This window comes from Acanthochromis polyacanthus, chromosome 7 (assembly GCF_021347895.1).
Source record: "Acanthochromis polyacanthus isolate Apoly-LR-REF ecotype Palm Island chromosome 7, KAUST_Apoly_ChrSc, whole genome shotgun sequence".
Lineage (NCBI taxonomy): Eukaryota > Metazoa > Chordata > Actinopteri > Pomacentridae > Acanthochromis > Acanthochromis polyacanthus.
In genome coordinates, this window is record NC_067119.1 from 37,673,096 (window position 1) to 37,916,888 (window position 243,793).

Consider the following 243,793-nt stretch of genomic DNA (forward strand, 5'->3'; position numbering starts at 1 on the left):
AAATTTTGTAGCTGTAGATGAAACCTCTTGTGAGCTGGGTTAGTGGACACATTTTGTAACTTTGTAAGAGGCGCTATGGAGCCATTTTGGCACACATATGTACACTTCCCATAAAATATAAAGTTTTTCACCAGTCCTGATGTGTATGAAAAGTTTCACGCATTGGGGTATGCTTAGACCGGCAAAAGTGCAATTTGAAAGTCCGCCAAAGACTACATCCTGATAAGGCCAGTGTGGTGAGGGGTTTAGCACAGAGACCAAGGCCGAGCAGGAGAGAGGCAGGTAGAAGTGAGGGAGAGGAGGAGAAGAGAGGAAAAGAGAAAGAGAGGCAAGGAGGAGAAAAGAAGGGAGGGAGAGGAAGGGAGGCCAGGCAGGAACCATGACACCATCATTTTGCAGTTTGCTATCAAATGCTAACAAGACCATGTAGTAGTTGCAGATCATGTTTGATTGCCATGTCTTTCACCAGGAATAAATGTTTGCAACATCCAAAGGTTAGACAACTACAAAAACAGTCTACTAACATGCTAATAAATTAGTTACATATAATTTGGAGCATAACTTTAACTATGGTGACCAGCTTACTGGTTTCCATGCTTGGGACATTACTGACATGTCATGTCTGGAGGGGTGGAAGTAGAGGCAAACACAACACAACTCTACCTGCAGGATGCTGCTGCTATTGCTCTTAGCACAATTACTGAAGCAGTTTTTTTTTTTTTTTTTTTTGCTCTGGCCAGTTTTTGTCAACAACCCTACAATGGTTCACCACAAACTATTTACCCACTGCAGTGTGAAAATTAAAGAAAGAGACATTGTCATGTTTACCCATGGACATGAGAGATACCAAAGAGCTTTTGTTACACCTTTTTGGGAGGGAGGACAGCTTGCTTTATTGAATTAGTTGTCAAATTTTCATAAAAAGAAATGTCGAGCATAACCACAGCTTTTACAAACCTAATACTAGAAAGTTTGCAAAAATTGGAATTTTGTTTTAAACTAATTTTTAGACTTTGAAGTCAAACAGACATTATACAGTATGTAGTTGGAGTAATCAAATTAGTCTGATATCTGCGACTGATCTAAAACTCCTCGTTGTTAGTTCAGCTTTACAGATGGCACAGAAAAAAGCTGCTGGCACCTCAAATGGTGCCACACGAAGACGCTGGTGGAATCTGAGACAGCAATGGAGGATGCTGGGTGTGTTTGAAATCAACCCAGAGCATGAATTCTACCAACTGACATCCATGATAAAAGAAGGCATGCATGCTTCCATTCAGATCACAACTGAAATACCAAGCCAGGTGAAGAATCTTCTAATTTAAAGATAGTAGTTGACTTCTAAACTTATAACACTGTATTAATAAATGTATTCATAAACTCTTGATGATTTTTTGCAGAATACACTCACAACGGAACATTTCAAGGCAGAAGAAACTCGAACACATGAGGCGAGTTGTATTTCTACCCCCAAATTTTTTTCGTGATTTTACTTGTTTTTAGACAAGAACTAGAAGCCACTGAAGCAACTGCTCTGTCTTTTCCACCTAGAAGAAATTAATACAGGTTTGCACCAAAATATAATGGGTTTTTCATGTGCCAATGATCCCCTTTACCAAGTTTCATGAAATTCAGGCTGATAGTTGACAGAAAAAACAAATGACACTGAAAACATAAGTCAACCTCACCTTCCACTTGATGGTCGAATAATGTTGTCATTAATCAAGTTGTTGCCCATTCATACTTTCTGTTATTTTGTCAGGTAAATTAAAGCACAAAGAAATAGATTATCATCGCTTAACCCTTGCCTTCCAGGGGTTTGTGATGCAAACATTTGCAGCACCAGTGTTTGCCAAACTGAGGGCTTCACTGAACATCACAGAGGAAGAATACATGAATTCCCTCTGCTCAGATGGCTACTATCTCCAGTTTGTCAGCAACTCCAAGAGCAAGGCAGATTTCTTTGTCACGTGAGTATAATCTTCTATAACACACAGAGGAACATTTTTCTATCATCTACTGTGAAATGCTGCTACACACATGGACAAAATTGTTGGTACCCCTTGGTTAATGAAAGAAAAACCCACAATGATCAGAAATTTTTTCAATCTGGCAAAAGCAATAATAAATAAAAATTCTATGAAAATTAACTAATGAAAATCAAACATTTCCATGGTTTAACAGAATTATTTAAAAAAATAAACTCTTGAAACAGGCCTGGATAAAAATGATGGTATCCTTAACCTAATGCAGTGATCATCAACTGGCGGCCCGCGGGCCGAATCCGGCCAATCCGTACCTTGACCTTGGAGTTCACCTTTAATGTCTTTAGAGGTTGTTCTGGGCTCTTTTTTTTACCATTCGTATTATCCGTCTCTTCGATTTGTCATCGATTTTCCTCCTGCGGCCATGTCCAGGGAGATTGCCTACGTCCCATGGATCTTAAATTTCTGAATAATAAGTGCAGCTGTAGTCACAGGAACATCAAGCTGCTTGGAGATGGTCTTATACCCCTTACCTTTAACATGCTTGTCTATAATTTTCTTTCTAATCTCCTGAGACAGCTCTCTCCTTCACTTCCTCTGGTCCATGTCACCAAACAGCACAGTGACTACTTGTAACCCTATAAATAGGCCAACTGACTGACTAAAAGTTTGTAGATATCTGTGATGCTAATTAGAGGACACACCTTGATTGAACATGTCCCTATGGTCCCATTATTTTCAGTCTTTTCTAGGAGTACCATCATTTTTGTCCAGGCCTGTTGTTCAGAAGCAATGTCTGATTTTCAATGGTTAATTTTCATAGAATTTTATTTATTATTACTTTTGTCAGATTCAAATTAATTCTGTGACCATTGTGGATTTTTCTTTCATTAACCGAGGGGTACCAACAAGTTTGTCCACGTGTGCCTTCTCAAAGCTTTTGGCCTTTTTTTTTTAACCTTCTGAGGAGTGGTGTGGTCATCCTCTGAGACCACTTCCACTTCTTCAAATAGGTCTTTTGTTGATTGCAGTCTGCCATTCTTTATTTAGTAAATTCTGTATCTGATAAGTAGTTACTTTTCTATCTCTCAGTGAACACACTATGTGGTACTGTGACTATCTGATGGTGTTCTATTCGTCTGCCTGATCCTTCTTTGGATACAACTGATCCAGTTTCCTCTTAGTGTTTTAGAGTGGAATGCACTACCCCTGTCGAAACTTTCTGCCTGGCAGTGATTTGACACAGAGAAATCCTAGCTTCACTAAGAATAATGATTGGATTTTTGCTTCTTTTATTTAGTGCTATTGCCACTGTTTCACACTATCACAGTGGTATTTAGTAATAAATGTTTTGCACAGTCATATTTACATCAGGTGAACAATGCAGGTAATACTAGACTCTCTCTGGGCTAATGTGAACCATATGGGATGAAGTTAAATACCAAAAAGACAAAGTCCATGTGTTTCAGCAAGACAACACCAGAGAACTTTGTAATCGGTACAGAAGGAATCTTGAGCAAATCTACAAATACCAATACCTTGAACCATGAAGATGGAAAAGTGGATGAGGAGACATGACATGAGATGGGGACATCATATAAATATTTAGGTGTCCACCTTGATAATAAGTTGGACTGGTCTACAAATGTAGACTTCATCTACAAAAAGGGCCAGAGCCGACTTTATTGCCTCAGAAGACTTTGATCACTGGACATCTGCAGTAAGATGTTGCAGATGTTTTATCAGTCTGTGTTAGCAAGTGTGCTGCTTTATGCTTCAGTCTGCTGGGGAGGCAGCATAAAAGAGAAGGATGCAAGGCGTCTGAACAAACTGATTAAAAAAGCTGGCTCTGTGGTTGGAATCGGATTGAACACATTGAAGGATGAGGTGGAGAGACGGGCACTGAGCAAGATGGAGGCCATTCTGACCAACATGGATCATCCACTTCACATCTGCCTCAATGAACAACGAAACATCAGTGGACGGCTCCTATCCCTGCGCTGCAAGACCGAAAGATTTAGGAAATCTTTTTTGCCATCAGCAGTCAGGCTATTCAATTCAAAATTAAACAGATAAGAACCCTGACAACTGAATTTCCCTTCGGGGATGAATAAAGTGATTCTGATTCTGATTCTGAGAGAGAAGAGAAGAACCGGAAAGGCTAAGACCAAATTTTGGGAATGCAAAGAATTTCTTTGCAGAAACATCTGACTTCCCCAACAAAGATATGTAGTTATTCATGATTTTTATTACCAGCAACCATAATATAATTCTTTAGCCTTAACCATACCATAATGTTCATGCATATACAGGAAGCAAGAAGTCTTAAAAAAATGCTAGTATTGATGTGAAAAAAAGACTTCATTTAACATGTTCTGGAGTTTTATTGAGTCCATTGACTCAGCAGAATTAAAATATTTATCTGTGACAAGGTTGTTCTTGATTGCAGGAATGACAAGAGGTTCTTCCTAAAGACCCAGAGCAGGCGCGAGGTCCGGTTCCTGCTGTCCAATCTGCAGACGTACATGGATCACTTGGAGAAATACCCTCATTCATTGCTAGTGAGGTTTCTTGGTAAGAGTAGCTTCTGTTAATACTGCAGAGATCTCTAACCTCAATGGGACTTCCTGGTTAAATAAAGGTAAATAATAATAAACATTAAAGCTGCAAGCAGCGATGAACAGGTCCTTGCATCCTTGCTGGTCAGCGAACCCAAGCACGTCCATCAGGTGATGCTGCAACTGAGAGTATATTTAGGCCTATGAATGTGACAAGGGCTGGATTCTTAGCACACATGTTAAGTTTCAGGTCAATTGGAACATGTACAGGTTCATTATGAAGCACTTCCTGTCCATCCATCAGGTGACGCTATCACTGTGACCACATATTGATGTATGGAACTTATCAGGGCCAGAGTCTGATCACACATGTAAAGTTTGAGGCAAATTGCAGCATGTACTGGGGATTTACACAACATATCCTGCTTCATGTCGAAGCATAATAGTTCAGTCAGTTGCCATGGATACGCCCTTTGACTTTTATGTATGATTTTCATAAATGTTTGACCTGAAGGCATGTTGTATATATTGTCCAAATGTCAGGTGTTTTGGAGTTAACGTCTGTGAGTAATTCATTGCTGAAAATGACCAAAAACACCAAAAATATGACATTTAATTCAAAATGGCAAACTTCCTGTTGGGTTTAGAGTATGGGTCCAAGAGACTTTTTTGTTCACACTAATGTGGTAAAAATTCATGCTGAATTTTGTGGACGTAGGTCAAATTTGGTGAGCGGGCTATTTATTAAAATGCTGCAGGGGATGCTATGGCACATGCTGTGAATGTATTTTGGTATCTGATGTAATCAGGGCAGGACTCTGATCAGACATGTTAAGTCTGAGGCAGACTGGAGCATGTAGACGGTAATTAGACAGTAGTTGATGTTTCATGGCTAAGCATAAAAATTCTGGAGGCTGCCATGGCCACACCCTCAGACTTATGTGGAAGATTTTGATAACTTGTGATCACAAATATCTGGTGTATTACCTGGACAAATTTGATGTCTTTTGGAATTACCCCCTAGGAAGAGTTTGCTATTGAAAATGACAAAAAATTACCCAAAATCCCACAATGAATTCAAAATGTCGGACTTCCTGTTGGGTTTAGGGTATGCTCCAAGAGTTTTTTTTTTTGTGTGTCCTGATGTGCTCTATATGCCGCCCAAATTTCGTAGATGTAGATTAAACACACTTTGGGGGCTATTTGTTAAAACTGCTGTAGGGGGCGCTATAGCACATGCTGCATGGATACAGTGTCCTTCCATTCAATGATGATAATGTGTGTGATTTGAGTGAGCTTTGGAGTATTCCTAACCTGTCAAAAAGTATTTTGTTTGTCAGGATAAAATTTTTGTGCCATGACAACAGCATTCCATGAAATGTCAAAACCTTCACACTGTGGGATTGCCAAGAGGTGATTACTCAGCTTACCAATTTCAGGCATTATATCACAAAGTTTAGGGCCATAGTACCTAAAAATATAATGCCTTAAACTTAATGTTACCAACAGGTGGCGCTATTACTTTTCCGAATTTATCACTATAGATGTCTTCAGACCTGCTGTTCAGTATGTGAAGTTTGGTCCAGATTGGATTATGTGCAGCTGAGATATAAATAATTCAATTTTAATGGCGAAACATCAAAATTCGTTGTGCCGCCACAGACACAACTTTTGATGACAAGTCACCATTTTCTCTGTGATTTATCATCAACATGTTCAGGCTTTTGTCATCACATTTTGAGGTTAATGTGAACAATGGGCTAAGAACAGTACATCAAAGTGTAAATAATAGCCATTTCCTGTTACCAGAAGGTGGCACTATAACTGTGAGTGAATCTTAGCACATGGAAGTGATCAGAGCAGGTCTCTGATCAAACATGTAAAGTTTCAGGCTGATTGGAGCATGTACAGGAAAGTTAGACAGCACTTCCTGTTTCATAGCAAAGGATCAAAGTGTAGGGGGCCGCCATGGTCACACCTTTTAGCTTTTGAGGAACCTTTTGATAACTTTTCATCAGGAAGACCTGCTGTATGTACAGACCACATTTCAAGTCTCTTGGACTTACCCCCTAGGAGGAGCTCATCACCAAAATTTCAAAGTTAACGCAAAATGGCTGACTTCCTGTTGTGTTACTTCCTGGCTGTAACTGACTTTTTGTGCATCCTGATGTGTTGCATTTGCCTAGCAAATTTTTTTAGCTGTACATGAAATGTACTGCCTATTGGGATAATGACCACATTTTGCAATTTTGTAGGGAGCACTATGGAGGCATTTTGGTACACACATGCGCAAGTTCCATAAAATATCTAACTCCTGATGTGTGTGCAAATTTTCACGCATTTTAGGGTATGTTTAGGCTTCCAAAAGTGCGATTCAAAAGTCCAGAGAAAAATCTAAAAATTATAATAAACTCATGGGTCTTCAATAGGGTCTTCACAACATTCAGTGCTCGGACCATAATAAAATAAGATAATAAATGAATGGATGAGTCTGTAAACAAAAATAAAGGTAGACATAAATATTGATAAAACCAGACATAAATATTGGGGAAAAAAAGCAGCTTGTCAGGACACTTTCTGACAAGCACCTGATGAGTCTGTTGTACCGCAGCTTTTACTTCTTTAATGCATAAAATATAGATATTTACTGATTATGGCCTGATAAAAACCTAGCCAAAGTCAAAAATATCACATACAGGTGCTGGTCATATAATTAGAATATCATGAAAAAAAAATATTTATTTCAGTAATTCCATTCAAAAAGTGAAACTTTTATATTATGTTCATTCATTACATACAGACTGACGTATTTCAGATGTTGATTTCTCTTAATTTTGATGATTACACCTGAATACTAATTAAAATCCCACATTTGATATCTCAGAAAATTAGAATGTTGTGGAAAGGTTCAATATTGAAGACACCTGGTGCCACACTCTGATCAGCTAATTAACTCAAAACACCTGCAAAGGCCTTTAAATGCTCTCTCAGTCTAGTTCTGTAGGCTACACAATCATGGGGAAGACTGCTGACCTGACAGTTATGCAACAGATGACCACTGACACCCTGCACAAGGAGGGCAAAGATACCAAAGGCCATTGCTAAAGAGCTCTGTGTCCCAGCACATCAATAGAGAGGCGAAGGGAAGGAAAAGATGTGGTAGAAAAAAAAGTGTATAAGCAATAGGGATAACCGCACCCTGGAGAAGGATTGTGAAATGAAACTCATTTAAAAATATGGGGGAGATTCACAAAGAGTGGACTGTAGCTGGAGTCAGTGCTTCAAGAACCACCACGCACCGACATATGCAAGACATGGGTTTCAGCTGTTGCACTCCTTGTGTCAAGCCACTCTTGAACAAGAGACAGCGTCAGAAGCGTCTTGCTTCTGACAAATAGGACTGGATTGCTGCTTAGTGGTCCAAAGTCTGATGAAAGTAAATTTTGCATGTCCTTTGGAAATCAAGGTCCCAGAGTCTGGAGGAAGAGAGCAGAAGGCACAGAATCCACGTTGCTTGAGGTCGAGTTTGAAATTTCCACAGTCAATGATGGTTTGGGGTGCCATGTCATCTACTGGTGTTGGTCCATTGTGTTTTCTTAGGTTCAAGGTCAATGCAGCCATCTACCAGGAAGTTTTAGAGTACTTCGTGCTTACTGCTGCTGACGAACTTTATGGAGATGCAGATTTCATTTTTCAACAGGACTTGGCACCTGCACAATCTGTGTATGGTTCGCTCATTCGTTTTTCCGTTTCAAAATAAAATCTAAAAACCAATAAACTGCGTTGTTGTATAGTTTTAAAATCTAAATGTAAAAATGTATTATTTAACTAATGGAAAAAACACAGTTTTGGATTTTTGCTCTTGCTTTTTAACCTGAAATACAAAATAGGGCTGTTGTTTTAATTTGTTGCAACACCGAACGTCGCTGAGGAAGAGCAGTTTAGAGCTGGTCTGGATCGTGAACACATTTATAATGGCTGTACTCGAGTGCTTTTCCAATTTCATTCTCTTTGAGAATGACAAAACCCATGGAGCTCCACATTGCTCTATATTATAGAGATTATATGATATTATATTATATTATATTATAGTCTATAATGAGAGTCAGGAGGTTCAGCATGGAGAACAATTTAAGAAGACGCAATCATGTATCCGATGCTGATTTGGAGAGAGCTGTAATTTGTTCTATTAACCACATTTGTTATTTTCAGTGCCATACTTTATTAACTGTAGAATGTTATGTTTCACTTTTGTGTGTTTTACAGACAGGTCCGACATATGGATGAAAGTTTATGATGAGATATTTGCAGGGGTGAAAGTAAGCTGGAATGGTCTGGTACTAACCTGGCAATAGCCAGATTAATAATTGTGTAGTACTTGATAGTACTCCACAATATCAATCTGGGACCGCTCCATGTAAATCAGTTCGGAGGAAAGAGGCACGGATTGGACAACGCAACAGTATGTCCCGGCTCTGACAGGTTTGTTTTTAGCCAATCGCGGCAATGTTTGCCATGTTTGTTTTGATCTACTGGCGCTTGGTGTTGTCGTCACACCCGAATATCCCGCCCATTATCCTGCCCCACACATGAATACTGCTGCGTGATTGGCCGCGAACCAACTTGGTGCTGTATGAAAAGTGAAGGCGGGAGCAGAGCAAGATGGTTTCTTGAGAGATTTGTGAACTCAAAAATATCGCGAGAAATCAACTTGCTGGCAAGGTTAGTCCGGTACTGCGTTCTGGCAAAAGATCTGGTGGCGGAACGCAGTACCGGGAAACGATCCGGTGGTGGTACGCAGTACCGGGAAAAGATCTGGTGGTGGTACGCAGTACTGGGAAAAGATCCGGTGGTGGTACGCCGCTCTTCCACCGGTATCTATGGGTACGCCGCCCGACTGCCTACTATCGACCGGGGTTCACTCAGCAGTACGTGAGTGCGCATGCGTGTCTACTTCCATAACACAGCGATTGTTATGGCCAGTAGCAGCCAATAGCAAATAGGTGCGCTTGATTTATTGCACTGGGACATTTTCCACAACTAGTCAATAGACGTCAACAAGCGCCGCTTGCGCCAGAACGAGCAATAAATTACACCTGAAATTTCACACGTTCTTGTGATTGGCTGAAAAACTTTAAACTGGATTTACAGCGGTTATCATCGACAGATACATATTTTAAATAAAAGCAGAGAGAAGCACGACAAAACAGTCAAGATTTTTTTTGTCAAAGTAATAATGCAGAGGAAAATACCCTCTTTGATAAAAAGAAAAGACAGGGACACTGAAGAAGGGTTACCACAGAAAATCAGAAACTAACTGCTACTACTACTATAACTATTTTAGGCCTCTGTGGAAAATCTTTTAGGTGATGTGTTTTGATGTTTAGTTCCATTCTGAGTGTTTGCTCGTGACCTCATGTCTCTTCTTAGAGCCTTGTATTCTGGATGTTTATCAGTGTTTCAATTAAAGCAAAAAGCTTACAGTATTTTCTAGTGTTATAAATTCCTACCTATTTCATTGGCCTACAGTAAAAGGTTTATGCATTTTTTTTTGTTTGCGTTTTAACTTTGCTATTCTAATATGCATGAAGTTAGGGCGAGATGAGGGTTTTGGTAATAGTACCGGCAAGAATTTAAAATTACTTTCACCCCTGGATATTTGTCATCTATCGGTGCCGCTGTTCAAGTTGAACTGGTGATTAGGTTAACTGGTGATAGTTTCCGTCTCCAGATGTTTCATAGCAGATTCATCCAGACCAGACTTGGCTGTGTTTGCCATAAAGACACTAGATAGAGAAGCCCTCATGGAAAAACATCGGCATCACTGCTGGATAAAGTCAATATCCATGTAAATATCACCTACAGACAGTAAAAGGAAATGTGCTGGCAAAATGAAGAACATGTACTTTTATGAACGGTGAGAGGAAACGATGGAATCCAGAGATAAAATTAGAGACCACAGTCTGACTCATCATGCCACCGATCAATCCGAAAAACATCTTCACAAGGATGTAAAAAGGATTACAAACATAGCCTATAACACAAACTACCAGCGTAGTATTATCACTCAGACTGTACAGTACTGGAAGTATTCCAGTCTTCCTCTGTGACGTCTTTAAAAGTGTCTTTTTGCCATTTCTAAACCAGACAGGACTTTTGGGAAGACACAGCTCACACAAATATATTGTTTGTTTTGACCAGATCGGATCGTTTACTTCCATTTTTATTTAATATTGTGGCGTGCTGCGCAGAAGAACAACACTGGAGAAAGGACATTTGTCTTTTATGCAATCTGCAGCTGGCAGATGCTTTTATTTTGACACAGAAGTGAACACACAATACAGCAGACAAAGCTTAGTCAGGTTATGGAGGTTTCGCTGTTCTGCTAGGGCGAGATCAAGGAGCACTTGCACTGCCTTCCCTTCCAACGCTAAGGCTAGGTGATTGGCTGCTTCCTGATCGCTCCATCCACTGTGCAGTGCTGCTATCTGGACTTGAGAAAGGTATGGTGCCAGCGGCATTGTCCCGTTGTATTTGTCAACTTGACTGATGACTTGGGCACAGTCGTAGGGCTAAGGGACCTCTGCAGTGGCAGCAGCAGCATTGATCTCCGCTGCACTGTGATCAGCAGTCCTCATGACCCCAGCTGCAGTTATCCAAATGATGTGTCAGACAGTGGTCTCTAATTATTTTTCTCTGGATTCCATCGCTTCCTCTAACCGTTCATTAAAATACGTGTTTTTTATTTCGGCCAGCACATTTCTTTTTACCGTCTGTAGGTGATATTTACATGGATATAGACTTTGTTAAGTAATGATGCCGACATTTTTCGGGGAAATTTTCTTTATCTAATTGACCAACAACCAGGTCTGGTTGGGACAAATCTGCGATGAAACATCTGGAGACGGAAACTATCACCAGTTAACCTGATCGTCAGTTAAACTAGAATACTGGTCAGAATCACCAGAGTTCTTTACACTTTAATGCATAAATATACTTACTTGGACCATTAAAGCAATTTTGTTCACACTGAGATCATGAGTTCTCAGAGTGATGTGTCTACTCCCTCTAAATAAGACGTGTTTTGTTTTCACAGTACGTGGTGCGGAGTTTAAGACAGTGAAGTGAAGTGAAGTCAAGTTCTCATTTTGACTTCCGGATCTGCCGGTAGCTTCCAAATGAGAAAAGGCCTTTTTTTTGTTTAAACCTTAAAATCAGTTTTAAAAAATGCAGCGTTTTTTCCTTTCTCTACTTTTCGTTTTTTGAATTTCATTTTTAAACGAAAAAACCCCCCAAAAAGAACCAAACCAATTATTTGTTTTTTTCTCGTTTTATTTTGAAACGGAAAATGAATGAGTGAACCATACACAAATTCTGCATGCAGTGCCAAAGCTACCAGTACCGGGTTTAAGGACCATGGTATCCCTGTTCTTAATTGGCTAGCAAACTCACCTGACCTTAACCCCATAGAAAATCTATGGGGTATTGTGAAGAGGAAGATGTAATATGCCAGACCTAACAACTAAGTACTGAGTGCTGTACATGCTCATACTTTTCATGTTCATACTTTTCAGTTGGCCAACATTTCTAGAAATCCTTTCTTGTTCATATGTATATATATATATATATATATATATATATATATATATATATATATATATATATATATATATATGAAATAAATAAACTTTTTCATGATATTCTAATTTTATGACCAGCACCTGTTTGCACCTGAGCATAAGTAATAATAATATTCTTCTCACTTTACAGGTATCCACAGGATCGTTATTCCAACTCATATGAAGGTATTTTATCAACAGAATATCTAGGAGGACATTTCAATTTTCTGTTCAATTAAATTTTATTTATATATGGACAATTTACAATACATGTTATTTCATACTACTTTTCATAATAAGGTGAAGTACAAATTTCAAGAGAGAACCCAACAATCCAAAGTTCCTTTTTGATTCCCTTTGAGCAAACACTTTCTGCAAGCACATTCTGTCCACAGCACCCTTAAAGTGCTCACAGCAGTGTTATCTGTCTGTTTTCTAGAAATATTTCATTGTGATGCAGAGTGTGTTTTACCCTGATGAAAGGATCAATATTAGGTAAGGTATATACAGTATGGTAACCCCGTGTCTTGTTGAAGGGATTTCTGATACATCTTATGACATTTTTCTTGCATAGATATGACATCAAAGGCTGTGAAGTGGGCAGATGGACTAACCCTGACAAAGAAGGGAAACAAATAATAAAAGTGCTGAAGGATAATAACTTTGAAGGGCAGTACATTGAGTTAGGTAAGTGTTCTCTCCCCTCCACCAAGTCACCATACTTATATGAATGACACTATTAAGCAGGGAAAGTTTAATGCTTCAGATGAAGAATAAAATGCGACTGGATAGTGGTAAAGGCACACTAAAAGGAAATATATATTTTTTTGCTATAGGTCAAGAGAAATCCTGGTTTGCTAATCAAGTGAAAGCAGACGCTGCCTTTCTTCGTGAGCTTAATGTGCTGGACTACAGTCTCCTTCTGGCCCATCAACCTCTGCATCGGGATGAGCTTGAAGGGAAACACTCATTAGCTAACCTTGTTATTCGCACCACAAAGTAGGTTTTTGATTTTGTATCCTCAGAACAAGATCACAACAATTGCTCTGCAGTACAGTATTTTCCATCTGAAATCTTTCAAGATTCAAGAACTGTATTGTCATACACACAGCAGAAACACAATGGTTACCCTGAGTGACAAAATTGTTACTTTTCGAGTTCCCTTCACACAACTGAAATAACAAATAAAATGAGATTAGATAAAAATGAAATAATAATAATAATAAAAAATTATAAAATAAAATAAAATAGAATGTATAAGATAGTTACAAATAAATTCTATGTGCAGATGTTGACAATATTGCAATACTGTCATATGTAAACAGGCAAGGGATATGTGCAAAATATTGCTATTTATAAGATATATTTTGCACATGTCCCTATTTGCACAAAATATGTGGATATAAGGATCTATATCCACATATTTTACTGGTACAGTGAAGTTTGTAACAATCTTACAGAACCAGATGAAACTAATTCAGTGTGGTCAGCTTCATCAGACTCATTCAAGACAAGCTTTTCACAATAAGGCCTGCTTTACTAAGAAACCTTTATGAAACACCCCCTAACTGTGTTCTGTGGTCCCTTTTGAACTTTCACATAGGTCTGTGGACTTGGATGAACACCCTGCAGCGTCAGACCCCTCCAAAATTCCATTATTGAAAGAGACCTCGGGTGAGGTGACATTAGATTCTACAGACTGTGGGTCAGGGCAACTGGAGGCAGCAGCTGAAAGCACTGGTGAAGGGATCAACCAGCAGTACAGAAGTTGCCCTGTCTCGGACGCCAGGACTGACATAGAACTGCAAGAATTCCACGAACATCATCGCAGGTTACTGCCCAATTTCCAAAATGCAATTCATGTGATAGATGGGTCACATTGCCGCTACTTCGTGGGCATTATAGACATTTTTACTGTCTACGGAATAAAAAAAAGACTAGAGAACCTGTGGAAAAGCCTACGCTACCCAGGTAGGGCTTTTTCCACAGTCAGTCCCACCAAGTACTCACACAGGTTCTGTCAGTGGATACAGGACCACACTCGGTGACAAAATGCAGAAAAGCATTCTTGACTGTAAAGACTTATGCCTCTTTGTCTCTGTGCCAGCTGCCAGAGACAGTCTGCTGTTTCTGTGGACTCTTTTTCTCTGCAGCAGACAGTTTATTTTCAATGTATACCGTAGTATCTGACACATGTATTACTTAATAAGTTAGTAGAATGGAATCTGTTTTGTTTGTTCTAGTATCTGATATGAATTGCTTGTTATATGTAGTGTCTGTTCTGATATGATTCCTTGTGGGTGTCTTCTGACCACAGATGGAACCTGAATTACATGCGTGACTAATTTACCCATATCATTGGAATGTGTGAACTGTTGTTTTTGGGGCACCTATCTCTAGCTAGAAGATGGATGTGTCCTTTGGGATTTCAGAGCCAAGGGGTTCTGTTCAAGGGTGGTTTTGTTTTTGAGTAAGGGGTCTTCAGACATGAACCAGATGTTGTACTTCTATCCTTTACCAGAAGGTATAAAAACGACCTGACTTCTTTGTTCGAGGAGGAATCAATTGCCGGGCTCCTTCCAGGCAACTTCTGTCTGTACTGATGCTGTTCTTTCTTTTAATAAAAAACTTATAAAGAAAGTCAGTGTCACGGACGTTTCTCCTTCACCTGCACATCACTACGACAATTTGTGGCGTCACGAACAGGATCAGAGGCGGCATTCTTCGGCAGCTGGCAGCCCCCTTGGTCGCTTTTCTCCGTCCTGATAAGACGTCAGGTGAGCTGGTTTCTCACTTTATTGGGATGCTGATTTGCTCATGGGTGCTGTGGGGTTGCTGTTGATGCGCTGCACTGTTGCAACTTTGTGCGCTGATGTCCTGTGGTGGGTGTTTGGAGCGATGTTCCGTCTAAATTGGGATTTATTGCGCATTAAAAAAAGTGTGGGAAATAGAATAGAGTAGATAGACAAAAGCTGGGATAAGAGAATAAAAGTTGAAGAAAGAGAAATAAATGTTAAAGTGAAATTGTTAAATGTAGAATAGCAGAACTAGTAATGATGGAGCAAGCTAAAAGGCCATGCAAGCTTAACAAGACAGGCCTGAATCTTAACGGTAAGACGTGCGAATTAGACGCTTTATGTGAAAGTTGGCTGAGTAGTCAGATTGGTGTTTAAAAACAAAAGAGGATAGAGTAGATTTTACCTTTGGGCCCAAAGGTCAATTGGCAAACTAAAATATGGAGAAGAAGGGATGAAATGAAAAGAGGATAAGTGAAAAAGAGGAATGAAAAGCCGCAAATTTGGATTAAAGCCCTCTGAGAGGCAGTTAGTACTGGCCTTAAACCTGTTACATGTGAGCACATGTAGTGGGTCAGTTCAAAAAGAACTGGGGGTGTAAATTTAATTCAGTCATAGATAAAGCACTTTAAAGTTCCAGCCATAGACTTATGGTTTCCTAAGGTAGGTTTTGGACTGAGTTACATATGCCCCATTGTAGCACAAATTTAGGTGATAAGAGAAAAAGAGAAATGGAGCGGCTGAAAGCATGCTTTTTAGGATATGTGTGAATGAATTGATTCTGGGATCGAATGCTGATTGTGTGTTTTGGGTGATGTTGAATAGGCCTATGTGTTTTATTTTGTGGAATTGATTTGTTTGACTTTGGGTTGAATGGTCACATTTAATTTGAATGACTTGTTGTGCCGGTGGTTGTGTCTGTTTCTTGGCAGCTCTGTCTCAACTGCCTCCGCCCCTATGTGTGTGTGTGTGTGTGTGTGTGTGTGCGTGTGTTGGTGTGTGTGAGACGCTGATGAGCGCTGTAATGTTTGCATGAAATATGTAATAGTTTTTTGTTGGAAAACATATACATATAGGTTGAGATTTCATAATTCAAAAGGAGAGACATTTTTGTTTCTTTGATATCGCTAAAATTCATGAGCCCCATTGAGGACTTTTTGTAAATTTGATAATATAGTGAAATAAATGAGCCTTATAAAGGACCTTTGTAAATTAATAATGTATATGAGCCTCATGGTGAATGTTTATGTACTTGGTATAAGCATATGTGCCTTTGCTGAGTCCGAGAGATCAGCGAGGACATTCTGTTTGCATAAGTATAAAAAGACATCTTAGTTGGAAACACACACAGGGAAAGAAAACCCTAATAAAGTTTTCAGGGCTAGATGTTATGCGTTGATAATGCGGATGGCAGTGGTGGATGGATTGGTTGATTAAGTGGTGTAAAATCTTTCATTCTCTCTTTTTTCCTGTCTCTTTTTCTTTATTTGTGTGCGTGTGTGAATATTTTAATGTAAACTCGTCTTTAGTGGATCCTTTACTCATGAGTCTTTTTGCTTCTTTGGGGTTCTCTTTCATGTATATCTGCCATAAATTACTTTGGTAGAATATATTTGTTTTTCTCTGCATGAATAATAGTAAATCTGAATTTGAATCCGAGTTTATAATTTTTAAATAAGGGGGAAGTGAGGCTTAGCCTATCTTTTAAAAAGGACAGATTCTGTATTTTGGCTGTTGCTTTGGCTTTAGTGTGCTCTTTTTTTTGGCTCTGTGCTTGCGATACTGGGCTGAAGTGATTTAATGAGGAGTTGGAGCTGGGCGTTCACTCTGGTGATCAGGATAGACTGGAAGTGTTTGTTGACTTTGAGAGGTGGAGCTAGGAGTGCTGTTCTATTTTAAGCTCACTCATTCTGAGGAGAAGGGTGTTCCCCCCTCTCTTGTCTCCTTCTGGATGAGAGACATAGATATCTGTGTTTGAAAACCTATGGTGTGATTAGAACACATTTTTTGCTAGTGGTTTCTGTGTGTTAAATGTTCTGTGTGTCTGTGTGTGTGTGTGTGGTGCTGCAGCTGAGTCCAGAAGGCTGTAGTATGCAACTGATATATATATAGAATAGAATTCTTTTTAAATAAATATAGAGAGGCTGTGATTGGTTATAGAAGAGTTGTTGACATGTGAGGAGAGTTTGCCACCTCAGTGTTGATACCTAGGATCCCTTCTGCAGGGGGACGTTTAGGAATTTGCTGGAGCTTCATGAGCCTTTTAGGAGGACTATTTAGTTGATGATATACGAGCCTTATAGAGGATGTATATACATCTGAGAACTATATCTGAGTCTTTACTGAGTCTGAGGATGTGGAGAAACCAGTGAGGATATTCTGTGTGCACAAGCATGAATAAATACTTCAGATAGTAAACAGTAACAGAGGAAGAAATTTTCTGATGGAGTTTGTTAGAATTGGGGAAAATAGAGTCTGATTTTATATAAGGGTTAGTAGATTGGCTGATTGATTGGTGTGCAGTTTCTCTCTGTCTGTTGTTTATTTCTGCATATGTGTGTGTGACTGCATTGGAGGAGACTTTGAATAACCAACGTGGAGTCTTATTGAGAATGATGATGCAGAAGAGGGGTTTAAGAATTATTACTCTGGTAACTAGGTGCTTTTTTCATGGGGTTAATTTGATTTTTAGAGGTAGTTGAGGTTAGATGTTCTCACTCTGAAGTTCAGTACAGACTGGAAGTGGTGGCTAAACTTAAGAGGAGGAGCCATGTTGATAAATTTCTCTGAGTGTGTGTGAGGAGCATTGAGGGAACTCCCTCCCTTTTCTCCTTGAGAGGAAACAGTAGGATGTTATTTGACTAACAATAGATTAACATACTTACTCCTTTCATTTCTGAAATTAATAATGCATTTTGTGTGAATATGAGTATGGTTCATTTAGAATCCATGAGATATGTCATTTGTTGGGGAAAATTAAACCGACTTGAATGTTGACAGATATGTGCAAACATTAAACTTTGGTTGGTTTCTGTTTTTCTTCTGTGCGACGATGACGTGTGACAATTGAGGAGGACACTGAGACGATGAAATGCTTCTGAATTTCGATCCTCCAAAGGAGAGATGAGAGGACAGCTGACTGTGCTCTACAGCCTGAGGTTGTGGATGACAACAAGTGTGGCTCCGGTGTCCAACGTCATCAAGGCTAGTGTGCTTTTATCCACAAATTTCGGTGCAGGATGTATGCATTTGTGGCTGCAATGTCAAGGAAGTGCAGCAACACAGTCTTGTACCACCGAGCACTTCTTCTGTGGGTGGAGTAGTACTGGATCAGCTGATCCGACAGGTCTACTCCGCCCATGTACTTATTGTATGCAATGATCGATGTGGGACAGGAAATGTCGGTCACAGCCCAGCATCTATCTCCATGTCCTTTTATTTTTCTCTGCAAAGTCTCACCTGAATGTGCGGGGTGGATGGTGGAGCACACAGATACCTCACGCGTGTCCATCCACTTTACAAACACCAGCTGGCCCTCTCTGAGCCACCTCAGAGAACCTCGTGCTGACTTTTTAGTCAGAGCATTTTCCCTCCTTCAGGGCCATCCTTTTCTGTTGTCTCTGCATGTGCCGCATGCTCCGAATTTCTTGCTGGCCAGGTTGGTGAACAGTTTTGGACTGGTGTAAAAATTGTCCATATAAATGTGGTAACCAGTGTCAAGATAAGATGACTGAACCAGGCTCATCACCACGTCGTAAGACAGCCCATGCTCATTTACGGTTGAAGTCTTACCGGTGTAAATCATGAAATTGAGGGTGTAGCCACTGCATGACTCTGCCAAAACAAAAAGTTTTACCCTCCATTTTGTGGGTTTATCCTTCATGTACTGAGTCATTCCTGTTTTAGCCTTGGTGGCCGCCATTCTTTCATCCACTGTCAGCTCTCTCCGCGGGTGGAAATATGACTGGCAGGCACAGAGGATTTCGTCATACAGAGGCCTGACTTTGAATAATTTATCATGGCCTGGAGTTCCTTTCATCCTATCATTTTGTACATCCTCCTCAGGATCGCTGAGGTGGATGTTCCAAAAGATAGATTGTAACCTGTCTCTAGACATGACTTCGGGAGGAATAGAAACCGACAAAATATGACTATGCCTACAGTAATCCTGGAGAATTGGAAGTGACACAAGAGATGTGTAATAAAGTAAGCCAAAAAACTTGTCTAGGTCTTCCACGTTTATGTCCGTCCATTTGTATTTCTTTCCTATTTCTTTATTTTTTGCTGCGTTTTTGTTAGTGTTTTTACAGATGGTCTTTACTGTATCAGCGGCAAAAAAACAACAGAAATAGGTCTTTTTGTGTATGGGGAGAATTTGTGTCTATTTGGACACCTGGTGTTCGTCGCGGCTGGAACCGACTTACATTTGGAGCAGAGTCGGCCTCCTCCTCCCTCTTCCACGGCTCCGAGTTGAGACGGGGTTCTGCTGCCCGAGTCAGACGAGATCTGGAACGGGTGGGTGCGCCACACTGTCCTGTCCTTCACGCAGGCCTCCGACGAGCACTCTGTGTTTCTCTAGGACGCTCATCTTCTTCTACTGTCTCTTTCAAAATGAAAGATGGGTCCTCTACTTGATCATCAGAGCTGTCACTCTCACTCTCACTCTCACTCCTCCTCAGACGCTGACTGTGCGTCTTGCTCACCCTCTTCAAGCTCAAAGGAGAGCTGCAGCAAACGCTCCACATTCATGTGTCGATTCATTTCTGGGACATAAAAAAACAACAAAAATGAGTTCGGAATTTCACACAAAACCCATTGTATTGCACACACAAAAAGTAATCCAACACAAAAAGTCTCAAATCGATCAAAACTCACCAAAGCTGTCTATTGCCAAAGCGTTCCAGTGGCTTTCTCACGATCCAAATACAGGTGTCTCTTCTGCTGCGTACTTTCCAAAACTGAACACAGAACACACCGAATTACACACAAAACCCATTGTATTGCACACACAAAAAAGTAATCCAACGCAAAATGTCTCAAATTGATCAAAACTCACCGTAATTTCCAAAGCGTTCCACTCTCTCTCGTTCACGATCCAAACTGTCCGTCTCTCCTGTGCTGCGTAAATCCCAAAACTGCCCTAGCAACATGACGGACGCTACTTTTCGCCAATAGAAGAGCATTGTCATGTTGCTATGTCTGCAGCTTGTGACGAGTGACATTTGGTCACAAGCTGCAGACCAAGCAACGTGACGGACGCTACTTTTTGCCAATAGAAAAGCATTGTCATGTTGCTAGGTCTGCAGCTTCTGACCACCTTTGGGAGAATCCAGTTCGTTTTTTAGTCTAGAGAACGCCAGGTTTGTGAAAATCTGGTCCACATTTTCCGTCCTTCACCAAGTATCACTCCAAGGGCCTGTGTTTCGAGCCAGGCTTTCAGCAGAGAGAACTCTCCACAGAGTCCAAAGTTCAAAGTTTCGCCGTGCATAAAAGACGCTGGAAAGACGCTCCGGTGAAGTTCAGTAAAAAATGTGGCGTTAATTATTGATCATGTCTCTTTTTTTTACTTGGCCGATCAAAATGATTTAAAAACTGGTAGAAAGTTCAAAATCTGCACTTTCAGCACAAGTTTAAAGGGAGACTCATCGACCCTTCACTTTCCTGCTTTGTTTTGATTACAGCGGCGCAACAAGATTTCCGCGCCGGCGCTTTTTTCGGGTAGTGAGGGTTAACAAGAGCTTCACAGGTTGTCACTGGAATACTCTACCACTCGTCCATGATGGCATCACAGAGCTGGTGGATGTCAGAGACCTGATGCACCTCCACCTTCCATTTGAGGATGCCCCACACATGCTCAATAGGGTTTAGGTCTAGAGACATGCTTGGCCACCCATCACCTTTATTCTCAGCTTCTTTAGCAAGCTTGTCGTCATCTTGGAGGTGTGTTTGGGGTCGTCATGTTAGAATACATGACGGCCAAGTTCCGAAGGGAGGGGATCGTGCTCTGCTTCAGTATGTCACAGTACATGTTGGCATTCATGGTTCCCTCAATGAACTGTAGCACCCCAGTGTCAGAAGCACTCATACAGCCCCAGACCATGATACTCCCACCACCATGCTTGACTGTAGGCAAGCCACACTTGACTTTGTATTCCTCACCTGGTTGCCGCCACACACGCTTGACACCATCAGAACCAAATAAGTTTATCTTGGTCTCATCAGACCACAGGACATGGTTCCAGTAATCCATGCCTTTCATCTACTTGTCTTTAGCAAACTGTTTGCGGGCTTTCTTGTGCATCATCTTTAGAAGAGGCTTCCTTCTGGGACGACAGCCATACAGACCAATTTGATGCAGTGTGTGGGATATGGTCTGAGTACTGACAGGCTGACTCCCCACCCCTTCTCTCTCGCGCTCTCTTCTCTCTCTCTCCTGTATGTGTCTCTCTCTCTACCTGTCCCTCTGGCTCTCTCTGTCTGCATCTGTCTCTGCATCTGTCTGCCTGTCTCTCTCTCTCACCCTCTTGCTCTCCCTGCTTCACCTTCCTGCACTCAATTGATTACTGCAGGTGACTCTCATTGCAGTAATCAGCTCACCTGAACATAAGCCTGATTCTTTCAGTCTCTCTCTGCCCAACCATAGACTCAGAGCCTCCACTCTTGGGCTCAGTTTTTCCCCCCTTGGATTTCCCACATGGTAGTGATGGTGAGATGAAGCCTCATGAGGCATCAAACCACTTGAGCCATTTGTTTCGATAAATGGTTCATTTCTTGAAGCTTCTTGAGCACATGAAACCACCCACTGGCCAAGTGTATAATCACAGGCAGCTGTATCTGAACCACATGCCTGATGCAATGAATTTTTGTCTGTTATGGCTGCTGGGAATGACTATGAAATACAAGAAAATGTATGACCAAAATTCTGTATATATGTATCATTAATATATATTAATATATATTTTCATGTATTCTGTGTGTAAATTTTCCCCAAAATGGTAATATCATATAATGTGGCAGGTTGTGTAATAATGTCTTTTTGTCACTCTCGGAAAATGGCATGGATTTAAGCAAACAGAGGACAATGAAAGTGCTTGTGGAGCTGGGAAGATCGTACTGAATATGTTTGTGTAACTTGGACAACAATGCAAAGGAAAGGGGAGATTTTATTTCTTTTACTCAGAAATAACAGTTTCTTAACAGTTTTTGGTTTTAAATGAGTCCCTTTTTGACACACACACACTGTCACAAAATGATGAGGGCGGACTCGAGCAGAGAGCAAACTACCAAGGCAGGATGAATTTAAGGTGTTTTTATTGCCAGGAGGTGAATAATGGAGGTGGATGAAGGGAGCCGGGATGCGTGGAGAGGGGTGGAGACGGAGTGGAGTCGGGTCGGGGTTTCCGGAGCCGGGGATCAGCGGTTGCCGTGAGTTCTGGGGGACCAGAGTGCGGCGGGTGGTGGTGGATGGATCCATGGCAGCCGGAGACAGATGAGGGCGGAGAGCCGATGAGAAGGCAGATGCAGGATGAGTGGGAGATGACGGATGCAGACAATCCGGAGAACCGTGTTGGTGGGTGGCCAGTCGATGATTGTTGTCTCACGGCTCCATGGAGCTACTGGGAGGGAACGCCGGAGGAGGAGACGAGCCGGTAGGGAACCGGAGGTGGGTCAGAGCCGGCATGGCTTGGACAATCCGGGGAAGGAGCTGAGTTGGGAATCCGAGGGGAAATCCGAACCAGGCAGGGGGTTCCGGAGGGCAGGCTGGGTGCCGAATTGTTCCTGACGAGGGTCCAGGGAGGCAGAGCAGAGGAGAACCCGGACGGCTCTATTCTAGGCAAGGTAGAGGAAAACAATCGTGAGAAACATCAAAAACACTAGGAATCTCTGAATGGCTAGACGTGACTGACTGTGGTGGTCAAGTACAACAATCTGGCAGGGTATGGAAGGTTCAGCCGGTCTATGCCTCTATCACCTCCTGGATTTCCCAAGTCTGCCCTTTGTTTCAGTTCCCGATTCTCGTGAGTACCCCATCTAGTAGTTTAGTCAATTCTGGGTTAGTTTGTAGGTTTCCCCCCTTTTGTTATCCATCCATCCATTTACTACTGCTTATCCGGGGCCGTGTTGCGGAGGCAGCAGGCAAAGCAGGTCGTTCCAGACATCCCTTCCCCCAGCGACGCTTCCCAGCTCTTCCTGGGGGATGCCGAGGCGTTCCCAGGCCAGATGAGATATATAATCCCTCCAGCATGTTCTGGGTCTGCCCCGGGGTCTCCTCCCAGGCGGATATGTTTGGAAAGCCTCCAGAGGAAGTTTCCCCAGAGGCATCCGAATTAGATGGCCAAGCTGCCTCAACTGGCTCCTTTCGACGCGAAGGAGCAGCGGCTCTACTCCGAGCTCCCTCCGGATGTCTGAGCTCCTCACCCTATTTCTAAGGCTAAACCCAGCCACCCTACGGAGAAAGCTCATTTCAGCCGCTTGTATCTGCGATCTCGTTCTTTCGGTCACTACCCAGAGCTCATGACCATAGGTGAGGGTTGGAGCATAGATGGACTGATAAATTGAGAACTCAGCTCCCTCTTCACCACAACAGTCCAATACAACACTCTTATTACTGCTGACACTGCACCGATCCGCCTGTCCTCACGCTCCATTTTCCCATCACTCGTGATCAAGATCCGAGATACTTGAACTCCTTCGCTTGTGGAAGCAACTCCCCCCCAACCCAGAGGGAGTAATCCACCAGTTTCAGGCAGAGAACCATGGCCTCGGACTTGGAGGTGCTGATCTGCATCCCTGTTGCTTCCCACTCGACTGCAAACCGCTCCAGTGTGTGCTGAAGGTCATGATGTGAGGAAGCCATCAGAACCACATCGTCTGCAAAAAGCAGAGATGTTATCCTGAGGTCCCCAAACTAGACACCCTCCTCACCCCAGCTGCGCCTTGAGATCCTATCCATGAAAACCACAAACAGGATCGGAGACAAGGGACAGCCCTGGTGGAGTCCAACACCCACTGGAAACAAGTTTGACTTTGTGCCCAGTATGCAGACACAGATCTCACTTTGGTTGTATCGGGACCGAATGGCTCGTATCATTGAGCCCGGTGTCCCATACTCCTGCAGTGCCTCCCACAAAGCCCCTCGGGGGACATGGTCATAGGCCTTCTCCAGATCTACAAAACACATGTAGACTGGCAGGTCAAACTCCCATGACCCCCTTAGCAGCTCCGCAAGAGTAAAGAGCTGGTCCACTGTTCCACGACCGGGACGGAATCCGTTTGACAATCGGTCGGCGCCTCCCTTCCAGCAGCCTGGAGTAGACTTTCCCAGGGAGGCTGAGAAGTGTGATACCCCTGTAGTTGAAGCACACTCTCTGGTCCCCCAAATTTGAAAATGGGGACCACCACCCTGGTCTGCCACCCGCAGGTACCTTATCCGATGCCCATGCAACACTGCATAGACATGTCAACCAAGACAGTCCAAAAATGTCCAGAGCCTTCAGCATCTCAGGGCGGATCTCGTCCACACCTGGTGCCTTGCCACCAATGAGCTTCTTAACTACCTCAGTGACCTCTGCCACAGATATGGAGGAAGATTCCCCCAAGTCTTCAGGCTCTGCCTCCCCCACAGAGGATGTGTTTACCAGGTTCAGGAGTTCCTCAAAGTGCTCTTTCCACCGCCCAACAATGTCCTCAGTACGGGTCAACAATTCTCCGCCCCAACTGTATACAGCCTGCCTACTAATCCCTGCCTCTCCTTCCTGAGGCACTGGATGGTTTGCCAGAACGTCCTTGAGGCCAGCCGAAAGTCCTTCTCCATAGCTTCCCTGAACTCGTCCCACACCGAGTTTTTTCTTCCGCGACTGCCGCAGTCGCCGCCCTTTTGGCCAGCCAGTACCCGTCAGCTGCTTCAGGAGACCCCTGAGCAAGCCAAGCCCGAAGGGCCTCCTTCTTCAGCCTGACAGCTTCCCTCACCACCGGTGTCCACCAGCGGGTTCATGGGTTGCCGCCACGACAGGCACCAGTGACCTTCAGGCTCCTAACAGCCACTTCTGCAATGGAGGCTTTGAACATGGACCACTCAGACTCTATGTCCCCAACCTCCCCCGGGATGCAGGAGAAGCTCTTCCGGAGGTGGGAGTTGAAACCCCACAGACATGGTCCTCCGCCAGATGTTCCCAGTTTACCCGCACTACATGTTTGGGTTTACCAGGTCTGTCCGGCAGCCTTCCCCGCCATCGGATCCAACTCATCACCAGGTGGTGATCAGTTGACAGCTCTGCTCCTCTCTTCACCCGAGTGTCCAAAACATACGGCCGCAGGTCTGATGATACGACTATGAAGTCGATCATCGACCTGTGACCTAAGGTGCTCTGGTACCAGGTACACTTATGAGCAACCTTATGCTCAAACATGGTGTTTGCTATGGCCAGTCCAATAACAAGACACCAATCGGGCAGGCTGTTCCTCCCAATCCCCCCCCCCCCCCCCCCCCCCCCGGTTTCTCCATCGTTGTCCACATAAGCGCTGAAGTCCCCCAGGAGAACTATGGAGTCCCCAGGTGGTATCACTTCCATGACACCACCCAGAGACTCCAAGAAGGCCGAATACTCTGAACTGCTGTTTGGTGCATAAGCACAAACAAGAGTCAGAGTTGGTGACCCTCTTGTTCTCCGGGGAGAATTCCAACAAAGCGGCACTCAGCCGGGGGCTCGTGAGTATCCCCACACCTGCCCGGCGCCTCTCACCCTCAGCAACTCCAGAAAAGGACAGAGTCCAGCCCCTTTCCAAGATTCTGGTTCCAGAACTCTTGCTGTGCGTGGAGGTGAGCCCAACTATATCTAGCCAGTATCGCTCCACTGTGGGAAATGGTGTGTTTTATAATTTGCTAAGAGTGCATATTAAAGAGTTGTATTGGGTCTGAGGAATAGGAAGGTCAAGAGCATCATTACCACGGTGTGACTGTAATGAAACAAAGAGAAGAAAAGTCCAGAATCAATGAGAAGGAGCTTATGCTTTATTTTAGTTATTACTCATGTGTTTGAATGCAAGGATGATCAAGACATAAGGTGATTGACACTAAAAGTACAGACAGTTTTTGACGTAAGCCGTAATCAGTAAAGAACATGAGCTTGTTGTGTGTGCAGTTTCTTATCTTTGCAGCGGTGAAGTCACTCCTACGTGAGCGATAATGACAAAACATCAGCTGTGACAGAGGAGAGCGGACCAACACAGCACTGGAGGGGGCGGCCAGCAATGTGACCTAGATAGCTACACATGCTGTTAGATTATAAGAAGACTGGGCCAGGTACAGTTAGCGGTCTGATTCCATCCAAACTGACCGAACACTTGTTGTTGGTTAGGGACAGAGGATTCAGGCCCAGAGCTCTGTATCGCACATTCAATTTTGCTGTAATAAATACTTTCAATTTTAAGAAGTCTCCTGACTACGCCATCAAAAGAACTGGGTGGAAATAGCCTTACACATATTCTGTTGGCTTGGTTAATTGTAGAATAGGCTGATTTCCAACACCACCCCCCGCACCAGCTCGGGTTCCTTCCCCGCCAGTAAGGTGACATTCTACATGCCCAAAGCTAGTCTACGCCCGACCGAGCCCCTTGGGGCCCCAAGACTCGCCCACCAGGTGTCTCTTACGAGCTCCCCCCCAGACCTGGCTCCAGGGAGAGGTCTTGGTTTCTCTAGTCCAGACGAGGTAGCGTTTTTCGTCTTGGTCGTTGTCATCAGGGTTTTCTGAATCGCTCTTTGTCTGGTCCCTCCCCCAGGACCAATTTGCCTTGGGAGACCCTACCGGGGGCTATTGCCCCAGACAACATAGCTCCCAGGATCACAGGGACACTCAAATCCCTCCACCGCGATAAGGTGGCGATTCATTGGGCGGCCCCTTTTGTTAGTTGTGACTTTTTGTATTGAGTTTGGTTTTGGTTTCCCACTCATCCAGTTTCCCCTTTTTGTGTTGCAACTCGTTTTGTTTAATAAAGCCCTTCCCTCTTTTCCTGTCTCCCTGTTTCTGTGTCTGCGCTTGGGTTCTCTGACCACCCCCCCGTAACAGTTGTTTGTGGATCAAGAAATGAAGCACTGCCATGTTTGTACTTCAGCAAATCCTCAACTACACAACAGATTAAAAGAAAACATTTGAATGATTTGAGATTGGCTCTTGGGTGCAGATAGTTGTTCTCATTCTTTTGCACATGACTGTCGGTAGACTGATTTGCACTTCTGTTAATGTCAGTCAACACACTCTTTTAAAGTCCTACTGCACGTCTTAGTGTTTGACTGATTGTAATATAAAACAAGACATTGTGTAATTCCTCCTTTGAGTAGATCAAAGAATTGTTTGTCATTTTCCCCAGCCTTCATCAAACGCACTGACTCAAATTCTTGTGTTTTTTCTGGACTTTTCCCCTATGTCTGTCTGTTTAGCTTTACCCATGACACACTGTGAAATTAACAGCCAGAAACAATGACCACTGGAACTGAAACAAAGCACAATGTAAAGAATCAGCATACCAAACGGAGAGACAGTAGCTCTGGCTGCTGGATGTGCTATTCTTCAGCTGCCTGGAACTCTTATTTATTGTTCCACCCAGAAGGCAAAGCCTACTTGTATCACACCACTGTTTGGATAGCACTGTTTTGCAGTATGACAAGAAACCACTCTTTCGGCAATATAAAAGTCATTCCAACCAGGAATTCAATATATTTGTGCATAGACTGCTGCCCCCGCGACCCTAGTGAGGATAAAGCGGTATATAGAGGATGGATGGATGGATAGACTGCTGCGTTGGCAAGCAGTAAAGTTGAAATATACACTTTGACCACTAGATGGGGTGATTATACAGCGAACCATATGATAATTGACATCAATATGTATTTTGCAGCAACAATAAAGTTACTTCAGGTAAAGTTTCTTGTCTTGTTATCTGGTACATCTACCATGTGCATACTTATGTGTGTGTGATCTGATTACAGCAGGGTCTGACTGTCCACCAAAACAAAAAGTTTTACTTAAGTCAGCTATGTTCAAAAGCAGCAAGATGACTCAATAGAAGACTTGAATGCAGGTCAAAGAAGAGGAACCAAGAATAATCCATCCATCCATTCTCTATACACCGCTTTATCCTCACTAGGGTTGCGGAGGGTGCTGGAGTCTATCCCAGCTGACTCGGGCAAAGGCAGGGGACACCCTGGACAGGTCGCCAGTCTGTCACAGGGCTACATATACAGACAAACATTCCCACTAACCATGAATCAATTACAAAAATTAATTTTATATTCTCCTCATGGAAGGTAGTATAGAGCCAAAATAATACATAAGAAAATTAATGACCACACCATCACTACATGACGTCCAATATAAAAAAAATGCTTCTACACCAATGCAAATTCAAATGAAACAATCATTCAGAGCTACTCCACCAGTCAGTCCTTTAATAGCAGATTTGCAAACATCACATAAGAAAGGAGAGATAAAATATTGAAAATATACACTACTGTTCAAATGTTTGGGGTCACCCAGACAATTTCCTGTTTTCCATGAAAACTCTCACTTTTATTCATGTGCTAACATAACTGCACAAGGATTTTCTAATCAATTAGCTTACACAATGCAGCATTAGCACACAGGAGTGATGGTAGTTGGAAATGTTCCTCTATACCCTTATGTAGATTTTCTATTAAAAAGCAGCTGTTTCCAGCTATAATAGTCATTTACCACATTAACAATGTCTACACTGGATTTATCATTCATTTAATGTTATCTTCATTGAAGAAAAAATCCTTTTCTTCATAGAGTGATTTTACTGGCCTGATTTATTATTCGGGAGAGTTTTGTTTTGTGTTTCATGGTGAGGAAGTTCAACCATGCCACGCTGGTTCAAGAAGTTAAAAAAAACCCCTGACCTCCCAGTTGAAGAAGGGGAGGATGAATTTGATAAGTGATTTATAAACGAGGCTTAAAATGTCTTTGCTGATATTAAAAGAATGGAGGTTTCTGAGCAGGTGGAGATGCTGCTGCGCCTTTTTGTGAACTGAGTTCATGTGTTGGCCAAAGGACAGGCAGGTGTCAATCTCCTTCCCAAGATATTTAAAAGTTTCCATCTGCTCCACTGACAGACCCTGGATCTCCAGGGGTTGGAACAGGTCTGGGCTCTTCCCTGAAGACCCACAGCATAGTTCCATCTTCTAAATTGTCATATCACATAGTAACACCAGATGGCGATCTCCACTTTCCATCCACACCGGAACCTCGCCAGACTTTCCTTGTCCCTGAATCCATCATCATCATCGTCACCAGTCTTGGCCAATTAATTCACTTCAAGCACCTTAATGATGTCACTTAAGATGTCACAGTAAAAAAGAGGCGGGACTCTTTGTAAATCTGATGAGAGGCAGGTCAGGTTTCTGTCACTCGCCATCTGTACACAGATCACTTACGCTGACAGCAAACATTAGCAGATGAGCTAATGCAAGTGCAGAACAAAAGAAGCAGCAAAGTCAAGTGAGCTGGTTAGAACCAGTTTTCATGGCTCCCTGTGGATGCCACCAGTAATATCATCCATCTCATCTCAGTGCTGGCCTGTTCCAGGTAGTAAACAGGCCCCAGTCACTCACAGAACACTGCATACTGATCTCTCTCTTGTCCTTCACTGGTAAACAGTCTCCTGTTCTTCCAGTGCTCTGGATAATTTACAGAAAACACATTCAGATATAAAACTGCACCTGTGAGATCTGCTGATGGTGTGGAACAGAGGGAGGAAAGGTTACACACCAAGCTGGTTAAAAAAAAACAAAAAACAAAAACTGACCTCCCAGTTGTGACATAACTCCAGTTGGGTAAATGTATCATTCATAATTGTCAACAATAATAAGCTTAGTGCTTTTAACTTCTTGCAGGACCTGTGTGTGCTTGGTGCTCATGATTAAAAGTGCGTAACTCCTTCATCTGCTGGTATAAATCATAGATTTAGCTTTTCTACCTGACTGTCAAAGCAAAAAAAAAAAAAGTACATTACCCCCTCATCATCTGCAAGTATAATTCATAGCTTTGGTCTGCCTGACAACTAAAGAAAAAAAGCGTCTGTCTATGCTAGTGCTCCTGTCTGGATTTGCCACTGAGCAAAGGGAAAATGCTTTAAAAATTAGAGCAGAACAGGATCACATCACAACACCAGAATTCAGCTTGCTCAGTGCAAGTTACTGTTTTGTGTACAGTGTGGTACGTTTGTTCTGGCCAGCTGACAGCTGATCTGCTTAGAGGCTTTACTGTAGGTGCCAGGCTGGCTGGATAAAGCAGTGATGTGGTGTGCTCTGCTATGCTCTCTCCAGCCCCCTCTGACTTGATCCACAGGCTTAATCTGTACAGGTTTGAAACCGGTTTTGAGGCAGCCGGCCTGGTCCAAGCACATGCAGACACTGTAGATTTTACTCTCTGTTTTTGAGCATGCTGATCAAGCATTAAAGCTCTCTGTGCAGTCTGAAAGCATAATGTGTCCTCAGTTCACTTTTTGGTTGGCTGGGTCACACTATAGAAGCTTAATTATGAGCTGTGATAGTGAAGCTGGTATTGTTTTCACCTTGCGAGTCATCTGTGTGTGCGTGCGTGCGTGCGTGCATGCGTGCGTGCGTGCGTGCGTTAGAGTCAGTGATGATGGGCCCGTCTGTCTTTGTATGTTTATCTCTGTAGTTAGTTGTTTTTTGTTTTTTCTTGTATTGTTGTACTGTAATGTTTCTGTGAGGGTGAGTGGGGGGTTGGAAATTTAAAAGCTTTGGCTTCATCCATCCCCTTTTCAAACCAAGATATAATTTTATGTCTGTTGTCAAAAGAGCTGTGTGCAGGTTGAAATAAATTTACTGAACTGAACTGAACTGAACTGCGTGCGTGCGTGCGTGCGTGCGTGCGTGCGTGCGTGCGTGCGTGTGTATGTGTGTATAGCATGAACTTACACAAAGGCGGTTTCAAGAACTTAACCCGGCACAAACTTTACAGGTGAGCAGCTGAGATCATAATTGCAGCTGAGGTAGACAATGGGTGTGGTCTGATCCATGAGTGCATTGTGTTCATGTAATTATCTAGTGATCACTATTTGCTAATAATAACTACATTATTAAATCCGGACATATTCACTGGCATTGCAGCTGCTGTGATCCTGTTTCACGATGGTTTGCAGCAGGGGTGTCAAACATAAGGCCCGCGGGCCAAAAAAGGCCCGCCAAGTGGTCTAATCCGGCCTGGAAGACTTTGCAAAGTGTAAAAATTACAGAGGCGAAAATGAATACTTCCTGTGAAAAGACATTGAACATTGTGCAATATGTCAGTCAGCAGTTTCAGTAGGACTGAGTGTGGTTTGATTGAACCCTATTATTGATGCACTGTCACAATCTTTATGCATTTTTCCATGTATAAATTTTCTACATTTACAAGGCAGGGGGACAACTGAACCTTCTTGCATAATACAATGATCCGTCATATTGCAGTCTCATCATATTGCGGATTTATATATTGCTTTAAGTATCGATTTTATGCAACTTTGTGGGACTTTATGAAATATACTTATTACTATACTTTTATCATTATGGCATGCCACATTGAAGCATAACACGGTATAAACAAAACATGTCTTTTATTCACTCAACGGTCAGCAGATGCTTTCATTTTGGCACACAGAGTTTAACTGACCTTTTAATGTGGCAGGAAGTCATCAAACACTCAAAGTCCTGACAACACTCAACCAAACTAACTAGGCTAACTAAACCACAATAAAACACAAACACTAATAACACTGTAACACTAACATAAACCACAATAATTACTTTTAAACCCCCAACACCCCAAATTCCCATAGTGCATTGCAGCGCAACAGTTCAGTCATAGCAACCGACTCTGCGATTGCTACAATATTTTAATTATTTTTGCGTTATTATAAGCATTTTCTAGACAAATTTTTTTTTTAAAAAACAATCTAAAAAACGTACAATACACAAGGGACCAGTGTAGTTCCCACTTCAGTTTGTGTGGTGCTACACAGACGTGTGAATGAATGAGAATTCAAAATAATTTCTACACCTGACAAGTTGTAAAATACTATGCCGATCAGTTCCTGATACCTGTGACTAAATGTTTGGTGCCTTTGTAGACAAACTGTGATCTGTAGAAAAAAGAAATTTCAGGTTGTTCATCATGGTCTTTAAAAAAAATAGTTCATTCAATGTGAACATTGTCAGAATGTACTTTTTTGCACAAAAGCAAAGGAAAAAATTTGAAGTTGTTGTTATTTATAGGCTATTTTGTGATGATTTTACTGGTCCAGCCTGCTTTAGATCAAATTGGGCCCCTCAGCTAATATGAGTTTGACACCCCAGGATTACAGCTTGATTGTGTTGTGATGGAAAATCAGCACCACTGTAAGTCAATATGAATATATTCAGCTTATATAAATGACGTGCAAAATGAAAAAACATCTATGTCATTGCATGAGCCATATTTCAGTGCCTTTTCTTCCCCAGATTGTTATTTATTAGAGCCTATGTGTTACATCGGTTTGGATTGTAGCAACCCACTGCAACACACTCAAGTGTATTTTTCCATTGTTTATATTTGACTCAGTCTCATTCAAACACTTTGAAATATTAAAAAAAAGACCCCATGTGCACAGCCACTATGTACATCACACTGTAGATAAAACATGTGACATGTAACACGTGAATGGGTCAATTATCTGGTAAATGAAAACGTCAACTAAAGGCATATGTAGGAAGCATGTATGAACACAAGTTTTTGGTCCATGGCATATTTTATGGACAAAACAACATAACAAAAATGCATTTGTTTTCTCTCAGTTTCTGTTTTCCTCTTTCAGCCAAAAGTTAAGTCAGTGAAATCATGACCATACCTGCTGATCAGGATCATTTAGGACCCTTTCACAACAGCCTCCTCTCTGTACCAGTCATACTCTCATCATGTGTCCCGCTGGTTTGCCAAAGCCTTCATCTTCAGTGCCACCTTGAGTTAACATGAGTGGCCAGATTAAGAGCCCTTATCATCATCCATCATCATAGTCTGACAGCTACCCACTGCCTCCCTCCCGCTCTCATTATAACAGTGATCCTGATTTCAGGGCAAGATAAATACAGCCTCTCACATCTTAGCAGGGGCTGAAGAACAGAAAAGAGGGAGGATAAAAAATATATATATATATTTGAGCATAGTTCTGAGGGCTTGAGTTTGGTTGAGCAATGTTGCACAGACTTATTTGTCAGAGCTGAGCTGCAGAAGACAAAAAGAATTTGTAATGTTTTAATTCTCGCTAATTCTAGCAGGACTATCATGTTGGTCCTGCACTTTTGTCCAAAGTGAAATATTTTGGCTCTCACTGGATATTTTTGGTGCAGACATTCATGGTCTATAGAGGGGTTCATTCAGGGCTGTCAAACATGTGGCCTGTGGGCCAATATCGGCTCGCCAGAGGGTCCAGTCCGGCCGGCAAGATGATTTTGTAAATTTGCATAACTCTAAATTTAATTTCTAGACCTTGACAAGTTGTTTTGATTATAGAGTAAAATATTGCATTGCTCATTGTTCTTTTGTCATTTTGTCTCATTTTTGTAAAGTTTGTTTTTGTTTTTTGCCTTTTTTCATCAGATTTTTGCCGTTTCTCTTATTTTTTGTTGTTTTGTTTCTTGTTTTTGTTGTTTTGTGTTTCCTTTTTGCCTTTCTTGTGTTTTTGCCCTTTTTTGTCATTTTGTGTTTTGCTTTATTCATTGTTTTGTGTATCGTTTTTGTCATGTTGTGTTTTGTTGTTGTCTCATTTGTGTTGTTTGTCTATTTTTTGTAGTTTTTTCTCGTTTTTATCTATTATGTCATTTTTGTTGTTTGTTACTTTGTAACTGTTGTGTCTAGTTTTTTTGTCTTGCTTTTATTTTGTTTCATGTTGTACCCTTTTTTGTCATTTTGTTTCTCGCTTATATATTTTTGTGTCATGTTTTTGTCGTTTTATTTTTCATTTTTGTTGTTTTGTGTTTCCTTTTTGTCTCGCTTGTGTTTTTTGTATATTTTTGTAATTTTGTGTTTTGCTTTATTCATTGTTTTGTGTATCTTTTTTATCGTCATTTTGTGGGGTTTTTTGTCTCACTTGTGTCTTTGTTTGTGTCTATTTTTTGTCATTTTGTTCCTCATTTGTGTCATTTTTGTCTCATTTGTGTAATTTATGTAACATTTGTCTTGTTTTTGTTGTTTGTCTATTTTTGTCACTTTGTAATTTTTTTGTCTATTTTTTTCTCTTTTTTGCTTTGTTTCATGTTATTTGTCTAGGTTTGTTTTGTCATTTTGTTTCTCGCTTTTGTCCTTTTATGTGTCATTTTTGTAATATTTTGTCTCGTTTTTGTTGTTTTTTGTCTTTTTTTGTCTGACTTTTGTCGTTTTGATCATTAAGAAAAAAACCATGGCATTCAGTTCCAGAGACCTGTGACTATGTATTTTGTTTCTTTGTAGACACTGTGATCTGTAAGGTGTAAAGCACAAATAATAACTGAGGCATAATGTTGAAATTGAATTTATTTTTCTTAAGAAATTTCAGGTTGTTCATAGTATTTTGTAAAAAGATAGTTCATTGAATGTGAACATTTTCAGAATGTACTTTTTTGCACTATGACACAGGAAAAATTTCTAGTTGTGGCTATTTATAGGTCAATATGCTGTGATTTTACTGGTCCGGCTCACTTGAAATCAAATTGGGCCCTGAACTAAAATGAGTTGGACACCCCTGGGTGAATTGGTACTGGCTTTAGAGATCTCCTGACCTTCCATTTAAGGTCCCAAAAGTGTATTATTTTATATTATTCAAAAGCTACTGTTAATGTAAGGTTAGTACTAAAAATACAGATGATAATGTGGTAACTTCAGCATATTAAAATGCTATAATTTGCATTAAAGTGATCTGTGAAAATACTCTAAAAATCCCACTGCACACTGCCTCCCCTGCACAAAACAAAAGAAAGGCACAGTTAAAGACGAGATAATAAAGTGAAGAATTTATCATCTAAAAAGCAAAATACATCCCTCTGGAGTTGGTGGAGACCAAAAGTAGAGCTAAAAGAGTGTTTCAAATGAACTGCTCTGTACCTCCCAGATGTATAAATAAGTAACTGATTGCTAAGATATCAACTTAAAGGTCCCAGATGGTGAAAATCTGCATTTAATGTTTTTTATTTGTTTGTTTTGTGGTTCTTTGAAACTTGGAGGTGTGAATTGAGAAGCTCCTCAAATACCAAGCTGTTTATTTCTGTCACAACTAGTCAGCCTCCCATCTTTACAACCAAGTAAGACTTTGGCAAATGCGCTTTTTAACACCATACTAGTCAATGGTTAACACCTCTGGCTGTCAATCACAGACACAGTCAGCATGTTCTTCCTGGAGGGGGCATGATAGGCAGCAGCTCATTGGTTGTTAAAGCAAAACAGCCCATTTAGACCAGCCCTTAAACCAGGGGTCATGGTGAAGGGCACACTGTGGGGGCATGTGAGACTTTGATTAATTTACTGAAAAGCAGCACAGTATGTAACTTTTGAAAGCTAGTTTCAGTGTTGTCATTTCTGTAAGTTTCTATTGATAAAATTGACTTGGATCATCCATCCATCCATTCTCTATACACCGCTTTATCTTCACTAGGGTCGCGGGCGGTGTTGGAGTCTATCCCAGCTGACTCAGGCGAAGGCAGGAGAAAACCTGGACAGGTCACCAGTCTGTCACAGGGCTACATATACAGACAAACAATCACACTCACATTCACACCTACGGACAATTTAGAGCAATCAGTTAACCTCAGCGTATTTTTGGACTGTGGGAGGAAGCCGGAGTGCCCGGAGAAACCCCACACATTGCACAGAGAGAACATGCAAACTCCATGCAGAAAGATCCCAGGCCCACCCCAGGATTTGAACCAGAGATCTTCTTGCTGCAAGGCAAAAGTGCTAACCACTACTCCACTGTGCAGCCTGACTTGGATCACATTTCCTCAATCATATTCATTGATGACCTACTTTTCCAAATGAAGGCCAGCCAAAAACATCTTTAAAAAAAAAAACTTCGACTAAATTTGAGAAAAAGCAATATTTATTTCCTAAAAATTAGATTATTACAACAAAATCTGGACGTAGAAATTTAACACAAGCACCAAGGAAGAGAGGATAAAATTAACTGGATTTATCCTAAACAGCTACAGAAGCTGTAGCTCCAGTCCATTTTTTCATCCACCCACCTACTTTGCTTTCCATTGGAGGATTAGTGTGGCATGACAACATGATCATGGAAGCAGTACCGGTTTTAAGCAGTCTTGCTGCATGGCCATGGGAAAAGCAATATTGGTCTGATTATCAGTCCACCATTGACCATTGCCATTAGTTCATCTGCTGATGAACTAACGGCATCCTATTTCAAACATTTAATGACATCTAACTTATAAATCCTACTAACTTTAGTGATCCTATAACCTTAGCACCTCTATGAACTAACATTTTTTGTCTTTTATTAAAAATATCCAAACAGCTATCACACGATTTCCTGTGAAATTTTACACTGCCATTCAAAGTCCAGAAAGAATACATGTAAGCACAGTATCTTAATATCAATATTTAGAGACAGAAAACACCATATGGACACATTAATCGGGTAAAAAAAAAAAAGGGTATTCTTGAAGAGTGAAGGGTTATTTTTCATCAACAGTAATACCTCCTGCAATCAAGCACAGTTTTATTGACCATAATAAGCTGGACAAAAGCCAAGATGAAACTAAAAGGGTTCAAGTTGAGGCCATTGTTTCTGTAAACATAACTGCTTAATGTGTGTTAATAAAGTATGACATAGCAGAGTAGATACTGACTGATTTTATTGCAACATTACTGGCAGAGGTAACTGATGCACAACATATTGCAAGTGACCAAAGTGCATTGTTCTGTTGAAAATCACTTGAATTAAGCAGGACGCCCTAATGATCTGACCACAGCAGCTGTTCAACACATGAGCTGCTAATGTAGACCATAGACGTAAACCCAGGCCAAAGCGTGACTGCAGCAGATGAAGTACAAGTGCGCTCTCCCAGTGGCGTAATGCCTGAAACGCCCGCTCAGATATGAATCAGCTACAGAGCAATTGGGCCTTATCAATTTCCCCTTTCTTTATCAAGTTCCTGCCTCAGCTGATAATTGCTGTGTGGTTGGAAGCAGCTATTGTTGTAAGCCTTTTACTCTGGAACTGTAAAAATTTGCAATTGTCTGTGAGCAATAGCCACTAAAGCCGAGGATGTAAAAAAAAAAACACAGGCTTTTTCAGTGACAGTTTCATTTTGAGTTGGCAAAATGTAAAAGTGTGCCAAAATGTACTGCAGCTTCTGTGACAACAGTTAGCTACATGTATTTTCTTTCATATTTTACAGTAAATATTGTATTTTTTCCTTTTTCAACTTTAATTTATCATGCTATTTCCTAAAACAGTCATACTGGATGCATTTGTGAGATGAGAACAAGTAGTTTAACAAGTGATACTGGCTAACACCCAGTGATGCTACCCAGTATCAGCAATGCCTAATGGAGATACGGGGGGGGGTCTCGATTTATGTCAAAATTCCATTCCTATGGTGCGACGTAATGCAATTTTCGCCACAAGTCAGATTTTTTGTTTGTTTGTTGGTGTTTTGCCCTTTTCCGAGTGTTTTATTCTAACTAATTTCACTTCCATGGAGATGGCTTTCCCTTTCTTTGAAGCACTTCTATCAGAAGAGTCTGACTTACACTTGGGACTCATAATGAAGGGCAAAAAGTTTCCCAAAAACACAACACAAACGAAAGAAAGCGAATGTAGCACCATCCAATGTGGCGCACAACCAGTGAATGTAAACAAACCGTCTTACTCATATAGCGCCGCATGATGACGTATTTGTCCGCTCCACTTGCCAACTAGTTCCTATGAAAATTAGTTTTAACGTTGCAAACGGTATACGTCAGAACGATGGAACAAGACTTTCTTAATAATTCATGGGTGATGGCGATGTAACCACGATGTAACCACGAAACGCCGTAAACCAAGGACCTACTGTACACTTCTGTTTGAGATTATACTGTTGCAAGTTTCCGCCACCAGTCTTCTTTTTCTTCTGTTTATACATCATAGTCAAGACATCAATATTCTTCTCAATAAAATCTTATGAGGTTTAATCCCTCTGGCCACACCTCTATTACATCTGACTGAGAGGGCTGCAATTTTTGTTGCTTCCTTAATTCTAAAATTCAACTAACGTGCTTAGTTTACACAATGACAGGCCTGTCCTGTGAGCCAGGAATTGAACCTCTCATTCTCTGCTTTTCTGGGGCTGCACAGTGAAGTAGTGGTTAGCACTTTTGCCTTGCAGCAAGAAGATCTCCGGTTCAAATCCCAGGGTGGGCCTGGGATCTTTCTGCATGGAGTTTGCATGTTCTCCCTGTGCATGTGTGGGTTTTCTTCGGGCACTCTGGCTTCCTCCCACAGTCCAAAACTATGCTGAGGTTAACTGGTTACTCTAAATTGCCCGTAGGTGTGAATGCGAGTGTGACTGTTTGTCTGTATATGTAGCCCTGTGACAGACTGGTGACCTGTCCAGGGTGTCCCCTGCCTTCACCCGAGTCAGCTGGGATAGACTCCAGCACCCCCCACGACCGTAGTGAGGATAAAGCGGTGTATAGAGAATGGATGGACTCTCAGCTTTTCTTCTAAATTTTTCTCACAGATCTTATTGTCAGTTTTTCTGGGTACATCTTGAATTTCTTCAAGGAGATATGATCCAGAAATGTTTGTAGTTATCCTTGTGTGCACGATTCACTGCATCTCTACCGTTTTACCTATTTACCTATTTTCATATAGATTTCTGAGTTGTGCACAAAAAGGGACTTCTAAACATGATGTAGCTACCATTCACTTCATTGTAGTTGAAGGTAAAGTTAAATGCCATTTTATTTTGAGTGTTTTTGACAATTTGTGCTAAATTTGGGTCAAAAGTTGTGTCAAAAAAAACACATTCGTGCACTACTATTCAAAAGTCTAGGGTCACTTAGTCCATATTGTTGAAAGAAAAACATTTTTTTTCCAATGAAGGTCACATTAAATGAATCACAAATACAATCTAGACATTACTGGAAACGGCTGATGTTTAATGGAATATCTACATAGGGGTACAGAGTAACATTTCCAGCAACCATCACTGTTCTAATGCTACACTGTGTTAGCTCATGATGTTGAAAGGCTACTTGATGATTCGAAAACCCTTGTGCAATTACAGTATCTCACAAAAATGAGTACACCCCTCACATTTTTGCAAATATATATTTCTATCTTTTCACCGGACAACAATGAAGAAATGACATTTTGATACAATGTCAAGTAGTTAGTGTACAGCTTGTATAACAGTGTAAATTTTTCTGTCCCCTCAAAAACAACTCCGCACACAGCCATTAATGTCTAAACCACTGGCAACAAAAGTGAGTACACCCCTAAGTGAAAATGTCCAAATTGAGCCCAATTAGCCATTTTCTCTCCCTGGTGTCATGCAACTCGTTAGTGTTATAAGGTCTCCAGTGTGAATGGGGAGCAAGTGAATTAAATTTGGTATTATCATGCTCACACTCTCATACTGGACACTGGAGGCTCAGCATGATACCTTATGGCAAAGAACTATCTGAGGATCTGAAAAAAGAGTTGTTGCTCTATATAAAGATGCCCTAGGCTACAAGAAGATTGCCAGCATTCTGAAAGTGAGCTTCAGCATGGTGGCCAAGACCATACAGCGGTTAAACAGGGCAGGTTTCACTCAGAACGGGCTTCACCATGGTTGACCAAAAAAGTTGAGTGCGCGTGCTCAGTGGAAAATAGATGTATGAGTGCTGCCAGCATTGCTGCAGAGGTTGAAGGGGTGGGGGGTCAGCCTGTCAGTACTCAGACCATATCCCACACACTGCATCAAATTGGTCTGCATGGCTGTCATCCCAGAAGGAAGCCTCTTCTAAAGATGATGCACAAGAAAGCCCGCAAACAGTTTGCTAAAGACAAGTAGATGAAAGGCATGGATTACTGGAACCATGTCCTGTGGTCTGATGAGACCAAGATAAACTTATTTGGTTCTGATGGTGTCAAGCGTGTGTGGCGGCAACCAGGTGAGGAATACAAAGTCAAGTGTGGCTTGCCTACAGTCAAGCATGGTGGTGGGAGTATCATGGTCTGGGTCTGTATGAGTGCTTCTGACACTGGGGTGCTACAGTTCATTGAGGGAACCATGAATGCCAACATGTACTGTGACATACTGAAGCAGAGCACGATCCCCTCCCTTTGGAAACTGGGCCGCAGGACCGTATTCTAACATGACGATCCCAAACACACCTCCAAGATGACCACTACCTTGCTAAAGAAGCTGAGGATAAAGGTGATGGGTGGTCAAGCATGTCTCTGGATGTAAACCCTATTGAGCATGTGTGGGGCATCCTCAAATGGAAGGTGGAGGTGCGTCAGGTCACATCCACCAGCTGTGTGATGCCATCATGGACGAGTGGTAGAGTATTCCAGTGGCAACCTGTGAAGCTCTTGTTAACTCCATGCCCAACAGGGTTAAGGCAGTGCTAGAAATAATGGTGGCCACACAAAATATTGACACTTTGGGCCCAATTTGGACATTTTCACTTAGGGGCGTACTCACTTTAGTTGCCAGCGGTTTAGACATTCATGGTTGTGTGATGAGTTATTTTGAGGGTACAGTGACTTTACACTGTTACACAAGCTGTGCATCGACTACTTGACATTGTGTCAAAGTGTCATTTCTTCATTGCAGTCCCATGGGACAACAATGAAGAAATGACACTTCAATTAGAATTAAATATTTGCAGAAATGTGAGGGGTGTACTCACTTTTGTGAGATACTGTATGTTAGCACATGAATAAAAGTGTAAGTTTTCATGGAAAACATGAAATTGCCTGGGTGACCCCAAACCTTTAAACAGTAGTGTTTGTTCTTAGATCTACAAACTAGTTAGGTTGTTACATGTTGTACCCTTAAGCCCCTTGACTAGTGTGTGTGCTTGATTCGATTGTGAACTTCAGTACATAAAATGTTGATGTGTCTGTCCAACTTGCACAAGAACACATTCGCACTTTGGCACATTTTGGAGTTCCTTCGGTGTCAGGGTTACATGTTCTAAGTTCTAAGTGACAGTGAACAAACAGCTCTCTGCATTTTATAGTAATATCTGAGGGGGGTCGCTGAGTGGCTGTTCTGTGCTGTTGTTTCGTGTGTGTGTATATGTATATATATATATATATATAGTGCCTTGTGAAAGTATTCGGCCCCCTTTTCAACCTTTCGCCACATTTCAGGCTTCAAACATAAAGATATAAAATTTTAATTTTTTGCCAAGAATCAACAACAAGTGGGACACAATCGTGAAGTGGAACGAAATTTATTGGATATTTTAAACTTTTTTAACAAATATAAACCTGAAAAGTGGGGCGTGCAATATTATTCGGCCCCCTTGCATTAATACTTTGTAGCGCCACCTTTTGCTGCAATTACAGCTGCAAGTCGTTTGGGGTATGTCTCTATCAGTTTTGCACATGGACAGACTGAAATTCTTGCCCATTCTTCCTTGCAAAACAGCTGGAGCTCAGTGAGGTTGGATGGAGAGCGTTTGTGAACAGCAGTCTTCAGCTCTGCCCACAGATTCTCGATTGGATTCAGGTCTGGACTTTGACTTGGCCATTCTAACACCTGGATACGTTTATTTGTGAACCATTCCATTGTAGATTTGGCTTTATGTTTTGGATCATTGTCCTGTTGGAAGATAAATCTCCATCCCAGTCTCAGGTCTTTTGCAGACTCCAACAGGTTTTCTTCCAGAATGGTCCTGTATTTGTCTCCATTCATCTTCCCATCAATTTTAACCATCTTCCCTGTCCCTGCTGAAGAAAAGCAGGCCCAAACCATGAGGCTGCCACCACCATGTTTGACAGTGGGGATGGTGTGTTCAGGGTGATGAGCTGTGTTGCTTTTACACCAAACATATCGTTTTGCATTGTGGCCAAAAAGTTCGATTTTGGTTTCATCTGACCAGAGCACCTTCTTCCACATGTTTGGTGTGTCTCCCAGGTGGCTTGTGGCAAACTTTAAATGAGACCTTTTATGGATATCTTTGAGAAATGGCTTTCTTCTTGCCACTCTTCCATAAAGGCCAGATTTGTGCAGTGTACGACTGATTGTTGTCCTATGGACAGACTCTCCCACCTCAGCTGTAGATCTCTGCAGTTCATCCAGAGTGATCATGGGCCTCTTGGCTGCATCTCTGATCAGTCTTCTCCTTGTTGGAGGTGAAAGTTTAGAGGGACGGCCGGGTCTTGGTAGATTTGTAGTGGTCTGATACTCCTTCCATTTCAATATGATTGCTTGCACCGTGCTCCTTGAGATGTTTAAAGCTTGGGAAATCTTTTTGTATCCAAATCCGGCTTTAAACTTCTCCACAACAGTATCTGGGACCTGCCTGGTGTGTTCCTTGGTCTTCATGATGCTCTCTGCACTTTAAACAGAACCCTGAGACTATCACAGAGCAGGTGCAGTTATACGGAGACTTGATTACACACAGGTGGATTCTATTTATCATCATCAGTCATTTAGGACAACATTGGATCATTCAGAGATCCTCACTGAACTTCTGGAGTGAGTTTGCTGCACTGAAAGTAAAGGGGCCGAATAATATTGCACACCCCACTTTTCAGGTTTTTATTTGTTAAAAAAGTTTCAAATATCCAATAAATTTCATTCCACTTCACGATTGTGTCCCAATTGTTGTTGATTCTTGACAAAAAATTACAATTTTATATCTTTATGTTTGAAGCCTGAAATGTGGCGAAAGTATATATATATATATATACATATATGTATATATATATATATATATAGTATAATATATATAATATATATATACAGTAGTAATCTCACCTTTCACTATCAGTGATTTACAGTACAGAGTCCTCTCAGTCTTGAAAAGCCTTGAAAATGCACTGCACACAACACATACACTCACTGCCCTGTTACATCTTATCTGTCTGCCACATTTTACCAGCCGAGCACTTTGATCTGTTACGTGTGTGTCTTGTCTGGACACATACAAGGCTGCTATCATTGGCATTTTGCACTTGACTGGCAAAGATAGCATTGGCCCTGCACTTCATCAACATCTACTATTATATTATGCAATACATTTAGGTACTTCCTGTGTTCAGCTCACAGCCTGGTGTTTCCCTGCCTTTCTCCCAGTATGAAACTGGTTGTTGACATTTTGCACATCAGTGACAAGACAAAGCTTCTGAAATAGAATCTGAGAGAGTGACTTCCAAAGCACGTCCTAATGCATTTTAAAATCAGTCAGTATAATGTATCTGCTGTTGATAAACATGAAGCACTGCTACAAGTACCATATAGTCTGGACTTTACTCCCAGGTCAAAGAGGGAATCCCATAATCCTGTTGTCCATCAACAACAATTATAAGCTGAACATGTGTGTCTGCTGACACAAGGGATTTTAACTTGCAGCATGGTAACAACATTGCGCAAACTGATGTCAAAGCCCCAAAATAAATGATGAAATACATATAGATAAAACAAAGAGTTTAAATATAAATAGTAGCTGAGCTCTGCTATTGTTTCTTGGCCTGCACTTCCTCCTTCTCTGGGCCACAGATCAGCTGCACCTGCAGGGCAAGAGACAGGAGGAGAGGGTGGAGGTGTTGGAGGGGGGGCGGGGGTTGGCAGACTGGACAGGACAAAGGGAGTGAGGCACAGAACAATGGTAAGGCCTTGTGGTGGAACTGAAGCGAGACAGCATGTCTGCAAGGCCGTCGGCCGCCCAGCCCCAGGAGGAACCTTCAGCGCCACACAGGAAAGGGCCTTCTCCAGGGCTGCCTGCAACACACACACGCAAACACTTCTACAATCTACAATCACACAGTGATACAGGCCAACAATAGAGGCCCCCATCCTGACCAAGCCCTGGACATGACTCTGCTGTAACTCCAGGGAGTCATCTCACACAAACTCAAAGAACAGATCATCCTGTCAGAGGGACAGTCCGGTAACTGTGGAGAGGTTACTGAAAGTCAAAACATTTCGTAGAAGATTCAGTCCTCAGTTACTAACTGCTTTTTCAGCACTAAATCTCTGAAGTGGACACATTAATACCAGATGTAGAGGCTAAGCCCATGCTTGAAGCCCCTGAGGTGTTTCACCAGGACTTAAACAGTCGATGCGCCAAATAAAGTTTACGGCATCTGATGATGAAGAGAGCCTGAGACAAAAGCTTGCGTTTCAACAATCTGTGCATTTATTGCTCCAAACAATTGCAGTCCAACATTCTTCATCTCAAACAAACAATTCATCATGACCGGCTTCTTCAGCATCTTCTTAAGTGGTCAAAACTGTTTTACCTTCCAGGTGGAACACCTGTCCGGACAAAGACTGGTTCCTACGTACTTATAATGCAGCATTCATTAGCTCCTACACCAGAGTAATCTGGTTTATGCCATGAATCTCATGTTGAAGTCAAACAACATTTGCAACAAATAGCTGTGCAGCCAGTCAGCAATCAGCATAAAGCAGCATTCTTAACATTTTTTTTTTTACACATTTGTGCCTCAATTGATGATTTGCATCATATTAAATGAATGAGTACATGTTTTCTGATGGATCAGAAATAGATTTGATACCAGTACTCAGTACAAAAATGAATTTAACATGTTCACATATGCAAAATGCAGGTAATTTGCTGCAGGGTGAGTTGGCTGGCTGAAGTTGATCTATAGAGTTGTACTGGTTTTGCATTTTCAGGAGTGTGGCCGTGCGGATGTCTGCAGATGGCTGTGTCGGTCAGTCCATCTCTTGTCCAGACTGAAACATCTCAGCAGTTACTGGTTTATTTGCAATTAGATTAGTTGTATGATTTTGTGTGCTCTGAGCTGTAATGTCAAGCAAATGTATCGCATATGCTCCATATGGTCACTATTTATGTAAGGCAAAAAAATATCCCATAATCAAAAAGTAATAATAGCATTAGCATTATGTGCTCCACACAGCTATATTTGTGAGTATATAGAACATTATACCTTCTAAACATTAAAATGCACTTGTCAGTGTTTGATAGCTTGCTGATATGAACATTTAGCTCAAATCACCAACATCTAGGATGGTTGTGAACTTTTAGTCTTTGTTTTATTTTGAACCCTTTATACTTTTGGCCTACTTCCATCTTGATGAAGTAATTTAAAGATGCTTCAAAAAACTTGCTTCCAACTTGACTGTGAAATTTTCATTGAGCAGTCTCAGGAAGGATTCATGACAGCACTTTGAGGAACATGCCAGATGCAGTCTGGTTATAGTGCTAGTATACTGTTAGACTTGACCTTTCATTTGTCACTACACCTCTTTCACTCCTCTCTCAAACCATCTGTCCTCTCTGTCTAGAATATGTACATTTGAGTCAGAGCCGGCCCACGGCATAGGCGGCCTAGACCGTTGCCTAGGGCGCCATCTGGTGAGGGGGCGCCAAATGGCAGTCTCCCTCTCAGTCTTTCTTTCCTTTTTTTTTAAATTTTTTTTTATTCACTTTCTTAATGCACCATTATGTTTACTCTCAGTCTCTCAACCTATAAATAACTACAAATTTTGTGAAACTTAAAATAAAACTCGTTTTCACTAATCATGACTCACAACTCTCGCGAGTTGTGAGTCACGCATGCATCCTTTTCCATCTGATCTGCGGCGCCGCCGCCGGGGCGGCGCCCCGCGCTACTACAGCATGCTGTTGAGTTTACAAGGTGAGTGAGTGGGGGATGGGCAGCGCATCCCATCAGTTTATTGATGAGATGGTCGTCGTCGTAGCGCTGTCATTTTTGTAAACATAAAACTTTTATCATGAAAAGGCTGTCCAAGCCTTCGGGTGCTGCTTTCAGAAAGCGAAGAAGAGAAGAGGAGGAGAAACGGGCTCAAAGTCGAGGTATATATTCTTTGGATAATGACATAATTCGACCTTTCATCTGGATGTCAATTTACGATTGTGCTAACGCTAGCTAAGTCAAATGCTACTTATTATGTGCTATAACCTACCTCTATTTGTTGAAACATCATACATTCTTGCCTGTGCCAGTTTATTTAATAGAGCAGACGTTTTACCTCGTTGGTTTAGTCACTTTTGTGCATAATCCACAAATTCATGTAATGTGCAAGCATGTTTCTTTTGATCAGATGCTCTGAGAAAATATCTACAGCCACGACAGGGGCCAACTGTAGAAGCTGCTGCAGAAGAGGCAGCAAGCTCGGTCTCACAGTTACCTTCTCCTGTGGCTGTTAGTGACAGTGACAGTGAACATTGTAAGTTGAAAGGATTACTAATGTTTATGTAATAGTTTTGTTGGAGTGGTATGAGATACTCCACTGTCTATGACTTATATATGTTATTATGTTGGCTCACCAAAAAGTCAATAATCTATTATTTGGTGTTTTACACAGCATCTCAAGCATTAAGCAGAAGCACAGCAGTGATTGAGACACAACTTCAAAATGTTGATGCTGGTGAGCATTACAATAGCAAAGTAGTAGCAATGTAATTATACGTCTTATATAAGATTTGAATCAAATCCATCCACTTTATGTTTTGTATTATATAATTTTCACACAAACAATTGAGGAAAAAAAGTAATTCTTAAAGATCTATATGTTTTTGCTTTGTACAGGAGCAGTCAGTGAAGCACCAAGCAGCAGCACTGTAATTCTTCAGACACCACCTCAAACGGTTGAACCAGGTGAGTATTATACATTTTGTATTATATATAGGAATATACATTCATTCTATTTTATATATATATATATATATATATATATATATATATATATATATATATATATATATATATAAACTCGTGAGAAAAGCATACACAATTACTTAAACAATCAATACATCATGTTATGGTCATTTGTTGGCAAATAAAAGAAAGAGTAAAAAAAAAAATCTTGGTGTTCTTCAAAAATATGGTACAATTTAGTGTTTTAGTTTGTTGCTCACTGTGTGCATTATCTTTATTTAATGCCAGAATGCAAATTATGCATACTTATCATACTTTGAAAAACAAATATATTTTCTGCATTTTATAGAAATATTTGAATCACAGTAAAAAAATAAATAAATAACAAATTAAAGCAGGTCTTTAGTGTAGACACCTCTGCTGAATCTCTGCGCAGAGATTTATGGGAAAGTGTATTGGATTCGAAGGGGGGGGGGGCGCCGTATTACTATTTTGCCTAGGGTGCCTGTGAACCTAGGGCCGGCCCTGATTTGAGTCCTGGAAGGAGTGGCCTTTCTCCTGAAAATGTAAACGGACAGCTGAATCTTGTCCTGAGGTGTTGGCTCTTCTGTGCTGGGCAATGCATCTGTGTAGAGGCTGCTTGGTCTCACCAATGTAAAGATCTGGGGCCTCATTAATAAAACATTGCACAGGATCCATACTAAAGTTTGCGTACGCCGAAAATACGAAAAGGGCGTATGCCCTTCGCCCCTGATTTATAAAACTGTGTGTAAGCACAGCTGCATGCAATTTCATGATAAATCACACACCAGCTGGAAGATTGCACAGGTGGATCCACCTCACATTCCGCCCACAACACACCCACATTTTACTATGAATGGCCAATGCAAAGTAACTCATGAATGTATCTGTATATAAATAAGCTGCGGGATCCACGGCATTTCACGCAGCGCCGGCCGGCAGTCTTTTCACTGCTGTGCGTCAGGATGAATGAATCATGTGTGACCCAGGCCACCCTGCCACTAAATTTGCTATGATCATGTCCGATGTACCAATAATTTGTACACTGATTGAATGTACATTTTTTCGGTTCACATAGACAAATTCATTTTCACACAGGGGTTGTGGTGTGAAGCATGTGTGCCTGCGTGCCTGTACAGGGCTGATTAATGGTTGGACGCTCATCCCATTCGGCCGCATGTGGATAAATAAACAAAATTCTTTCCTATTTTTTTTTTTTTTTGCCTTTTTACTGTGATAGTTGCAGTGAAGAGTGACAGGAAATGGGGAGAAGAGTAGGGGGAAGATATGCATGTCTTCATGTGCATGTCTACTTTTGTACCGCGGGCAGGAATCGAACCCGGGCCACTACGTTGGAGACCACCCCTGCAAATGGGTCTTCTGTTTTCCCCGATGAGCCATACGGGTGCCAGGTGATCAGTAAACAAAATTATTTAATAAAGATCACCGCACAGGCCCCAGGTACCGGCCCTTCGGTCAAACGACCGAATGAAATAACGTTCAATCCGCCCCTGTTGATATATGAACATAGTTCTGCAAATACAGTCGTCGGCCGAATGACGCACGATATGAACATCTACAACAATGAGGGTTTATGATTATCCAGCTCTACAAGTCTAATATGTGATAACAATAAAGGTTTGAGATCAATCTGGTTTCAATTCCCCACTTCACCCTCCGGCACTGCCGTTCCCTCTGTCTCCAAAATGTGCTTAAGCAAGCATCAAGTTGGCGCACCGGTGCGCACATTCTCACGCCAAGTTTGTTTTAGAAATCACAACATACACAGCGTACGCCACTTTCTACGCAAAGTTTGTGATTTACGCCCTGTTTTGTGCGTAAGGAAGCATCAAGAATCAAGGTTGGCGCACCGGTGCACACATTCTCATGCCAAGTTTGTTTTTATAAATCACAACTTTTGCGTAGAAAGTGGCATACGCCACTTTCTAGCCACTTTCTGTTTTGTGGGTATGCAAGCTTTATAAATGAGGCCCCTGGGCAGTCCTCACTGCATTGGACTGCGTAAACTACATTGTTGAGTCTGTATCTTGGTGTTCTGTCCTTTGGGTGAACCAGTCTTTGTCTGAATGTGTTTTCAGGTCTGAAATGAACCGGGATGTAATGTTTTTTTTTGTTTTTTTTCAATTATCTATTTATTTGTCTTTTTTAAAAAAAAATTTTTACAGAGACAAAAACATTAAAATAATAATGTAATAATGGTAAGAATATAACAAAACATAATACAACAATGATAATACAGCCCATACAACCAATGAAACAAATTAAACCAAGTCATAATATGGTCATAGAAACAGTTATGATTTTTGTTTTGTGGGATCATAGCCTATTCCAACATATTCCAGTAAAGTCAGAGGCCCAAAAAAGGCTCCCATATCTTCATGAAGATATTTCCTTTGTTTTTCAAAGTGTATGTCCGTTGTTCCAGTCTTAGAGTTTCGTTCAGGATTTGTTTAAACAGGTTAAACGTCGGGGATTTTTGGTGGTTCCAGTTGAGGAGGATACACTTCTTCGCTATGTAAGATATTATGGTAATCCTCTTCTTATGTATGAGATTGAGTGTCTTGTCCAGTTCCGTACCAAAGAGGTAAAGTATCGGTGTACATTCCAGTTGAGTTTTTACAGCATTAACAGTCAGATTGTGTACATCCCTCCAGAAGTGTTTTAGTTTTCTACATCCCCAAAAAATGTGCATTGTTGTCCCCACACAAATTTCACAACGATGACATCAGGGAGATAAGTTAGGAAACATCTTACTTAGTCGAGATGGAGTTAGGTACATCCTGTGCATAAACTTATAATTTTGTTCAATTATTTTGTTACAGGACAGTGTGGACATAACATTCTGACACATTGTATCCCATTGGTTCTCATTAAGATCCCTTGCCAAATCCCGTTGCCATATTGTCTTCAATGGGTTTAGGGAGCAACTGTGTTGTTCCAAAAGCACTCTATAAATTAAAGAAATTTTCCCTTTAAGTGATGTGGAACTAATCAAAACCTTCTCAAGACCTGTCAAACCCAAAGATAGTCGTCCCTTCCTTTTCAGAGTATTAATTAGATGGCGTATTTGCAAGTATTTGTAAAAGTCTTGTTTTGGGATATCAAATTCTGATCTTAACTCTGCGAAGGACTTGATAGTGTCTCCAGTGAACAAGTTTTGGAACTGAAGGATGCCGAACTCTTTCCACTTTGTAAGGAGAGATTTTCCAATTGATGGCGGCAGGTCTGGGTTGGAGGATAAAGGTGCAAGCCTCGAAATTCTATTGAAAGTACCACAAAATTTTTTTACATCTTGCCAAGCTTGAATGGTGTTGTAGGTTACATAGGTCTTTGCTACTACCACCTTTGTATTGTTAATAAAAGGTAATGTTGTTATAGAGGCAGGGAGACAGAGTTCTTCTTCTATGTCTATCCACTGAGCACTGCTACGTTTATGTATCCAGCTAATTAGAACTTTTGTTTGAGCGGCCCAATAATACATCTGTAAATCAGGTAATTCCAACCCCCCTTTTTCTCTCGATTTTGTCAAAGTTTTCAAAGCTATTCTCGGTGAGGAGTTTTTCCAGATAAAAGAAGTCAAGATTACGTTTATGGATTTAAAAAATGTTTTGTCTAGGTAGCAGGGTAAGGATTGGAACAAATAATTAAAGCGTGGCAAAACATTCATTTTGATTATGTTAATGCATCCTAGAAAAGAAATGGGGAGTGTTTTCCAATGTTCTAATTCTTCTTTAATTTTTTTGACTAACGGGACATAGTTCATGTCATATAGATCTTTGAGTTTTGGAGTCACGTGCACCCCTAGATATTTAAAACCATTTTGAGCCCAGGTAAAAGGTGAGATAGTTTTTAATTTATTTGAAATTGGTGAATTCAATAATAAGGCGTTAGACTTCGTTAGGTTAATTTTATATCCCGATATTAACCCAAATTTAATGCTAAGATCTAATAGCACCGGGATTGATCTCTCAGGGTTTGTCAAGTATAGAATTATATCGTCGGCATATAGCGAAATTTTATTTTTAATGTTCCCAATGTCAATACCAGTGATTTCATCATTGGCACGTATAGCTTCTGCAAATGGTTCGATTGCCAAATTAAATAAGAATGGGGACAGTGGACAGCCCTGCCGACAACCCCTGGACAGACTGAGTTTGTCAGTAAGCGCACCATTTATACATATTTGGGCACATGGATTGCTATACATTGCTTTGATCCAGCCAATGCTTTTTTCACCAAAATTGAACTTTTCCAAGACAGCTAACAGGTACGGCCATTCGACCCTGTCAAAAGCTTTTTCTGCGTCAAGCGATAGTAATAAGACTGTTCTATTGTGAAGCGTTGAGTAATCGGTTATATTAAGTAGCCGCCGGATATTGTCAGTCGCATAACGTGCCTTTACAAAGCCAGACTGATCAGGGTTTATAATCTGTGGCAAAAGGTTTTCTATTCTGCGTGCGATTAACTTTGATATTATTTTTAAGTCTACTGGCAGTAGTGAAATTGGGCGAAATGAGGAACACTCAGTCGCATCTTTATCCTTCTTTGGTAATAATGTTATTATTGCTGTTTTCATGGACTCAGGAAGAATTCCATTTTCAGAAAAATCTATAAGCATTGGCATAAAAAGGGGCTGGATTTGTGGCCAGAAGGTCTTATAGAATTCTATGGGGTAACCATCTAGGCCTGGAGTTTTCCCAGAGGGCATCGATTTAATTGCTTGCAATACCTCATCTGGGGTAAATGGAGCACTTCGTTGTTTTTTCTCATCTTCTGATAAAGAGGGAAGAGATACCCCTTCCAGGAACGTTTTGATATCTGCCTCTGATGGGTTTTCTGATGTGTAAAGTTGTGTGTAAAATTTGTGGAATGCGGATTTTATTGAGTGAATGTCATATTTCAGTTGGCCTGTCGTAGTTCGTATACTCTTAATCGTGTTGTCTGCATGTTGTTTTTTAAGCTGATAGGCTAGGAGCCTAGTGGGTTTATTGCCATATTCATAGTATTGTTGTCTTGTAAAGAACATGAGTTTTTTAATGTGTTCTGTTTGAGTAAGATTAAGTTTATTCCTAACTTCATTTAATTTCTTCAGATTTTCTTCCGTAGGGGATTGTTTATGAGATTGTTCTAAATTGATTAACTCTGTCTTGAGCTGCTCTGATTGTCTAAAAAAATTTTTTTTTTTTGCAGATGTATAGGCGATCAGCTGGCCCCTAATTACTGCCTTAGCAGCATCCCACATTATGGCTGGAGTTACATTGGAGGCTGCGTTATCTTGTTTATATTGTTCAAGCCATAAACGAATATTATTACAGGCCTCAGGCTCAGTAAGGATTGAGGAGTTAAATCTCCAGTATTTAGTTTGGTGAGTCTGTGGTGTGAGGGCAAGTTGAAGATGGACTGGTGAATGATCAGATAAAAGGATGGGCCCTATGTTACATGAAATTACATTAGAGATATGTTCCTGTGGTAAGAAAAATAAATCTATTCTGGAATATGACTTGTGTCTGGCTGAAAAGAAAGTGTAATCTCTCGATGTAGGGTTAAGTTCTCTCCAAACATCGACAAGGCCTATATCTCTAGTGGACAACTTCAGAATTTTCGCTGCATTTGAATTACAGAGTGTGAGTGAGGATTTATCCAAATTAGTATCCAGACAACAATTAAAATCACCAGCAACTATCCCTAAGTCTGTATAATGTTGACTAAATAAGGTAATTATATCTGTCATAAATTTGGGAGAATCTTCATTGGGTGCATAAATATTAAGCAGCGTTAGTTCTTGACCATACAACATTCCTCGAATAAGCACATGCCTACCCCCAGAGTCAGAGTGTTGTTCTTTCAATATGAATGGCAAGTTCTTATGTATAAGTATTGCTGTTCCTCTTTTGTTACTGGTAAAACTAGAAAAGTAGACCTGGCCGACCCAGTCCCTTTTAAGTTTTTTGTGCTCCTCATTAGACAGATGAGTTTCCTGTAAAAATACCAAGTCTGCTTTTTCGTTTTTTAGAAATGTAAGAACTCTTTTCCTTTTAATTGGGTGGCCGAGGCCTCTGACATTAAATGTTACTATGTTAAGTGTGTTAGGCATATTAAAGTTTTATATAATATTGATAATATTTGACCATACTGACATAAAAGTGGGCATAGAAAGAAAACATGTTGTATGAGCAAAACAATAAACAAACAATAGAAGCAAACCAACTAATAAAGAAAGAAGAACACATGGGTAGAGTGTAGGGGCCCCACTCTATCCCCCCCCTCCCACCTCCCCAGAACATTAGCCTAGTCCCCAAACGACCAGGCAAACCCACCAGAGCAGGCATCGCCCCGAACATATCTGGCAAACAGCATCAGTCCCTCAACAACATACAACTTGCTTGGAGATAACTGACTCTATGCAGAGTAGTGAGCAATATGAAAGTGCAAATGTTACTCAATATTTAAGTTGTATTAAACATAAAGGCTGATTCATGTAGAAAGTCCTAACACAAAATGTCTATCCATTCACACGATAGAGACATAACTTAAATATAGTGTCCTGTATCAGCATTGCACTCATGAAAAAGGAAAAAAAAAAAAAAAGTCTGCACAGAGATTAATATGCCTACCCTTCTGTATTATATAGACATAAATCAAACCTGACCATGTGTGGTTTGATTGGCGGTGATATTACGGTGGAATTTTTCTGCCTCCTGTGGGGAAGAAAACAGGTGAATCTTCCCGTTGTACAACACCCTGAGCTTGCATGGCTGGAGGTGGAATCCCCGGAAGGCTCCCATGTCGACGAACAGCTTTTTAACGGCGTTGAACTCTCGTCTTCGTCGGATGGTTTCCGTTGAAAAATCCTGGACGAAGACGAGTTTGGACCCATCGTGTGTGATGTTCCGCTGTCTGGTGGCACGTAGGACAAACTCTCTATCCTGGAATTTGTGGAAGCGGATGAGGACAGCTCTGCTATGACTCGGGTTAGCCGGGGCCAGCGTGCGATGAGCCCTCTCCAAGGTCATCAACCGATGGTCTCCAGTGCCCAGCCACTGGGGTAACATGTCATGTACAAAGTCCAAGAGATCACGGTTACCCTCGGCTCCTTCTTTAAGACCGAACAGCCGAATATTTTTCCTCCTGCCGCGGTTCTCCAGATCCTCTGCCTTTTCCTCCAGGAATGCAAGTCGTTTTGCCGCTGTAGCTAGCGCCGTCTCGGTTTTTTTCAACATATCTTCTGCGGCAGATATACGGACCTCCGTTTCGTCAATACGTTTTTCATTGGCTGTTACTTCTCGTTTGATTTCGCTCATACTGCTCTCTATCACAGAGATTGAATTCGTCAGCTCACCCAGCCTGTTGGTTATTCCGTCCAGCTTCACGCCAAAGTCGGAGCGGAGTGCTTTTAGCTCTGTTAGCACGTCGGTCATGTTAGCCATGCTACGCTCACTTGAGTCTTGCGGCAAAGATGATATATTAGAGCTTCGTAGGCCCGGCTTCCGTGCTTTAGAGAAAATGTCGCACTCCTTTGCTGCTGAGGGTTTTGACATAGTCCGTTCCCGTCGCCTGGTCAGGTTTAAAGAAAGTTGGGGTAGATTTATGTGCAAAGTCGTGAGGAGCCTTTACGCTAAGCTGCCATCTTGCTCGGGCTCCCTAGCGCCCCCCGGGGATGTAATGTTTTGAAAAAATCCACCTCAGTTTTTCGGAAAGGCCTCCAACATAAGGGACAACAATAAAAAAGCAAAAAGAAGAGAGGTCCAAGGCACTCCGAGTACCTAAAAGTCCTTTATTGACTCATGGACAACAGTTAACGCGTTTCAGCCACCTCAGGGCCTTCATCAGAACACAACACTAGGGCACAGGTGCCTGATAAGGGCTGAAACCAGGTCACATGACCACATCACGTGATAGAAGACATCACTATTTGGCGGTAGAATAGCAACATTTAAAGACAAACACTTCAAAAATAGGGAGACCAGAAGAATGAGGTAATAATAGACAGTACTCATGTCGCCACAACGCCCTATACATGGAACAGTTGTGTACAGCATAAGACAGATCTACAACACCCATCACAACTAAATGGTCGACCAAAAATAAAATAATCTCAAACATCAGGAAGCAATAGAGGGCAGTATTCACCCTCAGTATATCATTAGCAGGCAGTGTAATAACAAGAAAGTCAACAATTCATAAAAATACTGAAAAATCCGCCTCCTCATTAAGGCCCGGGAATATAGTGGCTTTTAGAGTCTCAATCCAAAAAGTTTCTCTTTGTGCCAGAGTTCTTAGTCTGTCTCCACCTGTGTTGGTTTTGGGGATTACTTCAATTGCCATCACAGTGAGTTGGTTGGGGTTACAACGAGTGGAATTTTTGAAATGTTTGGCAATCGGGTAATTAAGGTTTGCTGTCCTTATTGCATATTCGTGCTCTGAGAATCTGTCTCTCAATCTCCTTTTTGTAAGTCCTATATAGAAGCAGCCACATTTGCTGCCAATCCAAGCGGTATACGACATGTAGAATTATTTGCAAAATGTTTACAATGAAATGTTCAGTCAGAGTCCGGATGAGTCCTTGAAGGTGATGGATTTGTTGATGTGTGAACAATGGTTACAGGATCCACACTGGTAAGTACCCATGGGTTTTTGAAGAAATGTCTATGGTTTGGTAGCAGGAAGATAGTTTTTGACCAGTTTATCTTTGAGTGTGGGTGCCCTCCTGAATGCAAATTGTGGAAGTTTGGTGAAGACTGGAGAAATAGAGGAGTCGCTCCGAAGGATGTCCCAATTCTGCTGAATCATTTTTTAAAATTTTGTACGACTGATTGCTGTATTGAAGAGTGCAGAATATGCTATTATCACCCCTCTGTCTGGGCTTGGGCTGGAAGAGATGTGTTCTTTCAATAGATTTAATTTTCAGTAGTGCTTGATTTAATGTTTTGTTGCTGTAGCCCCTTTGTTTAAAGTACCTGTACAAGTTGTTTGAATGGTTTTGAAATTCAGAATCTGTATTGCATATGCTCTTGAGTCTCTGGAATTGTCCAAGGGGAATGTTGGAAATTTTTTCCACTAGATCCTGAAGAGCACCTGTAATACCGGTACTTCTTTTTACCCACTGGTGCACTCACCTTTTGCCTGTTTTTAATAAGGGACAACAATGTTCTTTCTTTTGCTGTCTGGGTCTTCCCTGGTGGTTGTTGGCTCCCTATCTTTTCTTCTCCTGGTGGACTTTAAGAAGGCCCAGTGAGGATAGCCACAGGTTTTTAGGGAGGTCCTTATATGTTGGTGTTCTTTCTCCTTTCCTTCTGTCCTTGAGGGGATGTTTCTCACTCTGTTTTGCTGAGTTCTGATGACTCCTAACTTGTGTTCAAGTGGGTGATGAGAGTCAAAAAGAAGATATTGATCTGTGTGGGTGGATTTCCGGTAGACTTCAACAGTGAGGCTTCTGTCTTCCTCACTGATGACGGCACAATCCAGGAACGGGAGCCCGTTGTTGCAGGTGAACTTGATGTGGTGGTCCACAGAGTTGATATGATCCGTGAAGGCTTCCACTCCAGAACCCATGAAGTTGTCCCTTATGTTGGACAGTTTTTCAAAAAACTGAGGAGAATTTTTTCCAAACATGACATCCCGGTTCATTTCAGACCTGAAAACACACTCAGACAAAGACTGGTTCACCCAAAGGACAAAACACCAAGACACAGACTCAGCAATGTAGTTTACGCAGTCCAATGCAGTGAGGACTGCCCAGATCTTTAAGGCCCGGTCACAGTGCCCGAACTTTGCTGGAGCGTTCCTGGAGCGGTGAAAAAAATTAATCACCGCTCGTAACCGTTCACCACCGTTCACCACCGTTTACCACCGTTTAACAGAAGTCGGCCCCCGTTAAAGCAACGCCGTATACGCTCGGGCACCGCTGATGTTTCTGGAGCGGCCCTCCTACCGCTCCGAAAGTTTTGAGCAGCACAAAATATTGCGAGCGGTGAGGAGGGGGCAATTTTCCGCCCCGGCAAAGTTCACCCCCGCTCCACCAACGCCCAGTCAAAGTTCGGCACCGCTAGACGCAAGTTCGTGGACGCTTGGGTCCGCTAGGCCAACGCAGAAATCTTGAACGCTGGACCACCGCTGCTTCGCCAGCGTTGCCCGGGCGGCGATTAAACGTTGCACAAACTTCGGTGGAGCGGTTGTAAGCGTTTTACGAGCGGACACGGGGTTGCTGGAACGGTGTCGGGCGTTGAAGCAGCTATCCATGGCGGCGATGAACTTTGGTTTGGCGTTGGTATAGAGGTGTCGGAGCAGGACCAGAATTTGGCTATAAATACGGGGAGAAATGGACCAGGAGCTCATTTGGAATCGAGCTGCCGTTGAGTTCAGACCTCATCTATATCGAATTTGCTCAAAGTTACAGTAAAACTGTATCACCATGGATGCTGAGAGACTTGCTATGATTGGTGCACTAGTCCAGCAGCAGAATCAGAACCTCCTCAGATTGCAACAAGCTGTTGACAGAAGGAGAAGAGAGAGAAGAAGGAGAGACAGAGTTGTGTGGGTCAGACAGTGGATACTGAGAAGGCCTGAACATGGACTGTATGACAAGCTGATGGTGGAGCTGAGGAATGAGGATCCACGAGCCTTCCAGCAGTAAAATACATAACAGTATTTTTTCACAGTTAAATATTTCTTGACACAACCAGTGGGCCACATCTATTTACCTGACTCCATTGCTTCAGCTGCCTGCTCAGTAATGATCTTCTTGGAGGCTGCTGCCTTTCCTTCTCCAGCCTTCCTCTTCTTTTGTCCACGTGGCATGATGAACTTCAACTATCGACTTCTATCAAAAATCTATCAGAACTTGTATCAAAACGATCCGTTCAGCTCCGTAGTCACAAGCGGTATGCCGCTAAACCAACTTTATACCCCCACCGAGCCAACGCCCGCATGCGCAGAACGCCGCTATACCAACGCTTGCGTCACCACTAAACCAACACTAAAGCAATGCCGGTTTCAGCTGTGCACCGCTAATCCAACGCCCATGTTTTCGATTTTTTTCCCATTTTGTGCGCAGTGACGAGCATTGTCGAAATTCGGCCCCTCCTCCCTACCGTTCAAGGAACGCTCCAGCAAAGTTCGGGCGGTGTGACCGGGCCTTTACATTGGTGAGACCAAGCAGCCTCTACACAGATGCATGGCAAAGCACAGAAGAGCCAGCACCTCAGGACAAGATTCAGCTGTCCATTTACATTTACAGGAGAAAGGCCACTCCTTCCAGGACTCAAATGTACATATTCTAGACAGAGAGGACAGATGGTTTGAGAGAGGAGTGAAAGAGGCCATTTATGTTCATCTAGAGCGACTCACTCTGAACAGAGGGGGAGGCCTCAGACATCATCTCTCAGCCGCATACAAGGCAGCCTTGAGAATTCTCCCCAGAAGATTTAACCACTACTTTACACCTTTCCTCATGTGAGTCTAACGACTCATATGATGATGAGTCATAGGTAGGAGGCTGCTCAGTGGGCCGTTAAATCAGCGACTCTCATGAGGCTCCCTTCTATTAGCATATTCATACCTCATTGAGATTCAACACCTATTGTTGAAAAAAATTTCTTTAGTCTCTTGCTGATAGTAGATACCATCAGCCTTAGCCCCACCTACACCTCTAGTGGTCAAATACCTGGGACTCTCCAAACTAGTTTTAGAACTGAAGAAGCCTCTCAGATGAGAAGCAAAATGTCTTCAAGCTCACAAGAATAAGTCCAGTTGCCTTTACTAAACCCTTCACCTACATGTGGGTGGATGCCAGAGTTTCAACAGGCCAAACTGAGGGATCGACACTGTTGAAATTCTGAAGACTGTGGTTTGGCACTGTCAACAACAATAAAGTTGGTTTAATGTCAACAACATCAAGTGCAATCAAAGAATAAGAGAACAAAATAACTTCCAGGGTAAAGAATTTAATCCATCAAACACCCCACATGGAAACTCTGTTTCCTTGGAACAGCATCACTGCTGCCGTATATAGTCATGTTTTCTGTTCGCTACACTGATCGGCATCCATCGCATGTTTGTTAATCAACAAGCAGTCTCAGCAACAAGACAGATTGCTGTCGCAAACCACAGTGATCCCGAGCCGCCATGATGCACCAACTGTTTAGTTACGGATGTGAATGATGCGTCATGGTGTCTGCGTGGTTCCTCTGTAGGGTCCATCCAGGTGACAGGGGTCACCTTCCACGCACACCACTGACGCAACATGTTAATGTGAAGCAACAGCAAAGCCTGCACAATGCAATTGCTCATCCAAAAACAACAAAGACATCCTCGGTGTGCGCAGTTCTGCTCCCGAATGAATGACATTTGCAAATGTGCCAAATTCCAGGCATCCTTCTTTGATGGGGAAGAATGTGTTTCATTTTCTGTCTGTCTGTTTTGTATTCCCATCATGAGCTAATCCGGATGATGCCACTACACACACATGGGGCCCCTGTGGGAAATGCTGTGAGTCAGACAGGCCGGCGCTTCAAGGAAAACTCTTGGACTGTCAGTGCCCATTCTTTTCCTGCATTCTTCTTCTTCTCACACATTTCAGCCTCTTCCTGGATGGATCTTACATCACCATAACCCTCTGACCTTTATTTCATCCTGACCAGACAGTCAGCCAGCTGCTTTTGACAAATGGAACAGAAAATAGGGCAGTGATTTGAACTGAACTATCAAAAACACTCTGTACTAGAAGAGGCAGCTTTGTCAGTCAGAGTTAAGGAGAAGGATCTGATTGTGACACACTGAACACTTGGCAGGCTCTGCTTTAATTCAACTGTAATGACTGAACCAAGCACTAGGAGCCTGGAACTGATGAATAAGCAGAATTATCTGAATGAGTGTTGCTCCACCAATGTAAAGTTCACTGGGCTCTAAGCAGAAAACTAAATGACAGCTGTGTTTTCCCTGTTGGTTTCTATCAGAGGAGCATTCATTAGGTCATCAGGGTATGCTCCTGTTCTCACTGTCTTATATCCTGGTGGAGGGTTAGAGGAAGACAGCAGCTCCAAAATGATAGTTTTCTGGCTATCAAACCAAAAAATATTTGAAATCAAGTAAATATATTTACTGCTGTAACAGCACAAATGTCATGATCACTCTCCAGCAGAAAAACATGTGCCTTTACTGCTTTAGAAGTGGCACCACCTTAGCTAAACTGTTAATGCTGTTAGCAGTAGCTCAAGGTGACCATCATAGTTAAATGGCTGCTGCATCGGCATGCAGGCATTTCACAGAAAGAATAGGTCATTTTTTGTTTGGCCTGGATATGAAATGAGGGAAATTTGTTTGTGTGTAGGTGTAAAAATTCGGACATACAAGTGGGCAAATTAGTTTTTCTTTTTCATTCAAGCAGTAGTTATCAGTTATCTGCTCAGGTCAATGTTAAAAAAATCTCAACATTTGCAAAAGCTGTTATTTTTTGCCAATTTTTGTTCCTTTATTGTCAGTCATTGTCAGCCGAACAGTCATAACTGGATTGTGCTCATCTCCCTGGTAACCCAGAAAATGAGGGAGAAGCTTCATACTTGTAATATATTTTAATCCAAATTTGTTTACCTTCTGTTTTCCTTAAATGAACCAGGCTTCTAACATGTGGTTATCACTGTGAAAGTGTCAAACAATGCACAATATTTTTCCAACCCTAATTATGTACTTTTGGTTTACACGCCTAAACAAGTGGTGAGTGAAAATCAAAAGTTACCAACGAGTGAAAATAAACCTTAAATAATAATGGTTCCATATGGGACATTGGCCAACATCTCTTAGGTGAAAGGTGCTGACTTTCCTCAACTATCCTCTCCTGCCTCAGTTGCAGTCTTACCGTTTGGCTACAATAATATGCTTATTTCAAAATCAAATCTTGAAATAAATATGAATTCAGTTTAGTTGTATAGGTATGTCATTTTGGGATACAGGATGGGTCAAACACTGACATTAAATGTTAACATACTAGTGCTTTGTCAGCACAATGAAATTTATGTACAGTGTGGATCGAAAGTTTGGGCACCACAGGTAAAAATTTGTGATAATGCGCATAAAGAAGCCAATGTAAGATGGAAAAATCTCCAAAAGGCACCAAATTACAGATAAGACATTCTTATAATATGTCAAAAAAAAGTTACATTTTATTTCCATCATTTACACTTTCAAAATAACAGAAAACACGATTAATGACGTCTGCAAAAGTTTGGGCACCCTGCAGGGGGCAGTACAAGGTGCCCCCTTGTACTGCCCCCCTTCGGAAAGTATCACAGCTTGTAAACGCTTTTTGTAGCCAGCTAAGAGTCTTTCAGTTCTTGTTTGAGGTACCTTCGCCCATTCTTCCAGTTCTTTGAGATTTCTGCGCTGTCTGTCACGCACTAGGGTTCGATCGAACCCAGGTTAAGAATCACTGGTCTAGAATATACTGTATTCTGTAGTGATAAATTAAAGTGAACATCTTGACTACCTTAATTAGAAGTTAGCATATCAACATGTCAATAGACATCATCCTGTGGTCACCATAGTTTTTGAAATACCAAAGACTTTTTGCTATGGAAATGCACAAATGTTAACCTCATGGTTGATTGTACCAAATTTCTTAGTGATCCATTAATAGATTCAGCCTGAAACAAAGTGGCAGACTGCTCAACCAACAAGCCAATGTTTTTAACTATAAAGTTGAACCAGTTTTAGCCTCCTACCTCTGTTATTCACTTCTAACCTCCTTCTGGTTTTACCATTTCCTTTAACTCACGTGGTATCTTTGGATGCAATTCTCTCCAACTCATTAAACAAGGTGGCAATAAAACATAGACATTTTGTTGCAAATTCTAGAAGCTAGTGGTGGGTGGCTGACAGTAACCTCCCACACATGTTTCTAAAAGCTTCATAAAATAAACAGTGTGTTTTATAAATGGAAATAAAAGTGTTTTTTGTCATTGACTGCCCAGTTCTGGATCAGTCTCTAATGCCTTTCTCGGGAAACATCCAGCTGCTTAGCTGAATTTATGATAAAAACAAGCTATATATAGAATCAGCAGAAGTCTTTTGTTAATATGAGTGTCACAGCCCACACCACTTCATCAAACAAGACGCCGACATGCTTGGGGCTGCTGATTTTATGGAGGGATCTTCCAGCCAAACGCTGACTAATCCTTAGTCTGTGTACAGCTCATGCCTAGTTCCTCATCACAGACCTTGGTTTGAACCGGTCTACACTGGAATCGGGCTGACTGCCACTCCCTGCGCTGTAATCACTTAAGGCAGTACCTCTCCTTCTCGCTTCCCTCTTTCTCTTTCTTTGTCTAACCTCCACTGGCTGTGTTTATTGCACAAAGGCAGCTATTCAACTTCAAGTAGCAGGACAGATCTTGTTTTGGCTGCCCAGACAAGGAGAAAATGTGCAGCAACAGTGTCTCTTTGATTAAATAGATCCTTTCCTGGCCACGTAGCCTTACATTCTATCAATATTGTATATGTTTCAGACAAAGACCATAACGACCAGAAGAATTGTGAATATTTGAGCCATAAGCACCCTTTGTTTAGGTTCTAATCCCACATTGTTCTGCATACAAAAATATCCGAATAGTCACAAACAAATACACATTTATTTTGTAAACATTATTTATGCAAGTATTTCTTAAATTGATTTGTTTCAGCTGATGTAAAGACAAAAAAATAAATATTTTGCTTTGTCTGTGTGTTTTTGTGAACTATTATGATTCAGTTTCACTCATATTCATCCAATCAGGCTGAAACGTTATAATTCTGCATTCCATTTGTTATATTCTCAGTTAAATAATATTATTGTGGCCCTGATCCACTCTCACCTCCACCCTGTGTCTTCCCCTTTCTCTCTCTGTGTGGTTACTGTCCTCCAGGCTCGAAGGCTGTCTGCCACAGCCTGTGTTCTCTTCAAAGCATTTGCTTTTCCTAAGACTGATGAAAGGCAGGAAGAGGGTGGGAGAGGACAGGCCTGGGTCCAATGCTCCACACCGCTTGCCAACACAGCAAAGACAGCCAAGACAACTGCCTTGAATATTTAGCTTTCTTCTCCTGAACAATTAGATAGCTCTAAAAGGGAAAAGGGGGCCAGAAAAGCTGCTTGGCGTTAGATACATGAGCCAAACAAAAGGGATAGCTGCAAGATAAAAGAGCAAAAACAGACAGCCTGCTTAACAAATTGTAATAAAGTGGTCAAGTAAGATGGGGGGGGGGAATCATTCTATACCTCGCAAAGAAATCCGTAATGTTATATTCCTATTTTTATTACTCTGAACAAATTGAGAAATGTCCTTTTAGGTTTTATTTCCCAAAGACAGGTGAGAAGACAAATATCATTCACATCTGTTAATCTGAAGCTAATGAAGCAGCCAGTTAGCTTAGCTTAGCATAAAAACCAGTAACAACAGAAAACGGTTAACATTGCTCTTTCCAAAAACATCAAAATGTACTGACCAGCGTCTTTTAAGATAAATAATTTATACTGTATTTCTCTTTTATTTAAGAAATAAGAAAGACAGAATAAGACAAAAGCAATTTTGAGGTGACAACAAGACTCCTAAGCTAAACTAATCTGCTGCTGGTTGTATCTTCATATGTAGCATACAGACGTGAGCTTAACATCAATCCTCTCAACTGACTCTCCACAAAATGAATGACAAACAAAAAAACAAAAAAATGTCTATAAAAGTTTTCAAAATAAGACAAACCTGTAATAAATAACTTTTTTCCATTTGAGTTAACACTGATATCACCTTTAACACATCAGTTTGTTAGGAAACAGTTACAATTACAAAACATCAAAGTCATTTGAGGTATTTGTGACCACTTTGCAAAGGTCCTTCCATCATTTACTCACTTTTAGCTCTGTTTTGGGTCCAGTTCCAGAGAGAAAAATCTTATTCTTAAGTTTGTAAATGCTCAAATATGTTCAACTGCTAACTGTAGATTCTAAACAATGACTTGAAATATGTTCAGAAGGTCTGTAAAGCTGAGGGAAGCTGCAGATTCAAGTGATAATTCTGTGCAGGTTCATCACCATCAATTTCTATTCTATGGTCAAATATATTTTAAGATGTCTTTTAAGACATTGTCATAATAAAAACATTGATGGTGATTGACTGCTTTAAAGTAACTTTCTTGCCATTTAAATCATTATCTATAAAACACTTTACAAGCTAATTATCACTCAGCATCCTTAAATGTAGCAATAGTTTCCAAATGTATTGATTAAAAAGGCCACAAGAAAAGCACTCCAAGAGAGCAGTACTCAACCAAGGCTGCTCAGTGGTTGTATGATTGCTGACGGATAAGTCCCGATAAGTCAGCAATGGTGGATTTTTAGCAGGATTACAATCATGTGATCATCAGCAGACCCCTGACGGAGTGTTCAGTTGACATAGTTACAGTGACTCTGCCGCTATCTCACAATGATACAGGAGTCTTTTACAATTCCATGGATGCAGACTATAAGCAGCATCACTGCCAAAATCTAATCACTTGGTCCTTGTGTTATTTCTGACCTTCCCTGAAAATTTCATCCAAGTCCCTCATTCCACTTTTGAGTAATGTTGCTAACAGACAGACAGACTAACAGACGGACAAGTGTATGCCGATTGTCACATAACTGCCACATTCCATGGAGTAATAAAAATAAAATATACACTTCTGGTTTTTAATTGATCCCAATCAGATTTATTTGATTATATAAGGTTTTGCTTATTGAAATAGCCTTTCGCTCTTTATTTAAAGTTGTACAGAAGTAGCAGTTTGATATAAGCGAGGGCATCTGGCTGTGTGAGCTGACTAATTTGTTTCTGGAGTCAGCACACGAGCACACCTCTCAATGGCGTCACAGGTTATTACTCACCTGAGAGCTCCACACCTTTGGGATGACTGATACTGAAGCTTCCTAGCTCACTGAGCACATGCGAGAGGCGCACAACAACCCAGGGAACCGGTTTGAACCGACAGAGAGACTATCAAAGCAAGCAGATTAGCAGACATCCACTGAAGTGATCTGTGTCTGCAGCTATAAAACCACATACACACCCTGCCACTGACAGACAATACACCAAAAGTTTTTATAAAAGAAGTGTAAATGTAGTAGGAGATTGCAGTAATGGAGGGATCATTTATGCTTTAATTGAAGGTAAAGAATCAAAGGGTGAGGAAGCAAATCCTCCACTCATCTAAACCCTGTAATGCTACTTAGACAGGCTCTTATCTACAGAGCAGGGGTGATTAAATAGACTCCCAGGCAGAGAAAGCCGTCCAACCCCCCACACCCTGCCAGCACAACCTGAGCCAAACTGGTTTACGCCGGTCTGCTGAGGCATACAGCGCTGTGAGGGAAACCCAGTGAAGGTTAACAACATCCTGTCATGAGTAACCCTACTCTCTTTGTCCTTTGCTGCGTCAGAGTGGAGAACACAGACAGAAATGCGCTTCTTCTTTGTGTTTCTACAAAGAAATATACCTATCCTAGATTACATGACTCAACATTACACACATTAGTTGCTGCATTGCTCTGTGATGTGTCCATCTACATCTAATTTCAGAAACATGAGGTCAAGACTGACACTATCAGCTTCCAGTTTCTATGGTGATGTCAACTGTTTAGTGTGAGGGGTTTCCTGGAGTGTGACCAACAAAGAGGCCATATTGTCTGACAGCAGATGGTTAAGATGTGTTTTGTGTAAATTAATCTAGACTCCAGACTTCTACAAACCAGTCATTTCTGGCTTCTTTTTTGCTCTTTTTTTTGCAGACCATCCTCATAGTTTGGCTGCTCACTAATCCCTCAGTGATCAAGGTCAGCACCACTGTAATGTCCTTTGTTCTTCACTACAACAGAACGAGAAGCCCCAGCTGCTAGTAAAAAAAATAGTAATCTGCCATAATTGAAAAGGATATTAAGCTCATGTGATCTGATGGTGGTGGGGAAACTAAAGCACCTCTAAAACACAAATTCAAACCATGCAAATGTATGTAATAAGGACAAACACGAGTTCAACTTCGATATACAATGAAATAATTTATTAAGAATGACAAACAAAGGAATCTTTCAGAAATGCACATTGTGCTATGACATTTTGATGACAATAATACATTAGTGGCCACTAATGAACAGTGTTCATTGTACAACAAAGAGAAGCTCAGTAACAAGGCATGTGTTCAGGACAGGCGTTCATGTAGGCAGGTTCTTCGGCACTAAAAAGTCTCACGTTGCAGCTGTGCACCAGCATCCACACAGTGATGCACCTGCACAAGGTGCTGCTTCACAGTCATGCATCCACAGGAATGCTTTCATTCAAGTCTGGAGAAAGACATTATTCCCTTCATGCTTGCAGTCAGCTCATCTTGCTCCACCCGCTCCAGGCAGGATTCTCCCCTGTCACCTCCGTCCACGAGGCGACAGCCGCCGCAGCTTGCCCTCCAGGCAGCCGGCTGCACCTTCTCCTCCACCTGACGCTTCAGGCGAGCCGCAGCAGGCGGTAACCCAGTCACTTTGGGAGTGTTTTACATTCGGCTCCCACAGGAGCCCACAGAGACACAGACGCTGAAGGTAAAACACAGTCAGCGCAGTTTGAGCAGCTGTCGGACCATGCCTGCGATCTGGAGGAACTTGTCCTTCTTTCGCTGCTTCAGAGCCATCAGGGCCCGGGCCGTCTCCTCCGGGTCCTGGGTGTAGGAGAAGATGCTCCTCACTCTCTCCTCCGCCTTCATGTCGCCCGTTTTCTGGAAGAGCCTCATCAGCGCGTCCTGGTTGACATTCTCGAAAATGTTGGCCACAGCCTTCTTGCGGTGCGCCGTGTCGAACTTGTTGCCGTGGGCAGAGGGGGTGACCCGGCGGCACTCCGAGGACACGTAGGCAGACATGGTGGCTCTTCTCCGGTGGCTGAGTGGCGGTTCTCGGCTCCGGCTGTGGCGCTCCAACTCGGTGAGGATGAGTTGCACGATACCCACTGCTGTCGGGAGCGCCTCTCGGAGTGCAGTGAGTGAGTGGAGACTAGAGCAGAGCTGCTATCAGTATTTATAGATCTGGACTCCAGCGTGACATCAGCAGTCGTGAAGCAGACAGAAACGCCTCCTCCTGGAGGGCAGCTCCTACCAGCGCTGCTCTGAATGATGAAACCAGCCTGCAAAATATCACTACATCGGTCTGATGGGAGGTTTGAAGTACACAAACTGCTTACTGAGACATATTATGGAGTGTTAGAATATAAATGAAGTGCATGCCTCAGTGCACCAAGTTGCCACGAGATAAATAATAGCTAATTTAGTAGATAGACTAAGTGCAAAGAGTTCAATCCTCAACTCTGAGTTAAAAGTGTCATCTAAATTGCGTAAAATGACCCTCAGTAGGCACGTAATACATAGTGAAGCATAGTGTAAAATGCAGTTAAAACTACAAAGCCAGCATTTCAAAATGCACGTAAGTACAATAAAATTACAGTAGTAGTGTCAGTAAGTTTCTGTCTCCTCTATTTCTAGATTATTAATTGTCCAGTCAGGTTTAAGCAGTTTTTCATTTTGCAGCAGCTGAGGAGGAGAGAAGTTTGAGTGGACTCATCTAGGCATTTTATACAGTAAATGAGCAAGTGTATTCAGTGTAACAGTATGATAAAAGATAAACATACACTACTGTTTAAACATCTGGGGTTACTTAGAAATGTCCTTCTTTTAAAGAAAAGCATTCTTTTTCAATGAAGATAACTTTAAATGAATCAGAAATACAATGTAGACATTGTTAATGTGATAAATGACTATTCTAGCTGTAAACAGCTGATTTTTAATGAATATCTATATAGGGGTGCAGAGGAACATTTCCAGCAACCATCAATCCTGTGTTCTAATGATGTGTTAACTAATGGTGTTGAAAGGCTCATTGATGATTAGAAAACCCTTGTGCAATTATGTTAGCACATGAACAAAACTTAAAAGTATGAAAGCGTGAAATTGCATGGGTGACCCCAAACTTTTGAAAAGCACTGTATGTCATATACAATGACAACGTTATGAAGAAAAACAGCACAGCACCATTCAGGAAAATCTTCATCAAAGTGATCTATCAAATTCAAATCTGTGACTAAAATCAAATGCAATATATATATATATATATATATATAATTTTGGTAGATATGTATGTGTATGCTTGTATGTTCCTAACTCAGATGTAAAAACGGAGACATGATGAAACTTGTACTTCCACGAAATGTATAAAGCAGGAATAAACCAACTGCAGCTGTTAGATGCGCTCAGTGCCAGGATCTTCACTTGCAGCATCTAGTGTTCTGAGTAAATATTGAAAAACTAGTGAAATCACATTTTTAAGTTAATAAAACTTTTTATAAGTTGTTTTTAAAAGCAGCATTTACTCTTTAATTAGCTGCAAGTCTGGGTTTTATTGTTCCCAAAATGTTCCCAAAATGGCTACAGAAGATTATATCTTCCCTTTCCAGTTAACAGTGTGCTAAAAATATTAAGCTTACATTTTGGACTTCAGACGGGAGGGTTACTGAGCTGTGTTTACAAGTTCAGGTGACCCGTGGCCAATGCAGCCGGGCTGAGCTGTGCTGATAAGGCTGCAAGGCGTTCCCCTACTTCAGATTCTCCTCATAAACAACAGCAAGTGTCAGTCTCATGCTGGTGCAACCCACAAGCTCTGCTGTATTTGCCCAAAATTGTCCCCTGTACTCTACACATGCTGGCGCCTTATATGGAAAAAGACACTCGGGAGCATTAGTGGCTGAGGAAGTGTGTTTCTTTCCTGCAGAAAGAAGCTCATGCACGGTATGCCCGGCATGTGGCACTGACTTTGTTTGCTGAGTTGAACAATAAACCAAAGATGCTTTGCTCCAGTCTGAAGTGAAACAATACCCAGATCCTCGCTGACAGCTTTGTTTTCCAGGTCTGTCAGAACAATGTGTCGCCACAGGATACCTGCCTTGTCTCGGGCTGGCATGACAGTTATGACTGGAGACAGAGAATGTCGCTGCACTTCTGGTCAAAAGTTTAAAAAAAAAAAAAGTGGAAACAGCATATTTATGACCCCAAAGTTGTCCCCAAGGCTAAAGAGACAAGCAACACACAATAAGGTTTCAGCACGGAGACGGAAACTGGAGCCTTGAGCTCCTGATTCTATTCTCCTGTCTACACAGTGCATATCATAACAATGGAGACACTAAATTTAACTGTCGTTCAAAGTTTCTGTCAGCTTTTTCCTATTGAGGGACATTCTCAGCAGACACTGGGTTTACTCCCTCATGTATCTCTTGTTTAACTTTTGGCTCAAATTGGATAATCAGTCTCCTAAATATTCCTAAAATAATGTCCAGGTCACAGATAAGACTCTTCACGATCTGTTGAGACTTGCAGAATGTCCGAAGTTTGACTTCTCTCGATTAGATAACAGGGTCGATGTTCAGCAGTATCTATGTGGAGCAAATTACTGTTTCCCTCCTTGTCATATTTGTTTATGGTTGTACTGTACCTTTGGTGATAAAATGTGATAGTACATGTATCTGGAACCACATTTACAGCTATTTATTAATGGTAACCCAGCATTAGATGTTTTGTGTTCCCAAAAGGTGTGGGATTTTGGGCACATTTGGAAATGCTCCAAAATGATTACATGTTTGGGATGCCAAAGGAAGGCTAATGCAGCAGGGAGACAGACCTTAATTGTTTTTACAGACTGTATCATTTGATGTGGAGCCAGACACTCTTTAACGAGCCAATAAAACTAAATCTAAGCTGGAGGGGCTGTGTTACACATTAATAACTACACAGTGAAGTTAACACACCACAGTTTGCTCAACGGTGTAAGACACAAGGCACCTTTGTTGTCATACAGCTGCAATAGTCAGCAAAAGATTTTACAGAAAATACAGCAGTTGACTCTCCGTCCCAATGTAGCCTAAGAGAATTTCATGAAAATGCAAATTATTACCTGCTTGCATCTTTCTACTACAATGTGAATATTAATAATTGGTTCAAAAGAGGTTCAAATGACAACAAGATGTTTGAACAGAAAGAGCTTCAGTCACACCTCAAAGCATGAAAAAAATAATGCAGACAGGATGATGGATGTGTGTGTGTTACTTTGTTATTCACATTTATGGTGATTATTCATCTCTCCTCAAGACGAGAAGTTTTACTGGATCTAAGGAAGTCCCACACTGTAATCATTTTTCACCAAGTCTGCTTTCAAATGTTGCTTTTATTCATACGACTTTTCCACCTTAGTCAAGTGTAAAAACTTCATTTGCAATGTATTTTTAGATTATATATATTTTGTACATTTTAAAATGTTCATTAACAATCTCATGGAAACACATCTGCAAGTTCTCAGTCTTAAAGAAAACAACAACAAAATACTGCTTTAACATTTAGTCTGCGACACTTCACAGTAACATAACTGACAACAGGGTGACCACAGTGATCAGAAACACAGTGTCTACCTTGAAAATCTCCCGTTCAAACCTGCTGGCAGTTTGTCCTGCACGTTTAATTTTTGGATTTAAAAGAGATTTGACCTCAAAACAAATTTATGCTACTTAGTCGCCAGTTCTTCTCTTCATCTACTGCAGAGAGACAGATGAGAGAAGGGATATCACTCTCATGGTAGTGCATTAAATAAAGAGGTGCAGCATCCTTTGTACTTCAAAGCAGGACATTCTCTACATTGTATATGGGTGTGTACATTAGCAAAGCAGTCTGGGTCAAAGTCCTGGGATGTTGTTTTCGCTCAGCAATCCATTCGACTCCTGTTTTATGTTTTAGAAACAGAACTAAAATTAAACTATTGGATTGAAGATTAGTTTTAAGGCCGTGAAAAAATAGCTAAAAAAAATCAGATCTGAAAGTTGATGAATAAGCAATGGTTGAGAGATTATAATAGTAAGTAATTTTTAAAAAACTGCATTTCAATCTGAACGCTTTGATGAACATAAAAACCAATGGAATACTTCATTAGATTCAGGCAAGCAACCAGAACTCTGGTATTTAACCTTTTTTGGACTGGCTGTTTCCCCTGTGGGCTGCACAGTGAAGTAGTGGTTAGCACCTTCGCCTTGCAGCAAGAAGGTCCCGGTTCGAATTCCGGGGTGGGCCTGGGATCTTTCTGCATGGAGTTTGCATGTTCTCCCTGTGCATGCGTGGGTTTTCTCCGGGTACTCCGGCTTCCTCCCACAGTCCAAAAATATGCTGAGGTTAATTGATCACTCTAAATTGCCTGTAGGTGTGAATGTGAGTGTGATTGTTTGTCGGTATATGTAGCCCTGAGACAGACTGGCGACCTGTCCAGGGTGTCCCTTGTCTTTGCCCGAGACAGCTGGGATAGACTCCAGCGACCCTAGTGAGGATAAAGCGGTGTATAGAGAATAGATGGATGTTTCCTCTGTTTACATTCTGTATGCTAAGCCTACCAGCTGCTGACTGTAGCTGCTTTTCAAAATCTGTCATTTCTTGTCAGTTTTTCTTAATCCTCTATGATTTTCCCTTGTTCTGTTACATAAAGTCATAGTGTGTACAGATTATATTGATATTAGCATTACAGCATGTGTTTAGTGCAATTACAATTTAATCCGCATCACGTGGGATTCTGGGAAAAATGTTGTGTTAGGGAAACTTTTGAACAGACAGTAATGCTTGTTGAAACAGTAAGCAACATAAGACAACAAAATGACAGCATTCGTACACATTAAAATTCCTGTCATTCAGAGATATGGAGTGATCTCGGGTTATAGGGTGTTTGCTTTCCTCTAATATGGGCATGGAATGTTTTGTAAAGGCCTCAGTTCCTGTTTGTTGTCCTTCATGTGTAACCTGCATGAAACATTCCCAATATCTTTGACGATTTCAGCCTTAGACACATGAAGTTCGCAGAGATAGCCTTATCAGAACATGGCACACAATGCTTGTAAAACTTTGACCATTGAGCTGAATGTTGATCAAAATGTTCTGTCTTTAGGAAAATTAAAAAAAAAAACACTGAAAAGGATAAAAAGACAAATTCAGTTTATGCTAAAGAATTCTTCTGGTCCACTCTAATGAAAACCACGGTTTCAGCATTCAGTGGCGGTAAACTGATTTAAGTGACTCATGGCATCTTTGTAAATATAGTACTGGTAATAATGATGAATAATGAATCCCCACAGGCTCTGTGGTTATAGTAGCAGAATCCATGACTTTATTCAGAGCTGTGTTTATATCTGACTGCAGGACCTTACTGGAATCTGTACAACAAACACCCTGTTTGGCAAATGACTGCTTATGTAACATTAACACACGAAGAGAAGGACATTTTGGATGCGTGGGAGTCTCCAGGAGACTAGTGTTTGTGTGTGCATTGCAGGGACAGTTGATACACACACCCTTCAAAAGAAAGGCAAGTTCCTGAAGATTTCTGGGTTGGTGGTACAGAGGGGTGATGCAGGTCACTCAGATCTTACTGGCACTGGGGGTGTCATGATGGTAACAGGTGAACTTTGACTCACTAAACAAAAAAACAATATTACTTGAGAACTGTTGCAGTTGCAAGCACATTGTGCAAGCAGGGGGTCCAGTATAGGCAATAAAAAAACAAGCCCATAAGGTAAATGAGCTGGAAATAATGATTGCAAAGTCCTAATTAGTGTTGGATTTCCCAGAAAAAGGCAGAATGATTAAACACATTTAATTTAACATAATGCATGAATGGAACAGCTGCCTCAAGTCTTTATGTCGTAATGTCTTCTTCGTTTCATACATAAAATGCACCTAAAATGAGTTGTTCTCAAACCTGCACAAAGGCTTTAGAGGAACTGTGAACTTTTTGTTTAATCATGAACTTTTGTTCCACAGCCCGCTGGGTTGAACAGCATCACAGTCACAATAGACCAAGCGGTAACACTTGCACGCAAAGTACAGTTCATGTTTCCTCCTTCCTCTGCTCCTCCTGCCCTCTACCCCCACCCTCGAGGGACTGGCCAGTGCATACAGATTAAATGCCTGCGCGCCGAGTCCTCATAGACACCCAGGCAATGTGAGGCGCTATTGCACTGAACCGGTTCAATCTGGCTGCTGCTTGATTCACGCCTGACTGCACCACAGGGGCCCAGCCTACTGTTCATCTGTCCACGCAATGCTCTCCAGTCAGGATCCTGAGCTGTGCCTTCATGTCCAGACCCCACTGGATCAGGTGGATCATATTAAGGTCACTGGTGTACAGAGTGTCTGCTGAAAGATGTTACACTGGTATGTCCTCCTTACACCTCCAAGGCTTATAGATGTTAAAACTTCTGTTACTCATAGCTGCCTTTGTTGTGTTGCACACACTGCCTTTGATTTTGCAGGCCCTGTTCTCAAATGCATAGATAATGTCCACAACACATCAGCATATTACTTGAAGACTGTCAGATCACAAGTTTTAGACATACAATTTGGAAGAAACAATCCTGTGCCCACAGAACAAATCCAACTGACTTGGATGATCCCATGATTTGTCATTTAGTGCCACTATGAGGATGATGTTTTTCTTTCGTAATTACCTTTAGATACCTGAATGCCCTGCAGATATACATAATCCCTAGAGGACACCTCCTAAAGTCTTTCATCATCCTTAAACTTTTCAGAATAATGATTAATCCATGTCCAAATTCTAATTCGCCCACTGTTTTGTACATTGTGTTTGGTAGTCCTTAAAGCTTCAGTAAAAATTAAACTGAACTTCTCTTTTTTGTTCTTGAAGACATTTCACCTCTCACCCAGACGTTTCTCATACAAGAGGCTTCAACAGTTCAGAGCTGAAGTAATGTTGGCATGCAAACAGCTCCATTCAAATGGTGATTGTAAAGACTTACTTGCTAAATCTCAGTGTAGTAACATTAGCTGCATTTCCATTACCCTTAGATATGCGCAAAATGTAAATAGTGCAATAAAAAACTGGTAATGGAAACACCTGAATTTCGAAAAAGGACTAAAATATCACTAAAAAGTTTTTACGCTCTCATGAGGTGGTTTTTCAGACGTTTCGATATTGAAAAATATCGCAAAAGCGCAATGGAAACACTTTTTCCGCAATTAGCAATTATGCGTCATCGGACGTGACGTACCTGGTCACATGACCAGTTCTTTCAGAGTAAACATGGCGTGTGGACAGAAGAGGAGACCAAGACTTTTCTTGCCATTATTCTTGAGAAAAACATCACTGCCATACTAGACAGCAAACAGCAGAGGAATGCAGAGTGTTATAAGGAGATAGAAGCGGAAATGAGGGAGAAAGGGCTCGACATCGAAATCTCGTGGGATGATATTTTATGAGAGTTACGATGCTTCCGCCCAGAACAACCTTCAATGGAAACACATTCAAAGCGCAAATATACTTAGTAGAAATTTTAGAAATATTGCCTTTATTTTGCGAAAAACTGTAATGGAAACCCATCTATTGTCATTTTTAGCATGTTAGCATGTTGACATTAGCCTTTAGCACCAACCGCTGCTGTGGCCATAAATCTGCTTCAGACTTTTCCACCTTGGAGGCCCCTGTACCAGGATGAAGCTCTACGTGTTAGCCCCTTGATGCCTGAATAAAATTTACAATTAAATTTTTTTAAAAAACTTGTGTGTTTTTGTTTTCCAGCTGATGCTAAAATAAGTGGAGAGTGTTAATTTATCTATTGCACATAGAACAGATATATAATAATTTGGTCCCACTCCTACTGGTCCTATGACAAACCAGTGCTTGCAAAAGAATCTGAGGTACGTATTGAATAAGGCACAAACCAGCACTGGGAGAATGGATACACTATCTCGGCCGCAGTCTGAATGAAAGTGGTATGTTGCGAATTTGCGACAATAGGCGTCAAGGGGTTAATGAAACACAATCCCTCCACCATTAGTCTCCCCCAGGTTGCAGAGCATAGCACATTCATGGAAAATGTCACTTGGTAATATTACCGCTAAAAGAGTGTGGTACAGTTTGTTTCGTTTCTATTACATCAAAGTCCTTTTTGACTGCAGCTGCACCAAATACAGTTGCAGTTGAGAATTTTAAAAATAGCAGGAGTGTTAAGTGACTCCTTGTAATAAGTCATTTAGTCTCTACAGTACCATTTTGAAAAGATGAAAGTAACAACGGTTAGTTTTAGCTGGCTCCCCCCCCGCCCCAAATGTCAGTCTGAACCAGTGATTAGGACAAGGAAACTTATTGTAGCCTACCTCCAAACTCTCTCAAGTGTCTCTTATTCACAGCGCCCAAAAAACAAAAAAATTGCGGGGTTAATGGGCAAGTCTCACTGTTGCAAATTTTTATAAGTGCAATACTAAACTAATCAGTGCTTTAAACTGATGACACAGATAGATTTAAAGCACACAACAATCTTGGTTGTGGATGATTGAAAGAATACCCACATGTGAGCGCAGTTTAAAACTCACAGCAGCAATGATGACAAAAACAGCGAAAAAAACATACAAGTTCATATATATATATACTGTTACAGCTTGTGTTTATCATAGCACAGCCTGCAGAGCAGGGTAACACAATACACCTCTCTTCTCCCCTGTGAAGTAACCCTGGATGCACTGCTGCTGACAGCTTAGCAGGAGCTCAGATGCCTTTTACTGTCTCCATGGTGATATAGGGGAAGACAACAAGAGAGTCAGCGGGCGGAGGTGGAAAGACAGGCTAGTGTTTGACTGGGTCACCATAACACTGCACCAGCAAACAAGCAGTGACTCAGTGCATTTGATGAATTGTAACATCCTGTTGTACTGGTGGAAGGAACAGTCTCCATAGAGCATGGTTGAGTCTCACACTATGCTGAGTAAACTGGAAAAGGTTACAATGTACGCTGGTTGCTTCTCTTCACTGGCTTCCTGTTAAATCCAGAATTGAATTTAAAATCCTTCTTCTGACATATAAAGCTCTTAATAACCAATCTCCATCATATCTTAAAGATCTGTTAGTACCATATTATCCTAGTAGAACTCTTCGCTCTCAAACTGCAGGCTTACTTGTTGTTCCTAGAATTTCTAAAAGTAGAATGGGAGGCAGAGCCTTCAGTTATCAGGCGCCTCTCTTGTGGAACCTGCTCCCAGTTTGGGTTCGGGAGGCAGACACCCTCTCTATTTTTAAGACCAGGCTTAAAACGTTCCTTTTTGACAAATCTTATAGTTGGGGCTGACTGGGTGACCCACAGGGGTTCGGCTTGTGTCTTCATTGCACAGCTGACTCCCTCTTGGACGTCCCTTCGTTCTTCCTCTAGTCATGCTGCTATAGGCCGAGGCTGCTGGGGGACTTCTCTTGACGCACTGAGCCCTTCTCTATCTACCTTTACATTTAATATGTATACCGTTATTGCATTACATTCACTCTGTTTCCCCCTGTGCTATTTCTCCGAGTGTCCCTGGTCCCAGAGCTGGATGCTTCAGATCTGCGGTCGATGTTCCACCAACTGGTCCAGTCTCCACCATGTCCACTGTGGGATGCTGCCGCTGACCTTCCTCCAGCCCTCCGCTTCCAGCTCTCCTTTTTCCACCAGTCAACTCTGCATTGCCTTCACTATACTTGTTATGCTAACTTACATACTGTTTGAATTTTACTGCTCGCTATATATGGAGTATGTTTAATATCAGAGCCGTACATCATAAGAGTAAACTATGAGTCAGTTTTCAATGTTAGCTTACACTTTGTTTGTGTCACATATCCTGTCATACATGTATCCAAATGTGTGTTGTACTTTCCTTGCTTTCCCACCCCTCCCTCTCCTCCCATCCCTCCCCCTTGCCCTCCTCTGTCCCTCTCAACCCGCCCAGCCAGCAAGCAGATGGGTCCCCCCTATATAGAGCCGGGTTCTGCTCGAGGTTTCTTCCCTGTTAAAAGGGTGTTTTCCTTGCCACTGTCGCCTTTGGGCTTGCTCTGGGGGTCAGGCATATGGGTTCTGTAAAGTGTCTTGAGACAATTTGACTGTAATTCATGCTATATAAATAAAATTGAATTGAATTGAATTGAATTGAATTGAATTGAATTGGTGGTCGTTTGTATGTTTTAGCTTGAATTTTGTTCTCACAGTTAAACATTATTTCTAAAAACATCAACATAAATCATGACTTCATATCACCCTCCTAAGGCCATTACACCCTACTTCTTCCTACTTTTATTATTCATTTACTCAGCCAAAGTGTGCTTCAGTTTGCTGACTCACACACTACTTGGAGCTTCCAATGCAACCAGAGTCTTGTCCTGCAGTCTTATACCTCTTCTTCACTGCAGTACATAAATGAACGGATGTGAGGTGGTCAAATATGCTGACCCTGTATTAAACACAGCACAGAACCAACATGAACTGATAGCAATTGGTCCAGCGCCAGGTAAAGGAAAGTGCTGGAGCCGGCCGACAGCAGGTCCATTGTTCTTTGCAGCAGGAGGGCAAGGTCAAAGTAGAAACACCAGAGGAAAGAACACGCAAGTCTGAAATGATGAAAAAGTTGGCGGCAGGATAAATTTGAGAGAATACGCCCTTTAATAGGAGGTGTCACAATAAGTGTGCTCATCTGTCTTGTCTGTGGTTTATATGACATTTTAGTAATTACTCTTTAATAACACTAACAGAAACTTAAGGTTTGCAAGCACATACAGAATCCAGTTCAACATTGGGTTTAGATCAAGTGACTGTAAAGGTCAGGTCTTCTGACACATGCACATACACGTGCGCATGTGTGTGCACATGCGTGTGTGTGTGATTTTTTAATATATTTAATTATTTCAACTCAGAAGTAAATTAACTATCTGTGATTTTTCAGATAGCAAGCTTTTCAGTTTGTCATTTGTATAATTTTAAAAAGTAGGGCAAAGGTTAAAGAATTCAAATAATTCTCCAATTTACACTAAAATGTTAGCACTTCTCGGCACTTGCTGGCACAGTTCTCATCCTGAAGAAGACATATGGGAACTATGAAAATGACTCATCCCTTTTTAAGAATGTTGGACAGACTGAGACCGCTTTCAGTTACACAATTAGACTGCAGCTGAGACAGAAGGGAAAACATCACCTATGCTCAGTAAAGCACCACTTATTTACCATCATTTATTAGACTGGAGTGATAGTAACTGAAAGCTGTAAGAGACTCTTCCTGCCAGTTTCTGGGTTGCAAAAAAACATCATCAGCTCAAAAGCAATAGTGATATAGTGTTGATCTTTTGAATAAGATATGTCTATGAAATAAATGAGAAACACAGTAAAGAAAGGACCCCATTTAATGAATTAGCACTGAAACTAGACAGATTAAGAGGAAGTCAATCAGCTGGGCTTAAGGGAAATTCTATGAGCTAGGGGAGGTGTAACAGTGCTTAGTGTGGTTGGTCGGATATGGAACTGAGAGTTACAGCTAGTTTCAGCTTCAGGCTGGTTTAAACCGGTCTGCTGGTAAGACAAATCAGCCCTGCAGATGACTTAGCTCACCACTGTGGGGTGTCCTGTATCCATATTGTAGTCAGACAAAAGAAAAAGCTGGTGAGAGAGAAAATATCCACAGAAAATAAAAATAAACAATAAAAATAATCTTTTCTTTGTATTTCAGTCAAGCCGATTGAAATGCACCATAAAATATGTGACAACAACAACAAGAAAAGGGGAGTGAGAGTGGGAAAACAGTAAAATAGGTCAACAGTCACTCCGTCTCTAGGAATCCACTCAGCATGCACACGGAAATACTGATGGAGTCATAAGGGTCAGAATTAAGCATTAAACTAAAGAACCGCTGAGTGTAAGTCCATGTTTTTGTAGCAGAAAGGACAGCAGGCGAGCATCATCCCCCGTGCTCCAGTTTGGACTTCAGCACGTGGCGTAAACAAATAACCAGCCATGTGTGTAGCTAATGCAGCCTCATCTTCAAGCTGTCAACAATCCCTCTGTAGCTAGGATCTGGCAGAAATACAGTGAAAGAATCACATGCACTCCACTCTTCCTCTGACAGATGTGTTGTCATACAGCCATTGAGGTATGACGCCGAATGGATTCAAAAGAAGCCATAGATGGCTCGAGGACATGCCATAAATATACAGCCATTCGGACATTTCAGAAGTTAATCTTTAGAGGAAGACTGGTTGCAGACTGAAAGGTTTGCACCAGAGCATGACAGAACAAAGAAAGACAGAAAATGTGCATCCATGCAGTGTGAGTGGTGTTAGATAAAAGGCGTTTTTTTGAAAATTCCTTTCTTTTATGCATCAGTAGATCATCATGAGAATGTTTTGACTTTAAAAGTAGCCTCTGTCTTTTCTTTTCTTTTTTGCAAATTCTGTGTTGATCTCAGTGGCTCTGTATTGTAACTGAATGTTGGATGACAAGTGCTTAAAGCATTATTTCTCTAAAGCCTAAGCTATAAGACAAAGTCTCTACTTTTCATGTTATTTGTTGCTTAACCACTGAGAGCAGTTTTGCAATGGCTGATGACAGGTTACATTTTATAGATAAGTGACTAGCAATTACCACAGTATATAATCAACTTCTTACTCCAGTTTTTTTTTGTAGTTTAAATCACATATAATTCCTATTGCAGGGGTTATTTTACTGTAGGTACACATTACTTAGCTGATTAAAACTTACCAACAGAACATACAGTATCATTTAAAAGTTTGGGGTCACTGAGAAGTGTCCTTATTTTTTGAAAGAAAAGCAGGGGTACAGAGGCCCATTTCCTGTAACCATCACTCCTAATGCTACATTGTGTTAGCTAATGGTGTTGAAAGGCTCATTGATGATTAGAAAACCTTTGTGCAGTTATGTTAGCACATGAATAAAAGTGTGAGTTTTCATGGAAAACATGAAATTGTCTGGGTGACCCCAAACTTTTGAATGGTAGTATAGATGTAGGCGTACAGACTATAATTAACTACTTACCAGCAACAGTGGAAATCAGTCACAATTTTTAAGTTTTTGCACCTGAGCACAATTTATGTTACCTTATACCTCTACTTTAATACATTTTAGAATAACATTGTACTCTTTACTCCTTCTCATTTATTTAAAGCTGTAGTGCTTGGATCATGTGATTTTACAAACAAAACTCCTATAAAACGCACCCCAATATAACATGATAAATGCTGTGCACACTCACACAAGTGTTTGTAGTTATTGTATATAGTTACACTGGCTCAGGTTGGAGTTGTGCAAAACTATCCTGGATATGTCTGAGGTCACCACACCCTATGGACCAATAAGAATAATGACGTTTAAGCTTATCCCATCACGTAGAAACATGAGTGACAGAGAGAAATCCAGTCCATGGAAGTCTGCACAGCCTTGACAAAAGGCTGCATCAAAATGATGGACCAGTAATTATATTGTGCTAATGTAGTTACACTGTAATACAGTTTTGAAAATCCTCCCAAAGTTCTAAACAGAAATGTTTTTGCCCTTGTTATAGAACACTGCAACTTTGGCTGCAAGATCAACATTTGTGCAAATGTTTTATATATATATATATATATATATATATATATATATATATATATATATATATATATATATATGTATGTATGTATGTATGTGTGTGTGTGTGTGTGTGTGTGTATATAAAACCCTTTCAGAACAATAATGACCACTGACACAATATACAACATATGACCATATGATCAGCTTCAGCAGTAAAGGGCTGCTCAGAAAATGTGCTAAACCATTAATTCCAATAATAATATGAAATATTTTGATGCTAATGTATTCTCGTGTATTCTTTACTTGTGCTAAACTAAAGCACTTGTCAGAAAATATATCTACATTGTAGTTTTGCTACTTTTAGGCATTTGAGAGACATAAAGATGCATTATTTTATTTTATGTCATGTAGGCCTACGTTGATCCAGAAAATATCCTCATATCCTGCAGACTTTTACTTGTCCACATGTCTATAACAAAGGTTTTGATGAATAATGCATCTACATTGTATGATATTCATGTATTAACTTAAACATTACAAGTAGGACAACACACTGCAGCTGGAAAATCTCATATTGAAGCATCTTCTGTAAGGTCCAAGGTTATTACATGGATTCAGTTACAGGAATATTGGTCACTTCTTCCCCAGTAGCTGGGATCTGGTCGCTAACTTATATGCACAACGTTGGTATCTATTCAGCCTTAAAGCGTTCGTAATGCAGATCAAATGCAGACCATCTCTGGAGATGTTTGCCCTTTAAAAGTAACAGCTAAAAGATTACATCTGGAATCTAGTAGAGTAACATCTATCACGTGTGAGAGCGGATTGGAACCTGTTCCACTCTTACTGATGTGATATGGATCGTAGCCTGCGGGGAAATTGGAAAAATCTGCAGCCTGGTTCATCTGTGATGATCAAGGTCAGATCAACAGTGTGGAAGAGACCACAGTGTCCTTGGCAGGACTCCATCAGCAACACAGTTGTCATACTTTTTTGTGTGTGCAATCGATAAAGTCCCATTTTTCCACAGAGGCCTGTTCATGCAAGGTCTTCTCATCTAGCATCAACACCCCAAACCCTGATAGCCGGCAGTTGGCAGCCAGACAGGCAAGGAAGGTACTGTACATAAAAACCAACCTCAGATATCATGTAGTCAAGCTAGAGGCTTTTAAAAGTGGGGTTGGAGTTCTGGTTGGAGTTGTACTTTAAAGTTCTGGTTGGAGTTCTGGTTTAGAGTTTCTTCCTGAGGTGAAACCAGAAGACCACATCTGGATCATGCTGCTTCCTCCCTCATGAATCTTCAGGTACTCTGGCTTCCTCCCACAGTCCAAAGACATGCTGAGGTTAATTGGTGATTCTAAAATGTCCCTAGGTGTGAATGTCAGTGTGCTTGTTTGTCTCTATGTGCCATGTCACAGATGACCAGGGCCAGGGTCTTGCCTGCCTTCACCCTAAGTCAGCTGAGATAGTTTCCAGCCCCACCATGACCCCAATGAGGATTAAGCTGTGTATAGATGATGGATGGAGTGAATCTATCAGGATGTTAGAGGCAATCTTGATTGGGGAGGGTCTTATTTTAAAGTTATGTTAAGTCATGTGGTGTATAGATGATGGAATTGTAATCTTTGATGCTGTGCTGGAGCCCACTGCAGGCAGTTCAGGTTCACTGCAGCTGTGTGGTATTGATAGTAGGAGGCTGCTCTCTGCTGGTAATGCTGTAAAGTCCAAACCAGAGATCACAGAAAGATTCAATGCTTGGAGGAAAGATGTTTCATATTTGGGCTCTGACTGAGACTTGTCAGCACTCTAAACTAAACGATAATGAAAGTGTTAGATGAATGAACCTTTTGATAATAGATGCTACTGAAATCAGTGACTGAAAAAATGTCACTGTCACTTCACTCAGTCTGGTGTAATCTTACAGTTGAACTTTACATTTCACACTTTTTGACAAACATGCAGTCATTTCTTTAATTTCATCCCAGTTACACCATATTTAGGCTGTACTGATATAAACTGGGGCTGCACAGTGCCGTAGTAGTTCGCACTTTTGCCTTGCAGCGAGAAGATCTCCGGTTCAAATCCCGGCCTGGGCCAGGGATCTTTCTGCATGGAGTTTGCATGTTCTCCCTGTGCATGCATGGGTTTTCTCCGGGCACTCCGGCTTCCTCCCACAGTCCAAAACTATGCTGAGGTTAATTGATTACTCTAAATTGCCTGTAGGTGTGAATGTGAGTGTGCTTGTTTGTCTGTATATGTAGCCCTGTAACAGACTGGTGACCTGTCCAGGGTGTCCCCTGCCTTCGCCCGAGTCAGCTGGGATAGGCTCCAGCACCCCCCATGACCCTAGTGAGGATAAAGCACTGTATAGAGAATGGATGGATGGATGGATTTTAGTGGTTGCTCCCTTGTTTTAACAATTTATTACCTTATCCTTGTTTTATTATTGCTGTAATGCACTTTGTGATTTTGTATCTGTCAAAAGGTGCTACATAAATAAATTTTACTTACTTACTTGTTGCTTGCACCAATGTACCAACACGGTCTCACGGGGATTCGTGAAACTGTCACGTCAGTTTTTGTTTCGGTTGTTTCAGTTGTTTCGGCTCACCACGAGCGAAACCCGCTGTGGTAATCACATCTGAAAGTGGTTTATACCGGCGGATTCATGATGATCTAAGCTGTCCATCGGCATTTGCGGCCGCCGCCGCGGCCGCTACTGCGGCCGGATGTCTGGCGGCTGCAATGGCGGCCGCAAACGCCGATGGACAGCTTAGATCGTCATGAATCCGCCGAATTTGCATAGGAATTTAAAGAATGTCCGGCGGCCGAAGCGGCGGCCGCAGTGGCGGCCGCGGCAGCGGCCGCAAACGCCAATGGACAGCTTAGATCGTCATGAATCCGCCGGTATAAACCACTTTCACATGTGATTACCACAGCGAGTTTCGCTCGTGGTGAGCGGCACGAAAAACATGACGACATCGTGTTGGTGCGCACGAAACCGAAACAAAAACTGACGTGACAGTTTCACGAATCCCCGTGAGACCGGGCTGAATGTACAGAGTGTGAGCACAAGCAACAGGAGGCTGACTGCAGTTCTCTTAATAGCCACCATGTCATAATTAACAAGGCTCTTTTAAATGTTACTCAGAGAACTTTTAAGTTGAGTCATCAGCAAATTGTCTTGTCTTCATTTCTGGTAATTATTAGCTGTTGTGTTTCGCTCATGCCTTGTATGTTATTTTTGCTGTTTTGAGTTCAGTTCTGTTTAGCTCAGCTTTGTTGCCACATTTCAGATAAATATTTTGTGTTTTTAAAACCCTAAAGAATGTTAAAGAATGACACAACATTACCCTAAAGAAGCTACTTCGAATAATATTACAGTGTCAGGGCATCCTCTGAAATATTAAAGTTCCACATTTCTCATTAAGAAGTAATTGGTTTCAGCAGCTGCCTCTAATTTTGTAGCTCCTTAAGAGTTCTAGATTATGCTTTAATGTGTCTCTTTTTTAAAAGTAGAGGATTCACATAAAGATATGGGGATCTTCAAATAGTGATGCAACAGTACGATTTTGTACCAAGTTTCACTGCTGGAGGTTAATATAGTTAACACATTTTCATCCCTATCTTAATCATAATAGTTCAGTCATACTAATAATTGTTTGAGTGAAGAAACTATGACAAACCTTGTTTGGTTTCAGTCTTGTATAGCACAGGGGAGCAGAAAGTACATACAGCTTTATCTAAGAAACTGGATGTTGGTGCAGTTCCCAGTCACTGGTTAATGACTTTAATCATTAATCGCAGGACAACCTGAAGAGAATATCTTGTCTGTGTCAATAGGGCTGGAGTGGGCTTGGTCCACTTTCATTCAAAATACTCCGAAACTGGAATTGAAATTGTACATGTAAATCGTAGAGAGGTCGATATAAACAATACAGGTACATAGTTAAATGCTGACAGCTTGGTGTGGTGTCAGAAGGCTGTTTTCATTGTACAATGGGTTCACTAAGAGAGGGTGATTTGTACTGGGGTGATTTAGCTTTGTAAAGTTTTACAATGTTTTTTCATTAAAAAGACCAAGAAAACAGTGTTAAAAGGATTTTAGCCAACTGAGTGCTTTGCAGCTTCTCTGTTAAAACACTGATGACGAGTTTTTCTGTGATGTTCATGTAATTCACTTCCTCATTCTCAGCCTATGCCATGCACTGAGTTTGAGAAGCTTCACAGTGAAAAAAAATGTCTGCAAAACAAAAGAAAAACATTTTGAAAAAACAGTCATTCAGAGGATGAAAATGAAGATGAAAATGATGATAATAATAATAATAATAAGAAGAAAAGCACTCAAAGACCACAGTACTCTGCCAAGGCTGTTCATTCCCCCATATGGCATTATCAGCAATGAAGTATTTTATTTTATTTTATTTCTTTTAGAAATGCTGCACTTGTTTATTAGATATTGATGATCAGAAATCACGGCAACATAGAATGTGGTCATTTAATATAGATGTACCCACAAACAAAATGACTTTACACTGAGCACAGACGTGTGTTATGCATGTGTACATTATGTACAGAGACCGAATCATGATCTGACAGTTCTCTTTATTTCGCAACAACCAGGTAAGAGACCATGCTAAGCATAAAGATTTGTAACAGTCAGTGATTTGCATTTTTGTGATGCCAAAGTAACACCACGGAGTTTCACAAAACCACAAAGGCAGTAATTACAACAAATTGCCACCAGTGATACTGTTCAGCAGAATATGCGCAAGTTTGCTTTGAAGTATAAGTCATAAGTGACATTTTTCTTTGTCTTTACAAATTCTGTGCAAAGACCAAAGCCAACAATAAACTGATCTTAGTAACAAGTACTGTGTGTATCAAAAGGCTGCTGTATCTCCTTCCTCTGTGCCGTAGACGTCCACATCAGTAAACCACAACTTGACATTACTATCAAGGTAGGTATAATAGAATACCAATCCAACACACACAAGCTTGCTGCTGTAAATGCTCATCATCACATCTTAATGAGTGATCATGACTGAAAATAGCTGAAAATAGTTACCAACAAAAGCACTCTGACTCATGTTTGAGTAATATCTGCTCAAATATTAGTAAAGCTCAGCAGTTTCTGGAATGACTGTAATGGAATTACACTAACCATATGCTGATTTCTACAGATAGTATACATACGATTTAAATTCTTTTCTGTGCAGATTAAATTCAGTATTTTCAGGCACCACCACACATTTCAATTGATTGTACATGAGAAATGTCCTCTAGTCCAGAGCTTCCAATAAGGATAAACTACATGAAAGTACACAAATCTTCATCTCCCTTTGGCCTCACCAACACCCCAGCTGTTTTCCAGGTCGTGGTTAACAATGTTTTAAATTTTTTTGTGTATCTGAATGACATTCTTGTCTTCTCGTTGGACATTGAGACACATATCCAGCATGTTCACCAGGTCTTCCAGCGCCTCCTACAACACCAGACAAGCAGACAAGTGCAAGTTCCACATCCCGTCAGCGATGTCTGAGAGGGATGTGAAAATGGACAATGAGATGCTGAGGTTTTTGGGCTTTGCCGATTTCTATTGCAAGTGTTAAAGATAGTTTTAGCTGCATCGCTGCCCCACTGCCTTCAAAAGGGACTGCAGAGATTATGCTTTCATATGTTCTCAGACTGTATGAATACCTAGAGACGTGCAAGATCAAGGTCCCCTGCACTGTTTGGTTCATCAGTGAGTCTCTCTAGATATCACCCCCGATCTAAGGGACAAGCCTCAATCAAGAGTTTCTGCTGTCTGGCCTTTCATGACACCTACTCCTGGAGCAAATAGCTCATCCAACACTCTGCCCTGCTCCTCAACCTGTCTCTCTACATTACCAACCACCTCTGTTCTCTGACCGGGATGAAGAGATGGAGGTTCCTTCTGCTGTAACTGTGCTTAGACATTGTAGGCACATCTGGACACATGCCTGACAGATCCTCAAGAATCTTGCATCTCTACACGTGCGCAGCAGACCACCAGTTGAGAAGTTGTTGACATGGTCTTAGCATTTAAATGCAGCATTAGTGACGGCCCCTTCTCGCCAGAAGAATATACCAAAGTCAAGACCTCACTAAAGCAGGGAAAGAGTTCTGGCCCTGACGAAATTCCCCCTGAGGTCCCTAAGAACTGTGACCTGGACAACATCTTATTGGACATATGCAACCAGGCTCTGATCATTGGTAGTAAACCAGACCTCTGGTCACTCTCCTGCATTGTTCCGGTCCCAAAGTCGGGTGATCTGTCCAAAACCGACAACTACAGAGGTATTAGTCTGACCTGCATAATAGCAAAGATGTACAACCGCAAGATATTGAACACAATCAGGCCTGCAATCAAGGGCATCAGTTTGTTTTTAAAAGTGGGGGGGATGATGTTAAAATATTGGCAAAAGTTTTAGCAGGGCGCCTGGAGGGGGTGATTCCCACTATTGTTTCACCCGATCAAACCGGGTTTGTAAAAAATCGACAATCCTTTTTTAATATCCGGCGATTATTTAATATTTTATACACTTCCACTCCACCCGGTCAACAAGATGAGGAAATTATAATATCTTTAGATGCTGAAAAAGCTTTTGACTGGGTGGAGTGGAAATTTCTTTTCAAAGTCTTAGAAACATTTCAATTTGGACCGAAGTTCCTATCATGGATAAAACTGCTTTATTCCTCCCCATTGGCAGCCATCCGTACCAACAATAGTATCTCATCTTTCTTTCAGCTACAACGAGGTACAAGGCAGGGATGCCCCCTCTCGCCGCTTTTGTTCGTGGTTGCAATCGAACCTTTGGCTATAGCCATACGGCAAAAACAGAATATACAGGGAATAAAACGTGCGGGCTCGGAGCATAAAATCTCTCTTTATGCTGATAATGCACTTTTGTTTCTTTTGAATCCTTCGGCTAGTATTCCTGCATTGTTGGAGTTGCTTGGCAAGTTTGGAAGGATATCTGGGTATAAAATCAACCTTCAGAAAAGTGAGATGATGCCATTGACATCTCTGGAATCAAATTCTTCTGTTTCAATTCCCTTTAAGCTCAATTCTAAAAAATTTGAATATCTAGGCATTTGGGTGACACGCAGCTATAAAGATCTATACCAAGCAAACTATTCACCCTTACTATCAAATCTTAGAAAGGATATAGCTCGTTGGGAATTACTGCCCCATTCCCTGGGAGGGAGAATTAATTCCATCAAAATGATAATTTTACCCAAATTTCTCTATCTGTTCCAAAGTTGACCTATTTTTCTCTCAAAATCCTTCTTTTCTAAACTAGGCAGCCAGATATCTTCTTTCATATGGAATAAAAAGCATCCAAGAATAGGCAAAAAGATATTGCAGTTGCCCCGTGGGTTGGGTGGTATGTCGCTTCCCAACTTCATGTATTACTATTGGGCGGTTAACAGCAGAGCAGCGCTGTATTGGTTAAGAAGAAATAATGCTGTACCAAGTTGGGTATCTTTGGAGAAAGCCTCAATAAACTCAAGCTCTCCTGCTGCGCTGCTCTGCTCCGAATTGCCTTTTAAACAGCCCATTTCTTCATATTCTTCTAACCCTGTTGTTATTCACACAGTTAAAATCTGGAATCAGTGTAGACGGTCTTTTAAACTTAACAAATTATCATTCATGGCACCTGTTTCCTACAATCATATGTTTATTCCCTCAATGATAGATGAGGTCTTTAACATCTGGGATCAGAATGGAATACATTCCTTATATGATCTTTATATAAATGATACTTTTGGTTCCTTTGAACAGCTAGTGGACAAATTCAAGATTCCCAAATCACATTTCTTCAGATTTTTGCAAGTGAGAAGTTTTGTTAGCTCAAACTCTGATTGTTTTCCTCTGCGTCCCCCCCGCTCATTGATGGATGATCTTCTGGACTATCGAAATGACATGAGGACGGTTTTAAGCAAGATCTATTCTCTGTTTGCTTCATATCATGAAACCAACCTAGATGAGCTTAAGGGGAAGTGGGAAACCGACCTGGAGGAACTGATATCAGATACAGACTGGCAAAAGATAATCAAGAATATTCACTCTTCTTCGATTTCAGTCAGACATACTGTGGTTCAGTTTAAAGTGGTCCATCGTTTGCACTGGTCTAAAGACAAGCTGTTCAGGATCAAGCCGGACCTGGATCCTTCATGTGACCGCTGTAAACAGACACCTACCACCCTTCTACATACATTCTGGACATGTCCAAAACTGTGTGAATACTGGCAAGCAATTTTTGACACCTTCTCTGACATTTGTGGAACGTTGGTGGACTCTTCCCCTCTGATTGCCTTGTTTGGGGTGGTTCCTGTAAATACCCCCTTAGACAGGCATCAAAGAGATATGATTGCTTTTTGCTCATTGTTAGCACGAAGACTCATTTTGTTTAAATGGAAAGATTCATGTCCACCAACTTATGGTCACTGGATGAAGGAGGTGATGAGCCATTTACATTTAGAAAAGATTAGATACACGACAAAGGGTTCAATTGGAAAATTTTATGATCAGTGGCTGCCATTTCTGTCCTACTTTGAAAATGTGTCTGCTGACAGGCTAACGTGATTTCATATGTGTAATATATATTGGGGCTGAAACAATTAATCAATCATTTGAGATTGATTGATTGTTGAAATGACCGTCAGCTAATTCGATGGTCGGTGATAAGTTGTTGGTGGAGGCACCCACTCTGGGGCAAGTTTGCAGTTCTAGGGGGGTTTTATATGAGTGGCGATCAGAAAAAAAAAAAAAAGCGGTTTGGGAGTCATGCACGAACTGAGTGTCCCAAGGAAGGGGTGTTTATTTGTAAATTTGCCCCATCCACGGGGTCTGTAATGGCATATTTGGGGCTTCGTACAGTTCAAATTTTGTCAGAGGTGTCATATTTACACACTTTATGTAATTGACCGATTACTCGATTGATAAACTAGTGTTCAATAGATTGATCAATTACCAACATGATCGTTAGCTGCAGCCCTAATGTATATTTTATTTTATTTATTTATTTTTTTAAAAAAATATATTTTCAATTGTGTAGTTTTTCTCTAGCTCCGGTATAGCGGGGTGGGGTTTTGTTTGTATGTTTGTTTATTTGTTCCTTTAATTGTTGAAAAAAAATAAAAAGACATTGATCAAAAAGTGTGTGTGTGTGTGTGGGGGGGGGTGGGGGGGGGGGGGTGGAGACCACAGCACTTTGAGAAAATGTCAAAGAACGGCGGCAAAATGCCACAAGCTGGGCTCAAACTCACAACCACTGCACCAAAGGTAGAGGCCCAACCTGTTGAGCTATCGGTACATGTGGGTAGAGGGGCCTGTGGGCCGCTATAGAACTAATTCTCCCGGGCCGAAATTTTGCCCCTGCACGCCTCTGGTCGGAGCTTCCACTTGGCACAGGCGCAAATTTAGCATCTGCACGTTTTTTTTTAACCTCACGAAGGTGTGCTGCATGTCTGTGCAACTCTCTGCCGAGCGCAGATGGTGCGTTCAGGAGTGTCGGAATTTTCTATACTACTGAAAATAACTGGGTTTACAACGGCTTACATGTGAAGAATTTGAATGTGTTGGAGACAAAATGACCCCTGACAAAAAGTGGGGGGGACACATCCCCACCGTCCCCCCCTAAACTGACGCCTATGCCTGCAATAGATCCCCAGCTTAGGACAAACCAAAATGGATTCAGGCCAAAGAGAACAACTACAACTGTCGCCCAAATCGTCGCCTTGAGAAGAATAATAGAAGGGGTGAAAGAGAAAAACCTACCGGCTGTTTTGACGCTCATCGACTTTAAGAAAGCTTTTGATTCGATCAACCGAAGCAAAATGTTTAAGATCCTGAAATCATATGGTATCCCACCAAACATGCTGAATGCAATCAAGAGCTAAAGTGAGAACACCAGATGGGGAGACAGAGGAATTTGAAATCAAGGCAGGTGTACTACAAGGGGATACTCTGGCACCATTCCTTTTTATCATTGTCTTGGATTATGCACTGCGGCGAGCTATAAGTGGTAAGGAGGACAAGCTGGGATTCACATTTACCCCAAGAAGGTCTGCCAGAGTCCATAAAAAAGTAATTACCGACCTTGACTTTGCGGATGATATCTGCCTCCTGAGTGATAATATCCAGCAGGCACAGCAGCTGCTTTGACTCGTCGAAACTAAGCGCAACAGGGTGGGACTGGCGCTTAATGCAAGAAAAACTGAGGTGATCATATACAACATCAAAGACCACCTTCATCTCAGAATGACCTCTGGAGCAGAACTTAGAAGTGTGGAGGACTTTAAGTACCTAGGAACATGGGTCCTAGACCTGAAAATCAGAAAGGCACTCGCTTGGCAGGCGCTCAACAAGATGAGAGCATCTGGAAGTCTAAGATGTCGCGGGATACCAAAGTTCGCCTCTTTCAGGTGACCGTGGAATCAGTTCTACTCTACGGATGCGAGGCTTGGACACTGACACCGACCTTAGAGAAATCCCTTAATGGTTGCTACACCCATATGTTGAGGGCAGTCCTCGATATAAAGTGGTTTCATCGCGTGCCAAACAGCGAGCTATATAAGGGAATGAACAAAGTTGGAGACACGGTGGCTGGTCGGAGAATGCAGCTAGCAGGGCATTGCTTTCATCACAAGGAATAACCTGCCAGTGACCTTATCCTCTGGGCACCAATGCATGGGAATAGGACAAGAGGGCGGAGAAGAATAAATTACATCGATATATTGAAGAGGGATACTGGAGTTGAGAGTGAGGGGGAGCTGGCCACGTGTATAATGGACAGCGATGTCTGGAGGATCCATGTTGGAGCCCGGCTGAGGCTGCCATAGTAGTAGTAGTAGTAGTAGACCACCATCGGACAGTTACCTCCCAGTACAAGGTGGGCAGCAAAGTGTGGTGAGCTACTCAGGGCCTTGCTCTGGGCACTCAGTCTCGTAAGTTGACTCCTTGTTTTGTTGGACCTCTTTCTCTGTCAAAGAGTATTAATCCCTCTGCTGTGAGGTCAAAACTCCCCAGATCAATGAGGATCAATCCCATGTCAAAAATATCAAGCTTGTCAAAGACAGTTGCAACACTTGGAGAGTTTCCAAGTGTTGCATGTGTTTTGTGTTCCAGCTTGTTTTGACCACTGAGCTTGAGCTTGTGATTGGCCTCTGCCTCTGAGCCTGTTTGGCTACTCGACCTGTTTTTTGTGATATGGATATCTCTGCCTGATTATTATGCTTTTGTACAATAAACTCTGACTTTTTGTGTATCTTTGGAGCCATGCATTTGAGTCCATACCCTAATTATACTGTGTCAATTTAAGGTCTTAACGAGGATGACGTATTTGCTTGTCCAAATATGTCAAAAAGCCATCGATTTCCATGGAATTTAGTTATTCTTACACATGACTGTACAACCACACATAGTGTTATAAGACATGATCCTATCGGGGAACTCATCAGTAAATGTTGGTCAGTAACAAAAGGAGGACATGTAGTTCTGATGTATATTTCTTGATGGTTTCACAATTTGCTTCCTCTGCTCAAAAGGTTGCATCACAGTACTCAAAGCTGCACTTCTTCCATTTCTCATTTAAACAGAAAGATGTTTGAGTTGGTGTTAGGAAATGTGTTCTCCAAAATTTCACTGGTCAGGCAAGTTCAGACTCAGATCTATGAGATACATTGGAGGGAAAAACACTGCCCCGATGATGAAGAAGACATACAAATACACTTTGATTCATAAAATAGATGCTGACTCTGGCAATGGTTAACAGGGTTGAATCATGACCAGTATATGTCACGTAATGTAAACCACAGGGTTACACAAGCAAACAATCACACTCACATTTCACATCTTCGGAAATTTTACAATCAGCAGTTAACCTCAGCATGTTTTTGGACTGTGGGAGGAAGCTGGAGAAAACCTGCGCATGCACAGGGAGAACATGCAAACTCCATGCAAAAAAATCCCAGGTCGGGACACAAACCACGGACCTTCTATAAATGCAGCATGTAATATTTTATTATTTTTTATCAGCTTTTGAACAGATGAAGATTGGAGTCATAAACTAGAAATCACAAATCATTCGTGAGTTAATGCACAGTGTTAAAGGTTGTTGATGCTGCTTGTGGTCATGCAGTCATACATCCAGAGCATCATGTGACAGGTCATCTGTCCTACGCTGCTGTCTGAAATGGTTTCTTAGATGACAGATGGTGGGGTTGTAGACATTCAAGTGCCTGGCTACAGTCCTAACAGACAAGTCTGCATCAAGCACACTAACAGCTTGTTCTCGTCCTTTTTTTTAATCATCTGTGTCATTGCATAATTTGAATAAAGCTGCATTTTAAGGTGACCTTTTTCTAGTCACTGGACAAAGGAGAGTCTGTGTGCTGGTCACGCAATCTGATCATTGTCCTGTAAAGCCACACCTGAGTAGAATGTAGTTAAATTCAGTGGTCGAGAATTTGTCACAGGTTGTGTGACTCGAAACATTTTGTGAACAACTGGCTGAACTGACTGACCTTTCCTCAGCGGAAGGAGACAATTTGCATGCCATTTTCAAATTTTTGTGCATATTTGGAAAAAAACTCAGAAATCCCTGCAAAAATCAGAGCTTCTCTTCCTGAACATACAACATATTGCAACACCATGTGATTATGCTTTAGCATTTGCATAAGATGGACTGACCCATGGCATTCCTGTCATGCAGCAGAGCTCATAATGTAGTCTGAGGGTGGAGTTAAACAACAGGTCAGGAAATAATCATCCTATGCATATCTGACTGTCACAAAGTTAGAGTTATTAGAGCTATTCTGTGCTGTGGTACAGAGTTTTGACCCTCCCTCAAAAATACAGTGGCCATGACATGGAGAACATGCAGGAGAAAAGGAAGTGAAACACAAGCAATATCATTACTAGACCCAGTGTTTAAAATTAGAAGATAAAACCATTGTGATGAAAGCCAACTAGAGTTGCATCATTCTACTCCAGCAACATTCTTCATGAAAACTGAGGACAGATTGGATTGTGCAAATTATATACTGCTATTTTCCAGAGTCTGGATGTACTTCACTTGTCAACAGTTCAAAAGGCAACTGCAGAATTCTGAAATTATTTGAACAGTCATACATTAATGGAGTTCAATATGTGTTCACTGATGACATATTTTTAGGAATTAGGATCTTTGGAAACAATGACAACAAACCTCTTGTTAAGAGTCTAAAAAAGAAACCAGTATTTATCAGTCAACCAATAAAAGCAGATGATATACTGATGTACTGGTATCAACACATTTGTTGTCCTCTACAAAACAACAACTTTGTATTCTACAGAATATAATGGAGAAATCTTTGGGTAATTGAGGTATGGTGTCAGCACAACATGTACAATGTTAACAAGTCTCCCAGCACTATCTGCACGTACGTGCGTGTTGCAAGAACTATGAGCATGAGTAACAACAAACGTGAGCTAAAATGAACCAGGACGAATACTGACTGGAATTGTTCACAATCTGGGGACAAGTAGTGGCAGCATCTGGCTTGTATGGAAGGAGGATGATGCGTGGAGGATGATTTGTGGTGATCATTCCCGCCACTTCTGCTGATTGTGATTGGCAACATCTGTCTGCATGCCACACACCACCTAGGAGAGGGAGAGATGGGGGAAGGGAAGGAGAATCTGCCACTATCCAGCAGCTGAGGTGGAGGGCGAGACAAAACAATTGATTGACAGATAGGCAGCACAGACATCATTGCTGCCTGATTTAGTCTGGGTCAATGTGGAAACACTGTCCAAGTCAGGATGTCTACTGAGATGTAGTAGTCTGGTTACCTGTGGGGTTGATCACATAGTCACTGACTGACCTGCAACGATAGTTGTGTGGTCAGTGGATGCCAATGGAGCATCAACCTCCACATAACTGTGCTGAAATTTGCAATTTTGTTGTGCTTGTTGCAATGACAAATAAAGTTCTATTCTAAAAGGAGGTCCAAAATAAGGCAACAGTTAAAATAAAACACACACCTATGAAAAACATGTGTGGGCTTGTCCCAGGACCAACCAAGAAAACTGTGTGTTCCAAATTAAATACCAAGTATTGCATGACATTATTTTTTTTTACATACTTACAGAAAATGGAAGAATACCTGATGACCTGTCTTTGATGTGAATACTTGTGAATCATAAAGTCATTCAGTTCCTGACCCTGACACAACTCTGGTGAAATCAGTTTGAAATCCTTGTCTTGCTACATCAGGCTTTTGAAAAAAGAAGAAAAAAATCGGTCATACATAAACATGTCTGCTCAACCAAGTTAGATAGATGAATGAATAATGAACGAAGTATGACACAGATTTTAACCTGTTACATTGTGTTGGGGTGAAATATTCTTTCACGCTGTTGCAGTTTATTCATAATCACACATTATGATTAGTGTTGTGCTGACGGACTTGCTGTGAGATCAAACAGTCATCGATGATAAGTTGCTCCTGCTTTAGTGGCACAGGTTGATTCCTACAGTGATGCGCGGTTTCTCTGTGGTAGCACCTGCCCCTTTGTACCTTGATGCCCAAAGCATGTGTGTAAAAGTATTTGAGGTCCAAAATAATAAATAAAACAAAAATGAAAATAATTCAGATCTACCCTCATCGTCACATGATCTACATTGACATCTCTCACTGCCCTGAGGTGCCCAGATGTGCCCTGTAGTTCAGGGCGAGCGCTGCTGGTCTAGAAACTGGAGAGCCGAGGGAGGACCTCAACAACGGATGGTCTGATGAGGAGGTTTTGCAGCAGTTGTATTCGTTTGTGCACGGTGTATCTTTGCAAGATGACTGATGCAGTGAAGTGAGCATCCTGTTTGTGTGTCTGACTCTACACACACCTCTTATCGGTTACAGCCACTAGTTAACCACACAGTGTGCTGAGAGGACAAAGTATGCCAGGCTTCTTTTTGTTTCTGTATTTTTCTGTTGCCATGGGCAAAGTGCATCAGAGAGATGTATTATTTTACTGACAGTGCGTGGCAATGTGTTTCCTGTTTCTAGAGGCAATGAGGCAAAGGTTATGTTATTTCACTAAAACTGTGTACATGCATAGCCCTGTGACAGACTGGTGACCTGTCCAGGGTGTCCCCTGCCTTCGCCCGAGTCGGCTGCGATATGCTCCAGCACCCCCCATGACCCTCGTGAGGATAAAGCGGTGTACAGAGAATGGATGGATAGATGTGTACATGCATTTCCACATAATTTTGGACTATTGCAGTATAAATACAATATCAGTTAGAAGAATGTGAATTGAGATTTTCTCAACCTCTCATTTAAAGATATCAGTACTTGATTATAACATTTGTATATATAGACACAAATTAAATATAATATGCACAAATATAAAATACATAACTTTTATAACTTTGCAAAGTGGATAGTCAAACCGAATAAAAGCACAAATACATTTATGTACATGATTTCTGTATCTTTTTTTTAAACTTTATTCTTAGCTCTACAAATAAAGGGCAGATTATGAATCAGCACCATGGAACAAATCTGTGGCTATACAGTATATGTCTGGAAAAGGCATGAAATTTAAAAGCAGGGACTCCAGGAAGAGTAGCCACAGTTAAACAGCCCAGTGTCGAATGGTGATCTAAATTCAACTTCAAAATAGTAACATTTTATCAGCATTGCTTAAGAGCCCAATGATGGCCACATCATGGTTTGAACCACTGACCTTCAGATCAGTAGCCCAGAAACTTAACCTTTACACCATTACTTATATGTTACATACTTCGTGAACGTGGGTTACTACAATTCAGCCAGTTGTATTGTAAGGTATGTTTCTGTATGGTGTTTCAAATTCGTGCTCCATGTGCCCCCTTTGAATTTGAGCACCTGTTCCTCCTATGGTCTCTGCACAGCCCTGATTTAGTCGCAGTCTGGAGCCCTGACCTGGGGTCTTTCTGCATGGAGTTTGCATGTGGTGACCTGTCCAGATGTATCCTGCCTTCACCCCAAGTCAGCTGGGATGGACTGCAGCCTCCCATGACCCTAATGAGGATTAAGCATTACATAGATAATGGATGGATGGATATTCAGATACTCCAAAAGCAGGTAACCCAACAACAGACAAGACATGAGTAACCTTGAGTGGTTTGGAATTCATTTGAAGCCACACTGGAGATAAATCCATTGTCCTCATTAAAACAGTTCAGTCAGTTTTCCATATTCTAAAGTAGATATGTGATTTTTAAAGTGTGTAGAGTCTTACTGTGAGTCCCATGTGCATGTGTACACCAACACCAAAAGGTCAGGATCATTGGAAGAGATGTTCTGAGTTCTGTTTCAGTCAAACTCTCTCACACTAACAGCTATTCTCATTCATTTGTCAGATAATCAGATCAACTAGGAAAAGTTTCATTTTTTATTGTCAGTGTGCCTGCATAGTTTGCTATCTGGGATAAAAATAATGAGAACACATCAGGAAGTTCGTGACATGAAACATTCAGAGTCAACGTCACCAGACAGAAACCATCCAAATAATATCATGTCTCTTTAAAGCACAGCAGACACTCGCTCTTGTAAATAATAAATGTCCAGTTCCTCTTATTTGTTCTGATAAATAATCTGAGCTTGACTGTGTCACAGGCAATGTTATATTTCTCTAAGCAACAGGTTTACCTAATTATTTAAGTGGGTTCTAGTTCTGTGGTTGTAATGGACATTTGAGTACTGTGGCACAAAATGCGTCACACAAGTATCCACATGACTGCTGGTAAAAAGTGTGGCTAAAGGGGCTGACCCGCTGACGGTATGTCACCATGCTAGCATTATTATAGCCTCTTTGGAATATGGATTTTGTCCTCCATTGCTGCACTGCAATTTCTTCAGAAAAAGGGTTCTGAGAAATTATTACAGAACCGAGTAGTTCCTCAAATGTACAAGGCTGTCCTCTTATAAAAAACATCTCACGGGTTATCTTAGCTACCAGCTTATCACGACCAATAGTGATAAGCTATTATCAATGCAAGGTCTGCACATGGATGAGGTTAGGGCAGTTGGACTGGTCCACAAAGCACTGGTCTTCAACATGGAAGACTGTTGTTCATTTTTCATTTCAAACAATTGTCAGCATTAAATTTAGTCATAATATTCCATAACTAACATGCTGATAATTATTAATGATGAAGGGCCTCTATTTTAATATTCCACAAAATTTCTTGAATCTGATGTTAGGGGTGAGTACAGAGTGGCCACGACAGTCACAGTCAACATAACAGCTTTTCAGTTAAGGTCCTTTATGAATGGAGCTTTGTGAAATGAATGAGCATCATGAATTTAAAATCAGGATTTACATGAACGAGGCAGGTTTCTTTATGCTTTATTCCATACTACAGACTCTCTGTGAGTGTTCAGTAATTAGGTCTTTTTCCTCAGAATTTCTGTTGAGATTCTGTGTGTGGAACTCCTTTCTTTGTCTATTGACCCACCCGTGTGGGAGACTACTGTTAACGGTGCAGTTCTTACTCTGATCATTCAGGGTGTAGCATTTAATTGTTGCGTGTCCTTATCTTTTACACAGAAAAACCTCTAGACACTTTGTGTTAAAAACAAGGAATCCTGCTTTGGCTTATAAGCTCAGTCGCTGTTGTGTTTTATGCAAGATTAGAAAGCAACATTGCCCCTTTATCTCTTTTACTGTATTGCTCAGTGTTGCTTTAACTCCACCATGCTCCACCTACTGAGAAACACAAACTAACCCCGTGTCCTGAATTGTCCCAGTCTGTTTGACCGGCGTGCACATTGGCCTTATTGTTTTCAGACTCTTTGTCCTTGCAGTGAATCCAAGCATGTGTCCAGTGGGTGAGTGTCAGAAAGGCAGAAGAAAAAAGCCAAGCCCAACTGCTGCGGATGGAGCTCACTTTTAGTGTCTATATTTGGCAAACATTCTGAAACTATGATATGGTGATGGCAGCCTGACAAGTGTGGAAATTACCGCATGGCTCAAGTACTATTAGTGAGTCAGTCACAACACTAAATGAGTCAAACTGCTGATTTATGGCTTTTAAAAAAGGCAAAGAAGAAGCAGCTAAAATTTCATCTGGCAGCAAAAGGTAGGAGGTTTTAAACTATTCTAAGAAACTTTCTTTGGTCTGTCTGTTTAAATTACCTCTGAAAAGACCAGAAAGTGTGTCATGAAACTTATTGTAGAAGAATGCAAGTTCAGTACTTCCTGCAATACTCGGTGGTGTTCTTCCTGCATTCCTTAAAAGAAGAAGGGGCGTGTTGTGGCTGGTTTGGAGCTGTTGTAAGTTTGTTGTCAATGAGGAAGTGCCTGTGACAGGTCCAGGAGGGCCGACGAAGGTGTGGCTTCACAAGAACAGCAGCACAGCATGCAGGTAGACAGCATAAAGACTGATAAGAGCACAGATCTGCTCTGTTACAGTGACTGTCTACGCTTGGACAATGACGCGAGCACTCCTATTGTGGGTCCTCATCCTAAATGCCTCACTCAAGCCCTCAGGTAAGTCACTGGATACCATTACCTTCACTCAGCACAGTAGCTAATTAATAACTAAAGCCTGGCTTTATCCTGTCCTATTTATTCAAAGCACTTTAAATTGCAGGCTGCTGTTCCTGAGCATCAAGTAGTGCTTTAAAGTACCAGACTGAACAGGTCATATTGTGTTTTATCATAAGTAAAATTAATGTAGATGTACTTACAATACTTGAATACTATAGACATGTAGCTGAAGTTTTCTGTTCATGAATGATATCTGCGTCCAGTTCGATGAGTTTACAACTGGGCCCAGTCCAATGGCTTGTACAACATATGATTAGAAAGGAAATTCTCCAGCGTCCTGTTATCCTGCCTGGTGTACCATCCTCAACTTGTTACTTTCCAACAATCCTTCATACCATAAACAAATAGAGGGAATTACTGTTGGTGCATTGTTGACACTGTGATACAGTGTCAGAGCTGAACTTTGGATCACAACAAAGTCCCCTCCCACTCTTCAGGTGCTACTGCTGCCAGGTAGCTCTGACTCAGGCAGTCTTACTCATTTCCTCTCAGTCAGTTTGTCTGGTGGGGTAGTACAGTCAAAAAGTGTTTATTACTTTGGTGGGACAATGTTCAGTGAAGATGATGCAGAGGATGTGTTTGAACAAATATGGAAAAAACGCAGGTTTATTAATGCTTCAGCAACTTGTGACATTGTTTGTGGTTTATCAGAGAAAAATTCTGTTGAAAAGATTGTCAAATCAGGAACTGATGAAATATACATAGAAGGCAGAAGATGAAGCAGGACTTCTGTTTTATTAATATGACAAGCAAGGGCCAGTTTGATTCCACTGCAGTTGTGAAACTGTGACGAATGAAAAGTTCTCATGTACAGGTTTCTTTTGACTCATGCTATGAAGTAACACTGTTAACCCTCTGAACTCCAAAAAGTTTCTTGGTGTTTTTTGCTCCCATTGCATTTTAACTCACTGTGGACTCAGTTAACTCTGTGATTTAAAGTCCTGCACCTCTATGGATAAACACAGCTCTGGCCAAATGGCAAAAAATGGAAAGCCCCCACAGTCATCAAAAAAGAAAAATAATGGCTCTATGGAGCATAGGTGTTTAATGTTCACAATTTTTACAACCTCTACAAACCCTGCGTTTTTACACTATTTTGTACATCCACTAGAAAGACATTTCATCATGCTGAATGCATCTTCCAACAATTTACTCACAGCTTGCTCCTCTGTATGCCATTTAAAAATCATACAATATATATTTTACTAATGACGTATGTTTAAACGTCTCTCTCTCGCTCTCTTTTGTTGTCTCCTCTTCTCCTCGCAGATATTTGAATAACAAATGTAGAGCAAAGTGATTTTAATAAAATATCACAATTTTAAGTTTAGTTTTGGTTATTTTTCCTGACAAATCCATACATCATACATTCATGGGCCTTTGAAAAAATTCAAATCCTTTTATCAGTTTTTAGTCTCCGGCTCTGATAACTGGTGTAATTTTGATAATTTAAAAAATAAAACAAAACATGTCTTTCAAACTCGGGATTCAAAGGTGATAACGTAGCAAACACATTTTAAACATACTATCAAGACAGTTCACTTTTCTATTATATTTTCCGTATTAATCGCAATGAAATTAAATTTTAAAATAAAATAAATGTCAACCTCTACTGTTGTATTGCTAATGCTCAACTCCCCCTCAAAACCATATAGTGTCACTGTTGTCGGGGATGTTACATTTGGATCATGATTATCTTTAAAAATGATTAAGTGAAAGTACAATTTGAGCTATGTATTCTTTTTATATGAAATATAAGCAGAGAGAGCAAAAGTACACTTCTGTTCAAAAGTTTGGGGTCACTTAGAAATGTCCTTATTTTTGAAAGAAAATCATTTTTTCAATGAAGATGGCATTAAATGAATGATAAATCCGATTGAGACATTGTTATTGTAGTACAGGACTATTCTAGCTGGAAACGACTGATTTTAATAGGGGTACAGAGGAACATTTCCAACAATCATCACTCCTGTGTTCTAATGTGTCTATGATTTGACCAGTCCTGCATGAAGATACATAACTTTACATCTGATAAGCGTATCAAAAGATCTCTTCACTGATACTGACGTTCAGGCATTGTGTTGATATTTTATACATTTCATAATAATGTGGCATGGGTTGCTACACACAGACAATAGAAAATCCCATAATTACACTGCAGGTTGGTTGCCCAAGTGTTGAAACCAAAGCCACAGATACCAGAGGGAATGCAAGTAGGGCAACAACAATTCTGCACTAATCTGCCCTCTGTAGCCTGCTGTGATGTAAGATATCAATAACTTTTTCTTCAGGGTCTTTTTATTTTCTTCCCTTTAAAGTATCTAATCTTTTATTTTGTAAAAACCACATTGAGTGGGGTTAATAATTGGGAATGTAACCATCCATTCTCTATACACCGCTTTATCCTCACTAGGGTCATGGAGTCTATCCCAGCTGACTCGGGTGAAGGCAGGGGATACCCTGGACAGGTCACCAGTCTGTCACAGGGCTACATATACAGACAAACAGTCACTCTCACATTCACACCTACAGGCAATTTAGAGTGATCAGTTAACCGCAGCATATTTTTGAACTGTGGGAGGAAGCCGGAGTGCTCAGAGAAAACCCACACATGCACAGGGAGAACATGCAAACTCCATGCAGAAAGATCCCTGGCCCAGGCCAGGATTTGAACCAGGGATCTTCTTGCTGTAAGGTGAAAGTGCTAACCACTATACCACTACAACTGACACGGTAAACCGAAAATAAGGACGTGTTAGTTGTTCACAGTACATTATTTAAACACAAGGGAAATGTACTTAGGAGCAAACAGAACTGAAATGAAGTGAAACTTTCTCAATGATTCATTTAGCATATAACTTTTTGCAACAGTTCTATGCTGAAGCTGGTTCTCTTTATCTACTTCTAACTCTAGCTGCATGCACCTGCTGCCTGTGTCTTTTATCAGGTTATGGTTTAGTGTGCTTGAACATGTGTGCTGGTTTGGCACATGTTTAGCCTCACACATGCACGACCACATCAGTGTCACATCCGTGTGAAAACAACATTTGAACTGTACCCATGATACTTACAGAAAACAAAGCAGAATCACTGCAGGCTAGTCATCGCAGAAGTAACACTGTTACTTTAACTTTTTTCTCGAATAGTTTGTCTATTTAAGTTACATTTTTATTTGTATTGAAGAAACACAAACAAATTAAAGCTGCAGGCAGCATTGGTCAGGTCCTCGCATCCTTGCAGCTCGGCTGTCCCACGCATGTCCACCTAAAAAAAGCTACGAACCTCCGACAGTCGAGAACAGCAACGAATAAAAACTCAAAACATCCTCAGAAGTTTAGCGTTCTGTTGTTTATATGTTGTCTGCTTTATTTGATTCACTATGAAATGGCACAAAGAAACAACGCAAGAGGCCATGGTGGGTTTGGCCCAGGCCGGGATTTGAACCGGGGAGCTTCTTGCTGCAAGGCAAAAGTGCTAACCACTACATACTGTGCAGCCCAGGAATGTAACCGATGTTACAAATATACCGTCTCTAGAATGAAATTCTGCATAAGCACCCAGAAAATGCTTGGAGTTCAAAGAGTTAATCGTGATTCCTCTGTTAACTATAGCTGGGCTGCAGCTTTCCAGTTTAAACCAAGACTGGAGGGTGATGCCAAACAATGTATTTAACTTTTTTGATCAATTTGGAAGCCTGAGAAGAGGCTGAATGTATTAAGCTTAGTTTAATTAACACAAAAACTGCAAAGGGTTTGAATGGGTTTAACTGAAAATATCTTTTTAAATAAATATGACCCTTAACTATTTGTTCTATACACTCGAAAGATTGCAGTCTTTCTTATCACACAACAATAACATGTGTTGTATCTCTACAGAGAGCCATGGTCCTGAGTTTGGAGACGGGAAAGACTATGAGGTGGTCCAACCTGTCAGACTTCACACAGTGCGAAAGAGACAAGCTGAGGTAGTTTGGTTTTGCTTGTTATGATGACTACAGGAAACACAGAAGGAGAATTATTTACTGATGGCACAACTTTGCTTTTTTTTCCCACAGCACCTCAGACCTCAGACTATTAATTATGCAATGACTGTGGGAGGAAAAGACATTGAAATGCAACTAGAAAAAAATAAGTAAGTTTTCACTTCCCTAAAAGCCTGCTTTTGTGGACAATGAAGGACAAAACGATATACATATACTAAAAGTTTGGGGTCACCCAGACAATTCCATGTTTTCCATGAAAACTCACACTTCTGTTCATGTGCTAACAAAACTGCACAAGGGTTTTCTAATCATCAATGAGCCTTTCAACACCATTAGCTAACACAATGTAGCATTAGAACACAGGAGTGATGGTTGCTGGAAATGTTCCTCTGTACTCCTATGGAGATATTCCATTAAAAATCAGCTGTTTCCAGCTAGAATAGTCATTTACCACATTAACAATGTCGAGACTGGATTATCATTCATTTTAATTTAATGTTATCTTCATTGAAAAAAATGCTTTTCTTTCAAAATAAGGACATTTTTAAGTGACCCCAAACTTTTAAATGGTCGTGTACTTGATGATGATACAACCATCTAATAAGGTACTGTAACCATGGCTTTCTAAAATACTGATTGCTTGACCATGAACAACTGATACTGTCATTCAGAAGAGACTCTGAGTAATGTGTTGCTGATTCTTGATGCCTGAAACAAAGCAAGTCGTAACATTAAGAAGTCTAGACAACAGTTGAAGCAGTCTTTCACTGCAACTTCCTGGTTTCACTTTGTTTTTCAACAAATTTGTGGTTAAGACATTTTTCCCACCTCAGAATCTGTCACACACGTGTGTGAAAATAAATGTTGAATTTTTGTTATCCCATGTTATCCCATGCAAGAGAGAAAAGCACATGGTATGTTAAGTTATTTTATGTTTTTCCATCGTCAGTGAATTACTCACCAAAGACTACACTGAGACGTACTACCAAGAAGATGGGACTCCAGTCACCACAACACCAACAGACATTGTGAGTTTGCATTTGTAAGCGAGTTTCAGTTCCACATGTACGTGATGTGATTCAACTCCAATTACATGCAGCCATGTTTTCTAAACCATATGGTTTTAACTTTGACTGTAAATCAGGAGTAAATATCGGAAAGATGAAGTAATTACAAAGACAGTTGAGGTTTTCATGTTTGATAATCCAGTCAGCAACTTCATGTCCTTACCAGGATCACTGCTACTATCATGGGAGGATTGTGAACGACAGTGAATCGTCTGTTAGCATCAGCACTTGTGATGGACTCAGGTGAGCAGTTAGGCCATCCTGTCTTTTACCTTACTTTCTTTAAACTGTCATTAAATTATCCAAACACATGATACTCCCATATTATCGCAAACATAACCTCATACTGATATCTCTGGCCACATTGAAGCACAAAGACTGAAGCCAGAGAATGTGTTTCTGTTTCTCTGTTTGTATTACAGACTAGGTTCGCAGTTCTTCATATGAACTTAAAACTGCATTAGCACTTGACTTTTATGACCACCTGGGAGCGTCACACAAAAAATAGTACCTAATACAATCATCACTTTTCAAGTTGATATAACCTCACTGCCAAACAATGGCCCATTTACACATCCACAGTATACACGAGGGCAATATCATATAAATGTCAAATGATTCAACTCAGTAATGAAAGGTGTGCTGTGTTTTGTGGCATTAAGTTTCTGCTGTGAGCCCTGTGTTTTATTGGGAACTTAAACTGTTAGCTTTTCAAATTTAAATATAGCAGACACTCTGCTGTTCAGATTGAGTAATGCAATTACAATAAGGCAAAAATAGTTTAGAATCACATTTAAATGACATTTCATACTTTATTCTGTTGAGTACTGAAGCCATGCAGTAAAAGGCAACAAAGGAGCCCACCTGACAAATCAAACTTTTCTTTTATCTCTGTTTGGCTTTCCATCACCTCGAGGGAAATATCTGTCTCTTTAGGCGCTAAATGCTCTCCTCTCATTGGATAATTGCAAATTTCTTGTGCCAGGCATGTAGCAGAATTAACTGTTTTGCTCAAAAAAGCTTCTTGCTGTGTGTGGAAATCATAATAATGACTTCAACAAGAACAAAATATTACAATCACACAAAATCCAGAACATACTTGCTATGCTAGCTTATTGCTACAAGAATAGCAATAGGCTGTTTCTGTACAAATCTAACATGCATGATGTTGGTTTAGGGGTTACTTTAGAACGTCTGCCCAGAGGTACCTGATAGAGCCTCTGTCTGGTGACGATGAAGGAGATCATGCAGTGACAACATTTAATGAGAAGAACTTCACACCTGCAGTGTGTGGTGTCACCAACACCACCTGGAGCGATGACTACGAACCTCCAACAGGCCGCAGTCGCTCCAGATCAGCGGTAACATTACTATCCCAATACTCTGCATCTTTTAGGTTATCAGGAGGTTAAGGTTGAAATCTAACAGAGAAACTAAAGTAATGCTATGCTCAATAAAGAAATCTGCATGAAAACATTAACGCCCCTTTTGCTCTATTCTTTTGTCCTTCAGGGTATTTCTATTGTCCAGCAACAGAAATACATCGAGCTCTTCCTTGTTGCTGACAACCGTGAGGTAAGATATAGATCATTTCAACGGGAACTTTTCTGCATATTTTTGCACACTTTTTTAGTAAATGACATGTCTAGGCTTGTCTTTTTAAAATTGCAAAATATCAGCTATGTCAGCTAACAGAAGTGGATTTTCTTGGTCAAAATCAATGTATTGTCATCAATCTTGTGGGTAATTTCTACTGAATCCATTACTCAGACACAGAATGTGACCTTACTCTAACATGATGGCATGGTGTTTCAGTATGTGAAGATGAAGAGAGATCAGACGGTGCTAAGAAAGAGGATATTTGAAGTTGTCAACTTTGTCAACATGGTGAGTCAGTGTTTTTAATATTTTTTTTCGGAAAATTTCACAACACAAACCATACAAAGCCACAGCTAGTAAGGAATTTAGCACAGATCAAGTCTATAGACTCTCTATATATTCATCCAGCCCAATGTCTTCCCATCCAAAAGTGTCTAGATTGCCTGATACTGATGTAGCTGTTACAATGGTGTTCTCATGGTTTGTTTTTCTTGATCATCTTCAGGCATACAAACCCCTGAGAACCTTCATTGCTCTGGTGGGATTGGAGGTCTGGTCCAATGGTGATTTGATAACGGTGACACCCCCTGCTGGGGCCAACCTGGATGCTTTCAGAACATGGAGGAACACTGAGCTTGTGAAGAGGAAAAAACATGACAACGCACATCTCATCAGGTCTGAATGAGCTCTATAAGAACCTAATCAGTCTCTAATTATATAATTCAATTTAAGATAAAGAATTCAGATATTCCTTATGTGTAGTGTGAAAATGGAGGATGCTGCATGGAGGAAGTTCATTGCTTGTACGCTGTTTCTCACTTCATGTTGGAGATTCTTGAGATAAATACCCAGCTTTTAACAGTGAGCTGTAAACAAAAACAATAAAGTCTAGCATTCTGTATCTTAAGCTGTTATGTTTTCACAAGTTCAACCACTTTGACACATCAGGTCTCAGTGTACTTGATGTTTTAGGTTTCAACATAATGCTTGTGTAACATATTGGACCAAGACTGGCTGAGATGTCACAAATTCTTCTTGTATGCTCATCTCTCAAAATTTGTGATAGCACAGGGAAACTTTAGTGGTGTCGTTCAAAAGACAGTTTCCAAGTGGCACTAACAGCCTTTATACAGAATCCTGTATCACTCTAAGCACGAGGAAGAGATGTGTGAACCAAGTTGAAAGTTACGTTCGGATTACCAGAGCTGACACAGTAAATTTTACGTTTTGTGTTCCTGATTATTTCCGTCAAGTGGTTCCATACCTCGCCCAGTGGGCCCACCACCTACAGGCAGGAAGTTGGGGTCGGGTGCTATGCCCACCGGGCGTAGACTAGCTCTGGGGACGTGGAACGTCACCTCACTGGCGGGGAAGGAACCTGAGCTGGTGCGGGAGGTGGAGCGATACCGGCTAGATATAGTTGGGCTCGCCTCCACGCACAGCAAGGGTTCTGGAACCAGAATCCTGGAGAGGGGTTGGACTCTCTCCTACTCCGGAGTTGCCCAGGGTGAGAGGCGCCGGACGGGTGTGGGGATACTCACAAGCCCCCGGCTGAGCGCCGCTTTGTTGGAGTTCTCCCCGGAGAACGAGAGGGTCGCCTCTCTGCGACTTCGTGTTGCAGGGGGGAAAACTCTGACTGTTGTCTGTGCTTATGCGCCGAACAGCAGTTCAGAGTATTCGGCCTTCTTGGAGTTTCTGGGTGGGGTCCTGGAAGGGGTACCGCCCGGGGATTCCATAGTTCTCCTGGGAGACTTCAACGCTCACGTGGGCAACGATGGAGAAACCTGGAGGGGGGTGATTGGGAGGAACGGCCTGCCCGATCTGAACCCGAGTGGTGTTTTGTTATTGGACTTCTGTGCTAGTCATGGTTTGGCCATAACAAACACCATGTTCGAGCATAAGGTTGCTCATAAGTGTACTTGGTACCAGAGCACCTTAGGCCAAAGGTCGATGATCAACTTTATAGTCGTATCGTCAGACCTGCGGCCGTATGTCTTGGACACTCGGGTGAAGAGAGGTGCAGAGCTGTCAACTGATCACCACCTGGTGGTGAGTTGGATCCGATGGCGGGGAAGACTGCCGGACAGACCTGGTAAACCCAAACGTGTAGTGCAGGTGAACTGAGAACGTCTGGCGGAGGACCCTGTCTGTAGAGTTTTCAACTCCCACCTCCGGAAGAGTTTCTCCTGCATCCTGGGGGAGGTTGGGGACATGGATTCTGAGTGGTCCATGTTCAAAGCCTCCATTGAAGAAGCAGCTGTTAGGAGCTGTGGTCTGAAGGTCACTGGTGCCTGTCGCGGCGGCAATCCAACGACCCGCTGGTGGACACCAGTGGTGAAGGAGGCCATCAGGCTGAAAAAGGAGACTTTTCGAGCCTGGTTGGCTCGGGGGTCTCCTGAAGCAGCTGACAGGTACCGGCTGGCCAAAAGGGCGGCAGCTGCGGCAGTTGTGGAAGCTAAAACTCGGGTGTGGGAGGAGTTCGGGGAGGCCATGGAGAAGGACTTTCGGTCGACCTCGGGGAAGTTCTGGCAAACCATTCGACGCCTCAGGAAGGGGAGGCAGGGCTTCGCTCAGGCTGTGTATGGTCGGGGTGGAGAACTGCTGACCCGTACTGGGGATATCGTCGAGCGGTGGAAAGAGCACTTCGAGGAACTCCTGAACCCGGTAAACACGTCCTCTATGGAGGAGGCAGAGCCTGAAGACTCGGGGGTATCTGCGTCCATATCCGTGGCAGAGGTCGCCGAGGTAGTTAAAAAGCTCCTCGGTGGCAAGGCGCCAGGTGTGGACGAGATTTGCCCTGAGATGCTGAAGGCTCTGGGCATTGTTGGATTGTCTTGGTTGACACGTCTATACAATGTCGCGTGGGCATCGGGTACAGTACCTGGGGAGTGGCAGACCGGGGTGGTGGTCCCTATTTTTAAGAAGGGGGATTGGAGAGTGTGTGCCAACTCCCGTGGTATCACACTTCTCAGCCTCCCCGGGAAAGTTTACTCTAGGGTGCTGGAAGGGAGGATTAGGCCGATAGTCGAACCTCGGATTCAGGAGGAGCAATGCGGATTCCGTCCCGGTCGTGGAACAGCGGACCAGCTCTTTACCCTTGCGGAGCTGCTGAGGGGGTCATGGGAGTATGACCTGTCAGTCTATATGTGTTTTGTAGATCTGGAGAAGGCGTACGACCGTGTCCCCCGAGGGGCTTTGTGGGGGGCACTGCGGAGTATGGGGTCCGAGGCTCGTTGTTACGGGCCGTTCGGTCCCTGTACAACCAAAGTGAGAGCTGTGTCCGCATACTCGGCATTAAGTCAGACACGTTTCCGGTGGGTGTTGGACTCCGCCAGGGCTGCCCCTTGTCTCCAATCCTGTTTGTGGTTTTCATGGACAGGATTTCAAGGCGCAGTCGTGGTGGGGAGGGTTTTCGGTTTGGGAGCCTCAGGATCGTTTCTCTGCTTTTTGCGGATGATGTGGTTTTGTTGGCATCCTCAGACCGTGACCTCCGGCACGCACTGGAGCGGTTTGCAGCCGAGTGTGAAGCGGCAGGGATGCGGATCAGCACCTCCAAGTCTGAGGCCATGGTTCTCTGCCGGAAACCGGTGGAGTGCTTCCTCCGGGTTGGGGGGGAGTTGCTTCCCCAAGCGAAGGAGTTTAAGCATCTCGGGATCTTGTTCACGAGTGATGGGAAAATGGAGCGAGAGATGGACAGGCGGATTGGTGCGGCATCAGCAGTAATGTGGGCGTTGTACCGAACTGTCGTGGTGAAGAGGGAGCTGAGCCGTAAGGCGAAGCTCTCGATTTACCAGTCCATCTACGTTCCAACCCTCACCTATGGTCATGAGCTTTGGGTAGTGACCGAAAGAACAAGATCGCGGATACAAGCGGCCGAAATGAGCTTCCTCCGTAGGGTGGCTGGACTCAGCCTTAGAGATAGGGTGAGGAGCTCAGACATCCGGAGGGAGCTCGGAGTAGAGCCGCTGCTCCTTCGCATCGAAAGGAGCCAGTTGAGGTGGTTTGGCCACCTGATTCGGATGCCTCCAGGGAGACTTCCTCTGGAGGTTTTCCGAGCACGTCCGTCTGGGAGGAGACCCCGGGGCAGACCCAGAACTCGCTGGAGAGATTATATATCTCGTCTGGCCTGGGAACGCCTCGGGATCCCCCAGGAAGAGCTGGAAAGCGTTGCCGGGGGGAGGGACGTCTGGAACGACCTGCTTTGCTTGCTGCCCCCGCGACCCGGCCCTGGATAAGCGGAGGGAAAAAAAATGGATGGATGGTTCCATACCTCTGTAGTGTTAGTTTATTTGATGTCAACCTGGTTGACTTTGTCATTTCAAATCATGCCTTTGTCCCACCCAGATGGCTCAGCCAGTTGAGTGGGTGACCCATTAACAGTTGCTATAGTCCCCGACGCAGTGGTCTGAATTCGATTTCAACTCACGGCCCTTTGCTGCAGGTCTTCTCCCCATTCTTCTCCCTACTTCCTGCCAGACTCTCAACTTAACCTGTCAAATATGGCAAAAACATAACTTAAAAAAGAGAAATCATGCCTTTGTGGAACTGACAAATTGCTTAAGTTCCAAGTAAGCAACTAAATGGAACCCACATAGCCGCAAATACCTCCCATCTGGTCTTGGGTCCTGTAAAGTTGTTAGTTTTGTTCAGCTCTAAGGATGAATGGATGAACATCATGAATAGTTTTGTGGTTTATATTTAAAGTGTTTCTCATCTTCTTTTGCAGTGCTATTGACTTTGAGGGAGCCACTGTGGGTCTAGCTTACATTGGGACTCTCTGTTCGGGTCACTCTGTCGGGGTCGTACAGGTGAGATGTTCCAGGACTGCCGTATATTGTTAATCATATTCTTGGCTGGGTGTAATGTTTTGTGAGTAGGTGTAAAGATTTGTGAGTTGAGGCTTTGGCCTTGTTGAAGTAACAGACTTTATCCAGGAAACTGTATCTACAACTCATCATTTGATCAGATGCGTTTAACTAAATATGAGAGGAACATTGTGATTCATATCTTGGACTATGATTCTACTCCAACACACTGATAAATGATCTTTTGGCCAAATCGCCCACTCTGGTTATGCACAGCCCCTAGAGTACAAATCAAAATGGTGTATGAATGGGTATGGTTACATGGAGTATTTTTATTTGGAATTAACTCATTCAGAATTAACTCATTCGGAATTAAAGTTTTGTGCCTCGAGCTTACATGGAAATATTAATTCCGAATTAAGATTTACATGGACTGCACATTTTTTCCCCTTCCTTAACCCTTTAAGCTTCAGTCAATTCCAGCCGTTTTCAGTACAAAAAATCGCTAATATTCTATTTTTAAATTAAAAAAATGACGAAAAATACAGGGAATATTGGACGCACATCGCGAGGTGCATTTCCTTCAAAACGACCGATTGGTGGATTTTATACCGACTTCAGGACATGTTTTGGACAAAATAGTTTACTGGCTTGTGTCGTCTGGATGTAAAAGGTTGGATTATGGCCGTTTTTTGTGGAATCTTTTTTTCTGTGTGTAATAATGAACCCGGAAATGTGAGTCGCGCTGTGCGCGTTGAAGCCGTGTATAGAGAACGGATGGATGAATATTTGTTTTTGTCGGACAAATGTGTTTTTCTCACCCGCTGTGGTAATCACATCTGAAAGTGGTTTATACCGGCGGATTCATGAAAATCTAAGCTTTCCATCGCCGTATAGTGTTTGTATAATCTGGTTTGCAGCCGTCGGACATTCTTGAAATTCCTATGCAAATTAGTAGGTGTACCGCCGGCGGTACACCTACGACGCACTGAAGCGTAAAGGGTTAATTCCGCTTTAACGCTTGGACGTTGGAAAGGATTCTGATTGGACAGGGAGTGGACGTGATGTATCCCTGTTTACCGGAAGAAAACAAGCTCCATTTGCCGCGACATTTCTTTTACCCAACAACACAGAAGAACAACTAATAAGCATGCTTTTCGCTTTGCTTTTTATTGTTGTTTTGAAACAGCAACTCGACAAAAGTCACAGAACGTGTACGTCGCTACATCAACGCTACGTGAGGAACCAAGCATGCGCAGAATGACTGGAATTAACTAAAGCAGAATTAACTGTATACATGAATCAAATGTACACAGGAATTAGTCTATTCTGAATTAACATCGGAATAAACCAGGTGGTTTATTCACAATTAATTTTATTCGGAATATTTTTTTAATTTGGAATTAAGTGTTTACAAGGACATTTTAAAGCGGAATTAACTTTTATTCCGAAGTAAAGAGGAATAAAAGGTCCCATGTAAACGTACTGCATGTGTCCTTATCTTGCTGTAGTCTTGCAATATTTTCAGATACCACTCACTGGACTGGAACAAAGTTTTGTGCAGCCATTCATCTCTCCCAGATGATGTACACACGTGGACAAAATTGTTGGTACCCCTCAGTTAAAGAAGGAAAAACCCACAATTCTCACTGAAATCACTTGAAACTCACAAAAGTAACAATAAATAAAAATTTATTGAAAATTAAATAATCAAAATCAGCCATCACTTTTGAATTGTTGATTAACATAATTATTTAAAAAAAAACAAACTAATGAAATAGGGCTGGACAAAAATGATGGTACCCATAACTTAATATTTTGTTGCACAACCTTTTGAGGCAATCACTGCAATTAAACGATTTCTGTATTTGTCAATGAGCGTTCTGCAGCTGTCAACAGGTATTTTGGCCCACTCCTCATGAGCAAACAGCTCCAGTTGTCTCAGGTTTGATGGGTGTCTTCTCCAAATGGCATGTTTCAGCTCCTTCCACATATGTTCAATGGGATTCAGATCTGGGCTCATAGAAGGCCACTTTAGAATAGTCCAACGCTTTTCTCTCAGCCATTCTTGGGTGTTTTTGGCTGTGTGTTTTGGATCGTTGTCCTGTTGGAAGACCCATGACCTGCGACTGAGACCAAGCTTTCTGACACTAGGCAGCACATTTCTCTCCAGAATGCCTTGATAGTCTTCAGATTTCATCGTACCTTGCACACTTTCAAGACACCCTGTGCCAGATGCAGCAAAGCAGCCCCAAAACATTACTGAGCCTCCTCCATGTTTCACCGTAGGGACAGTGTTCTTTTCTTCGTATGCTTGGTTTTTGAGTCTATGAACATAGAGTTGATGTGCCTTACCAAAAAGCTCCAGTTTGGTCTCATCTGTCCAAAGGACATTCTCCCAGAAGCTTTGTGGCTTGTCAACATGCATTCCAGTCTCTAATTTCTTTGGAGGTTGCTCTGGGCTCTTTGGATACAATTCGAACGATCCGTCTCTTCAATTTGTCATCAATTTTCCTCTTGCGGCCACGTCCAGGGAGGTTGGCTACTGTCCCGTGGGTCTTGAACTTCTGAATAATATGAGCCACTGTTGTCACAGGAACTTCAAGCTGTTTAGAGATGGTCTTATAGCCTTTACCTTTAAGATGTTTGTCTATAATTTTTTTTCGGATGTCCTGGGACAATTCTCTCCTTCGCTTTCTGTTATCCATGTTCAGTGTGGTACACACCTTTTCACCAAACAGCAGGGTGACTACTTGTCTCCCTTTAAATAGGCAGACTGACTGATTATGAGTTTGGAAACACCTGTGATGTCAATTAAATGACACACCTGAGTTAATCATGTCACTCTGGTCAAATAGTTTTCAATCTTTTATAGAGGTACCATCATTTTTGTCCAGGCCTGTTTCATTAGTTTTTTTTTTTAAATAATTATGTTAATCAACAATTCAAAAGTAATGGCTGTTTTTGATTATTTAATTTTCAATAAATTTTTATTTATTGTTACTTTTGTGAGTTTCAAGTGATTTCAGTGAGAATTGTGGGTTTTTCCTTCTTTAACTGAGGGGTACCAACAATTTTGTCCACGTGTGTATCCTGTTGGATGGAGCGACCTAATTTTTAGTGCAGGCCTTCACACGTCCTCAAGGTGTATTGAGGGCTTTGGAGTTCTCTAATAGCTTTGGCGATCCTCTATATTTTCTTCTAGCACCATCATAATAACAAAACTTGGATTTGCCTGATTCTTTGATTTTGACCAAGTGCCTGCAGAATTCCTTATATCAGCCGTAGCAATAAACGTCAAAAAATATATTCTCAACTTTGTCATTGTTAGTGTAGCCTCACCAAATTGCAGGCACACCAAGATCTGGAAAAGTGCCAGCACTAAAGCAGGACTGTATCTACAGTCACATATTGTCAATCCATTCTTCATTATTTGAAGTTCCTCACTATCTCCAACAAGTAGTCCTCTGATCCTTTGTTATCCTTTGAAACAGAGTGATTTCTCTTGTCTTGTAGTGCAGCACACATCCTTACTTTGCCATGAAAATAGAGGAATTCTGTCAACAAATTCCACATGAGGAAACATAATCTTATAACGATTCTAACATGATACCCTTGTGTGCGTTTGCTTTAAATAGCTGTGAAATACCAATAAGCATTTATAGATTTCCAGTAAAGTAACTGGTGCTATGTTTCCATTTAGGATCACAATGACCGTGCAATTGCAGTGGGAGCAACCCTGGCCCATGAGATGGGCCATAACTTGGGCATGGACCATGACGACTCCAGAACTTGTGCTTGTTCAGGGGATAGCTGCATCATGGCTGCAGCCCTCAGGTAAGAAAAATCATTACATAGCCTTAATAAAAAGGTGTGTCTATGGAAGTAGGTCAACAGATTCTGTCAGGAAATGATTACTTTGTTTAACAAATGCAGCATTTACAGTAAGAAACATGACTCCAATTTTTCCCCCAGAAAATCCCCTCCTTTGTTGCATTGGTAAAAATAAAAGACTGCTGAAAACAGTTTCATGGTGGTGCCCACTCACTTAAAGGAAAATTTTTCACCTGACATGTTCATCAAAACTTTTCTCAGTCTCAGTTTTGCCTCCACATTGTCTGACCCACTGTGGATTAGTACTTACCCTGCAATTCCCGCTTTTGGAATCATTCTCATTCCATAGACTTTGACTTTTATGATGGCATGCACTACCCATTGATGATTAATGGATCAGGGTCTACTCAATTTCTTCTAAAGTCAATGATAGATTCTTGTTTTTGTGGAGTTCAGGACCAGATTGATCTCTGAACACCACACCATCAGTCTTTAGACTTATCTCCTCCTGAGCTAAGTCAAACCACAGACATGTTGTGGGCAAACTTAATGATGGTGTTAGAGTTATGGATGGGGGTGCAGTCGCATAAATGAAGGATGGAGCTCCGCACACAGTCTTGTGGGAAGCCAGTGCTGAGTGTGATGGAGGAGTAGAGGTGGTTACCTATTCTGATTGTCTGGGGACAGTTGGTTAGAAAAACCTTGATCCAGTGACAGGTGGTCTGTGAAAGTTCTAGGTCACTGCTGGGGATGACGGTGTTAAAAGCATCCTCACATAGCTCCCTGGTGTTCAAAGTGGGTCAGTGCAGTGTGAGCAGAAGTGGCAATGGCATCCTCTGTAGACCTGTTGACCCTTTAGGCAAACAGTTGAGGGTGGCAGACTGGCTCTGATGTCCTGTAGGACTAGCCTCTCCAAAGTATTTCATAGAGATCAGTGTGAGGAATACTGTAGACTTCAGGCAGGGTGGGATGATGGATGCGGGCAGGGACGGGTTGAAGATTTTAGTCAAGACTGTAGAAAACTTATCTGCACATTCTTTTAGTGCCCTTCCAGTCACACCATCAGATGCTATTTCAGCAGAACAGAAAGCAGACCACCACCTTAAAGGGGAACTTTGTTTTTTTTCAACCTGGGGTCTGTTTTCATATGTCATTTCATACATGTGAGTGATGGAGAAATGAATTTTCGACATAGCTCCAGTATTTAGCCAGGCAGGCAGCTTAGCAGCTCAACTAGCAGCTCAGCTAGCGAAAAGTATGGGACAGCTTGCCCCCCCACGTCAAAGTCCACCCTAACGTGCTTTTTTTTCCCACACTGACCGGCTCGGATAGTCTCAATGAGTGTCCCACAACATACTAGAGATGAGAAGTGAAGAGAAGTGAACTGAGATTTGGATACAGACCACAACAAAGAGCGATCGCCAGTTAATGTGGAGGTTTTCGTTCAATTCTCATCTCTAGTATGTTGTGGGACACTCATTGAGACTATCCGAGCCGGTCAGTGTGGGGAAAAAAGCACGTTAGGGCGGACTTTGACGCGGGGGGGCCAGCTGCCCCATACTTTTCGCTAGCTGAGCTGCTAGCTGAGCTGCTAGTGGAGCTGCTAAGCTGCCTGCCTGGCTAAATACTGGAGCTATGTCGAAAATTCATTTCTCCATCACTCACATGTATGAAATGACATATGAAAACAGACCCCAGGTTGAAAAAAACTGAAGTTCCCCTTTAAGGTGGTGATCTGCTTTCTGTTCTGCTGAAATAGCATCTATAGCCTAGTAGTGTGCACAATAATTTTGCTGAATTTTTGTAGTTGGTATTTTACCTGACACTTTAATGTTGTTATCTAACACAGGTAGACTGTATAGTATAATAAAGTGGGTGGAATTGGCTGGCTGTAAGGGGTGGAGGAGGCCAGAAAGATTAGTTTGTATGAGAAAATTGTTTCAGAAATTCCGTTCAAAGTCCTGGAAATTGGATGATTTTTATCCTGGAATATCCTGGAAAAGTCCTGGAATTTAGTTTTCAATTTTCAGTGGGAACCCTGACTAAACCAACATCCATACTTCTGCTTTCCATGTCCCCTCCATCTTTGGTGCTTGCTGGGGTCAATAACAATCCATGTAGAGCCCAGTGACCTGGCTATGTCTTCTGGTATATTGTGCAAATGCAGAAGTTCATTTGTGTTGACCTGATTACACTGTAAGCCTTCAGTCAAAAGATCATGTTGACTGTAGGAGGGATTTGCATGTGAACAATTATCTTGATGGAACATGAAGAATGAATGAAGTGAAGGCAGATTAGGCATTATGGCATTGAAAGAAAGTCCAATTGTAGTTATAAAAGAATGTTATTTTGGAGTTAAATGTGTTGTTTCTCCTCAGCTGGAACGTTCCTCGGACTTTCAGTAGCTGCAGCAGCAACCAGTATGAAAAATACTTGACAAACCGCAGCCCCAGCTGCCTGCTGGACAAACCAGACTACAAGAGTGTAGTGGCTCCTGCAGTGTGTGGGAATGGTTTTATGGAAAATGGAGAGCAGTGTGACTGTGGCACTGTGGAGGTAAATACACCTTCAAGCACTCACTCAAGATGGATATGATCTAGAATTATTGCACTGATTCCTTTACAAAAAGAAAAAAAATGTTATTACAGATCATCGCTCACTCATTTTCATAAGGATAACTTATACTACTGTTCAAAAGTTTGGGGTCACCCAAACAATTTCACATTTTCCATTAAAACTCCCACTTTTATTCATGTGCTAACATAACTGCTCAAGGGTTTTCTAATCATCAGTTAGCCTTTCAACACCATTAGCTAACACAATGTAGCATTAGAACACAGGAGTGATGGTTGCTGGAAATGTTCCTCTGTACCCCTATGGAGATTTTCCATTAAAATCAGCCGTTTCCAGCTAGAATAATCATTTAACACATTAACAATGTCTAGACTGGATTTATCATTCATTTCATGTTATCTTCATTAAAAAGCTGCCTTTCTTTCAAAAATCAGGACATTTTTAAGTGAGCCCAAACTTTTAAACCGTAGTGTACATAACATGTAATCCAATCAAAGCATGAATCAGTGCATTAATACAGGAGAGTTTGCATGCATTTCTATTAATAGTGAAGAACAGGTCACAATCAGATTTTTTGCTGTATGTCTTGTGTTCATAGCTATAGTTCTTATTCACTGAGAACAACTAAATATTAAAGAAACTTGCAACACTCAGCAACTTACATGTCTAAACTGATTATTGATGAAGTTAATAACAGTGAAACTATTTTAATTTTCACTGAGAAGAAGATTCCAGTCAAAATCAGGTTCAGACCTGTTGTTGCTCCAGCTGGTATTCAGCATGTCTACAAACCACAAACTGAACCTTGGTTGAGACTTTATCTCCACCTATCTCCCTAAACAAGGTGGGCTTTGTGGTGGGTGGGGCAGCCCTGCATGCAATACACCAGATTTCCACAGTAGTTTCACCATGTTCCTGTGTTGACAATAATAATAAAATAATCTGAACAAATGAAGAAGAAAATAATACAAAAAGTAAACCCAAAAATACAGAAGTATACTGAGAACAGAACAAAAATGAAGCTTCACACAGCAAACATCTGCTAAAAACAGCCTGCTGTACTGTATACGGTCTTTGTAGGAGTGCACCAATCCATGCTGCAATGCCACCACCTGCATGTTGAAGGAGGGTTCGCAGTGCGGGGACGGCGAGTGTTGTGAAAACTGTCAGGTGAGTTGGTATGAAACAATGTACCTGCTGCTTCCTGCCCTAGATGCTGTGATGTGGTTGCTTGGTCAGCTGTGGCCCTCTAGTGGCTGTTTGAGATTGTGTGTGCCTTTTTTCCTCCAATGTTATCATCTACATTTGTGCTTTGTTTTACTTTGAATTCATTTTATTTTTGTTGCTGGATTTTTGTTTTTCCAGCCTTATTTTATTTGCCAGATTGTATTTGCCCCACTTTCATGTGAAACACTGTGTCAAGCAACTATAACTTTACAGCAACTTTTTAAAAAGTATTGATTAAGTTTAGTTTTTCTTTCATTATTATTATTATTATTCTTATGCACATATGAAAACGTGATGAGAGACATGGACACTGTTCTGTGTAAGTAAAGGGAACAACTGGTTTGATCTTAAAGTGTAAATTGTATTTTGTAAACTTAAATTGTTTAAAACTGTTAAAAAATTTCAGAATGATTTAACAAATATCCATTTGATACTGCATAATATGTTATATTACTAAAATGTGTGAAATTTGACTTTAAAACTGGGTTAAATAAGATAAGATAATCCTTTATTCTCCAATGCTGGAGAAATTTACATTGTTAGAGCATCATTAAACATTTATATAATAATAATAACAATGTTCTGCCCTTTAATCTTGCTGAACAGCACCTCCTACTGGCCCCTTTTTATATCGCTGTCCGCAGTAGTATTTTCTCTTCAGTGTAGCCATGTGCATCAGAGCCATGTGCAGTTCTCCTTTTCTATTTCAAGTCTGAGCGATTATACGTCTGTAAGTAGCGATTCATTGTTTTATTACTGTTTATTGATGATACCTGTTGCAAATATGCGTTACTTTCTGTGGTAGAAATGCCAAATTCATTGCTAATCAGCTCTAGCTATGAAGCTTATTCTGTTAGCCTTTAGCATGACGTGCAGTTTACTGATTGTGAAGCTTGCTTATAGGGTTGTGAGCTAATACTGATTTAGTTCTCCTGTTCACTTACATTGTAATTTTGTGAATGTTTAGTAGCTAAATTCATGTTTGTGTCAATTCATATGTTTAAAAAGCATTGTTAAAAGGTAAACTATTTACAGTGGAAAATGTTATTCAGTACACAGTGTAAATTTATTCTGTGTGTATTTCATGTCATTGCAGTTCTACAAAAAAGAAGGATATATTAAAAGAAGGAAAGGAAAAGAGAATCAAAAACACAAGACTTTGCCTTCAAACAAAACTCAGTCTCCTCCTGGTCCTTTTCCCACCTTCTGATGTTAACTGTCTACCTAGCTTCGCAAAAGTGGCTTACGCATAGTGAGGGCAGAACAAACAATATGTACAAGGATGGAAAAGAAAATGAAGAATACACTATTAATACACTGTAGACAATAATAAAACAATAACAATACAAAAATGAAATGGTAGCTGAAAGTCCACAACAGTAAAAACAACGCATACTGAGGCTGTTTGTTGTTTGCTTTGCATACCATTAAAGTTGTTGCACATGAAATACTTTCCATACAGGAGAAAAGTAATCTGTACCATTTTATGTAATCTTTGCTCCTCTCAGATTTCGCCTCGCTCCAGAGAGTGTCGCAAGAAGCAGGATGACTGTGATATTGCAGAGTTCTGTGATGGGAACAGCGCCACCTGTCCTGAGGACGTGTTTGCTGTGAACGGGCTCCCGTGTGATGGAGGTCTGGGTTACTGTTTCAACGGTCAGTGTCCACAGAGGCCAGGCCAGTGTGTCAAGATGTTTGGATCAGGTGAGGTTCCTTATCTTACATATACTTTGGACTAACTGACATCCTGCTGTCAAAAAACACATCTGAAGGCCTGTTTTCTCATGTCATCTCTTCTTGCCATCAGGTGCTGTCGAGGCCCGTGCGTCCTGCTATAACCAGAACAAGAGAGGAGTCTTCTACGGCTTCTGCAGACGTCCATCAAGGGACCAGTACATACCCTGTCAGCAAGAGTGAGTCTTAGCAGAACATACAATATGATAATTCTCTATCATCTCAAGATTATTTCTCCACCTGGGTACAAATTTCATATATTCGGTCTGCTTGTCAAGATATCCAGGTCAAGGTCAATTCAATTCAATTCAATATAAAATTTATTTCGTCAAGGATGTGTAGCACAGAAATACACATTTATGATCATCAGGTGACCAATCATACACACATGTTATGCCATACACACCCCTGCTCGAAAAGGAGCAGGCTGAAGAAAATCTTATTTTTCCTGCCCCTTATCAACTAAAGATAGCCTTGCTGGATGGCTCACACAACTAAGTAAACATATTCAAGCTATAAAATGCATTCAAAGATAATAAAAAAAGAAGAAAACACAAATAAACAAAATTACCCTTCCACATCCTTCCATGAAATACAAAACAAACACAACACATACAACTGTGCAGCTTACAAAACTGTACGGGACATCTTTTCTTTCCTAAATCATAGATACCTGCTCTGAATGAATAGCCCAAATTTAGGCACAAAATAAAACTCAAAACAAATCAAACATAACACCTATGCTCTTGCATATAATTTCATTTTAAAGACTTTCTTTCGATAAAATATATTTGTACAATCCTTGAATTCATCATAAAGAGAGTTCCAAAGTCTAACACCCACTACTGACACACACATCCGTTTTAATGTGGTTCGTGCATAGCAAACTGAACCAGAATGGCTGGTATGGCTCTGGATCTCCCAGGGAGAGAATAATATGCCGAAATCCCGTCACTCTGAATGACCATGTCCTTACTTTTAAAAACTTTGTCACTTGTTTATCGAGTGACTCCTGCTCCTCTGCCGGTGCATCCTCCTCACCCTTGTTGCTGCGGTCGGCCACGGTTCTGGCATATGTCCGATGTGTAGTTTTGAGTCCAGTTATAATCACCTTGTCCTTCCTCGTATGTTGTTCCAATTCCTCAATTCTTAGTTCTTTGATTTTCTTATCCTTCTCTTTGACAATGATCTTCAGGTCTGTTATTTCGTCCATCATTTTCATAAGCGTGTCCTGCTGTTTGGCCACTGCCCTCATGTCTTCAGCCAGTTGACTCAGTGTTTTTCTTATTTCCTCCACGTCCTCCTCCATTTTCTTTTGTTTTGCACTCATTTTTCTTTGTTGTGTTTCCCGTAATACAATATCATAATCCAGTTTACTTTCTTTAGTTTTGCTTTCTTCCTGACTTTCTTCCTTCCTGAGCTCATAGCTCATAATCGGTGTTGTCCGCCATCTCGCTTACGTGAACCTGTGGTCAAGGTCAAGGTTCACTTTATTGTCTCCCATTGGAGAAATTTGTCTCAGACAAAGGCAAAAGCAAGCTGCACTGCAACACATAAAACAGAACACCTGCTACTAAAACACTTAAAATACATGACATATAATAAATAAGTTATAATAATATAATAGAAAAAAAGCCCTAAAATACACACATACCCCCATACATACACTATCGTTCAAAAGTTTGGGGTCACTTAGAAATGTCCTTATTTTGAAAGAAAGGCATTATTTTTAACATGAAGATAACATTAAATGAATGACAAATCCAGTGTAGACATTGTTAATGTGGTAAATGATTATTCTAGCCAGAAACAGCTGATTTTTAATGGAATATCTCCATAGGGGTACAGAGGAACATTTCCAGCAACCATCACTCCTGTGTTCTAATGCTACATTGTGTTAGCTAATGCTGTTGAAAGGCTCATTGATGATTAGAAAACCCTTGTACAGTTATGTTAGCACATGGATAAAAATGGGAATTTTCATGGAAAGTGTGAAATTGTCTGGGTGACCCCAAACTTCTGAATGGCAGTGTATGTACATACATCCCTATGTACACAACATTTGGATACCTCCTTTTGGTAGCTGCACCTAACTGCTCACTAATGAGCATGACTGAGAGGTGGATAAAGGAGTTTTTAATACGGTTGAGCCTGCATAGCCGGACTCTGTACCTTCTGCTTGAATTCAAGAGAACATCTTGAAACATGGTAAGGGATGAGTCCGAAAGAATGCTATTCACCTGCCTGATGGTGGCTGACAAACAAGTCTTGTGGCATGAGTGGAGCAGGGGTAGCCATGAATTTTCTCGCCATCTTTACCAGATTATGAATCTGAGTTTTGATATGACTGTGAACCCCAAACCAGCAGGTGATCCCGTACCTCAGCATGAACTCAATGGCTGCACAGTAAAAAATCAACATATTTTCTCAACAAACACCAAAAAGCCTGAATCTTCTGATAAAACGGAGCCACTGATTTATTCTGGCACAAACACTTGCCAGGTGATGTGAGTGCCAGCTGAGGTTCTATGTGCACACCTCGGTATTTAAAAGAGGTCACCTGTTTAATGTAGTTACCATGTATGGTCACTGGACTATCGTCACCCACTGATTTGGGGTCTAACAGCATCTCAACTTTATTTCCTGTGTTAATGTGCAGTTTGTTGGTGTTATACCAGTCATCAAATTTATCCACAGCAGTTTTATGACAGTCTGGATAATGAGTGATCAAACTGAGAATAACAGTATCATCAGAAAACGAAATGAACATGTGGAGGAAGATGCACCAGAAGGGTCATTCCCCGTACACATGAAATATATAACTGGATGGAGAGATAGTCTCTTCACTCAGTGAACCAAAGTTACAATACTAATTGCATGTTAATTAAATTAAATATTGTATTATTACAATGTATATTGTATGTTACTCTGCAGTGGAGCCTTCTTAGTATTGTTAGTATAATACTCTCCTGCAGTTTTTTGTTTCAAGAACAAATTGAAGTGTTGGCTCAGAGGTGAAAGGAAACACAAACAAACCCTATGTATCCTTCACAGGGACGTGTTCTGTGGAAAGCTCTTCTGCTGGAACGGCAATGAAAATCCAAACTATGGCCGCATGGTCACGGTGTTAGAATGCAAGGCGGCTTTCTTTGAAGACTACACTAAAGACTACGGCCAGGTGGACACAGGGACGAGATGTGGAGATGGAAAGGTAGCAGTCTGTGCAAGTGCTTTTTTTGCTTTCTAATGTCTATTTTTGCACCTCAGTCAGCTGAAAAATCACTTGTTGCTGCACTAAATCTGCAGTGTCTGTCAAAGGAAGTCATGTCTGTGTCACCGATTTGCCTTTTTCAAGGTGTGCAGCCAGAATCAGTGTGTGACTCTTGAGACGGCCTACCGAAACATTAACTGCTCTGCTAAATGCCCAGGCCATGCTGTGAGTACATTTTAATTCTAAACTGTTTGGTTGAACTACAGCTCATGATTATTATTCTACCAAGGAACGTGGTGGAGTGACGATTAGCATTGGTCTGTCTGTTTGTCTGTCAGTCTGTCTGTTAGCAACATCACTAAAAAACGGATAAACAGATTTGGATGAATTTTTCAGGGAAGGTCAGAAGTGACACAAGGACCAAGTGATTAGATTTTGGCAGTGATACAGCTTATAGTCTGGATCCAGGGATTTGTTAAGGATTCCCCATTGGGAGATAGAGTGACCGGCACTGCGTCACCGTAACTATGACGACAAGTGAACGCAATTACCTGCTGATGATCACATGATTGCGATCCTACTACAAATTGACCATGCATTGGAAATCATACAAGGAACAACTGATTAAACTGTGGGGGTGTTTCAGAGTCCAATCAAGCTTCTGGTGTTTCATAAAGCCTTTGTTTACGTTCAGCGTCAGCCATATTTTGAACACAAATTCACCTTTCTGTCCTTCATTCCTTTCTTCAGGAAACACTATAAGAGTTTATCCTCATTCGAGCTAGGTGCTTATAAGTTTATACACATCCTTTGCTAGACAACAAAAGTGTGTAACCGTTTTCAAAATAAAAGCATGGAGGGAATGGTTATTTTAAGACTAGCAAAACAAAGCTTTGCAAAGAGTGATGAACTGATCAACAGACCTTTATAAGAGTAATTTACATGTGATTTGATATAAATCTATATATCTTGTGTCTGGTGGTTTTAGTGTACATGGCTCAGTAGTGCTCAAAGGGGAGGAGAAGGAGAACAGTTTATGTTCAGTTTGAGTGGGGTCTCTGATGATGTTCCCTGAATGAACTAAAACATGAGCAACAGGAAGCAAAATAAGAAATAATATCAAATAAAAAACCTGAATCATATTAAAGATAGAAATGAGTCCAGTTACACTTGGTTCTGCAGGTTATTCCAGGTTGCAGCTGCTCAAGGAGTAAAACTGGCTCATTTGAGAACATATGGTCACTTTAAAAGACAGAAGAGAAATAATTTAAGTCTTTATAAATAAATAAAGCCCAGTATGTCTTGCTTTCCAGAAAGGGAGGGCCACCCAAGCCCAGCATGCAGCTCACTGCGATGAGGATCGAAATTATCAGCAGCAACAAATACAGAGAGTTCAAAAGCTTGAGATTTTTTACATGTAAACCTCTGAAATCCAGCTACATAATAAACCAGTAACTATGTAATGAAAAAAGGTTGTGACCTATTAATTCAAATTTATAGTACAGTACTTGAGTGATGTGCTTTCTTATGCATCACCATAGCAGAAGAATGGGGCTCCACAATTTAAGTCTTTTTGTAAAGAAAGAGAAAAGTGCTATTAGTGTTATCTGGTAACTAAACTGTAATAATAATAATGATAAGATATCTCTTGCTATAAAGAACTGGTAGCATCTGACAATGTTTGATCTCCTTTGCGTTCTCCAGGTCTGTAATCACAGAAGTGAGTGTCAGTGTGAGCCTGGCTGGATGCCTCCTTACTGTGATTCAGAGGATGGAGCCTTCAGTTCTCTTTCTACAGGTATATACAGGTGTTCATTAACACAAACATTCAGTCTAAATTACAGTATCATGTGATGCAGCCTCATCCCAAACAAACTGACCTGTGTTCCCTTCCTGCAGGAGCAACTGTTGCCATCATAGTAACGGTTATATTAGTGCTTCTGGGTGCCATTGCTGCTGCAGTGGGGATAATCTGGAAGAAACGACAGAGTCCCCTCTTGCCAACGTAAGTAATCATCACCCTGCTATAGGTGACTTTTTGCAAGGGTTGGTATCTGCAGATTAAAGGTCTCTTTTCATGACAGAACACAGACACAGAGGAAGCCCGTCCTTAGCAGCTCTGCTGGCCACCTGAACAAAGTGCCAAGTCAGCCCAGGCCAGTCAAACAGGTAATGTGCTGGAATACACTGTCCTGACTTTGAATATGTTAAATATCTATTCAACACAATGTCTAACATTACCTGAAATTTTAGGCTGGAAGGCCAAAACCCAAAGGAGCTCCACCTCCACCACCCCCTGCAGGAAACAGACCCAAACCCCAGAGTCAGAACTACATTGCTGCACGTCAGGTAACAGAATCCCCTGAACCTTGTCCAGGGATCTAATGTGATGCTCACAAATCATAGGCCTCTGATCATCACAGCTGCAACGTGTTTCAGTTAACCCGTTGCGCTTCAGTGTTCCGCCCGCGGAACACTTTGAGATCTGCATAAGCAGTTCCTTAAATGTCTGAAGCTGCAAACGCGATGATACAAACACTATACACCCATGGAAAGCTTAGATTCTCATGAATCCGCCGGTATAAACCACTTTCAGATGTGATTACCACAGCGGGTAAAATAAACACATTTGTCCGACAAACAACGAATATCCATCCGTCCGTTCTCTATACACGGCTTCAACGTACACAGCGCGACTCACATTTCCGGGTTCATTATTACACACAGATGAAAATATTCCACAAACAACGACCATAATCCTACCTTGGACATCCAGACGAAACAAGCCAGTAAAATATTTTGTCCAAAACGTCTTGAAGTCGGTATATAATCCACAAATAGGTCATTTTCGAGGAAATGTACTTCGCGATGCGCGTCCAATATTCCCTGTATTTCTCGTCATATTTTTATTTACAAATGAAATATTAGCGATTTTTTTGTACTGAAAATGGCTGGAATTGACTGCAGCTTATAGGGCTGCAGTCTTATTTCTGTGATGAGTTTTATCTGGAAAGAACCATGTCATTCTAACTGGCACCAGTGGCTCCCACAAAATTCACGTCTCACTGTGCATCCACTAAAACTCCATTTCTGGAAGGTTAGGAGTGAAAACAGTGAAAATATTTTGTATTGGATGCAATGTGCAACATGCAGACCAAACTGATGCTTTCGAACAGATATGTACCGCTACACAGCATACGTGTATTTCTCTCTTTCTGGTGGGTTCTTTGATTTAACTGGATGATTAGAAGACCCCTGCAGTTAATCACATGAAACTGACCAGTTAGAATGTTTTTCATTGGTTTGCTCTAAAGAAGATCATTTACATTACTGCAAATCTGCCAAGATATCAAATATATGATTTTTTTTTCTTTTTTGGCCACTTGAAGGCAGCACAAGAAGCCATTAACAACACTGGTATCAACAAAGACTGCTGGTCAAAAGTTTTAGAACACCCCAATTTTCCATTTAAAAAAATAAAATTCAAGTAGTTCAAGTAAAATGGATAGCTTGAAATTTTACAAAGGTAAGTGGTGAACTGCCAGAGATTAAAAAAGGTAAGGTTATCCAAAATTGAAAAATATTGTGCATTTCAGAATTATACAAAAAGGTCTTTTTTAGATAACAAGAAATGGGTGAACAACTTAACGCTGTTCTGCAGCAATGGAGGTTGATCAAGCTTTGAAAGTTGGAGCTACCAAATCCTACAGGAGTCCCAACTTTTCTAGATTACTTCCTCTGTCTGCATAAAAGTAGTGTTTGCTGGAACAAACCCTGGCACCGTACCCTCCAGAGCATTATTAGAACAGTATTGTACTGCAGAAAGTAGTGTGTTGCTATAAAAATGGAGAGGAAAAGGCAATTAATAGAAAAGAAGACAGACCATCAGAACACTTGAAAATGTAGGTCTTTATACAGAGAAACTGTGAAGAAAGTCAAGGTGTCAGTGACAACAGTTTTACTTCACCATCAAAAGGCTCAGAAACTGGAGGAAACTCTGCCAGGAAGAGGTCTGGAAGACCCAAAGCCACAACGGAATCAGAAGACAAGTTTCTGAGAGTCAACAGCTTGGTGATAGGAGCTCACAGGACAACAGCTTCAAGCACAGCTTAATAGCGGTCATAGTAAAAAGTGTCAGCTTGAGAGAGAAGACTTGGAGTTGCAGCCGAAAGCCGTTGCTAAGACGTCAGAATAACAAAAAGAGGCTTGCCTGGGCCATGAAACACCACCAATGGATTACTGAAGACTGGAAGAAGGTTCTATGGACTGATGGATCAAAATTTGAACTCTTTGGTTCATCAGCAGGATTTTTTTTACGTCATCCAGTAGGAGAAAGGATCGTTCCTCAGTGTGTGACGTCAACTGTCAAACATGGGGGAGGAGGTGTGATGGTCTGGGGGTGTTGTACTGGATCCAGGGTTTTTGACTTGTACAGAGTGAGAGGAACCATTCATAACCTGGTGAAGATGGCAAGTAAAGTCATGGATACCCCTGTTCCACTAATGCCGCGAGAATTATACAGGCCACCATCAGGCAAGCAAACAATATTCTTGCTGATCCATCCCATGTCCTGTTGAAAGAATACGAGCTGTTGAATTCATGCAGGAGGTACAGAGTCCCGCTGTGAAGGCTCAACCGTTTAAAAACTCTTTTATCCCTGTTTCAGTCAGGCTCATTAATGAGTGGCTCGGTGCAGCTAGCAAAGGGAGGTAATTGGGATGTGCGATATGTATGTATGTATGTATGGAGGAATGTGTGTATTTTAGTTTGCTTATTTATTTATTTATCTTAACTTATTTGTTATGGCATGTATTTATTTATTATATGTCATGTATTTATCGTGCTTTTAATAGCATGTGTTGCAGTGCAGCTCGATGTCTTGCCTTGTCTAAGATAAATTTCTCCCATGGGAGACTAAAGTGAACTCGAACTTGAACTTGAACCCTGAACCCTGAACCTAAACGGCTACCACAGCAGTCTGCAGCACCATGCAGTACCCTCCGGTGTGTTCTTAGTTGGTCAGAAGTTCATCCTACAGCAAGATAATGACCCAAGCTATGCCAGAACTACTTTAGGAACAAAGAACAAGATGATGAGCTTGAAAACATGGAATGGAAGCACAGTCTCCAGACTTAAACCCCATGGAGCTGGTTTGGGATGAACTGGACAGAAGAGTGGAAGCAAAGCAACCTACATAAACCACACATTTATGGGAACTTCTGCGACAGAGATGGAAGAACTTTCTGAAGAATGCTTGATTTCCACTGTGGAAAGAATGAGTATGTTCAGCTGTTATATCTGCCAAAGGTTGTACTTTGATGAGTCTAAAGTTTTAAATACATTTTGGTTTCTAAATAGATTTTTTTTTCACTTTATTTGGTCTATGCTTTAATTTGAGAGTACAATGAGACATAACATGCATCATTTTCAAGAAAAAAACTGATAAAATTGGGGTGTTCTTAAACTTTTGACCAGTAGTCAAAAATCACCTTCGCAAAAATGTTAGCAAACAGTTATGTACTGAGCAACATTATTGTTCATGTAAAATCATGTTTTTGGCTAGATTTTGGATGGTCCATTTAAGTCTCCTCTCTCTTTAATAGTTATTTGTGGGTACTGAATCAAAACAGTAAAATGATTGAAAACAAAGACAATGAGTTCAAAGCTGCTACACTCCAAAGAGCTAATAATTCTCTGTATTCCAAGTGGACCACACAGTCATGTGACCCAGTGTTCACATTAATTTGTATGTATGCAGCTTTAAGATCTGTGAATTAATCCATGATTTTTATTCTCCAGGCTCTGAGGCCGGTACCTCCACCAAAGGTCTGATGTCTGACACAGGGGCAAATATGAGCGAATCACTGGATGCATACCTTTGTCTTCTGTCTTCTGCTGCTGGAAATCCAGAGAAGCAGACATTTAACAGTTTTTTTACTGCAATGCTGAAATATCAAGAGAGACATACATCTGACAGGATGGAGAGACTGGACTCTAGATGTTACTGGAATGACATGCTCTGAGGACTTCAATGCAGGGATTCGCTTTAAGTTATATGTCACTATTTTATACTGTAAAGTTAGAGTTGGTAGTGATATCTTTAATTTTCACAGTAATGGTCTGACTGTGTCGACATGACTGAATTTAGCTGTCAAATGATGTTCAGCATCTTCCTGATATTTTACGGTTGTTTTTTTTAGAATCCTGATAAATATCCCAAACTGCTCTGACTAATTGGAGTGATGGTCAAAAATTGCCTACACTGAAGGGCGTTGAAGTGCAACGGAATAGAAATACTAACTGCAATTATCCTGTCGCTCACAAGTTCTGTCATACGTTACTTGTCTGTCTCAAGGCAAACCTTCTTGAAAATACAACAAAATCACTGACTGATTTGAAGTCATATTTATGAAGATAGATGGATAGATACATGGGTTTTCTCCAGGTTCCTCCCACAGTCCAAAAACATGCTGAGGTTAATTGATAATTCTAATTTGCCCAAAGGAATGAATTTGAGTGTGATTGTTTGTCTCTATGTGTAGTCCTGTGATAGACTGCTACCTGTCCAGGTGTCCCCTGCCTTCACCCTCAGTCAGCTGGGATAGACTCCAGCCCCACTACAACCCTAATGAGGATTAAGTGGTGTATAGAGAATGGAAGCATGGGTTTGGACTAATATTGTTACAGACTTGGTTCATGTAAATATATATATTTTTCTGCGACTTCTCTCACACAAGTTCACTGTGTGAACGTGTATACAATGTAAAAAAAAAAAAAAAAAAGGACGACTTCTTGTAGAGGTTTCACACCAGCGCTGGGTATGATGATAACCAAAATCTACTAAATACCCCACAGTGATACTACAGGCAGCAAGAGTTTCACATTACTGTAATAATTTTATTGTTTTACTTGTGTTTCTGTGTTTTTCGTGTTGGGGGCAGCAGAACAGTCTGTAAACAGCTGGAAGTCAATGCCTGACCCATCAGAATCAGCCGATCTTTTATGTTCACTACCTTTAGTATATTTGATGAAGCAATGCAAAATATGACCTTCTGACTATGAATATTTTCTAAGCTGCAGACCTTAGAAGTACATAAGAGTGGGATAAAACGTCATGTTAATGTTTTCAGCATTTTTGAGCCCTCATGGCATCATAAGTACAGGAAATGCATACATGAAATTTCAGGTAGGAACTGCAGTCAAATTAATCTTAAGTGAACTTCAGGTGTCATGTTCCAAAGCGAGGAAGTTTGTTTGGCACTTTTTTTTTCTATAACCAACTCTGAGCATCAACATTTTGGGATATATTCTTGTTACAACCACAAAACTGTATAACATAAAGTCATAGAAACAAGCATCAGTACTCTGGATGTGCTGTCTGACAATTCACTGGCGAAAACATTAAAAAGTGAATTTTGGGTAAACTCTGAAGAGTCAAATCATCATGTGGGTAGGTGTTCAGTTAAAACAACTTATGCTGGTGTGCTAGTGCTTGTATCTAAGACTATGTCATGGACATTGAGCTAGTGCAGTTTTGCTATTGAAATAAAGGCACTAAGTTGGGTATATAAAAATTGTGCTTAAAAGACAGTACAAGGAGAGATTTTGGTTTTTGATTGTGGCTCCTGGAGTGGATGTAAAATTGATATGACTGCCAGTTTCTTAAAGAGCTCAAATGTGTTTTTTTGTCCATGAAAATTTCATACTTCTATCTCCTTTACATGTGAAGTGATGAAGGCCCAAAAATGATGAAATAATTAATTTAAAAGCACCAACTTTTGATCTATGTTTTTAAAGGCAAACTTGGAAAAATACTCATAGTATGAAGGTAATGTATTACATGGCTTCAGATGTTATTATACACAAAAAACTGCTGATTCTGAGGGGTCAGGTGGGAACATTTTCCGCTTTTGGTCAACTGTATCTTGAATTATCCAAATTTGTCCTACTGATATTTCAATATTAAAACGAGACCTTATTTAAAAAGTTGATCAGAATTAAGAGATCAATGTTTGGACTTTATGGAGACATTTTTAAATGAACTGTCATAATGAAGACAAGCCAAATAAAACACTGCATTTGAATTTTATTTTTTCCCCCCAAGTGATACATCTACGTAGAAGATTTCATGGCCTCGCATGACAAATACGGTACAGCTTTTTCACCCCTCTTTACAGCTATTATAAGATCTTTGATGAACAACAATTTTTACATTCTGCAAGATATGTATAGGACCTGACGGGTCAGTATGCTGAATGGCTGAACCAATAACGTTTTACCTTTCAAACAAATTTCAACATCACAGTAATTAATATGAACCAAAATACTTAATCTTTAGGAAGCTTTCCAAGAAGTCTACTGAACATAACAGTAAACAACAATATTTTGGAAATTTTAAGGATATTAAGACTGCTGCAATTCACTCTTTAAACATACGTGACTGAAAGTCTCCTGGTTTGACTCTGTTCACCATCCACACACACACACACATACGAATCTTGACATGTGTGGCCAAGGTGGCATGGCACATGAGCACAAATGTCTCAAAATTCTTTTTTTTAGTACAAAAAAGGAGTACATTTAACAAGAGAATAGCAAATCTTAAAGCTTATTTCCCTTTCTCTCTTGACTGACAACAAGACAACAGAATTACAGTCAGGTGTGTCGAAGCACCAGTAGAGTCAGTTTTTAGAGCATGTCCTACAAATAGCAGGTCTTAAAGGGTTGGGAGTGCCAGTGAAGAGGAGTGGAGGTCTTCAGTCCAGAAGACGGCTTGATCACTGAAGATTCATAGCAGAGACGGAACATCAGACACACACCAGCAATCTCAGCAGGTAGTAGTGGTCCTCCATTTTGGTGTGACCATGAATTGTAAAAAAAAAATGCACTGTATATGTGAATCAGCCATGCTTGAGATGATTACAGGAGTAATCCTGAAGGGCCAACAGACAGCTGATAGCAAGGTGGTGGTGGTACCACTTATAGTATCATCCATGCTGATCGGAATGACTCAGTCCATTGTGTCTGGGTACAGCATCATCAAAGTGCTGTCAGTAGTCAGAGATATGTGTGGTGAGAAGAATTCAACAAATCTGCATACTATATAATCAACAGTAGATGGAGACACGAATACAGCTTTAGAAACAAAGGAAAGCCCTGAAAGCACTTCACCTGTGTTTTTTTTAGTGTTTTACAATTGAACATCAAATCAAACTGCCAAAACTCTGTTAAATACACAGAAATATCCCACATAATAATGATCAGTCTGTTGTGAGGACAGTACGGCAGCAGGGCCACTGCTTCGTGGAACAAAAAAAAAAAGCAAATATTTCCTCTTTCGTCCGATAACTGAAGAGAATAGTTGAGTATTGAGAATAATTGAGAACAGTTTTTCTTCGCCTGCAGTGTTCAGCCCAAGAAAGGCTGCTTTAACCAGCGCTCAGAAGTCTTTTCAACTACGCTGAAGTGTTGATGGGCCTGATGATAGAATAAGACAAAGTGTGTGTGTGTGTGTGTGTGTGTATATATACATATATATATATATATATATATATATATATATATATATATATACTGACAGTCAATAGAAACTTTGAGGTAGAAATGTACGCAGAATTCTACTTGTAGGGGGGTTGCAATTATTCATTGTGGATTTACTGATGATCTAGTGCCCTGGTAGTTGAGATAATGATGAGTTGTCATTTTGTCATGATTCATTGCACATGGGTTGGTCACTTTGCAAAAGTGAACCAAATACACACCAAGCCATACTCAGTGAGTATCTGCACAATGTGAGAATGGGTTTTGAAGGCCTATATAAAGGCCCAAAAAAGGCCACCATTGTTAGTCCAGTGAACAGCATCATGCCGCGTCTATCACATGAACAACGTCTCCGGGCACTGGGGATGGTGGAGGCCGGTTTGAGCTACAGTGATGTAGCCAGGCGTATGGGCTGTTCCCAACCCACAATCAGAAGCCTGGTCCAAAGCATGCGCCGACGGATTGCTGCCTGCATCCAAGCAAATGGAGGCCATAGTCGGTATTGACAGTTGTGACTTTGTGTTTGGCAGGTGCCGTTTTCTTTTGTGAAATTCTTTATTTTGAAATCATTCTTGAAACTTTAGATTTTTGTTTCTGTATGCCAATATGCTAAACAAATGATTCATATGAAGAAAATCCAGTTTCGGGCTTCAAAATAAAAATTATGTTTAAAAATATGGTCTCAAAGTTTTTAATGACTGTCAGTGTGTATATATATATATATATATATATATATATATATATATATATCCCTTTTTCTTCTTTTTTGGTTTAGAGAGAGAACATCCTAGCTGCCTTCAAGTGAACACAAGTCGTAACCAGCAGAGAACAGTCAGCAACACCAACTATCCCTTCACACAAAGCATTAATCCTTCTCTTTCACCGTGTCATTCATAGTACACAAATACAGGACAGCTTTTCTGTCTATCTTTGGGGATTTATTTGAAACATATAAATAAGACTATACTCTGATCAAGTGCAACACTGAAACCACCTGCCTCATAATGTGTAGGCCCACCTCGTGCCACCAAAACAGCTCAGACATCACAGACTTCTGAAGGTGGCACCAAGACGTAGGCGCATAGGGCGATCCTCCAACACATCCAACAGATGCTCGATTGGATTGAGATTTGGGGAATTTGATGGCCAAGTCAACACATTGAACCCATTGCTATGCTCCTCAAACCATTCCTGAATAATGTTTGTGGAGTGGCAGGAGGCATTAACCTGTTTAAAGAAGCCACTGCCATCAGGGAATACTGATGTGTAGGGTATGTAATGAGCTTCGTCTGATCCAACACTGTTCAGATAGGTGTCAAATTAACATCAACATAAGTGCCAAGACCCACAGTGTGTGAGAACATTGTCCAAAACTTCACACGGCTTCCACTGGCTTGCCTTCTTCCAATAATCATGCCGTCATCTCTTGTACAGGTAACTGAGGCAGACACACACAGCCATCCATGTGAGTTCAAAGGAATTGTGATTTATCAGACCTTCCTTCCACTGCTCTTCCTGCTTCCAGAACATCAACTTCAATAAGTGACTGTCCACGTACTGCCTAATATATCTCACTCTCTGTCAGGTGCCATTATAACAAGACAAAGATATTCCCTTTACCTGTCAGTGGCTTTTATTGTTGCAGCCAACCAGTGTAAGTCTTTTTGAAATTTCTGCTTCAAGTATAAAATGATGATTTGTACATTTCATTCCCTCACTATTGTCTCAACCTCTCATATATATATATTTTTTTTCAACTGACATACGTTCAGGAATGCACTGCACTGTATGTGAACCTCAAGTGCCTAACATATCTTGAAAAGAACCTTGCAAGATCCGAATGAGGCTGTTGAGGCTATAGTATTTGTACTTTTCCCTTATCCAACACATGGAGAACAATAATTAAAAAACACACTTAAAGTGACTAAAACTCTTGGATAACAAGGGCTCCATCTATCTGTATCAACTCAAATTTATAAAATTCTCTTTTTAACTTTGACATGTATAGGTTCAGTGTGCAGTACACATTGTAACAACTGTAAAACGTCTTCAATCAATGATTGTTGCTATTAGACAATATAACTATTATCTTTCATCTTTAATGAATAAGATTACATTTTTACCCAGATAGTCAGAACTTATGTCTTTTTTTTGTTTTTCTTTTTTTAGCAGCTGGAACGAGTTTACCCAGCACGATGGCCTCCTTTTGTTTGCATACACTGATGTGTCTGCTTCTGTTCTCCGCCCAGCTGTAGGCGAGCAGAAGATAGACAGGCAGTTTCAACAGAGGAGGCAGGCAGAGAAAGAAAGACAGAAAGATATTGAGAGACAGAGAGAGAGGGAGAGAGAGAGCGCAGTTGGGGTTTGTGGGTTGTGTGAAGATGGGAGAGTGATGTTTCTGTGCCTATCCATCAGTGCCGTTCTTGTTGGGGGTGTTGATGGTGGTTCCGTCTGGCTGCTGGCCATCTTTGCGTGGTGGCATCCTCTCATTTATCCTGTCCAGGCCACGTGCTTCCTCAAAGTTGCGAATCTTCCTTGTAGGAGAGAAGCCTTGAATGGCTGAAGGGCAGAAGAGACACCAATAAAGAAAATGATCAGAAGCTGGAAACCCTTGAGTAAAATCCCTACTGTACAGCACATTGCTTAGCTTTTTATCAGCCTCAATCAAAATGGATTTCTTGTGGAATTTTATCTGATAAGCACAAAACACAGTATCTGCCTAATACAGTACACATGATCCGTAAATAAAAAGCATGCACAGGTAAACAATGAGTCCTAGTGTTCAAACACCAGTGGGACAAGCTACAACAATAAAACATCTCACACTTCATAGACTTACGTTGATGTCCCGAAACAGCCAAGGAAACCAGACAGAAAACGTGTGCAAATGAAAAGCAAACTTGTAAAGGCTGTTCAGACATACTTATCAGTCATTTCAGTTATCAAGGTAAACAGAGAATGAAAACTCAGAGGTGAATGTTTTATAGGTGGATTATTCTGGAACAAGGCCCTCAAGGACACTCTTGCACAACCAGATGTCTGTGATAATGAAGGATTAGCTCTATTGAACTGACCGTATTTAAAGTCAGTGATTACTAAGCAGAATTACTTGTACCATAGGGGGCATTGAAATATTGTTGAGGCATAGATTTGAAAAAAATTGTGATTAGGGTTTGGGGTCCATATTTGTGTTTTAAAAATTAGCTAATTTAACAGTTAAGTAGCTGATAATTACCAAAAAAATATCTAAAAATAGCTAAAGGCAATGCTTATTCACTACTGTTCAAAAGTTTGGGGTCATTTAGAAATGTCCTTATTTTTTTAAAGAATAGCTTTTTTTTTTTTTTTTTAAACGAGGATAACATTAAATGAATGATAAATCCAGTGTAGACATTGATAATGTGGTAAATGATTATTCTAGCTGTAAAAGGCTGATTTTTAATGGAATATCTCCATAGGGGTACAGAGGAACATTTCCAGCAACCATCACTCCTGTGTTCTAATGCTACATTGTGTTAGCTAATGGTGTTGAAAGGCTCATTGATGAGTAGAAAACCCTTGTACAGTTATGTTAGCACATGAATAAAAGTGAGTTTTCATGGAAAACATGAAATTGTCTGGATGACCCCAAATTTTTGAACGGTAGTGTATGTTAAAATAATCTGTTAAAAGTCACAATGAAGCAGTTCAAACTATTGGCTAACTAATTGGCTGAAAGCAATGTCTAAACACTTAAATAATAAGCTCAGAGTAATGGTTAAGTAATTAGCTAAAAGTTATAATGAAATAACTTGATAGTAGATATAATTAGCTACATATAATGATCAAGTAGTCGATATTAACAAAATAATGAGCAAAAAGTGAAAATTAAGCAGTTGAAAAAATAAAGAATAAAACAAAGAATAAAGAATAATGAGATGAAAAATGAGCTAAAACAGCTAAAGGGTACAAACTAACACTTAAATGTGAAATTAGTTAGCTGAAAGTACTGGCTAAATAGTGAAAATAACTCGCTAAAAAGTAACAGTTACTCAATATTCACTTTGAAGTAAGTTGAAATTAGCACATTTGAACATGACTGGTGGCTTCCATTGAGGGGTGTCGGAGTTTGTCTGTTCTGGATGTGGACTAAGCAGACAAAAAAGTTATGACCAACTACAGTACCATTCAGAAGTATGGGGTCACCAGGAAATGTCCTTATTTTTGAAAGAAAAGCATTTTTTTCAATAAAGATAATCAAAAAAAAAAAAAAACACTAAATGAATGATAAATCCAGTTAATGTGGTAAATGACTATTGTAGCTGGAAACGGCTGATTTTTAATGGAATATCTCCATAGGGGTACAGAGGAACATTTCCAGCAACCATCACTCCTGTGTTCTAATGCTACATTGTGTTAGCTAACGGTGTTGAAAGGCTCATTGATGATTAGAAAAACCCTTGTACAGTTATGTTATACTCTATCTGTTGACTTGTTCTGCACCTAATCCACCAGAACTAAATCTCTTTCATTTTGTGGATTTGATAAAATGAGTGTTTCTCATGTTTCAGGCCTACTGAAGCAGCTACCATTACTATCAACCAAACAGAGCAGACAGTGTAGCAACAGCCAACTGGTGTAACAGGATTAGCTTCTGTAAATATCCCAGGCAGGGATGTCCCTGGACTTATCTTAGCCAGGTCTTAGCAGGCTTTTCTCTGCATGGGGAGCCACACTTGGCAACTAAAGCCTATGTGGCAACACTCTTGTCCCTTGTTGACTTGTTGTCAGCAGGGAAAAGGGACAAGGTTTGAAACCCAGTCTATGCAAGTTATTACAAAACATTTTGTAACATACGCTTTCTTTTTCTAGATCAGTGGTAAGCCAGATTCAACGAACAAGGGTTAAAATAATTTAGTTAAAACAGCTTCTTTCAATGCATTTTAATGGACTATTTCATAATTTTTGCAACTAAATACAGTTCTAATGTCGTTTCTTTAATTGTTTTTCTACCCAGTAGAACGCAAACTCATTTTATAGTAACAGAACCAATGTGATCAGCAGACACTGATTATGCAAGAGGAACCAGTAATATATTATCAGTAACTGGTTAATCATTAATACAAAAAGAGTGGGGAAAGTAACAAACAAAAGTGAGAATAGGGCTGTGTTTAAAGGGTGAATAACACACACAAAACACAAACAAGAGGTTTGAGCCACACAGCCAATGCGTACCTTTTGCTTTAGCTGCCTCAATGGTAGCTATGTTAATGGGAGTTGAGGAAGAGAGGAGAGGGGTAAGGCAGTCATCAAAGGTAGCCAGAGACAGGAAATGCAACAGTAAAATAAAACTGTAAAATCCAGTGTAAGACACAGATAGCAGAATATAGGCTAACACCCATTTCATGGTCATGGACCAGTAAAATGTCATCAAAACACATTAGTGAGTGGGCGGTAAGGTTAGAGTGAAGAAGGCTGTTGGAGAATAAGATGGTGCTGGTGTTAAAGGGTCATGACGACTTAGGTGTGGAGAGCTGAGGGGGGATTTGGCTGAGAACTAAGAGTCTAAGGACTGGAGTGAGATGGGCAACAGTGACCAGGCAGGACGACGCATTTGCACAGTCCAAACCTACAGCACACATGCAGTCAGACGCTCAGAGACAAAGACAAGTAAACATTTTAATATGGGTGAATATATAATTGCGGGACATTTTGTAACATAGTTGACAAGTATCATAGTTGACATTTTTGCTGTTTTCAGGCCTAAAATCAACATTTCTTTTATTCTAACCAAACACCACATGGCATTTATAGACAAAGATTCTTCTAAACATCATATATGCAATTCAGTAAAATAGAAAGTCTTTTATAAAGATATTGTGATAAACCTGTTTACACTTGACTTACACACTACTTTATGTTAAATAACTCAGAAAGCCTTGGAGTCTTGCCAGTCTTTTCTTAAGGAGGAAATGACATCATGTGGAGCAGGTCATGTGATCTGGAATTAACACACTTCCTTGAGAGGTGTTTTTGTAATGGGGAACTTAGTTGAAAGTGATTTCTCGGACACAGATACAATTTATTTTCCAGAAAAAATTTGATATATTGCCAAAAAAAGAACTCTGTCATGATTATCTCAACTTAATAAAAAGAACACAATGAAAATATATTTTTTAAATAAGTTCATTTTATTATAGTTCAGCTCATTGGAAGGTGGTTGTTATTAAATTCGGAGGTTATTTAGTTGACAGTTTAGTGATATCCAGTCATTTTGTATTAATAAGTGATTGTTTCCTTAATATATAATTATTGTAAAGACATGATCATAATGAACATAAAAAAACATATATTTTTTTAATTTTAATTAAAAATGGATGAAAGATATAGTATCTCATGGACATCAAAAATCTCTCAATTATATACTGACCCACATAATTTTAGAAACATAACAAACATTATGAATATTTCTAGTTAAAAATGGGTGCTTGGCATTGTGGACCTCGACATGTTAAATTAGTTCATTTGCTTTTTATCGGATGTGTAGGTCTATTTAAAGCATCTAAGCCAATCACAAGAAATATTTTTCAGAGAAATGGTTATGAATTCTTAACGAAAGAGTTGCGTTAAAACAACAGTCTGCATGATGAATTTTCGCCATGACTACTTTTCCTCTGCAGGACAGCATAGCAGCAGGTGCTCTGTTGTTGGTGACACTTGGGAAAACAGTTTATCCTAATGTCCTCTGAAAGAGCTGTGTGCCTCAGTGCATTCTCCCAGAACATCAGAATATAATATCAGCAGTGGTACAGTGGATTACAAATAAAGAAAGAAAGAAAAACACAATCATATGCCCTCTTTTTGTTTGAACCAGCCTATCTGACCTGAAAACCGTGATTAGGGGAGCAGACATGGACAATGACATTTTCCGAAAGGTCACAACATGTGGTTTCTCCTTCTCCTTCAATTGCTCTGCAGCTTCTGTGAGCTTCCAGCGTGGCTCTCAGCATGTCCTCTGGCGGACGAGGCCAGGCGCTGACCTTTAGATCAGAGGGTCAGTAACCACGTCCAGGTGACAGGATGACCTCCCTGACTAGCCAGACCCTGACTCAACCCAAAAACTTTCTGTGGTGGGGGGGTGGGGCTTGAGTCAAAGTGTAGCCAGTGCTTCCTGTGGCTAGCATGCGTCATTGATCTAGAACCCTTCAAAGAGACTAACAGAACAGGAAAGCTAGTCTTCACAAACTGGAAGCAAGCACGGAAAGTCTTCAGCTCCAGATGTTTTTGCAATATGTATATTGCTACAATTACATTTACAACATTCGCAACTCTAACCAAGCTACCTCAGTACCCATCTTTTTGACTATCTATTGTGACTGAGCTGAAAAAAAGCCTTTTAGGTTCACTGCAGGAATAAGGAGCAAACAAAACTGTCAGCTTGGTTTCAACTGCATGAAAGTGTTCTAATAAGGACATTTTAGCGACAACAGTAATGTTGACCTCTATATGTTGCTCATGATCTTTCATTTGACATTATACATCTCCTTACTTTAACTTAAAGGAATGTGTCTACATTTTGAGATATTCATTTAGTTGTTTTATTTTTAAAAGTTAGATGAGACAATCTGTACTACTCCGGTTTTATTGAATTTCCCTTTGGAGATTAATAGTTATTGTATTGTTATTGTATTGTATTGTTTCAACACTTGCTTTTTGCGATCATCTTCATCACAAAGCCTCAAAACAGAGCTAAACATCTAATCTAACTGTCTAAAGACAAGAAAACCCAATTACAAACAAACAAAAGGCCATTTCCACTGCAAGAACTTACATGCAGTTTTAGGGCGGCCTGAACATTTGTGTGTTCTGCGGTGGGAACCTCGCCTGTAGAACCTCCTCCAGGGTGGTTTTCAGGCAATGAAGTACCTATTCCAGGGAAGGTACTTCTGAGCAGCCCTGAAAATTTGCTTTTCGAATGAGTCACACAAACGTGGTATAATTTGTTCATCGGTTAGCATTAGAAGTGCCTGGAGGTGGGTTTGTTACCTCTGGACAGAGCAAAGACAACCATTTCTCCCTGTTCCCAGTCCTTATGTGAAGATAGCCAGCCTGCCTAGGTGTTGGCTCCAGCTACAGATTTTCTATGTAAACCTTAGCACAGTGTCAATCTTCTTACCTAAATCTTAGCATGAATGTCAATCAGTATACTGTCAGGTTTGTACATTTGCCTTTCAAGCTGTAAATCTTCCTTTATTGGTGTAGCCTACAAACAGTATTATAGTGTGCTGTAGTTACCCAGCATCTTGAATAGTTTTCTCTACCGATGTGCTTGTGGATTACCAGATCATGTAACACCGCCTCTTAGCCATGAAGAAAGGAAAAAAAATAAAAAATCAGGTTTGCCCGTGAGATACAGCGTGTAGAACAACACAGGCCTGGTGACAAAGAGTGAGAAAATGTCCCTAAGGGTAGAGAGTTGGCCAAACAGCAGCCTGCAAGGAGGAATCAAAGAGTAGGATTACTGAGTGTAGAACACACTTACCGGTCTGTAAGGTCTGCTTTCCCCCTGACAACACTCCCAGCGGAAGAGTTCCAGTTGGGGTCAGGCCTTTGAGTGTTAACACACTCTCACTTTCCTCCCTAGTTCACAAACAAAACACAGGCACACAAGGTACATGCAAATTACATTTCAGTAAGCAGGGCAACAGACACCTGTTCTGTAGCTATGAGGTCATGAGTTCAACAATCACAGGATATTTAACCCGTGTCCATTCATTCAATCCTTGATAAGAGTGACAGACTGTGAGCTGTAAATGCCTCAAGCCAAACTGCTAGTATGTGTCCTGGATTTGTAAGTGGGTCAATGACAACTTGTGTCAATTTTAGCAGCTGAAGCAATATTTTTAAAGGATCAGTTATCAGAGTAAAGACTTGTGTCAACACACTCTTAAAGCTGCTGTCCGGAGTTTCCGTTTGTTTTCAATTTATGTATCATTTTTTAACAAAGCTTAAATGTGTTAGTCTAGTTCGATACTATAATATAAAGTTAGTATAATGCGATATGAAAATTTATTCCTGAGCTCCGCCTTCCTCTCATAGACCCCCATGTTATTCCAAAAAGCGCCGGTTGCTGCCGACCAATCAAGTTCGAGCTTCAGCTTTGTCATGCTGTCAATCAACGGTTACGCGCACAGCCAGTAAGACCATGCAGAGGTGGGCGAGCTACGCACTACGCAACCGCGCGCACATTTGTTTTGCTTGTGGAGGAGAGAGCATCAGGGCTCAGCAACTTCCAGAAAAGTTACCAATCCCACGGCTTGTCAGGCCAAGAGACTGCAGGACGTTTTTTGGCTCGGGGTGCTCGCGTCGCTCCCCGACCACGGCCTCCATAGCCCGCCTGACGGCTTCGTTTAGATGCCCGACCTCTGGAGGAAGATGTTGGGGCGTCTGGGACATACTCTTCGTCAGAGGAGTCATGCAATTCTGAACTCTAGATAGAAATAAATAAACAATCTAACACATATACACGCGTAAATGCACTAAGTTTGATAAACAACGTCATCGAGAGGGATACACGAGTGTAATCACATATTGAAACTTTACTCGTTATTCCTAGCAGATTCATGTTATTTTGGTATTAGGACAAGTTAGACTCAATACAGAATTCTAACGTAATTCCTTTATTATTTACTAAATGTACTAAATGTAGAAGAGGGGAAAACAGCAAAACAGGCGAGATGCTGCAGCACTCCGGGCACTCCTCTCAGGTACTGCGCGCGTGCACAAATAAAGGGGCGAAATCAGAGGGAGGGACCAACAGCGTTTCGGGAGACGCTGCGATTCAAACTCCGGACAGCAGCTTTAAGTGAACATATCTTTAGCACTACCGTTCAGTAGTTTGGGTTTACCCAGACAATTTCATGTTTTCCATGAAAACTGCCATTTTTATTTATGTGCTAACATAACTGCACAACAGTTTTCTAATCATCAATGAGCCTTTCAACACCATTAGCTAACACAATGTAGCATTAGAACACAGGAGTGATGGTTGCTGGAAATGTTCCTCTGTACCCCTATGGAGGTATTCCATCAAAAAATCAGCTGTTTCCAGCTACAATAGTCATTTACCACATTAACTATGTCTACACTCTATTTTTGATCAATTTCATGCTATCTTCATTGAAAGAAACATTTCTTTAAAAAAATAAGGACATTTCTAAGTGACCCCAAACTTTTGAACGGTAGTGTATACAGTCATGTCAAAACTTATTAGACCACCCTTGCTTTCTTCTATTTCTTGTTCATTTTAGGCACATTTGTTATAATAATATAAAATGATAACAAAAATAGCTCATAAGAGTTTAATTTAAGAGTTGATATCTAGACATTTTCTATGGTATTCTTGATAACCAAAATCCCTCAAGTTCTTCCATCAATAGCTATGGCATTGTTCTGCCAAAAACAGGTTTTAGGATTCCATGTTTTCTTTTCTGTCTGTTTTAGTCACATGATCCACACAGGAGTTAGGACTTGAGTCATAACCATTGTTTTTGATGATTTAGATGGCGGCAGCCATGCATCTCAGCATGCTCTCCACCAGCTTCTGACATTGTTCTGCTTTCACAGCAGCACATTCCTGTTGCAAAAATTCAAAATGATTTGTTTTTGGGCTGTGGTTGCGTTTGATGATTTTCCACAGGATTCCAATTTGATTTAGATCTGGTGATTGAGCAGGCCAAGGCATGGTTCCACTGTTCTGGTTCTCCATCCAGGCTTCAGCTAAGCTTACCATGTGGCAAGGGGCATTGTCTTGTTGGAAAATCCAGTAATTGGAGGCAGGAAAGAGTTTTCCAGCTGATGGAAGAAGACTGTTTTCAAGAGTAGCCCTGTATATGACCTGGTTCATTCGTCCTTTACAAGCTTGCATTTGCCCTGTTCCACTCATACTGAAACAATCCCAGATGGTCACTGATCCACCCCCATGTTTTACTGTAGGGGCGAGACAGTCTGGTTTTAAGACTTCTCCAGGCTTCCTCCTAGATAGGAAGTTGGCTGAAGTGGGAACTGAAAATTGGATTCATCACTGAAGAGAACCTTAACCCAATCATCAATGGTCCAATCCTTGTGATCCCCAGCAAAGAATAACCAGGCTTTCCTCTGCCTTTCCTTGATGAAGGGCTTCTTCCTGCCCTATGTGACTTCAAACCAGCTTCAAGAAGTGGCTTTCCTTATCCAACAAGTCCCATTTCTCCACAGTGCCCACTCATTTTTAAGGTCCCTGGAGGTCTGACAGCGATTCCTGAAACAGGGATAGAAAGATGTTTCCTGACCAGCTAGCAGTTTGGTAGAACCATGTTAGGCTTGTTTTTTCTTGGTGTAATGAACGGCTGTCTTGGAGATATCCAGTTTTGTCGCAACCTGTCTCTCACTCATGCCAATTTCCAGCCATGCCAAGATGGCTGTCTTTGTGGCTTCACACAATTCTTTAGTTTTTGGCATTATGTGAGAGCTGACGACTTCTGAGTTGTGCTGCTGCTTGAATGTAAGCAGGAAACCACTTTAGGCCTTTGCATGTGCAGCGCTGCTAATGACATGAAATGGCCACTTACAGTGTCTTGTGAAAGTATTCGGCCCCCTTGAACTTTTCAACCTTTCGCCACATTTCAGGCTTCAAACATAAAGATATAAAATTGTAATTTTTTGTCAAGAATCAACAACAATTGGGACACAATCGTGAAGTGGAATGAAATTTATTGGATATTTGAAACTTTTTTAACAAATAAAAACCTGAAAAGTGGGGTGTGCAATATTATTCGGCCCCTTTACTTTCAGTGCAGCAAACTCACTCCAGAAGTTCAGTGAGGATCTCTGAATGATCCAATGTTGTCCTAAATGACTGATGATGATAAATAGAATCCACCTGTGTGTAATCAAGTCTCCGTATAAATGCACCTGCTCTGTGATAGTCTCAGGGTTCTGTTTAAAGTGCAGAGAGTATCATGATGACCAAGGAACACACCAGGCAGGTCCGAGATACTGTTGTGGAGAAGTTTAAAGCCGAATTTGGATACAAAAAGATTTCCCAAGCTTTAAACATCTCAAGGAGCACTGTGCAAACAATCATATTGAAATGGAAGGAGTATCAGACCACTGAAAATCTACCAAGACCCGGCCGTCCCTCTAAACTTTCACCTCCAACAAGGAGAAGACTGATCAGAGATGCAGCCAAGAGGCCCATGATCACTCTGGATGAACTGCAGAGATCTACAGCTGAGGTGGGAGAGTCTGTCCATAGGACAACAATCAGTCGTACACTGCACAAATCTGGCCTTTATGGAAGAGTGGCAAGAAGAAAGCCATTTCTCAAAGATATCCATAAAAAGTCTGGTTTAAAGTTTGCCACAAGCCACCTGGGAGACACACCAAACATGTGGAAGAAGGTGCTCTGGTCACATGAAACCAAAATCCAACTTTTTGGCCACAATGCAAAACGATATGTTTGGCGTAAAAGCAACACAGCTCATCACCCTGAACACACCATCCCCACTGTCAAACATGGTGGTGGCAGCCTCATGGTTTGGGCCTGCTTTTCTTCAGCAGGGACAGGGAAGATGGTTAAAATTGATGGGAAGATGAATGGAGCCAAATACAGGAGCATTCTGGAAGAAAACCTGTTGGAGTCTGCAAAAGACCTGAGACTGGGACGGAGATTTATCTTCCAACAGGACAATGATCCAAAACATAAAGCCAAATCTACAATGGAATGGTTCACAAATAAACGTATCCAGGTGTTAGAATGGCCAAGTCAAAGTCCAGACCTGAATCCAATCGAGAATCTGTGGGCAGAGCTGAAGACTGCTGTTCACAAACGCTCTCCATCCAACCTCACTGAGCTCGAGCTGTTTTGCAAGGAAGAATGGGCAAGAATTTCAGTCTCTCGATGTGCAAAACTGATAGAGACATACCCCAAGCGACTTGCAGCTGTAATTGCAGCAAAAGGTGGCGCTACAAAGTATTAATGCAAGGGGGCCGAATAATTGCACTTCTCAGGTTTTTATTTGTTAAAAAAAGTATAAAATATCCTATAAATTTCGTTCCACTTCACGATTGTGTCCCACTTGTTGTTGATTCTTGACAAAAAATTAAAATTTTATATCTTTATGTTTGAAGCCTGAAATGTGGTGAAAGGTTGAAAAGTTCAAGGGGGCCGAATACTTTCACAAGGCACTGTATATACCCTGGTAATACAATTAAACTGATGCATGTCAAAAAAGACATAAAGCATTATGGAATCAGCTGCATTTTTGTCGTGTTCATTGTATTCTTCAAGTGATATACCTTTAGTGGTGCCAGGCATTGAAATGAACAAGAAACTGAAGAAAACAAGGGTGGTCTAATAATTTTTTTTTCTGTGACTGTATTTTCAAAAATTTTCTCTACTTCAGAAGAGACTACAGGTGACATCTGAAATCAGACGAAGCTTTGCAAAGTTGCAAATTGCACATTTTGAAAATTGAAAAAAAAAAAGAGAATGGAAAAAATAGATAACTAATATGTGTTTTCATATATTGAAATGTATCAGTATCTTTAATACCACTGACCCACATACACTGGTCTGAAAGACAGGGTGCTCTACATCTTACCCACTTACAGCAGTGTGACAAGCTAGCAGCAGCAGCATAATCTGGAATAATGTCTAATGCCATTATACTGTCTAGGTGCTTCGTGACTCATCTTGTGCCAGCTCATTAATCCTGGCAGACCAACATTGTGTTTTCGAACACAGCTTCATTGTGCACTCAGCTGACTCCCTTCCTTTCGCCAACACTTCCGCATCCTACTGACCCTGTGGTAAAATGCATTTTATGTTACTATCCTGACAGCTGACTGCACTGAGAGCCATATATATGAACATAGGGTGTTTTCGGATAAAGCATTATCATAAAAAAGGAACAGGAGCATCAAAGGGACAGTGTAAAAGACAAGGTCAGACCTGAGAACAGAGAAGACTCGGGCCATTTTCCCCACAGCGCGAATCTTGTTCCGGATCACCTCTTTGCGCATCGCTGAGGTGCCACCTGGGAACAAGTTCAAATTGGAAAGTTAAAACATAGCACACTGCTGTTTCCATCCTTTGCTAATAATTTCTTAGTACTTAACATTCAAATTAAAATACAAAATGCTAGATGAAAGACTAGAGAGAAGAGAACAAGGGATGAAGCTGTAATACATCCAAGAGATGAAATAAGTGCAGAGCGGCTGTACTTCAGGGAGCAGAAGTCTCTCATCAACACCAGACATGTGACAGAAGTTGAATTATGCTGAAGTGCTGCGGCTAAATCACCTTCCAGCATTTGATGTCAAGTAAGAGTGTGCCGGGATTAATTTTCAAATCATCTAATTTAAAAAGCAAATTACAAATGTGATTCCCAGAAGAACCAGAGATGGCTGTGGTGAAAGTCTACAATGTAAACACTGGAGATGTGCACAAATGAGCACACATATCATAGTTACATAATTTTAGATCAAAGCAAACATTAATGTTTCAACATCTCTGAATTGTTGAAGCGTTAGACAAAAATGTGAGTAATATTGACACTTGTTTCCTGACAGACAGTAATCTGTTAGGAACAATTTGTCTACCATCACAATAAATTTATAGTAGATTAGGTACTGGTCACACCAGCTAATGTTAACTTCTTTAAACTAACATACTGAATGCTCTTAACCTGAGCTTGGTGCTGCCCATAGTAGATTTATCAGGCTAATGTCTTACCATTCAGGCCTTGTTCACACATACATGGGTAATTTATAAAACAAGGGTTATTCTTCGTTCTCAAACAAAATCTCTGTCCACATCATGTAAAAACACAATTAAGGTTGTGTCAAGAGTTTGCCAAAACAACAGGCGGTGATATAATCCTAACCGTAACGCCAGGATGACCTATTAAAAGCTTAAAAAACACTATGAATGGTTTTCAAACCAACAATGGAAACAGGGAATCATATGCATGGACTGTTTCTGATGCCTCTATTTGTAAATCTAATAGAACAGTAATTGTATATTTGTGTGTAAACGTGTATAAAGTCCTTTTAGGAACATTATCACCAGCACTACTTCATCCACATCCGCCACTGCACAAAATCACGTCATGTAAACACAGGAGAAAATGGTGCTCATATTGACTCTCACAAGCCAAAACTCCATTTCTCCCTATCTATATATCAATACTGCCAACAGTTACAGTCTGAATATATTCAACCTAGGAGGAGATTTTCAAAAGCTCCATTTTCAAACTGTGTTTGTGTGTGTTTTAAGAAAAATCTAAAATTATCATGTGGCATGATCATATTAAACATAAGAGATGGTGAAGGTATCAGCTGGCCAATTTCTGTTTGTGACAAAAAGAACATAATCCTGTACAGTGTACCATCTACCATCAAAATCAAAAGAAGGCATCTACCAATATAGTTTATTAGGGTCAGTGATAATCAGTGATAACCAACATTTGGGGCCATGAAAATCAAAAGTAAAATGACAATCAGAACAACAATGCAAAAGTTAAATTTCCTACCTTTGTTACCTTATTATTATTGATACAAATGTTTAATTAAGAGAGAACATTTCAGCAAATATCTTTCAGTGTTGGTTTTAAAGTTGGCAGTTTTCCATGTTGTGTAACCAATCAGATAGCCAGACCACAGTGTAGAGACTACAGACGGAGACTCAGCTGTATGGGACTTATAAATTAATTTTTCATGGGAATAAGTTAAAAATAATAATAATAATAAGTGGACAAATACTACACATCCATTTCTATAATCACCTAGCCTGATAATCAAATCCCAAATTAAAAAGGTCTAAGTGTAAATTATCATTCTTTTAAATGTACCTTCATAAAGATCGTCTCCCTCCGACATGAGCTCGTCATCAGAGCAAATGTTCAGTACATTCACCAGCATCTCCGTCACTGTCAGGGAGGGAAGCCACAAAACAACTTAAGTTAAGACTGGTGCCAAATATATGTTTGAGGCAAGTTTGTGGCATTGCCTGTCCTCACTATGAAAGTTTGTTTTATCTGGAAAAGAACACTTTCGTAGTCAATTTAAATTTCATTTTAAAGTCTAAGGGTACACATTTATGCAAATTATGGTAGGTCTAAACATTCTCCTGATGTTCAGCAGGTTGCTATAGAACCAACACCTTTTACAATAATTAGCCTTTAGCAGGAAAGCAACAAAAAATGTCCCAATGTAAAACCATGCAGTAACAAAGGCGTTATGCACTTATCATTTTAATTTCCATCTTGTCAACTGTTGGTCTGCTGTTTTCCAGATGGCAATTTCAGATTAGATATGGAAGTTTCTCAGGAGCAAATGGCAGACAAATTGAGTAAATTGGCTAAAACATGCAAAGGATATATTTTTAAAAGAACTCCTGACTCTTCAGAGATTTACAAAGCAAGCAACATTTACTATTTCATTGTGAATTGTGTTCATCTCTCTTAAAATTCCACCGGCTGTGTTCTGAATGAACAATGAAAAAGTGTAATTGGCCATAAACTGGCCCATTTTAAAATTCACACCTATTCTATAATTTAACAGAAATAAAAAGACACTGGACACGTCTGGATATTCTAAAAAGCCACTGGATCATAGACAACTGTATACAGCATTTTTTTTGGCTTTCTAGCTCCATTTGTCTTTCAAACAACTAACATACCTTTCTCTCCAACAAAAGGCAAAGACCATGTAAAGACATCCATAAAGTTGGGCAACCAGTAAGGGTGGGGGGAGCAGTTGAACTGCCGAATGTTCATCACGTTGTTCTCATATTTTAACACAGCAGCTAGGATTGACAGAGGGAAAGAGATGGGAGGAGAGATTCAAGGACTGAAGCCTGGTAAAAACAGGAAGAACAACACTACTGAGAAAAAATGACAGAAACCTTTGTTGTTGTAGACGTCTAGGTAATTTGGAGCTGAAAAGATTGTGATTAATGAAGGGAAGCCTGTGGTCTGGCTTTTTCTGTACATCCGATACCTGTGCAGCCACAAATAGAAACCCTCATTACACATATTCTATAATAAAAAATTTGCAGAAAATTCATTTTCCAGAATATCACTTACCCTGCATCCTGTGCTTCATGGGCTCTTATTACTGACAGCAAGTTATTATTTACCAAAAAGTCACAGACTGCTGAGTAACTGCAAAGAGAAAGAGAACAAGAGAAAAAGAGGGTAAACCTGTTAAACCACTGTCAAAGCTTATTCCAAACTTAAACCATTACAGGAACAGCATGATGCCACTTAAGGCCAATTGACTGTTGTTGGCCTAAGGAAATACTTGGATATTTATTTTCAGCATGCTGTGCCGCCTGGTCCGTTGAGCTAGGGGTTTAAAGATGCTGGGTGTACAGAGGCAGAAATCTGAGTATTTATGGGCTCCAGAAAGTTGAGAACTAAAATACAGAGGAAAAGCAGGCAAGATCTGCTGGATGAGAATACTTTAGGGTACCACTAATCCAGTAGTGAAGCTCAAGATATATTAGTGTGGGTACACGTACAGCATCACACCAAAGTGAATGGTTTCTTACAGTTAACACCTCTCTGGAGTTAAGACCAGGCAGAATTCAGTTGAACCAAGTACTTGTGTCTTACTTTAGTTTAAACCACCAGCTGGTCTAAAACTGTGATTAACCCAGTGGTGCCACTGAATCTTGAGAAACTAAAACGTCACCAATATGCTTTTTTTTAGGGCAAACATCAACATCGATAATCAGCATCAACAAGATCAATGAGTCATATATAAAACTGATATACATTTGTAGCAAAAAAACAAAACAAAACTGTATCTTGGTGCCAGAATCACACAATCTCTAACAAAAAAACTGATTTATGTTTTAAAAAGAGAAAGTTCTAACACCTATCCTTAAGCTTCGATTGGCTATTACTGGAGGCATGTAACAAATCAGCTTAACACTTCTCCTGTGTTCTGGAGAAACTAAAGAGCATAGTGACTACAGAAAGAGGCAGGAGGCTGAAACATAGCCATATCAGCACATTTATAAATTCATGTATTTCATTGGAAATCCATTTAAAGAAACAACAATACCAATATTTGGAAGTAATTACACAATGAGGCATTTGCTGCAATTTTTGTGAAACATAAAGTAACTAATTCTCATTTTACGTTCCTACCAAACAGCATTTTAATGAAGCATCAGTAAGAACCAGTCACCTCTTTCATACTTTGGTGGCTAATATGTTAGGAAGCTAACACCGCTGTTGCTAATAAGCTCAGCCTGCAGTACTTGGGCACAGAGATGCTATAAGCTAAATGCTAACTGGTGCTAAAGAATTTGGAGAAATGTTTGAATGCTGTTTTTCTGACAGATGCTGGGATTGCGATTTGAACTGCAATATCATTTTGTAAGGTAAGGTTAACTGTCACATAAGTAGGTTGGCATGAATTTGTGAAACCACTTGACACAACAGTTTAGGTGTGACACATGCTGCATAATATCATATACCCTAACTTTGCCAGTTGCATTGTATCAAATATCAGTTTGAAATTTTATTAATCATTCAGCACCAATGCCAACTGACATCAGCAAGAACAGTGTTTAGCATTTTCTTCTAGCTTAGTTTAGAATATGCTAATATTTGCTAGTAAACACTAAACACAGCTAAGTACAGCTAAGGCTGATGTGAATTGCATTAGCTTTGCAGGTCATAAACTCACATATAAGACAAAAATAGATTTTGGCGTGACGATGAAAATGAGCAGGATCATCAACTATGTTACAATTTATCCTGAAGGAGACCTAACAGAGCAATTAAGCAAATATACCACACATAGAATAAGACCTAGTTTATCTAGCGCAACCTGTTTTAATGAAGAGATGCATTATTCTCTTCTTTGTACAGATATTTGTGGCTACATTTGAACTTACACATAGCTGATGTAACCAATGGGATATCAACAAAGGCAACAAACAGTTGAAGTTGCATTCAGAAAGAGAATTTAAAAAATGCCTCCTGAGATTAACAACTTAAAATGTTTGCTTGTGAAAGTGTTATTGTGTGTAATTAAAATAACTGCATGATTTTTCTTTTCTATTCTAAACAGCCCGTTATATCTTTTGACCGACAGAACTGCACACAAGCTTTTTTTTATTGTGCTATTAAGTTGTTTATTTGTCTGCTCTTGAGTATTTAGAACCCATTTTCACACTATATTCTGAGCAATCTCTTTGCCTCTGTTTACTTATTTTGTCATGTGTTAATCTATTTTGAACAAGCTGTTTTTATCTGTTAATCTGTTTTGAGAGGGACATTTTTGAAACTGCCTCAATAAGCTGTTTGACCTACAAAAAGTGAAGCACCATCCTCTGACCTGTGTGATGCAGTCTATTTTATATTTTCATTATCATAGGTCATTATCTTTGTGGGTTTTTTTTCAGACTGATCTACAAAAAGCACTGCACAACTGCAAGAAATCACTGTTAATATTTCAATAAAATCCTGTCTTTGTATCAGTCTGTCAGTAGTACTTCTGTGGAGTCAGACTAAAGCAGGAACGATGAAGGCAGTTCAATGTAATACCTGAAAAAGTAAGAGCAGCCTCTGACGGAGTTATGGTTGAAGTGTTCAGATGTCTTTTCACTGCCATAGTCCTCACCAGGGTCAGCCCAGATCAGGTCGCACATTGGCCCAAATGCTGGAGGCTCTTTAAACCTGTCTAACTGTTGATTACAAAACACAAATACACTTGCTTGAGATGATGTATGATTTAAGTCAAATTCTTATAAGCAGGAAACCACATTGCGAAAAGGAAATGTAATTTTGCAAATGTAATTTTAGAAAAGTAAAACCATACAAAAAAAAAAGCCATGGAGATTCATAGATCTTCTATGCTTTGCCACTACTTTGTATGTCAGTGGGGCTTACTTACTTTCCTTATGTCATCTAGGCAGTTGATTTCTGGTGAGAGTCCACCATGTACACACAGGAACTGTTGGTTGAGTAGGGCAGCAAGGGGCAGGCAGTCAAAGGCCTCCATACAGGCATCATACACCCGTTCAGAGTATTTAATTTTACCTGCAGCAAAAACACAGCAACAAACAAAATGCATTGCTGTTAGTTTCTGTATCTATACTTGCCTACTATAGTATCTACAGTCATATAAAAAATGATTAGACCATCCCTGTTTTCTTCTATTTCTTGTTCATTTTAATGCCTGGTACAACTAAAAGTACATCTGTTTGGACAAATATAATGATAACAACAAAATAGCTCATAAGAGTTTAACTTAAGAGTTGATATCTACACATTTTCCACGGTTTTCTTGATAATAACCAAAATCACTTAAGTTCTTCCATCAATAGCTATGGCATTGCAATTCCAAAAACTGTGCTTTTAGGATTCCACGTTTTCTTTTCTGTCTGTTTTAGTCACATGATACACACAGGAGTTAGTACTTGATAACATAACCATTGTTTCTGATGTATAGAGCCACGCGCCTTGGCATGCTCTCCACCAGCTTCTGGCATTGTTCTGCTTTCACAGCAGCCCATTCTTGTTGCAAAAATTCAAACTAATTTGCTTTGGTTTTGGGCTGTGGTTCTCCATTTTTCATTTGATGACTTTCCACAGGTTTCCAACTGGAGAGCAGGCCAAGACATTGTTCCACTGTTCTGGTTCTCCATCCAGGCTTCAACTAAGCTTACCATGTGGCAAGGGGCATTGTCTTGTTGGAAAACCCAGTAATTGGAGGCAGGGAAGAGTTTTCCAGCTGTTGGAAGAAGACTGTTTTCAAGAGTAGCCCTGTATATGACCTGGGTCATTTGCCCTGTTCCACTCATACTGAAACAATCCCAGATGGTCACTGATCCACCTCCATGTTTTACTGCAGAGGCAAGACAGTCCGGTTTTAAGGCTTTTCCAGGCTTCCTCCAAACCAGTAAGTTGGCTGGAGTGGGCATCAACTGAAAATTGGATTCATCCCTGAAGATAACCTTAACCCAATCATCAACAGTTCAATCCTTGTGATCCCCAGCAAAGAGTAACCAGGCTTTCCTCTGCCTTTCCTTGATGAAGGACTTCTTCCTGCCCTATGTGACTTCAAACCAGCTTCAAGTCGGCTTCCAACTGTCCTTGTCCAACAAGTCCCATTTCTCTACAGTGCCCACTCATTTTTAAGGTCCGTGGAGGTCTGACCACGATTCCTGACACAGAAACGAATAAGTGACGGTCATCTCGTGAGTTAGAAACACGTTTCTTGCCATGACCAGCTAGCAGTTTGGTAGAACCATGTTGGGCTTGTTTTTTTTTTCTTGGTGTAATGAACGGCTGTCTTGGAGATATCCAGTTTTGTCGCTACCTGTCTCTCACTCATGCCAATTTCCAGGAGTGTCAAGATGGCTGTCATTGAGGCTTCACATAACGCTTTTGCTTTCGGCATTATGTGAGAACTGACAACTTCTGAGTTGTGCTGCTGCTTGAATGTAAGCAGGAAACCACTCAAGGCCTTTGCATGTGCAGTGCTGCTTGTAACATGAAATGGCCTCTTATATACCCTGGCAATACAATTAAACTGATGCATGTAAAATAGGACATAAGGTATTGTGGAATCAGCTGCCCTATTTTGTTGTGTCCATTGTATTCTTCAGGTAATATACCTTTAATGGTACCAGGCATTGAAATGATCAAGAAATTGAAGAAAATAAGGGCGGTCTAATAATTTCTTGCATGACTGTATCTGCAAATGTTGGTCAGAGGTGTTGTAAACAAGTAGTACAGCTCCTCTGCCAACAACAGGACTGATGATTGTTTCCAGGCAGTTTCTGCAGTTGCCTGCAGAACACTGCAGGTCAAATGAGGTCAGGAGGAAGTCGAGTCCTTATAGGGCAAGAGCAGCTAGGACACAATGCCAGGGACAACTTAGTGCCGCAATCAAGTTGGAAAAGTGTGCAGAAATGAGCTTTGTACTTGAAATAAATGTGGATAATTAAGCTTGTCAAAATTTAAGTTTAGTTATTGACCTAAGTTTGACCTCTAAATTAAACTTTTTTTTAAATGAGGAGACAATTCATTATCTGACTATTTCTGCCAAATTCTTCTGAAACTACACCACAGATTTAATGTAGTTTTTACAGACAGCTGGAGTCACATTTCGAGGATCAACTGGTCGAAGGCTGCGCAGCCATACATAACCTATGTTGTGAGTTGCAAGCTGTAAAACACACTTTGCAACTAAAGTATTTACAACATATGTATTGAAGGCGGTCATTCATATTCAAGGTGTGATACATGCCCTAACACACCATCACAGATTTTTTTACTATTTTTTGATTTCTTTTTAAAATTAATTTATTTGATTATTTAAGTATTTTAGGACTACTACAATATTGCTTCAGTAAAAACCATGTGCTCGAGAAAATCTGGACTGCACGAGTTGATTGGTGGTGTTGATGTTGCGATTTTGTACACATTTCTTATTTCCCTTTTTAAAGTCAATGAGTGCTTATGCATTTATATTCCGTTTTCTCAATATGTCCCTTGTTGTATGCCACAAGATGTGAAGACATACCAGGCTTTTAAACTTTTAGTATCTTAGTGAAAATAAAACTGGCATAATACAACATTGCAATAAAACCTCTCTCTTGACTGCCTTAGCCAAGTATGAATGAAGACTTCTTGTTGCATAAGATTCAACTATCATAAATGAATACCTGTAATAATAAAAAAACCAATAATAACACAACAGAAATTACAAATTTTGAAAGAAGGAAACTGATGGGGAGGTAAAGAGATCAATAGCTTTTAAACACTGTTTACTACCACGTAAGCTATATTACAACAAGTCAAAGTCAGTGGGCAGTTATGTTCACAGCTGCAATAAGTTTGGGCCATAAAAAGCCAGCGATGTGTGCCACTGAGTCACACTTAAGTGGTTAAATCCAAATGAAACCATGTTTCTGACGGTCTTTTCTAAAAATAGGTCATTAAAAGTCATCAAAAATAACCAATATTGACTGAAATGCAACATTTATTGTGAATTTTTAGTTATATCACTAACCCTAAGTTGTTATCCTTTACAATTGCAACACCTAATCTCTAAAGGGAATCCATCATTTCAGGTAAAGACTAAACCAGAGCAACATTAATCAAATTCAATCAGAAAGCTTTAGACTCTTCATTCACTGAACGTGTTTTTGTTGATGCATAAAGAAATAAGTGCTAGACAAAGGTGAGCAATTTGCAATTTAGCCAGCAGCCTCTGAGGAAGCCTTATAACTCAGACTAAGAAATGTCGTTTTTTTTTCCAGCCTCTGAAACTTTATCTTCTGATTTAGTTTACACACATGCTTTATGAAATAATAGATATTCAAATCTCTAAGTCTACACTGCCTCCAACAGTCACCATCCAAACCACTAACAAGCGTGTGTGTGTGTGTGTGTGTGTGTGTGTGTGTGTGTGTGTGTGTGTGTGCGCGTGTGTGTGTGTGCGCGCGCTGATTAGATGGTGTGTGGGTGTGCGTGGGTGAAGATGTAGTAAGTGAAATTCATTTGCAGTTGGCAAGGCTCTGTCTTTGCTGTCTGCCAAAGCGTCTTTGTCTCCGAGTTTGAATACTAATACAACCCCACCTGCTTTGCACACACAGAGAGATGGATTCACGCACACAGCTGTCACAGATTGAAATCAGTGTGTGTGTAACTGTCTGAAACGCATCAACAGCATGCCTGGCTGCTCTCCATGCTCCAGCAGTTCATCGTCTACAACATGAAAAGGAAAATCTTTCTTCTCCTCTGTGCAGACTGTAATGCTAATGAACTGCCACATCTTGTGACAGGACTTCCACATTCTACACACACTTTGTAACAAACACGCCCTACTTGTGGGAAACTAGTCATGTTATTAAGAAGAATCTGTCAGAGCAACCACACTCCTTTTTCTCTGGAATGGAGGTCAACTTGAAATTCTTACATTTCTCAAAATTGTGTTTTTACATTTCTCATTTGTATGTGTGCTATGAGAAAGTTGAGAGAAATATCAAATTTTTATGACAGATATTGCAATTTGATTTCTCAATCCATTTTTTACAGTCAAGCTTTACTGTGCAACAGTTTTAATAACCCTGACACAACAATTTAAACCCTGAGTCTGAAGGTTCATAACGTTCATCCTGAATTTCAGCTTTTGCAATCTGCTAATTGCAACATTTCAACATGCAAATTCAGTTGATCAAGTGCCTAAGTGATCTGCACTCACATCACAGATGCCATACCATATGCCCTGACTTTGTTGGAATTCTGAGACCTGATTGATGCAGACCATTCTGAAGTGCTACAGAGAGCATAGGAGCACATCACACCGTTCTTCTTATGGCTGGAAGAGGCCCTACACTTACATTCCTGTTTGAAGGTGAAGTATTCTGTGAGGTGCCGGCACTCGTGGTTCCCACGCAGGAGGAAGAGTGTGGTGGGGTGGTTGATCTTGAGCGACCAGAGGTAGAGAACACACTGTTAGGACAGACAGAGCGAGGGAGAACACATAAAAAGTCAGAAGTGTGACAATTACAACATTTAGCGTTGATTGATAAATGACAGAGAAAAGCAGCCAATGGTCCCAACAGACATGCTGGAACCAGAGAATGATTGGAGCTTTAGCCTGAAAAATAACCCAATCAAATCAGTATAATTGCTCATAGGTTGTCTGCCAGTCAACTTATTGATTAATCACTTAATCATTTCAGTTTAATCACATAAATGGCCACCAGTAACAATCTGGCAAGCACAACACCATCTCCCAATAGGAAAAGCCAATTCAAGTAAAATCTGCAGGTGAAGAAAATTAATTCCGGACTTGTGGATAAGTGGTATGAACCTGCTACACGTATCAGACACTGACACATACATACTCCTGTAGGCCCAGCCATCCACAACAAATCTAACAAAGAGCATGAGACTTGAAGGTCTTGTTGGATTCAATGTTTGCTCTGCAGACAGCACAACTTGTTGTACAGCTGCACTCTGCACATAATAATAAAAGACCATCAAGTAGCAGTAGCCACATACTTTTCTCCTCTTTATCTTTTATGTTTTAGTCTCACCTTGATCAAGTGGCCTTGATCAGGACAAGTTAACTACTATTTATGCTTCATCTTGCAGCAGCAGTCTACAGATGATTTTATTCAAATGGAACCAGTAGAAATTCACGTCAATTGTGCCAGGCTGCAAACACACCTACAAGTAACTATGGCGTGCAAAAATGGGAAAACACACACACACACGCACACACACACACAATCCAAATCAACTTGCTTCTTCTTGAGTACTCAGAGAAGACACTGTTGAATAGCCACCATTTGTCATGCTGAGCCCCTTGTTTTAACATGCACCAGCCATGGAGGTAAGAATATGGTGCCAGGGCAACCACAGCCAGCAGGTGTGCATTCACAGTAAAGAAACAGGAGACAACTACCTTATCTTATTCCCTTCCATTGTTGAGAGGAATACTGAAGCGTGAAGTATAGGTAAATGTGTAGATGGGGCTGTGACTTGATCTCCTCTGCGCGGAGGTGGAGAGAGGGACATGGCTTGGAGAGGCTGGAAGCTGACATGGGTTTTAATGAGAGCCCTCTGCACTCTTTTAGCCAGCCACTCTGTATCAGAGCCTGGAGTGGGGGAGGAAGACAAAGGAAACGGCACAAAGCTTTGTGTGGCCGACATGAACACTGGCTACCTTCACCTCAAACCCAGATACACACACACTTCAGCCTGTGCCTGGTGTGTGCAGGGGCTGGGCTGCGAAGAGACAAGTCAGTGCACCGACACACTCTCTTGGATCAAAGAGAATTCACTAAGTAGATAAAGAAAAGCACACAGAATAAAACGGATTGTTCACATTCACTGAATTTAGACTCTGACAAATTGCTGGCCAGCAATGGCACAAGACAGTGAATCTTTTAGTTGCCTTGGTAACCACATCCTGATATCCATTTTGCTCTGTCTGTCTTATGTGCTCTTGAAGTGAGCTCTGTGGCCTTTGAAATGAACAGAACTTTCAGTGCTGCTAGTGAGAGAAAACAGCTATAAATGCGGAGCTGTAAGACTTTTGTATTGTTTTGTAGTTTATACATTTATCACTAGTTGTCTGGCTACAGTCGTGACTTTTGCCTGAGAGTGACATATATCTTAACCAAGTGACAGCTGTTCATTATTGATTATGTTTTGTCAGTTATTTTCTCCATTAATTCATTAATAGTTTTTAGGGTCCAACCGATTTATCAGCCAGCCGATAAAATTGGTCAACTATAGCCCTTTCCAAAATAATCATCTTCGGCTGGAGTTTTGACAATTAAAAGCCAATATATTTTTAATTTTTTCATTAAACAGTGAATGCTTTTGAATGGTGTTGCACTATTTGTCCAATACATGGAGCTCTGACTTCATTCAGTCCTCAGTAACATACAGGAGTAAGCTGCAGTCAGGCAACATTACAGGAGTGGGCTGAGCCGACAGGTGAGTTTATAACCACGTTGTGACAATGGGAACATGTCTCCTGTTTCAGTTTAACTCTCTTCATCATGACGAGTGATGCATGCTTTGTTGCGTGGGTCATGCTAAAGTTGTGCTAACCTAGCTTAAGTTACTCCCTGTTTGTTTATGTTAGCAATAACAGTTACGCAAACCTAGCCATAGGGTTAGTTAACAGCTTAAAAGCCAGTAAGTAACTGCAGAAATAAAGCAAATGTACAAAACATTGTGTATAGTGTTTCCTCTTTGGTTGCCAACATGAGACAAAGCCTGTCCTCCTCTGCTCATAATGTTAGCAACAGGAAAGCGGCAACTGGCGGGGACTAGCATCTTTGACATCAGCAGCAGAGCTTCTATCATCCTCAGCACTGTCATCAGATTGAGACTGGGTTGCATTTTTTTTAAAAAACCTAGACAGCTTAGCCTGATTTTAAGCTGTTTGGCATCAACATCTGACCATCTATGGTTTTAACACTTGCTGGGAATGTTGCAAGTAGTCGTCAGATCCAGCAATGGTATCTTCATTGTCTCACAGATCAACTCAGTGTGTATGGGAAGGTTGCTGAAACAGGCAGCTGAGAAGATATGAGAAACTAGTGTGACTGAAAATGACAGCAAGTCGGGGTACATTGACACTAATCTGAAGCTTAAATTAAACAACTGCACATATAAATTGGGTTAGTAAAATGAATAAAATATTTTGTCTTTGTTTTCCTTTGGTTTTTATTGGGAGGCGGATGGGTAAACACCACATGCCATTAAAGTTAATCCAATGTCAGGCACTCCTTAAAAAATTAACCAGACAGGATATTCACAGGCCAAACAACTGGTCCCTTTGGGCAGCATTCTTAGTTATATTAGGATAATTGCTTGACTACAAATTATGTAAGTGTACAATGAGTGTCCTATTTCTTCTAATTAGCTGATCCATGCTCGATCTGCCACAGTGCTGACAGCAGGATGAACACTCCTCTCTGATCACAACTGTGCTTCAGCTCCTCCTCCGGGGTGGACGAGCTCTACAGTGACACTGATAAGCGCTGTGGCTCAGACAAGTTAAACAGTTTTTCAAGTGGCATTGAGATCAACCACCTCCTTTGGGTTGGGAGTGCTTCAAGAGTCACTTTTCAGTGGAAATAAGTGGGAAAACAATCTCAGTGGCAATTTTTGCTGTCTTTGGTGGAGATAAAACTACCTACTTCACCATCAGTCTCATATTCCTTATTCTGTTTCAATCCCCGCTTTTCATCTTTGACATTTCACCCACATCAATGTACTATCGAGTGTCCATCAAAAAGCTCCACAGGGAGGTCAAAGTGTTAGTATACTGCTTTGTTAACTCTCACACAGAGACCACTAAACTCCATCTTTGTTGAAAAAATGTTAAAACACTTGAAGAGAAAAATCAGGACTGCGTAACCGCTCAAAGGAAAAAAAAATCGAAACTCTTATCTACCTTTCATACCAGCGACATCAAAAGAATACATTTCCCTTTATCAAATTTCTAAAAAGACTACTCTATCCATTGCTGGACTCAGTGTGGTCAGACGTTTCTTAGTCCTTAACCCAGAGATGTCAAACTCAGTTCCTGGAGGGCCACTATCCTGCATGTTTTAGATGTTTCCCTCTTCCAACACACCTGATTCAAATAATCATCAAGCTCAGCAGAAGCCTGATAACGAGCCTGATCATTTGAATCAGGTGTGTTGGAAGAGGGAAACATCTAAAACATGCAGGATAGTGGCCCTCCAGGAATGGAGTTTGACACCTCTGCCTTAACCCCCAACACAGCTGTCTCCTACAACTGTGAGATAACTTTTGGATTGTAAGCTCAATATTGATTTGTGGCAACTCTTTAGTGTACACTACAAGGCCTCCATGTTTCATAACAAGTGCTAGAAATATCAGACTAAGTTCTTTAAACTTGCAGGAACAAATTGAGAAAGATGAAGTATTCTCATGTTGAGTCATGTTCAATAAAGAAGACACTGTTATTACTGTTCTCACTGTGAGTCACAATAAATGACACTAAAGCTTGAGATTCACACTACTCCCACAAAGTACCCTCATTTTTTCTAGTTTAAGACTCTTTCATTGCCATCTGGTACAACTTCTGCTGACTTTTTTGTGAGCATCAGTCCGAACAGTTTTCAAAGAACATGTAAATGGCTGGCTAACTAATTTCAACAATTTGTCTACTCGAGAGCAGAAAGACTTTTTTTCATGTAACATATGCAAATCATGACTAAAGCACAATTATTGGGAATATACATTTTTTAAACAATGAAACTGGGTCACCATTGTAACTGCAAAGAATCCGAACCCTCAACAGTCTCAACCCTCCAATCAGGAACCTCAGTAAGAAAACTGTCATGTAGTTTGTGCAGTCAGACTGCTGCTCCATGTTCAAATCCTTCATCTTATTTTTAACTGGTGCAATAAGTATCCATGAACTGCCTTTTGAAGGTGCCACTGAAATAGAACTTCACACAGCAAAACCCATTTAGCCATCAAGCACTACAGTAAGATTTGAAACCAGCACTGCCGTAATATTCTCACTACAGGTAACTATCTTGACAAGTCAATATGGGACACACCATCACTATCCAGTTAGTTTTCATTACATCAAGTCCTTTCAGATTGGCATGCAGCCGGTGGTCCAACTTCACATGCGCTACACTACCAGGCAGCGTCAGAAGCCAACAACACACTGACGAGGAGCCAGTTTACAGTAAGAGCTGACATTATGACAGCTTAACCCGAAGATAGGTTAAATATATCCGATGTCACCCATCACATACCAATGCCAAAGAGCTGAATCATGAAGATAAACCATAAAACCAATTTCTGCTCTAATGGAAATGTAATCAATTAAGCAATGGAACAGTGAATACTCCAATTCCACTTTTTGGAAAAAAAACTGCCAATGGGTAAAATCATATTTTAATACTGACACACTCAGAGTCAACAAATGGATGGTGATCAGCACAGTGAAATCAGCATAAGTGAACAAAATTTAAACCTTTTTGTGACAACTGAGAGCAAAATATTAACTGCTTAGCTAATATTAATTGCTTAGTTCACAACAGAAATCAAATGGCTTTTATACAGTGTGACGGTAAATTCATCCATCCATTCTCTATACACCACTTTATCCTCACTAGGGTCGTGGGGGTGCTGGAGCCTATCCCAGCTGACTTAGGGTGAAGGCAGGGGACACCTGGACAGGTCACCAGTCTGTCACAGGGCTACATATACAGACAAACAATCACACTCACATTCACACCTACAGACAATATAGAATCACCAATTAACCTCAGCATATTTTTGGACTGTGGGAGGAAGCCGGAGTGCCCGGAGAAAACCCACACATGCACAGGGAGAACATGCAAACTCCATGCAGAAAGATCTCGGGAAAGCGAGGACGCGAACCAGGGATCTTTTAGCTGCCAGGTGACGGTGCTAACCACCACGTCACTGTGCAGCCCATGGTAAAAGCAGTCTTTAACAAATTAATAAAACATAATATCACAACTTACCTCAATACTGAAGTATCCTCGATCTACGTAGTCACCGAGGAAGAGATAGCGTGTGTTACTGGGTGATCCTCCCACTTCAAACAACTTCATAAGGTCAAAGAACTGTCCATGGACATCACCACATACTGCCAAAAGACAAACACAAATCACTTTCAGAAAAATCAAACATGGAAACATCCAAATAGCCAAACGGAAGCCTATGCATTTATTAAACTTGCAGATTACCAGGCAGATTGCACATTAACATTTCGTTCAATTCTTCAAATCAGTAATTGAATCCAAATTTAATCCGCATACAATCCATTATGTCAATTTTCTACAAGGTTAATCATGGAAAACACAAGAAATGCATATTAAATGCCTTCAATACTGACAGTTTTCCGTGTTTTAAAAGTGCTTCCTAACCCTGATGATGTGTGACATCTATAATAACAGCAAGGACATTAAAAATGCTGACCATGGCAGTGTGAGTCTAATTCAGATCGAATGATTCAACTGATGCGTTTTGCAGGAACCTCCAGAGCAATTTTATTTGGCTTTTTCAAATTAATTCTACGCATCAATTGAGTTAATTGATGTAACAAATGAATTTTATACCTGCCCCTCATATTCACTGGGAACACCACATCAGCATGGCAAATACTTTGTGTATTTGCATTATAACAGCTGACTTCAGAATATTTCTCAGTCCTATTAAAGCCCATTAAGCAGTTAGCGTTCTCATATTACCGCTTCTAACATGCAACTGTGAGCTTTACAGGCTGTACTGGCTGCTCTAATCAATCATATAACCAAGATATTTTATCACACGCTATTTTGGCTTGAATTAAAGCTTTATGTGAGAAAACCTGAGAAATAAAGGATCATATTTTTTAACAGCTGGTTGAAAGGTCAGCTAAGAAGGAGCAGATATTTTCATGGACAATTGAGTTGACTCTGAAAGCCTATAAGCCCCTTTGATCTGGCACAGGAGTCAGTGTACACCAGCTGCCAGTATGCAGAAACAGCACTGCAATGGAATAAGGTTGAAGTAGGTGCTGTGTTTACTCATTATTTCGACACTTTCTCTGATGTCTGTAAGTGACAAATACGGTGGTCCCTCGTCATATCGCAGTTCACTTGTAGCCTGCCTGCCTGCCAGCCAGCTGCCACCAGACACACACAAGGAAGAGCAGATACTGAGCAAGATAGTTATCTGTAGTTTACTTTAGCACTCGCGAGTACCCGACACAGTGCAAGATTGCTGTGAAGGTGGAGACATGCTGCGGTGGTGTATTTGTGACAATTTAAAAAAAAAAAGAAAGAAAGAAATTTAAAGAAGCAGCGGCTGGGATTTTAGCAGCTTCTGCAGAACGAATGTAGAGGAAACCTTGGTCTATTCATCGATTCCGTCATCTACCAACATTTATCTGAATTGAAAAACTTTGCTTATTGTGTCAAATATTGTCATTTGAAAAAAAATGGAATTAATCGTGACTAATTAATTACAACGCCACTACTTAATTAGATTAATTTTTTCATGACCTCCCACCACTAATTAAGATATGTGAAACAGAAACATACAGAGCAAATTCAAAAACGTTTTGTGATGGACTTTGTGTTATTCTACACTTTGACATCAAGATTTATATTCTTACCACAAATGTGTATCATGTCCAAATATCGGTTTTCGGACTCCTTGCTTGCTAATAATAAGTATTGACCTTGATAAAAAACACATGGTTGAACCTCGATAGTCTCTTTGGGCTCCTGGTGGGTATCTGCCAGCCTACCTGTTATAGGTGCCTCCACCTCCAACATGCACTTCTCTTGACGGAGAATGTTTGCCCCATCATTGATGATCCTGAGAGCCACGTCTTCTTCCACCCTTCCCTCCTTGACAAGATGGGTGCGGAGCAACTCAGCATTGGGCTTGCCATCTTCAAATAGCTCTTTTATAGTCAGTTTGTGTTGTGGAGGGTATGGGACAGCTATAGTGAAAAGAGCAACATGTTAAGATAAGATAAGACAAGATAATAGAAGAACTGAAGGAGAGAGATGTGAGGTGTGAGCCACAACTTGTGCAAAAATGTATGCTGCTCTCTAGAGTCATAATTCTGTCACATTTAACATAGACATGATGATACACATATTTTTTATTAGACGTTAGGTTCAGTGTGACTAACATATCCTGAGAATATCATTATCTCTCATGAATAAAGACAAATCCGTTTAGAAATCATACAATAATGACAATCTATTTGACCAGTGAACTTGCTGCAGAATCATTGTGTTTTTTATGTTTTCTTCTTCATCAATGTGATCCAGTCATAGATGTCTTACATCCATGGGCACATTACAGACAGGAAGTGCTAACAACTTCATACTTTTAATGGTGCTATCTTTCCAAACATAGACTTAAAAACAGGCCTCAAACTGAGCACACAACAAACTAAAGTAACTGATTACCCAGCAACATAATATGGCTGTTCTCATTTGCCAAAGCCTCAAAAATGTGGCAATTTTAAAAGTGATAAGGCTTGAAATTTGACCGCTTCTCTTGTCAATTTACTAGAGATTTGTGTTGGAAACCAGGGCTTTATTGTTACCACTCACAGATTCGACTGGCATGCCATTCAGCTAATTTTGATGGCTTGTTCAAGTTGAAAAACTCAACATATGGAAGAGACAACTGAAGTGCTGCTGTGAAAGAAAAGACGTCACTTTCCTAGTACCAGTAATATATATGGACATATAACCTCAGAGCAAACTGTCAAGGAGAAGAAATACATTGCATCTCAGGCTGCATTTACTTAAGCTGCAATCATGAGAGGTGATATCTGCATTGACTGAGCCAAGATGAAGCTGGTGGCACAGGAAGAGGGCCGCATACACCTACATGATAATGTAGACAGACAGACAGACAGACAGACAGACAGACAGACAGACAGACAGACAGACAGACAGACAGACAGACAGACAGACAGACAGACAGACAGACAGACAGACAGACAGACAGACAGACAGACAGACAGACAGACAGACAGACAGACGCCTTGTGCCTCACTTGACCCACCCTTTCTCAGTAAGCTGCTCCATACCACCTACACAATCTTTTTACCATCCTCATAAAAGGTCACTGCTTTTGAGGCGGAGACCTGAGAGCTTCATGATCAAAACACAGCTAAGAAATGTATCACAGTTGAGGCAGTTACAAACTGTGGACCCATGAACGACACACTAAATGAAGACAACTATTCCATACTTGAAAAGATAAACAGTGTCTTTTATGACATGTAATTAGGAAAGTAATGTTTAATCCAATTCTCTAGAATGGGATCTTAATGGAGGAAACTATATCAAGTATTAATTCATGAAAAGTTGTGCAACTCTGAGTTTTAAAAAGGTGTTCACTGAGGAGATTAGTACTCTAACATTGGCAGCAACTTCATTAGTTCAAAAAGCTCCAGGAGCAGATAGTTGCCGACTAATCTGCACTTATTCAAAACAATAGTAGAATGTGGTCCAAGCACTCTCACTCCCAGGGCCTGTGAGGTAAAAGGGATTACTGCAATATCCCTAATAACAGGCCAGGCACACACAAAATGCATGATGCCACCAATCAAGCATGGTGTAAAGCTAGTCTGTTACACCATGCTGTGGAACACCACGGTGCAAACACTGCATAAGAGTTAGAAAAATTTGTCTTTCAACAGCTAAAAATGTGAGCACAAAAAACAGGGGTAACCTTGCATATTGCACAGTTCTAGTGATGTGTTCATCCTGGACTTGTGAGAACATCCACATCCACCTGCAAGTCAGTCAACAGGACACACTGTGCCATAAAAATCAATATCAGCTTGTGCAGATCAGTACTACTTGTGCGATAAATCAGTGCCAGCGAAAGAGAGAGAGAGAGAGAAAGAGAGGCATTCTGAGAATGTTGTCACACCCACACAGAGCAAATCAAAGTGCAATATGAAAAGAGCATTAATGGGTTTTTACTGTGGGCGCATTTACCAATCAGTGATGCAGAGTCTGAGTGCAGAGGAAGCAAAATGTATTTGTCGCATAGGTTTATGTCGCAGTCTGTATTTTGAGAAACATACAAGCTGATCCAATTAGGGTTTTTAGAGCCAAAGCAACATATTGAAAATATGTGACATGCTGCTTTTTATTGCAGGTGCAACAGAGCAAAGGCTGTGAATATGGAATTGTAGGTGGTTTTCAATTCTGAGCAAGAGGAAGAAGTAACTGATTGTGGTTAGGCCACAGACCGACACAGTCTAGCCTACAGTGCAAAAGCTATAGCACAGCTCCAACTTGGCTCGCCTGTGCTGAGGACAAGCTGTCATGCGTTGACCAGTGTGGTATAAATAAACAGTAAGTGCTCCCAGGCCTACAAGGCATGGCCGCGAAGAGAGCTGTAAGCTGAGGTACGAGCCTTAAGAACAGATTAGGTAAAGCCTCTATTAGCAAGGGCTTCCAGATTCAGGGGCTGTATACTTAAAAGCTCTGCCACACTGAAGGTAGGTTCCTGCACAAACAAAACAGGCTCTGCAAAAAAGATGAAGACTCAGAATGGGGAACACCATGAGCACGAGGCAACTAGACCGTGAAACATTTCAGGCAATAGCCGTGTTGACCAAATTTGCAAGCATTTGCCTGGAGGGTGGCAGCAATTACCCACGTTGGACAATAATAACTGGTCTGAATGTCAACAAACTGAAAACTTCTTCCAGGTCAACAGGAATAAACTTTCTGCTCCCCAATAATAACAACAACAACAACAGTAATAAATTCTGGGCTGATTTGCCTGGACAAGTCTCTTCAAACAGCTACAACTGAATGTGGCTGTCAGTAAGCAGCATCCATCAGTTCAAACAGACTACACTGTGCAGTGAAAGAACAGACAATGGTGCAGACAAAAGTGAAGCAACCCAATAAAGAGAAATGTGTTGTTCAAAATAATAAGTTAATAATATAATAATGAGCTGACACTGCCCTGAGACTGGCATCTTATTAAGAGACTGCCTGGCCTAATTAACATTAATGTTTGATGAACTCTTCAAAACCACACACACACAGTAGGCCACTGCTGCACTGCGTCAACACCCGCAGTCTGGCATGACAACAAACGAGTCAAGAAACAAAGACACTACTATCTACCATCCTGCCCACTGAGGATAACGTTTTGAACAGTGATATGAGCCAGCGTCTAGAATATGTTTGCAATTGTTTCAAAATCAACACAATAGAGGAGGATTGAATTACAAAGATACGGCTGGGCAGCGATGAATGGAGCGGACTGTGGCTGGATGAATCATGAAGTCCACTTCAGATTGCTCTAATTATCAGTGAATACGTTACCCTTGCAAGCTAAATAGCCAGGCGTGGGGTTTATTTGCCGTGTCAATCTGTCAATCACATGGGGTGGTAGTGGCATACATTCACCCTCTGGCCTCTTTATGATTTGATTTCAGACGCATGGGGACAGCTTTAACACATGGCAACAATCCAGTTCAATTTCTGTCAAAGATGACATGAATCTTTTTTCACTTTAAGGAGGCACGACTTCAAAACCCAAATGAAGCCAAGTCTTGTCTTGAGTAAGGTCATACACCTATTAGTCTACAATTTATTCAGCCTGGGGAGAAAAAATCTGATTTAATGACCCAATGATTGAGCTACCAGGCCAAAGGTAATATCCAGCAATGAATGAGCTTAACTACTGACTTACACAACCAGAGCAGCATTAGACTTGCACAGTCTCCGGGTTAAGCCCTCTTACAGTCACCGGTTACGCAGCAAACCCCAAACCTGTGGTGACATTTTACAATGTTAATCTAGAAATCTGTACTCCAAAAAAACTGACAGCGAGAATGACTACAAATGTGTGACTTTTCAGCACTAGTTTGTCAAAAGAAAAGCTGTCGTTACTCCAGTCTACATTACTTCTTTCTCTTTTCTTCCCAGTCACACTGCCATTCTCTCTCTCTCCATCGTGTAGCTGGCCATGTTGGGAACATCACTGGGGAGATTCTTTCCACAATTAACTCACTCTCTCCCTGCTGGCTCACACTTCAGCATTCCAGTCCCCTGGCAGGACACTCTCCCAGTGCCCTTGCAGACAGACAGTGATGCAGGCTGTAAGTTATAGTACTGGTGGCGGAGGTGATGGAGCTACCTCAGACTTGGCTGGGCCTGTCTCAAGGAGACACAACAAATGGTGCCCTGACTGCCCAAACGAGCGATGGCAAACTCAGTGCAAAGGAATCCATCTTGTCAAGGTCTGCTGGTAACCTGAGCAGACTTTGAGCATTTCCATGAGTGAGCAATGACCCCATGATGTTACAATGCATTGATCCTAAATATAAAGGAGGCTGGTGGGGGCAGCTATATACACTACACATACCAGTGGACAACTATCATGTCGTTTAGAAATCACAGCCTGAAATTATGATGCCCTAATTCATGCTCATCCACAGACACCTGAGCATCCCCTCATCACACTGCATCTCACTATAACAGTAAAAATGAGGATTACCACACAGTTAACTGTTGTTACATACTCAGATATGGCTGCGGATTTGGCTGCTATGATAGCAAACATCTGCTGCATGTCTTTTAGGGTGGTAAGTATTTAAACAAAGTTTGTTTGTTTTTTAAGCCACAAGTGGTTTTCAGTGCATCAGCTACCAGCCAAATCATTTACACTTCTTGCACAGTAATCTCTCAACACTGACTCACCTTTTATCAGCCGTTCCGTTGTAGACTGTTTCTCCTGTTTGTCGTTTTCCTTCCCTGACATCTTCGCTTCGACTGGAGGCTAATTTGGAGGTTCAAATTTTGCACAGCTCTCAGTCCAGCTCGCCCACAGACAAGCTAACACATAAGTGTGTCCGTCACCCCCGTCTTGACTTTCGGTCGGGGTCAGAGGCACTACTTTTATGTTTGCTCTTTCTAACAAACAGTGAAGATTAGTGAGCGGAGGAGGTCCAGCCCTTGCTGGGGTCTGACTTGCTAATAACCTAGCTAGCTTGCGGCAACATTAATGCTAGCGAATAATTAAAGCACAAAGTAGTAATTTTGACACAACTGTAGAAATGTGGTTGAAAAAAACAGGAATTCATTTGCTGTGCGATAGTTGTCAAGTACAGTAAATAATACCTGGATGTCACCCAGAGGGAGGCTGCCGTTAGCAGCTAATCCGATTTAGTTACTCTTTTTCAGCTAGTTAGCCAGCTAACATCTTAACGTATTGGCAAACCGGCGGACAGACAAAGACAGCAGCGGAACACTGGCGTCTCATCTTCTAAGTGCAGGTCAGTTATTGTAGGAAAATATGACGGCGGCAAGACGTTGAATCGTGACTACTAGTGTGTAAAAACAGCGCGAGTCCTTTCAAGATGCAGACAGCGTCTTGACAGTATATCCTCCTCCTCGGATTAAACTCTAATCTGACAGTGAGTGAGGAGCAGCGGCGGATTTCCTACAACATGGTGGAGCCGATGTGACGTGACTATGGAAACGAACACGTGGGCTGGAGGTGCGTTCAAAAACACCAAGCTCCTGTCTGACCTGCTGCTGCTTGCCAGGCAAAGTTAAAGGGCTCTAACTCTGAAGTTACATGTTCGTTGTATTTTTGTGGTACATTTAGAGCAGGGTTGTCAAACGTGGGTCCTGCGGGTCAAAACGGCCCGCCAGAGGGTCCAACCCGACCCGCCAGATGACTTTGTAAAGTGTAAAAGTTACAGAGAAGACATTAAATGCAAATTGTAAATTAGTAAAACTATAAATCTAAAATAATTTCTAGACCTTGACAAGTTGTTTTGATCATAAAGTAAAACACTGGATTCCTCATTTTTGTTTTGTGGCTTTGCGTCCATTTTTGTAATATTTTCTCTTGTTTTTGGTCCTTTTTGGCTGACTTTTGTGGTATGTGTCACGTTTTTGTCATTTTGTTTCATGGATTTGTCATTTTTTTTGTCTCGTTTGTATATTTTTTGTAACTTTTTTGTCAATTTTTTTGTCACTTTTTTGTTTCTCATTTTTTGACATTTTGTTTCTTGCGTTTGTTGTGTATCATTTTTGTAAAATTTTACCTTGTTTTTTATTGTTTTTTGGTGTAACTTTTATGGTTTTCATCACGTTTTTGTTGTTTTGTTTCTCATTTTTGTTGTATGTTTCCTTTTGTCTCGCTTGTGTTTTTTATCTCATTTTTGTCATTTTGTGTTTTGTTTCATTCATTGATTTGTGTATTGTTTTTGTTGTTTTGTTTCACAATTGTGTCATTTTTTTGGCTCATTTGTCCTTTTTTTATGTCACTGTAACTTTTTTGTCCAATTTTTGACATTTTTTAAAATTTTGTTTCATGTCATTTTTCTCATTTTTTTTTGTCATTTTGTTTATCGCTTTTGTTGTTTGGGTGTCATTTATGTCATATTTTGTCTTGTTTTTGTTTTTTGTCTTTTTAATATAAAATACTATATCATTTAATTTCAGCTGTGACTAAATGTTGTGTTCTTTTGAAGACACTGTGATCTGGAAGTTGGAATGTATAAATGATAAACTGAGGCTGAATGCTGCTAAAATTGAACTTATTTTTCTTAAGAAATTTCAGGTTGTTCATGATGTTTTGTAGAAAGATCACTTCTTAAATGCGAGCATTTTCAGAATATGCTTTATTTGCATGAAAACAAAGGAAAAATTTGGAGTTGTGGTTATTTATTTATTTATTATTTAGGTTATTGAGCTGTGATTTTACTGGTCCGGTCCACTGGAGATCAGATTGGGTTGAATGTGGAACCTCAACTAGAAAGAGTTTGACACCTCCGATTTAGAGGTAAGGGTCATCCCAGAATTGGAATATAATATAATATAATATAATAGAATAGAATAGAATAGGATCACTTTATTCATCAATTGTTTATTCATTCAATTGTCAGGGTTCTAATCTGTTTAATGTTGAATTGAATAGCCTGACTGCTGATGGCAAGAAAGATTTCCTAAATCTTTCAGTCCCGCAGCAGGAAAGTGGAGGACATTTTAAATAAAATACTAAAACATGTAATTGTTGTGTAAATGTGCTTGTCCCAAGACCAAATTTCAAAAAAATAGTAGAAAAGAATATTTGAAAATATTTTTTAAAATATCACATAAGTCGGGAGTTCCCCCTAAAATGCCGATTTTCTCTTGTTCCACCCCGCCGAGGTCCAAACTGAATCTCAAATAAAACAACTGAAAAGAAATTTAAATCTCCTTTATTGTTTTTTTTTTTTTCACTGACGTCTCTGGTAACTGTGGGAACATTTTTTAACCAACATGATGTGAACAATGAATCCCATGATATGCTGGATTTAACATCATCAGTTTTCCTAAAGAATGGGTAGAGTAAAGCTATGGCCTCTCTTCTATTTTTCATAACATTGTCAACCTTGGTTGAATATCCCACTTTACCTCATGTAGCCCTGTTATGCATATTATCAGGAAACGCCAATTTTTTAAAATTTATTTTTAACTTTTTTCAGTTAGTGAATTGGTCCTCCAGCAGTAACAGCTAGCTAAATATCTAGCTTCCATTCCTGAGAAAAAGCTAACATTAGCATGGATTAGGTAGTGTGATTAGAGTGGGTGGGGGTAACATTGATGTGTAAGCTGAGCCAATGAAGCCTTTGATAGTTTATTACCTATTATTGTTGAATATGTAGTAGACAATTGAAAAAGAGAAGGCTTATTTTTCAAAATTTTGAACCCCAAATGTTCTCCAATTCTGGAATGACCCGTACAACATCAAACGTGTTAAGACATGAATACGTTTATGTCTGCCACACCTCAACACAGAATGGTGATTCTGTTATATTTACATGAAAAATATTGTTCAGACAAAAGTTAGAAGCCATATAAAGCTCTGGTCTCACATACTGGTCCCGGTGTCAGCTGCTATCCAGTCAACTGTTTTTCCATGCACTTTTATTCAGGGTTGCAGAGAGAGTCTTCTTCCTGAAGGCAGTGGAGATAGCAGTTGCATGTACAGCTACAGACACAACAACAACCCATTTGGAAGAGGGTTATAACAAGGACTTTATCGTGAAAGGAACCATCTTTGCTGTATTTTGAGATCAAAACTGAACATCACATTCTTGGACATGAGGAACTTGCTTTGATTTAGTGAAAAGGAGAACAATATGGTATGTTTAATGTTCCCTGTAGCTATCTAAACTGTTTGTGAATTCTTTGTCATTTTCCAAACGGTGTTTGAATTTTTCATGAGTTTTCCTGTTTCTCAACTCAGTCTGATATACAGTATATAAAACACAAATCATGTTTAAATCAGATTTCGTTGGACTGATTGAAAAAAAATTAGATAGCTGAAAATTAAGAAAAAAAATAAAAAATACAACACACCCATTCTGTAAAAGTCTCCTTTGAGTTAGGCATGCCTTTGAAATCTGTCCGCCTCTCAGTCCACCCAACACAACCAATGGTAAAGTTTGTTACAGACTACGCACATACTCACAGAACTGGAGTTATAGCTTCACCCAGTATACACACGTGGACAAAATTGTTGGTACCCCTCAGTTAAAGAAGGAAAAACCCACAATTCTCTCTGAAATCACTTGAAACTCACAAAAGTAACAATAAATAAAAATTTATTGAAAATTAAATAATCAAAAACAGCCATTACTTTTGAATTGTTGATTAACATAATTATTTAAAAAAACAAACTAATGAAACAGGCCTGGACAAAAATGATGGTACCTCTATAAAAGATTGAAAACTATTTGACCAGAGTGACATGATTAACTCAGGTGTGTCATTTAATTGACATCACAGGTGTTTCCAAACTCATAATCAGTCAGTCTGCCTATTTAAAGGGAGACAAGTAGTCACCCTGCTGTTTGGTGAAAAGGTGTGTACCACACTGAACATGGACAACAGAAAGCGAAGGAGAGAGTTGTCCCAGGACATCCGAAAAAAAATTATAGACAAACATCTTAAAGGTAAAGGCTATAAGACCATCTCTAAACAGCTTGAAGTTCCTGTGACAACAGTGGCTCATATTATTCAGAAGTTCAAGACCCACGGGACAGTAGCCAACCTCCCTGGACGTGGCCGCAAGAGGAAAATTGATGACAAATTGAAGAGACGGATCGTTGGAATTGTATCCAAAGAGCCCAGAGCAACCTCCAAAGAAATTAAAGGTGAACTCCAAGGCCAAGGTACATCAGTGTCAGATCGCACCATTCGTCATTGTTTGAGCCAAAGTGGACTTCATGGGAGACGACCAAGGAGGACACCACTGCTGAAAAAAACTCATTAAAAAGCGAGACTGGAATTTGCAAAAATGCATGTAGACAAGCCACAAAGCTTCTGGGAGAATGTCCTTTGGACAGATGAGACCAAACTGGAGCTTTTTGGTAAGGCACATCAACTCTATGTTCATAGACTCAAAAACCAAGCATACGAAGAAAAGAACACTGTCCCTACGGTGAAACATGGAGGAGGCTCAGTAATGTTTTGGGGCTGCTTTGCTGCATCTGGCACAGGGTGTCTTGAAAGTGTGCAAGGTACGATGAAATCTGAAGACTATCAAGGCATTCTGGAGAGAAATGTGCTGCCGAGTGTCAGAAAGCTTGGTCTCAGTCGCAGGTCATGGGTCTTCCAACAGGACAACGATCCAAAACACACAGCCAAAAACACCCAAGAATGGCTGAGAGAAAAGCGTTGGACTATTCTAAAGTGGCCTTCTATGAGCCCAGATCTGAATCCCATTGAACATATGTGGAAGGAGCTGAAACATGCCATTTGAAGAAGACACCCATCAAACCTGAGACAACTGGAGCTGTTTGCTCATGAGGAGTGGGCCAAAATACCTGTTGACAGCTGCAGAACGCTCATTGACAAATACAGAAATCGTTTAATTGCAGTGATTGCCTCAAAAGGTTGTGCAACAAAATATTAAGTTATGGGTACCATCATTTTTGTCCAGCCCTATTTCATTAGTTTGTTTTTTAAAATAATTATGTTAATCAACAATTCAAAAGTGATGGCTGATTTTGATTATTTAATTTTCAATAAATTTTTATTTATTGTTATTTTTGTGAGTTTCAAGTGATTTCAGTGAGAATTGTGGGTTTTTCCTTCTTTAACTGAGGGGTACCAACAATTTTGTCCACGTGTGTAATTACACAGCCAAGAGACACGGCAGAGTTATGTGACAATCAACGTACGTTTGTTCGTCTATGTGTGTGTACATCTTTTTCTCTGTTTGCAACAATACTCAAAAATAGATTAGCAGAGTTGGATGACATTTTCAGGACCAAGTGATTAGATTTTGGCAGCGATGTAGCTTATCGTCTGGATCCACAGATGTGTTGAAGATTTCTGTATCATTGCGAGATAGCAGCATGGCGTCACTGTAACTATGACACAAGTGAACACTACTTCCTGATTGCGATCCTGATAAAAATCGGACTTATCTGTCGGAAGTCATACGACAACTGAGCAGCCTTAGTGGAGCACTGTGCTCTCTGAGTGCTTTTCTTATTTAAATTGTAATACCATCTTAAAAAAATTTAATCAAATACAATAATAAAAAAAGAACATTGGGCCTAGAAAAATTTGCCAAGCATAAAAACAAAACAAGATATCACTTTCTGTGCCACCCCTACCCTTAAAAAATGATCTGGTTCTGTCACTGTTACATGGTACACCCCCTAAATGTAGTGTTTTAAAGTCCACCTCCAATGACATTTTTATTCTACATTGTCAACATGTCCATATGGGGTTTTTATATGCTAGAAATCACATCATGAGTGAAATATGCCGTCAGCACCATAAGTGGAGTAAGTAGAGACAAAAGCAGGAACTTCATAGACTTGCACATTCTGAAGGAAGCATACATATGGTTACACCTAAACCAGTTTTAGACAGAGAGGCATTATTTTCATGGATAAATAAATGAATAATTCTGAAATACAGATGAATTTTAGGGGTTTAACATGGCAATGGAAACAGCTTTGACAGTGTAGATTTCTACCTGCAAATACATCAATATGAAGCAATGCACCTGCTTGCAGTGTAAGATTTGCCAGGCAAATCACAAAACAGGGTACTGTGAAGTTACACTCAGGTTTATTCTCAACACCTTCAGTGAAAATTTTCATTCATTACCAACCCTCAACACTAGGTGGCTGTCTTGTCTAATATTTAAAAATAAGTTGCTCAAAGCAAAAAAAAAAAAAGCATCCTATTACGAAACCTTCAGTGTATCAGTCAGTCAGATGTGTTCAGTGTGGTAATAAAGAGCCTAAAAGAAAACAGATATAAAAAATTGAGATTTATTTAACTTGAAAATAGCATTAAATTCCACTTAAACATTCATTATAAGTACATAGCTACAATATTACACTAAAATTATCACCAACCACATATAAAACCATGAATGAAGAGGAGCAGTTTGAACGTAAAAAGCAGCTCAACAGCTAAAAAAAAAATAAAGTTTTAAAAAGGAATCTTTAAACTGAACACAAAGAGCAAAGGCCATGCACAAGAGAAACATCTATGGTTAGTCATTAGAAATGCTGGTTCATCGAGACGTTTCAGATTTTTCTGTAGTTTTTCCTGCTGACATGTATGTTTTGTCCATTTCTTTGCCTTAAGGTTAAGTATGATCACTAATCATTTCAGAGCCCTGTTATTTTACCCATTAAAAAAAACCAGCAACATCGTCACATGCAAAAATCTTTGAATTCACCCTCGTCAAAGAAAGAAGTACAAGCACCACTGGGCACACCGCCTGAGGGTGTCACTCGCCTCTCTGGCACATGTTATGTATTGATTTTCTGCTACTAGAGAGAAATAAAGTCTGTCAATCTGACAGTCAGATTTTTTAAAAACCTTCTAATGAAGTGAAACAAAATCAGCAGCAGGAGAATAACATCAAATACTGGGGTAGTTTTTATCTATCGAGTTGGGGCATGGGATTCTAGCATCTACAGCTGAGAATAGAGACACATGGAGTAGTCAGCAGGACGCGATCAACGTCACTTCAAGTGTAGGCACTCGTGGCTCTTCAACAGTGCACAGCGACAGGAGTCATAAGGGGGACATAGAAACTATTTTTTTAAAATCGCACCAGAAAAAATGTTTCCTCCCAAAGCCAGGGTGATGTTCCAAGCTTCCCTTGAAGACATCTGGTTTGCATGTTTACAAAAGAGTGTTTCAGCTCAAGATCACAAACAGATATGTTGGAAACAATGAAAGATAATCTTACTAAATGTTTCACTTACATAAAAAAAGATTGTAGCAAAAACTTTAACGCAGACTGATGTGGGAAGTCTTTGGTGCTCAGTGCGACAGAAAACTGAACCATACAGTATGTATGAAATCTAGAGAACTGTTGGCATAATTTCCAGCCCCAACTGAGGGTGTTAAAGACAATGGACATCATAAAGGAGTGTTGCATTACAACAGGAACCCACAGAGAACAACACACATCTGAAGTGTACTGTATGGCTATACACAGATCCTTCACTTTAGGTGCGGCTTTACAGGCCAACTCATTTATTAGAACAGTTCAGCCGCTAATCCTCTCCTTCACCTCCCTTTAGACTTCTGTCCTGACATGGACCAGTCAGCCATTTTGAACCAGGCAGGTCTGGACTTACTTTAGACACGTGTACGTATTGAAGAAGAGACACACCAACCAAAACCCTCATGATAATCAGTCTATTGTGGCTATTATTAACATAACTATTAGTACTGTATCATAAGAAGCTGCTGAAATTTAAATATTCCTATGTACCTAAAAAAAAAAAAAAATATCATGGCATAGACGATGCAGTTTTTGCCTGAATATACTCCGGGAAATATTTTTTTTCATCTAAACTGCACAGTAATTAGGGTCTCTCTTTGCTTGCATATATGTTACCGGTAAAATAGTATGCTGCAGATAGAAATGACTAATCAAATGTTTTCCGTTTGACTTCAGTGTTCCATAAATGCCTGAGGAACGTGTTTGAAGGAAGGTGAGAAACTAACTGGGGGCTCTGCCTGGAGACAAAGTGCTGATAAATGATAGGTCCCAGGTCAGCAGCCCACAGACTGACACTTTTTTCACCACAGCCTGTTTCGGGCCTCCACCAAAGGGACTCAGGGTAAGTGACAGTCAAGGCCGATCTTTATTTATGCATTTTTGTTTGGGAGTGTTGGAGTGAGAGGTAAGCTCAGTCCACAGAGGTTATTGGAGATCTGTTTCAGCTGAACGTGATCAGACCAGCCGTGAAGGTCTGCCTTCTTGTGTTGTGATTTTTTGTAAACCAAGAAGGCAGACGGCAGAGTAATGTTGCCCTCAGGGGAGTTCCAGTAGTGAAAAGTCCTTGACACACACTGCACTCTCTGAGTTGCAACTTCTTTAATTTACTGCATGATGAAACCAGGCTGCGGGGCCATACGAGTTGGAGGCCTTTGAGGCAGAGCAGGGGGGTACTGAGAGAGGTAGTGGCTGGGGTAGCCAGAGGAGATGTTGGGGAAGGGTTGCCCTGTTCTAGGAGGAATTGGTGGGTACGGCGCTGCTGAATAGAAGACAGGAGGCTGAGGGGCAGTGGTCGGAGCTGGCACTTCATTTAGAAGTGGTGCTGGCTGGGATGGAGGAGGTGGTGGTTTCCTCCTGGGCTGGGGGACAGGGGAGGAGCTGCTGCTAGCTTCAGTGAGGAGGGAGGCCGCTGCTGACACATCCTGAGATCGTGAGGGAGGGACTGAAGCCTGAGGGAGCCCCTGACCCTTCAGCACCATCTCCTGCAGCTTTTCGATCTTCACCCGTCTCAAGTGGGCCAGCTTCCTTTTGTTCTGGTAGGCATCGATGAAGGAGTCCAGGGTCATGTCACCATCCAGGAAAGAATCAGCCATATTCTGTAGACAGAAGTACAGAGAGTTGGAACAGTTGTAGAGAGATTATAGAGAAGTCCCTACTGACTGATTCAACACTGGGTGGAGAGCCATTGTGAGTCACGAAGATGTAAATAGCATCCTGGGAGAATCACAAAGAAATAAACCCAGCCACTCAGATAAACTGCTGAGGAATTTAACATTATAATGATCATTCATATCGAGACCATTTCTGTACTCATTAGTTTCATCTGTAAAATATCAGAAATCATGACAAATGCCTGTCAAACGTGATTAAATGAATAAAAACAGTAAATATTTTGTTTATCTGAAGACTTATTCTCCATTACTAACATATGTCAATAACTGTCAACTTGATTTTTAGCCTGCTGGTTGTGTGATTGAACAAAAGTCACATTTTCTGAGGGGTTCATTTATCAAAAAGGACCATTTGTGAGCTAAATGTGGGTGTAAGAATGCCAGATCATATATAAAACAAGCCTGGCATTTATAAAACAAGCACAGATGCACCTTTATCCACAGAACAGTGACAGGCCCCACCTATTCTACATCCATCCACCACAAACAGACTGATTTCTATACAAATGCACATTTTACATAGTATGAGACCTAGTAGCCTCGATGTGCAGTTACTTATTGTGGACAAAAGCAGCAACCAAGAAATATGCAGGTAAAAACATCAGTGACAGTAGCATCCCCAACCTGATAGGACAGATGGCTTTTTTCACGAAACCATCTGAAAGTCATCCTCAGAAACTGTGTAAAGGACAGGCACTTTTATAGAATACTTGGCAGGTGGTTGGATGAACCATCTGTCTATCATCGGCTAGCACGGTCTAACTTACAGCCGTAGCTGCCAGTAGTTCCTCATTGGTAGCTTCAACTGTGAATCAGTAACAAGCACATTGCTTGTGGCCTGGCAAGATAGATTATGCTATGATTGTACAAGGTAACAGTGTTCTATAAACACGTGGGAAAAGTTCCCAGCAACATAAATTAGTCTCATTCTAATTGTGTTACATTGTGTTGTACAACAGTTCCACTGTTTCCACACTTTGTCAGTTGTCAAATACTTATTACATACTAGTGTGAGTATATCACTAAGTGTGTTGTGTACATGTAGTAAACATCTCCCTGTCCTATGGTATGACTGAGATGCAGTTACAAACACAGTATGATGTCAAACATGTGCACTAACAGTTACTAGCCAAGAACCTGTTATCAAACAGTGTATTTTCATCTCACTGAATCCAACTGCTTTCTGTGACACTTGAAATGGTGGAGCATGTAAAGACAAATAGAACAAGATACAGTAGAGATCAGATAAAAAATGATTTCACTTTGTCTATTATTTAAACAGAAGAAAGAGTCACAGTACAGAGGCTAAAGACTGGAAACCAGATCATCTAATATTAGTTTACTTTTTGATGGCTACATGCCATCTATGATACTAGAAAGTCTATTACAATTAATGGCAGTGAGACAAGTTGTATCCATAATGCAGACTGACCACAGAAAAATGGCCATCACCCCATTTTCTGGATCTTAAATTGAGCTGCATGTTCTCACTGATGTACACCATGACAAAACAAAATTGGGTTCTCTAATGCTAAAATGTAGCATTGCCTACATTTACAAAGAAGCAACCTAATAGTTTGTTTGATGGATGGAAACCCAGAGTAGACAAACAGTTACTGTAGAGATGGAAAAAACAAACAAACAAACAAACAAACAAACAGTGTCCTGGGTCTTAGATTTGAACAATGAAGCCTCTGAAATGAGCCACAGGAAGGGCAGGTATATGAATTACTGACTGGTGATACATGAAGTCATCCTTGAAGAGAGCTGTAGAATGCTTACCTCTGTCTCCTCTTCTATTTTGGCTCCCTCTGCCTGCAGTAGGGCCAGCAAAATGTCCAAGGAGGTGTTTCCTGACTTGTGGTCTATGAAATAAGACAGAGGGATGCTATTATTCTGCTGGACCTGAACTGAGAAAAGAAATGGTCAGTGTTTTTAGCAGTCAGACTTAAATGTGTCCGACATGCATGTACAGCTGCCCGTAATTGTATTGTCACTACTGCACTTCCCGATGAAACGGAATTAAATGAGGCACTGAAGACACACTAACACGTGGCATAAACTCATTTCTTTATTGGAAGAATATTTCTGTGATAATGCATAGGCACACTGAAACCTAATGCTACAGCTTTCCCTGTAGTTTTTCTGACTACCATCCCCTTACTGTGAGCCACAACATTTGTATTATCAAATCAGTACAATTGATCATCTTGTTCACACAATCTATTCAGAACATTTGGGTCACAAGATTCTTTTGTATGTACACACTGCTCAAAGCCACAGGCTGTGTGATTCATGCAGGAAATAACCAAGCAGTTCAAAAGAGAGAAAAAAATTCCCTCAACTCTTAAACATTAATATGTTTGTAACAACAGATTTTATTTTGCCCTTCAGACAAAGCTGAGGCAGGACATGTGAACTCCTGAGACTGGCACATCCAAACAGTCATAGCGCCTCTCTGTTTGCTGTGAACCTGCAAAGCCTGAAAAGCCTTGGTGTCTCTAAGGAGGAACACAGTTTTGTTTGTGTTCCCAAGTAGGGCTGAAAGTCAACACCAGCTGGAACAGGGACTGCACACATATGGTGACACAGCACTAGTTACTGATCTCCAATATAGCACGGTAAACTTACCAGAGCTCCACCAAGCCAAGCCCAAGAGAGACTCCAGTCTAACCTGATAGGCAATTCTGGGCTTTCTGATGTGGAAACCAAGTCAATAAGATTTAGATGAGTCGTGTTGCAGTGGACATTGAGCTCAACCTATCCATCCATTCTCTGTACACCGCTTTATCCTCATTAGGGTCGCGGGGGTCCCAGAGCCTATCCCAGCTGACTCGGGTGACCCAGGACAGGTCACCAGTCTGTCACAGGGCTACATATACAGACAAACAATCACACTCACATTCACACCTACGGACAATTTAGAGTAATCAGTTAACCTCAGCATGTTTTTGGACTGTAGGAGGAAGCCGGAGTGCCCGGAGAAAACCCACACATGCACAGGGAGAACATGCAAACTCCATGCAGAAAGATCCCAGACTGGGATTTGAACCGGGGATCTTCTTGCTGCAAGGCGGAAGTGCTAACCACTGTACAGCCCGAGCTCAACCTAAATTTTCACAATTTATGCTAATTGCACAAAACAATGTGCACCTGATACTCAGGGTCAGCTTAGTTTGCATTTGTGAGTGTATCTCCAATGCAAATTACAGTAGGTAGTTTATTTCATGTGACTCTTTATTCCAATATAGGCCAGACAGATATAAAGACAGTTTATATTTAAAAGAATTACACAATATGATCTACAAAAAAAAGAATAAATACATTCAATAAATACATTAACATGGTAAATATTTGAAATCCTGGTTTCAATTTTAGTTGGTGGAAAATGTACAAATGTAAAAAGTTCCCACAAAGTGAATGTACAAATCACAAATAAATCTCAGCAGATTACTTTCATCTTTGACCATCTATAGCAGGGGTGTCAAACTCAGTTCCTGGTGGGCCACTATCCTGCATGTTTTAGATGTTTCCCTCTTCCAACACACCTGATTCAAATGATCATCAAGCTCAGCAGAAGCCTGATAACGAGCCTGATCATTTGAATCAGGTGTTGGAAGAGGGAAACATGTAAAACATGCAGGATAGTGGCCCACCAGGAACTGAGTTTGACACCCCTGATCTATAGCATGAGCCTGAAAGTAGGAAGACCAACAACTAGGATCCAAACTTATGCAGAATAGTGGATATCGAGAGTGATCACTGTCTGACACCACTATCTCAACTTAATTTAAAATATTCGTCCAACAAATGTGAGACGTGCTAATTTTACTAAAATAACTAATTAAATACATACAAGATTTTTACAAATGAAACAAACAAAAACAATAACATTCAGCTATTGGACTAACTCTGTCACTGGTTGCTACCGCTGTTTTCAATTTCTCTATTTATATAAATTCACATCTAATGTGATGAAGACTTGCATTTACTTTGGAATTCTGGTTTCACACATAGGAATACTTCTGTATTTTGATTTAAAATCACTGTGATACATCCTCTGATTCTGTACAAAATCAAATGTATAAATTCGTATGTCTTCTGTCAAAAAAGGTGTCATATGCATGTCTTTAATCATCACAGCTGGCTCCCCCGTTAAATAGGGGTTAAAAATAGTAACTAAACGACGGTGACTAAGTATAAGCAAAGCAAAAAGAAAACATGTAACATTAACTTGCAGCAACACTGAAGGTATTTCCCAGCTGTTCTAGGAGCTTCCTCCCACACAACAGCAGTGCATGATATGAAGCACACCAAAGCAGTAATCTGAAACCACAGTTCAAGTTTGACAGCTTTATCATGCTGGGTTATTGCTTCCGCACGTAAAGAATATGACTCATTGCTTGGAAAAACGGGAAATTAGGAAACTTAAAGGCTACCTGCTTTTATCAGTACAGGCAAAAGCTGCAATAAAAAAGACCTGGTAATAAAACTGAGAAAGAGATTAGAGTGGGCGACCCATAAACAGGGGCTATAGTCCCCAACGCAGCAGACTGGATTTGATTCCAGCTCAGGGCCCTCTACTGCAGGTCTTCCCCCAATTCTTCTCCCTACTTTCCTGTCTGCCTCTCAACTATACCTGTATAATAAAGCCAACAAAAGGCCAAAAAATAACTTAAAAAAAGAGAGAAAGATAAGTGGAAACATATAGTGGAGACATTTCCAGACACACCTTATAAATAAATGGCCTTGGCAAATACATGTTAGAGGGGAAGAGCAATGTCCCTTTCCTGTGACATAATATCAGTGAGCAAATCCAGAAAGTAAAAATATAACTGAACCTTCAATACCGAAATGCCTCAACTCAAATTTGTCTCACTTGAAAGTTTAAAACACTAGCTGCATACTTCTGTTTTATAGACACTTGCTAAGAAGCTTGCAGAACTGGCTAGCACAGTAACACTCAGCTTGTCAAAGTCCATAAGAACAAGATGAGAGACGGCACAGACAAAGTGGACAAACAGCAGCCACAGCATAGCTACTTCTTTAGTCAGAAAGCAAAGATTAAAATTAATTATCCAACTTGTATAAATTTGTGTGCTAAAAATACAGAACTGAAATTGTTTTAAAGAGATTCCAGAGTAACATTTCTCTAAAACTGTCCAATTTACTGCTAACTCAACTCTTGCCTCAGAATTCTTGGCACTAGATTAAAAAATTAGAACCGGTTTGCCAAATTTTACTGACACAGTCTGAACTGAGTAGGGAAAAAAACCTTTAAACAGGGACTTCATGGTTGACACAAAGCCTTTTTCCAGTCTCTTTCCCATAACAAGGCGGACTCTCAGCCATATCAGCAGCACTTCTTCCACACAAAGCTGGGATTCTCTGGCAGTGCACAGACTGCTGAGCACAACACACAGTCTGGGCCTCCAGATCATGAGACGGCCATTTAGTATATGAATCCACATCGACCTTGGCTGTGAGTATTTGAGGGAGGGGGTCATTTTTGGCCTGCCTCACTGCCTTTTTTTTTTTTTTTTTTTTTAACTCTCACACCCCTCCAACTTCCCTGTCTGCCAGTCCCATCATCACTGCTCCCTCACACCCACTGTAGCCGTTTTACACTAGCTTGCCTGGCAGCACAATGGTCTACTGAAGGCTGCCATCCACAAAGGCAGTGGAAAGTGGTGGGGGAACGGAAGGGGGGGGACTGCCCTGCTATTTGGCCTCCAGAGCCTACTGGACAGTGAAATTTAATGCAGATGCCACACATTTCTTGGAGAAAAGAATGAGAGTGTGGTGGAGCTGGTGTTGTAGCTGTATGGTAATGACACCACAGAAAGCTACTGTACACTCAGTGTTTCATCTCGGTCAGAAAGCTAGGCTTCTCTGAACTCTTAGGATTGCTGTTCTTCCCCAGCTGCTCTACAGTAAATCTACAACGAGGCCGGATAGTGCATGGAAGGGGGGGGGGGGGGCGGAGGGGGGACACTGATTAACCTACATTTGACAAAAGCCATCGCTTGCCAACAACAAACAAAACCACGCTGCATGCAATGACTCCTGTATAAGTAACGCCAAGCAACAAGACAAGGACTTGGAGTGTGTGAACACTGCTTTTAAGGGTAAAGACTACTATCATGCCTTTGAAACCTAAAATGAGACGATAACAAGCAAAATATGTCTCAACTAAGATTTAACAGAATCTCATTTTACTACATGATCTTGTAATGACTTTTAAAGCTTTCAGGGTGTTTATCCTTAACAGGGATGAAGACAAAGTGAAACTTTTATCAGCGTAGCCAAGAAGTGAATAGCTGGCATGCTATTTTGAGAGAGCTGCTTGGCAACCACTGCGTCAACAAGGTCACAAGTATCGTCACTCCGAAACAATAGGAAGTGCTGTGAAGGTGTGCCAGTGACGGACAGAACACCCCTGCATGTCTTTAAAGATCCCACAGAGAAAATCCAAATCGGATCTGGAACTTGCCCAACCTCAGCAGAGTTGAATTACAGCTGCAGTAGCATGACAAACAAGGTTTCTGGGGAAATGGCTGCTACAGCACTCAATGGGAACTGTGAAAACTGGTCAAACCAGTCTCTCCAGTATATGTTCATGCAGAACAAATACACACTGATGACAAAAGCATGACATAACACCTCAGCCGTCTGTGAAAACAACTGGCAATACAAACAGGTTCACTCTTGAACTGCAGCAATCTCTATTATTTTAATAAATCTATTAAGTTATGTGAAAATAACCGACATACAAGCACAAAAAAATGTCACTTTATTCTTTTATAATTGTATCACAACAGACCTACCAAAATATAATTTGTGACTACTTCAGGCCATTTTAACCAGCAAAAAGACAACATTTTGATGGCTCCAGCTTCTCAAGTGAAGATTTGCCGCTTGTCCTGGTCAGATATTACAGTAAATGCAATAGAAATGCTGGAAAAAGCTATTTTCATTATTGCTAACCTGCCTCAATTAAGAAGTTATATTAAGTAAAAAATGAAATGTTGAAATGTCTTCAATTTGTTTGTTTTGCCCAACTAAAGAAAAAAAAAAAACAGAAGCTCATCACAAACAAAAATCATTGCATCTTTAATGAATAGCTCTGGGTTCTGGACTTCAGACACAGCGATGAGCATTTTTTAGCATTAGGTAATGTTTTACAGACCAAGAAGTTGATTGTTTCTCAAAATAATCATCAGATTAATAGATAATTTTTTTTAAAATGCTTGTTAGTCCTACATTTGTGATACAAGGCTTAGCAAGGGTATTAGATAAGTGGGTCATCCAGCCACACCTAGCAGATACAAGCTCTCAGGGCATCCCACGAGACAAATGGTTAAGGCGCAGAGAATGTAAAGTCCCTGTATCAATCACAGCCATGTACCTCTTTCTCTGCCCATGTTTCCAGTTTGGAACTCAGCTGTTAATATCAAAGGCTTCACCTAGTTCAATTGATTTCTCATTACACAAAGAAAAGGTAATGTTATTCAGAAATGATTTGTCCTGACCAATATGTCAGGAACAGTCAGTTATACACATGCACTCTGTTGGAAAGGATATTGGTATATGGGATAAACAGTAAATGTTTTGGGAAAGCTGTTTATATCCCAATATATTAAAATCCTAAAAGCCTACAGAGTCTGTAACTGAAAGATAAAACAGCATGGTAGCGACTGATAATGTGCCTCATGTGTACTGCACTATTCGGAGCTCTCCCTCCATTTATCTGAATATCAGTTCACAATGGCCACGTTCACATGAAGTTTTTTTAATTCGGAATTAACTAATTTGGAATTAAAGTTTTGTGCTTCGCGTTTATATGGAAATATTAATTCCGAATTAAGGTTTACATGGACCACACGTTTATTCCCCTTCCTTAATTCCACTTTAACGCTTGGGCGTTGGAAAGGATTCTGATTGGACAGGAATTAGACGTGATGGATCCCTGTTTACTGGAAAAAAACAAACTCCATTTGCCACGGCATTTCTTTTCCCCAACAACATGGAGGAACAACTAATAAGCATGCTTTTCGCTTTGCTTTTTATTGTCGTTTTGAAACAGCAACTTGACAATGGCATACTACTTCTGTTAAAGTTGCAAGAATGTGCTTGCACCAGTAAGGTCGCAGAACGTGTACGTCGCTACGTAAGGAGCCAAGCATGTGCAGAATGACCGGAATTAACTAAAGCGGAATTAACTGTACACATGAATAGAACGTACACAGGAATGAGTTAATTCGGAATTAATATCAGAATAAACCAGGTAGTTTATTTGGAATTAAGTTTATTTGGAATGAACTTTTTAATTCGGAATTAAGTGTTTACAAGGAGATTTTAAAGCGGAATTAACTTTAATTCTAAATTAAAGAGGAATAAAAGGTCTCATGTAAATGTGGCCAATGACTTCATGGATAAGAGATTATTCAAATTGCACAAGGGTTAGGCAACGTTAAAAAAAAAAAATCAAGAGCCTGTAATCAGTAAAAAATGTTTGTCAGTACATGTGATAGTGACCACACTGCCGCTGTACCTAGAGTGGACTTGCGAAGCTGATAGGACTCGAAGCTCTCCTGAAGGCAACTGTAGTGCTTGGTGAGCTGCTCTTTCTTGTGCTCCAGTCTGGGCTGCAGGGCAAGGTTTTCCTCTGCCAGGGTTCGGTTATTGACCAGCGTCCTCTCTTTGGTCTGCTGGACGTCATGCATCTTCAAAAGAAAACAAACACACATCAGTAATTATTTTGCCTTTGTCTTTACAGGCAATCTTAGAAAACAAGACTTCTGTCTTAGATACAGGACACAGTTACAATTTATACTGACTGACTGTTGAGGAGCATCTAGGAAACTATAGGGATACTTAAAAGTTATCACAGTGATTATTAACAATGAATCATCACACCTAAACTGCCAGTTTTCATACAACTCCCACAAACCTATTCACATATTTAGAAAGATGAATCCTGACTACAAATGTGTTATACAATGGTTGAAAATCTGCACTTTTTCTTTGCAACAAGAAAACTTCAACTGCTGCCATGATCTCAGTGACAAAAGAAATGAAGTAGTTTGTCATGAAGAAGGGTAACAGAAGTGTGTCGAAATAGCTTTTTCATAAAATTCTAATCACATAATCCATCTACATATGGAGCACTGATGATGCAAGTATGACATTTCTACTATGCATTTCTTGTGAGCTATTGTGCTCTCAGTAAAGGAGTTTCTGCATAATTAAGCCAAGTTAACTCATTATTTAGCAACTGGACAAACCATACTGGCAGGTCATTAAAAAAAACACAATTCAAACTAGGGAAACACAACACTGAAACTAGATAAGTTATTGCTGCAAAGCCACACTAAAGAAAGCAATTTGTTATTTAGTCTGTTTGTCTAAATCTTACACAATCTAAGTAAGGACTAATTTGACCATAAACAGTCTGAGAAAGATTTAACCAGGAGAGGTGGAGCAACTCAAACACCTCTGATTAGAGGTCAACTGACATAGTTCTTCAACTCCAGTACTGATTCTTAGCAATCTAGAAGACTGACTTGCAGGAGAAATTAAAATCTTGGTTTTAAACCTGAAAATAGCACAAGCTCCAACACAAAACTTCAATAAATGCTTTTATTTTTGACTTTTCAGAAAGTATTCATTCTTCAGCATTGACAGGCTATATAATGGGTCAATCCCAATCTATTACAACCAAGCTGTAATGGTTTCCATTTCAACAAATAATAAACCCCTGTGACTCGTCACAGCAGGAAAAATCACAGGTGGATCTCATATTGTTCATAACGGCTGCATTCCATTCAGGTGTGATAGTACCTGCTCCCTGCTGCGTTACATGCCGCCTCACTCGCTGTGTGGCTGAGCTGAGCCTTCAGTGCATTTAGATTGCAGACACTACAGAGTGGCTCAGTGGTTAGGACTGCTGCTTTCAGCTAGAAGATCCCTGTGATAGACTGTTACCTGTCCAGGCGTCCCCTGCCTTTGCCCTAAGTCCGCTGGCATAGACTCCAGCCCTGGGGTTGCCATTGGTTTCATATCATCACCGGTATAAATTTCCCACTTAAAAAAAGGGAACTGAATGAATATCAGTAATTTTCAAATCAGTGGAAAATTTTAAAAAAATAATCCAATGCAATACATTTGTTAAAAATGATGCTCCTTTGCTCTGATGCAGCAACCTGTTGTCACCAGTGTGTGATTTCGAGCAACATCCCACCCAAGGTGCTGTTTGACAGTTAGATGTCATGGCTAACAGCTGATCAACACTGCAAGAAAGGTCGACAAGTTCTCTTTGAACTGAACACATGTGAAGCATAAGAAAAATATAGCCACTTCAACAAACTTTTATGTTGGCTTTTGCGTTCATCTAAATTTTGAAACCAAGCTGTCATCCTTCCTGAAAATGCATACTACTATTAAATATCAGCTATTGTCTCCTTAGAACCCCCTAACAAAAGGCCAATCCCTACTCAAAAATTTAAAACAAGGAGGCAGAGAAGCCAGAATTTGTGAATCTATAGCATATTTTACAATTGTGCTTGAAAATAATGAATAAATAAATTTTACTGATTTGTTTCTAAGTAACTAACAGTTTCAGACACAATATAAAAAGGTTTCAGTAATTAAACTGTGACAAGAACTTACCAGATGAAGCTAATTTTATCTGGGTAAATGACTAAACTAGCACTGGGGAAAACTATCAGAATAATACATACATAAAGTAAGAACCCAGCACGACACCTGTGCTCGTCTCTTTTGATGAGCCAAAGTACATACAATGGACAAAGTCTATTGCTGTTGTTCAGTGCAACAAGTCCTCAAATTCATACGACCGCATTGGTCGTATGCACCGTGCACCGGAATACGACCCGTGACAGCGTATTTACGTTAGCGCCCCTACGGGGAAAAGGAACACATTACGGGATTTAATTCACGAAACGGCTTTTTCCTCACTTTCCCAACACGGGTTTAGGGTTATGGTTAAGGTTAGGGTTAGGGATAGGGACAAGGATAGTGTTGGGTAAAAGTTTGTTCATGGTGACGTTTCACCTGCGACTCCGGAGTGTCGATATTTACTCAACCACTAGAGGTTGCATACGTCAAAACGTAACACTGGGTCGTAATACGGGCGTGTACAGACGACCTATGTGGTCATTTTTTGTTTGAGGACAGGCTGTTCAGTGACTTGTTTTCTTCACAGGTCTGACGTTTCATATTGGGTCAGCAGCCCATTCAGTGATTACCTGTGCTTTGTTACTAGGAATCCAGATGAATATACAATCATGGAAAAAATAATTAGACCATCCTTGTTTTCTTCAATTTCTTATTCATTTCAATGCCTGGTACAACTAAAGGTACATTTGTTTGGACAAATATAATGATAATACAAGGGCTCCTTGTGAAGGGTAAATTGAACGTTGTAGAAAAACTGTGCAAATCTGAGCAAAAATTATAAATCCAAGTAGGAAGAGTAGCATGCTACAGTGTGACCAGTAGAGGATTAAATAAAGAACAATTCTCCTGCTACCCCTCAAATGACTCATTTCACACAAAAGCAGCCAACATGTTGTCCGTGCAAACATAACCACAACTGAGCGAGAAGGTGCAGAAAAACTCTAAAAATACACTGTAGCATAAGTCATGATTATGGAATAATTTCTAATAGTGTAGAAGGCAGTCGGAGGGAAGGGGAACAACAATTTTTCATGCAGGAAAAGCAAAATGTGCCTGTTACCACTACACTTCGCACCATCACATCCTCAGATGAGCAGTCTCCCATTTCCAAGAGTGTATTTTATCCATTCACTGTGGTCATGCTGAAGAAGCAGACCTTTAAATAGCATCTGTAACTGCAGGCCTGTTCTGTGAAACCAAACACATAATTGTTTGCTGGAGGAAATGCTCTACATTGCGCCTATCTCTCCATAAACGCTGATATAATCACAGGAAATGTAGGTTAAGAGCTGGCCTGGATGGACCACAGACCTGATCTTAGAGCCAACTACCCACAAGTAGATAAAAGGTTTCTGAAACACGACGCTCACAATAAAAGTGGAATTGCACTTTGCATTAGTGGTTCTTATGCTCCAATCTCAGTTCCGTTTCCTCCTTTCTTTTGTCTGTGTAACCACAATCCCAGCCACATATAACTGCTTTTGCTGAAGCTGAAATTCATTATACAAGTGAGAAAGAGAATCAAAGTCTGAAGCCCCACACTTGCAGAAGAACCCAAACTTGAAGGGTGGATAGGCCCAGGCTCTCTGGAGTCTCCACTCTTGCTCAACACAATTCAAATTCCAAAAAGAGAAGTTTCCACATTATTGAAATGAAGAATGCCAATCTAATACAAATTAGTATTGGCGCTGGACTGACATCAGCTCATAATCAGTGTACAGTGCCCCTCAAAATTACAACAGCAGATTGAACGCAACTAGTTTTTGGATATCGATTAAAAAAATATGCATATATGCTACCTGCAGATAATTAGCATTACTTTTGTTTCACTACCGAGTTGTGATTTCAAATTCAAACATCTAGAGCCGCAAAAACCTTCTCTTCTCTCTACTGTTAATTTACTTACGGAGGATGCTGGATATATTAGCCTTTAAGCAACATGTATTTACATTAATTGGTCACAGTTAGTACAACTAAACTATTTTTCTTCTTGATTAATTTATTGAATATTTTCTTGATTAACCAGTTAAGATGTTTTGCTTATAGAATGGGCTGCACTGTGGCGTGGTGGTTAGCACTTCCACCGTGCAGCTAGAAGATCCCCGGTTCAAATCCCGGCCTGGGATCTTTCTGCATGGAGTTTGCATGTTCTCCCTGTACATGCGTGGGTTTTCTCCGGGTACTCCGGCTTCCTCCCACAGTCCAAAAATATGCTGAGGTTAATTGATGACTCTAAATTGTCCGTAGGTGTGAATGTGAGTGTGATTGTGTGTCTGTATATGTAGCCCTGTGACAGACTGGTGACCTGTCCAGGGTGTCCCCTGCCTTCGACCGAGTCAGCTGGGATAGACTCCAGCACCCCCCATGACCCTTGTGAGGATAAAGCGGTGTATAGAGAATGGATGCATGGATGTTTATAAAATGCCAGGAAATGGTGACAAATGTCAATGAGAGCTTCTTAAAACCCAGGATAGCATCCTTAAATGTCTTATTTAGTCCAAAACCCAAAGATATTCAGTTTATTGTCTCAGTAGGAGAAAAGAAAAAAATAACATTTTGAAAATTGGAATTTCGATTTCACAGACCCTGTTCTTTTCTAACAAACTACTTCTGACTGATATGTTTCCATACATTTTAAACAGTAAATATCAATATAATAAATGGGCTAAAAATCATGTATGGGTAGGGTTACAATTGATGTCAGTAGGTGGCTTTCCACTACAGAAACTCAGCAGGTGCAAGGTAATGTGAATGTTTACAGAAATGGGCACATTAATTATTGCTTTTCTGTTTCCACAACAGTATAAGATAGAACACTTTTGACCATAACATTTACTTGGAGTGCTCCAAACAATGGAGGTTTGATATGCGAGCTATTATGGACAATTTTACATGTTTTTGGATAAATTTAAGGAGAAGACTCCTGTTTGATGACAACATCAAGAGGGAAGAAAAATATTGCTCATTGCCATATCTAAGTTTAACTATTAGCATTTGTCCTCTCCGAGTATATCCAATCTGCATGGAGACACACGCAGCAGTTTTCCAGGGATGCTCAGAGGTACACACGTGGACAAAATTGTTGGTACCCCTCAGTTAAAGAAGGAAAAACCCACAATTCTCACTGAAATCACTTGAAACTCACAAAAGTAACAATAAATAAAAATGTATTGAAAATTAAATAATCAAAACAGCCATTACTTTTGAATTGTTGATTAACATAATTATTTAAAAAAACAAACTAATGAAACAGGCCTGGACAAAAATGATGGTACCTCTATAAAAGATTGAAAACTATTTGACCAGAGTGACATGATTAACTCAGGTGTGTCATTTAATTGACATCACAGGTGTTTCCAAACTCATAATCAGTCAGTCTGCCTATTTAAAGGGAGACAAGTAGTCACCCTGCTGTTTGGTGAAAAGGTGTGTACCACACTGAACATGGACAACAGAAAGCGAAGGAGAGAATTGTCCCAGGACATCCGAAAAAAAATTATAGACAAACATCTTAAAGGTAAAGGCTATAAGACCATCTCTAAACAGCTTGAAGTTCCTGTGACAACAGTGGCTCATATTATTCAGAAGTTCAAGACTCACGGGACAGTAGCCAACCTCCCTGGACGTGGCCGCAAGAGGAAAATTGATGACAAATTGAAGAGACGGATCGTTGGAATTGTATCCAAAGAGCCCAGAGCAACCTCCAAAGAAATTAAAGGTGAACTCCAAGGCCAAGGTACATCAGTGTCAGATCGCACCATTCGTCGTTGTTTGAGCCAAAGTGGACTTCATGGGAGACGACCAAGGAGGACACCACTGCTGAAAAAAACTCATAAAAAAGCCAGACTGGAATTTGCAAAAATGCATGTTGACAAGCCACAAAGCTTCTGGGAGAATGTCCTTTGGACAGATGAGACCAAACTGGAGCTTTTTGGTAAGGCACATCAACTCTATGTTCATAGACTCAAAAACCAAGCATACGAAGAAAAGAACACTGTCCCTACGGTGAAACATGGAGGAGGCTCAGTAATGTTTTGGGGCTGCTTTGCTGAATCTGGCACAGGGTGTCTTGAAAGTGTGCAAGGTACGATGAAATCTGAAGACTATCAAGGCATTCTGGAGAGAAATGTGCTGCCTAGTGTCAGAAAGCTTGGTCTCAGTCGCAGGTCATGGGTCCAAAACACACAGCCAAAAACACCCAAGAATGGCTGAGAGAAAAGCGTTGGACTATTCTAAAGTGGCCTTCTTTGAGCCCAGATCTGAATCCCATTGAACATACGTGGAAGGAGCTGAAACATGCCATTTGGAGAAGACACCCATCAAACCTGAGACAACTGGAGCTGTTTGCTCATGAGGAGTGGGCCAAAATACCTGTTGACAGCTGCAGAACGCTCATTGACAAATACAGAAATCGTTTAATTGCAGTGATTGCCTCAAAAGGTTGTGCAACAAAATATTAAGTTATGGATACCATCATTTTTGTCCAGCCCTATTTCATTAGTTTGTTTTTTTAAATAATTATGTTAATCAACAATTCAAAAGTGATGGCTGATTTTGATTATTTAATTTTCAATAAATTTTTATTTATTGTTACTTTTGTGAGTTTCAAGTGATTTCAGTGAGAATTGTGGGTTTTTCCTTCTTTAACTGAGGGGTACCAACAATTTTGTCCACGTGTGTACCTACTCCGAAGCAGGTACAGTCTACTTCCGCAAAAACAACTCTGAACTAGGTTTGGAGGGGGCACTTCACTCAAATGTTCGGGCCACCCTAAAATGGCTTGAAAATTACCACACTGGAAAAGGTCCTATTAGGAAAGCATGTAAAATTTGTTGTACCCATCCCAACTAAATAGCCCTCCTTGGATTAATCCTAAAAACATAAGAAGCTATCGAAATGTTAACTTATTATAAAATGTATAGTATTACAGAAAGCTTAAATAGCTGAAACATGCAGTGCTAAAACTGGGAAAACTGGCTCATGCTGCTGAGAGGATGAAGTCTTACAGTTCTGCTTCACCCGCGGTGTCTAAAGGAGAGATACCGTGGGTCCTTCTTTCCTGCTGCAGTCAGACTTTACAATCAAGCCTGCTCCAAGTAGTTCAGTTCACCCACTTACAAACTGTGCAATAAAAAATGCAAATAATTATACTGTGGAATGTCATAGAAATTTTGCTGTAAATACTGCTTTTTTTCTTCTTCGGAAGAAAATATTTTTATTTATATATGCATTGTGTGCAGCACTCTTTTTTATTCAAATGTTCTATTTGCTGCTGTACACTGTAAATTTCCCTGCTGTGGGATTAATAAAGGTTTAATCTATCTAAATGTATGTCTTGCAATCACCACTCATATCAAACATGAGACAAAAACATCCAACTACACCATACGAGCAGGTCTAAACTAACGTATAGCAGCACATCAGTAATGCACAATATCTACATATGACACGTTTAAAACATTTGAAAAAACAGGATACAGTGAATATAAACAAATTCTCAACAGCGTTATTTGCATTATTCCAATGGCACGGCATGTGCAGCAGTCGGTGTGTGTTCTGCTAAATGAGAAGATTATGGCCCACAGCAAAGCATGTGTCTACATCTGAGACGAGGATTTCTGTCTGCACACTACAGCTGTATACTCAGGACTTCTCAGCACTCAGGTTTCACTCAAAGCCTTCTGACACCCAGTACCTTTGTCCCCATCCAGTGTACTGTAAAGAAAGAATTTCCCAGACAGTTCCCCCATTGACTCAGGCATGTCTTTACTTGGATAATTCTCTTCCATCTATTAGCTTATGACTAACTTGAGTCAACAACTGCAGTGTCATTGCCATGGGACGGGGAAAATGAAACCATGGAGACAATCAGGCAGGGTGTGGACCAAAAACAGAAGTGACACAACAAAAGGCAGCCTCACAGCACAGCATTCATCAAAATGGCTAAAAATGCCACACTGTGTTCATTTGGTGCACTTATGGCAACATACAGTAGTTCACACTGGAGATTCTCATCTCCATGAATGGAGGTTTTTTTATTTTGTATGAGGCAGTGAGTCCTCGCTCTTATGCAAAATGATCTTAAATCAGACTACCGGAGTGAAAGCCACAGCACCATGACAACAGACAAGAAAAAAACCTGTCCTGACAATGTGTGTTTAATGTTTGTAATTACTGATCAGGTACAAAGTGAAGGGTCAAGGAAAGAAGCGAGAAGTGTTTCTTTAACATTTACACTTCGGTTGGGAAAAAAAAAAGTAAAGACAAAAGTGGGAAAATTGTTCCAACAGCAGGGATCTGGTGGGACTGATTCAGCAGGACGACATCAGGGTAGATTAAAACCCACACTGACTGTTTTGGAAGGAGCAGCAGCAGCATGTTGAATAACCAGAGGCACAAATCCTGTATAAAATGCTAATCTGTTAGCCCTCCCTCTTGATCTGCCAAATATCTGTCTGTGGCCAGTAATCGCTCTGTGTATGGAAAAAGTTATTCTTATCAGGTGTTTATCATGACAAGGGCAGACTTGTGATCCAGTGGAAAGCAGGTACACATTAATTGGTAATTGCAGAGTCCGTGTATTTCTGGAATGAGGCCAGAGAGTCCACATATCAGCTAAATGGCTCAAGGTGTGAATTCATGTTACTTTGCTCCCATGGAGCACAGGGAATGTACTGAAGTCGGTACATACATTTATTCAACCAGTAGCTTGTAAAGTGACTACAACCTGTTTTATTTCAATGTCGTATTTATTATTCTGAGCTGAAAAATACATCGTATTCATGATGAGAGCTGTTTTCCTGCCGTCTGTCTACTTGTGACTTGAGAAGCAGCCTTATATTGGCGTATTTTTGACAGGACTTTGGTATGACAACCCGTCTCTAACACAGAGTCGAAGCTAGGCCATTGCTTAAAGCCATTTTTTCCGTTAAATAAAATGGAGTCAACATTACTGTTACAACAAAAGCGTCTTCTGGTTCATGTTACTGAACAGAGACGAGCCGCTGCTGTTTCGGGAAGTCGAGCCTTTTGGAGAAACCATGTCGCAAACTAGAAATCCTCGAGTGTTCAAACTTGAGACAATGCTCGCCCTGCTCCGTCCCAAGGTTAACGATTCAAAACCACATTTTCAGGTTTCGGGACCTTTCAGTTCGGTTGACAACACATATTTATGATTAAATCGAAACCGCGGTTTGAAGCAAACATTTCCGTAGCTGAACGTAGCGTGTGGTGGGAAACACAAACAAAAGGCTCGAAGAGGGGGGAAAAAGCCCTACAGTGGCCGAGAAAAGGGAGCTAACACTGGACTCCAAAAACAGCTGTGTAACATACCTCGTCCATCTCCTGAACCATTTTTGTGAGTTTTTCGTCGTTCTCCAGAATTTCGTTGAGCTGAGTCATCGTGTAAGCGCCGAACCTGTCGTTACAACTGGACATTTTGGCTGTGGTTGTGTTTCTCCTCGCTGTGCTCCTCTGCTCGCTTCAGACTGTGACAGCTGACTGAACCTCCTAACAGGAAGCACAACGGATACAGGCCCACTGCTGCCTTCACGGGCCGTCAGAAATACTGCAACCACCGCCGAGCCACACGTCATGGAGGACTACTACTATAATTATAATACTCCGCTAAGGAATGCGGTGGAGTTATATGACGATATAACAGTTGGTTTGTCTGTCTGTTTAGCAACACTACTCAAAAACGGACAAACGGATTTGGATAAGATTTTCATGGAAGGTCAGAAATGACACAAGCACCAAGTGATTAGATTTAGCCAGTGATGCGGTTTATAGTTTGGATCCACGGATTTGTTGAACATTTCTGCATCATTGCGAGGTAGCAGCACTGCAGCACGGTCACTATGACTACAAGTGAACACTACATTAGCTGATCACATGATGGGATCATCCAACAAATTCACCATTGCTGACTTACTGGGACTTGTCCGTCAGAAATGACACAAGGAACATTCGATTAAATTGCGGGGGTGTTTCTGAGTCCCATCAATTCCCGATTTAGGTCACATGATACACATGCATAACACACGCCTGTGCTCAGAATAAGGTCATTGTGTTTGTGGGTACATGTATATTAAATGGACACATCCGATGTTCCATGATTTCTGATCATCAAGAACTAATAAACAAATGCTTCATTTCGAGAAAAAAATAAAATACTGTATTTCTGACAATGCTATATGGGGAAATGAATAGCCTTGGCAGACTACTGTGCTTTCTGGGTGCTTTACTAGTTATTCTTCTTCTTCTTCTTCTTCTTCTTATTATTATTATTCTCCTCATTGATATTATGTTAAAATAATAAAACAGTTTTTCTCACAGAGTTTCAATAATTGTAAAGTGCAGTCAGATGCAATTGACACAGCCACCATACATTTATTTAAAACTAATTTCTGCTTCAATCTTTACATTTCAGAGACAATTAAGATAAATCAAAGTGCTTGGATGTACGTACAGTTGCAGAATAATTTTCTTTCAGTTAATCATCAATTAATTAAATATTATTTCAGATTCAGCATTTACATGGTGAAATCAGTATCAAATCTAAAATAAATTCTGATGAGAACTATAAAAAACAAACAATTTATCTGGCGGGAGTGTGATGATGAGGTATTAATGAATGAAAACACACACAGTACGCTTTTGTGCATCAGCTGCAACATATTGGAAATTCTTAAAGCTCCACTAGCGGCCATACTGACCATTCATTCAAGTATTACTTTCAGTGCCAATGCCATCTCTATTTGACATGTGTAAATACATTAAGCTCTGTGTTTGTAATCAAATATTACTACTCACTGTCTGCAGAAGTAGGCAGGCTAATTGGATCAGGATTCTCATTAACATACACTACTGTTCAAAAGTTTGGGGTCACCCAGACATTTTCATGTTTTCCATGAAAACTCATACTTTTATTCATGTGCTAACATAACTGCATAAGGGTTTTCATCACTGAGCCTTTCAACACCATTAGCTAACACAATGTAGCATTAGAACACAGGAGTGATGGTTGCTGGAAATGATCCTCTGTACCCCTATGGAGATATTCCATTAAAAATCAGTCATTTCCGACTAGAATACTCATTCACCAAAAAACAATATCTAGACTGTATTTCTGGTTAATTTAATGTTATCTTCATTGAAAAAACTGCTTTTCTTTCAAAAATAGGACATTTCTAAGTGCCCCCTAACTTTTGAACAGTAGTGTATACTACAACTCTGATTTTCAGTTTAGTGCAAGTATTTCATTGTTTAATTTCTGTTTTCTTTTTATGACACTTTACTGAAACTAATTCCACAAACCACTGTTCATTGTCAGTAGCGCAGATTGATCTCAGACTCACTGGCACTGCTGCTGCTGCTTTGTTTTCTCCGCTGATGTCCTCCATTAGACTTCCACCTGCCATTTTCAGGTGGGTTCAAGACCTCGTCCCCTGTCTCAATGCCGAGGACCTGCCTCTGCACCAGCTTGCAATAGAGTCCACCGCTGGCCATCAGCTGACTGTGAGAGCCCTGCTCAGCCACACAGCCCTTGTCAATCACGATGATGTTATCTGCCTTCTCCACTGTGCTCAGCCGATGAGCTATCACCAACACTGTGTGTTCCTGCATGATGTTGTTGAGAGCCTGCTGAACCTGATATGGCACAGATTGAAAGCACACAAATGAATCAACACCGCTCTGACACACTATATTACTCTGTAGTGCAGTATTTATTGCAGGGATATAAAACAGGACTGCAATGCATTTTACACTTCTTGTACAAAAGCTGTCATTAGGTTTGCGTAAATACAGTAGTTTGCTTACAATGTGTTCACTCTCTGCATCCAGAGCACTGGTTGCCTCGTCCAGGATAAGAACACGTGGCTGGCGAATCAGAGCTCTTGCAATGGCCACCCTCTGTTTCTGCCCCCCTGACAACTGGGTGCCCTTCTCTCCAACACCTTGGGAAATAAAAGTGTCCTATTTATTTTGTAGCATAACTTCATCCTTATGAAGCACAGATGACAGCTAGCTCCATTTCTTTAAGTAACAAAATGTGGCTAGCATTTTTAACAAGATTTTAGTGTAGTATACAGTAGGGCTAGGCCCGAATATCTGAATATTTGGTCGTGACTTTGGTATCCGGATATTAATTTTGAGACCTGAATATTCGGTCCCAGTAAGTCTGCAGCCTTCAATTTGTAGTAGGATCACAATCATGTGATTGTCAGCAGGCAGCTGATCACTTGTAGTCATAGCTGGTGTTAATAGTATTTGTTGACCTAAAATAGCAGTTTCCATCCAAAAACATTTCCATTACTAATACAGGCCACAAATAGCTGGTTTACAAATGAACAGATTTAAGACTTACTTGTATCATAGCCTTTAGGGAGGGTGGTGATAAAATTGTGAGCATTAGCTTTGGTGGCAGCCTGCACCACAGCCTCCATGGGGATGTCAGTCAGGCCATAGGTGATGTTCTCCTCAACCGTCCGGGCAAACAGTACAGGTTCTTGGCCCACAAGAGCCACCTGCAGACACATAATAACCACAGACTATATAAAAAGGTGGACAAACCCTCTGCAGCGTTACTATTGGCAGTACCTGACCCGTCCAAACTCTCAGCTAATCCAAAAATAACAAAAGAGGTGCCGCACGAGTGGAGCTGAGGGGCCAATGTGTCTTCGTTGTGCAATATCCTGTGACAGTACCCATCTGCCACTCAAAGCAGTCATGGCCTTAATTATGCATAATTTTAAGCCTTATTACAACTTAAACCAGTGAGTTACATAACAATTCATCCATGTACACTTGTTGTTAAATTACTAATAGAGACCAAAACTGTGCATCAACTCTGTACCAGGCTGTAAACGTGTATTTCTACTGTAGTGGTGAACATTTTAACACAAAAGGTTTATGTACATGGAATCACATTTACAGCCAGCCTCAAGTGGTCATTCAAGGAACAGCATTTTAGCATTAGCTTAATTTTTTCATCCCAAAAATAACAAGGTCCTCATTTTGAAACAAGCACTGTGTATTTATAGCCTGATGTATCACATTCACACACTACTGTTCAGTTTGGGTCTCTTAGAAATGTCCTTATTTTTCAAAGAGAAACATTTTTTTAAATGAAAACAATATTAAATTAATAAAAAAATACAGTGTAGACATTGTTAATGTTCTAAATGACAACTCTTGCTGGAAACGGCTGATTTTCAATGGAATATCTCCATAGGGGTACAGAGGAACATTTCCAGCAACCATCACTCCTGTGTTCTAATGCTACATTGTATTAGCCAATGGTGTTGAAAGGCTCATTGATGATTAGAAAATCCTGGTACAATTATGTTAGCATTTGAATAAAAGTGTGAGTTTTCATGGAAAACATGAAATTGCCTGGGTCACTCCAAACTTTTGAACAGTACTGTATGTGCCCTAGGGCTCCGCTGTTCTCCGACAAAACATATCAGATAAAATGAAATGGCATATATGTGTCTGGATTTATAAATTCAACATATTCAGCAAGGACTAATAGGCTTGAGTCTAAGACAATACTGAGAGATGAGCTAAAACATTATTACTTTGAGTGTTTTCATGAGATTTGTTGACAATAAGACAGCTCAAAAATGAACATCAGTCTTTGTCCTTTATCCTGTAGAACTCTATATATTGACTGACCTTGGAGTGGAGGTAGTCATGCTGTAACGTATGAACAGGCTTTCCATCAAGCAGCACTTGGCCTTCCTGAGGAAGGTAGAAATTTTCAAGCAGACTCACACAGGAGCTCTTTCCACTGCCTGAAGGTCCTACCAGAGCAGTTACCTCTCCAGGTCGCAGAGTAAACGACACTCCCTGAGAAAGGAACCATTCAGAAGGTGAATTTCTTTCCAACTTCAGAAAATATGGCATATTTTTGTCTAATCAAAAGTAGGTTTTAAGGTTGAGTGGCTGTTAATATTTTAGTATCTATGTTACTAAATCCCAAAAATTAACGACTATTTTATCACCTCTGTACTTGAGCAGTATCATTTTCAAATATCACAAAAAATGCAAAACTATACTTCTGCTTGGTCCCAGAATTGCTTCCTGAAGATGTCAACCTTGTAAGGATGTTTTAACATGAAGAAAAATTTAGGGGGAACGTCTGTTAGGGGCTGAATATTTTAGCTAACATGTAACAGTCACACGGACCACTTCTGGAAAGTGAAATTTACTATACAGGGTTTCTAAGCACAGTTTAGGAGAAAGATTCCTCTGAAAGTACCTTAAGAATATCAGTCTCAGGACGGGTTGGGTAGGCAAACGTGATGTCTTTAAATTCAACAAGACCGGTGCATGTTTCTGGAGCCTCTGCACCATCAGCTGGGTGTTTAGGTTTCCTGTCCAGATACTCAAAAACCTTCTCAGCAGCTCCAACTCCCTGCATGAGGCCAGTGTATACTGATGCAATGCTCTGTAAAGTAAACAAGACGTGGATTTGCTGCCTTGTGTTTTCTGCCAGTTTCACGCAGATGTAACACAACAGAAGACAATAACAGATGAAATAACAGACAACATACCTCGAGACATTCTCCAATCTCGAGCATGTAGATGAAAAAAGATATCAAATCACTACTGCTCATCTGCCCGGTAACCACAAGGTGACCTCCGTAGTAGAGAACAGCAACCTCGAGAGCAAGCTCTGAGATCTGGACAACACACACAAATCCATGTAACAAACAGATGTCAATAAATAAACATTGCTGATAAAACAAAGTATTAGGTCATATTTCCAGATGCTGGCACCTACACAACTGGACCAAACGTAGCAAGAGTAGGCCAGGGCTTGTTTTTTGTTGAGCTGAAACATGAGTAACAGCTTGGCAAAGTAGGAGTCGGCCTCTCCACTCTCATTAGCAAAGCTCCGTACTGTCCTCATGGATGAGATGGTTTCTTCTGCAACTTTATTGGCCTCTGCAAGCGTTGTTTGCACGTCTTTGGTCAGTTTCTAGAAATAATACAAAACATTACTTTATTCGAAGTCCACTTCAAGGAACTACATTATAACATTACTTCAGTGTACACTGCCAATTTTAGTGCTACAGCTACAATGGGAATCAATCGCATTCGGGAAGAAGAAATATTATCTTACCTACGATCAAAACAAATAGAAAATTAAACTGTCTTCTGCATGTGCTCTGCAAACAACAGTGTGGCTCAATGCACATAACAAATTCTCTGAAATTTATCAAGCAATCATTTGTTTCCACCTCTAAAATAATAAGAGTTTTGAATTCAACAAAACATTTTTTTAATCCTTGACCTGGTAAACAGTGTGTTGGTATGCTGTCTTCTGTCGAATACATAATATATTTACATCAGCATACAGTCATGGATGAAAGCATTGGCATTCCTGGAATTTTTCCATAAAATACACAATTTCTCCCAGAAACTGCTGAAATTACAAATGTTTTTGGTATAAATATGTTTATTTCATTGATGTGCATTGAAGAAACACAAAAATGCAGAAGAAAAAGATAAAATTTACCTAATTTTACACAAAACTCAAAAAATGGGCCGGACAAAATTGTTGGCACCCTTTTAAAACTGTGTTTAAATCATTTTATATCAAGCATGTAATGCTTGATATAAAAGCTGGATCTCACTTGTGGCAAGTAACAGGTGCTGGCAATATAGAAATCACACCTGAAGCCAAGTACAATGTATAAAAGTTGACTCAACCTTTGTGTTCTGTGCCTATGTGTGTCACACCAAGCATGGAGAAGACAAAGAAGAGCCAAGAAGTGTCTGAGGACTTCAGGAGTAAAATTTTGGAAAAATATAAACAATCTTAAGATTACATGACCATCTCCAGAAATCTTTAAGTTCCTTTGTCCACTGTGTGTAACATAATCAAGAAGTTTATAACCCATGGAACTGTGGCTAATCTCCCTGGACGAGGATGGAAGAGAAAAATTGACCAAAAAATGCAACACAGGATAGTTCTAATGGTGGATAAAAATCCTCAGTCAACTTCCACACAAATTCAGGCTGTCCGGCAGACTCAGGGTGCAAAAGTGTCAGCTCAGACCATATGTCATCATCTGAATGAGAAGAAGTGCTATGGCAGGAGACCCAGGCGAACCCCACAGCTGACAAAGAGACAGAATAAAGCCAGACTGGAGTTTGCAAAAATGTACCTGACTAAGCCTCAGTCCTTCTGGGAGAACGTTTTCTGGAAAAATTCCAGGGGTGCCAATATTTTCGTCCATGACTGTATGTGTTGCTGCGCAACAAGTGAAGTATGATATTAGTCAAGTAACTGACATTTATTAACACATTTGAAAGAACAGACATTAAAGCAAAGTACTTTTCAACAAAAAAGACTAACATTTATGCAACAAGTTTGAATATTGAAGTTAAGACTTTATAGTATTATTTCTTATATATATAAATTTACTTTCCAACTTAAATATTACGGTTAGGAACCTGTATCATAAATAATATAAAATTTACCTGACAAATTTAAACAGATTAAGATTAAGACTCTACAATACAATATAGAATATAAATTTATCTGACAAATTTACAATTACCAATCTTATATATCAAATTCAAGTATTAGACTAATAAAAAAATTAAAGTGCAGATCCACAATACTATACAGAAAACCAAACGAATCTGAAGACTTGGCCTTTGGTTCAAGCAGACTTTATGTGAGGTTATCAAGTAGATGCCAAAATAAATGCTCAACGTAGAGAGAAAACTACTTTACCTTGTAGTATTCGCCGTAAAGTTGTGAGACGAGTCCAATGAAAGGGAATCCCATGATGCCCACCATTGTGAGCTTCCAGGACATCCCAAACATGAAGATCAAGAAGCCAACACCCTTGATGATGCTCCGCAGGAAGATGTTGATATTAACAGAGATGAGGTCGCTCACCTGGGTGGTGTCAGCTGACAGGCGAGAAATAATGTCACCTGCGGGCAACACAGGCAGGTAATAACATTAGAAGAATGTGAAACAGAGCGTGAACTCGGTGATGCAGATGGAGGGATGGGTGTGTTAGCAACTGCGTCCACATTACCTGTGTGGTTTTCATCAAAAAAGGCGATTTCCTGCCTCATCAGAGTTCTGAAGAGATGGTTCCTGAGCCGAAGATTTAATCTCGCAAATGTCAGGGTGAAGACTCCACCTCGCACTCCCATTGCAAGAGAGCTGAGGAGAAAGAAATGCTTGTCATAAATCTTTTTAAGGGTTTGGTACATGTCACACAAGATATCCTCAAAACAAGTCGAGCAGCTTGGCATATGTCGCTTTACAAGTATAGTCCCTCTCCTGGGCTGTCGTATCTCTTTGTACTGCCCAATAGGAGTGTGTTGATAATAACTGTGATAATGAAATGTTAACATCATGCTAAAAATAGACACTTAGATGCCAGTAACCATCTAGTTGACAGCCCCACATAAAAACAACAGACAGTACAGTTAAAAGTCACAGATGCTTTCCACCTCCCTGCATTCAGCTATTATGAGCCTAATTCATCTACCAATAAAGACAAAACACACAAACAACAAAGTTAAAGAGGAATTAAATGATAGTTTATACCTTCAGATAGATTCAATAGATACTCACCTAGCTAATGCTAGTGATACCAGAGTGATCGCAGGTCTAGTAAAGTACTCCATGCTTTGGTGAACCACAATGCTGTCTATAGCCCTCCCATAGTAGTATGGAATAAAGGCTTCACCTGGGGGTTAAAAAGAGACCTGTTAGGCCTAATGTTAATGCTGTCCACACATAAGTGGACATTTTAGTACCTGCATTAATCCTGCATTAGTTAATATGTAACATTTTTTGCACTCATAAACGTTCTCAACTTCCATACAGCATTTATGTTTGTCTCTATGGTGCTTTCAAATCTTGAATTATGTTTTATGTATTTTGACAATCTCAGAAGATAAAAAAACAAGACCTTTCTATTTAAATTTTTTTGGACACCATTTAGCTGCTCTTGGTGACAGAAAATGCAAAAAGTGTCATGTGATCAGGGATGAATAGCAGTCACAACCAACAGATTCAAACCCAATCACCATAGAAACAGTGGCTATTGCACATTAGTGTTGTAATCCTTTGTAACAGGAAAGAGTAAAAAGTGTGACATTATGTGAAGGACACTCACAGACTGCAGAGATGAGGAGGAAGAGGACAGCTACAGACAGCAGACCACCGTCCTTTTTACAGTAGGCCAGCAGGCGTCCCAGTGTGGCTGGAGAGCTGGTCTTCTCTTCCTTCTTCCTCTGACAGCCAGCCTCCTGCTCCTCCTCACCAGCTGTCTCCAACAACTTCTCAGTGTCCTCAGAGCCCCTTCTTCCTCCCCTTCTGCTGCTGCTGCTCACAGAGTTGGACTCCTTCCCCAGCTGCCCCCAGAGCAGCATGACACCCAGAGAGGAGGCACAAGTCCAACATATCAGGCTCAGGATCCAGGGCTCTTGAGTGAGAGGATGTAGCTCAGTCAGCATCAGCAGTTTGGTCAGAGCATAGGTGATGATGATCAGGGAGATGAGAAGAATGAAATTGGTGAACTTAGCAGCCCTCTGAGGCCCATCCACCTTGTTCCATGAGACCCCTATGGAGGCTCCTAACAGGAAGGAGGCCCTCAGCAGCACAGTCAACCACAGGTCCAGCACAGACTCGAAGATGTTAAAGTTCAGGGCATCTTTTGTAAAAATGCTCAAGTGTGATCCATGTGTGTAAAGGACAGTGGAGATGACAACATCCAGCAGGATGAATAACACAGTGCAGCTCACAGCTACTTTGATTCCCATGATGGTATTCAGGGGAGAGTGATAACAATAAATACTCCCAGAGTTTAACTGTCCCAGATGATATACAACTAAAATACAACTGTAAGTAGTTAGCAACAAGACTAAATGGACGGAATTTGATCCAAGCTCAAATCATGCCTTACGTTTGCTATAATAAATCCTGAAATAAAAAGTATATTTCAAGATTTTAGACCCTAACCCTTTAGAGAATGTTATTTTCTTATAGCTACACGCAAAAATTAAGTGGCTGTACAGTACCTACTGAAATTAAATACGTCTCGTCGCCGTAAATAACTGTCCTGTAAGGTTACAACAGTCGTCCAACGCATTTACAACTGCATAGTCAGCTAACTATGTCAAAGAGCTACCGGCAGACTTTGAGCTACGTTGCGTCAGGTTACCAACAATGCCATGTTGGCTCAGTACCTCACTGTCCAGCCAGGTGTCCGCAGGAGTACGAAACAACTCCCTGTTGTACTATTCCTCCGTTAAAAATAAAACATACAGCAGTCAAATTACTGTACTCGCGAGGAGAGGACACCCTCGTCTCAAACTATTTAGACCGGTTTAAGAGAATGAACCATAGCAGTGAAGCTGACACCGGTATCAGATTCACTACCACAGTTGTTGCGGAAGTGACCAAGTGACCGCTGCTTGGCTCCTCCCACCAGCTGTCAGGAGCTGTCGCTTAATGACGATATAATGGTGGAAAACTGGTCCTCCAGGGCGGACCAGTAAAGCAGAACTTCTTGCAATCACTTTGGAAAAATACACAATATGGTCATTGCTCTTGTGGGATTGAAATAAACGAACAATCTAGAAGTAAAAAGTTCAAAGTCGGTAGCTGTTTTTTATCAAACCTAATTTTTTTTCAGTGTATGAAGGTTAAATATTTACTTTTTTTTTCTTGAAATTGTCACTTTAAGCTCTAAAATTACTGAAATGTTCCCACCCACTGCACCTCATACACACCAGCTCACCTACAACTCTATGCTACATAATTGCAAGTTGTTTTATTAGAATAAATCAGCTTTAGATTTTTGAATTGGAAATCAGTTCTGATGACAATGACAAAAAAATGTTAATACGGTAAAAATGTTAATTTTCATTAGAGGAGCTCTATTAGCTCCTAAAGGAGTAACAGTGATGAATAATGTTGGTACTAAATAGTACAGATATGTGAAAGGGCAAGGCGTTTAAGTGATGATCTTTTGATTTGTGTGTCATATGAATTTAGAATATCTATCAATAAAACTCGGATTTAAAAAAAGAAGAAGAAAGAATTGGTATATTATACACCAATCAGTCAAAATATTATGACCACTGACAGGTGAAATGAAAGGTTTCCCAGCAGAACATTGTATTATAACATCGTTAATTGTGTTATTATGCAAAGTTCTGCTGGGAAACCTTGAGTCCTGACATTCACGTGGATGTTTGACATGTACCACCCATGTAAACATTGCAGGTCAAGCAACCCTCAATCCCCCATGGCTTTGATGCCAGTTTCCACTCTCAGCAGGACAATGCACCCCGACACACTGCAAAAACTGCTCAGGAGTGGCCTGGGGAACACGACAGAGTTACACCGTTCACCCAGGCTCCACACTCCCCGGATTCAAATCTTATTGAGCATCTGTGGGATGATCCAGGATCAGCCTGCTCTAGGTGGGTCCCACCCTGCAACCCACAGGACCCACAGAATCCACAGGACATCCCCAGAAGTCATGTGTCCATGAACCACTGGGTGAGAAGAGTTTTAGCAGCATAGAGGAGACCAACACAGTATTAGACAGGTGGTCACAATGTTCTACTGAATTGGTGTAAATGGATCAAATGACTATGTTAAATGTGAAAGCGATCCTTCATTGTGACATGTGGACATTTAATTCTCAATTCTGCAGTTTCTCTCTTATGTATTCAGCATGTTTACACAACTAATTTGGTCTCAAGGCCCAGAGCTTTATTGTATTTGTTCACTCCCTCGTTTGTCATTATCATGGCAGCAGCAAGCAGCTGTTTTCAGAATTACCCCCAGACGAAATTAGAAAAAGCACTAATAAATATAGTGGAGCAAATAGTGATTGTAGGACTTACGGTACATTTTTCAAGGGGTCAGACATATTGTTCATCTGTTGATGAACACTTAATCATTCAATTTACATTTTCGTCAAATAACCAAAATTTGATTGACATTTGCCTCTGACTCATTTAATTCATGATGTGCATATTTTTAACATATTAGCCTATTAAGATGTTTGGTCTTTACACGTTTAGTTTCTATATTCTGCAGTGGCAACAGCAGGACAAAGATCTGTCTACAAATCCCCACACAATATGTGGACTGAATTAAGACAGGAAGATCTCTTTTCGGATATTATGATAGCAACGCATCAAAGCTCCACAAATAAAACGATACATTTATTTTAAAATAATATAGTTTAAAAATATTTTGTATGACAAAGTGAAAGCAATAAGTTAACATTATTTTCATTAGAAGCGACAATTTTCTGTGAGGACATTGGGGGAAAACAACGATTATTACTGCAGCTTCTTTGGCCACTGGATTCCTTTTTAAAGAGATTTATCGACAAGCGAAGCATCACCCCACACTAGTGCCTTCAGCTGATGAGGGGGACAGAAGCACTGATTGTCACACTCATTTCACCAACATCTGGATTTCAGTCTTTGTCCAACACTTCAGACAGCTCATGATGACATGCAGTCACACTTCACCAACATATCTTCATTACCCAAGTCCTCAGTGGACATCACCGGACTCAGCCAGGTGATACACTAACTCTGTCTTTATGTCTTCTGAGACGTTTTGCTCGGTGGCCAGCACCGTCTCAACAGGAAAAGACAAATACAAACTCTCTTTCATTTTTTTCGAGGAGGGCGAGTCTACTGCAGCAAACAGGGGTTCTGCAATTTTAAAGGTCATAGAGGGCATGTTGTTTGCTCTGCGTTTGGCATTCTTCTTCTTCTCTTGTTTATAGGCAGCATTCATATTTGCTATCACCTGTGACCACAACACACATGACAGAGACAAAGTTAAACAAACAAAAGTGTAAAAATAACAGTTAATCTGTACATACACAATGTGCTATAAACAGCCACTTCATGAACTTAGCCTTTAAATGCCTTTATTATTATCCCTTATTATTCCACGAGGGGAAATTCATCCATCCATTCTCTATACACCGCTTTATCCTCACTAGGGTCGCCGGGGGTGCTGGAGTCTATCCCAGCTGACTCGGGCGAAGGCAGGGGACACCCTGGACAGGTCGCCAGTCTGTCACAGGGCTACATATACAGACGAACAGTCACACTCGCATTTACACCTACGGACAATTTAGAGTAACCAATTAACCTCAGCATGTTTTTGGACTGTGGGAGGAAGCCGGAGTACCCGGAGAAAACTCACGCATGTACAGGGAGAACATGCAAACTCCATGCAGAAAGATCCCAGGCCGGGATTTGAACCAGGATCTTCTAGCTGCAAGGCGAAAGTGCTAACCACTACCCACTGTGCAGCCCAGGGGAAATTCAGATTTTCGCAAATCCTCCCAGTTGGAGGATATGTGAAATTGGAGGTTATGTGGATTGAGGGCACAGGGTCAGCCACGGTATAGTGCCCCTGGAGCAGGAGGGGTTAAGGGTCTTGCTCAAGGGCCCAACAGCAGTCCAGTAACTTAACCGTTGCACCACCACTGCCCATTATGATTTTTCATTTAGTTTGCTGGCAGGTCTGCACAGTGGATCAGTGGTTAGCACTTTCCCATTGCAGCTCGAACATAACCAGTTCGTGTCCCAGCGTTCCCAGGATCTTTCTGCATACAGTCTCCATGTTCTCCCTGTGCATGTCTGAGTTTTCTTCAGATTCTCCGGCTTCCTCCCACAGTCCAAAAACATGCTGAGGTTAACTGGTGATTCTAAATTGTTCGTAGGTGTAAATGTGAGTGTGATTGTTTGTTTCTATGTGTAGCCCTGTGACAGACTGTTCCCTGCCTTCACCTAAGTCAGCTGAGATGGACTCCAGTGACAGTGTACAGATAATGGATAGTTTGCTGCCACATGACATACACTGTAGGTGATACTAAAGTTCATTTCATTTTGTATGTCAAATAATTGATAAGGAGTTTCTGTAAAACCGCGTTATGCCATGTCATTTCCAACACACCATAACACATGTCAGACAGTAGACTTGGGGGACATCAAAACATACACAATGCAACAACAAAAAAAGACAGGAATCACTTGGGCCAGCCCCTGACTAGAGGCAGCTTTTCATTCTCAACTTTAGTAGCAGTTAGTGGGTCTACTGTTAATTGTGGCATATTGAAGAATTAGAGAAAATGTAACAGACTTAGTCCAGACTCCACTGAGAGCTAAAATTGTGTCTCCCTGATCGCAATGACAGGTTGTGTGAAATACTGTGGTTTTTGGGGACGATGGAATCTGTTATCTCCCTCTTTCTTAAGTCTGTTTTCAGTTTTTAGAACCCACGGTCTGCTGTATACTTCTTAGTATGGTTGATGATGTTTAGGGCTGCAATGAATAGTGATGCATCTATGGTGAAGTTATTATTAGAACAGGTTAAGCTATTTTTAATGCCTGTAATTGCCTTCACTCAGATGGTCCCATGTTAGTCGATATGCCTTATTCTAAATATTCTGATCAGTTTTCCAAGCAAAGTAAGTGCACATTGTTAATTGTATGTACTATTAAACAGTGTATAAAAAAAGCTTCACCACAGAGACAGATGTAATACTGGAAGGTTGTGGAGTGAAACTGAGTAATCAAAATAATGGCTCAATGCCAGAGAGCATGACTGGTGGGACTGTTGTATCAGGAGTACCATGCTGTATTTATAAACGCTCGCATTGATTCACTGATTGACTGTCAGTCAGCTAATAATTTCACTAATTAAAATGATACAAACAGAAAAAGCAGAAGACAAAGAATGTGCATCTCAGAAAATGTATCGTACATTTTTGAAAGTATCTGATGACACCACCAGGTGGAGAGTTTTGCTACTTCATGAGATGGAAGACTGCAGCTTCTTTGCCAGATTTACGACTGTAGCAACATGAGGAAACTTTTGCTCCTACTACAGGCAGTTCTGTGCTAACAAGCATAGAGTATTATGGGTGTCAAGCTCAGCAACAGGCACCATGACCTCTGTAGCAGGTAATGCCTTCAGCTATCTATCTATCTATGTAGATAGATAGCCAATACACACCACATCAGGTGTGTATAGGACATGCTTGCCAAACAAACTTACTCAGGTGCTATATTGTACCAATCATTTAGCAGCTTTTCTGTTAAATAAAGAAGCTGACTGATAAATAATAAGAACTGTAAGAAGTTAGTGCTTGTGTTCTAATTTTTCTGAAATTTCCAGGTTAACCAAGCTGATTTTGTGACAAACAGCAAGTACAAGTGATTAAAAATGGCTACATCAGCATATGGAAAAAGCGCAACTGAATTTCATTCTTTTTAATGATTGATTATTAAGCATGAACATGGCAAACTACCTTTAAAGGACATTCTTAAAACCTATCAGCATTCGACCCATTCATTATTTCCCATGGGCAACCTGTTGTTGGCTTGTCGGATGACTGCACACAAGCGCATCTCTGTAGCCTCTGCTTGACAGACTAATGGTAATTTTTTATTCCGTGTACATGAACAACATAAACAGTTACTAACACAGACCCACGAATTAAGCAAACTTATGTTGCTGAGGACTGACCGTGTTTTTTTGTCTCTGTAGTCTTAAAATGCTTTAAAAAGGAATTTCTTTCAACATATCTGAGAGCCCATGAGTACTGTTTTATGAGAGACTTAAAATAATACATACTAATTCTTTAAGAGAGTAATACCATTCAAAGATGGTGAGAGAACCACCATTCCATCTGCATTCAAGAGTGCATGCTTCGATACCAGAATCAATTTCCATTTATGAAATATAAAGAAATGTGAATTACCAGCTGCTTAACAGAGTTCTGTTGCTCCTGTATTATAGTCATATAAGTAGAGGCCTTCTCCTTTGTGGAATATATATCCTGCTCTGGTTCATCATAATTCAGCAGGTTCAGTGTGGTCTAGATGATGAAAAAGGACATATAATGAGCAAAGAGCAAACCACACTTCCAGAATTAGCTTATTGTTGCTGTCGTACCTCATTTGGTAAATTGGCTTTCCTGTTAAACATGAGGGAGTGAGGAGTGAACTTAGTCGTAGGGTTTGTGGATGTCCTGAAGAGAAACAGCACAGGGTCTAGAAAGTCGTCCCACTCCGCCTGCTTCTCTGTTACCATCTGCATTATGGCTTCCTTAAGCAACGGACTTGTGCTGTCATGGAGTGGATTGAGCTGAGGCTGATCCAGAGGAGAAATCTTCTGCACAATGCTCCACCTTTCACACAGCAGCTTTGTCACCTAGAAGACACCATCATCAGCACTGACAAAACTAGGGCTGGACCCAAATATTCGGATCCCACCGCGCGCCCCCCTGCCCCCGTCCGATGTTACTGACCGAAACGAATATTTGGATATTCGCCATTAATCGGGGCCAGATATCCGGAACCCCAGAAATTGCTATTCGGGTCACCCACAGACAAAAGTAACGATAAAATAACTTTATTATAAACGAGAAAAGAACTCGGAGAGCGCAGTACTCTGTCAAGGCCCCTCAGCCATTTTATCATTTTCAACAGATGAAATCTTTAATAAAAAATGATGCTGCGCTGAGCACAGGCGTGTGTTATGCATGTGTACGTTATGTACAAATACCAAATCGTGTGACCTAAATATGTAGCGGGTGGCGGAAATTGATGGGACTCAGAAACACCCCCACAATTTGTGTCATTTCCGACAGATAAGTCCCGATAAATCTGCAGCGGTCCATTTTTAGTTGGATCGCAATCGTGATCGTCAGCAGGCAGGTGACGTAGTGTTCACTTGTAGTCATAGGTACAGTGACACTGTGCCGCTATCTCGCAATGATACGGAAATACTTAACAAATCCATGGATCCAGACTATAAGCCGCAGCACTGCCAAAATTTAATCAATTGGTCCTTGTGTCATTTCTGACCTTCAATGAAAATTTCATCCAAATACGTTATTCCGTTTTTGAGTAATGTTGCACACAGATAAACAGACAAACGTACGCTGATCGTCGCATTATTCCACGACGTTCCTTGGCAGACTAATAACTGTGTTGCTGGGCTGCACAGTGTCTTGTTGGTTAGCACTTTCACCTTGCAGCAAGAAGATCCCTAGATCACGTCCCAGTCTTCCCAGGATCTTTCTGCATAGAGGTTACATGTTCTTCCTGTGCATGTGTGAGCTTCCTCCCACAGCCCAAAAACATGCTGAGGTGAAATGGTAACTTTAAATTGTTTGTATGTGCGAATGTGACTGTTTGTCTCTCTGTGTAGCCCTGTGACTTCACTGAGGGTGAAGAGACTCCAGCCCCTCACAACCCTAATGAGGATTAAGCAGTGGGTGGATGGATGGATGGATGGATGTGTGTTGCTCATGTCTCACCTCATCACAGAAGTCAGTGTTCTGTGTGCACACAATCGTTTTAGGGGCACCGAACCTGATTTAACAGAGAACAAAGTTCACCTTTAGGTGAAAGATATTTCAAAGATTGTCTTTACAAATAACCACTGTAGGTATTTAGTGTTTACTAACTGGGTTGTGAAGATAATGAACTTGCATACTGTGAGGTGTTTTTACCTGTATATACATTTCGAGATGCATCGCGCAACTGAGAGAGCATCTGTCTTCTGCAGTGGAAAAGCCTCTGGCCATTTACTAAAGTAATCAATGACAACTGTAACACTCTTGTTGCCTTGCTGAGTTTTGGGGAAAGGACCTGAGGAAGAGAAAGAAAAACATAAAACAGCTGTCAGATGTGTGGGAAAAAATTCACCATTCAGAGTTAATCAAATAATACTTTATGAAATGAACTTTGGCAAAAACCTATAATGTCAATCCCAACAATATCCCAAGGTGCGTCGACTTTTATGGGCCGAACTGTCCTTGCCAGATTTTTATTCCTCTCTGTATGCTGACAGGTCTCACACACTTTGATCTGAAAAAGTTGTCACAAAGTTCACACATGGTTATCATTATGTTCCACTGATGTTAGCACAATAACAGACAAGTAAATACAGATATACCCAGTCCACCACATCCTTGATGATCCCCAGCCAGTAGTACTTGCTCTGGATCCTGTGGACAGTCTTCTTTTGGCCCAGATGATGACCGATGTCATTGAAGTGGCAGTCAAGAAAAATCTGCCTCTTCCTCTCAGCCTCAATCACCACCTCCCTCTTTTCTTCTTTCTTGGGTCCCACATAATACAGCTTGCCCTCTTGATAGGATACACAGATATGAATGAAGGGAACAAGCTGTAAGACCGGCTGCAGCACATGTAGTAGAGCATGTGTAACAGCTGAGAGATGGTAGTGCGGAGTCATGCTATAGTTATACTGTAAGCTGCAGACTAGTTTGTGACACATATTCCTGGAGAGTTAATCACCCCACCATCTTCACGTTGCAATATAACTTATATCATACTGTAAGCAAATGATTATATCAAGAACATTGGCCAATATATTGGTATACAGATAACTATTACAGAATGCAGACACATCACACCATACTGCATTCAAAAATATAGGCATTTAATGTAGTCTTGTTCACTAGAAACGGCAGGTATTTCATCTCGATTTTCTGAAAACAAGTGAGGTTCATTCTTTAATTCGGCATAACTATTTACCAAACACCACTCACAGAATGCCCATAATCCTTTTCCACAAAAATACAAGCTGCCTGAAGTAAGTTTCAGAAGTTAAAGGGTTTTAATTTAAAAAAGCAGGTCAGATTAAACCTTGAAATTGATTTTTTCGCAGGTTCCTACAGATTCATCTAAAACCTTATACTGTGTCGCACATGGTGCAGATCTGAACTAAAGCAAGGCGATCTTAAATTGGCAGGTTTTGGGAAGTGAAGTTCGTGCTGTTGGCAGACGGTTAGCCGGAGCTTCAGAAAAGCAACATACTGGCAAGTCAAGGTTTTTAAAAGAAGTCTTACCGTCAATGATAAATTTCTGGGCGTATCTTTTGAGATTCTTCTTTCGTAGAGGATTCATGGTTTGAGGAAAACAGCCTTTGGCCACAAAAGTGTAAATATCCCCGAGTTTGTTGGAACTGGATTCAACCACCTCCTCCTCAGCCACTTGCAACGACTCCACGCTCAACATCTCCCACTTTATAACAACACAGAAACTGTGAATCTCAATCAGCTCTAAAATACTCTGTACCAATCGGCATAATTAGCAGCAGTGCTGGCTTCTGCTAACAAAGACAGAACAAAAATCACAACAATAACAGGAAGAACATGCAAAGCCTGTGCCTGGCTTCCTTATCTTCTTCTACTTTTGTCTTGTAGGTGGTTGGTGTCCTGGGCTTTTTCCGCATTAGCGGCTCCTTCTGGACAACAGGTGCTACTGAATAGAATAGAATAGAATAGCCACTTAATTGTCAACCAGAACATACATTAGTTGGTGCACATTAGACTGTAATTTCGTTGCAAAAAGCTCGCCATCGGATTGATAAAGAAAACAAAAATGGCAAAAAAAAAATACTCTGAATAAAAACAATTTCACTATATAGACCCTTTATTTGTTTACAAACATTGTGACGTTTTTTGTGGGCGGGGCTTATGCTGGAGGCAAAAGCAGAGCGAGAAGTCAAGCGGGACTGGTAGTCAGTGTTGCCAACTTAGTGACTTTCTCGCTAAATCTAGCGACTTTTCAAAGCTCCTAGCGACTTTTTTTTGTCAAAAGCGACTAGCGACAAATCTAGCGACTTTTTCTGCCGTTTTGGAGACTCTGTTAGGAAAACTCAGCTCATTCTGCAGTTACTGTTTTCACCAAGCAGCAGGTGCTGCTGTGAGCTTCTCCCCCTCCCAGAGCACAGGCCAGTAACCCGCAGCAGACCCAGTGAGGGGAGGGGGAGACCCACATCACTCCGCGGCCAGACGGCAGATGAATCGCGCATGCGCAAAGTCACTACATATCCCATCCAGACTTACGGAGAAAATGTTTCTTCACTGTCATGCTAAAATAAACCACAGCATTTAGCCTCTAGTGAAAAAAACATATTTTGGGTGTTTTATACTCACTTTTTGGTCTCTTCCACAACGCTATTCCTCTCTCCTACAACGTTGATTACAATTCCATGCAAACTGGGAAATATGCAAAGTAGACGATGACGTCATTTAGCGACTTCGCGACTTCTAGCGACTTTTAGGACAGCCAATAGCGACTTTCCTTACTGAGGAGTTGGCAACAGTGCTGGTAGTATTTAGTTTGCGCTGGGAGTTACTCGACCATTTTTAACCCGTTAAACTGCAGTGTACCGCCGGCGGTACACTTACTAATTTGCATAGGAATTTAAAGAATGTCCGAAGGCTGCAAACGCGATTATATAAACACTGTACGCCGATGGAAAGCTTAGATTCTCATGAATCCGCCGGTATAAACCACTTTCAGATGTGATTACCACAGCGGGTAATATAAACACATTTGTCCGACAAACAACGAATATCCATCCATCCTTTCTCTGTACACGGCTTCAACGTACACAGCGCGACTCACATTTCCGGGTTTATTATTACACACAGATGAAAATATTCCACAAAAAACGGCCATAATCCTACCTTGGACATCCAGACAACACAAGCCAGTAAACTATTTTGTCCAAAACATATCTAAGTCGGTATATAATCCACGAATCGGTCGTTTTCAAGGAAATACACCTCGCGATGCGCGTCCAATATTCCCTGTATTTCTCGTCATATTTTTTATTTACAAATAGAATATTAGCGATTTTTTGTACTGAAAATGGCTGGAATTGACTGCAGCTGATCGTCTCTGTCCAGTATTTTCGCCTCAGTGCATTTAACCACAACTGTCTTCGTTCCCTCTGAGCACGAGTGCGGTGGAATCCTATAAAACTTTAATTTGCGTTCGCCAGTGTCATTCCTCCTTTGCTGGCATCCAAAAACACAGCAGGACGACATTTTAGAAAAGTTAATAGAGCCTAGTCCTTCAGTCTTTCGCCTTTCGGTCACGGCCACGGATTTCTCTTTTGCCTCCAGCTAAAGCTGTGACGTCATTTGTGACGTGGGTCATTAAAGGGTCTATACATGTAAACACACACACACACACACACACACACACACACACACCTGTAAACATACACATCCACACATTTATTTTACAGAGCAGTGTATCATCAGTATTGCATGTAACACTGAAATGTAGCAGCAGTTTTATCTTCACAGTATCTACGTGTGCTTAGAAGGATTATTTGAGTTCAAAAGTCTGATGGCTTGATGGATGAAACTGTTACAGAACCTGGCTGTTCTTGTTCTGATGCTGCAGAACCTCCTCCCAGAGGGGAGCAGGGAGAACGGTCCATGGTGGGGGTGTGTGGAGCCTTTGATGATGTTGCGGGCTCTGTCGAGACGGCACTTGTGTTCAACATCCTGAATGGATGGAAGAGAGGTCCCGATGATCTTCTCTGCCGTCCTCACCACCCTCTGCAGCAACTTCCTGTCTGAGGCACCGGAGCTGCCAAACCAGATCAAGATGCAGCTGGTCAGCACACTCTCTATGTAGTCCATGAGCCAAGTGGGTAAAATTGGGGTCATCGGTATCACTTTGGGGTGCAAATTCTCATATGCATTTTTGTTAAGGACAATATCCCTAGTAACTATTCCTGTATGATAGACATGCATATATATATATATATATATATATATATATATATATATATATATATATATATATATATATATATACATACATACATACATACACTGCTCAAAAAAATTAAAGGAACACTTTTTAATCTAAGTATTGCATTAAATTAGTGAAACATGTGGGATACTGATCTGGTCAAGTAAGTAACTGAGGGGCTTTTTAGTCAGTTTCAGCTGCTTTGGTGTTCAGAAAATTAACAACAGATGCACTAGAGGGGTAACAATGAGGCAACCCCCAAAACAGGGATGAGTTTACAGGTGAAGGCCACTGACATTTTATTCCTTCCTAATCTTTTCTGACTGTTTTTCACTAGTTTTGCATTTGGCTAGGGTAAGTGTCACTTCTGGTAGCATGAGGCGATACCTGGACCCTACAGAGGTTCCACAGACAGTTCAACTCCTCCAGGATGGCACATCAATGTGTGCCATTGCCAGAAGGTTTGCTGTGTCTCCCAGCACAGTCTCTTGTTATGAAAGTTTTTATTTATTCATACACACATAAACAAACTCCAAAACAAAACAAACATTGACACCAAGAACCGACAGTATTTCCAGTATAGAACCATATATATATACAAAGACCCTCTGTAAATCAACATTTCCCCTCAAACCACCAAAATATGCATTCATCAACACTGTGTCAACAGTTTTTCCATATGCCCTGCCTACAAGAAAATACGTTCCCAGGCCCTCCTAAAATGGTTCTCTTCATTGTTAATTCTAGCCAACATACATTCATAAGATGCAACTTCTGACATCATTTCCATCCATTTTTTAGTATCTGGGGCGGCTGTACTCTTCCATACAATGAGAATTGTTCGAGCAGCTGTAACCATCCCAACTTTTAAGACCCCCCGTTCATATTTAGATATATTTGGCATTTCTGTTTGGTCCCCTAACAAACACAGTCTTGGTGAAACCGGTACCACCACACCAAACCATTTACTCATATGTTCCAGTACTTTCTTCCAAAACGGGTACACTGGCTTACATCCCCAAATCACATGTAAAAATGTCCCTGTTTCGCTTTGACATTTCCAACAGAAATTATTCCCCATCAAGCCCATTCTATATAGTTTCGAAGGTGTGAAGTAAAATCTATGAATTATCTTGTACTTAATAAATTTCCCCTTCACCTCTCTCATGTGTTTCCCTGTATTTGACAAGATATTCAACCATTCCTCCTCACTCAGATCACACCCTAGGTCTTTCTGCCAAATGATCCTCAGGTTTTTACATGTATTTTTTAGTAAACCATTAAATGCCTTATGTAATATGGCTGGTCTGTGTGTTATACTGGGTAGGTCCAAAACTTCCATCAGTGTAGTCTTGTTGTGATTAAATTGACCCTTTATAATACAGTCTCTCATTTGCAGATATTTCCAAAAATTAACTTTATAATCCAGATTACATTTTTGCATAACATCAGCCCATGACATGAACACTCCATCTACATACAGGTCACTCAATTTGCGTATCCCTCTTACAAGCCATTGATTCCAGTAGACAGATTTCCTCCCAATACGTATGGCTGGGTTGTGCCATAGAGAGGCGTAAGGTTGTCTTAAGTGTGAAATACCATATAGCATGACAGGTAGTTTCTTCATGTAAAATAGATTTTTGGTTAAAAATTCCATTAAGCTGCTCTATTTTAGAGGCTCAGTGGAGGCAGGTCATTTTTGACCCTGAGGATGTTCAGGATGTTAAGACAATACAAGGGTTCAATGTGCTGTATGACGACACAATGAGATCCTACTAACAAATCACACAGATGACCTATGTGGTGACAACAGAAGAAATAAATAGCATAAGACCTTTATCTAACCAGCAGAAACTGCAGCACAGCTTCACCTGTTTTTAACATTTGCAGGAGTGTATCAGCTACTACTAGTAAAACCACTTGTCTGTTGGTTGAAAACATAATAATGTTGGTTATGTCTTTGATATCTGACTCAGAGATATTCTTGCTGGGGCTCTTCAGTGTTACACTCTTTATTAAGCAACTTGTAAATGTACATCTGTTTAAATGCATTCAAAACATTTCATGAAGCAGTCATGGAGCTGTAGATGTTTTATTACAACTTTATTTCATGTCCAGATCTCCTCTGCAGCATTGACACACTCTGTTGTGTCCTACTGTCACAATGTCTCAGTATCTCGTTGCCTCCTTTTACTTGAAAGACGGCAGAACTCAAGCTGAGTGGATTCCAGCAGTATGTTCACACCTGAACAGCCATGTTCTCTCAGCAGGACGTGAAAATGTTCCAAACAGCTTCACAATATCTCCAATCACTGCTCTGCTGATGAAGGATGTCATGATAGCAGAAATGTAGCAGTCTGTACCAATACCATATCCATCCAGACATTCAGTTTGGTTCTTCTGCCTGCTCCACCACCACCACAGTCCAGACTCCCTCTGGTCTAATCATCAAGGATTGCTTACATACTTCCTCACAATTGTTGTTGAAGCACAGACTAAAGGTGCTTTAAATCTAAAACATCTACTTTTAACCTATACCAATTCTTCCATGTTGTTTCAACCTTAGTTCTGACATTATGTTTTCCACAGATATTTCCGGATCACGACTTCTCAGCTGTGTGGATTCTCATGTGGGCTTTTAATCGATGACTACGGTTGAAGCTTTTTCCACAGGTTCCACAAGCATATGGCTTCTCACCTGTGTGACATCTCATGTGGTCAGTCAAAGTGCCCCTTTGACCAAAGCTTTTTCCACAGGTTCCACAAGAATATGGCTTTCCCATTTTGTGAACTACCACGTGCCTATAATGTGCTGATGAACCAGAAAATCTTTTTCCACAAGTGTTACAAACATACGGCTTCTCACCTGTGTGACATCTCATGTGGGCAGTCAAATAGGTCCGTTGACTGAAGCTTTTTCCACAGGTTTCACAAGAATACGGCTTCTCACCTGTGTGGGTTCTGTGATGTTTGATTAAAATTGACTTATACCTAAAAGCTTTTCCACAGACCTCGCATGTTGCAGATTTTCTTGCCTTGTCATTACCACACTGTCTCGCTGACGTTGGAGCATTGTCTACATCATTACTGTGACTGCTGTTACTCTGATGTCTTGGTTTCTGCTCGATACATCTAGTTGATCCTGAGTCTACATCCTTGCTTCCTTCCTGATCTGGGCTCTCAGCTACACAAGAGATGTGAAACAGGAGCTGATCACTGTTTGGTTTTGGTTCACCGTGGTCACTTTCCTCATCAGCAGGAGTCACCTCAAAAGTATCAGTCTCCTGTTTCAATCCAATTAACTCTTCCTCCTGACTGGAGCAGAGTTCATCCTGTTCCACTTTCATTTGTGGTAACTCTGGGTTTAATTGGTCCAGACTGGTGCACAATTCTTCCTGTTCCATTTTAATTTGAGAAATCTCTGGGTTTGATTGGTTCTGACTGGTGCAGAGTTCCTCCTGCTGATCTTTAATCCGTAGAGGCTCTGGGTCCTCATGGTCCACCATGGAGTTTCTCTCCTTGTCATGGGGCTGATGGTCAACGACAGTCTTCTCATTCTCACAGACATAAGACTGTGGGAGCTCTGGAGGGACAAAGAGACAAAAGATAATGGTTACTACTGTGATGATGAGAGAACACACATCTGTCACTTTGTCCAGGACTGGCTGTCTCCAACAAAATCAGCACAACAGTTGAATGTTTGATGCAAAAAGAATATGATGGTTTATAATAGAAGTCCAGGAGCCATGACATAGCAGCATGAATGATACAAGCATCTCCAAATGACTGAACATTTCTATGAACACGTTGTTCCACAGTGGATACAGGATCACAAAGATTCTAATGGTAAACACCACTGGGTACTTTTCTACACACCACACAGACAGGTTTGATGGGATCCAGTAAAATCTGTCTGAATAAAGCTGCTGTCCTCTTCAGCCTTCAAACCTGTCAGGACATTTGGATTTTAATGTTATTCTTATTTTACTGCTGGTTACTGTACTGTTGATTTGACTCATCAGTGAAACCCAACATGTTAAAAGTGGAATGCAGTTGAACACATAACTTCTATACTCTCTAACTCTGTACGTGCACTTTCTTTAGATCATGAATGATCTCTATACATGGAATTATGTTTCTGGACTGAAATGATGGAATGACTGAGTCCTCTGTCATTGCAGTTGAACACAACTTCTATACTCTCTAACTCTGTACGTGCGCTTTCTTTAGATCATGAATGATCTCTATACATGGAATTATGTTTCTGGACTGAAATGATGGAATGACTGAGTCCTCTGTCAGAGTTTTATTATTAAACTGTTTGATAACACAATGCAGTTTCTGTCAGTGTGGAGTAGTTCAGATAAACACTTCCAGCACCTCTGAACAGGAAACTTTGGTCTTGCTTCCAGGGTCAATCAACACAACGATCACGATTTTAAAACTCCACAAATATCAACTAACAGACACCATTAGGGCTGCACGATATATCAAAAAAACATTGTTTATTCAATAATGGTAAGTGCGACATCCATATCGCAAAGTTGCGCGATTATTTTATGATTATTTAGATATATAAATCATGCTTTTTGCATGCATAGACGTTTTCTTGTGACCAATTGAGCACGACCTTAAACCCCCCTCCCCCGACTCCAAATACCACTTTTGCTACGAGCACAACAACACAACATGGCAGGACACGAGAAAGACGACTGTAACGAACAACTTGTGCCTAAAAAACAGCACACCTCCAAAATTTGGGAGTACCGTATTTTCACGACCAAAAGGCGCACTGTACCAAAAGGCGCAGTCTCAGTTATGTGTGCCATTACTGTATTTAACACACACATAAGGCGCACCTGATTATATGGCGAGGGTTTTATATACAATCCACGCCCACACCTCCCCCTTTAACGTTCTCATGGTGTCCTCTACTACGTCGGCCTTACAACAACACACACACACAAGCATACAAGTGTGCGTATTTAAAAATAGAGCGGGAGCAAAACTGAGTTTGGTTGTGCTTTATTTAAGTATTGATTACAAAGTACTAACATTTTTTAATCATCAATAGTCGCGGGCATGGTAAAACACACGGATTAAACAAGCACACAAGTGTGCGTATTTAAAAATAGAGCGGGAGCAAAACTGAGTTTGGTATTCACATTTTTTTACCGGTAATCGTCATCAATCAAACCGAACAGCTGCGCTAAACCTCCATCAAACATGCCAGGCTCACTTTCTTCACTGTCAGAGTCACTTTCCGTGCCGTGCGGCGCCTCGGAAATGATGCCGGCTTTTGCGAAAGCTCGAACAACAGTGCCAGCAGACACGTTAGCCCAAGCATTTACAATCCATTGGCAAATTGTGGCGTAACTCGCCCGGCGCTGCCTTCCACTCTTAGTGAAATTGTGGTCTCCATCGGTCATCCATCGCTCCCACGCCGCTCGCAGCCTTACTTTCACACCGATGGCCAGCAGTTGGAGTTCCTTTGTCAGGCCTCCCGGAATGACAGTAAGCTCAGAGTTCATTTGCTTCACTTGTTTTTTCACATCGGCTGTGAGATGGGCACGCATAGAGTCACAGATCAACAGCGATGGTGATGCGTGGAAAAAACCACCTGGTCTACGTCCGCCTTACAACAACACACACAGGACGCACTGCACCATAGGGCGCGCCGCACAATTTGAAGAAAATCTAAGACTTTTATGTGGGCCTTATAGTCGTGAAAATACGGTACTATGGCTTTAGGAGACAGGACGAGTCACAGAAGCAAGAACTTTGCAAGTCATGCCGAAAACCTGTGGCTACGTTGCGAAGAAACACTACAAATCTGCACAGCAACCTCGAACACAACCACAAGGAACTGTATGTCGTTTTCTTAAAATCTAAAACACCACGAGCTACTCCAATGAAGGCAGACAAAGGAAAGGCAAGCACACAGACAACAATTGGTGAAAGTCTTTCTTCTGTTACACCATATGATAAAATTTCCAAGCGCTACCAAGGTTTAACTGCGGCCATTACACATTATATTGTGAAATGCACACTCTCCATTAATGTCGTGTGCAAGGAAGGTTTTTTGGATATGCTGAAAGAATTCCAAGTGTCATCACAGAATTATTTACCAAGTCGCCATTCCACAGATGTATGAGGCATGCTTGGAGTCTGTAAAAGCGGAGCTTAATAATTCAATTCAATTCAATTCAATTCAATTTTATTTATATAGCGTCAATTACAGTCAAATCGTCTCAAGACGCTTTACAGAACCCATATGCCTGACCCCCAGAGCAAGCCCAAAGGCGACAGTGGCAAGGGAAAACACCCTTTTAACAGGGAAGAAACCTCGAGCAGAACCCGGCTCTAGTAATAATGTGGATTTCTTTGCAAGCATCACAGATTTATAGTCCAGTCTTACTGCTGAGTCCTACATCAGTTTTACTGATGTAGGCTGCTTGTGGCGGAGACGGCCCGAATATTCGGATCTGTTCGTCTGGTCTCAGGTCAAAATTTTGCCTTCGTTTTGTCTTCAGTTAAACTGAAGAATTCCCAAACAGCGGAGGTCTTCAGCATCTTGTCTTGTGTTTATGCAACAAAGTGAAGCGTGACATCAGAGTCGGCAGCAACCTGGCTATTCGAGTGGTGTTTACAAACACGAACGGAGGAGCCGGGATGAGCCGAACACGACGGGATGAGCCGAAGTGGGCCGAAGGCGAAGGGAAGAGATGAGCTCCGAATATTTTCGTCTGGAGGGAGGAAGGGGTGATCACATCGACATATGTGTATATGTCATAGACATGCTGATCCAAAGAATGATCCGATCCGAGACTCTTGATCCGAGGACCGATCTGATCCATGAGTTTAGTGATCCGTTGCACCACTAATGTCAATGGCACGAAAACTAAAACAAGAAGAATTCCGGCTCATTGTGCTGCATATGGTTGCACACTACATTGGACGATCAAGACAAGGAAACTTGGGATAACTTTCCACAGGTAAAAATAGTTTTTGGTTCTTTTTTCATAATTAAATCTTGTTGAGAGCTTCCAGTCTGTGAGAGCTAACTAGTTAGCCATGAGCAAAACACTAACACGAGCTAACAGCTGGACAACCAAAAACCAGATGATTAATAGTAGCTGTAGTATAGTTGTACAAGCAGTAGTAGTAATGCTAAAAGTACAAGCAGCAGTAGTAGTATAAGTAGCTGTTAGAGTCATAGAAGTAGTATCGGCATGTGTACTAGTATTACAAGTTTTAGTAGCAGTGACAGTATCAGCAGCAGTAGTTGGTGTATTACCACTACTACGAGTAGTAACAATAATGCATCAAATTTATATAGCGCATTTTGGGACACTCAAAGATGTTTTTCAAGACAGACAGATAAGTAGACAGATAGTAGTCGCATTACTATTAATACCACCAATAGTACCAATAGTAGTTATAAAGCCTAACTCATATATATCCAGATTAGCATCTATGTTCTTCCTCCAAACCCATTTTATGATTGGGATTATAGGCAATTCTTTAGGACTGCTCTCAGATAATTGAAATGTTACTAAATAAGGTTATACTAAATTAAATAACTTTGGTCTCCAGTATATTGGCTAATTCAGTTCTTTGTACTTAATTTATTAGCATGATTTCTTTATAAATATGTTGTTGTGTACGTACTTATTTACTTCTCCATCTACTTTTTTTTAATTCCATGTAGGTTTCCCAAAGACTATGGTTTGAGGAAGAAGTGGGAAACAGCTCTGAGGAGAGAGGGGTTTGCTGCAACTATATAACAGCCTAGAGAGAGAGAGATAAATAAATAATAATTAATATTAATAATTCTGTTGTTTATTGTAATTGTGTTGTTTATTGTAAATGTAAATAAACTCTATCCTGTTCTATTCTAGTTCCTTGTTATATGTAAATAACTGCCTATATATATACATACATATATGTCAGGGTAGAGACTGCGATTTGGTAGAATTGGAGTTTCTACCAGTAGAGATTGCGATTGTAATCTCTACCAGTAGAGATGGAACTTTAAATCTGACCCCTGCCCTGACCTTAACTGACCCTGACCTTTTAATCTAACCCCTGCCCTGACCCTAACCTTAAAAGTCTAACCTTAGCCCTGACAAATCTCTACTGGTAGGATTGGAGTTTCTACTGGTAGAGATTACAATCGCAATCTCTACTGGTAGAAACTCAAATTCTACCAAATCGCAGTCTCTACCATGATATATATATATATATATATATATATATATATATATATATATATATATATATAATTATTATTAATAAATAGATTACATTTGCAAGTAAATGTTTTGATCTCAAAACATTTTCTACATATCTACGTATTTAAATTTATATATGTAATGGCTGAACTGAAAAGATTCCCTGGCCTCTGGACCTAAATAATAAGCTACATTTGTAGGATGCCTTTTTTGTTTTTGTTTATTTCAAATAAAATATTCTCTATCAATAGCACATGTTTTGACGTTGACAATGAAGTAAACCACACGAAAATCTGTTGAGAAATGAGCAGATTCTGATTTATTTTCAATGTACATGTATTGCTTTGAATGGGAACTTTGCGACCAATCACTCTATTGAACAACGATTACAAAATGTTAACTCATATATTTGCCAATAGACTTAAAACAGGTATCACGGACATTATATCAGAAACTCAGTCTGGATTCATTAAGAGACGTTCAATTCACAACAATATACGACTTATTCTTGACTTGACTGACTACAAAGATTTAATTAACGACAACGGTTTTATTTTATTTCTAGATTTCTTTAAAGCTTTTGATATGTTAGAGCACCAGTTCATGTTTAAAACACTAGAAATGCTAGGTTTTGGAAATTACTTTATAGATTTCTTCAAATTGATATATACGGACACTAACAGTACCGTTATACTACCACAGGGCACTTCCCGTAGATTTTCAGTTAATAAGGGAATAAAGCAGGGCTGCCCTATCTCGCCCTTATTATTCATTGCAGCAGCTGAGATGCTATCGATTCTAATGAAAAAATCTGATTTTGACAAATTAAATATTCTCGGGAAGCAACTAACCATCAGTCAATTGGCTGATGATACAGCCATATTCATGAAAAACTCTGATCAACTACCAAAAATCCTTGATTCTATTAATTTTTTCTCTAAAGCTTCTGGTTTAAAATTAAACTTTAGTAAATGTGAATTATTACCTATTCATGACTGCGATCTGTCAGCCATTCATAACATTCCTGTAAAGACAACAATGAAATACTTGGGTGTATATATCACTAAAGATAACGACCAATTATCCAAGCTTAATATATGGAACTGTGTAGAAAAATCTAAAACTCATCTAAATTCATGGTCTCAGAGAGACATCTCTATCATAGGAAGAACTTTTCTCACTAAAATGGAATGCATTTCCAGATTCATTTACCCCGCTTATTCCTTATCCATACCTAAAGATGCTATCAAAGCAATTAATCAAACTATGTTTAACTTCATTTGGAAAGGGAAAACACATTACATTAAAAAAGGTACTATGGTTAAGGAACATGAGGAGGGTGGTGTGAAAACCATAGACTTTGAATGTATTAATGGAACCATCAAAATAAACTGGTTGAGACACTTTCTTAAACAACCCAAACAATTCTGGTTTCACATCCCAAATGAAATTTTCACAAAATTAGGAGGAATCGAGTTCCTACTTAAATGCGATTATGACCTAAATAAGCTCCCAATCAAAATTTCTTCATTTCATCAGCAGACTCTATTATACTGGAGATTAATTTACAAGCACAATTTCAGTCCCCATATGACCCCATTTTGGAACTGTAGATATGTTCTACATAAACAAAAATCTATATTTCAACAAAATTGGTTTGATAAAGGAATCTTGTCTGTGATGCATTTACTGGACTGCTCTGGAAAAATGCTAACTTTTGAAAATTTCAGTACCAAATTTAATATACACACGTGGACAAAATTGTTGGTACCCCTCAGTTAAAGAAGGAAAAACCCACAATTCTCACTGAAATCACTTGAAACTCACAAAAGTAACAATAAATAAAAATTTATTGAAAATTAAATAATCAAAAACAGCCATTACTTTTGAATTGTTGATTAACTTAATTATTTAAAAAAAAACTAATGAAACAGGCCTGGACAAAAATGATGGTACCTCTATAAAAGATTGAAAACTATTTGACCAGAGTGACATGATTAACTCAGGTGTGTCATTTAATTGACATCACAGGTGTTTCCAAACTCATAATCAGTCAGTCTGCCTATTTAAAGGGAGACAAGTAGTCACCCTGCTGTTTGGTGAAAAGGTGTGTACCACACTGAACATGGACAACAGAAAGCGAAGGAGAGAATTGTCCCAGGACATCCGAAAAAAAATTATAGACAAACATCTTAAAGGTAAAGGCTATAAGACCATCTCTAAACAGCTTGAAGTTCCTGTGACAACAGTGGCTCATATTATTCAGAAGTTCAAGACCCACGGGACAGTAGCCAACCTCCCTGGATGTGGCCGCAAGAGGAAAATTGATGACAAATTGAAGAGACGGATCGTTGGAATTGTATCCAAAGAGCCCAGAGCAACCTCCAAAGAAATTAAAGGTGAACTCCAAGGCCAAGGTACATCAGTGTCAGATCGCACCATTCGTCGTTGTTTGAGCCAAAGTGGACTTCATGGGAGACGACCAAGGAGGACACCACTGCTGAAAAAAACTCATAAAAAAGCCAGACTGGAATTTGCAAAAATGCATGTTGACAAGCCACAAAGCTTCTGGGAGAATGTCCTTTGGACAGATGGGACCAAACTGGAGCTTTTTGGTAAGGCACATCAACTCTATGTTCATAGACTCAAAAACCAAGCATACGAAGAAAAGAACACTGTCCCTACGGTGAAACATGGAGGAGGCTCAGTAATGTTTTGGGGCTGCTTTGCTGCATCTGGCACAGGGTGTCTTGAAAGTGTGCAAGGTACGATGAAATCTGAAGACTATCAAGGCATTCTGGAGAGAAATGTGCTGCCTAGTGTCAGAAAGCTTGGTCTCAGTCGCAGGTCACTGGTCTTCCAACAGGACAACGATCCAAAACACACAGCCAAAAACACCCAAGAATGGCTGAGAGAAAAGCGTTGGACTATTCTAAAGTGGCCTTCTATGAGCCCAGATCTGAATCCCATTGAACATATGTGGAAGGAGCTGAAACATGCCATTTGGAGAAGACACCCATCAAACCTGAGACAACTGGAGCTGTTTGCTCATGAGGAGTGGACCAAAATACCTGTTGACAGCTGCAGAACGCTCATTGACAAATACAGAAATCGTTTAATTGCAGTGATTGCCTCAAAAGGTTGTGCAACAAAATATTAAGTTATGGGTACCATCATTTTTGTCCAGCCCTATTTCATTAGTTTGTTTTTTTTTAATAATTATGTTAATCAACAATTCAAAAGTGATGGCTGATTTTGATTATTTAATTTTCAATAAATTTTTATTTATTGTTACTTTTGTGAGTTTCAAGTGATTTCAGTGAGAATTGTGGGTTTTTCCTTCTTTAACTGAGGGGTACCAACAATTTTGTCCACGTGTGTACCTGACAAACGCCAATATAACCAAGTAATTAAAGCAATACCTCAGGCAGTCTTGTTAATGGCATCAGACTTGCATAAAAACAAAATTCAGGCAAATCTCCCATCGCTCATGCTGAATGGTTATAGGCTAAATGATTCCAAAGTAATTCTCCCAAACCCATCATCGAGAAACTCAATTCTACATTTTTTCTCCAAAAACGATGCTCAAATTTTAAGATCTAAATTCTTCAAATTTCCTATTGCCCCCAAAATGAAAGAAAATCATTTCAAAATTATGAATAGAATTTATCCCTCAGCTGATTTTTTAAGCAAACGATTTGGTTTTGAGAATAATAACTGCTCCTTTTGTAATGAGCACACTGAAACTACAGATCACGTATTCTATGAATGTATGTATTCTAAAGCTTTTTGGGATGATGTACATCACTGGTTATATAACTATGTACCAATTCCTGCTTTTGAATGTGAAAATATTTTGTATGGATTTGTAATTAATAACTTTTTGCTAGACATGTTAGGGAATGTCATTGTAATATTAGGGAAATTACACAAATGTAGATTTCTGAAATGTAGACCCATTTTTGGTGTGTTTCATAAAGAGACGTCTCTATTCTTCTCATCACTGAAGCATATGAAAGGGCGGACTGCTGTGAAGCTTTTTGGTATGGTTGAGGATGTCGGATTCATGGACAACCCCTAGCCCAGGGGTCGGCAACCTTTAACACTCAAAGAGCCATTTCGACCCGTTTCCCACAAAAAGAAAACACCGGGAGCCGCAAAATCCTTTTGGCATTTAAAATGAAGACAACACTGCATATATCGCTTTTTTTTATTTTTATTTTTTACCTCTATGCCCTTGTTAATCAGTCGTGATTAATTAATTACAAAGCCTCTAATTAGATTCATTTTTTAAATTGTGTCCTACCACTAATATTTATCTTACCTGGTTAATGTCATTTTTGCTCCTGGACCTCATATGTTACGTAATGTTAGCTGGAAATCAATATTTTGCGAGTGTCTATTTAACTTGTAAAATCTATTTATCTTAAGCTAATAACTTTTCTCCGGTAAGTCGCTGCCCTATTTTCCAAGACGACACTCCTCTGACTCTCTGACCTGCTGCCGTGTTCTTGCGAGTAACGTGTATCACCCTATCACGAGTACTTTTGAATCAAAGACAAGACGTGTCTTTCTTGGAGTGGAGCTTTAATATACAGGCTTGCCATTCTTGAGTACAAAACGATGTGAAACTACAGGCGTTGCTTCTCCATCTCCTCTGCATCAACCTTGCGCTCTCATGCATAGTCATGTCCCAGCCAGAGGAAAACCCCAGCTGCACATCCGGTGGAGTGACGCGTCAAAATAAGAGCGGTAATTTCACAATAAAACTATATTAAAATGCATTGAAACACGCCTGAAAGGCAGAGCAATTTATTTTCCAAAGTTACAGGGAGCCACAACAGAGGGCTGAAAGAGCCGCATGCGGCTCCAGAGCCGCGGGTTGCCGACCCCTGCCCTAGCCCATTGAACATTCATGCAGACAGACTCCTTTTATTTTGTTACTTTTTTTAAAACTCTTTTTTCTTTCTATCTTGTACGTCTTTTTTGTTACTCTTCGTACCTCTTGTACGACTGTTGATGCTGCTTTGTTTCAATAAAAAGAGAGAGAAAAAAACTATGGTGTGTTCCCCCACATTGCGGTCTCAGTCTGCTGTGTCCGGTGTTCAAGATTAACTGGTGATCCGATCAACTGGTGATTTTCAGTTAGCGAGACAGACGTTACACCGGCAATACATAGAATGATGTCTCTATGTAAAACTTTGCGTGGAATGATTATTTTTTTTGGAATGCATACATCCATTTATCTACATGTTTGCAGTCGGCTTGAATGTTTAAGGGAAAGATCATTTTTAAGCTTCGATTTCTATTTTCTTCACCTATGGGTGACTGTGTTGATGCCTGTTCAAAACACACAGACGTCAATAAACTGTTCCGAAATGCTCTTGTTGTCAGCTTTAACATTGGCTCCAAAAATCGTTATTGTTCTTTTTTGACTCACGGCTGTTCAGTCTACCAATAAAATACGCGGTTTTATGAGGACTTCCACCTAACGGAGTGGAAATATCGCTTCGCTGCGGCAGAGTGTGACGATCTACACCAGATTAACTGGTGACAGTCTGAGGCTTCAGTCCGACGGTCAGACAGAAACAACACGAGAAATACTGTTACTGTTTTCAAAGATTACTGCAATTAAGCTGGTGGATCTGCGTTGTTTTACTTTTATACACCTTTTAAGTAAAACAACGAAATTATATAAACCATCTGACCCACATTTTAACCAACAATTTCTCATTCCTGCCTTCAGAAGCTGCTGTTTCAAACAAGCCACACAATCTCAAAATTCAACACATGCAAACAATAAAATGAGAAATAGTAAAAACAGACCAAATAAGATTATCTCACTGCATTGTTTGACAGTAAGTTTCATCTGCAGAATCTCTCTCAGTCCAAAAAAAAAGACTAAAAACCACTTCTTCACCGAATACCTTTGTACTTCACTTGCTGAAAAAAAAAAAGTAACAATCCTATTACCTTCTGCACTGCCTGCAGACACCAAGGTCCTATTTAAACATTTTAACTTTTTTAATGGCATTTATCCAGGCTGTTTTCTCCTGACTAGATCCTTGCTTGTGTTGTATGTATTCTCAGATGTCACTTTGGATAAAAGCATCTGCTAAATGAAACTGTACAACTGTAGAAATATACAAAGCAGAAGTCCAGACATTAGAAAAATACAAACAAAATTAACAATTGTATCCCACATAAAAGCAAAACGTATCTCTCACTGGTACATATTCTTATGTAGCTACATGTATGGAACCCTACAGAGGTAAATACTTATCACAACAAAATTTGACACTATCAAAAAAATTCAAATGATTTCATTAGACAGGTGCTCAAGTAGCACTTGCACACAGTTAACCAATTTGCTCAAACTGGGCACACAGGTGGGCACAGGCACACCTGTGTGGCCAAATTTGGCTACACAGGTGGGCACACAGGTGGAGAGATTTGGGGAGTACATCTCTCTCTCGGTATAAGGTTGGTTAACCCATTACAACCTTGTGGGTTTAGTGAGGAGAAAGTTTAGACAAGGCAGGGATTTCATCAAGCGAGTTATAGTAGTTGTAGAGTGGCTGATAGTGTGATTGCAGTTTGATTGTGACAGAGTGAGTGGCTGTTTGAAAGTGAGAGTGTCTGAGGTAAGGTGTGTTGAGAGTCTGGTGTTATTGTCTTTTTGTGATTGTAACTGTTTTGTATGTCTGTTCTGTAATTTGTCTGTCTGTGTATCTGTTAAGCGTTTGTGGCATCTATAGGTAAGTGTGAAGGTAGTTTTATAGTTAAGTGTGAAGGTAGATAAGTTAGTAGATAGGTAAGCGTAGGATTTAGGTTAGTTTACGTTAGTTAGGTGTTAGTGTAGCCAGTGGTAAGAAAGGGCAACACAGGAAAATCTCTCTTAAAAAAATGGACCCCAAAATGGCACAAGAGGTCCTTGACCTGAAAATTAACAACCGTTACCCTGAAGTTATCACTGCAAAACAAATACGTGATCAGAAGAAGAGCTGAAACCTTCATGGTAAAGGGTAAGGTGTATAATAGGGATTTGTAGTTTGTCAACACACTTTCTAAACTCTATAATTTCATGTTAAATGTGCTTCACATTGACACACTAGATGGTGAACTGTACTACATATGTAGGCGGAAAAAAACTCAGCCTGATCACCTGGCAAAAGTTGTTTGCTCTGCCAAAGAGGCAGATGACATCGTTTATGAATTTCATGAAAGCCATTTTGGAGGTCACTGTGGCTGGGAGAAAACACACAGCGCTATAATCAGCCGCTGTTACTGGCCTGGCATGGAGAGTGACATTAAGAAGTGGGTACGTTGATATCTTCATAATGACTTTTAAAATGCACATGTAAGTTCATTGTTAGTGTATATTTGTATCTAGATAGAATGCCAATCTAAGGTTTAAATACTAACTAATGCTCTGCAGGTGTAAGCACTTATTTTACTTCTCTGTCTTGGTGATTCTCAAAATTGTACTTTTAATTTTCAACATTTCTCATAATTTTGTGCTCTTTGTGTGACATTTTGGTCGTTATACATCATTTGTGTAATACTTTGGCCATTTTATGTCTTTATGAGTTAATTTTTTTTTATCTTATTTTGCTTATTTTATGTCCTTTAGTGGTAGTTTAGCGTCTCATTTTGGCTAAACTACCACTAAAGAATATAAAACAACCAGAATGAGACGCTAAACTACCACTAAAGGATATAAAACAGCCAACATGTGATGCTGAACTACCACTAAAGGATATTTTACCACACGGTTTGAACTTATTAAAAGACGTGCGCACCGTGTCCTGGTCTCCTGTCAGCTGCTATAACGGGTTTTGACAGTAAACAGTGATCACAGCTGCACTAGTTTCATCCGCGGTTACGTAGTTTTCTTTCTTGTTGCCTGACAGCGCATGACTCCTACGATGAGAACGCGACTTATTTCCAGATATTTTGTCAGGACCAAAATGAATAAAACAGCAGAAATCTCATTTTAGAAGCGAAGTTGTTCCATTGTTTATTTCCTGGTTAGTCGGTAAGGGGTCCTGAAAAGCCACGCCTACGAAACATCTGTCTCAGAAACGCCAGAATCACCAGTTGATCGGATCACCAGTTAATCTAGAACACCGGTTGCCGTGGTAAGATGACCAGTTTAAGCTCCGCTAGCAAAATGCTAATTAAGTTTAACCTCCGTGCTGAATAAATTGTTTTATATTTTTAGCATTATCTAGAGGTTACCACGTGTACGACTGTGAGAGTAATATCAGTGTGTTTTACCAGCTCCTGCAAATAAGCGGCGGATTTGATGCCAATAGAGAGGATGCTCCCAGTTCGATTATCTACACAATGAAAGAGAGAGTACACAACCGCTACATATGCTATAAGTGGAATTCTTCACCATCAAAACACATACACACCTATGGGTTGTAAGGGGATGTGTGGTTTCCAGATGACATCCAGCAGTCTGCGCTGACGATCGATCTCTTCCTGGTACTGGACGATGGTTTTTTCAAACTCTGTGAATATTTCTCCAGCAGCAGCAATAAGTCTGTCGCTGATCAACTCTCTCAGATACTCAACTGAATACATCGTTACTTTAACACTCTGATATTTCTCATTCATACTATAATACAGCCGTTTAATAGCTCAGTCCACACAGCAGTGAAGCTAACTCTGCTCGTGCTTCTTTGTTTACATCCGCTGGGTGTCACACTGTGAAGTTCAAGCAGAAACACTGAGTTACTTTCTTCTTCCTCATTGAATTAGGCGGACTAGACGCATCACTGGCGTATTGCTGCCATCTACTGGATGTTACTCATAGTCCTTAGAGAATTCTCAATATTTTCTTATGCAGTCCTGTGGTCATGAGAAAGTATAGAAGTTTCTTCATATTTGTCCGCTCCTCCATGTTAAGTAGAAATCAAAGATTAAAAACAGTTCGTCCAGCTGCTCCTAGTCTCTAATGTTTCTTCTGTTGGCATGAGTAGAGCTTACACTTAAGAAGAACATTTCTCACAGTTTCTAGTTCACCACACTCACAGTTCCTATCTCTGTGCTTCCCAATCAAAGCCAGACTGCAGTGTCTGAGTCTTAGCCAGGTTAGAACAATTGAGTCTGTTCTTGCACCACCTTCTTACTTTTCCCATTTTACCTTGAATAGCAAAATCATTCCCCCTCTGCTTTTGTTTCCTAAACCCTCTGCCATATTTCTTTGATTAGTTTGTTAATGACAGAGTCATAATCTGACTTTCTGTGTGCTAAATCAAATTCTATTCTTTCCTCCTTGGTTGCTCTTTGTGCCAAGCTATCTGCTTCCTCATTGCCCTCCACACCCATATGTGCTGGAACCCAAATAAAACCACCTCACACCCTGCTCTGAATTTGAAACAGTGCTTGAAGTATTTTTAATAGAAAATTGAGTCTGGATTTGGGGTTTGCTTCTTTATTGATGTCAACACAGCTGATGAATCACTACATAAGACTGACTTGACCAGTTTGTTGTCCATCACCCATCAAAGTGCCAAAATGATCCCTGATATCTCTGCAGTGAATGCTGTCATCTGGAATTCTAAAGCCTTTTCTGATCTTGAAAACTGGAAAGAATAAACTAACAGTGACTTCATCATTATCAGCGTTGTTAGATCCGTCTGAGTAAATTTGTATTTGAGAACCCCATTCTTCTTCAGTATGGGCCTTGACGATGTTATTCATGAATTCTGACTTGTTTGACTTGTGGTTCTTCAGGATGGTTAGATCAACATCTGGGTAAAAGAACAGCCATGATGGAATATTTGGCCAACAAACTGGAGAGCACACCTGAAGGTTACCTTTGTCTTCCGCCCTCTTCATCTTTATCCGTCTGTCTGTCATCACAGTTGTGAGTATTCATCTAAAATATACAAGAAAATATAAAAACAGATTCTGAACAACAGCAAGGCTACAAAGACAAAACTAGAAAGATACAGAATAACTGCATATGTCTCATATTGTTCATTTATCTATTTTATATTGTCTTCTACAGTTTATTCCATTTATATACTTAATGTGATCACACCACTTAGTCCTGTTTATACCGTATTATATTGTAGACACCCAAACTGTTCATGAAGCACTTTTAGTGCTTCTTTTGCACTTAAAGTTACGTCCTCAACTGCATTTGTCTTTATACTTGGACTCTGTGTAATGACAATAAAGTTGGTGAAGGAACCAAATTGAGCTTCATGTTGATTTTGTACATTCCCTTTTGTTATCAGTATGTGGATGTGAATAGAAGAGAGAGTGCATGTGTGTTGATGGGAGAATGAATGGCTATAGGTGTGTTTACCCCCCTAGAGTTTAATTCCACCCGGCTGAGGAAATGGAAAGTGGAGCCCAAGGAGGAAGGTTTAAGAACCAGCTGCCACAACATCTCTGTGTGGCTGAGGAAGGCAAACAGTTTATTGACCAAGGAACTCGGTCTTCTCAAAAACTCTTTCGTGTAAATCTTTTTATTCTATTTCAACTTATCTGGAATTGATCGATGTGATGAAGGTCAGCTTCATTGCCTATATGGAGTTCACATTCTGGGACAAAGATACAAGAACACACTATCAGGGCCGGCCCTGAGCATAGGCGAACCAGGCGGTCGCCTAGGGCGCCATCTGCTGGAGGGGGCGCTCATAGACATTAATGTCTATGGGGACTCGGGATGGCTCGATACCACTTTTTCACATCCGATACCGATATCGATACTGCAGCCTTCAGGATTGGCCGATACCGATCCGATACGGATATGATTCTTTTTGTCATTCTAGAAGGTGTTCATAATACATGGATGTAATTTACTTGATACTGACGTCTAAAAACACCACGTTCATTGTACAACACCTGTTCTGGTCCCCTAAAGAAAGAAGGAAAACGTGACAATAAGTTATGTGTAACTGCTGTGGCTTTATTAAAACTTAAAGCTCACATCGCTTTTAACAGCGTTTGTAAACACAACAGACCCAGCTGCACCATTCAAATGTTTGAAATAAAACTGCAACTTGGTGCACATATTTAAATTAAACTAAATAATCCCAGAGTATAAACAGAAAAGTCACATTATACCTCAATGGTATTGCAAGGCTGCAATAAATAATTTTATGAATTAACATAAAATAATAGCATCTCCACTAGAACAATGTAGGTAGTACTCAGTAAGTTGCACGTGGCTTCTCAAGACACCCAATCAAAACAGTGAACAATTATTTTATTGACACGTGTACAACACTGATGGAATATAAACAATATCTGGCGATTAAACCTTGTCCTAATGTTCTCATGCGAGTGAAGCTGAGAGCAGCGTAGGATCTCCCCTGATGCCATTTAGACACCGTTGGGGTGGACGAAGAGGAGGAGAGACCTGTCACCTAATCATATTTAACACGAAAACATGTCCACAGTTCGCTACTTAATCACATTTGACCCGAAAAACAGTAGAAAACAACAACAAAAAACAGTAAACGTACAACAGAAAAGCCGTCAAGTGACCACAGAGTGAAACGTAAGGCGCACACGTTCACGCGAAAATACTACAACACTCCACATTTTCCACCACACAAGGTGGTTGCTCATCCAGCAAAATGAACTCGACAATTTTCTCTGTTATATTTTGGCGTTGGAGCGAGTTTTGTACTCTTCTGTAGTGATTCCTGCAACGATGGTTGCTGCGGTTCACTTTCGCCTGTAAAAAGTCTCCATACTGCTTTCCATGATGCCTCTGCAGATGCTTTATTAAGTTTGTTGTGTTAAAATGTCCGGTTTTGCTGCCACCCCTTGAGACACTCATTTTGAAAACGTTGCACTCAGCTATTTTACTTTTCTCCAACGTTCGCATATAGTAATTCCACACGGCAGACATGACCAGCTCTGCAGCCGACTTCTGTTCACTCTCTGCTCACGTGGCGAAAACACGGGCACATGGCAACCATGGCAACAGCTCGTCTGTGTTACGGCATGTCGTGAAAAGTGAAGATGAGGATATATATGAGATAGATTGGGCTTATGGATCGGATCGAACGAGTTCTAATAAAAAAACTCCGATGCTCGATCCAGTCATTTTGGCCTGGATCGAACTCGATATCGATCCAGCGGATCGAACCGAACCATCCCAATGGGGACGCCAAGTTGCTGTTAAAAAAACGCTCGTTATTTACGCTTATTTCATATGCCATGTGTTTTCTCATAAATGATAAACAATGTGAAATGTAAATATATATGTATTTATATATATTCACAAAACTCTGTGATAATGACTTCATCACCTCTTCCAACCTGACCGGCAGCTGCTGCTGTTGTTTACATTGCAAGGTGTGTGGGGCATCATGGGTAGCGCATCTTAGACGTTTTATTGGAGACAAATGGTCGTCGTTGTGGTTCTATTGACATTGTCAACAAATTTTTTTTATGAAAAGACATCCCAAGCCGTCAGGTGCTGCTTTCAGAAAGCGCAAAAAAGAAGAGGAGGAAAAACGGGCTTCACATTCCCAAAAAAACAAGATGGAAGAAGTTGCCATCAACACTACTTCTATAGCCGGTTAGTGAATGGGGAGAAAATCAAAAGAACATGGCTGATGCATTCCAAAAAGAATGATAGTTTGTACTGTTTCTGTTGCAAGCTCTTCTCCCAGAAAACATTTAAACTAAGCAGTGATGGTGTTAATGACTGGAAAAACTGTAGTGACATATGATGCAGAAATAGCCCACATATTGTCATATTGTCACTACTGTTACATGTCACCAGACTCACCCTTTGTTACTGTCTGCCATACCCCCGTCTTACCTTCTGTTATCACACCTTTCTGCCATACCCCCGTCTTACCTCCTGTTACCCAATTACCCTTTTGTTCTGTTGTTTTACCCTCAAGTGACATTTACTTACAACCCCCTCCCAACCCTTTTATCCATCCTCTGAGATGTCCCTGTTGTCTTACCCTTTGTATATGCATACAGCCCCTCCCTACCCTTTGACCCATCCCGTGGCATTCCTGTAAAATGTGTGCCTGAAAATGCTCTGGGTCGACTTAACCTTGCAGACCCATACTCTGTGTCGGTAAATCCACCGTATTACCGGAAATACTAATAAAATCACACCATTACAGCAAACTTTGAAGGACCGAGAGTGAAATTATCAAAGTGAGTGCATCATGTGGCATTTTAACTACTTATTTTTACTTATTTTATCACTATTAGTCTTGTGATTTTTTGTTTTAAATGTCTCTGTAAATCACTCACCACCAGAACTACCACTACCATTATGTACTCCACAGAAATTCAGCCTATTTCAACAGAACAAGAAGAGAACCCTGATTATTTGTATAACATAGAAATTGATTAAACACACACACACACACACATACACACACACACACACACACACACACACACACACACACACACACACACACACACACACACACACACACACACACACACTATGTTTTTCTATCATTGTGGGGACATATCATTGACTCCCATTCATATCTAACCCTAACCCTAACCCTAACCTTAACCCAGACCAAAACAATGCGTAATCCTAAAGAAACGTTTTTGCACTTTTACTTTTTTAAGTAACAACAACATGGCCAAGAAAACACTGTTTAAACTTGTGATGACCAAAATGAGGTCCCCACAAGTGACATTGTTTTCGGTTTTCCTACAGTTGTGGGGACATTTGGTCCCCACAAGTATAGCCAGTACCTGAGCACACACACACACACACACACACACACACACACACACACACACACACACACACACACACACACAATTTAACACTTACAAGTCTGCTGCAAAAGTCCTCCTGGCAGGGGAAAACTGAAAGCACAGGGTCAAACTGAGCCATAAGCTCCACTTCCTTTAGAAAATTCCCATTGTTGGGTTGGTTCAGTGTGTCTGTGGACCCCCTGAGAGCAATATTTCGCTCTGCCAGTGACTGAATGATTGCCACCAACCTAGTGAGGACTTTTCGCCACCTTCTCCTTTCAGAATTTATTAGTGCAAGTTCAACTTTGTCTATTGTTTGGCCCTTTTTAATCCGAGACTCCAGTTCTTTCCATGATCCCATGTTCTTTGTATGTTCAGGACTGTTCTCGTGTGTTTTGAGTATGTCACTGCAGTTTTTCCAGTCATTAACACCATCACTGCTTAGTTTAAATGTTTTCTGGGAGAAGAGCTTGCAACAGAAACAGTACAAACTATCATTCTTTTTGGAATGCATCAGCCACGTTCTTTTGATTTTCTCCCCATTCACTAACCGGCTATAGAAGTAGTGTTGATGGCAACTTCTTCCATCTTGTTTTTTTGGGAATGTGAAGTCTAATTTTATCACATTAGGCCCTTGACTGACTAACTCGGTCCTCTCTAGATTAGACAGGTGAGGGGGCCAATCAGCTGCGTCAATGGGGGCTGCTGTGACAGACTCACATACACTTGTTGATGTTGAGGATGTGTCTTCAGGCTGGTGGATTGAAACCTGTAGTCTGCTGGTGGTGCTGGGTCCTTCTTCTGAAAGAGAATCAAACATACACAACAAATCATTTAGGCATCTATAGAGGCATTAATACAATGGTTTTAGTTCAATCAGAAGACAAAAGTTTTCAGATTTTCTATTTTTAGTTTCAACTTTTACAATGCAAAATCTAGTACTGTAATACTCACCTGGATTTACATCTTGAAGCTGTGTCTCAGTTGCTGCTGTGTTGCTGCTTTCTGTTAGCCTAGCCGCGCTAGACAACCCACGGCAACGAATTTAATTCTCTGCCAGGGTGTGTCTAGTTACCCTCCATAAGGCTTGAGGCTGGATTCTCCTAAAACTGACCGGACCAATCACCATGAAGTGTAGAGTCAGAAGGCGGGCGTAACGAAGTGAGGACAGAGGTGTGACGATTCTGACAGAAACAACCATAGACTGTATATATAGTGGACGTAGCATCTGGCTCCAGAATTGAAGCCAACCCGGAAGTGTCAAAAACTTGCAATATCACGCCGTCCGCTAGGGTTGGCTCCAAAAAGCTTTTTCTCCATAGACCCCAATTCACTTTTGGAAAAAATAAAATTTGATAGACTGATTTTCTACAGCTCGGGATTTTTTTCCCGTTAGTTTTCATGGTCAAAATGAGAGATCAGGTGGCCGATCTTAAAATGAATCAATACTGAATTTTAAATAAATCGTTAAAGTTGGCGGAGCCAGGGGGCGTGGCTATACTTGATAGACAGCAACGGAAGCCTCTGCGGTAAAACGTGGGCGGGATAAGAGAGTTCTCAGCCAATCCTGCCCCTAGTTGCTCTCCGGTCCAGCCTGTTTGATGACGCTTTTTACGTCACTGGCTCCAAAAAATCCAAAACGGCGACCAGGAAGTAGCAAAATCCGGGCTTCATTTTCTCGGCGTTGAAACCAACGGGTGACGTCACGGTTAGTTTACGCCTGGAAACAACCAGCGCACAATAAACAGTTATCTTTCGACTCGGCTTTGGCCACAGCCCTTAAAGATTTGAAGCTAAAATTCAACTTGAAAGATAAACAAAGGACGGCACTGAAGTGTTTCATTGAGAAGAAAGACGTATTTGGACTTATGCCGATGGGATATGGCAAATCCTTAATATACCAGTTGGCTCCGTGGCTCCGCTGGTTGGGAAGCTAATGGGACTTAGCCACAATCCGCCGGTGCTCTCGGAACTACCTCAGTCTATTCGTTGCATTGATTGGTTGTATACCTACCCAATTGCGGCAGAGGGATTTGATAGACAACCTTTTAGCCCGCCTCCCTCCCTGTCGAGCTTCCCTAGACCCTTGTGCCGTCAGAAACATGGGTGTAGCATGGCTAGGCTAGTTTTCTGTTTGACTTGAAGCTGCTGTGTAAAACACAAAAAACATCCACCTTTAAGAATGGCATCTGAATTGTGCCTTTTGTGTTTTTTTTGTTACAACTTCTGAGTGATTATTCATATAAATATGCCAAAAAAATAGTATAGTATGGATGTGCTTCTGTTTACATAATATTTGTACATTGTTAACAAAAATGACTACTACTGTAACACTTACCTGGATCTACATCTTGAAGCTGTGTCTCACTTGCTGCTGTATTGCTGCTTGCTGCTTGCTGCTTGCTGCTTGACGAGCAGCTGCTGTGTAAAACACAAAATCAGTTTGTGGTCTTTATTTATAGATTGACACTGATAAAAAAAAATATTATTTAGTCTGTATAATAATTATTACATCCAATAATTATCATATGAAGTTTTCGTACTCCAGACATTATCCTTTATTGAATAAACTTACAGTCAATCACTGAGAACCTCAGGTGCAGAAGAGACTGAGTCTTCCTCTGTAGCAGCATCTACAGGTGCCTGTCGTGGCTGCAAATATTTTCTCAGTGCATCTGGACAAATACAAATAAAAAAATATACATTAAGTTGTAGCAGTACATTGCAATACCTTTACAATAAACATACCATTGCGTGTATATTTTGCATTGTGACGTACTAAACTTCGCTTTGCATGTTATTTAGTGATTACAGTAATTAAATGAACTTAAGTTAAACTTCTGACATGCATGCATATTGCATATATACAGGTAGCGTTACTTGATATGTTGTTAAAGTTTACTGATACAGTCGCTGCATTTACTTAGCTAGCGTTAGACCTTAGACATCTAGATGCCGTGTCCGAAAAATAAGTCAAAAAGCACGCTCTATCTTAAATGCATAACTCTACTTTGGGCCAGTTTTTCCTCCTCTTCATTTTTTCCGTTTTCTGAAAGCAGCACCTGACGGCTTGGGATGCCTTTTCAAAATAATTTTTTTTGACAATGTCAATAGAACCACAACGACGACCATTTGTCTCCAATAAAACGTCTGAGATGCGCTACCCATGATGCCCCACACACCTTGCAATGTAAACAACAGCAGCAGCTGCCGGTCAGGTTAGAAAGAGGTGATGAGGTCATTATCACAGAGTTTTGCGAATATATATAAATACATATATATTTACATTTCACATTATTTGTTTATCATTTACGAGAAAACACATGGCATATGAAATAAACATAAATAACGAGCGTTTTTTTCACAGCAACTTGGCCTCCCCATAGACATTAATGTCTATGGGCGCCCCTCCAGCAGATGGCGCCCTAGGCGACCGCCTGGTTTGCCTATGCTCAGGGCCCTGCACCTCAGTGACTCGTTCTGAGACAAGAAGGTACAAACTGAAGTATAGTTCATCAGTTTATGACTCTTTCCTCATGTTGACTGTCTCTCTTCTTCTTTACTACTTAATATCTTTTTAATTGTACTCACAAGATGACCAGTATTAAGCTGCCATATATCTTTCTGTTGTCTCCATTTTGAATATGTACTTTAAATACTTTGCAGTACAGTATATATTGTTCCTGACTAACTTGAAGAGCAGCTATTTTTGGTGATCCAGTTTAGAGTGAGTTGTCACACTCCTTCATATGGCACATGAGGTGGCCTTTATTAGTTAAGGTTCAAGTTTACCACTCTCTAATCCAGGGTTTGCAGTTCTCATCTTCAACAGTACTGTCATAAGTGACTATAAGTTTCTAGTTTAACCACTTCTTTACTTACTTGGTCTAAGCTTTCACTTTTTTCTCTTTTTTTAGTTATTTATTTTTTGTTCTACGTCCTTGTCTGCTGTGTCTTTAAATGTGAGAGGTCTAAGAAAC

The 243,793-nt window shown here is 40.6% G+C and overlaps 8 protein-coding genes and 2 long non-coding RNA genes across 15 annotated transcripts in view; 4 read left to right on the forward strand and 6 right to left on the reverse strand.

Annotated features, from left to right (window-relative positions):
* The window catches only part of LOC127534743 (uncharacterized), a 2,614-nt gene extending 1,096 nt beyond the window's left edge, over positions 1 to 1,518 (forward strand). The window contains exons 2-3 of the long non-coding RNA XR_007943113.1: positions 1,103 to 1,304; positions 1,401 to 1,518. This is a non-coding gene — a long non-coding RNA (uncharacterized LOC127534743). The remainder of the gene's footprint in view (positions 1 to 1,102; positions 1,305 to 1,400) is intronic.
* An 18-nt stretch (positions 1,519 to 1,536) lies between these two features.
* Positions 1,537 to 14,796, forward strand: LOC110967568 (phosphatidylinositol 4-phosphate 5-kinase-like protein 1). Its single transcript, XM_022217229.2, has 7 exons — positions 1,537 to 1,970; positions 4,435 to 4,559; positions 12,314 to 12,348; positions 12,602 to 12,657; positions 12,737 to 12,849; positions 12,999 to 13,161; positions 13,766 to 14,796. Exons 1-7 carry the CDS (start codon positions 1,825 to 1,827, stop codon positions 14,208 to 14,210), a joined length of 1,083 nt encoding a protein of 360 aa, XP_022072921.2. The 5' UTR covers positions 1,537 to 1,824; the 3' UTR covers positions 14,211 to 14,796.
* A 30,712-nt stretch (positions 14,797 to 45,508) lies between these two features.
* On the forward strand, positions 45,509 to 46,847 carry LOC127534734 (uncharacterized). Its single transcript, XR_007943102.1, has 3 exons — positions 45,509 to 46,392; positions 46,531 to 46,593; positions 46,755 to 46,847. It is a non-coding gene; the product is annotated as an uncharacterized LOC127534734 (long non-coding RNA).
* A 19,049-nt stretch (positions 46,848 to 65,896) lies between these two features.
* Positions 65,897 to 66,907, reverse strand: tcima (transcriptional and immune response regulator a). The gene has a single exon (XM_022217227.2). It carries the CDS (start codon positions 66,759 to 66,761, stop codon positions 66,459 to 66,461), a length of 303 nt encoding a protein of 100 aa, XP_022072919.1. The 5' UTR covers positions 66,762 to 66,907; the 3' UTR covers positions 65,897 to 66,458.
* A 31,261-nt stretch (positions 66,908 to 98,168) lies between these two features.
* Positions 98,169 to 131,031, forward strand: LOC110968077 (zinc metalloproteinase-disintegrin-like batroxstatin-1). Of its 2 annotated transcripts, XM_051950676.1 has the most exons (23): positions 98,169 to 98,439; positions 98,772 to 98,849; positions 102,785 to 102,873; positions 102,964 to 103,040; positions 103,841 to 103,919; positions 104,125 to 104,201; positions 105,136 to 105,319; positions 105,471 to 105,533; positions 105,774 to 105,845; positions 106,063 to 106,232; positions 110,284 to 110,365; positions 114,066 to 114,199; positions 116,575 to 116,752; positions 117,851 to 117,940; positions 119,506 to 119,701; positions 119,805 to 119,910; positions 122,786 to 122,942; positions 123,087 to 123,167; positions 124,647 to 124,740; positions 124,842 to 124,947; positions 125,027 to 125,111; positions 125,196 to 125,291; positions 128,742 to 131,031. In XM_051950676.1, the coding sequence occupies exons 1-23, from the start codon at positions 98,364 to 98,366 to the stop codon at positions 128,772 to 128,774; spliced, it is 2,403 nt and encodes an 800-aa protein (XP_051806636.1). In that variant the 5' UTR covers positions 98,169 to 98,363; the 3' UTR covers positions 128,775 to 131,031. The 2 variants fall into 2 exon arrangements, with proteins under 2 accessions (XP_051806636.1, XP_051806637.1); XM_051950677.1 differs by lacking the exon at positions 98,169 to 98,439 and having other exon boundaries at positions 98,471 to 98,849.
* Positions 131,009 to 169,997, reverse strand: ppp3cca (protein phosphatase 3, catalytic subunit, gamma isozyme, a). 3 transcript variants are annotated; one of them, XM_022217885.2, is made up of 14 exons: positions 169,273 to 169,997; positions 164,316 to 164,513; positions 162,544 to 162,668; positions 156,877 to 156,988; positions 152,418 to 152,563; positions 152,069 to 152,208; positions 149,591 to 149,668; positions 149,410 to 149,504; positions 149,185 to 149,310; positions 148,355 to 148,432; positions 146,455 to 146,539; positions 141,004 to 141,101; positions 137,697 to 137,723; positions 131,009 to 135,041 (listed from the first exon to the last, which is right to left on the reverse strand). In XM_022217885.2, the coding sequence occupies exons 1-14, from the start codon at positions 169,331 to 169,333 to the stop codon at positions 134,887 to 134,889; spliced, it is 1,524 nt and encodes a 507-aa protein (XP_022073577.1). In that variant the 5' UTR covers positions 169,334 to 169,997; the 3' UTR covers positions 131,009 to 134,886. The 3 variants fall into 3 exon arrangements, with proteins under 3 accessions (XP_022073577.1, XP_022073578.1, XP_022073579.1); XM_022217886.2 differs by having other exon boundaries at positions 131,009 to 135,032; positions 169,273 to 169,996; XM_022217887.2 differs by lacking the exon at positions 137,697 to 137,723.
* Positions 169,998 to 175,849: 5,852 nt separating this feature from the next.
* Positions 175,850 to 196,766, reverse strand: vps37ba (VPS37B subunit of ESCRT-I a). The gene is made up of 4 exons (XM_022217892.2): positions 196,546 to 196,766; positions 187,067 to 187,238; positions 180,295 to 180,377; positions 175,850 to 178,437 (listed from the first exon to the last, which is right to left on the reverse strand). The coding sequence occupies exons 1-4, from the start codon at positions 196,648 to 196,650 to the stop codon at positions 177,946 to 177,948; spliced, it is 852 nt and encodes a 283-aa protein (XP_022073584.1). The 5' UTR covers positions 196,651 to 196,766; the 3' UTR covers positions 175,850 to 177,945.
* abcb9 (ATP-binding cassette, sub-family B (MDR/TAP), member 9) lies at positions 187,119 to 208,290 on the reverse strand. Of its 3 annotated transcripts, XM_022217891.2 has the most exons (12): positions 205,377 to 208,290; positions 204,830 to 204,944; positions 204,282 to 204,412; positions 203,969 to 204,174; positions 202,004 to 202,201; positions 201,774 to 201,902; positions 201,479 to 201,667; positions 200,893 to 201,066; positions 199,583 to 199,742; positions 199,036 to 199,172; positions 198,573 to 198,864; positions 187,119 to 187,238 (listed from the first exon to the last, which is right to left on the reverse strand). In XM_022217891.2, the coding sequence occupies exons 1-12, from the start codon at positions 206,020 to 206,022 to the stop codon at positions 187,231 to 187,233; spliced, it is 2,385 nt and encodes a 794-aa protein (XP_022073583.1). In that variant the 5' UTR covers positions 206,023 to 208,290; the 3' UTR covers positions 187,119 to 187,230. The 3 variants fall into 3 exon arrangements, with proteins under 3 accessions (XP_022073583.1, XP_051806635.1, XP_022073581.1); XM_051950675.1 differs by lacking the exon at positions 187,119 to 187,238 and having other exon boundaries at positions 197,580 to 198,864; positions 200,992 to 201,066; XM_022217889.2 differs by lacking the exon at positions 187,119 to 187,238 and having other exon boundaries at positions 197,580 to 198,864.
* A 132-nt stretch (positions 208,291 to 208,422) lies between these two features.
* On the reverse strand, positions 208,423 to 215,507 carry zgc:113436 (uncharacterized protein LOC503528 homolog). The gene is made up of 8 exons (XM_051950707.1): positions 215,136 to 215,507; positions 214,220 to 214,413; positions 214,020 to 214,131; positions 213,774 to 213,912; positions 213,579 to 213,633; positions 212,210 to 212,467; positions 212,016 to 212,132; positions 208,423 to 209,044 (listed from the first exon to the last, which is right to left on the reverse strand). Exons 1-8 carry the CDS (start codon positions 215,302 to 215,304, stop codon positions 208,784 to 208,786), a joined length of 1,305 nt encoding a protein of 434 aa, XP_051806667.1. The 5' UTR covers positions 215,305 to 215,507; the 3' UTR covers positions 208,423 to 208,783.
* Positions 215,508 to 218,334: 2,827 nt separating this feature from the next.
* LOC127534727 (zinc finger protein 135-like) lies at positions 218,335 to 234,819 on the reverse strand. The gene is made up of 2 exons (XM_051950711.1): positions 234,506 to 234,819; positions 218,335 to 221,434 (listed from the first exon to the last, which is right to left on the reverse strand). Exons 1-2 carry the CDS (start codon positions 234,708 to 234,710, stop codon positions 220,452 to 220,454), a joined length of 1,188 nt encoding a protein of 395 aa, XP_051806671.1. The 5' UTR covers positions 234,711 to 234,819; the 3' UTR covers positions 218,335 to 220,451.
* Between the last annotated feature and the right edge of the window lie 8,974 nt (positions 234,820 to 243,793).

What these genes read in the sequence shown, in the direction of transcription:
- LOC110967568 (XM_022217229.2), top strand. Translation starts at nt 1,825, where the DNA reads ATGCAAACATTTGCAGCACCAGTGTTTGCCAAACTGAGGGCTTCACTG. An exon ending in AAGGCAGATTTCTTTGTCAC is followed by an intron (nt 1,971 to 4,434) that starts GTGAGTATAATC and finishes TCTTGATTGCAG; the next exon opens with GAATGACAAGAGGTTCTTCC. An exon ending in AGGGCAGTACATTGAGTTAG is followed by an intron (nt 12,850 to 12,998) that starts GTAAGTGTTCTC and finishes TTTTTGCTATAG; the next exon opens with GTCAAGAGAAATCCTGGTTT.
- tcima (XM_022217227.2), bottom strand. Translation starts at nt 66,761, where the DNA reads ATGTCTGCCTACGTGTCCTCGGAGTGCCGCCGGGTCACCCCCTCTGCC.
- LOC110968077 (XM_051950676.1), top strand. Translation starts at nt 98,364, where the DNA reads ATGAGTCAAACTGCTGATTTATGGCTTTTAAAAAAGGCAAAGAAGAAG. An exon ending in TGCCTCACTCAAGCCCTCAG is followed by an intron (nt 98,850 to 102,784) that starts GTAAGTCACTGG and finishes GTATCTCTACAG; the next exon opens with AGAGCCATGGTCCTGAGTTT. An exon ending in TGCGAAAGAGACAAGCTGAG is followed by an intron (nt 102,874 to 102,963) that starts GTAGTTTGGTTT and finishes TTTTTCCCACAG; the next exon opens with CACCTCAGACCTCAGACTAT.
- ppp3cca (XM_022217885.2), bottom strand. Translation starts at nt 169,333, where the DNA reads ATGTCAGGGAAGGAAAACGACAAACAGGAGAAACAGTCTACAACGGAA. An exon ending in GGCTGCTCTTACTTTTTCAG is followed by an intron (nt 149,669 to 152,068) that starts GTATTACATTGA and finishes TTCTCTTTGCAG; the next exon opens with TTACTCAGCAGTCTGTGACT. An exon ending in TGAGGCAGCTAAAGCAAAAG is followed by an intron (nt 135,042 to 137,696) that starts GTACGCATTGGC and finishes TCTGCCCTTCAG; the next exon opens with CCATTCAAGGCTTCTCTCCT.
- vps37ba (XM_022217892.2), bottom strand. Translation starts at nt 196,650, where the DNA reads ATGTCCAGTTGTAACGACAGGTTCGGCGCTTACACGATGACTCAGCTC. An exon ending in GCTTCGCAAGTCCACTCTAG is followed by an intron (nt 180,378 to 187,066) that starts GTACAGCGGCAG and finishes CTTATTTCATAG; the next exon opens with ACCACAAGTCAGGAAACACC. An exon ending in AAATAGAAGAGGAGACAGAG is followed by an intron (nt 178,438 to 180,294) that starts GTAAGCATTCTA and finishes TTCTGTCTACAG; the next exon opens with AATATGGCTGATTCTTTCCT.
- abcb9 (XM_022217889.2), bottom strand. Translation starts at nt 206,022, where the DNA reads ATGGGAATCAAAGTAGCTGTGAGCTGCACTGTGTTATTCATCCTGCTG. An exon ending in AGATTGGAGAATGTCTCGAG is followed by an intron (nt 201,668 to 201,773) that starts GTATGTTGTCTG and finishes TTTACTTTACAG; the next exon opens with AGCATTGCATCAGTATACAC. An exon ending in ATGCAGAGAGTGAACACATT is followed by an intron (nt 198,865 to 199,035) that starts GTAAGCAAACTA and finishes GTGCCATATCAG; the next exon opens with GTTCAGCAGGCTCTCAACAA.
- zgc:113436 (XM_051950707.1), bottom strand. Translation starts at nt 215,304, where the DNA reads ATGTTGAGCGTGGAGTCGTTGCAAGTGGCTGAGGAGGAGGTGGTTGAA. An exon ending in CCAGAAATTTATCATTGACG is followed by an intron (nt 214,414 to 215,135) that starts GTAAGACTTCTT and finishes TATCCTATCAAG; the next exon opens with AGGGCAAGCTGTATTATGTG. An exon ending in TCAAGGATGTGGTGGACTGG is followed by an intron (nt 214,132 to 214,219) that starts GTATATCTGTAT and finishes CAACTTTTTCAG; the next exon opens with ATCAAAGTGTGTGAGACCTG.
- LOC127534727 (XM_051950711.1), bottom strand. Translation starts at nt 234,710, where the DNA reads ATGAATGAGAAATATCAGAGTGTTAAAGTAACGATGTATTCAGTTGAG. An exon ending in CATCCCCTTACAACCCATAG is followed by an intron (nt 221,435 to 234,505) that starts GTGTGTATGTGT and finishes TTGTCCCTCCAG; the next exon opens with AGCTCCCACAGTCTTATGTC.